General features: G+C 41.7%; 5 protein-coding genes across 21 annotated transcripts in view; 2 read left to right on the top strand and 3 right to left on the bottom strand.

Annotated features, from left to right (window-relative positions):
- The window catches only part of LOC308457552 (uncharacterized protein C12orf50 homolog), a 28264-nt gene extending 15002 nt beyond the window's left edge, over positions 1-13262 (bottom strand). The window contains exons 1-6 of one of the 3 annotated variants that reach the window (XM_080971500.1): positions 13150-13262; positions 9239-9315; positions 7240-7359; positions 6080-6203; positions 3557-3715; positions 2659-2736 (exon numbers count right to left, since the gene is read on the bottom strand). In XM_080971500.1, the coding sequence (XP_080827626.1) occupies positions 2659-2736; positions 3557-3715; positions 6080-6203; positions 7240-7359; positions 9239-9310 (553 nt within the window). In that variant the 5' untranslated portion in view covers positions 9311-9315; positions 13150-13262. Of the gene's footprint in view, positions 1-2658; positions 2737-3556; positions 3716-6079; positions 6204-7239; positions 7360-8888; positions 9115-9148; positions 9316-13149 lie in introns of those variants that run through there. The other 2 variants (XM_080971502.1, XM_080971501.1) reach the window with 2 other exon arrangements.
- RLIG1 (RNA 5'-phosphate and 3'-OH ligase 1) lies at positions 12012-51280 on the top strand. 8 transcript variants are annotated; one of them, XM_080971503.1, is made up of 8 exons: positions 12012-12199; positions 13599-13716; positions 14406-14501; positions 19232-19348; positions 19881-20078; positions 20539-20708; positions 21337-21510; positions 27815-28024. In XM_080971503.1, exons 1-8 carry the CDS (start codon positions 12110-12112, stop codon positions 28007-28009), a joined length of 1158 nt encoding a protein of 385 aa, XP_080827629.1. In that variant the 5' UTR covers positions 12012-12109; the 3' UTR covers positions 28010-28024. The 8 variants fall into 8 exon arrangements, with proteins under 8 accessions (XP_080827629.1, XP_080827632.1, XP_080827630.1 ...); XM_080971506.1 differs by lacking the exon at positions 27815-28024 and adding an exon at positions 45807-45887 and having other exon boundaries at positions 12014-12199; XM_080971504.1 differs by lacking the exon at positions 27815-28024 and adding an exon at positions 36262-36354 and having other exon boundaries at positions 12014-12199.
- Positions 21573-70813, bottom strand: CEP290 (centrosomal protein 290). Of its 5 annotated transcripts, none has more exons than XM_080971436.1 (56): positions 70406-70813; positions 69076-69196; positions 68892-68969; positions 67848-67917; positions 67172-67218; positions 65945-66088; positions 65076-65129; positions 62681-62833; positions 61811-61993; positions 61417-61506; positions 61212-61334; positions 59150-59170; positions 58931-59054; positions 57870-58042; positions 57148-57310; positions 56214-56314; positions 55977-56064; positions 55300-55412; positions 54348-54920; positions 53745-53837; positions 53306-53390; positions 52846-52988; positions 51726-51890; positions 51177-51326; positions 50552-50667; positions 49920-50022; positions 49296-49526; positions 48660-48833; positions 48118-48229; positions 47316-47521; positions 46496-46647; positions 44541-44652; positions 43957-44412; positions 43271-43435; positions 42990-43097; positions 42726-42860; positions 41733-42002; positions 41221-41328; positions 40168-40367; positions 38080-38293; positions 37217-37354; positions 36005-36226; positions 35318-35434; positions 34428-34573; positions 33913-34068; positions 32775-32898; positions 29528-29662; positions 29203-29289; positions 28466-28630; positions 28086-28208; positions 27415-27587; positions 26307-26448; positions 25786-25859; positions 25590-25693; positions 24374-24462; positions 21573-23574 (listed from the first exon to the last, which is right to left on the bottom strand). In XM_080971436.1, exons 2-56 carry the CDS (start codon positions 69175-69177, stop codon positions 23386-23388), a joined length of 8082 nt encoding a protein of 2693 aa, XP_080827562.1. In that variant the 5' UTR covers positions 69178-69196; positions 70406-70813; the 3' UTR covers positions 21573-23385. The 5 variants fall into 5 exon arrangements, with proteins under 5 accessions (XP_080827562.1, XP_080827561.1, XP_080827564.1 ...); XM_080971435.1 differs by having other exon boundaries at positions 70415-70812; XM_080971438.1 differs by lacking the exon at positions 53745-53837 and having other exon boundaries at positions 70415-70811.
- A 324-nt stretch (positions 70814-71137) lies between these two features.
- On the top strand, positions 71138-103714 carry TMTC3 (transmembrane O-mannosyltransferase targeting cadherins 3). 2 transcript variants are annotated; one of them, XM_080971474.1, is made up of 16 exons: positions 71138-71331; positions 73560-73670; positions 78176-78270; positions 79254-79469; positions 81689-81907; positions 84320-84419; positions 85737-85852; positions 88011-88183; positions 89497-89749; positions 91260-91408; positions 96043-96163; positions 97512-97623; positions 98354-98457; positions 99458-99627; positions 101191-101417; positions 102656-103714. In XM_080971474.1, the coding sequence occupies exons 4-16, from the start codon at positions 79281-79283 to the stop codon at positions 103495-103497; spliced, it is 2775 nt and encodes a 924-aa protein (XP_080827600.1). In that variant the 5' UTR covers positions 71138-71331; positions 73560-73670; positions 78176-78270; positions 79254-79280; the 3' UTR covers positions 103498-103714. The 2 variants fall into 2 exon arrangements, with proteins under 2 accessions (XP_080827600.1, XP_080827599.1); XM_080971473.1 differs by lacking the exon at positions 73560-73670.
- Positions 103715-159649: 55935 nt separating this feature from the next.
- On the bottom strand, positions 159650-267324 carry KITLG (KIT ligand). 3 transcript variants are annotated; one of them, XM_080971521.1, is made up of 10 exons: positions 267154-267324; positions 198415-198528; positions 187477-187539; positions 180910-181089; positions 178662-178824; positions 177257-177346; positions 167727-167836; positions 167566-167642; positions 166353-166437; positions 159650-164202 (listed from the first exon to the last, which is right to left on the bottom strand). In XM_080971521.1, the coding sequence occupies exons 3-9, from the start codon at positions 187513-187515 to the stop codon at positions 166398-166400; spliced, it is 699 nt and encodes a 232-aa protein (XP_080827647.1). In that variant the 5' UTR covers positions 187516-187539; positions 198415-198528; positions 267154-267324; the 3' UTR covers positions 159650-164202; positions 166353-166397. The 3 variants fall into 3 exon arrangements, with proteins under 3 accessions (XP_080827647.1, XP_080827645.1, XP_080827646.1); XM_080971519.1 differs by lacking the exon at positions 267154-267324 and adding an exon at positions 241699-241974; XM_080971520.1 differs by lacking the exon at positions 267154-267324 and adding an exon at positions 241699-241974 and having other exon boundaries at positions 159650-164198.
- Between the last annotated feature and the right edge of the window lie 21034 nt (positions 267325-288358).

The following is a 288358-nucleotide window of genomic DNA, read 5'->3' as shown; positions in this document are numbered from 1 at the left end:
AAATGTTTAAAAAAGACTGCAAAATATGTAGATATGAAGGAAAAGAATCAAAATTTCAAACAGAGGTATTGAATAATGAGTACAAAAATTTGTCTAAAATGTATAAAATGTTGCTGGAATGGCATACAAAAGATGAAGAGGGAAAATCGGTAATGATACATTGGGCCAGAGATTTCGATTATAATATACAATATGATGACTGGATGAAATTATGGAATGAAAGGTTAAAATTTACGGCGTGTACCACATTGAAGGAAAATGTAATGAAAATGGTATATAGATGGTACATAACGCCAGTTAAATTGGCTAAAATGTATAAAACATGTAACAAGTGTTGGAAATGTAAAGAAAAAGAAGGAACTTTCTATCATATGTGGTGGGAGTGCAAAAGGGTGAAAGGCTTCTGGGAAATGATATATAATGAATTGAAAAAGATGTTGAGATATACATTTGTTAAAAAACCAGAGGCCTTCCTACTAGGATTGGTGGGTAATGAAATTAATAGAAAAGACTGTAAACTTTTCCAATACGCGGTTACAGCAGCAAGAATACTTCTGGCGCAGAGATGGAAGCAGGAAGAAATTCCAACAGTGGAAGAATGGAGAATGAAATTGACTGAATATGCAGAATTGGATAAACTAACTGGGAAGATTCAATATCAGAAAGACCAAAAGTTTATTGAGGACTGGGGGAGATTTACAGAATATCTGAAAAGCGTATGTGATGTACAGACAACGCTTGTTGGTTTTGAAGAGTCTCTGTGAAAAATTAAGAAATATTGTAAAAAAGAAAGTAGTAGAAAGGAAGAGGAATGGTTAAAGGCAATAATAAGGTTAGAAATGCGTTAACAATAGAAATTTTAACGAAAGATTGGCAGAGAAATTGAGGGAAGTCAAAAATTGATGATTGTGTGATTAAATACGAGCTGATTGTATAAAAATATTTGGAAAATGAATAAAAATTATTTTTTTTAAAAAAGTAGTCTGCAGATTAAACACATCTGTCCCAAGCAGATGTGGCAACAGATAATGCACAGCAGTTGACAGAAAAACACAGTTTTACAAATCAAAACGGATTATTCCTCAAGTAGCTTTTTTGAGAGGGTCACTGTTAAGCACCCCTCTAAAGAAAGGATAGTGACTGAAGCAGGCTTTTTAGGTTTACAATTATTAAAGGCTTGTTCAAAATATAAAGAGGCACAGTGTGGTGCCTCTTTACATTCAGTGGGGTCCACTCTGAAGTCAACATACTGATGAATCAGAAAATAAATCAGTGAAACTAAATTGAGCCTTCCTCTAAATATTTTCTCCTTAAATTGACTGGGCCAATTTAATGATTTCTTCTTTTTTGTCCAAATCACTGTTTCTCATCAGCACTTCCTAAATATTATTATTCCTGAGTTCTCTTATTTTAAACATGGATTACGTGAGATATTACAGGTTCTTTTTTCCAGACTGCTCCTTTAAAAAACCTACTGGGAAAAACCCTGGGGTCACTAATGGCAGAATAATTTGCCCATTTACAGTGAGCAATGACTTCCATCTCTATCTAATAAAAAGAAATCATATAAAAATATACATTTTTCTCACTTTGTTAATTTCCTTTACATGACTAGTATTGTTTGTTTTTATTTATTTTGTTGAAAACATTCCAGGGTGGTTTACAACTCAATAAAAACAGTCCATTAAATCTGAATAAGTACAGTAAAAATAGTAACAACGAAAGTAGATGGGGGCATTTGTATCAATGTTCAGAGTTTGTTTGCTTGCTTGCTTTACTTAATTCGTTTGATTTTGAAATTATAGTAGCAGATTCTGATAGTTTACCCTCACATTAATCAAACAGCTTCAGATATTTAAGACAATATCAATGAGCCACTTATATTAGCATCTTACTTTTAAAAGAACAAGACTTCAGCACATGTATCACCACACCTCCTGGACCTGAAAACTCAGGACACATAGTACCTCTGTCTTATCTGGATTCAACTCAATTTACTGGCTCACTTCCAGCTGGCTCCAAGCGCCAGTTCAGCACCTGAATTGCCTCTTGATGGTATAGGGTGAAAAAGCTGAGTGCCACCCACAGGACTTCTTGCGGCACACACCACTTCCTACAGTCCTTCTTTGGGACAACTGTCTATTTATTCCTACTGTCTGCTTCCTGCTACTAAACCAATTTCCGATCCACAAGAGGACCTCTCCTCTTATTCCATGACTGCCAAGCTTCCTCAGGAGGCTTTGGTGAGGTACCTTATCAAAACCTTTTGAAAGTCCAAATACACTATATGTCAATCAGATCGGCACTAGCTATATGTTTGTTGACACTCTCAGAGAACTCATTAGAGTTAGTAAGTTAGTAAGACAGGACTTGCCCTTGCTAGCTCTGCTTTAGCAAGGCTTGTTCTCCTATATGAAAAATAAAATAGAAGTTATATTGCTCAGGTCCTTGCCTTCTTGTAAATCTCTGCCAGTTTCCATGGTTTTCAAGAGCTCGTTCTCCAGCACCAAAGGTATGTTTTTTGTTAAGTGGTTTTCCTGAGAAGTCTGAATTCTGTAGTATTCTCCTGTTTCACCCCAAGGAAGAGAAAACGGGGGCAGTTACCAGAGTGATATCAGCTGAAAAGTGAGATAAGAGAATCAGAAATAACATTCTTACCAGATTTATAACACATTTCCTTTATTGCCTTTTCTTCTTCTATGTCTTCTGGTGTCTTAGACAGTAAATAAGATGCATCTGTAGGGAACGAATTTCACAGAGCTTACTAAGCAAAGACCTTGCCAGATATCTTCTTGTACCGTGTAAAGCAAAACTTAACTGCAATTGCATTCATAGTACAAATTGCAATATAATTTTTTACTGGTGGGGTTCTTCAACTGGGCTGTATTCTCGAGAATTTTTTCAATATTCTGGATAAAATAATAGAAGAAGAAGAGTTTGGATTTGATACCCTGCCTTTCACTCCCCTTCAGGAATCTCAAAGCGGCTAACATTCTCCTTTCCCTTCCTCCCCCACAACAAACACTCTGTGAGGTGAGTGGGGCTGAGAGACTTTAAAGAAGTGTGACTGGCCCAAGGTCACCCAGCAGCTGCATGTGGAGGAGCGGAGACGCGAACCCAGGTTTCCCAGATTACGAGACTACCGCTCTTAACCACTACACCACACTGGCTCTATTATTGCTTAACATTCTATTTTTTATTAATAAAAGTTAGAATCCTCAATTCAGCTGTAATTTATTTTAGGAATAATATTAAACGCAATAGGCCAACTTCTATTATCAAACAGGGTTGGTCATTTATGAAATATATTAACATTACTTTGGGATACATATGGGTAGGTAAAGTCTAAAACATTTTTTCTTTATATTTGTTAAAAGATTGAAGTCACATTGCTTGGGATGGGAGCTTTTAAATACAATTACAGTTATCACAAAATGCTAAAAAAAACCTCTAATGTAATGTTATAGGAGATCCTATTTTGTAAACTTTTTCTAGGTAGATTCAAATTGCTAGAAACATTGAACAAGCACACAAAAATGTCTGGCAAAGTATTTACATTTCTCCTCCTGTTCTTCTTCATCGTCGTCCTCAAGATTGATGGTAATAATCAGTGGAGGATGGATAGGTCTTAATGTGTTTTCTTGACCTTTTGTGGAATCTTGATTTTGGGCAGGAGGTAAAATCCCTTCCTGAACTTCCCTTTGCAATGTAGAATCTATAGGAAGGAACTTAAATTTCAGTATAAAACTTTGAGTAAAACTTTGAAGTCCTCATCATACTTAACTCACTCATAAAAGCCAAGACAGTGGTTTGGTATTGTTCTTAGACACATATGCAGCGGATACATATTACAACTTGGGCCATCAACTAACTAAATCATAGTTGATTAATTGTATGAATCCTACACAGAGCATCGCTTCATATGCCCACTATTCTGTTCTGTTGAGTTCACTCCTATGCTAGTGTGCAGAGGATTGCAGCCTATTGATTGATTAATTAAGGTTGCAACCCCATGCACACTTACTTGGGAACAAGCCCAAACAAATTCAGTGCGGCTCCCTACTTCTGATTAGGTTTTTTATTTATTATTTCGATTTTAAGACCACCCTTCACCATTCATGATCCCAGAGCAGGATACAACATAAGACCCCAGTACTATCAAAACACCAGCGAAAGCATTTATCACAATTGAAACCTCAAACACAAATATGCAACCTTTGCAACACAGTAGGCACAAACCCATAATCTCACAGCTGGCCATATCAATTTACCTCTGTTGACATGAGGTGGGCCTGGGCTTAAGAGTGTGCCTTCAAATGAATACAACAATGGTGCCATCACACTCATGTTAATCACTTCCTTTGCTACCTCTGTAAATCTAGAACAGGGTTTCCATAACTTGTGTCTCCAACTGTTTTTGGACTACAATTCCCATCATCCCTGACCACTGGTCCTGATAACTAGGGGTGATGGGAGCTGGAGACCCAAGGTTGGGAAACCCTGGTACTATGCCCTCTGCCATTTCAGTGGTACCTCCGGTTAAGTACTTAATTCGTTCCGGAGATCTGTACTTAACCTGAAACTGTTCTTAACCTGAAGCACCACTTTAGCTAATGGGGCCTCCTGCTGCTGCTGTGCCGCCGGAGCAGGATTTCTGTTCTCATCCTGAAGCAAAGTTCTTAACCCAAGGTACTATTTCTGGGTTAATGGAGTCTGTAACCTGAAGCGTATGTAACCCGAGGTACCACTGTATCATAGCTTTTGGGGGGAAGGGGCTTTTATTCCACCCATTTCCTCTCCAATCAGAGTTAGTTCAGAGAAAATATATCTCTTCTGAGCAGGAAATGCATGTGGAACCCATCAAGAGTGGAATGGAAATGCACATGCCTTTTGCAAGAAAGATACATGACAGAATTCAATCTGTGGATCTTTCCTGCAATATCCAAGCTGATTCTCTCCCCCACCCCTGCTCATTATAATACAATACTTTCCACATGTATTCTTCCATATACAAACATATTAAATTGTAACCATATTCTTGTGTTTGAATGTAAAATGTAACATTCATTCTTCGATGGAATATGTACACTTACACTTAAAAAAAATTAACAAACAGAAGATCCTGAAGTTATGCAGAATGTAAAATATTGTGTTTGAATTCCTCAGTAGCACAGATACAGACACTGGCAGCACTGCAACTGCCAGCCACCTCTTCCCCTCCTCCCAGGATTATCCGTGCTGCTGATGTAATGGGCTGGCTGGAAGCAGAGGGGTTGCTTGGCTCCAATTGGCCCCTGGTGGTCACCATGGTTTCTCCCCCTTAATGCAGTTTCTGGTTGTCAGGACCAGCACTTGTATTACTGTGGGGATGGCAAGGCAGGGCAGTAATGACAGATGGCATGGAGGAGGCAGCAACTCAAGTCCATGTTTGGTGGTGGCATTGGTGACATTATGCTGAGGGTCCACTCAGCCAGGTGCCTGCCCTGTTCTTATCCATATGGATGGGCCATTAATATGTTGCCCTATTTGCCTTGAATTCTAAACATTCTACTAGTGATGCCACCCATCTCTAGTTCAGACAGCTGCTCCAGAAGGATGCATGGTCAATGGTATCAAAAGCCACTGAGAGGTCAAGAAGAATTAACAGGGACATGTTTCCCCTTTCTCTCTCTCAACAGAGGTCATCATATAGGGCGACCAAAGCAGTTTCTGCACCAAAACCAGACCTAAACCCCGATTGAAATGGATCCAGAAAATTAGTTTTTTACAAAGGTGCCTGGATCTGGTCTGCCACCACTCACTCCAGAACCTTGCTCAGGAAAGGGAGATTAGCAACTGGCCAGTAGTTAGTTAGGTATTCCAAATCCAGGGAAGGTTTTACCACTGCCTCCTTCAAGAATGTTAATCTTGAAAACACTGACCTCATTCTGATCAGTTAGGCAACAGCCCAGAGTATTTCAGTGTGTAAAAGACAGTGTCCTTCTACAGTGAAGTCCTTAATATTTTAAGACTAGACTCTACTCTAGAACATTTATATTTCAGTTTTCAGAATATGGGGGGGGGGAACATTTGTACTCACCATTACTAGGTGGCAAAAAAAGTCCATTTATGTTACGAGGTTTCCGGTGATGGAAGACACAACTGATTCTCACACAGCCCAATGGCTGTGTCTCCCAGAAACATGAAATGCTGTTGTATTTTTGCTATAGAAAAAAGGGGGGGAAAGGTGGTTCCATATTTAATGATTACAAAATACTAAAGCGGGTCATAGCTGGAACACTGGAATCCATAAAACTAGACAGTGAAGAGCAATGGCTGAGAAACTGCTGAGAAGGCTCTGTCCCTTATATTTTGCAACGGAAACTTGCAGAGATATCAATAAAAGATGTGTGAGAATGTGATCTTATTGAAAATGATTTGGCTGATTTCCCTACCCAATCAGCTATCAAAAGAGAATCAGGCTTCTGTTTCTTTATACATTACACATTTTCTGTTGAATCTAAAGGTACCCTTCCAATCACAGGAGTTGTGTGAGGAAAGTAAAACTCAATCCAAACTTATTGTTCTACTTGTGTAGAGTACGAGCACTTGAACATTTGCATTATAACATAGTATCATTGAGCTCTTCCACTTTTGCAGAGCACTGCTAGTGGCTTTATCTTGTGAACCACCCTGAGACCTTTTGGTGAACATATACATCTAATAAATAAACAATAAAGTGAAATAAGTATTTCCCTTCTGCCCATTTCCTTGGGTTCCAACCCATATGTGGTATCTGAGAGAGGAGGATGTTCCCCTGCCCAGCTTCCTTTTAATCGACTTGAAGCGCAAAAACATGTTGCCACTAAATTTAAGAGGACTCAAAATTTGACTAAAGGGAGCTCATTTTTCTCCTCTATACTCACTGCAGTATAAAAACATTCTATTCTCGCAGTGCAAAGAAGAGCGTTATGGGAACATAAAGCTGTAATAAAGTACAGATGAAGGGATCCTTAAAATTCAGTGAATGCGTTCAGCTTTTCAAGTGGAGTAGAAGGTGTGAACCAGTTCTATCTTTAGGTGATAAAATGATGTTTGACTATTTCCATAGCTGATATCTGGGCGTCACAGGAACATCATGCATCTTAACTGTGAAACTTAAGATGTCACATCTGCAGCAGCAGAGGCGAGAGACAGCCAATAAATGCTTATAATAGATCTCTTCACAAGAGAACACTTCAAAGCGCTTGCCGTTTCTACCTGTATTTCCATATGTCTAAATTTGCAAAGTTGATGGGAACATCTCCCCTCTCTCCATAATGAGCACACGGTGTCACTGCCAATGGCTTTTTCACAGTGACGGAATCGGCACTTTGATCCCTGAATAGAGAAGAGAGAGAGGTTGGAAAATTCGGCCAGGCAGTATTTCTTTAAATGTTCTTTAGGCTGCCCTTCAGTTTCCAAAAACTCTAGCATGGATCACAAACAAACAATTAAAAATACAATAACATTCCAGTCAGAGAACCAGCAGAACGGCAGCAGTGCAATAAATACCAAGCTGAACTAATAAAATAACAAATAAGATTAGATTATATCAGATTATGTGACATGCTAGAAGGCCTGAACAAATGAAAAGCACTTTTTGCCTGGCACTAGAGATACATCAGATGGGGTGTCAAGCAAGCCTCCCACGGGAGGCCACTGCACAAACAAGGCCGCTGGGGTGTGTAGGTGTGAAGGAGATAATGATCCAGACCACCAGAAAGATCCCGTTTCACCCCTGCCTTAGGACAAAGACTTGCTGCAAGTTACAGATCAACAGTTTGAACCTATAAATTATGCACGGACAGTATGGGCTGGAAATCAATGTGGAAGCACATTTAACATACTGAAAGGGCTATGTAGGTGTAGCATATTGAGATGACCATGCCAGTGGAGCGCACTGATATTTGAAAACTGGTGAGGTGTAAGGACTGTCTGAAACTGAAGGAATTTCTCGCTAGTGTTTGCAAGTGATGTGGGAGTAGAATGGTGGGAGCCTGAAATGATTATTAGCTAACTGTAAATATTGTTATGTTTTGAGGGACAATGATGGTCCAGCTTGGGAAGATGTATATCTATATACTTAGTCACACAACTCATTCATTGCTAATGGGAAAAGATCTTCATAACCGATAAACAGCTAACTACACATAGCCTTGTATGTTCCAGATTTTTTTTTAATCTTGTCAGTTATCTCCTACTGGGGAAGCCTTGTGATCACCACCACTCTTTTAAGCCATATTTGTAACGGAAGAAAAGTCATTAGGGGAAGGCTGCAGGCCCTCTTTAGCCTTCTAAATGGGATGCCCATTTGAACTTGGAGAAGGTGAACACTCCTCCTGAATGGGGAGAGCAGAGGGGCAGCAAAAAGTAGTTTGCACTTTCCATAATTATTGTGGGTTTCAATGGAAAAGGCAAATGAACATTCCTTCTGCCAATGACAAGGGGAGAGAAACAGCAAAAGTAATCTGCAGTTTTTTAAATGGTAGAAACACAAAGAGGTAAATCAACAGAGACCTGAGAATTTCAAGGTGGAATTAAACAAAATGAAGCATTTGTGCTCTCTAGGGCCTCTTTTGCCCATTGTGGGAATGCATGCTTGCTTTTGCTGTGCAATCATCATCATCCTATTACAAAGACAACTGAAGTCTCTAGTGCTCTTTCTTATTCAAAGGAAATGAGACTCCAGTTTTCTACACGTACCTGGGATTAGACTCTGCTGAATGGAGCTTACTTCCACACAAAAACACACAGAATTGCTCTCTGAACCCTTCAGCACCATCCCTGAAAGATCTCACTACTTGGAAAAGTGGAGGGCACATAACAACATGATAGATGCAAGCCATTATAAATTGTGCAGTATTTACCTTTATACAGGTTGAATGAAAATAGAAATAGCAGTCATCCCCAACTTCTGCCATTGCCACCTCTTGTGCTTCTACTCCACTGCCTTTAGAAAGGTCTCAATGCAAATGTAAGAACTATCAACGTGTAAGGAAAGAACATTCCCTTTTGTTCTGAATACAGCTGTATTCGGGATCTAAATTCTATTTCCTCTTAAAGGGAGACCTCCAGTTGAGAGTTTTATTCAAAGGGTTACTTATACTAATTGTAAAACAGACGGTACCTTCTCCAGGTTTGTTGAAGTGCTCACAGATTGAGAGTGGTTGCTAGACAGTGCGCAAATTCAAACTTCCAGAATTTCTCTCATTGTTACCTTGGTTCTTATGACATCATCACAAAGGCCACCATACGACCCCTCAAACTGGGAGTGCTCGCTTATTTTCATCGCTCCTATGTTTAAAAGAGGAAGAAAACAGTGATTTTTGTGTAGCCCTTTCATCTCGTCGTACCTTACTAAGTCAGTAGAATTCAATTAAGAGAAGAACATCTGTAACTTATATAATTAAGAGAAGCACAAGGATGGGAGTGAAAGCAAGTGAAAACATCAGCTCCTGCCCTCTTCAATAATTGCCTGCCTGCCAAAGCCTTGGTTTTTAAATATATTTTGATCATTGATCGCTGACGACTGGCATATCTACCCTACAAACTGAAGTTACCTGGGAGTGATTCTCTACATTTCTGGAGGGAGGGATTCCTGTTTTGCCTCCTTTAAATTATCCTCTCCAGTCCCACAGAGTTCTGTTTGTCATTAAATGACAAGATTATTGGAGGATTTGGAGTTCAGTGTCATTAGTATTGCAGTTAATACTCAGTTACATCTCTGCTTTTCCTCAAATATTAGTGAAGCAGTGGAATCCCTGAATCATGACACAAAATCAGTAACATGCTGGATGAAGGCCAATTATCTAGAAAAGATATGGATTAAGGTGGTTAGCAGGACTCTGGATTGTGGAATGAATGGTCTACTCAATATAGAGTCTCACCCCTCCTGAAAGAACAAATTTGCATTCTATGACTTCTGAATCTGGCCTTATTCCTAGACTATCAGGTGGTGGTTGTGATCAGGAGTAACTCCTTCTAGCTTCACCCGGTACACCAGCTGCAATCTCGTTTGATGATGCAGCCTTTGTGAACTATGCTTTGCAATATCTAGATTGGATTAATGTCCTGGAAGACCTTGCTGGCCTTTTCCCACCTGGCCTGCGAGGGCGGTGTATTTTTATTTTAAGATTTTATTATTTTATATGCAAACTGTTCAATTTGGCTGTGCACTTTTTAATGCATTTTGGTTATTGCTTATTACTGCTATTGTTATGTTTGTAATTATGCAAATCTGTTCAAGTTGTAAGCTGCCTTGAGCCTGGCTTTATCTATGGAAAGGCTTTTAGGTCATAAACTTTTAAAGGGAGTTGCTTTCAAATTGGAGAATGGTTGTTTTAATCCTTGTAAAAAAAATATTGTTACTATACGTTTAGTTATATTTACAATTAATATTTTTGTGTGGTTTCTTGGATAACTGTTGTTGGAAACCAGTGTACATGTTTAATAGACACAGTTTACATTTTATACAGGACTTGTTTTCTGCCTTAAAAACTGAGCTAGTCACACCAAAGAACACACAATGAGTTTAGAAATAAGTTTTAAATAAGTAGAACATTAGAAGAAGAAGAAACAATGAGAAAAGGTTAATGTAAAAGACTGGTCCTGAACTTCTTGCTATTAAAGGTTGGGAAAGCATAGAACAGTACCAGCTATAGCTATTCAGACTGTGTATGCAACCTTATAAAGCATGTTTACCCTAATGGCTCTTGTAGTTCAGTGGCAACTGGTGTTCCTTCCATAAATGAAACCATGAATAAGTCATCTGAATGAAGAAACAAGCTGATTTGGTATTATTTTAAAATATATTAATATATGTGGCTAGTATCAGTTCTCCATGTGTTTAATAACACTGAAACCCTAGAATTCCACAGTCAGAAGGAAGTTCCATTGTTTGCAGTGGGGCTACCTCCCACTTAATCTGTATGTAATTGAAGCCAAAAGTAACATTGATCTAATTCAGTCTATTGCTTGACATGGAGAAAGGGCACGCTTGTTTTTATGACAGCTCATAGTATAATAGAGAAGCAAAACACTTCTGCTGAACAAACTACATATCTAATAGAATATTTGTAATAGTAACTTGTGAACATACATTTCTCTACAACCCTTACATTTGATTTTAAAGACTAGCCATCATTTCCCCACACAAAGGGAAATCACCTGAAGACTTGTCTATGAAACACAGAAACTTTTTCAGAGTTACGGAAGCTAACCGCTGGACACATGCTATAGAAAATGAACTAAATTGCCCATTTAGATGTAACTACATTACCAAACAGCAGCTGCAGGGATAAACATCCAGCGAGTGCACAGATTTAGCCTGTAAAATGGTATAAACTCTGGAGATGTATATTTTAAACGGTATTTCCTTCCTGAATAACCACACACCACTTTAGTAATAAAGCAATACATAAATATCTAAAACGTGTGTGTTGCCAGTGCCCTCAAAAGACTGCGCTCCATTTGAAACATTGTTCAAGGACAGTCCTCTATCTGAACGCATTGCTGGAGTTGTCCAAATCCATTTTTAAAGTATATATGTGTACAGCTTTAATTCTATCAACTTGGCTTCTTTCTTTCTTTTGAGCGGTGCCTCTTTTTCACTGCCATCCGCCTTGAGTCCCGTCGGGGGTGAAAGGCGGAGTATAAATACTAACAAACCAAGTGGAAAAAGCTGGCCATCAACAGGGAGCACCTGGGTGCTTCTTGCTGACTGGAAAGCCATGCGGGTCACTTTGCTCATACTTTTCCCCGCTAGGGGGAGATGTACTGTCTTAATTCCAAGCACAATCATTTCTAACTCTTCAAGTCTGGCATATGCAAAAGCTGCGCTCTCTTTATTAGGGACGAGCGAGCGGCCCCACCCGCCCCTCTGCGCTGACGTCACGCGAGAACGAGTCCCTCAACTTCCCTCCGCTTCCCTCCCGGACTACATTTCCCGGCACCCCTTTCAGCCGGGCCTAGCTACGCCTGCTGCTCCGGTCGCCGCCGCCGGGGGAGGCAGCCTCTAGGCCTGCTGCTGCTAATCACCGGCGTGGCGCGCGGGCGGGCCGGCGCCTGCTCCGAGGCCGGAGGGACCACCATGAGCCGCCTGGGCTCGGTGCAGCAGAAGGTGGCCTGCCTGTTCGTGACCCAGGTGAAGGAGGAGCCCTCGGCCAAGAGGGAGCGCCAGGTAGGCGGCGGGGAAGGCAGAGCGAGCCCCGCGCCCGCCGGGGGAAAGCCGGCGGCGGGGAAGAAGAAGCCAGCGCGGCGGCGGCGGCGGGGAAGGAGGGTCGGCAGCTGGGAAAGGAAGGCGCTTCTTCTTCCCCGACTGCCTTCTTGATCGCCTCGCCTCGTGTTTTCATCCCACGTGAGGCGGCTATTATTATTATTATTATTATTATTATTATTATTATTATTGAAGACCCTGCAGCCTGTGCCTCGCATGCAAGGGCACTTTACCTGCGTGCACCTTTCCTTGTAGGAATGTCTGCAGGAGCGAAATGGCCCTGAATTGTTTTGAGGACGTTTTGGGGCACCTTTCTCTGCTTCCTGGCCCATGCTAGGGTGGGTCCTTAGTTACTTGGGCATCATATTTGGACTAAGACTTAGCTCGGCTTAGCCTCCCCCCCAAAAAAACAATATCCACCCATCCACCTTGCATCTCCTCTTTCAGAAATCCCATACAGTATTTCTAGGCCTGCACACAACATCAGCAGCACCACCCCTCTCTTGGAATATGTGAGTCTCATTTAACGCAACAGGTGTATCTTATTTTATTTTTGCACCTGCTGCTCAAGTAAGCGCTCTGTTTGTCATTTACATTGATCTACCTAAGTGCCATCAGTAGCTGGAGTGGGTTGGATAACTTGTGAAGGTGAAGATCCCTCCCCGCTTTCCCCTCTCAGGTATATTTTCACATTCAGGCTGCACTATAATGCACTGAGAGAGTTCCTTAATAACTTTTCTGTATTCAGATGCTAAGAAACAGCAGTAACCGCAAGCCATCAGAATACATCTCACTCTTTCTCTGCTTAAGTTTGATGGAAGAAAAGGTTACATTACAAGTTGGATTTTCATGGTGTAGTCATCTTTTAATGAGATTATCCCTGTGATTTCAAAGTAATAAACATAGCTACGTACCATTATTTTGTTGGTGATGCGGCTTCTAATTTCAAACTGAAGCCTTGAGAGCAACTGTTGTTCCCATGATAAATGATGCATGGAATCTTTGTTGCCATGGATATAGTAGCTTTTAAGATTCTGTAACCCTAGGCTTGATTCCTTCAAAATGGAGAACCCTCTCAAAATGACTTTGAAATTCAGTAGGAAACGGAGTCTACATTTCATCCTGTGAATTGATGTTGTTATCATTACTTATGAAATTTATATACCGCTCTTCATCTAAATATCACAGGGCGGTTTACAACATAGAAATGATGGCTGTACTGTGTCTTGGAATCAATGTTATTAAGAAGGAAGGTTGCTGGGTTTGGGGGTAGGGGTGGGGATGGGGATGGGGATGGAGAGCGAATTCTTGCCTTGAAAAAAGTTATACTTCCAAAATACTTTGACACCTATTTTCTCCTTAGCCTTTTAAAGTGCTGGCCACCGAAACAATTAATCCAAAGGCATTAGATGCAGATATATACAGTGCGATCCCAACTGAAAAGGTGGATGGAACTTGCTGCTACATAACTACGCACAAAGGTAATGTGAAAGAGCTCTGTTAAGTAGTCCTTTTTATAGTGAAAATATGCTGTACATAATTTAATGGGCTTTATCCATACTGAATTCATGGCTAAGGGAAGTGTTGGGCTCCTGTCGATGGTCAGAGGCTGAAAGGTAGGACACCCTCCTTCATTTGCCCATGGTGGAGATGAGTACATCAGCCCACACTTTCTTCACCGATAAGAACATTGATAGCCTGATGTCACTGTAGCCACCTTGGGCAAGCCAGACCTTGGGCAATTGGCTTAGTTGCCTCCTTCCATTTCTCTGTAGTGTTTCCTCCCCCCCCCCCCCAATTGAGTGAGCAAGGTCTTCCTCACCACATATTAATTGGCAAAAGGGACTGGCTGTTCTCTTCTCCCCCTACACATGACTCTCACTTGCAGGCATCTGGGCCCCGTGCTTTCTCTAGATGCTTTTGTAAGTTTCCTTCCTCTAGGCTAACGTGGAAGCACGGGGCTACTATCCCTCTAGTAGGCCAGCAGAAATTTGTGTAGATTCGTAACTCTTGTGGGTTTACTTCCAAGACTGTTGTAAGAGCTTATACGAGCAGCTGCTCCATGCCAGAGTTAAAAGCAATATTCAGTACTTTTGGAGTTGTCTAGATTTTTGTTTGTTTGTTGTAAGGAACTTCATGATAAATTTTGATGCCATTTTGTTCACTATAGGGCAGCCATACCTTTGGGCCCGGTTGGATAGAAAACCAAACAAGCAAGCTGAGAAAAGGTTTAAACGTTTTGTGCACTCAGCAGGCGACTCAAAAGGTTGGTAGCTGGAGGGTTTTTTGGTAATCAAGAGCTTATTTATTTACCGTATCTTTCGCCCTATAGGACGCACTTTTTCCCCTCCAAAAATGAAGGGGAAATGTGTGTGCGTCCTATGGGGCAAATGCAGGCTTTCGCTGAAGCCTGGAGAGCAAGAGAGGTCGTTGTGCACCGACCCCTCTCGCTCTCCAGGCTTCAGGAAGCTATCCGCTAGCCGTGGGAGACGCAGCTCTCCCACGGCTAGCGGAAATCTTGCCGGCACCCAGAAGCTTGGGGCGTGCTGAGCTCAGCATGCCCCAAGCTTTGGGCTTCGTACAGCGCTCCGCTAGCCGTGGGAGAGCTGCACCTGGAGGGGAAATAAAGGGAAAAAAATTAATTTCCCCCCCAAAAAACTAGGTGCGTCCTATGGGCCGGTGCGTCCTATGGGGCGAAAAATACGGTATTTTAAAGATTTTATTGGTTTACAAAAGTACATGTGTTATCTCTTTTGGTTGGACTGTCTTTCTTACAAATCAGTTACATTTGTTGTGAGACATTAGTGTTGAGTAAAGTATAAAGTTGAGGAGGAAGAGGAGGAGTGGGGTAGTGAGGTTTATATTCTTTGGTATACTGTACGTGTGGGGTTTTGTGTCAATGTCAACTGGGTAGGTTTTCTTTCTATTTGTTTATTACATTTCCTTGGTAGTGAGATGTATTGGGGGGCAGGGTGTGGCTGGTTGGCTGTGGTTGGCTGCAGTGGGGTTTGTTTGCATGGGGGGGGGGGCTTGTTGGGTCAGGTAAACCAGATAGATTCATATGCTATCAGTAGATTCTTCTTGTTGTCTTGTTGGGCTGATAAAGGGGAGCCATACTAGGGTGAAGTCGTCCTCTTCTATTTGTCCCTGTGTCAATTTCAATTTATTGGTTAGCTTTTCTAGCAAGGTCGTTTCCCATACAATTTGATACCATTGGTTCATTTTTACTCTTGAAAATTCCCTTCAGTGTCTATGAGGCTTCTGGCTGCTGAGAGTAGGTGGGTTATGAACTATATAATGTGAGTGGTCATTATGATCTTGGAAGATGTTCAGTAGGGCCAATTCTGGGGTGAGTTCTAATACCTGTTTAGCTATTTTGCATATCTCTTGTAGGACTGCTGTCCAGAAGGGTTGGATTTTAGGGCATTCCCACTACATCTGGAGGTACCGTATTTTTCGCTCTATAGGACGCACTTTTTTCCCTTCAAAAATGAAGGGAAAATGTGTGTGCGTCCTATGGAGCGAAGACGCCATAGCCCCGCGACCCTCTCCCGGCTGGAGAGGTGACGCGCGGCTATTGAGGCTCTTGCCATAGCCGCCCGTCACCTCTCCAGCCGGGAGAGGGTCGCGGGGGGGGGGGGCTGCTTTAGCCCCGCGCGCTCTCCCGGCTGGAGAGGTGACGGACGGCTATAGAAGCTCCTGCCATAGCCGCCCGTCGCCTCTCCAGCCGGGAGAGCGCGCGTGGGGCTAAAGCAAGAGCCTCAATAGCTGCCCGTCACCTCTCCAGCCGGGAGAGCGCGCGCGGGGCTAAAGCAAGAGCCTCAATAGCCGCCCGTCACCTCTCCAGCCGGGAGAGGGTCGCGGGGGGCTGCTTTAGCCCCGCGCGCGCTCTCCCGGCTGGAGAGGTGACGGGCGGCTATGGCAAGAGCCTCAATAGCCGCACGTCACCTCTCCAGCCGGGAGAGCGCGCGCGGGCACCCCACGACCCTCTCCCAGCTGGAGAGGTGACGCGCTGCTATTGAGGCTCTTGCCATAGCCGCCCGTCACCTCTCCAGCCGGGAGAGCGCACGCTGGGCTGCTGGAGAGGTGACAGGCGGCTATAGAAGCTCCTGCCATAGCCGCCCGTCACCTCTCCAGCCGGGAGAGGGTCACGGGGGGCTGCTTTAGAGCCGCACGCGCTCTCCCGGCTGGAGAGGTGACGGGCGGCTATGGCAAGAGCCTCAATAGCCGCGCGTCACCTCTCCAGCCGGGAGAGCGCGTGCGGGCACCCCGCGACCCTCTCCCAGCTGGAGAGGTGACGCGCGGCTATTGAGGCTCTTGCCATAGCCACCCGTCACCTCTCCAGCCGGGAGAGCGCGCGCGGGGATGCTGGAGAGGTGATGGGCGGCTATAGAAGCTCCTGCCATAGCCGCCCGTCACCTCTCCAGCCGGGAGAGGGTCGTGGGGGGCTGCTTTAGAGCCGCGCGCGCTCTCCCGGCTGGAGAGGTGACGGGCGGCTATGGCAAGAGCCTCAATAGCCACGCGTCACCTCTCCAGCCGGGAGAGCGCGCGCGGGCACCCCGCGACCCTCTCCCAGCTGGAGAGGTGGCGCGCGGCTATTGAGGCTCTTGCCATAGCCGCCCGTCACCTCTCCAGCCGGGAGAGGGTCGCGGGGGGCTGCTTTAGCCCCGCGCGCGCTCTCCCGGCTGGAGAGGTGACGGGCGGCTATGGCAAGAGCCTCAATAGCCGCCCGTCACCTCTCCAGCCGGGAGAGGGTCGCGGGGGGCTGCTTTAGCCCCCCCCCGCGCGCTCTCCCGGCTGGAGAGGTGACGCACGGCTATGGCAGGAGCCTCTCCGCTGCGCCTTTCTGCTGCTCCCTGAACTGCTCTTTGGGGCTGGCGGTGGGCTTCCCCCCGCCAGCCCCAAAGAGCAGGTCAAAAGGAACCTGAAGCCTGGAGAGCGAGGGGTCTCACTCTCCAGGCTTCCAAGGTAGCCGCCTGAACGCACCTTAAACGGCACCTTGTTTTAGAGCGGGAAAACAAGAGGGGGAAAGTTCTCCCCCTCTCTGCGCAGCGCCTCCTGCCACTTCGCTGAAGGGGCGCTGGGCGGAGAGGGGGAGAATTTTTTTTTCTTGTTCTCCCCCCTCTAAAACAAAGTGCGTCCTATTGTCCGGTGCGTCCTATGGTGCGAAAAATACGGTATGTGGCTGTGAAGGTGCAGCCTCTCCAACATCTTGGTGAGGTTTCTGGGCATATCCGTGCCAGTTTCTGTGGTGTTAAGTACCACCTGTAGATGAGTTTCAGAGTGAGTTCCCTTCTTTTGGCTGATACGGACTTAAAGGGAGGTTTAGACCACATTCTCGACCATTGTGCGGGGTTTATTTCATAGCCTATGTCATGCTCCCATTGTTCTTTGATTGCATCAAGGGGGGTTGTGAGATTTTGGAGCAGTATATTATATATTGTGGATACCATCCCTTTACTGTGTCCCTCTGCTGTCAGGAGGAGGTTTTTGAAGGTGGTCAAGGGCCTAGTGGCTGCTGATTCTACTGTTGGATTAAGAAGGCATGTAGTTGATGATGTGTTAGCCAAGTTATTTGGGTGTCCTCTAGTTTGTCCTCTATTTCTTGTGTTGGTATGGGTTTGCTGTTGTAGAAGTCTTTTTGACAGTGTTGGCCTTTAGCTAGCCTGGTTTTTATCTGGAGGTTTTGTGCTGCATGTTGGAATAGTGGGTGATAGGCCAGGGGGGCTAGTGGGGATGGGGATAGTTTGCCTACTTTTCCATTCCATGCTTTAAGCATGGACTGTTCAGTGTTGTGGAGATTTTCTTTGGTTTGTTTTGGAGAAATGGGGATGCTGTTGTGGGGATGCTTTTGATGGTTTCTCTCTTCAAGTGGACCCATTGTTTCGTCTCATCTTCTAGAATATACTGGATTATGTGGTGTACTTGGTTGGCGATGTAATATGATTCTATTTTGGGGATTCCCCATCCTCCTTCTGAGGTGGGGACGCACAGGTATTTGGGGTTATTTTTGGCTTTTTGTATGAGAAAATAAACGAGTGTAGTTTTTTCTGCCACTTCTGGAGTTGGGCTGGGGGAATCCAGATTTGGAGGGTTTGGAATAAATAGATTAATTTTGGGAGGGTGATCATTTTGATCATGGCTATTTTGTTTGAGAAGGTGAAGTTGGTATTGTTCCATTTCCTCAAGTCTCTTTTGATTTGCCACCATGTGCACGTGCTCCTTGCTTCTTGTTGACTGGAATATCAACATTTTTAGGAGGAATGTAGGAAGGTTCAAAAAGTAAATGCTTCTAAATAGGTGGGGCTGCCTTTAAAAGGTGACTTGGAAGCTGCAATTAATCCAGAATGCAGCAGCTAGACTGGTGACTGGGAGCGGCCACCGGGACCACATAACACTGGTCCTAAATGATCTAGATTAGCTCCCAGTACATTTCCAAGCACAATTCAGAGTGTTGGTGTTGACATTTAAAGCCCTACAAGACTTCAGCTCTGTATACCTGAAGGAGCATCTCCATGCTCATCGTTCAGCCCAGACATGGAGGTCAGTTCTGAGGGCCTTCAACAAGGAACCACACAGGTGGTCTTTTTGGTAGTCACACCTGCCATGTACATTGCATGTACCTCTTGCCAGATGTCAAAGAGTTAAACAACTGTATAATTTTTCGTAGACATCTGAAGGCAGCCCTGTTTGGGGAAGCCTTTAATGTTTGATGTTGCTGCTGCTGCTGCTTTTCCTGCATTTTTGCTGGAAGTCATCCAGAGTGATTGGGGTAAGCCAGTCAGATGGGTGGGGTATAAGAAAAATAATTATACAAATGCAGAATCAGCATTTTAATATCCTTGATAATACTCTTAACAGAGCAGTCCATACTACTTAAATTTATAAAATCCATGTAATCAATTGCTATTGCCAGTTTTGTTGGTCTTAGGATGAATTGTGTTAATACTTCTTCAGAAGATAGATAACAAGTGTATTTCATATTCTTGCTTCCAGGATTTACTTGGAATATTGAAGACGACTTCAAGCCTGTTCCTGAATGCTGGATTCCAACAAAGGAAATAGAGTACTGTAATGGAAAACCTTTTCCTGATGAAAATGGACATATTCCAGGTAGAAAAACATAGCTTAACACCAGAAAAATCTGTTCCAAACTTCAGTCATTTAGAGATCTTGAATACTTTATGTAATATTTTATTAATTTACTCATTCAACTGAAAAACAAGCCACCCAGATAAATATTGTAAACAAGTAAGTTGGGAATTACCATGTCAAAAGTCATACTTGCATGGTGAATTAGTCCTTGTATAGCCTATTTCTTGTTCAGGTAGCTTTATATATCTTGTTTACCTTCACTATATTATTGAGGGACTAAGGTTGAAATATCATGACAGGGCTGATCTGAATAACATGGATTCTCCAGATCACACTGAAGTGCAGTATTGAGACAGAATTGTTGGAGGCGTTCCCTAGTGAACAATATAAATTTGGATATATGCAAGAACTCAGTGTCCGATTAGAGATTATTTTTTAACCATTGGTTTTTCATATTTGAGCAATATTAATGTTCATATCACCTGTAATATTTTTATAAACAATGGATACAACCTAAATAGGGGGAAAATATTGTTTTGTTTTTTTACAGGCTGGGTGCCAGTGGAACAAAACAGCAAACAATATTGTTGGCATACCTCTGTTGTTGACTATGAATTTGAACTAGCGCTCATTCTGAAGAATCACACTGAGGAACCTGGTCTTCTGGAAATTAGTCTAGTGCCCTTATCAGATCTCTCAGAACAAACTCTGGAGCTTATTGGAACGAGCATTAATGCAAATCCATATGGTAAGCATATCTTATATTCATCAACAAGATATTTTTCTGAGAGCTTTATATCAGGCACTGGTAATAAACACTGTGTACGATTATTGCAAACACAATCTTTTAAGAATTACAATACACAGCAAAACCTTTGGCAAACAAACATAATAATATGCAGCTTGCTTGAAGTGTTTACAACCAAACAAATAACAAATAAAAGCATCATGTTGATAAAGCCTAGAGCAGTGGTCGGCTGAGCTGCAGCAAACAGAAGGATTCCTGTCTGTCTTTAGCTGAATTGCTCAGACTCTAGAAACAAAATATTTGGAAAACGGCTACAAGTAGCATGGAGCTATAAAAGCAAAAGCCCAAGGGAGTTGGCTAAGGGAGCATCATTGATGATTAGGAAATAAAGGTGGGACTTGGGAACTTCTGTAATACAATAAAATAGTTGATTGCATTTGTTTAATAATCTTTTAAATAGGCTTAGGAGACAAGAAACATCCTATCCACTTTCTCGTACCACATGGAACATTTCAAATAAAAAATGCCCCTCCACTGAATCATGATGACATATTGTCTTGGTTTGATGAAAGCAAAGAAGGGAAAATTGAAGGAATTGTATGGCATTGTGCTGATGGAAACTTAATTAAGGTAATTCTGAAAGATTTATTGAATAACCAACATCTTGATTTTATCTACGAATGAAAGGCCTTTAGTTCAGTAGCTTCAACATGCTGCCAAGTTTATTTTTAAAAAATTGAGCAAAGAAGAAAATGGATTTTCAGCTGCAATTGAAAGCTTAGTAAAAAAACAAACCACCAAATTATGTTATCATTTAATTCCCTAGAAGCACTTTCACATTATACATGAATGCATTTCAACATACCAGTGCTTACAGAAAAAGTTGCATAGAACATGCAAATATACACATGTGAATCCATATAATATCTTGGTGTTTGCTCATCATTCAATCTATTTGGCTGTTTATTTTAGAAGAAAGCCATGGGAATGAAATATTAAGCCTCCAGAGTCATTTCCAGATGTCAGTTTTGATTTGGTGCAATTTGTATCTTCTATTTTATGCTTGTAATGTAATTTTGGAGAGAAGAATGGAGTAGCTGTTTCAAACACAAGTAGGAAAGGATGAAGCCTTCAATCATCAAGAATTTAAAAACCTGTCTCACTGATTGAGTATTAAAATGTGTCCGTGCAGTTATTTCAGACTCCGATCTGGTACTTAGTGCAGTTAGTAATGTAATTGTTTTTCTTTTCTTCATAGCTCCATCGGCATCATCTTGGCTTGTGCTGGCCAATTGTGGACCCTCATTTGATTTCTCAGCCAGTTGTTATCACCTTTAGTGGTGCCAAATACAACTATAATTTTGAGCCAAAGACACTTTTCCATTATTTTTCAAAATTGGAGGGACAAAGATTCAATAGTCTCAGAGATATAGTAAGTAACCTGTGACCAAATTTTTATATATATATATATATATATATATATATATATATATATATATATATGTAGCCATCTGTGTGATTGTTCATTCCTTAGATAGGGGATGTCAAAAGGTTTCCATTGTTGAAATGCAATGTAAATAGTATTTAGGCAACACATGGCTCAGTGTGTACATGTATATATAACAAATACTGCTGCTTATTATGTAGCAGACAAGCCACAAATAAAAATCTATAAACTTTTGAGCAGTTTTTTTTTTTTTATTGTGTGGGAAACATACCTATTGAAGTGATGGTTACTGTCAGGGAACTGACATCGGAGCTAGAGGCGGAGGGAAGGCTCTCAAATGATGCTGGAGAAGGGCCCAGCAGGGAGAGAGGCAGCTCAGCAGATGGGGAAGCAAATCAGCGCAACACCAGGGATAAAGGGGGGGCAGATGGGGGAATCGGCGAGAGGGCTCCAGGACTCTTCACCGGACACCAGCGGGGAGAGCACGGGTCCTCCGCTACCCACGCCCTCCCTGCGCAGAAGACTTCTGCACAGGGAGAGTAGGAGGAGACTTGGCGTCAAACAACTTTTACGTTGGAAAAGGTTTAAGAAACGCCCACTGACGGATTCTGCTAGCGACTGAGGCAGCCACGAAGTGAAGGGCTGTCCAGACAAAGGTTTAACCAGGCAACATAGCCAGGAGAGGCGGCAACTTACGCACGAGCAACCCATACTCATTACAGTTACATACCTGAAATCATCTGCTTTTTGTTTTAAATTATTGTATAGTTTGTACATTCAGTTGTGGTAATGACTAATTTGTATGGGTGAATTTCTTCTAGCAACGTTTAACTGAAAAGCATATTTAAATTTTGCAACAGATCAAACTATAAAGTGAAAGAAAAATTTCCAAAAGGCTTTTTTAAAAAAAACACCAGAATGCTTTACTGTCAAACTTTTGAGGAGTAGAACATTATTCTTCACTAACTTAGGGTCAATTGAATAGCCTCGGGGTAGCTTTCTGTTTATATTTTATACTCTGCTACAAATACTGTAGCAAAAAATACTTGTGTGCATTAAATCAATTCTGAAGAGTTACTGTGTGCAAATTCATTGCTGCTTCCTCAAAAATACATACATGTAGTGATTTTGTTGTTTCCATATATTTTCAAAGGAGCAACATATATCTTATGAGTAATAAAAGTAAGATACATGTTTATATGTCATGGAATACAATGTTTGAGAAGCCACTGGCATTTGTTTTAAAATGTTTAAATTAATAAGATACATTTATTTTGAAATGCATTTGTTACAATACTACTGTACATTGTTTGCTTAAATTATGTCAGGGCAGCTTTACGTAAAGTCGCTTCTGATAATGAAACTAAAATTCAGTCATACTAATGGAACGCAAAAAATGAGAAGTAAACTTGTTTAGCAAGTTTGTATATATTTTATTAGATAAAGCCCATATTTCTGGACTGTCAGTTTTAGGGTAAATAAGCTTTAAACTGTTTGAATAATACACTAGTAATGAACAAATGTAGAAAAATAAATAATTTCTAAACTGCATTCAGTTTTATACCTTCACTGCAAACACATCAATGTAAGATCTATAAAAATATAATACTGACTATATAATAAATTAGCACAAAAAACAACAGTATAATAGTACTATACCTTTAGTCCTTACTTTTGCTTCTGTGTTTGCAGAAGTGAAAACAAGCAGTAGCTCATGGAGATGCTTGCTTTGGCAAGAGCTGAAACACATTTCTGAGAAAGTATAAAAAAAGCTTGTTTGACCCCTGACATAAGAAGGTTCTTGTTTTTTTTCTGTGCCAAGTCTCAGGTCTTCTTTAAAAACATTCTGTACTTTTTCATTTAATCAATAGAAATTCTGGCTGGAATATCTACCTGAACACCAAATTGTTCAGAAAGTGTTTTCAATTTCTCTTCCAAGAGAATATTTTTTTTAACTTCTTCATTATAGTTGTATTTTAGATCCTCAATTTCTTCAAAAAAGGATGGATCAAAGTGGTCCAGTTCATTTTTCAGCTTTCTGACTTCTTCCTAATGAGGAACAGCAAAAATGTCACACAATAAATCCTTACGCATTAAATCCTAACAATTTCATCTCAGATACATGTGCATTGTTTCATCTTTCGCTTGGGGCTTTGATGTAAAATGTAGGCCATAAACATAATGGGCACAATCCAGCCAAAGTTAAGTACTTTTAAATCCCAGAGATTCTAGTGGGGATGTAAGAATGTAGCTCTTTGCCCACTAAAATCAATGGGACACAGAAGTCTGACTAGCTCATGCTCTGAGTTTAAGAACATGGATGCAACTTTTCATTGTAGTAGAAGAGTGAATCTTCAGATGGGTCGTTTCTCTTCACTTTGCTAGGTAAGACTGTAGAAATACAGAAATGTATCTGTGGAAGAGAGCCTTGCCTTAGCTCCTATAGGCAAGCTCTGGGTTTGCTCTGCCATTTTCTCTGCTTGCTGGAACTTCATAGTCTTTCTTCTTGTTAGATCTACTCTCAAAACCCCAAAGCTTTGCACTTGGGACAGTTTCACTATTTTTTCCACAGAATTAGGTTAAAAATCTCTGGTGCTGCTGGCTTGTGCCTATACTGTTTAGTATCTTACCTTTGGGAATCTACAATCCAATATGGGGAAATTTCACCTGTCTTGAAAAGCTTGATAGGAAAGAGGTAACCTGTGAGTGGCAGGTGAAATATCTAGCAAGGAATGACTGTTAATAGCTTGCCTCAAATTGTGGGTAATGATAGCTAAAACACATTCTGAAAATCTTCTCAATAAACAGATACTTATCTGGAAGTAATTGGAATATTTACAACACTTACATGAAGTCGCTGCTGTTCTAAATCGGAGGTTTTCAACTGTGTTTTGAGGCTTGTTACCTCTGCCAGTAGTTTATAGTTTCCATCTTTCCCTAGGGATTCAAATGGAAGATTTTTCATATGTATGTGTGTGATGAAGATGCCTCAAAAGTTACAAATGAGCTAGAAAGTCTGTTCTCTACTGCTACAAAGTTAATAATTTACTGCAAACATTTACAGGCAGCTCCTCATTTACACACCTTTGATTTGCATGCGGTGCAAGGCACCTGGAAGTGGTACCCAGAAATGGGGAGCATCTGGTTAGCCAAGCTCTGCTGTCCCATACATGCCTGCTATGCCACCCCTGTGACTCCTGTGAGTGTAAGGGACAGCAGGCCTTGGTTGAGGACTCCTCTCCAGGGTGCTTCCATTTTACACGATTTCGCGTGTGCACGCGGGGCCCAGGAGAGGAACCCCCACGTAAATAGGGAGTCACCTTTACATTATTTACATAAGCATATTGTTCAGGCATCTTCAGACAAATAGTCTAACTGCTCGTGTGTTTACTAGGCTTGTACCACAGGCAGTTTGGCTTACTTTTTTTATACATGTAGATAATACTCATAGGTTTTAGATGCCAGTTAACAGCCTTATGTGCAACAGCTGTATAACCTCAGAGTACAGTAAAAACTACCACTACTTTCCAGTGTTCTGTTCTCATTTTCCTGAAACGTAATATTCTAAAGCTAATGTGATTTCCCTCAATAAATGTAAAGTTTCCAATACAAGTGGAGTAAATGAAGCCGTTTCATTGGCCCTGCCAGGTGAGTTACTAAAGTCCTTACATGACAATTCAAGATGAGTTTTATCATTAAATAAAACCGGGGAATCCCAGGTTTTGTAGAGCTTCACCTGAGTTACTTTGTGACAAAAAGTGGATATTCTGGGAGAATGGTTCTACAAAAACTTAGATACTGCTTACTGTAATTTACTTCACATTCAAAAAGCTATTAGTCAAAAGTCCTAAACCTTCCCTTGCTTGAGTGGAAGGCACTTTTGCTCACATACGTCTACCATTTCCTCCCTCTTTTAGCCTTCCACACTTCATTCAGCATTGTTCAGATATGTCCCTGATTGTAGGAAGTAGCTTTTCAGAAGGCTAGACAGCCCTGTTGTGTGAGTGAAGCTTCTTTATATTTAACTCTTTGGTAGGTTTGATCTGTAGTATTTTAAACGTTACCAGCTGCAAAGCCACCATCTTCCTTAACTTCAGTATGTTTTCGAGAACTCTCCACCTGGTAAGCTAACTCTGCCTTTTCCTTTTCCAAACGATCATTGGTTAATCTGCAACCGCATAAAACAGGACAAAGATCTAAATAGTCCTCAATATTTTTCCATGTAGATCTGTAGAAGAAACAAGCTTTTCTTCGCTTTACCTGAGAAGCTGAAGTTCTTTGGCAAGCCCTTGCTCTGTTTTGGCACCCTCAGGAAAGTATTTGAGAAGTTCAACCTTTACGTAGAAGAAAAAAAATACTTTTATTTTAACATTAGAAATTTCTAGGTCCTTGCCAGATTGCCTGTAGCAGAGCAAAGAACCCAGAAGACAAAGTTCAGCTCCTGTGCTGTCTGGGGTTGGGGTGGGAGTGTGATGTGCGGACAAGAACAGGTAGTGCATGCCTGACTCCAAAGGAAAGAAAAAGGTAAAAAGTAATGAATTAAAAAGCCTGCTGAAAATAAAACTATAAGGGACCCTTAAAAAACAACCCTGTTCTTTGTAATGCCAGAAGACGTGACACAAACAGAAGATGGTGCTATTCCAAATGCAAGGCCTTTCCTCTAGATGAGGAGAGGAAAGTACAGCATCCTAAACAAAAGGTAGATTGTGCATTAAAATTTTGCAAATAAAATATAAATTAAAGATGATTGGCAAATTACACCCAGAATCATGTTTACTTACCTGTTCTTTTAAGATTTCAATATATTTTTCATTTTTTTCTTCACTCTCTGTGGATTTTCGTAATGCCTGTTTAAGATCACTAATGGCTTGAGTTTTTTTGGCAATATCAGCTTCCATTTCTTTCATCTTATTTTCATACATTCTGAAAGAAAAAATTAAGATCTGTTCAAAACATTGTTTCTAGACGTTAGAATAAAACCTTAAGCTGCTATATCAAGGGAGTGCAGCAAAGAGGGATCATTTTACAAAACAGTATGGGAAAGATGTTTTATATGTCAAGCCTTGCTGATCTACAAATTATATTAAGGCACCACGCTTTACAAATTTTGCATTAAGGAACTTGCACAACGTGCATTTATTTTTCCATTAATATACAACGCAGAAACAATCAACTGATGAAATTCACAAGTGGGAGAAGATACAAATAAGGAGGGTGGGCAATTTTTTAGCCATTTCTCTTCAGTAAATATGAAACCAGCATGATGCTTTATCAATTTGGTGATGGTGGCTTTTTTTTTTTTAAAAAGGATACTTTCTCTCTTTCCAACATTGTTGCTCAAAGTTCAAAGAAAATACCTACAATATGAGCAGAAATCTATATGATGGTGAGTATTCATGAGCACACCATTTTCTATGGACCACTTGATGCCTGTTAGTTGCTGGGAATCTTGCAAAGTATCCTGGACTAGGCAGAGCCTTTGATATAGCCAAGGCGTTTATTATACTCCTTAACTGGAGTGCAAATTAAGGATAATTTAACTATCAAAAAGTCCCAAAGTATGTCCTCTTTTAACAAATGTGTGACGTGTGAATGGACCACAGAGACACTTAATAAAAATAAAAGCAATCTGAAATCAACTCACTCCTATTGCACACTATATTATTCACATTAGTCTAACAACAATCAGCAACTGTCCCAAACAGCATTTATACACTTTCCTAACTTGATTATGTATGACTGACTAAATAAGTATACCGTATACATGACTCAGGATCATATACTGGATATGTACAATTATTTTTTTTATTCTGAAAATAAGTCTCATTTATTGACAACAATGAGGAAAATAGACAAGCAAAGCTATCCAATTAATCTTTAAGTTCTTACCTTGTTATCACAATGGATTTCCCACCCTTGCCATCAGCTCCCTCAAGCTGCAGGTTTCTGCTTTCTGCCAAGCTTAACTTCCTTATGGTCTCTTCCAGTTCTGCAGTCAATTTCTCATTTATTATCTCAAGATTATTCTTTGCAATCCGCAGCTTCTCTGAATTCTCTGCTTCCTATTGACCAACAAAAATCCCCCCAAGAATATTGCATGCATTGAACTGCTTCAGATGGAATTTTTCAAGAAAGGGTACACCTATACCTTATGTCAGCTTAAGCACCGTTCAATTCAAACGAGTTGTTCATTATATCCGAAATGAGAAACTGTTTTAATACATGCTTACAGACCTAGATCTCAGAAACCATATTTCATTCCTGATTAGTAAATACAAAAACATATTAGCTTGTTTCAGATGTAATGAAGAACCGTGCTCTGAATAAAACAAGTGTGGAAGCTGTTGTGCAAGGGAAGGGCAAAAGGAGAGTGTTAATTCCTACTTGCTATATACTATGCTTTAACATGCCAAGGTTTTTATGCCCCAAAGGATCCATTGTAACAAGGAATTTTAAAGAAGCTATATTAGATATTCTAAGCTAGAAGGCCTTTGTCTTTTGAGAGAAGAACTGAATGATAATAAGAATACTTCATGATATCAACGTTTTCACAGATGTACCTTTTTCAGCTCCTTCCGGATTCTCTCATTTTCAGCAATTATCTTTTCTGTGCCTTTAGTTTTCAGTTCATAGCGCATACTCAATTCCCCTCCAAGGTGAACTTTTAGTTTTTCCATTTCAGACTTAATTCAGAAATAAATAAAAAAGGGTATTGGTTATCTGTCATGTTGATATTGCTACAAACTGGAAAAAAGCACTGTGCCCATTTAAGTATATGAAAAAAACTCGCACCAATTTATAGACAGCTGTGTGTAATTCTTTAAAAATCACCAATAAGTTTAAAATGGAATCCTACACTGAGCTTTCCATGGATCTTATATACATTTAATTTTTATATTAACACACAAAATCATACGGCTTTCGAAAGGGAATATGTTACCTTTAAATATTCATTTTCTTGTTCAAGGCTGGCCAGTTTTTCATTGGAGACTACTCCAGGTGCTTTCTTAAGCTCTTCGTTTTCTCTCTGAACTCTCTCCACAACCTTTTTCATCAAACCAATTGTTTTCTCTAATTCTGGAATAGTTTTCCCACTTCTTCCAGACTATACAACAAAGAAGTATTTGTCATTTTCATGTCAAAGAACTCCAGAGTTATCAGACAGCACCAGTTCATTTTCATTTAGTTCTCACAGAATATTTAGCTTTTTCTGAAACATTAGTTATCAAGGGTTGGCAAGCTGGAATGGTGTTTTTGCAGGACCACCCTATCTATCTATCTATGGATGATAAACTTGGTCATGCAAAAGCCAAACGTTCCCTATAATCTTAATGCAATCAAGACAACTCAACACTTGGCTTGAAAGTTCTAGCCCTGAAACTCATCCATCCAGAGTCACATGCCCAAAAAAGTGCAGATAATTGCATTCCCTTTTTACTTACTTGGAAATTTCCCTTTCAGTTGCCACAGTGGCATTTTGTTCTCTAAGATAGCTCACTTTAATCCTGGGACTCAACATTCTTTGAAGCAGAGGCGTATGTGACTCCCAAAGTTAAACATTTCATATTGTTTTTTGTGTGAATAGTTAATAGCTATAAAATAAGTATGATTTAGGAAAAAGGAAACAAAATATTTGGTTTACACTTGTTCTTAAAATTCAAGCTCCACAATACATACCCCTCTGACATTGCCTAGCTTCCGCTCAGCTTCTGCCTTCTCTCGTTTCAGGAGCTCACACATTTCCTTTAAATCAGCTACTTGGTTCTAAAGAGAATAAAATAGTTTTACCCAGCTGAAAACTATACTCTAAAAATTATGCAGTTTACACTGAAAATAATTGATCAGAACCATTATTATCTAATGAATTTTTCTGTTTGGGGTAAATGAAGGTTATATATGTGACTTATCATATAAATGATTCATAATGAAAGGACTCATGAACCCCAAAGTATACACTGGCATTCCATGGCACCAGTCAACACACTGCATGTAAAAAATATACCTTTAATCTTGGCAAATCTTTGTTAGCCTGTTCCAGCTGGAATCGTAATTCCATATTTTCAGATGATAGCATTAGGTTCTCCTTTTGAAGCTCTTGCTCTTTTTGATACTGATCATCTGATCCTAATCCTGATGTCTTAGCAAGCAGAAAAGGAGAAAGATTAGTGTCAAAATGCTGAATATTTGCATTGTTTCGCTTGACAAATAGCAATGCAATTGTAACATTCTGGTAAATGCCTGATCAGTTTACCCATAACATTTTTGTCTTTGGGTTGGTCACTGATATATGGTGTCTGATACAACACTTGTCAAAAAGAAATGTTGCTCACTGTTAAGGCTTTAAAGGGACTAGCAGTTTGAATTGTGTTTTGAAATGGACTAGAAGCCATTTCCAAGAACATTCGCAGTGAGCAGAACTAACAGCAGCTGTCACATACAAATGATGCATTAGTGAATCCTGGGTCCTATTCACTCGATAATTCTGTGAGTACTGTTCCACTGAATTCAACCAGAATTTAACAGTAATATTTGATTTGAGCTCAACTCACTGCAACACCTGCCATGGTTCTGTTATGAAAATATTATCTACTTTGTACAACTAGCCACTATGCACAGAACTGTATGTTAATATGCTGCTCAGGGTGGCAAATAACTACTTGTAGTATTCTATGCACAAATAGCAAATAAATTCAAGCCCTATTTGGGTGCACATGCAACACATGGAAGGTGGTAAGGCAGGTGGCAGGGATGCAACAGCGATATCAAGGCTAGATGTTTGGGCCCCTTCCGACTCTCCCCCCCCCCAGTGACTAATCACATGAGGGGGCCCTTTTCCAACTCTACAATTCTATGACTGAACATATAGGGCTTGAACAAGCAACAGCAACAAGACACATTCACAATGAACCATAAACAATGCTCAGGATATATGCTGGAATGTTTCTGTTGTAGAAGTACAAGCTCATATTTTAGTACAATTTTTTTACATTTCATTCACCGTCCTGGATGTTGTGGCAGCCTATTTCATCCTATGCACTTGTATTCTAGAGCAAAAAGCCTTAGGTGTGGATAGTTACTATGATGGTGCTGTAGGTTAAACTAGGAAATGGGGTTTCGGGTCACACTACATGACATACTTCAAGCAGGATCAGCTACACAAAGGATTGGTAAAGGGGAAAAGCAGGGAGTTCTTGTTTTTGGCAAACCTGAGGAACTTCACAAAACTCTGGAATCAGGTCAGCCCTCTCTTGCTCAGTTTGATGGCTCTCACAGGCATCTTCTACTATGATCTCATCATTATTTTTTTCAATTTCTGTATCGGAATCGCTGGGCTGATTAGCAGCTTCCTCCAAGTTAGGCTGAATGGAGCTCTTTCCATCAGGACAAGATTCATGCCCTGTTGCTTTTTCTTGTTCATCTTCACCACATTCATCTTCATCACCACCACCACCACTGCCACTAGAATGCTTGCAAGTTTCTTCTGTTTCTCCTTTGGTTATTTCACATTCTTGGTCAATTTTCTCTTCTTCAGCAGAAGCATTTTTCTGTTCTGCATTCTCTTCAATGGAACTCGTTTTCTGAGAGCTGCTCTTTTTACCTTCTGATGCTGCCTCTAAATCCACTCGATTTCCCCCATTTTCAAAGTGCTGTTCTGGAATGCCATTGACAGCAACACCTTTGGCAGCCTGATGGGATTCGTCTGTAATATGTGTCCCCTCATTGTCCCCATCATCATCTATGTTAGTCATATCATCAAAAGCTTGGTGTCTTGACTTGGTGTTGCCTAACAGAGTCCTCTTAGGCAGGTATTTCAGATGTTTGTGCTTAGTGAATTTGTTAGTAGTAAGTGAAGTATTAGCCAATGCAGCTGTCTCACATGGAGAACTCTGATACAGAAGAAAGAGGTAATGTTGCATAGAAAGAAAAGTAGTAGATAGTAAAGGAAGGATGGCACCTATTCACCTATTCACTTAATCGGAATATAGCTTAACTGCAACAAGAAACAAGATGCAAATCAGGATGATGTGAACTCGTTCAGTACATCAATTTTACCTGGTTTCAGTTCTCTAAAGCTTAATTCACCCTCTGCTTCCACTTGTCTCTAAACTAAGCTGCCATATTCAAATAAAAAAAAGAATTGCTTTTCCTGTCCTTAAATCTAACAGAACTTTGTGGCCCAAACTTTCTGTTTTTAACCAGTCAGATGCTCTTGGTAGGTACTTCACTATTTGTCCCCGCATCTAATACTCTGATGCAGACTGCCTCTGGAGACTGAAGGTTCCATTTAGTCGTAACAAAAGAGCCACTAAACAGACCTTTGAGTTTGTCTAATTATTTTTCAAATTATCCAAGCTAGCAATTATCACTGTATTGCAGTAATGACTACTATAAGCAGACCACAAGTTGTTTGAAGAAGTATTTTCTTTTGTCTTTCTTGAATACACTGCCACATCAGCAATTTAACTGTACAACCTTGAATTATAACATTATGAAGGAAGATAAAATTTTCATAATTTATTTTTTTTCATAACGTTAACAAGTTTTTAAAATCAGTATCATACTCTCTTTAGCCTTCTTTTTGAACTTAAAAGCTCCAAACATTTTAACCTTTCTTAAGGTGCGAGTTGGGTACAACCCCTGATCGTTTAGTGCTCTTTTCTAGTTCTTGAAATAGCAAGGTTAAAACTGCACAATATGTGCTTGCATCATAACATAAGGATACACTGACATTGATTTTATATCCTTTCCCTAAAATGTGCCTTACTCTGAATTTGCATTTTTCACTTCCACTAAGTTCATACCTTTAAGTGGGGGCATTCAGATGTTACTAAGTTCAGTGTATCTCTCTAGTGGAGATGGAATTGAAATTCCCTTTTTATCTAAGCCTGCTCAGGCAGTAATTCTTCCCCCATTACAGGACCTTATATGCTTTCTCATCACCTCTCAAGACAGGCATTGGTGCTTCAATCTTCTCACTGCAGTCCTTGCAATATAAAATCTGAAGGTTCTCCTAATGTTACTACAATGCTATCATTACAAAACAACCAGGTACAGACCCATTGGTGTTCAGAATTACAAAGCTTTAAGTACCCGGTTTCTGCAGCACTTGCACAGGCATTAAAATTCTCATCAGCTGAGATAAAGAACAGAAACAACACAGCTTACACAATAAAGGCTACAAGTTGAATGTATACACACACACACACACACGGTTGCATAATTCAAGTAATAAGAATGGATTAACCTACCGAAGGTCTTGAAAAAGTGTCTCTGGAAAGCTGTTTCTCCAATACAAGAAGCTTTTCTTGTAGGTATCTGTTTTTTAAGTGTAAATCTTCCACAACAGAATCTCGAGGGACAGCATACTGTGTCCTGCATAAAAAGCATGTGAGATTGCAGAACCAGTGCATGACTTGACATACGATTTACATTTTTATAATTATTCTACGTAAACATGGGTAAAGATGAGTAGCATTAGATATGCACCAGCTTTCCTATAATGCACATGCTATCCTACAGCATTACATAAAATATATTTATCCACACACATATTGATCTGGTTCAGGTGCAATGCTAAACTATGCTTTAGTTTTACATGCATAACTCTCAGACTTGTACACTACCCATTCCCCTCTCCTCCTCCAACATGACCATGAACAATTGATCAGAAGGTTTCACATCCATTTTCAATTAACCACGATTAATCATTTCATCAGAACTCCTAAAAATACATATTTCTGCACTGAACTTGTTAATAAGAGGGTGCCACAGAAAACTTTAATCCTCTTTTAAGAAATACCTGTTTGTGAAAAAGCAGCATTCCTTTCTAAAATATCGAGTTGCCTAATTTGAACATAAAGCTAACCCATAGCTGTTCAGCTAAAGTATGGTTTTTCTGAAAATCTGAACCCAGCTTACTACTTTACCCATATTTGTTTCTGCCAACAAACCATATTGTGAAGCCACAATTGGTTATTGGGTTACAATGATTTGGAGTAACGCCCAAACCCCAAAGCTGTGCTTGACCATGGTTTGTTGAGCCAACTCACCCCAACCACTCACCAAGCTACAGTCATGAGGCAAGAACAACTGGAAAGCAAACTAAGCTTTAGAAAAATAAGCTGTGGCTTGTTTGCCTGTCTGCTTCTTGAACAAAACCATGGTTAAAACAAACAAGTATCCAGCATTGTGTGTACATTAAGACTAACTAATGTAATTTTTTAATGCCGTGCTTGTATTAATTCCTCAAAATGGTTAAATTGTTCAGCTTCCAGGAACAGTGCTCTCTTGAAATGTGCTTAATATAATAAATCAAAAGTGCCTATTTAGAAAAGACCACAAAAAACAGAGCACTCTTAATTTCACTTTTTTTGTAGTATTTCTTACTTTAGGTGAACAATCTCATTCTCCAAATCTATATTTCGTTTTCGTAGCTCTTCCAGCTCTCTCTCTGATTCAGAGGCTCGTACTCCTACAACCTGATCAACAGTAACACCACAGCTCTTGAGTTTCTTCTGCAAAGCAATTTTTTCTTTATCCGCCCTGTAGTATTCAATGGATTTTCATTAATATAATGGTATATTTGCTTCCATACAAAATAACATTTGAAGATTAATTGGTCTGCTTAATCTGATGCATGCCTACTCAGAAATCATTCCTACTCAGTTGAATGAGATTCCCTCTCAGGAAATGTGTACAGGATTGCAGCCCTACTTGAGGAAGTTTTTTCCAGGAGTACCTACAATTAGGAGATCTAGAAAACTGTGCCAATGGACTACATTTGAGAAAGTGCTGTCTGCAGCCCTATAGACATACAATACACTACTATAGCACCATGTCCTTGATCAGTGAATAGTGGTATGTCATATGGCTGTGAGTTTTGTTAATTAAAGTAAGCTTACTTTGAAAAAAGTTCCTTTACTGTGTTTAACTGTTTGGCTAAGGACTCTACTTCCTTCTCCTTTTCTTTCAGTTTGTTCCTCATTCCTTCCATTTTCATCTGCCATTTCTTACTTTCCTCCCATCTAATTAATTCTTCCTTAGAGCTCTGCAAAATGACCAAAAACAAAAATGTAAAGTTCTCCAATTTTATTTCTAAAGAGTGAAAACATCCATATTTAAGTCTGCTTATTTTTCTTTAATAAATGCATGCATAAATGTTTGATCTGCTGCTTTTTCTATCCTCTTCACTGTGGAATCGAGATCCCTTTTTGGACAGACAGGACCAATCATGCTATCTGACCATTCATTCATTCATTCATTTGCATTCTGCCTTTGGGGGCACAGCCTACCCAAGAAGCCTTGCAATATCAAAACAGTACAAAACACATCACACATACAACCTAGCATTAACAATGATCTAAAACAGGGGTAGGCAACCTAAGGCCTGTGGGCTGGATGTGGCCCAGTTGCCTTCTCAATCCGGCCCACAGACGGTCCAGGAATCACGTGTTTTTACATGAGTAGAAAGTGTCCTTTTATTTAAAATGCATCTCTGGGTTATTTGTGGGGAATAGGAATTTGTTCATTACCCCCCCCCCCAAAAAAAAATATAGTCTGGCCCACCACATGGGCTGAGGGATGGTGGACCGGCCCACGGCTGAAAAAGGTTGCTGACCCCTGAGCTAAAACAAAACTTTAACCACCACTACCCCAACCCTGCCCACAAAGTATTGCATTCATAACAAAGCAAAGGAGTCATTATAATGCAACCCCCCCCCCAAAAAAAAACCCAACATGACAGTGAGAAATGATGTAAGCTAAATTTATTTTAGTCATGCATCTCTCATACCTTGTCCTCTCTCGGGGTTTTCATTTCTGACTCATCACTCTTCTTTCCTAGTTCACTTTCCAACTTCTTAATTTTTCTTTGAAGTTCCTCTATCAGGCTTTGGTCATCAGCTTTTCCCTGAAAAATTGGGAAAAGTTTAAACTAACTTTAATTGCCATGCATCATGACTGTGGACATTGGGAACATCTGCACAACCAGATGCGATATGCAAACTCCATTGAAATAATGCAAAATACACAGTGGCTGTCTTTTCTGGATTATGCTCTTAATTAGAGAAGCACTGGCTCTAAGAAATGATTATATATATTACACACACACACATTAAGGGAAAATGCAAGCGTTCTACACATGCAAATATTCTTCATTCAAATAACCAAGTTTAATGCTTCAAGTATATAAATAAGATTATAATTAAGATTTAAATCAGACACAAGCACAGATACATAGATAAGTTGGCTGATTTGCACTTAATCATAGTTGCCAGGTTTTTATTTATTCAATTCATTTAAATATTGCAAACTCAGATAAATATATATGCAATGTAAAAAATTCTCAATTAGAACCGAAACAATGTTCAGATGATTTGCTGCAGTGCAAAACCAGCCAACCAGTGACTCAAGAAATATGCAATTTATTTGTATGCTACCAAAACAATGTTCTTTGTTTTATAATTCAAAATATATTTACCTGAATTGCATTGGTTAGCCTTTTAATCCTCTTTTTCAGTTCTTCATTTTCCTTTTCCATCTCTTCTTTCTCCCTTAGAAATTTAGTGTGGGCTTTAACTTTTTTCTGAAGCTCATGATTTAAATCATCCACCTCATCTAGTAATGAATTCTCTTTATTTTTGCTTAGCTTGAGGGCATCTTTAAGTTTTGAAAGTTGGTCATTTAAATCTTCTAACTGAATCTAAGAAAATATTTTTGTATGATATATTATTTCAGGACTGCCAAAAAATGAACAATGAACAAAGAAAAATGAAGAAAGAAACAAATGACAATGCATGCCATCTCAGACAATAAACATCTTTGCTAATATTGGGTGATATCATGGTCAATTAAACCCAGAACGGATCCACTGAAAACAACTTACAAGTCAAATGATCTCTATTTGTTTACTCTGAATGTGACTAATCTTAGATATCACCTACTAAAAACACAGTTCTAAAAGGAGAGATCCTTTTTTTCTTAACCACACCAAATACTCAGTTGCATTAAGACTCTATACTGCTGGATTCAACATCAAAAGCTGGGGCCGTTGGTGCATCAAGCCCAGTATGATCAATTCTTCTAGGCAGCACCTGTCTTTTGGAAAGTTACAAACTGAAATAATTTTAGTGGAAATGCTAGAGGTACAATCTAGAAATATATGTATGCAAAAGGACTTGGTTCATCACATAGCAGCCCTATTACCACATAGTAAGTAAATGCTGAAATGTAAGCCTAAATTCAGCCACTTTTTCTAAACACCAATAAAGTATTATGATGTATCCATTTATTGTTCTTCTAGGAAAGAAACCATGCAAAACCATGGGTAGTATCCCATACATCTTGCAATCCATGTGCCAGGTTTCAAGGAAGCACAAGTCTGTTTTTTTTGTGGAATAGACTACGATTACAGACACATTATCAGTGTACCTTGATCAAAGTAATATGGAACACCGTTTCATTCAATTTTATGCAGGAGGCCCACACACAATGTGGTGAAATTAACAGAAACTGCTAAGTAGTAGTGTCTGGGAAAGTGCATCATGGGGCTTTTAACACTCAAAAGTACTATTTGAGGACTGGAAGATACAGCAGCGTATTGGTGTCTGTAATGCTCACAGTGACATCTATCCGCTCTGGTGTTCTGCTTTCACATCAGGCCAATATAGGTAAGACTTCACTTCCTGCTCACCCTCAGTTCCTTTGTTTGCTTGTCAACGATCTGTTGAACGTTCATGTGTGCCTCTTTTTGTGATGCTACAGAAATAATCTGTTGTTCTGCAGCAGCTGTCATTTCTGCTCGGAGCTCCAGAAGTGCTTTACTCAAAGCCTGAAAAATATTTATCAATCTTAAAAATGATAAATTTGATGAAAAACAATAAACACAAATACTTATAACATCTAGGTCAAAATTTTGCAGTTATATGCCTATGTGCTTTGCTGGACAGCTGAAGAAAGCAAGCAACAGGGATAAAAAACAGGAATAAGATATATGTCTATGACACAAAGTGGGAAAAAGTTAACAGTACATAGAGTTAATATTAGGTTTAAATAATAAAGTAGCCTAATATTCAACAAGCTCTCTGCTTAATATATTGCCATCATTTCTGGTGGCAGTTAACATAAGGCAGTAAGAAGAGCCATGCTGGTTCAGACCAGTGGCTCATCCAGTTGGGGTAACCCAGTCAGATTGGGGGGGGGGGTTACAAATAATAATAATAATTGTTCAACATCCTGTTCTCACAGTGGGAAACCCACAAGCGGGATTTGAGCACAAGAGTATTCTCCCCTCCTGTGCTTTCCAGCAACTGGTTAAGTGTTTGGCGTGAAGTTGAGCCCACGACATTCAAAAAGTTATAGAATTCAAGCCAATGCTTCCTCAATTAATTCTTTATTGTTCTTATTTCACAAAAGTGTCTAAAATATACTAGACACTATATGTAAGAAAAATGAGTAGGTCCCTGCAGAGAGACTCACAATAAAAAAGGTGAAATAATTCTGGTTTGTTAGAGAAAATAAGCTGGTTTACACCCAATTACTAGTTTCCATGCTTACCTTCTGCTGCTTCTCTTTTAAGGCTAGCTGATTCTTCAGCCGTTCCACTAGATTTTTCATTGTAGTTGTTGGAGCTCTATTATTTGCTTCTCTTTGGGCCTCCAGCTCCAGTTTTGCATTCAGTAATTCTTTCTCCATCTGTGACAACAAACTTCTTAGCTCATCCACTTCATCTTTCAATTTTTTCACTTCAGCTGCATGCTTCTCTTCAAGCCTAGCAGAGCAAAATAATAAATAATAATGACATCCATTGGCAAAATTGAGCGAGTTCCAGATGGACTAACTAGGCTGAAGTATTGCATCGTTTCGATTATAATTATACATTATTCCCAACAGCAGCCTAGAGGAGCAACACACTGTCAAACTGTCTTTGTGATAAGCAAAGTCAGCTGTGTTCTCTCATTTATTTTCTTCATAGCTCATTAACAAACAAATGTCCTCACTTTATTTCACCTCGTGGCTCAAAAATCTACTGTTCAAAACATATGCTTGGGAGGAGAATCATCAGGGTAGTCCATGCCACCACCCACAGCATAAAAATCCTGAGAGCTCTGCCAGATGTCTGCTTGTTAAGTTTGAATGGGGTTTATCAAAGCTGAATCTAATGCATGTGACCCAGAAATGAGGAAACTGTGGCTATTCAGATCTTGTGGGACTCCGTTTCCATCAGCCCCATACAGCGAAGCCAATGGCCAAGGAGAATGAGAACTGTTGTCCAGCAATATCTAGAAGGTAATGGGTTTTCCATCCAACTGTACATTGATTCTGTGATGACTGCAGAGACCAGTGAATGGATTCCAACTGACCAAACCTTCCAGTAATTTGAAGGCAAGTAGTTACAAAAAGTAGGGACGCGGGTGGCGCTGTGGGTAAAAGCCTCAGCGCCTAGGACTTGCCAATTGTCAGGTCGGCGGTTCGAATCCCCGCAGCGGGGTGCGCTCCCGTCGTTCAGTCCCAGCGCCTGCCAACCTAGCAGTTTGAAAGCACCTTCGGGTGCAAGTAGATAAATAGGGACCGCTTACCAGCGGGAAGGTAAACAGTGTTCCGTGTGCTGCGCTGGCTCGCCAGATGCAGCTTGTCACGCTGGCCACGTGACCTGGAAGTGTCTGCGGACAGTGCTGACTCCCGGCCTATAGAGTGAGATGAGCGCACAACCCTAGAGTCTGGCAAGACTGGCCCGTACGGGCAGGGGTACCTTTACCTTTTTTAGTTACAATCCAGTCATGTATACCTAAATCGAATTTGGGGGGAAAGACACTATATAACAACCGCAGTGACAAGAGGTTAATTATGGAGGGAAGGATACTGTCTACATAATGCTTATTCCAGAGCAATGAAGCTGAACTAAATAGGACTACAGGCTATGGACTACAACCAATTTTATTCTTTTAACGAAATCCTATAAAAACCAAAGGGTGGTATATAACGAAGCAGTTCCACTAGGCCAAGCAATGAAACTTATTCTCCCTCTCCTCTCCCTATGCGGTCCATAAATATGTTCTGGGGTTCCCCCAGAGCAGGTTGGGGGGCCTGGTGGGAGAGGAAGCTCCATAGTTCAGCCAAAAGGGCTTGTGAAAGAAGAACTGTTAGTTGGATACTGCCCAATGAACTGATCTTTTCAACATACCTTTTAAAGATATTATTACTATTATTATTGTTGTTATTATTATTATTATTTGAATTTATATACCCCCATATACCCAGAGGTCTTAGGGAGGTTCACATAAAAAGATAACAGTATATAAAATAAAAATAAAAGCAATAACCCAATAATACGCCCCCCCCACCCCAGGTCAAAGAGCCACATTTTAAAAGGGTATGAGATGTTGATCAGGTCAACCAAAAGCCTGCTTAAAAAGGAACCTTTTTGCCTGGTGCCTAAAGGAGTATAATGAAGTACTCCTGAAAACAAAAATAACCCATTATTTTAATATAATGATAATGAGCTCTATGTTTAAGCTGAATGCTTAACTCTACGATTATTTATATATTTTAGCCAAGGTTTTCTAAAGATTAATGAAACATGACGACTCTCAAGATCTCAGCAGGACATTTACAGAATGAAGTATAATTCTAATCTACACTTACTGGACCCTGATGTTATCAAATTCCTTGATTTTTGCCAAAGTAATCTGCTTTTGCTTCTGCAATTCGGACGATGTTTTCTTTAATTTGTTCAGAAGGGATGCAAGGGAACTGTCCTGTTCTGCTACAGTTTGCTCCATCTCTGCCAGACGAATTAAATGTTTATTTGCTGGGACAGCTAAAGATGGCTTTTTCACCAACTCCTGTGGAACAAAACAGGTTATCTAATGAATAAATATTCCATTGTTTGTTTGATATTACTGTTTAACTCATATCCTGGATGTAATGCATAAGCTAAGATGCATGATATATTTGCATCTTAACTAAGTTGAGGTACTGTATGGCTCATTTGCCCTTATTTAGCTGGTAAATTCTTGCAATATAACCATGTTTTTCATTTGCATGCCGTGAAGCCCTATCAATAGCTTGTCTAAAAATAGCGTTTTACAAAAATTCCTAAAAATGGTTTCCAGAAATCCTTTTTATTACCAGTGTGTTTTATTACTTTTCTATCATCAGGAATGCAGTACACTATGGCACTGATGATATCATAAGAAAGGCACCTTTGTTGGTTTAAACATTGGGCCACGGTCACAGGATATGAAGTCATCACTGCAAATTTGGGGTCCAGATCCTTAAGAGCTTTATATGTCAACTCGTCACTAATGGTGCCCCAAAGGCTGCAGAAAGTCAGTGGAAGCCTGATGGAACTCAATGGCTGGATCCCAAGGTCTCCTGATGTGAGCAGACATTGATTCAGCTCACTCAATGGGTGGGACAGTGATCTGCGTTGACTTCCCACTCCATATGCATTTCTCTTTAAAAACAACAAACATAAAAATAATTCCCAAGGTTGTCTCCAACCCATGGGACCAGTGTTTTGACAGTGGGGTGGGCAGCTGAAAAGAGACAGCTTCCACAAAGTACTTTACATCTGAACTTTGCTGGATCCAAGCCAAAAAGGATAAGAAATCACCATATTTCAATTCTGTCCCCATCTTATCTTTATTCCCCAAATCCTCAAATGCATAAATCATGAATAAAACTTAAACTTACTAATGCAGTTTGCTTGAATTTGTTAAAAGAACTGTCAGCATGTAAATCTAACTTTTGATGTAGCACTCTGAGGTCGTCTTCATGTTTCTTTGCAATTTCCTCTTGTTCCTAAATAGTGCAAAAAATATATATTTGTTTCTGTGTCCATTCTATTCTACAAAAATTTCAAATAGTTAATCTTATCACGCTAAATGCAAAAGAAACTGAAAAGGATGTCCACAACAAAAGGTAATACTATTCAAGTTTTCCAAACACAGAAGTCACTTTTAACTCCCTTTACTTCCTTATGCTACATATTCAGGACTTTTCCGCATGAATGGCACTCAAAATAATGCAGTCCCAAGTCATGTTGGAAACACCAATTCACACAAATGGCACCTCTGTGCCACCACTGCCCAGTTCATATGGTCCTGCATTTCATTCATTCATTTAAAAAATTCTACAAAGCCCTTCAATTCAAAATTTCCAGGGCTTTTTACAATAACAGCTCATGCATTTTGTATTGTAAATACCTCTCTTGCTTTGGCCAAAAGATGTTGGTACTTTTTCAACACTTCCTCTTTTTGATTTAATCTTGCTTGCATATTTGCAATTGTCTGGTGTGCAATTTTCAGAGCACGAGGAGAGGCAGCAGAGTCCTCTTCTTTTGGTCCAAGCTCTGCTATTATTTTCTCTCTCTCTGATGATGCTGGCAATCGAAGTCTCAGTTCATTTATGATCCTGTCTCTAGATAAGATACTTTGCTCCACTTTCCACAAAGCAGCTTCTTTTTCTTTCAGTTTCTGTAATAAAATAAATTTCTGTTACCAAAAATGACAAAAAATAATTGAGAGGATTTCTTCTTCTTTTTTCAACATGGAGAAAAGAGTGGGGAAATAAAGGCAAGTGGGGAGCTGTGAAAAACAAGTGGTGGGGGCAGGACCAGAATAGATAGATAGATAGATAGATGATATATTATTCATTTTTAGGTCAACAGAACTAGACAACCAACAAAGAACATCACAGCATAGCTGTTTTAATCAAAGGCAGAAGCAACTGAAGTGCATTCTGGGAGCTACCTGCTTCCCAAGACATTGTTCCTGCCTTTGACCACCAGGTGGAGTCAAAGCCCAACCTGATAGCCTAGCGCCTTCTTTACATATCTTTAAGTGCCAGGCCAAACTGTTTCTCTATAACCAAGCCTTTGGCTGAGTAACATTCTGCGGTCTTTTAAATGGGTTTGTAGAAGAAATTATTCAGATTTTTTTTCTTTTTGTTCCATTATGAATTTTATGTTCTCATCTTATATTTTTACGTTGTGAATCACTGTGTGATCCTTTGGTAAAAGGTGGCATACAAATTTAATAAATAAAAGGTTAAAAAAAAAAGATTTTAAAATTGAACAGCCTTCTGGAGTGAGAGGAAGGAGCAATGCAACTAAAGATACCCTCTTCTGCTGGAGGCAAAATCTCTACTCTATAAATCACTAAAAGCATATGATTCGGTTAGCTGAACAATCCAATCACCTCTTCTAAGGATTTGCAGGTGGCTTGCACTTCCAGGATAGTTCGGACGTGTTCTCGTATTTTCCTTAAAGCTTGCTCAAGCTGATGTGCAAGGGGCAAGCTGGGGTCTGGAACTGATCCTGTAGCTTCATCAAACTGCAGAGAAGTAAACAGAAAGGGTTGTTTTGCGCAGACAGGCGGAGACCCCCCCCAACCCCAGGCGACAACCAGGTGGAATAATGACACTTGACATGTTATGGGACTTATCAGTATGAAATCAGGTACCTTCTGAGCAGTTCTAATTATGTCCTTCTGCTGACGGTCATAAGTGTCAAGCTGACGTTCTAATTCTACTTCTCTTTGTTCCCAGGCCAACTGCCGCTCCTCATGGAACTACAAGATTTAAGGGGTTTAATAAGGACTGTACACAGCCTCTGAGAGCAGCACAAATATATGCTAGATACAGGAACATTTTTCACGTTACATGCAGCAAAACTTTTGTAGGAGTTTTCTCTGCAGAATTTCTAAAGTTATATTAATTTTTTTAAAAACTTGCTTTTCTGTACCTTGCTCTGTTGTACAATTTCTTCTTCCAGGTTATTAATGGTACGTTCGTATTCAGAAAGGATATTGTTCAAATATTTAATCTCTTCCTTTTTCTTGGCTAATTCGCGGTTCAGTTTAAGGTCCTGAAGACGAAGCTCTTCAATTTTCATATGCCACTCAATTACCTGACAATACACAAATGACCAAATCTGACAACAATTTAAGGACCGAACTGATTCCAAATAGTGCCAAACTACTGCAGAAAAAAAGATGAACTAGCTCATGGTGGAGTTTCTCTCAAAAATCAGGAGAATTTGGTTGAAAGGGGTGGTGGTTGGGGAAAAATGCATAACCATGTAGAATCCTTGGTGCATGGGTAGAGGCACAAGCAAGCATCTCATTAATTCTTTGCATTTTGGCCCAGATTAACAAAATGAAGAATGTGTGCATGTGATTAAATATGAATACAAAAGAATCTGAGTGATGAAACACTAATGGACTACAACACACATTCAAATGGGGGTGACTGACATTTTTACAGTGGAAATTGACATTCTGTCAGTTGACATTGATAAGCAGATGCTGCTTTTCTCTCTTGGCTAATCAAGGCAATAAAAATGAAAAATCAAATCAAACAAACCCCAAAACTTTATGTGAACTTAGAGTCAATTCTCAAATAAATATTTAAAGTTGTTATATCACAAACCTTCTGTGCTCCTCTTGTATCTTTCAATGTGGCTATTAGTTCTTCTAATCCTTTTAGCTTTGTCTCCAGCTCCAGTGCTCTGTTCTCTGCATTTCGGCGCTCCTGCTGAGCAAGCTGGACCTCATCCATAGTCTTAAGTTTGTCATTCTGAAGCTGAATCATAGTTTTGGAGAACTTCTCCTGCTGAGCCAGGGGCAAAGCACCACTGAATTGCCGTCGCAGTGACTGTACAGTCTGGCGGAGATGCTTAGCTCTATTCCTCCCCTCGAGTCGTGTATAGTACAATGCTTGATCTTTATCATCCAGTTTCTGCTCTAGGCGCATATTAGCCACCTCCATCTTCTGAAGTTTTGACATGGCAGCCTCTAACTTGGCCACAGCAGTGGCTTCACTAACCTGAAGGGCCACAATATGTTGATGTAATTTTGCAACAAGTGTTTTTTCATCTGATTGTGCCTGAATAGCAAGTAAGATAAAAATATATATTATAATCAAATGCATTCGCCAAGCATTTACATGGTATTGAGCTTATTATCTGTGTCACGGGGTGAATGGTTATGCTTCTAAGCAGAGATAGCCCATACCTGAAAATCCAAAATCTGCATTCTGAGCGATTCCACTTCTTTCTCTCTGGATTGCTGGCGATTCTCCAAAGCATCAACTTGCATCTTGGCAATATCAGACAGCTCTTTTAGCCTAGCAAGACAAGTGAAACCTATTTACCAAAAAATACTGCAAGGGTAACAGTATTCCCTTTTTCTTTTCCCCCCAATATGCAAATAATAAAAAACAGTACTGAAAGGATATATGTTGAATGGAACTGCTGCACATTTAAGGCTAGCAGATGAAAATGTCTAGCAGATGAAAAAGCTGTTTGATTCTCTGTTTCCTGAAGACTGTTTACAGGTTGAGAATGTGGTTAAAAGCTGGAACATTGTCACAACAGCACTATCACTAGGTCCATATGCAGTGCCACATGGAATAGTTGTGTCACATAACACTACTGGGTTTTGATGCCATAAATGAGCTGATTACATTAAGTTGTAGCCCACCACATACTGGCTGCATTCACATGCAACACGGTTTAAAGCTATGTGGACAAGCTACAGCAAGCCTGAGCAAAAGATCTGGCTCCCAACACTCCCCCTTTCGCATTCTTCTGCAGGTCTGGTGAAAGGACATCTTCAGAGTTTAGTTTCCCTTTTAAATACTCTTGACTTAGGATTACATTTCAACCAGGTACATTTCATAAGAAGCCATTTTCAAACCCTAGGTTCTGCTGGCTTGTGAAACCATTGTTTGATCCTTGGTTTGTGCATAACGCCAAGCCAAGATTCTGTAAAAGTGATACTATAACTTAGCAGAGGTCTTCTGAATACAATGGCAAAGCAGGGCTCATTTAAGCCAGGCACTTCATTTGGGCTCATTGAGCCTCATCCATACAGCACTAAACCATGATTTCACATTACAGTCATACCTCGGGTTACGGCCACTTCAGGTTGCGTCTCTTCGGGTTGCTGACCGCCAAAACCCAGAAGTACCGGAATGGGTTACTTCTGGGTTTTGGCGGTCGCGCATGCGCAGAAGCGCCGAATCGCAACCCATGTGTGCGCAGACGCAGGTTGCAAACGTGCATCCCATATAGATCACGTTCGCAACCCGAGCATCCACTGTACAATGCAATCCAGACCACTATGTTAAACACGTGTAGGTTTTTTTTAATAGCTGCTTCCAAACATAGATTCTATTCTGTGGAATTGCATAGGTTTCAGTTGCTGATGCTGTATAATTTTTTGTAATGTTTTTATATATTTATTATGTATTTTATACCTGCACACTCTGCCTTACAGACCTTTTCCCACCTCGCCTGGGAAGGCTGGGCCCTGACTGACTTCAGCTACAAAAGTTGAGGCTGTTGAACAGACTCTTAGGTTGTGATATTGTTTTTGTATCTTTATTTTTGTAATTTATGATTTATGTGGGTATTTTCAATTTGGTTGTGTACTTTCTGATGTGATTTATTTGTTGTTTATTTCTACCTTTGTTAATTTGTAATTATGTAAATATTTTCATGTCGTAAGCCACTGTGAGCATGGTTTTAACTATGGAAAGGCAAAATACAAATACAATAATGGGTGTATGTTTACTCTTTTATGATTATTTTATCATAAAGCTGCCTGAAAAAATGACCGATAAAATTTTAATTAAGCAAAACTAGACTCCAAAAAGCAACATGCGTACACAATTTCAACATTTCCTTTGCAAATCTTCCCCAAAGACCTCCCAATTACTCTTTAAACTTCCCCCAGGTCATAAAGCAGCTCCAGGATGAGGAATGGTTGGGTTTTAAAGTGAAAAACCAGTGTCATTCCCCACAATTTTCCCTTTAAAAGGCTCCCATGACATGTGTGCGTGCATATAAGGGCAGAGGGGGGCAGTTCTAGAGGGAAATTCAAATAAATTTGGAAGTATTCTCTCCTCCCCCCCCCCGCCACCTCTTCTACGCAGGGCTGAGTAATGCAAGAACCTTTAAACTTACTTTGATACTTCAATCTTGAGCTCAGTTTCACTTTTCTCCAGGTCCATAATTCGACATCTATCTGCCTCGCTGACTGCTTTACTCACACTGCTTGATAGTTCATCTCGCAAAGACTGTTCCACTTTCTGTGCTTCAAGGTTGATCTTTGTAAGCTAAGACATGGCAAGTTTGGTAAAGATATTCAGAATCAGAACACTACATTCAGTCCAAAACAACAACCTGTTAGTACATGGGTAGACAACATGCATTATCAGGTGTTTGTGGCACTCTTTGATAGGATTATGAGGACTCACGGCATGCACAGCTGGCTGTAATTTAGAACACCAGCATGTCTTTCCTGGGCTGAATTTCCGCCTGCTCTGACTACTTCAAGATACAGGAGCCTTACAAACACTAACTACAAACAATCTTGGATTCAGCTTGTGATAAACTTGCCCCAAAACGCCACTCTCTTAGTTCATGTGCCTCAAGAATTAACTGGGTGAGAGAAATGGAATGAGAGCCTTTCAGCAGAATGAACCAACATCCTGCGTATTCACATTAATCCACAGTTTATTTCTAACTACAGTTTAATGTGATGTTTGGCTTGGTCATAAAGCTGTTTCTTCTAGGTGTTAGGAATTTGTCAACCTTATATGCCTACTTTCCACCTTACTCAATAGTGTCTCTCAAACAGCGCAATATCTCTAAATGCATCTAGCTCCAAGAAACTATTGGGGGGGGGGCGCGGAGGAATGATAGGAGTAATTAAAGAGAACAGTATGCTAATGCATTTTCCAACACCTTAAGCAAACTATGTAATCACAGCTCAGCAGCCAACCTCAGCAAACTTTGTTTCCAGTTCAAAATTGCGTTCTTCCACTTGTTTTAATGTGTTCCGTAAGTGTTCATACATTCGCTGAGAGTGCTCTGCCCTTTGCCTTTCATTTAGTTCTTTCATTTCCAGCATAGTAATTTTCTTAGAAATAGAAACAATCTCACTGTTTGTTATGGCTTTTGTGGCCTTATCTGTAGCACTGTCTCCTCCTACAAATTGACAATAATATAAATGGAAAAATTTAGTGACAGACACATTTTAAAAACAAAACAATATAAAATCTGCAGTACGGAACAGAGGCAGAAATCTTCAACTTTTTCAAAATATTTAAAACATCTTCTTTTGCATAGTTCAGAACTGGAATATCATTTATAATTGCCCTTTACCTTCTTTAGTTATTATTACTTCCCTTTTTTATCAAAAGGACTGGGTTGATCTTTTCAGACTTTGGCAGAATCTTGACAGGATATCTCACTTCTAATACACTATAGGGGTTGTCTTCGCAAATAAAACACTCTAATAACAGGTAAGTTGTACTAATGATCACAGATACCTTTGGGGATATATTGAGCTCAACATCATTTTCCCTTTTATTTTTCCCTTTAAAAAAAGTTCTAGGCTTGTGTGAATACCATTTAAGAATACTAACAAGCTTTCAAGTGAATGTTTGGATTCTTGTTAATTTAAGAATAAGAAGGCTTGCGTTTCAAAATGTTGTTCAACTCTACATTTTAAAATACCAGGTTTACAGAGAAAACATGTATCATCTCATTGCAATAAAATGATCATAATACAATGCACTCACCCAATTTTGCTGTTTGTTCCCAAGCTTGTTCAAGTGTATGAAGTTTCTCTTTTGTAATTTCCAGCTCCTTGTTTAAAGACTCAATCTGTTCTTTCAGGGATGCATTTTCACGCTATATGGCATGGCAAGATGTAGCACACCAAAAACAATTTAAAGACAAATTAAAATATAATAACAGTTTAAAAACAAAACAAAAATATTGCTTTGTGCAAGCAGTGAGAGAATGTTAGACACCAATTAAAAGAAAGGGATCCATCCATACAGTGCTGTCTCCCAAGTTAAAGTGTAAGTAGCTTTCAAAAGAGATCACTATGAAAAGCACACCTAAGTATATCCTTCCCTCTCTGTTTTTATAGTTAAAGCACTAGTGGTCTGTAATAGTATTTGGGAAGGACAATAAAAAGTTTGTTTTCCTTTCAAATCCTGCCTACAATATTAGGCAGCTGAATCTTCTGCTGGACCTGCACTACCAGCATAAAAATGAGATGGAGAAACGTAGATACTCAATATAAAGTTATCTCAAATTAGCATGGTAGTATTACCTCTAAGTGCTCCAAATTAGTTGTTCTTTGAACAAGGAAGTTATCTTTTTGTAGCATATCCCTGTATTTAGCCGTTAATTCATTATACTGCTTATTAGCCATTTCCAGATCATTCAGAGGTACACAATCATCCAACGCTTTCTGCAATGCTGCCATCTTGAAAGTTGCCATTTCCTGAACAAAGAAGGAAGAAACAGTCTATACGGCATTCGAAAAAGGAGGAATGCTGAAAGTGCACTCAAAAATACTGCGGCAGGTCACTAGGAATATAGAAGCCCAACTGTACTGTGAGAATAGCTGTGGCATTTTTGAAAAGTTCAAAAACAGCTTGGATTTTGCAGAGACACTTGGAAAGAGTACATGATAAATCCTATTGAAAAAGAGAAGTATCGAGGCTCCACACAATCAGGACATCTGAATTGAGTAGGAATATGACCCATATGGTGCTCTTATGAGCAGCATGTGTGCAACACTTGGGATTACTTTTCAAATGTTGGGTGGCACACAGTCAGTGCTGCCTGAGGATGTGAGGCTGGAAATGGTTCAGGAAGCACAACCTCACTGCTGCTTTGCATACAAAAGCGTCTTGCACACAATCGTCATCTGAGTAGAGCTGGCATGATATATAAAACATACCTTGAACCTTTGCAAACGGCCAATCTTTTCTCCAACTGCAGCCTCCACAGCTATTAACTCGGCCTTCATCTTCTCATTCTCTTTCCGGAGATGCTTCTCCATTTCAAGTACGGTCGTGTACTGCCTTGCCAGTGACCTTTCATTTACCCTCAGAACAGTTATTTTTCTACTGTAGTCCGCAAATAGCCGTTTAAAGTCATCGCTATTCTTTTCAAGTGCATCTAATAAATTCTGTGGGAAGATTAAAAACGTCACTGGCACTGTGATGTGAGTATTAACATGTATTTTAAGCAGTCTGTGGCCTTGATCTAGCTAAACAGAAGCAGATACATTGGTGCATAACAGGCCTCTTCTCCCCTCCTCCCAGTCCTATGTACTCCTGGAAAAGCCACTCCTAAGAACTGCATGAGATGAGACATGGGCATGAGAGAAATCACTGCAAATCTCCCCTCAAAAACCTTGCCAGACCCCACATTATTCTTCATAAAATAATCCAACCTTTAGAAACAGCATTTCAGGAGATGAAAGGACTCATAGCAGGAAGGAGGTGGGAAAGCCTTGTTGTCTCATGTGGAGCTTGTCATTCCTGGCACCCAAGCCCATGAATATAGGATCACTACTTACATAATATTCTTTTATTTTTACATCATCTTGCTCCTTTTGATGTTCCAATCTTTTCTTTTCTTCTTGTATTTTTTCACCAGCAGTATGCCAGTGTTCCCTTTCACTAAAATAAGTAAATGGATGTTTAGAGCTTTTTTCCTTTTTGTAAAACACATTATTGCAACTATTGTGTCATATTGTGCTAGGTAAAATCTGAAGTCTGAAAGTTCAGAACAAAAGATTTATAAGCTGCCAATAGAGGGGAAACAGATTTTAGAAAGAGCAAGTTAACTCTTCCATCAATACAGAGCATGGTTGAATATAAGCATTATGTACTAGAGCTGAACAATCCTTGGCACCAGAATTATTAAGGGTATTTGAAACCCTTTTAATTAATTTATATTTATTTAATATGAATAAAAAACTATTAATTTAAGTACTAATTTATTAATTTTTATTAACAACATTAGTTTGCTGCCCCATAACTGTTTTCTAGAAAAAAATACAATTTTTGTTCCAAAAAAGATAAAAATACACTATTTAACTGTAGTGTTCGATTTTATGGTTGCATTGTAATTCACCTAGAAACACCTTATTTATTGTAATTCACCTTCTTTGGCTACTATACCAAGATATCATCCTCAGAATTATACCTTTGATATTCTTTATACAGCAAGCCTTGCTGGTGGCGGGCAACTGCAACTTTCCTTTTATAGTCTTCTAGCGCTTCTTCTAATTTCTTCAGCAGCTTCTCTTTATTTTCCAGTTCCTAATGATAGACGTCAAATTAATGACATAGCTTTCTGGCATATGACATATGACATATCTCAGCTTCAATTCTAATGGATATAAAATATATAAAATGGAGTGCCTTCCTATAGCTATATGCTTTCTGAATTAAAATATTCTACAAAGACTGACCTCATCACATATATTTGTCTGTGGGAAAAGTTGCAGTTCAAGATGTAATATCAGTTTTCACCTTAAATAATAATATCAAGGTTATATAAAAGATATGTGAACAGGATTTTGTTCCTTTCACTATTACTTTAAAAACCATTTGTGAGATCCTGAACTGCCATGAATAAGAAACTTTGAATATAGAATGCTCTGTTTTTCATTAAAATACTGCATGGTTTTGAAACCACCATGGTATATACATACATATGCACATACGTGTGTGTGTGTGTGAGAGAGAGAGAGAGAGAGAGAGAGAGAGAGAATGGACAGAGGTAAACATGTTAAAATACACCAACTCGTCAGTTTTAAAGTATTTACCTGCAAAAGGTATATTAAATATTCATTCTGTGAATTTATTATGTTTACACTAGATGGAGCCATTCCTTCCGGAAGATTTACTGCTTTGAACACCACACCGGCATCTTCTGATTGCCGCAGCAAATGGATCTCATTTTCTAAAGAGGCAACCTGAAACATATAAGCAACAATAGGGCGCAAAGAATCACCGAAAAGCTTTAAATATGTTAAGTATATCATTTACATGTATTGCAAAATATTGTCATTACTAGCCAGAAAGCTTACACCAAATAAAAATGTTTCTGAAGCGCCACAATTTTGAAAAAGCAGCTTTCAGTGATGGTCAGATGAGCAGCTGTTTGGGTGTGCAGAAGTTACAGCATCACTAACAGGGGCCCAGTATGCACCCATAATACCCCACACTAAAGCAGCACTCTTTCAGTGGGTCCACCTTTGTCTATCAATCAAATCTTGCATGACACATATGAGGAGCTGTGGAAAGAAACCCATGTGTACTTCACTTTGTACTGCTACCTAGGCTACTTTTGAAGGCTAAGATAGCTTGCATACCTTGGCATTTGCTTTTGAAAGCTGATTGGAAAAATTCACTGCTTCTTTTTGTGCTTCCCTCAGTTCCTTCCTTAATTCTTCATTTCGTCCTGTTAGTTGGTCAACTTGCGTCTTTAAATGTATGCTAGCATCGAAGTTTCCTTCTGTATTCTTTAATTCAATTGCCTGCCAACAATTGATTCACCATAAAAGAAAGTAAGTGCTTTCCATGAAGTTAAACTCTCTTCTCCTAGCCCTACATGGAGATACAAGTCTGGTAATTTTTCCCATGCATAAATGCACTCTACCAATCGCCTAGATTCCTCTGTTAACAAATACATGCCAAGTTCAATTAAAACTATATAAAGCCAAACAGTAAATCTGGCCATTTAAAGAGTAAAACATGCTATCTGCATGAGGAATAAAACTGCAATGGAAAGGAATATTGCAAAAGTGTGATTCTACATATGGCGAATGTATTGGGGGGGGCATGGATCTTTTCTGCAACAGTTAATTCCATTACCACATGATTTGTATAGCGTTTTAGCACACAGGACAGACAAGAATCAAATTGCGAAGTGCAGCTCAGTTGCTTAGCCGCTGCACTACAGCAGCTTGACTACTAAGCAGATTCCCCGAGGGCAGACTACAGCAATCCAGGCTACAAATCCCAATGCCCATCCATTCAGTCTTTCCTTTCTTCCACTTTGCCTACCAAAGGGAGAAAGCCAGCGCAGATTGGCTCTTCACACTAGGTCATGGCCCTGCGACCATTTGCTGAAGAGGGATAAGAAAGGCTCAAGAGAGATACCCCATGCCTTCCAGTGCAGACCATGTCATAGTTGGAGAGAACAGCCTCTCCAGATAGCAATTATGTAGGAAGGAAGCAAAATCCTTAGAATTTCAACACGAGTTTGCAAGCACCTGAACTATATTTTTGCTGCCTTTGTTGTTTCAAAAAACATTCTATAACCCGTTCAAAGTATTTGGTAAGGATACACTTTCCCCTCCAAAACCCAATTTCCTTTATCGTCTCATACCTGTGTCATGCTTACATAAGGCAAGCAATCATGAAATCTTTTTAATGTTTTCAGCTAAACAGATTCAGCTAAGCTAAGTAAGTAATGAAATACAGACTTACATTTACTAATCGTTCCAGACTAGGAATGATTACAGCAGTTTCTCCACCTTTCACACCTGGATCTTTCTGCATGTCCTTTATAGCTTGTAGGATTTCTTTCATGCCTTCTTCAAGGTGCTTATTTTCTTGTACCAATTCTTTTACTGCAATTACATTACATATAGTTCATTTCCACACACTTTGCAATGGACAATTGCAAGTTCATATGTATTTCAGCTGGTTTTCTAGTTATGGTATCCACACTTCCAAGAGGAGATATTAATGAATTTTAGCAAGAGTTGTTACTCAAAACGATTCATTCAGAAAATATTTTCAAACTTGGATTCTTTAAAGTCAATGTAAATACTACAAGGTTTGCAAGTTTTATAAAACAAAACAACAAGATGGTGTATTTTTGCCTGACTCATTAACCATTGCTTTAGCACTTTTATTTTATAGGTAAATTAAAATTTATGCTTACATTTCAATTGAAACTTGGCTATCATGGCCCTGTTTTGTTCCAAGTCCCTGTCACGTTCCTTTAATTCTTTGGTAAGGTAGTTATTCTGCCAATAAAAACAGAATTGCCATAAAAATGTGTTTCCAGAACTTTAAAAAGGCTCATTTTTTAAACTGAGTTGTTGAAAAAATGTTAAATGAGACAAAACATCATATCTAACCTGCATTTTGAACAATGTATGACAGCATATTGCATTTCATGTATTTCAAACAAAACAGCAATAATGTTTTTGTAATAAGGAGAGAATAATAAGAATAAGAATGTTTTTGTAAAAAGGGAACGCTACAATTTGCATGACAGTATATTCAGTCAAATTATACTAAGTTATTAGAAAAATACTTATTAGTCTCTTAATATGGACTATCATGACTTTATCTCTCAGGGGGAAACCCTGAACTACCTCAAACTCCTGGCTCCTGTGTCTGTCAAGCTCTAGCTCTGCGCTTTTATTCAGGGTATTCTTGGCGAACAAGTCTTTCAATATCTGCTCGTTCTAGAGAACAAGTAATAATTAATGCATTTGAATTTCAACTCCTAAAGACTTTTACATTCTATATGCCTCACAATTCAGTTTTAACTATTTGTAGTTGCCTTTCATAATGAGTCACAACAAGGTATCTATCAATAACACAGTCACTGCCGTTTTACTGGGATGATCTTTTTTGTAATGATGCAATGATACTAACATTCTCAAACACTTTTATGGGCGAGTATAGCCAATCTTAACACCAGACAGTGACAAATAATTGGTTTTGGGTTTCTGAAGTCCCAGTCTTTGTGCTTGACTCTAGAAAGTGTGTGTGTGTGTGTGTGTGTGTGTGTGTGTGTATATAATGTTTGCAAATGCGGCACATTCATCTGTATTACAGTGGATTAGTTTTAAATATGAAATTGTTTTACTTGGTAATCGCTTCAAGATGTTTCAAATGAAGCGATTCATAAACAAAACAAAACAAATCAATTATGGAAGGCACAAATTTAAGCACATACAAAGATGTCTCACCTCTGACCTAAGGAACATTAATTCACTCCTCAACTGCCTTATAAGACTCTCAACTCGATCTATCTGATATGTATTCATTCGCAGGCCACAATCAAGTCCTTCATCCATGTGTTCTACTGGCCATGATTCTGGAAAATAGATCTGGTCTTTCCCCATCTCTCTCATATCAGTTCTTAAATCCAACAATTTTATTTCAGAATTGTCCTTCTCATCTCGCAACAGGACCTCCTGCACTACATAGGAGGACACTGGCTTTCCAAGCAGAGAAAGAGGCAGCCCTTCCTGGAAATCCAGTGACAGGGTCTGAACCCGAGATGCTTCAGTTCTCTTCATCTGCCTTTCCTGTCTTTGTCGTCTTTTACTAGCCCTTTGTTTCCCTTGCATAGCAGAAAATGATAGTGGACAGTCTGCTCTCAGTTCTTTCGATTCACTGTAACTGACCGGACATAAAGCTGTCCCTAGCATTTCTTTAGATTGCTGCTTTACTGAACTGTAAAGTTCCTCTACTGTAAAAGACTCGGAGCCATCACAGTTATCATTCACTTGTATCTCTGAATCAAGCTGAAAACTCAACTGAAAAGAAAAGAAAATATGCTTTCACTTTTTCAGAGAAATAAACTTTTAACACGTTCCAGATCTTCTCAATCCATTCCTCAAAGTTTTACTTTTTTCCTCTGTTGTCTCCCACAATAGGGAAAAGAGTATTGTTTTAGGAGAAGCTATGCTTTTCTTTCTGTACTACTGTACACTAATTGCTATTTACAGAATAAAGATCAGCATTCATTATACGTGAAAGCAATTAACAAGATGGCCACACATTAAATAATTTCAATATAGATTTTTTTTGTATACAATGCTTTATTTTTATTTTTTAAAAAGATAATTCAATGATACTCCAATCTAAGAAATCAGTCAAAATGGAATTTACAATGAATAAAACTTAGGCCATTACCTTTTCTTTAACCTCGTCAACGTTAACTGTACTCATAAACTCATATTTACTCCTTCTCATCTTCAGATCTTCAGTAAAGGTATCAATCAGCTGTAGGTCATCTGTATCCAATCCTACTCAGAACAAAGTTTACAAGCAGTACTTTAAAATTTAAAACAATGCAAGGTTGACCTCAGTAGCAATAAAAAGTCTCAAAAGCAAGTCATGTGAAAAAACTCTGTACGTAACTTAAAAGAAAGATCTCTCATTATCTCTGAGGAGCCTGCACCACAAAAACATTGGTCCTCACCCATCCAACCTGATTTAGGAAGAGATTAAAGGTCTAGATAGAACACAGATAGGAACTGGCCAGCCGGGATGCCGAGATCTCACAGGAGGCAGATATTGCTTAAATGAAACAATTTAGCAGATCAGATTACCTAGGGAGGTTTAGCATCTCCCTCTAGATATATATTCAAAGGCAAATGCTATAATCATCTGTTTAGGACTGTCATAGAAACCAAAGACCACACTAGATCCCCAACAAGAGTTCAATGAATTTGAGAAGGATTGTTTAATTCGTTTCCTCAGCAGTACCAAAAAGTCATTATTCAGACTGTTCCAAGAGATAAACAAAGATGTTCTTCTGGAATCTATTGTTTGCTGCATGGCGCAAAGTAACTTCAGAGACAGCCTACCTAATGTTGCAGCTCTTCTTCCTTTCTCCTGAGCCAGTTTACGAATATGTTGTTTCAGGGCAACTCTTTCTTCTTCTAGTCTTTCAATCTGTAATGTATTCAAATGCCTAGAATTATTATTATTATTATTATTATTATTATTATTATTATTATTTCAATCTTATTGAAACGGTATGGAGATGAATCAACTGAGATGCTTAGACAAGAAAATCATGACTATGTCCATTTATCACTTGCCTCTTTCAGCAGGATTTGGTTTTCAGCCTTGTACTGCTGCTGTTTCAGTGCTTTGCTGTTTCTAAATTCCGTTAAATCAATCATTGTCTTGGGATCAAGACCTGAAATGTAATACATTGCAGAAATTTGTATATTCAATTAGAAGAATTCCAGTCAAGGATGATGGCCTGAGGGATCTAGGAATTGTCCTCCTACATTATCACTCAGTTGGATATTTTTGCTAAGATCCTCATTTAGCAAGCCACACTAGGAGCAGTCCACAGCCGTTGCTTTCAGATTGTTCATTAAAAGCAGCAATATGCTCTAGAATTCTCTAACTGCACTCTCATATACACTTATGAGCATGCACTAGGTGGCAGTTCTAGACGCTTCCTAACAATGGCAAATAAACCAACTCTCAGATCCTAGTGAAACGTTTCTCACACTGTCCCTGGTGCGGCAGTGAGAGACTACTTCTTCTATAATTAGTTGCACTTTCCACTTTTGGCACAGGGGTCATAATAAGCCCTGGATCTCTTGCTCTGAGGGAAGGTGGGGAGAGAGAGGACCCAACCTTTTGATTACATGATGTCAGATGGTCCTTCCCCACTGCCACAAAAAATTCTGCTGTCCTTGTCCTAACACTGGAGCTTCAGTGTCATGGGTTTGCTGGGGCATACCAGGGGAACAACTGGTTCCTAAAGATCCAACGCCTTTCCAGTGTCCCAACATGTTCCTAAACCAGAGCGTATGATAGCCGTGGAACAGGGGTAGTTCAGTCCCATTTATTTCACTTCCATTGTTTCCAGTGAGAATAAAATAAGGGGGAAATGGAAAAGGATAGAGCAGCACAAGAGGATCAATTGCTTTCAGTTTGCAGTCCCCCTGGTCATAGGAAGGTTATCTAAGGGCCGCTGTACAATTAAATATCTCCAAGAGTTAACATGATACATACCCAGTCGTCCACGGAGGTCTTCATTTTCATCAAGAAAATCATTAATTTTAAGTTCAAGTTTGTTAACTTCTTTAATTAATGTTTCAATTTCATGATCCCTTATTTTAATTTGCTTTTTTAAATCTTTTATTTCAGCAACAGCATCTTCCAGGCCATAAATTCCCTTAGAAAAGGAAAAGCAGATAAACTAAGAAGTGCATTAACCAAATGGATTAACCAAGAAATATAGTAACACAAATTCATGGAAGATAAGGCTTTCAAAGACTACTAACCATGATAGATATGTTCTACCTCTACTGTTGGAGACTTTTGAATACCAGCTGCTGGAAACCACAAGAGGGAAGAGGGCTGCAGCTAACAAGCTTCCCACAGGCATCTGGTTGGCACTATGAGAACAGGAGGCTGGACTAGATGGGTCACTGGCTCGATATATATGTGCATAATTAAACTTAATGAATTTTCATCTTTTCTGTGGTTCTGCTGTCATGATCACAAGACATCGACCTATTTACGGTCGAACAACTTCGGCTAATTTAATATATTCAAGGGAAGGGGCAGATCTGGCATGGACAGAAATTATAAATAAATAAAAAGGACTCCAGGACAGATTTTTTCATCACCTCAGGGACATATTATTTATAAGTATGTGTGACCCATTTAACAAATTTGCTATTGTCTTCCCCATACCCTTTTAGAGTATTGTATCAAATCAAACTACATACTGATTCATAATCTCGCATTCTTTTCAGAGTGTCAATAAGTTCTTTGTCCTTCTCCCTTGCATCAGCTTCTGCAAGTTCTGCTACCATTTCAGCTTCTTTGGTTTTCTGTTCCAACATATGTAATTTCTCTTGGATGTTCCCAATATGGCCCTGTTGAGCAGAAGATGACAGACCTAAAAAGATACAACAGATGTTCATAGAAAGTTGGTGAGAAACTAACTGGAAGACATACTGACAGTGAATTCAAATTAAGAGACTCACAGCGAGTAACAATCAAACCTCCTTCCCATCATATATATCTAATTCAGGAAGGGGAGAGCATTAAATATTCAGTCTTGCATACAAAAGCAGGAGCTCTGTAAGAACTTGCTTCCATGCAATAAGCAGGACCAGAACTGGGTGAGGTTTTCTCCAAAGGAAGATCAAACATCTGCAGTTATAAGGACAAACCTGCCTGTGGAATGTGTGAGACCTCAGGAAGAATGGTTTATATTCATTAACGCACCATAAGACATGCAACAGGAAATGAAATATCCATAAAAGGTTCAGGCCATTGGTAGGGAACCTCTGGGCTTAATTAGATCCAGCAGGACATTTGGAATAACCAATACCTACCTCTCCCATACCTAACGTCCTCTGATGCAGACATGGGGAAAGCTTCAGCTACTAGGAAATGAAGAATCCTCCTTCACAGCCATGGCTTGAAGTTTTAATCACCTGGCGTCATATTAACTCAGGTGATTGACTGGTGGGTGGTTTGGCCCACTTGTGGAAGTGGCCTGCAGAGGACTGGCCTCTGCATGTGGCCCTCCAACTGGTTGAAACGTATCATTATGAGGCCATGCAGACATAAGGCTCCCACTCAGTAGTGGTCCACAAGAATATGTGCTTTCTTGTCTCATGCACAAAATCCACAGTATTAGTCATGATAAATGGGTTCAGCACAGACAAGAATCATGGTTAACACTAACCAAACTTGAGTCTTAACCAGGTTATAAAATCAGTTTCAAATCCAATCAAAACATATTGCTAAAGTTACACAAAACACATAAACAAGTTACTTTTTTCTTTTTGAAGTTCTCTTTTCATGTCCTCAATAAGCACTGCATTCTTTTCCATCTCTTTCGTATACTGTTCAACCTGTTCCGTGAGCAGTTTGATCTGACTGTCTCTTTCTTGCACACCCTGAAAAAATATAATTTGGTACCTATTTAATAGCACTGATAGTAAGCCATTAAGAAACAAAAGATCAATGTTAAAAGAAAAACAGAAGTACTTACAACATAGAGTTCTGATATTATCTAGAAGAACGACAAGGAAAGGCAAAAGCAGCAAAAATAAAAGCAGAGAGGTAAAAATAAAATGCACATCCTGCATCATCATAAAAACGAGGCACTTTTTTTAAAGCTAAACTCAGTTTAATTTGTACTTTGGTCCAGACAGATATTACTTACCTTATACTGTTATATGAAAACAGAACTAACATTTTAACTGCATACAACAGTTCTTTTCATAATTTACTCTAGGGTAACATATGCCAAAGAGCCACATGTTAGTTACTATGGGTGCACAGTACATGCATGTGAAGTTTCCACATTAAAATTATAGCATGAGAATATTCCAGGGGTCCACAGATTTTTTGGGGAGAAGTGCTACCACCCCCCCTCACTCTGCGCTTTTGGAGAAAGTACAAGCAAAAGGTAAACCAGAGGTTGCTGTTCATTGTTGAAGGCCCCGCTGGCAGGAACAGGCAAAGAAGTTGGCATGCTTTCAAATAGGGCCACAGCCCCACTGATGAATAGTGACCCTCAACTTCAGAGCTAAATGTTTAGTGTCTGAAGACCATAAGTTATACTTGAAGTGGATCCATTGAAATCAATCATCTCAGGTTAGTTTAAATTGCTTGATTTCAGTGTGTCTATTCAGTGTGTGACATAGTTGGGTATAACATAAGATTATAACATAATAAAATGTAAACATGTGAAAGAAGGTATAGTTCATGCTGGAAAAGATATATATATGTTTCAGCTAAGTTTATAGTAAGTTTTAATACATGCAGCTCATTAGAAAATGAAGCACTGTTTTAACAGATAAACATTATTGGTCTACAACACCTATTAAAATCCTAACACATGGAGAAGTCATCAGATTTCCCCTCCAAATGAAACTTAGGTTTCATATTTCATAAGTAGGAACCAGTGAGGGTGAACCAGTGAACCTACTCTATAAGTAGGAACCAATCTGAACCAGTGAAGGCGGTGAAGGTCTAGTGTGAGTGTCTAGAGGTGGTTGGAGGATGGATGGTAGCTAACAGATTGAGGCTGAATCCTGACAAGACAGAAGTACCGTTTCGGAGGGACAGGCAGGTGTAGAGGACTCCCTGGTCCTGAAAGGGGTAACTGTGCCCCTGAAGGACCTGGTACACAGCTTGGGAGTCATTTTGGACTCACAGCTGTCCATGGAGGCACAGGTCAATTCTGCGTCCAGGGCAGCTGTCTACCAGCTCCACCTGGTACGCAGGCTGAGACCCTACCTGCCCGCAGACTGTCTTGCCAGAGTGGTGCATGCTCTAGTTATCTCCCACTTGGACTACTGCAATGCGTTCTATGTGGGACTACTTTTGAAGGTGATCCAGAAACTACAACTAATCCAGAATGCAGCCGCTATACTGGTGACTGGGAGTGGCCATCAGGATCATATAACACTGGTCCTGAAAGGCCTACATTGGCTCCCAGTATGTTTCCGAGCACAATTCAAAGTGTTGGCGCTGACCTTTAAAGCCCTCAACGGCCCTGGCCCAGTATACCTGAAGGAGCGTCTCCACCCCCATCGTTGAGCCCAGACACTGAGGTATTCCTCCGAGGGTCTTCTGCTGGCTCCCTCACTGTGAGAAGCAAGTTACAGGGAACCAGGCAGAGAGCCATCTTGTTAGTGGCGCCCTCCCTGTGGAACACCCTCTCTTCAGATGGCAAGAAAATGAACAACTATATGACTTTTAGAAGACATATAAAGGCAGCTCTGTTTAGGGAAGCTTTCAATGTTTGATGTTTTAGTATGTTCTGATATGTGCTGTGAGCCACCCAGAGTGGCTGGGGAAACCCAGCCAGATGGGCAGTGTAAAAATAATAAAATTATTATTAGTTAGTATTATTAAGATTACATAATACATTGTACACTGAAAGCACATATATTGATGGCTAAATCTGTAATATCTCCCCTCTAAAACGGGGACATAAAGTAAACTTCTTCTGTTCATTGTGTTGTACTCTATACTCAATGCATAGATTTCTAATGTTTAACACAAATATTTGTTTGGTTTCTTCTTATTGGACAGAAAACTACCTGCTGGAGGGCCATAACGCTGCTCTTGTCAGCATCAAGGTGGGCCATTTTCAGCTTCTCTCTCAGAGTTAACAACATTTGCTGATACTCAATGATTTCTTCATCTTTAGAAGCCAAGATTCCCTGCAAAGTAGAATATGGTAAGGTGGAAAATCTTCAACAAAACATAAATCTTAAAAGGTAGCTGAAATAAGATATGCAATACCTTCCATTCTTCCACTTTTTCATTCACAGCTGCCATGAGAGGGTCATCTTCTTCATTCTTTGCTTTAAGTTGCTCCATTAACTCATGCACCTGTAAGATACCATTGATATATGATGAATGAAATATGACGTATGAAAATACAAGCTATGTGTGTATTACTCCAAATGCATTAACAAAGGGAATCAATGGTTATCCAGTTTTTACTCTATTTGCTAAATGAATCAAATACTTATTTAATGATCAATTTGTCATCACTCAGTGGTCACGCAGGAAGTGTCATCTTTCTGATTTGATCTTTCTGTTTTGGTCCATTGTATTCCAATTTTAAGGTCTTTTATAGTTGTACGGTATCTTTACTAATCTGATTCTGGAAAGAAGGTAGGTTACATTTTACCTGAAACTTATACTGTTCCTTTTCCTTTTTTAGTTGGTCCACAACAATGTCAGATTGCTGCACGATAAGCTTCATTTTATTGTACTCATCAGTCATCTTTTCCATTTCTTGCACCGATTCTTCTAGATTCTTCCTCATTTCCTGATTCTGAGCCTCTAATTTTTCATTAGCTTCAGTCAAACTCTATGAATTTAAAAGTAAAATATTTATAATGAGAAACCCATTTCAAAATTGAAAAAAAGCCAGCTCTGGCAAACTCAAAAATAAACTGATAGAGCCAACCCTAGATCTAAGTAAAGTAGGATTAATTTTTACCACAAGACCACCACAACTGACAACCACTGCTGTATCCACTGAAATATATTACTCACTTACTTCTTAGCCCCAAAGTCTAAAACAAAGCCATCTGCAACATTAATAATCAAGAGATCTTAAGAGCCATATCCTAAGTGTCATATTGACGTCCATCTAGAAAAATTGGAGCTATGCCATCTTCATATCAGCAGAAGATACAAAATTCACTGAATGCTGATGTTTTAAATTATCTTCTGCTATTTTCGTGCTGCTGATTGTATCAATATACAGCAAAAAACAATTTGAATAATTTTTAATACACTGATACTTGTATGCTGTTTTGGTCATTATTGTAGAAAAGCAGGATAAAAATAAATTAAAACACCACTGTAACAAATTTCTCTAGTTATTGAAAGGTGAAGTACTCCTCACAATAACCCAAATGCCTAACTAAGTATCCTTGGGTCAGGAAAGACTCTGAAAGCCCACTAGATAGAATAATAGAGTCTGAAGGTTTATATTAGATTCAAAATTCTGAAAATAAAGGCAAGACAAGGGCAACCCCTTTAAGTTTACCTGAATTTCATCTAGATACTGGACAAGCTCAAAGTTCTTTTTTGATAACTGTGACCTGTAATCTGATTCTTCTCCTCTTCGTGAAAGAAGTGTTTCTTTTTGTGTATCTATCTGTCTCTGATAGTCAATTACATCCTGACGAAGTTGTTCATTCTGCATGACATACAGGAGGAATTGGAAAAATTATACAAATCAAGCATTTGAAGTGTGCCAATAAATGCCACAAGTCAATGTGTGATCTACAGTATCTGAAACAAACTACAATATCACACACAAATACATCCAGTAATCCTACAAACTATTAAGCTGAATACTCACCTTCTTTTTTCTTCGCTTTTTCTTCAAAGGAAATAGAGTAGAATAAGAAAGAAAATCAAAGCTAATTACCATATAACTTAGGAAAGCTTAAAAGTAAAAAGAAGAGAGCTGTTCATAATTGGCCAGGAAACATCAAAAAAGCACATTAACAGCGTAATGCTATGAGATTTATGTTGGCAGTGGCTAATAAGTTAATGTGAGAGATTTTTGTGCAAGAAGGTGAAGACTTCCTTTCTCCTTGCATCAGAATTCACCCATCGCAGTGATTTAAATCATTCCAAATTCATAGGCCTAAATTTAAAATATATATTTAGGACTTGGATACAAGCCAGAGGTAAGAAATGATAGACAGACAGCAGGTTAGAAGTACAGTGCCTGATAAAACAGTTGTGACAGTAAGACAAAGAAAACAAGCAGGTTATAAAGAACACCTATGAAACAGAAAATACTCCTTAGTAACACAAGTCCTTGCCACCCTAATAATAATAATAATAATAATAATAATAATAATAAATTTTATTTATATCCCGCCCTCCCCAGCCGAAGCCAGGCTCAGGGCTGCTAACAACAATAAAACAGTACAAAAGTACAGCACAAACAACACTCTAAAATCATTCATTATAAAATTAATTAATTCAAGCCACTGGCAACCATTGGGCCAGAGCTCCACGAAGATTGCCGAGGGAGGGAGTCAGGCTGTGCCCTGGCCAAAGGCCTGGTGGAACAGCTCTGTCTTGCAGGCCCTGCGGAAAGATGTCAAGTCCCGCAGGGCCCTGGTCTCTTGTGACAGAGTGTTCCACCAGATCGGAGCCACGGCCAAAAAAGCCCTGGCTCTAGTTGAGGCCAGCCTAACTTCTCTGTGGCCTGGGACCTTCAAGATGTTTTTATTTGAAGACCGTAAGTTTCTCTGTGGGGCATACCAGGAGAGGCGGTCCCGTAGGTACGAGGGTCCTAGGCCGTATAGGGCTTTAAAGGTTAAAACCAGCACCTTAAACCTGATCCTGTACTCCACCGGGAGCCAGTGCAGCTGGTATAGCACCGGGTGAATGTGATCTCGCAGCGAAGACCCCGTAAGGAGTCTCGCTGCAGCATTCTGCACCCGCTGGAGTTTCTGGGTCAGTCTCAAGGGCAGCCCCACGTAGAGCGAGTTACAATAATCCAGTCTGGAGGTGACCGTCGCGTGGATCACAGTGGCTAGGTCAGGGCGAGAGAGGTAAGGAGCCAACTGCTTAGCTTGGCGGAGATGGAAAAATGCCGCCTTTGTTGTAGCTGCAATCTGCACCTCCATGGAAAGGGAGGTGTCGAAGATTACACCCAAACTCTTAACGGACGGTGCTGGCACTAATTGCGCCCCCGCAAGAGATGGGAGTTGCCCCCCCCCCAATCCCATATCGTCCCGTCCCGTCCCAGCCACAGGACCTCTGTCTTCGAAAGATTTAGCTTCAACCGGCTCCCACGTAACCATCCAGCCACAGCTTCCAAACATCTGGTCAGTGTGTCTGGGGCCGAGTCAGGATGGCCATCCATCAACAGATAGAGTTTGGTGTCATCAGCATACTGATGGCAACCCAGCCCAAAACTCCGGACAAGCTGGGCGAGGGGGCGCATAAAGATGTTGAAAAGCATCGGGGAGAGTATCGCACCCTGAGGTACTCCACACACCAAGGAGTGGCGCGATGACAATTCCCCCCCAAGCGCCACCCTCTGTCCCCGACCAGAGAGAAACGAGCGCAGCCATTGAAGGACTGTGCCCTGGATCCCCACGTCGGCAAGGCGGTGGTCCAGAAGTTCGTGATCGACCATGTCGAAAGTTGCTGACAGATCTAGAAGAATCAGCAGCCCCGACCCACCTCGATCCAGCTGTCTACGAAGATCATCTGTTAGGGCAACCAGAGCCGTCTCGGTCCCATGACCAGCGCGGAAGCCGGACTGGAATGGATCCAGAGCCTACAACAGTCTCACTCTAAATTATTTAAAATACTATTTTAAACCAGAGGAGGGAGGGAGAACTGCATGCATGGGAGGAAAGGTCAATCAAACAATCATACAGGCATTGATTCCAAAGTTCTTCACTAACCTCCCTTCTCAACTTGCTGTTTTCATTTTCTGCATCCTCATTTCGAAGAGCAAGCTAAAACAACAAAATTAGTTAGCTAAGAAAATGTATCAAGTTCACAAGGAAGGCATATTTTCCGGAGGTATCAACACTCTTGGAGTACATGAATAGTAAATATTGTATTATATATGCATAGATAGGTATATAGATACACACAAACACACACAAGGGGAGGGCAGCTCCTGCTTGCATTTCTCATCAATCCTTCCTACCAACTATCCCCAACAAACCCTTCAACGATATTGCCAGTCCACTTCTTTTACAACTCAAAGCCCACATCCCCTCATAGCTCCTTAAACCCATTCAACTGATCTCAGCCTACCTGCCAACCCACTCCCACCATATTGCCAATCCCTCTCCCCTCACAGCTTGCTCCAGTCCCAAGATCCCTCTGTACTGCTGCCACTGGGGGGGGGGGGCAGGGGATTGAAGTGAACAAAAGATTTCATCCCTTTGCCCCTCCTAAAACTGGACAAGACTGCACTGCATTACAGTGGTACCTCGGGTTAAGAACTTTGCTTCAGGATGAGAACAGAAATCGTGCTCCGGCGGTGCGGCAGCAGCAGGAGGCCCCATTAGCTAAAGTGGTGCTTCAGGTTAAGAACAGTTTCAGGTTAAGAACAGACCTCCGGAACAAATTAAGTACTTAACCCGAGGCACTACTGTATATTTCTAAATTCCTGGTCTCATAGTGCATACACAACCTCTGTTTCGTGCAAATGCATACATCATTAACTTTTTCCCATTTCTATTGCTATTATTCAATACAAGTCTTCAATTTTATATTATTTTCCACAGTTTTACAGATGTCTGCTTAAAATACTGCATACCTGTTCATTGACTTTCTTTTCTTTCTCCAGCTCCTTCTCCATATCTGCCAACTCTCTGTCTTTTTGTTCCATCTGCCTTTCCAGCTGACGGATCTCATCACGCAAAAAGCGAGTATCACGACCACCAGTAGATCGATGTGCTACCTTAAAGCACCATTAAAATTTAACAAGCTGTTAATGTGTTTCCAGTTAAGGTAAGCAGGACAGTACAGAACTGTTTTAATCAAAATTTCAACACACACACAAACACAAACATTTTGCATTCATTCATTCTGCACAAGTTGGGAAAAGTCAGGTTATACCTGACTTTAATCTAGTATTTGTACTGCAACATATTTCAGCTTCAAAAATTCAAATGGTTTAAAATAAAGGTATGTCTTAAAGGACTAACTATGCACAATTATATATTTTTAGCTGTTTTATATTCCCACTATGTTTAATACATGAAGGGAAATCTAAAAGTGATTTTGTTATAGCGTGCAGTAGGAACTTGCCTTTGCTACATTCTAAAGGCCCTATGCTACAGATGAAACCTGTGATCAATATAGCTGTGATTTCGACCAATAAGGGTCTGACCTTCCTACAGTTAAGCAAATTTAAGTCCTGCTTATTTCATTTGCCCTTTGAAATTGCAGGACAGCGTTTAAAAGTGTCTAACTTTAAAAGGTTGAATTACACACTTACAATTTATAGTTATGCCCCAAATGTTCTGTTTATGTTTAATAAAATAAAATGTTAAAAATAAAGACTAGAAACGCAATCCTATTCTCCTCTCCAATGTTTACGATGGGAAGGGGTTAGGATTATATGTAGTTTCCTCCCTTCCATCTTCCAGGGGGAGACTGCACATAAAGAAATCTAAACTTTCCTCAGGCACATGGAAAGCTATCACCAGCAGTTCTTGCCAGTATGAAGCTGGGATGTTCCACAGTGGGGTTTGGGTCTCGTAAAGGTGTCAATTATTGAACCCATCAACAGTGCCAGACTCAGGCTGGCACAGCAGAAAATATGTTCTTTCCCACTCCTTCTGCCCTGGCCAGAACGAGCCAGCAGTACTTGGAATGTATTGGTGGACTTGCTGTTCCACTCCACCACTGCCCTGCCTCTCGTTAGGATTGCTTTGCCAATGCCCATAAAAAAAATAATAACTTAATAATGCTATACATCAACTAGTACCACCAAGAACAGAATAAATAGTATAAAATGCAACTTTACATTTTGACATACCTCTAACTCCTTTTCCAATTTCATCACTTTAGTTTTTAACTGATTTTCTGTTAGAATAAACAAGACACACAAAATTACCAAAATATATTTCCATAAGCCTCCAAATGAAATCTACAATAAGCTTGGTGGCAACCTCTGCTAACATTACAATGAGTGACTTATTTTAGTACAGTGGTACCTCGGGATGCGAACAGGATCCATTCTGGAGCCCCATTCGCATCCTGAATGCAATGTAACCCGCGATGGCGCGTGCCACGTTTTGCCGCTTCTGCGCATGACGTCATTTTGAGCGTCTGCGCATGCGCGAGCGGTGAAATCTGGAAGTAACGCGCTCTGTTACCTCCGGGTTGCCGCGCAGCGCAACTCGAACACGCTCAACCTTAAGCACTTTCAACCTGAGATATGACTGTAACAACAAAATTGAAGCTACATTATGATATTTTTTGTAAAAAAAATACTCTTTACATAGTTTTGAAAACAATAAAACAAGCAATAGTGGAGAAATGGCGAATCACATGTTGATGGACTGTCACTATAAATAACTGAACTCAGGAACTTAAATATGCTTTAACTTCTAATGGAAGTTTCCATCAGCATCTACTGACCCTGCTGAAACCTGTAAATATACAAGTGTAAACGTAAGTGTGTGTTACTTATCCACAAAAACTGATGATACCAAATTTGGCTTGCTCCTCCCCAGCTTTCTCAACTTCTTCCAATGCCAGTTCTACTTCTTGATTTTTCATCTACAACAAAAATAGAAGTAAGACACGTGCCCAGAACAAATAATTACATATGAAGCTACAAAATTATGTAGACTAAAAGAAGATGCATGTTGCTACACAAAGGTAAACACAATATAAGCAAGCAGAGGTTTTAGTTTGGAGGAATGCATCCGTTATAAATTTCAGCAGATCATATAAAGCAAGCAACAGGGAGCGATTCATCCAGCTATTTCCAAATGTGCCCTTTTGAAAAATGACCATGCCCACTTTTCAGCTCCTGTGGGGTTGGGAATGGATCCATGCAACCCTTAGCTCAAAAAAAAAAAAAAAAAAAAGGAACCTCTATACTATGCATCAGAAACCAAGAAACTTTCTCATTTTCACACTTGACATAGGAATTGGGTAGAAAACTTTAAGACCCAGAAGAAAAACTCCAGGGAAATTAGACTGTTTCCTAACAGGGTTATTCAGACTGAGGACTGGGAATCTTTCAACGGGTGTACACCTTCCTGTAGACCAGGAGGACAAAACTCAAATTACTCAGGGCACTGTCACTAGCATTCAAGATGGTTGCACTACTGCATTAACTATGAAAAAGCATTTCTGTCACATTTTTCCTAATTTCATTTATCAACCAAAGGAACTGTAGATGGGCAGGCCAAAATGACATGTTTCACTTCAAAATTCTAATTTATCCCTGTAAAAAAAACAGTAATTACCCTATGACACAAACATCAAAACTTCCATCATAGATTAAGTGAAAAAGACTGACTTTCCGCAACAAGATGGACTTTTGCCACGCTCCTGACAAGAACAACTGCACTTACTACTGTTGGGGGCACCTGCTGACTTGGCTGGAGGGGAAAGGCTGCAAGCAGAGAGTTTGCCCTAGGATGGAGGAAATAGACTTTGCATTGCTGCCTAGCCTGGAATGGAAAGCTCATGCTCATGCACAATTTGCTTCTTAGAAGTAATTAGGATGCATCAGTACTGACCCTCATTAATGACTGAGAAATTTTAAAAAGCTGAATTAAACGTTCAGGGTTCTCATCCTTCAGATCACTTCCATCAACCTAAAGATAAAAGCAAAATACTCTATTACTATTAAACAGTTTAATATTAAGCATTATATCCATTTAGTTTCTTCACATAAAATGCTCAATTCACTGTTCAAAATACCTTAGCCAACATCTCCAGCAAAGTATCTGCTAGCTCCTCTTGACGAGGTAAAGAATCAGGATCTACTTTCATAACCTTCTTCCATTCTAAAATCGGCGCCATCTTGAACGTTCATTTATCTCTGCACAAAAAGAAAAGGTATTTTGAGAAGACATGAAAATATCCACAAAAGTAGTCATTCCCGTCTTGAGCTATTTACAAAGGAATCAAAAGTTTACTAGACATTGTTCATGACATAAACAGAAGCACAAAACAGGTCATTATTAGAATCAAAACATTCTTGCTTGTGTGCTCAAGTGCTTCAGCATCTCTTCCATTTTTAACATCTCTAACTGTACCAGGAGTAATTCAGGAGGAGCCCTCACTTATAGGAGGGGCTCTCCTGAGCTACTCCTGTCATACAAGAGAGGGAAAAGACAACTCTAACAGTATATGTGCATGGCTTTGTTGATCTCACATGGGATTGAATCCCACAACTTTAGAGTCGCTGCTAAGAAAACCCTAAAGTACAGACGGTGCCTTTTGTTTCTCATACAGTAGTTGTGAGGTTTCCACACGCCACTTCCATCCCTCATGCAACGTAGCATATCCGTCAAGTGAGGATAACATCGTAAACCATCAAACTTGCTCCCACAGGAGACCGGTGGTGGCCACCAGCTTGGATGGCTTTAAAAGAACACTGGACAAATTCATGGAGAAAACCATTCATGGTTACCAGGCAGGATATGTTACTCTGCTCTGCTGCTACAGTTGGAGGCATTAGAACCAATTGCTGGGAACCTCAGGAGGGGAGAGGACTATCTTACGCCAAGGATCCTGCTCACTGAATTCCCACAAACACTTGTTTATCCCCTGAGAGAACAGGATGTGGGGCCAGGTGAGCATGGCTCGGTTATTTATGTCCTTACCTAATGTGGTGGGCTCAAGTCCACAACCCCTATGGTCCTGAAGCGCACACACTTTCAAGCGAGTACACCCTAAACCTATAGAGGTATATAGTTGTACCTATAGTTCACAGGGGGTATATAGCTGAGGTATAGAAGTATATAGTTATAGGTATATAGCTATATATAAAGGTATACAGTTATAGGTATATAGCTACATAGAGGTATATAGTTGAACCTATGGTTCACGGGGGGGGGGGGGAGAAAAGATTAACAAATTGGCTGGTCTTTCAATGTCTACTACAAGACTCTCTAAAAGGAGTTTAAACACACACACACACACACACACACACAACAGGCCTTCGTCATAAACCTTTCGAAAGCGCCCCTAGACCCTCCGAAGTGGGTCAGCTGGGAAAGGAGGCAAAGCTATGAGCCTTTTTTACCCCGGATACCTAGGATGCGGAGGCTCCACGCAACCTCTCCTGCGCGCTTCGCAGTGAGCCAGTAGGTTTACTCCAGAGGAAGCAGGTCGAGGATTGCAGCCATTTGTTTCCCCAGGCAAGGAAACGCCCCTCCGCTCTCGGAGCCAAACGGGCAGCGAGGAAGGCAGCCTAGTGGCCGCTAGTCCCCCTTCCGGAGCCCCGCCTCGCCCGCCAGGTGCAGGCGACGTTAATCCGCGTTTATTTGTTCACGAAAACCTCCCTCCCTCCTTCTGGCTCGCTGGTTTCCTCAAGTCGTTCACGGAGGAGGCGGAGCAGGCCGCTGCTGCTAGGCGACGCCCTCAAACACTGCTCGCCCTCAGCCGGAAGAACCCGGATCTTCTTAACTGGAGCGAGAGCCCAGTCAAAACTCCCGCGGGACTACAACCCCCATCATGCCCCAGCCGAAGACCACAAGTTCCGGCATGCCTTGAGGTGAACGGACCGAAAGGGAACAGGGCGCGCGCTGAGGCTGACTTCCTACTGAACAAGGGCAGACTCGCTTTTCCGAGTGAGCGTGCCGGCGTGCTTGTTCACGGCATGCCGCGGCCTTCAGCAGGGAAAAGATACCGCCGAAGAAATCTTAGGCTAAAGAAGAAGGGAAAGGGCGGGAGCCACGGAGAGGACTACATATCCCAGGGTGCTCCGCGCCGGCCAAGTGGCAGAAGCCGGCGGAGTATCCGCCGCTTGGAATGCCGGGGGAGGGAGTCGGGCTTCCCAGCATCCTTTGCCGAGCTCCGTGAGTGACAGGGGGAAGTGTCCGCGCGTGCGCACTTGCGGGAGGGAGGCTCCGATCGCTCGCCCCGGGTTCGGTTTTCCCAGGGAGGTGCGGCTGAAGCACCAGCGGAGCGAGACATGGCGGAGAGCGTGTGCATCGTAGGCGGACCCAGGTACAGGATCGCGCGCAGCTCTCGGGTCGGGGTTCTGAGAGAAGAGAGCGGCTGGCTCTCTGGCCCCCACGCGACGGGGACGGGAGAGGGACGGAGGGGAAGAGGCGGGGGTGCCTGGCTCTGCCAGGTGCGGCTTCTTGCGCGACTCTCGAGGAGAGCGCTGCAGCTTCCATGCCAGGTACAGGATTCAACCCGATGTAGGGATATATCGCCTTTGCTTTTGGAATTGCGCGCTGGACCTCGCGTGCAATTCAGCAGCTCGCGGTCTCCCTTAAGGTGGGAGGATGTGCTGCTGAGATATGGTCGTCCGAAGGAAAGGCTTGCAGTGTATAGCGTGAGTGTTCACACGTGACGCTTGTAAAGACCCCCGAGTTAAGTCGTGGATTTCTTCGTGCATATGGGGGGCGGGGCAGAGAGGAAAGTGCTCTCTGTGCAGAAAATAGTGGCTGCAACGAAATAGTTGCACATGCCCCATGGGAAAACCTAAGTGTTTCCCAACTTCTTAGTGCACCGTAGGCCCAGCACAATCCCGTGCATCTTTACTCGGAAGCAAGTGTTTGTGCATTCCATAGGATCTACTCCGGAAGTAAGCGAGTTTAGGATTGCACCCTCAAGCCGCAGCGAAGTTATATGGCCGCACATTAGTTCCAACTGAGTGATACGATTGGTTACATGGGGCTTAAGCGCTACTTTCTCTTACTTTCTCTGTATTTATACTGTGGAGATTCCAGTTACTGTGTAACAAGTTATGAGTAAACCTTACAAATACTGTAACGTGTGGCGTTTTTCGTTACGATGTTGATTTCATCAAGTAGATAGTAGCAATGTAGAGTAAAGTGACTGCTGTTATGTTTTGTTGATATTCTACATGCTATAACATTTGTTAAGGAATGCTTTTGAGAAAAGGCTGCAACAAAACTCATTTTAGAATAGGAAGAGGGTAGAGGAAACATATACCCGAGTACACACACAGTAATTATATATAAACTTGGGTATCACTTTCGTTCTACATAGATAATTTATTAGCAAGGTTTAATGTTTGTTGGTGACTGTATCTATATTGTATCTATTCACCATTTGGAGACTTTGAGCTGGGGCGGGGTGGGGGGGAGCCTGAAACTTTAAGGCAAAATGTGGTTCTGGCTGCTTATCCCCATCTGCAATGTTGCTTTGTTTTATTTGACCTCTTGTCATAAGCAGCCTTGAGCAGCTTGAGTAAATAACAGTCCAGTAATTGGGAGGCTCAACAATACTGAACCAAAGGCATTCTAATTGTCTTCTTTCATTATTCATGTGACCTTTTTTTGTTAGCATAAGCCTGACAAGGAATAATCTGTTACATGTGAATATTCTTGGTATTATCAGCTTGTCACTTCCCAGACTCTCTCTTTAAGAACCAATAAAAAGATCATAGCTCTCTTATAAGTGCATTTTTGCTCTTTTTATGCTCGGAGAGAAGCTTGCATACCTTACAAACAAACATTTAAAAGCAATTAGCGCAGTGCAGAATGCCAAATGGTCGGTGCAAAAGTAGTAATTGACTCTACTCCAGTTCGACAAAGATGTTTTTAATATACCGTATAACTGGATGTGGTGATTCAAGCCCCAGTCCAATAGCTTTTCTATCTACTCTGTTTGAGCCCAAAGACTTCTAATTGTCCTGTGGGACTTCTAAATTTTTCTCTTCCAAACAATGGATTTCCACACCATATCACAAACTCCTTTTCAAGATTTTGGAAAGGGTTGTAGTGCAGTGCTTTGCATGCAGAAGGTTTGATTGGGAATGCCCCATGCCTGAAATCCTTGAGAGGAGTTGTCAGTAGTTCACTGTAGACAGTACTGAGCAAGATGGACTTAATGGGCTGACTCAGTATGAGGTCACTTCCCGTGTTGCTTGTTTGAATTTTAAAAATGAAAGCACCATAGAATTGTACAGTTGGAAGGGAACCTGAGGGTCATCTAGTCCAACCCCCTTCAACACTGGAATCTCAACTAAAGCATCCATGGCAAATGGCCATCCAGTCTCTTCTTAGAAACCTCCAAGGAAGGAGAGCTCCCAAGGGAGCCTGTTCCACTGTTGAACAGCTGTAACTGTCAGAAAGTTCTTCCTGATATTTAGTTAGAATCTTCTTTCTTGTAACTTGAAGCCATTGGTTCAGTTCCTATCCTCTGGAGCAGGAGAAAACAAGTTTGCCAGCAGTTCAAACTCATACTGTAAATGTTTCTAGGTGTGTGATCCTCTGGATTTGGGTAACTATGTGAAACCAGGTGTGGAGAATGGATTCATATTACAATTCCGCACTTCATCTTCCTATATTTGTCAGATTACCATCAGAAAGGTCAGCATTCTAGATCTTCCAGTTTTTTGTCTTTATGCAAAGTATAAACTTAAAGCAATCCTGTCAAAAAGCAATAATCAAAAATAAGAACCAGCAGCAGAAATTATACAGTTGAAACCTTCTAATATAAAACATGTTTTGTTTCCATATAAAAAGATACCAGGAAGGTACTCCATAGTCCAAGCACTACGGCCAAGAAGGCTTTGTCTCTCATGCTTGTTCACATAACCACCCAAGATGTTGGCATAAAGAACAGCAGCTCTGGGACAGACCCTTCTTGAGGTAGCAAGGTTCAAGATTGTTTAGCAGTGATGGCCAAACTTGGCCCTCCAGCTGTTTTGGGACTACAATTCCCATCATCCCTGACCACTGGTCCTGTTAGCTCGGGATGATGGGAGTTGTAGTCCCAAAACTACTGAAGGGCTGAGTTGTTGCTTTGAAAGGAGCCTAGAAACCAAGTAATCAGTGAAACGGAAACAAGGTTGGAGTTCTGTGCTTCAGTTGTTGGGCTGCAGGCAAAAGTCTGACTACCACATTTTGAAGAAATCAACTTTTCACCATTCACATTTTAACAAGGCAAGTGCACAATAGGCTTCTTCCTCAAAACAGTTTGTAGCACACATCTTTCTGTTCACAGTGAGTGAATTCAGGAAGATTTACATCATTGAGTTGCCCTATATGATCTATTCAGTGTCTTAGTTATACTATCTAGTTTTGTGCAACAATATGTCCAGACACTTCTGTTCTCCCATAGGGCATTGGTGCTCAGCATTGTCATTTGAAATGTAATCCATGGTTCATGAGCTGTCCGAGTGAATCTACAGAGGGATGAGCCAGACCCATGACTCATTTTTCCGAACACATTTTATTTCTCATAGCCAAGATCCCTTCCATTTGGGGAGATCCTTACCTTGGATGTTAGAAAGAATTGAAGCACGGCCGTCTCTGTAATGTCCAAAGGGCCAGTCCAGGCCTGGCAACTCTCTTTCTAATCTTCTCAACATGCTATGTTTGAAACACCTGTTGGGCTACATGCAAGATCTGCAGACACTACAAAGAAAAATTCCAGCTGATGTTTTAACAAGCAACTCTTTAAGTGATCATACGTCTTCAATTAGTTTTGTGCACTGGTGGTCAAACACTTTACTGAAGGGGAGACTCCCAAAAATTCTTTCACCTTTGCAGGCAAACAATATTTTCAGTAGCAAACATTCTCCTTGAGGCCTAAAAAAAGGGCAAGACTAGTGGTATAATTCCAGTTGCCTGCTCTTGCATAATCCCTCTTCATTTGAGACCAATTGTGAAATCATTTGTAGCTGAGTTAGCAAGATGGGAAGATGCTGAAGATGTAAACAAAAGATTCCCTTGCTCCCTTGACTCATGGGAAATCCTTGTCTGTCCAGGTTCTCTACAGTAGGCTAAAGGTAAATTCACTGGGAAATACGACATTCTGTGTCTCTAGAGACCTTTCCTGTGGGCGTGCACCAATACACAAGTAGTCCATGTACATGCCTAGGGATGAAGTATTACCTTGTCAGCTACTTATTTATTTCATATAATTTATATACCGCTTAATCGTAGAAAAGAACTCAAAGTGCTTTCCAAAAAAGGTGCAACAATGATATTATCACTAAAAGAAATACAGTCATACCTCGGGATAAATACGCTTCAGGTTGAGCGCATTTGGGTTGTGCTCCGCGGCGACCAGGAAGTAACGGAGCGCGTTACTTCCAGGCTTCACTGCTCGCGCATGCGCAGACGGTCAAAATGACTTCACGTGCATGTGCGGAAGCGACTAAACGCAGCACGCGCAGACGCACTGTCGCGTCTTACGTTATGTTCAGGATGTGAACCGGGCTCCAGAACGGATCCCGTTTGTATCCCAGGGTACCACTGTATACAGCAATAGTTTTAAACATGCAAAAAGTGAAAACGAAAACAGGCTGAAACAAATTAAAACTTGCACCAGCTTTCTAAACATTTGGGTAGGCTTGTCTGAACAAGAATGTTTCTAGCAGGTGCCAATAAGAATACAGTGAAGGTACTTGATTGATATTAATAGTCATATGGGTCATATGAAGGCTCAGTTGCCTGCCCAGTCATTTGGGCAGCAATGGGGAACCTGTGGTCTTCCCAATGTTGTTGGACTCTGAACTCGCACCATTCTATCCAGCATGTCCAACGATCTGGGGTGATAGGAGCTATAGGCCATCAACATTAGGAGGCCTACAGGTTCCCCATCCCTGCTGTAGTGAGAACTTGGTCCATGATGGCAGATCAAAAGGTAGTCTTCTCAAGAGCAGTCTGTGTAGTTTCTCTAGTTGAGGATGCCAAATGGTTTTCTCTTGTGGTTAAAGTGTGGAACTAGGACCTTGAGGGACCTGGGTTCAAATGCCCACTCAGCCATGAAGCTCATCTTGGGACAATCATTGCTTCTCAGTCTAACCTACCTCACAGGGTTGTTGCTGGGATTAAATCAGGAGAACCACGTATACCAACTTTAAGAAGATTTTTTGTTTTGTTTTAAAAAAGCTAACAATGGGGAGAATCTAGCTGCATCTAGCTCTTTAGAAATGATCCATTTTCAGTGTAGATTTTGACTCCTATATATGCCTGTTAGTTTGTATTAGAAACCTGCCCATTTCCCATTGGGTGCCTATATCCTAGCGACATCTTCCCTGACATAAAAATTGCATCCCTTCTGTGTGCATTATGGCAGGCAGGTCTCCATTTAACTGCTCTTTAAATAGCACTAGGAAGAAAAGAAGACAGAGTTCTCTTTGTTGGTTTTTATCTTTTCTTTTTCTTCTCTGTAGTGTTTTTCTGGAGATCTTAAATGACAGCTTGTGAACTTTCTGATGTTTGGTTGTTTTTATTTTCTAATTCCCAGAGTGTGAGATACATTCACTGTCTTCTGATTTCTCACCTATGCATCACACCAAATGTGTGTGTGTGAGAGAGAGAGAGAACCTACTAAGCATGTTTTAATTCTCTGCTGTAGAATGTTAGGGATGTGTGTTTTCTGGAAAATGTTGGCATAGAAAACATTCCTAAGTAAATTGAAGCAATTTTCACAGAAAAATTTATAATGCCTTAGAGAACAATCTAGTATAACATGTTAATTTTACTTATACTGAGTCAATTAAGTTAAAAATGGTTGCTGCCAAGCTTGCCGAATACTGTACATGCAATTGGCATGATTAGTAATGAACTCAAAAAATGGTCAGATTTCCATGGGAAAGCAAAGCACTAGAAAATTCCCACCCCACATCCCAATTCTTCCATGGCATAAATGTGTACTGTACTGGAAATGAATACTTCACCTGAAGTTCTGAAGGACACAAATATGCAAGATTCAAGTAGGTAGCCATGTTGGTCTGACACAGTCAAAAGAAATAATAATAATAAAAAATTGTCCAGTAGTACCTTAGAGACCAACTACGTTAATTGGTCTCTAAGGTGCTACTGGACAATTTTTAAAATATCTTTACAAATATGCAAGCAGAACATTGCACAAATGGAGAGACACTCATATTCATATTGGTGCTTTAGATTGCTCTGTGCAAATATATGCATCTGGCTGTGATCAGTGAGGTGAATGGCAAAGAGCTCTTGCACAGAGATCTTTATGAATGCTGTGAATTTTTGACTCTGCGCCCCCCCCCAAAAAAAGATGCACAAAGAAAATGTGAACTTTATGCAAAATTAAAGCAGTATAGGTATATTACTCACTATTGTAAAACTTGACCTTTTTCTCCTAGTCAGACATAAATTGAATTTTCTCTGGGTGAAGCATGGGCTAAACCTCTGAGTTTATGATCCCTCTTCTGAGCATTCTTCACACACTTTCAAGACTGACTTTAAAGCTTCTGTGAGCAGAAGAGGAAGGCAAGCAATGTTTAGCAACTTCCGCTGCCCCTTGCAGCCCCTTGGAGACTCCCCCAATCCTCTGGAGCAGATTTAGGGGATGTAGGGAGGGGGAATTGCCAAAAACGTCCTCCCCACTGCACCTAAATGTTTAACTGTATATCTGGGACATGTACATTGTAACATGCTACAATAATATACCAGTTCTGATATATTGGAGGCCAAGTTTGTTAAACAGGTATCTTCAAATTGTTACTAGTTACTGTTTATTAATGTATAAATTGTTTATATGCCAAGTTGGATTCTAAGCTATTTACATCTATAAAATCAATTATAAAATAGATATAAACTAATGGGGTTCCCTTTGCCAGTTGGAAAGCCCTATTTATGCATTGAAACAGAAGATGCTTTTGGAAGTAATTTAAAGAGTGGTTTCCTAAATTATTTCCTGTATGTATGATTATTTGTATACTATCCTGTTTATTACACCTTGCAGTATTTTAAAATATATATTTTGTCAGCTTTCAACTATCTGGGTGTGAGGGCTTTGTAATTGTATGGAGAAATCACAGTTCTTTTAGCAAAATGTTAACTATCTTGCTAATAATTATTATTATTATTATTCTCTGTTTTTCTAGTAAAGATCCATAAAAATCCAGTGCTGATCACAGTGACTTCAAAACAGATTTTTAAAGAAGAGAATGCTTAAATGAAGAGATACTGTGCTTGAAACGTGAGTCAAAGATTTTATTAAAGATGTTCAGCAGACGCTGGTCATCAGGTTTATACTGCTTTAAATTATTACACGCACACCCCAAATAAAATCTAGGTAGTTGTTTCCTTCTAATATAAAGAGCAAAACTGAATATTTTTTTTAGCAGCAAGCATTCTTTGTGATATTTTGGGGAATGTCTCTTTGTTCCTGAGATCAGAATGTGAACCCCAGGTTGTTAATAGAAGCCAGTATCTGCAACTAATTCCTGTATTGTTTTTTTTATAATGTGGCTGATCTCACTGATGGGGGTGGGAAATGACCTGAAACCCTGACAAGGAACAATTAGTGAAAGAATAGTTTGAATTTTCCATAAATTTGCTTTTGGAGACCAGCACTGTATGGTGGTTAAGAGGCAGAGCTGTGAAACTATAGTGCTGTGAGCTAGGAGTAATTATTTACTGCTGGGATACTTCAGTTGGTGGAGCATGAGACTCTTAATCCCAGGATTGTGGGTTCAAGTCCCGTGTTGGGGAAAAGATCCCTGCATTGCAGGGGATTGGACTAGATGACCCTCAGGGTCCCTTCCAACTCTACAATTCTCTACTTCTATGATTCCTATAAACTCAATCTAGCAGCTCAATCTTAAGTATGTATTCTCATAAGGAATCATCATTTGTGTTCAGTAGGGCTGACTCCCAGGTATGGGATTGCAGACTAAAATCTTATCCCCTCGCCATCTAAAACAGGGATGAACACTACTACCCTGACTCCTCTTGTTATCTCAGGATTCAGGTTTGTAGGTTTCTTCTTTGCACCATTCATATGACCGCACTGGCAAAATACCAGTAGGTGAGAACACTGAAATATATGGCTTGGATTGAAACACTCTGGAGGGCACCAGGTTGGCAAACGCTGTGCTAGTTAAATCAGCCATTTTGATTTGCAAATGCCGATTTTTACGGAAAAAAGATTGTTAAGACATGTTTGAATCTGTTCCACAGCTATAATTTTTGAGAGCTCCGGAGAAGATGGCTTATGTTAACCTAAAGGAAATTGCACTAATAGTTGGAGTGGTGGCAGCTTGCTATTGGAACAGCCTGTTTTGTGGCTTTGTTTTTGACGACGTTTCAGCCATTTTGGACAACAAAGATTTGCATCCTTCTACTCCTTTAAAAAATCTCTTCCTGAATGACTTCTGGGGGACTCCTATGTCTGAGGTAACTGATTATCATCCTGTAGAAATATTGACAGCATTTTTGAAATGTCTTGCTGAGCCGAAACATTGGCCACATTAGGACAATCATATATTGGCTTAAACTGGTTTTTGATTGAGGTGGGGTTTTTTTGCCTGTGTCTGCATCCCCTTCCCTCCCATTTTGCAAGCTTCAATTAGGTCAGGAAATCTCTAACCATGATTTCCCATTCCACCCATACTGGGAAAGTAGGGTTACCAGACTTGAAACGAACGAGAACGTTTCACAGTTTGAACAAGTTTGAGATCTTGGCTTGTTCAGAAACCAGTAACTCAACCTTCCCAGATTGGGAAATGGTGGTTTGTTAGAAATTTCTTGGTTTAGATGTTACTCCTGCAAAAGGAGGAGTGAAGGGGCTTGGTTCAAAAGCTGTATGCAGACAAATGCCGGCTCCCTCGGCCTATAGAGTGAGACGAGCGCACAACCCCAGAGTCGTCTGCGACAGGACCTAATGGTCAGGTGTACCTTTACCTTTATTAAGCTGATGTATAATATCTGAAGTAGGCCAGTGGCTCGCAACACCCAAACTTTAAAGTTTTTTATGAGATTTTTTTAAAAGCTGAAAAATTAGTATTATACCTTCCATAAACTTTATTTTGTAATGTATATGTTCATAGTCTTGATTATGGGTAGACAAACTAAGGCTTGGGGGCTGGATCTGATCCAATCGCCTTCTAAATCTGGCCCGAGGATGGTACGGGAATCAGCATATTTTTACATGAGTAGAATGTGTCCTTTTATTTAAAATGCATCTCTGGGTTATTTGTGGGGCCTGCCTGTGTTTTTACGTGTGTAGAATGTGTGCTTTTATTTAAAATGCATCTCTGGGTTATTTGTGGGGCATAGGAATTCGTTCATCATTTTTTTTCCAAAATATAATCCGCCCCCCCCCCAAGGTCTGAGGGACAGTGGACCAGCCCACGGCTGGAAAAGGTTGCTGATCCCTGGACACAAAGGAATGCAGGGACATTGAACATAATTCAAGCTGTAGTACCAAGAGAAGAGCAATATTTCTTTCTCTATGTCCAATTCATGACTTCATGAGCTGGTACAAATGTTGCCAAAATAACAGCACCCTTAAAAAAAAGATGGGAGGTATTGGCAGAGCCAGGTAACCATGAGGTTTGCAGGAGCACCAAAAATGTCTGTTAAAAAAAACAAGTAAGGACTCAATGGCTACGGATTGCTGTCTGATTGGGTTGAGTACGGGATTGTAGAGCAAGTGGGAAGTGGAATGGAATGGGGCCACTAAGAGGAAGAGGAACAAAGATATAACAAGGCACAGAGAAGGGAAAGAGTGGCTAGAACCCCGAACAGAAGCCCTCCAATCTGCAGCAGTTTGTTCTAGGGCTCTGCTTGTATGATCTAGACACCGAGCCCCATCTGCAAAACTGCAAGATTTGCAGTAAACAAATAATCAAAGGACATAAGCTCACAGGGGAGTTGGGACAGGTTCTTTTTATATGCTACTGGGGTGAACAGGCAGAATTGGGGTGAATGCATCCAAAGCTCAGAAAGACATCAGGGAACCTCCCAAGCTTCCATCAAGTCTTCTCCACAAGCCAGCAAACTTGGGAGAGCAGTGGGAAGTTCTCACATTGTGCTGAGCTTTATTAATGTAGAGTATGAGACTTTCTTATGAATTCTGCACAATGCCCAGCAATTTCAGGGGCAAGGATTTGTGTGTGCAGTCAAACAGAATCTGTTCTGGAAGTCCGTTCGTCTTCTGAAACGTTCGAAAACCAAAGCGCAGCTTCTGATTGGCTGCAGGAAGCTTCTGCAGCCAGTTGGAAGCAGCGGAAGCCCCATCGGACGTTCGGCTTCTGAAAAGAACGTTCAAAAACCAGAACACTCACTTCCATGTTTGTGGTGTTTGGGAACCAGAATGTTCATCTCCCAAAGGGTTCAGGAGCCGAGGTACGACTGTATTGCTTAAGGTAGGGTTTTTTGCTGCTAGTGACCATATTTGTGAAGCCTGCATCTGAGCAATATCTTTCTGAATGTTGGGAGGTTTTCTTTTATGGTGTCTGCCTTCTTGGGAAGACTCAACTATTTGCAATGTGTCTTGCTTTTAGGCTTCTGATTTTATCCTCTAGTTGAGCTATTTTACCCCAAAGATGGATATATCCCCCCCCCCCCCACAGTTCGATCTACATGTGGGTCTGTGTGTTTTTGTTTTTTAGGAGCGAAGTCACAAGTCATACAGGCCGTTCACTGTGCTCACGTTCCGTTTGAACTACCTGTTCAGCGAGTTAAATGCTGTCTCTTACCACTTCCTGAACGTCATCTTCCATGCAGCTGTTTGTATTGTCTTCCTCAAGGTCTGTAAGCTTTTCTTGGACAACAGGAGCAGTTTGGTTGCTTCCTTACTCTTTGCAGTGCATCCAATACACACTGAAGCGGTAAGTAAACCTGAAAAGGCTCTGCTGAGTTCTTGTTAATGAATAGTTCTCTTAACGACAAATGACAAACTATCAGCAATGACAGTCTTGTATCTATCTTGGGAAGGAGAATAGGAACATAGAAAGCGGCCTTGTATTGAGTCAGACCTAAATCAGACCGTGGTGTGTTGAATTTGTCAACTTTCAAATTCCAACAATCTCAAGAAGTTGGTTTGGCACGGTAAAAAAAAATTCCAAGAGTACAACTGCAGCAATTTTTTGTCATCTTCTCTGTGGTAGGTTTCAATGACAGGCATTGAAGTAAGCTGTCACTTGTCTTTAAAATGAGCTTACCTTGTTGGCTGTGGGAATTGTATCAGGGTTAACTACAAAGAGAATTCTGCTAGCTACATAGTTCATTTGCATGAACAAATCCTTTGGATGATGGCCTAGATTAATATGTTAATTTTCTCTCTCTGTTTCTTTCCATCCCTGTTAAGGCATGGGCTGAAGCTCAGTGGTATAGCTCATCCTTTGCATTCAAAACGTCCCAGATTCAACCCCTGATTTTTCTAGACTGGCGAAGGTCCCCTCTCTGTAACCCTGGAGACTCATGGCCAATGTTGACTATACAGTGGTACCTCTGGTTGTGTATCCTTTGGGTTACGCACGCGGCAAACCCAGAAGTATTTTTCCGGGTTTCGCTGCATGCGCAGAAGTGCTCTACCATGCACATGAACAGAACAGGCACCTCCAGTTGCGAATTCCTCGGGATCCGACCAGAGCTCCGAAATGGATTCTGTGCACAACTGGAGGTACCACTGTACTGAGCTATAGGGTCTGACTTCATATAAGGCAGTTTCGTTTCTTCCTGTTGCAGCGTTCAGTTTGGGCAGTTTCATAAGCCTGACTGCTCCTTGAGCCCCTTTTCGAAAGATACACTTTGTCTGTGAGTGCCATCAATATCTTAGCTTTTGCATCATGCCCTCCAGATGTTGTGAACTCCAGCTCCCATCATCCCCAACCAGCAAGTCCAGTGCTCAGGAATGCTGGGTGTTGAATTCTGGTCGGCTTTTCATTGTCTGGTTTAGTGCAAGCAGCACTTTGAACTAGACCAGGAAACAAACCAATGCAAAGGGTATTACGTGCTCCCATCACTTGATTCCTGCAGGCAGCTGCCTTCTGCACCAATTGAAGCTTCTGAATTTAGCCAGATAAATCAGTGTAGAGCAGTGCTTCTCAAGCTATCTGATCTGGGGGACTGTACCATACAGTGGTACCTCGGGTTAAGTACTTAATTCGTTCCGGAGGTACGTTCTTAACCTGAAACTGTTCTTAACTTGAAGCACCACTTTAGCTAATGGGGCCTCCCGCTGCTGCCGCCCTGCCAGAGCACAATTTCTGTTCTCATCCTGAAGCAAAGTTCTTAACCCAAAGTACTATTTCTGGGTTAGCAGAGTCTGTAACCTGAAGCGTATGTAACCCGAGGTACAACTGTATTTAGTCCATGAAGCACCCTGCCCAAGCTGGGCTGTGATATTGTTGTTGTTATTATTTATTGAATTTAAATACTGCCCTATACCTGGGAGTCTCAGGGCAGGGTAATAGAGTCGCTGAGGATGAGCAGCCAGTGACTCGCGGACCAGCACCAGCCTGTGTACCATCACTTTGAGTAGGACTGGAGTGGAAGTTTAACCATGGATTTGAAATGCAAGTTCTAAACATGGCTGATCAGTTGTAGAAATAAACAACATTGAAGGTTTATAACAGTCAAACTCCAAGCACTCAAGTCCTGGGAGATGGTTCTGCTAACTGAATATGTTTTATGTTCCTCTGTGGTGCTTTTATAACCTACTAAAAGCCTCAAAAAATGAACAGTACATTTATTATGGCAAAGGTCAGTCTTCCCAATCTGGTGCCCACCAGATATTTTGGGCAATAACTTTATTCGGGACCAACCAGTATGACCAGTGTTCAGGAATGGTGGTGGTCTTGTAGCCCTTGGAGGGCGCCCTGGGAAAGGCTGAGCCCTCTGGAAATTGGTGCATGCATGTCTTTTTGAGCAAGCACTTGCGCATGTTGCACATGGTGAGACTATAAATGCATCCACCGAAAATGTCATTGGTTAGGCATGCTTTCTCACCACGTTTTGTACATAAAAAAACAGAGCAATCCGAATTAGGATTTGAGTACTTCCATTTATCAGCCACATGAGGGCACAATAATGCTATACTTGACATCATCCGTCACCAAAGTAGTGGAAGCTCATTCCACTTGTCTTTGCTTTCTTATTTAGTTTACTTTGGGTACAGGTGCCCCTAAGGATTGCATTTATCCTGTAGTCTTTGTTCATCACTTGCATAGCTGCTTTATTTTCTGTCTTTACACCCTAGTTTTGTTTACCTAATGATCACTCTCTCCTCTTCTGTTTAGGTAACTGGTGTAGTGGGCAGAGCGGAGCTTCTCTCCTCCATCTTTTTCCTAGCTGCTTTTTTGTCATATACCAGGTCCAGAGGTCCAGAAAACACGATTGGTAAATACCTGCTTTGGGTCATGTAGTTTTATTCACAGACACAATGACCTCTAAGGGTGTAGTCCGCAAAAGAAAGCTATCAAAACTGTCCTTTGTGTTGGTCTCTGGTGCTCCTTTTTCTTCTGGAAAAAGTGGAGTACTAATAGTGCAGTCCTAGTAGTAGTAGTAGTTCTTACTACCAGTGGTATACCAGTAGTAGTACACTACTGGTAAGAATTGGTGAGTGTGAGTAAGAGGCATTCTTCTTAAATCAATGCATTCTGATTGTTTTTACTCCTCATTCAAACCCTGTTTGGCCTCAAGCATCATTAGGAACATAGGAAGCTTCCCTTGGTTATCCATTGGAACATAGGAGTCAGACCATTGGTCCAACCAGTTCAGCATTGCCTGTGCTGCCTGGAAGTGGCTTTTCAGGGTTTTAGATGGGAGTCTCTCTCAGCCCTGCCTGGAGATAATGCAGGTGGGAAAGGAGCTGCTAGGATGGATTCTTTTCATCTGAATGTGCTTGTTAAAATGCCAGTTTTAAGTTCATTTTAAAGGAACATAGAGCCCTACTTGCCACCTCTAAAAACTTCAAAAACAGGCTGCGTATACAAGGATTGCTTTCTAAGTCTGTGTCAGTAGGTGAGAATGCTACATTATTGTTAGCTTTCGGTACAGTAGTACCTTGGTTCTCAAACGCCTTGGTACTCAAACAACTTGGAACCCAAACACTGCAAGCCCAGAAGTAAGTGTTCCGGGTTGCGAACTTTTTTCGGAAGCTGAGTGTGCTCCCATTTGGGTATTACGCTGAAGTCTGTCTGTTTTTGTTGTTTTGCATTTTTGCTTTTGTGGCTCTTTTTGTTTTGTTTTTGTAACTGTGTGGAACCCAGTTCAGCTACTGATTGATTGATTGATTGATTGATTGTGTGACTGCAGTACATTGTTTATTGTTTTCATTTTATGGATCAATCGTCTTGTCAGAAAGTAAAATTCATGTTAAGTTGCTGATTTAGGGGTTGTTTTTAAAAGTCTGGAACAGATTAATCCATTTTGCATTACTTTCTATGGAAAAGCACACCTTGGTTTTGGAACGGATTTCCAGAACAGATTAAGTTTGAGAACCAAGGTACCACTGTACTAGCAGTAGGAATGCGCTTTGTTCAACCCAGTATGATTGACTTGCCCACCTCATTGAGTCTACAAAAGGAAAAGGAAATTGATGATAGCTCCCAATTCATAAAGTATTGCTAGTCATGCTCTCGGCAATTACAAATAACACTGTTTTCTTTCCCTAGATTTTTTGCCAGCTAACCGTTTGTCTCTTTTGCATTTCAGTCTGGACTCCTATTGCAGTGACTGTGTTTCTGGTGGCTGTGGCAACATTATGTAAGGAACAAGGAATAACAGTAGTGGGAATCTGTTGTGTCTATGAAGTATTTATAGCTCAAGGGGTAAGGAACTCGTGCAATCTCATTCTAAGCCTGTGGTTAACCCAAGAATTGTGCACATTTCTAATTTTGTGATAATACGCCGTGCTCATGTGACCACTTATTTTATTTTGTCATGCTTGGGTGGGTGGCTTGCACCCCTCAAAAGGTTCGTGGCAGCATAGAACTAAAAATCACCTCAAGATAATCTAGTCAATCTTGCTGTGCCAGAACAGACAGACTGACTCACAATGTACAGTGCCACTGTTGGAGAAATTTAAAAGGGGTTCCTGGACTGCAGGTTAACCTCCCAGAAACCAAAAATAAAAAGGATGCAGGCTTCAAGTGAAAAAATAGGCCTTTATTGAAATACAAATGAGCATAGGGACAGCCTCAAAAATGAGGAGGCTGTAAAAGAACCACATCCAAAGAAATGGGCTTTTATACATTTCCAGTTTACACACATGATTTCTATTCACAAATCAAACCAAGCAAGCTTAATAAATGCAACCCATCATCCTGAACCAATAAAAATATTTTGGCTCCTCAGATCAGTCCTCATCATAATATCATGTGATTACATATAGCCGTTTTTCAGTGTCTTTCTTTATTAAGACTTTGATTAATTTTCCTATTCATTAAATGTCTCTCGGGATCCTCTTTCACCTGCCTTCAAAGCAATTCAAGATTAATCACCATCTAGAGATGTTTTGAAAGCATCCCTCCCAGTTGAACAGAACTTCCTTAGCATCATTCCACCCTATTACAAAATCCTGGGTTTTCTTCTGGCTTCTCTGAGAAGGGCGGGGCAACTGGGGAGGAGAGCGCTGACTCTTTCATATTTCTAGAGATCCACTTCTGAGCCAATAGGGGAATAAGTAATCAAATAATCGCCCTACGTAAATGTATGCTGCTTACAGTATAAAAGCTGGGGGGTGGGGAGCATGCAAGCGCCCAACAAAATATCAATAGAAATGTTTTCAATTTAAAACAGGCCGACTTTTTAATTTGGTGAACTTTAAGACTTTTAAATCAAGGTTTAGAAGTTATAATTGTGGTGGTTAAGAATGAGACAAATAAGTTTCATCCCCACACACACACCCAGTCCTTAAAATTAACTTGGAAAACATGCTATCCTCACGTTCCTTGAATCTACCTCGTTCTCTTCACTGAAAAGGTTCTCTGAAGTTGTTCATAATGTGTGTATATATAATATCTGCATTCTTAGATATTTTGCAAGTTTTGGTAATAAACATTGTCGGGCAGGGGACTGTCACAAATTGGATTTTGGGTTGTGTGTTTTTCTTCCTACTCCTGGGCAGGACCATAGGTTGGCCATCCGTGATAGATAGATAGATAGATAGATAGATAGGCAGGCAGGCAGGCAGGTGGATGGATGGGTCAGTGGGTAGGCATCATTCTCCCGTAAAGCAAAATAGTTAGGCCTTTATTTTCAGTAAGATCTTTTGTCTGAGATCCAACAATTGGGGAGGGAGAATCCTTAATGATTTGGCAATGACTAGGTGTGCAGTCCACACCTCCAGGGCCAGACAGCCCATGAGGCACACTCAAGCAGCCACTTTGGGTGGCAGAATCTTGTGGGGCAGCACTCCCATGGGTTCCCAGGAGATCTCACCAGAAGCTGCCACAGCTGCACAACCTCAGTAAGTGAGGCGGGGGCTGCAAAATGGGATGGCTCATTCCTATGTGCTGCACTGCCATGCCATGACTCCCCAGAGAAAGCAACCCAGCCTGGCAAACCTCTGAAGTACATGAAATCAGGGGCACTGCAGCTATGGCCCAGTAGCTGTGGAGTCTTTGCAGAAGCTGCTTTGACTGAATAGAGCCACCACAAAAGCTTCCAGCAGCTGGAATCCATGAAAAATACAGCAGCAGCAAAGCATTAATGGCATCCATAGAAGCACTTCACTCTTGCAAGGCTTGTGGACAGTACTTATGGCTGTGCTTACTTTATGCTGCCTCTTGTTGCCTTTATGTGACTTTATTGCTTGCGCTTTTATTGTACGCTGTTTGGGGAACTTCAAAACTGAAAAGTGGTCTATCAATTTAACTAACCATAACTGTATTCATTCCTGGTGTTGGTTCATGGCAGTGAATGGCACTGAAAGGTTTACTTTGCTTGAAAACTAAGCTTTTTCTCCCCCCCCCTTTTTTTTTTTAGTATACCTTGCCTATTCTTTGGGATACAGTGCTACAGATTCTCCGAGGCAAAGGCAGCATTCCTTACTGTATGCTCCAAATGCTGTTGAAGCTGATAGTTCTGATGTTCAGTACTCTGCTTCTTGTTGTGATCAGAGTCCAGGTCATTCAGTCGCAGTTGCCAGTGTTTACAAGGTAAAAAAAAACAAAAAACACCCAGTATATCATTATGAAATGTTACAACTTGGTGATGAGTAAGTTTCCACCAGGTGTCCACTTGGATTTATTGCAGAGCTGATATTCTTTTATATTGTTTGATTTCTCTGAAAACTAAGGTATATCCCTAATTCATGTCCTTGAGAAGAAGATATGTAAAGCCTGCTGGATCAGGCCAGTGGCCAAGCTTGTCTGGCATCTTGTTCTCACCAAATGCCCACTAAATCACAATTTAGTGTTACACAATAAGCCTCGGGAAGTCTTGGGCTTGAACAGCCCCCCTCCTCTGGCAAAGCCACAAGGAAGGATATGAAAGATTTTGTGTACATTTTAGATTAACCACAGCTTTGCATGCTGGCTAATCTTTACTTATTCTTGCTAACCATAGTTATGATATGAAGAGATCTTATTTTCATTGACTGTAGTAGAGATTAATAACCACAGTTTCGGGTTCAGGCAGCATGCCTGTTAACTGTGGTTAATCTAAAACCGAAGTGGAAGCTTCCAGTCTCATTGCAAATACACTAGGCCATGGCCAGTTCTGTCAGTGCAGATGGAATAAAACAACTTTTTTAATTAAAGGGAGCGTTTTCAGAATGCTAGCCATTCTTTTGCAAGTGACCTTGTTCTTGATGACAGGCTGCATGGCTGATGTGTGTTTCTGACAGAAGCACAGTTCTACACTGGTAGCTCATGCTATTGAGACAGAATGTATGAGGCAGATTGATTATATTTTATAGTAGTTCAGGTGGATAAGAATGCAGCCGGACAACGACTAGGCTATCTCTTTTCTTCAGTGGTTTTTGTTCTAAGGTGAGGCTCCTGAAGGGGTTGCTGGGGAACAGACAGGCCTCAACTTGACCTCTACTTGTGACTCATTATTAGGCAATTGCAAAGACTTGAAGGCAAAGGGACTTACACACAGGGTGTTAGAAATCAGAAGGCACATGTAGCCTCCCCCTTGCAGGCCAGATGTACTCTTGCATGATTCACTTGTGGACTTCAGTACACTCTGAGGTTCTCCTTAATCCATTCTGGTCGCTGATCAGTAGTGAGAAAGAGTATACACTGTCAGATTCACTTAACTGTTATGGCCCATGGCTTACATTTGTTAATCTTGGCAAAGCTTGAACAATTATGGAGTTGGAGTTTTCAAGATTTTTCTCCTCCAACTTTTCTTATGGCAAATTACTATGATTTAAGTTCAGAATCTGCTGTTCTTTGCAGTGTCTTGGGATCTCCTGTTACTCAGAACGGTTTAAAACAGAACGTTTGTTGTTGCTTTGAACTAGGTTTGATAACCCAGCTGCTGTCAGTCCATCTCCTGCAAGGCAGCTGACTTTCAACTACCTCCTTCCTGTGAATGCCTGGCTGCTTCTTAATCCCTCGGAATTGTGTTGCGATTGGACGATGGGCACCATACCATTGGTAGAATCTCTTCTAGACATCAGAAATGTTGCCACCATAGCCTTCTTCTGCTTTTTGGGAACATTGCTCATCTTCAGTCTCCGCTATGCTGGAGATTCTTCCAAGACTGTGTTGATGGTAAGTGATGTCTCACTGTGATTTAGAATTGAAATGGAAGAATGGTCCATGACCAGAATTCACAGGAGAAAATCATCTTGGCTATTCTTTCAGACAACCCTTCCCCTCCTCCAGTCTCCTGGTGCCTGTCTCCATCCTGCCACTGTACCTGAAAATGTTAATATTCAGATGATAATGGAAACTTTTTTGCAGGTTTCTTCATGAATCTGATTCTGAGAAGCTCTTTAAGTCTAACACTAGACGCATCAAAGGGCCCTGAGTGCCAGAAAATGAAGATGCATTAGTCTTGATAGAATGATTCCTTAAAGTGCTGCTTAAACTGGTTAACAGGGAAATCCATTTCCTTCCTTTTAGAGCCTTTGGGTATGCGCTGTGTTCATACACCTTTTAGGGGCCATGCACCAGGGACTTGCACTGCCAGATTCCATTGCTTCATATTAATTGATCCTTGCTACATATGTGCTCATTCACCTCCACTACCTTGCTTCCTTTGTTAGACCATTTTGTGTTCATTCACTGACACGTGGGTCCTTTTGGACCTGGAAAAGGGTAGAATGGGCTTACATGTGGTCCACTGATGAATGCAAGGGCCAGGAACGGAACCCCTAAATTAACTCTCTTTTATATATTTGTTACCACCACCTAGTAGGTCCTAACTTTCTATTATTTAGCATGACAACATATCAAGCTGAGTTAGATCAGTGCTCCTAAGAATGTTATTGGTAACAATCAAATTGGTACATTGTATAGCTATAGTTTAAGGTTCCATGGTATGTAGTGTTTGTCAATAGTTTGCCATTCATTTGCCTCATTTTTCAGCGTGTCTCTTAACTTTGCACTGTCTGCTTTGCAGTGTATTTTCGTGACTGCCGATTTCCCCCTCTACTCTTATCGCCCCTTGTAATGTATCCCTCCCCTCCCCCTCGGTAATGTGTTCACGCAATGTGGGCCATGTTGGCAGCAAAGTTTTTTTGTCAGGTTACGACGACATCATGCCAGTAGCACTAGGAACAGTGTGAACATTAGGACAGGATGATTTTTTTTCTCTCTCCCCCACACGCTCATTCTAGGGATGAATCAAAATTTGTGAACAGCAAGGATGCTGGCAGCTGCTCTATTACTTGTTAACAGCCATCCCTGCTACGGAAATGGTGTGAGAATTCAAACAAAATTCAATATAGGAGCAGTCCCCAGGGCGATTCAGGACTCTTGAGTAGGCAAGTCTTGCAATCTGGATCAGCTGAAGCCATAACAAGATTTTTCTTCCGTTCATTTTACAGCTCACTTGTTCTACAGATTTGATAAAGTGTGCTGTTGGTCATGGTTTCGGTAGAACTGAAGGCATGCCGTTTGCACTTCAAAATTATTGTTATTTTATTATGAATGTCAGAGTGCCAAAGAAGAAAGGTGGTGGTAAAGAAATGTAGTGAATAATACATTATATGAATATATGCACAATTTGCAATTCTAGCTAGTGTTTGTGTGTCTTTTTTTCTTTTGCTTTTTTTAGGCACTTTGTTTAATAGTGTTGCCATTCATCCCAGCCTCCAACCTTTTTTTTCCTGTTGGCTTCGTAGTAGCAGAGCGAGTGTTGTATGTTCCCAGCATGGGATTCTGCATGCTAGTAGCCCATGGGTGGAAAAAGCTCTCAAGCAACAGGTAGGTTAAAAGTTACAGCTTGCGGGTGAGAATGGGGTTCACGGGGCAATTTAATGTTGTGCCATTGCATGCATGGCAGCTGTCTCTGTGGCTCAAGCTCTTAACTCGCTTTACCATCTTTTTCCATTAACATGATTAGCAAAGTCATGGGTTAATGTGCCCTTATGTGTCATTCCGTTTGGCCAGGAGGCCATTTTTGTGGATATCCCGTGACAAATGTGACAAATGCGACTCTGTCCTTCAATATGAGGATAAAGCTCCAACAATAATTATTATCAATATTTAAGAATTTATAACCTGCTCTTTCTAAAAATGCGGCTTGAACAAAATCAACACAGTACAAAAAGTACCATTTTTAAACGTCTGATGAAAATATCTCAGTTGTATGCAGTGTGCATAGCATGAAATTGCCTTGTTTAAAATGTAAAAAATATTTTGAAAGTAGCTATTTAGTAATTTGCAATGGACACCTATGTTTGCCTACCCACCATTGCGTTCAGTGAGGCTTACTCACTGGAAAGTGTGCACAAGATTGCAACCTTAAAACACTCTTTTAGGCAGCAATCTTATACACACTTACCTGGAAGCATGTCCACGTGAACTCTGTGGCGCTGAGGATTGCCCTGTTAAATCAGTCTTATAAACAATTCTACAGAAGTTACTAGCCTGCAGAAAATGTTCACTAGCCTTGGGATTGATGGAGGAAAGACAGGCAGCTCCATCTCTTTTGCAGCAGCCCACTACATTTTTTTAAATGGTTGGCATGGAATGCTTCCCTGGCCATTCACTCTATTCCTCCTGTAATATGTTTGCCTACATGCAGTCACTTTGACTACCAGGCAAGTGCTTAAATGCAAGGCTGTATAAAATGGTAAATGCCCTTCTGAAATGAAAAGTTACTCTGGAACTTACGCTGGAATGTACTGCAAAATATTTCAAAATGTTTAACCTCTTTTTTGCCCACCACAGCAGTTCTTCCATAGTCCAGTAGTGAAGTTAACCCCATTATGTTATCTAATAAGTATTTGTTGAAAACAATCTTTAGTACATCCTACACAATGAGTAAATTTTTCCCCCCTTTTCTCTTTCCCTTGGTTCCCATAGCTATTATGTATTTGTGTTTGCTTCATATAATTTTCCACTAAATATGATAAATGGATCTTTTTAAATATTTGATTGAGCACTTCTTATAATTGAAACATCATGTGGCTATTATAAAATGGTTGTGTTTTCAATTTGAAAACAGAACTCCTGCTTTTCCATAAGTTGGAACAAGGAAGGAAAAGCAGATTGGGGAGTTGTCTCCATTGTAGTTTAACTGTACAGCTTCGTGAGGCATGATTTAAAATCCATACTTGTCTAAAAGAGTAATTTCCTAAAATACATCTCGCTAGCTGACATTATAGTTTAGGGATCACTAACCCATTGCCCACAGGCACCAGGTTGGTGGCCCTTGTGTATTAATGGCTGGCACTTCCTTTGTCCATAGAAGAGTTTTTCTAAATGGGGAAGAGGAGAGGTTTGAATATTGTGGGTGGGATGAGATTGAGAGAGGTTCCCTGTGGTACAGAGGGAAAGAGAGAAGTGTGTGTGTGGTCTTTGTGGGAAGGAGGTGTGGCGTGTGAGAGAGGAAAAGGCGTAAATGGTAAGTGAGAAATGGTGTCTATGAGTGTGGTCTGTGAGAGACAGGGAGACATGTACGGGCAAGAGCAAGTGAGTGTGGTATGGTCACCTCGTATCAATCTCTATTATGATTGATCAACCCCAAGCCTGTGCATCTTTTGTATATTTTTCCTGGTATTGAGGTATGCTTCTTCCTGATAGATGGCAATAGCATTGTTGTGGGGAGGGGAACCATATTGTATGACCCCCCCACACACAAAGTCAGGACCAGCTGGACATAGGTGACTTCCTATGGAAGCTTGAGGTTGTCGTAGGGGCAGTGAGGATCAGCAAGGACTGTATTTACCCTAATTTGTGTTGGGGAACTGTTGCATTATAGATTATGGTAGTCCCATCCATGGTAGGGAAACAGGGTCCACCAGTTTGCGCATTGCCACCTGTGTCCTTTCTGTGTGCTGAAGAGCACAAGGGCACTTTCCCTGCAAACAGGGACCCTTCTTGCTTTGAACCTTATTCCAAGGATTCCAGTAGGCAAGGAACCCTTCTTGAATCCTTGCAATATCCCTATCCTCTCAATATCCCTGCCCTGAACTGAGCCACATGGTCACCCTGCCTGCCCATTTTCCTATATAGGACAAAGAAGGGGCCTTAGCCTTCATACGCCACAATAATGTGTGTGCATGCACAATACCTCCATTGACACAAATGGGAAAGCATGAGCAGGAGATCTATATCTACACCTCAGATGCGCACACAGAGAGAGATCTCTAGATCAGGCTTTGTGTTCTCAAACCAAGAGTCAGATATGTTTTCAACATCTCTTTGAAAGAGCCATAATTGCTTTCCAACATTGTACTTGGTGTGAAGGTATTTGTTACAGCTTAGTAATTACACTTCTAGCCACGCTAATCCTAATAATTAGTCTCAGATCTTTTTATATCAAAGAAACAAATGATTAATTTTGTTTCTCTCTTACATTGCTCTCTCTTTTTAAGAATGAGAACAAAGAAAATGTAAATTAGGTGTATCTAAGGAGAATCTGTTCCAGCTTGACTTTACTGGAGGGGGAGATACTATCAGTTGCTGATTCCCCCCCTCCCAACAGATTTTTAATCGTTATTATGAAATGAGTTGCAGTTTATTAGGTAATTAAAATTCCTTTTCAAAAGTACATTTTCATAATATCAGGGGCTATATATAGACGCAGAGTAATATCTGTGAATACCAAACATGCTCTCTAGCCTTAATCATTTGAATCCGTCTTAAGAGCTTAGCAAGATGTAAAATAGCACATCATTTTGGTAATTTATTTCATTTTCCCCCATGAGTGCGGAAGATACCATAAATCCATCAGCAGCCTTGACATGTACATGAACAGAGGCATGTAAATTGCAATGCATGCTTCTGATGGGATCACAACCACAGTGAATCAATACATGGCAAGAATTCTGAATCTGTGGCACAGTAATGCAGTTTTCACCAAGCGTTGTTCTGATTCCAGCCCCGTGTGAATTGTACCAGCAGCTGTTGCTTAACCGGTTATTGTCTCAGCACACAAACAACACGGTAGATGGTGGAATATGATAGTTGTGATCTACCTTTGAAAGCCACTCTCTACATGTTGTGCTTCTCCAACTTCTTAGTGCATTATTCAGTGTTGCCTAAACATTGCTCAAGCTCTCTGTCCTTTGATATTAAAAGCAAGGTGATCATTATCTATCGACAAGGATCAGCATGGAAGTTTCAGTACTTAGGGTGACATCTGTGTGTAGTTGCCCTTGTCCGCCTCCATGCCCTCTCTCAAATCTGTTGCAGACTCTCTGGAGCAGATGTTAAGGTTGCAGTGGGTGGGAAGTGGGCACTACCCTAAAATTAAAAGAGGCCCCCATTAATGTCACATTTAAATTTTCAGTGGTATTTTCTTACTCATTATTTAAATTATAAATCACCTGTTCTTTCCCCTATTCTGATTCCCACCCTTCAGATGAATGGTCTGTTTCCTTTTGCTTTGCCTTTTGCACCTTCACATTTAGTGCTGTTTCTCTAACTTCCCTTCATAACCTAACCTCATCCTCCCTGCTCTTCTGCTGCTGCCGCCTAATTGTTGTCTGCCCTCTCTCCTGCTGCTCATGGTCCCTTCTACTGTTTACCCCCTATTAATGTCTTGTCTGTGAATTATTTAGATTACCTCTTGGATGAGGACTATAAAACCACAGAATTTCTGGAATGACGTTAACAGCAGAATTATTGGTATTGGTCCATGAAGCACAGTATTAGTGCTGGTATTTTTAAATCTGGAAAATAGCATCAATAAGAAATCAGACAAGGAATAACTTTTACGAAAGCAGCAGAAATACCTTACTGCTATTAAATGTCCCAAACCATTAACTTTTCTTTACAGAAATCTGGTCAAATGTTTCAGATTGCTGTTTATTTGTTGTGTAGGCGGACATCTTCATTAATTTGGCCATTACAGCTAGATTCCAAATCTTTGAAAGCCGTTATCTGACAGTTGGAGGATTAAGAGTCCTGCCATTTATGGGGAGTTAAGATTATAGCCACAGTTCATAGACGTCAAGCCAGTTCACAATTCTCTCAACACAGAGAGCCTTCCAAGCATCCTAACAAAATCCTCAGAGAATTGAATGAAAGGATATAACCAATTATAGCATTAAGAGCAGAAATGACTTCTGAAAAGTCTTAATCCCCAGTTTGAAGGGTGGATAAAAATCAGCTGCAGGTTCAGAACATTTCGGGCACCTTAACATCCGTATTTTATTTTGCTTTGTTTCCAAGCTGTTTGAAACTATGTGGGCAGCTCCATGCGGCAGGCTCTGTACTCCAGTGGGGAACTAGAGTACAGAGTAAATGCATGACTCTGATGGGGGTGGGTGGGGGTGGCTAAGAAAGTAAGATGGGGCAAGTCTGGTATTTGCTTGCACGGTTGGGGTGTCTATTATCCAGTGATAGAAATGGAATTAAATGTATTTTTCCCACCTTTTCCCCCCCAGTGTCCTAAGAAAGCTATCCTGGGTTTGCCTCTCTCTGGTGCTGTTTATCCATGCCTTAAAAACCTTGCACAGGAACTGGGACTGGGAATCTGAATATACACTGTTCATGTCTGCCTTGAAGGTACAATAGTGCGATTCCAACTTTCTCTTACTTCTCATCATAGAAAAGAACTTCAGATCTCTAAAAACCCTGTTGGGTGTGTTCTGTACAGTGGTGCCCAGGATGACCAAATTCTGTTGGTGTTTTTTTTCTTCAAATGTGAAATTCTGAGCTTCATATCTAAAAGTCCACATCCAAAAATAAAATTGTATTATGGCTTCTTACAGATAGTTCATTTAAAACCCAGAAAAGGTTCCTCAATTTAGCCCCTTAATATAGTGTTGAATTGAAATCTGAACTTCTAAAGAGGGTTGTGTTGGATATATCTGTTTGATAGGTAAAGCTATTGGGGAAAATACAAGATTCAGTTTAAATCCCAATGGAGTCTCTATACGAAGAAAGTAGATAGAGGAGTCAGATTTCCCAAGTGCACACGAAATACATTTAGGGTGAAAGGATGCCTGGATATTACAGGGAAACATTGTTGTGCCTGCCCCTGTTTTAGATTTAACGGACTGCTACAGGCATTTTCTGCACAAGCCACTAGGGAATACGTGTGTGCATCGCTGTAATCCACCATGAGTTAAAAAAATCATTTTTCTATTATGAGTTCTGTAGATTTCTTTCTCTGCATTGAGTAGCTCAGTTTCAAAAGTCCTTTGAAGTTACAGTGCACACATGGAACTCCCATGTATGAAAGACGGTCCTACACAGACAGGTACAGTGGTACCTCAGGTTACATACACTTCAGGTTACAGACTCCACTAACCCAGAAATATTACCTCGGGTTAAGAACTTTGCTTCAGGATGAGAACAGAAATTGTGCTCTGGTGGCGTGGTGGCAGCGGGAGGCCCCATAAGCTAAAGTGGTGCTTCAGGTTAAGAACAGTTTCAAGTTAAGAACGGCCCTCCGGAACGAATTAAGTACTTAACCTGAGGTACCACTGTACTTAATTGAGTACAACCCTACATCATAGTGTGCACCAAATGACTTCCACAAGTGCAGTGGAACTACCCCCCCTTCCTTCCTTCCTTCCTTCCTTCCTTCCTTCCTTCCTTCCTTCCTTCGCTTCCTTGCACACCACCTGCCATAGCCCCCAAATCTACTCCAGAGTGTTGGAACTCCAGAGCAGATTAGGGGGACGATGACGTGGGGGGAGAGAGAGGGAAAGTGCCCTTGTGCTTGGAGAAGTTACTCCATGAGGAAAATTATTTGGTTGGATATGGGTGTTATCCAGTTCCCCTCCACCCAGTCCAAGGGATTTGGCAGATAGGCTAATGCTTTCACAAATCAAAAAAATTGCATTACTTAAATTTGTATGGCACATGCCTCTGTTGGATGCACTTAAGTTTGTTTCTCTGTGGTCAGGTAAATAAGAACAATGCTAAACTCTGGAATAATGTGGGCCATGCTTTGGAAAATGAAAAGAATTTTGAAAGGGCGTTGAGATTCTTCATACAAGCCACGCAAGTGCAACCCGGTGAGTTTGGAAACAATTTTCTGGAGGGACTGGCCAGGAAATAAAGATTGTACTCTGTCTTTGCATAATTACAGACTGCTTAATACTGTGAAGTCATAGGGGGTCTGTATTATTTACGAGGGTGTATGGCTGGCTAGCTTATTTTGTATCCTCAGTTCAGCAATAGCAATATTTCAAAAAGGTATTGAAAGGGGTTTTCTCTGTTTCACCTAGCTATTGAGAAACTGTATTGTAAAACAGTATTAGCCACGTGTTCTCCCAGAGAAGACAATCACACCATGCCTTTATTCTGCAACGTTTGGTTCGTTTTCCAGCTTGTCTTGTGCCTTCATAGCTGGAGAGTGTCTAGAGTGGAGATGATCAAACAAACTATGGTTAAGGAAAGATGACAGCATTGCACATTCCACCAAGCCATAGTTAAAATGAACTAAGGTTTGTGAGCCAATAGGAAACCATGTCTTCAGATTTTGGTTCTTTGGTCGCAAACATATTTAAGCCACTGGGCTGGGTTTGGACAATCGAACAAGCCTAGGGTTGTTGTTTTTTTAGCAAACAATGGTTTTATGTTGTATGAGAACCAGGCAATTGTATTCAACCATACTTGGCATAGATTATTCTGAATAAAACTTGTGCCTGTTTATTCTATCTTCGGGTGCCATTTAACATTATTCCCAAGGCAAATGTTTTTAGGGGAAAAGAAATATGAATATTTGTTTCTTTACATGTGAAGATGATATTGGTGCCCACATGAATGTAGGAAGGACTTATAAAAACTTAAACAGAACCAAAGAAGCTGAAGAATCTTACTTGATTGCAAAATCATTGATGCCACAAGTAAGTAGGACAACAGTTCTTCAAATGTACTTTCAGTAGATCCGGAATATCATTTTAAAAGCAACAGTTTCTTTTTCCTTTTCATTAATTATTTGTGTGGATTACAGCATCCTGACTTAACCTTTCCGTTATCTTGGAAAAATGTATAAAATTGTGGTCAAAAGAAGCTATGCATTTATTTGCACAATTCATCAAGATCCAGAATTTCATTCGCTTTTGTACAGTGTGGAGCAGCAAATCTTTGAAAGCCTGCCCGAGTGGTAGCAGTGGAACTTAACTCTGTTCTGCTTCCTAAAATTTCTGCATTCCTTTAAAAAAATTACAATGATGCAGTCTAGATATTGCCTGCAGGTCATTCACTGCATGGCTCTGCAATGACATGTTTACTTTTGGTGCAAATGGAAGTAGCTCTTTCTTTACAAATAATAATATTTTGAGATATATCTTCGTTTAAGCAGTTATTAAAAGATATACATAAACCTGCTATTTTTACTACATAGCCCTGGTTTGCAGGTCGCTTTAAACCATAGTTAAGATTAACCACAGCTGAAAGGTGAATGGGCAAGCATACTGGTACACAGGTTGAAAATCGTAGTCCCTGCTGCTGGAAGCCAAGTTATTATTTTTCTTAGTGTTAGACACAAAGCCAGATTTGTGGTTTCTCTCCAAAAAAAATGAGCTGTAACCAAGGTTTTGTTTTGGGCTCACTGCTCATGATTTGTCAAGGGAAACAAACTATGAGCTTCGGTTCAGATGCTAAGCCAAGCCATGTAGCAGAAGGGAAGAGCTGTGCACCAACATGCTGCGTCCTTCAACCCTTAAACTATAGCTAAACCTAACTATGGTTTAAAGATATGTGTGGACACTGTCGCTGATCTTGTCAAAATAAATTTTAAAAATTAAAAAATTGTCCAGTTGCACCTTAGAGACCAACTAAGATATTGTCATTCAGCTCAATTTAATGCCTTCAAGGCCTAAGAACAGTTTCTTCTGCTGTCAGATTATTCCAGGTAAAAAATACGCTGCCCGAGTCGCTCCTAACCACCTGAATGTTTATATCAATCTTGCAAACCTGATTCGAGCGAATGAGTCTCGCCTTGAAGAAGCAGACCAGTTATATCGCCAAGCCATTAGCATGAGGCCAGACTTCAAACAGGCGTACATAAGCAGGTATTTATTATGTTTTGAGATATTTCCAGACATTCATTAATGTAAGCAAAATAGTGTGCTGTGAATAAGGGGGCAAGGTATATTGCTTTAAGACATCTCTCAACTGGGCAAGAGGGTTATCTCTTTATAACCTTGGGCCTTGATCAGAAGAGAGTGCCTCATAACCTACTATAGTCTTTGCCAACCTGGTGCCCTCCAGCCATTTTGGACTACAGCTTCCATCATCCCCACCTAGCAATGGCTGCCCTACTGCATAATAATGTTGTACTTCACACAGTTTTTTTGCTCCCTCAGCTTCCCAGGAACCTGGTCCCCATTTCCATTCAATACCTCCTGTAACAATCAGCTTTGGCAAGATGCATAGGTGTGAAAGGTTCAGGTTCAAAGTTATTGGAGCAGGAAAACATTTCACATTTCCCTAAGTTTCAAAGGAAAGGAGTTAGAGTACCATCATCTACACCGGTCACTTAAAACAAAAAGTTTTGACCTTATGATTCAGCATCAACAAAGATGCATAGTTAGAATTCCCTACAGATGTATCTCCTTCTTTGCAGGAAATACCCTTGCACACAGCCAGAGCAGCACACCATTATCCGTCCATATTTAGCGTTAGATTCTGGACAGAGACATGTTTAAAGTTCTTGGTGTAGACTTGTCATAACACTACAACTTATTTTTTGAGATGATCTGGGAAAGAATACATGTCCAGTCTCAAGGGCTTTCCCCTGTACACTGGGTCTAACTCCAGCCCCGTGACTGCTTGGATAACACAAAGGAACTATTTAGAATGAGCAAGGAATGTACTGCTTTAGCCAGCCAAGCTGGATGGGTTCTCCTTTTGCATCTGGTTGTAGCTCTTCATCCTGTGTACACTTCAGATAATAATAAAACAAAGGAGTTCATGGGCTTGGAATGCACTCTTGAAAAGGCCAGGCTGGGCATTCCTTCTCCTTCCAGAATGCTATTAAGAAATGGGAACAGAACCTTTTGGCACTTAAGAAGCTGACTAAATGCATCATGAGCAAAATAGGACAGAGGTGGGGAACCTGTGCCCCTCCAGATGTGGTTGAACACCCATCAGCCCTAGCCACTATGGCCAGTGGTCAGACATAGTGGAGTCCAGAGAACATCTGCAGGGATTCTCTGCCTCCAAAATTGACTCTTGAAGGGTGTAACTGCAAGAGTGGGCAAGCCCATAGATCAGCCATGTCCAACCTGGTACCCACCATGGTCGTTGTGGGACTGCAAAGCCCACCACTCCCGATCACTGGCCATGCTGCCTGGGGTTGATGGAAGTTGAGGTTCAAAACATCTAGTGGGCACCTGGTTGGGAAAGCCAGCCAATGCTCATGTTGTTCATTTCTTTTAGGGATGTGTAAATCTGTTCTATAAATTGGTCTATGTTGATCTCAAGTAACAAAGGCCCCCTTTTCAACTTGAGATCTTGTTCTTCTAAAGAACCTGAAGATGTGGGGCCATCCAGCTAGTCTCTCACTCTGGAAACTCTGCGTCTTACTTTGTATTCAAAAGACGTCAGACTCATTGAGTTTGATTCCTCAACAGGGGCGAACTGCTTCTGAAAATGAACAAACCTCTGCAAGCCAAGGAAGCGTACCTTCGAGCCCTCGAACTGGATAGGAGCAATGCAGACCTGTGGTATAACTTGGCAATTGTTTACATTGAACTGAAAGATCCGACGGAAGCTCTGAAGAACTTCAACAGGGCATTAGAACTGAATCCTAGTCATAAACTAGCACTATTTAATTCTGCACTACTAATGCAAGAATCCGGTATGTGTGTGTGTTCACTTAAAACTCACAAATGTATTACGTGCACACCAAGGGCTGTGTTATGTTTCTTAGTACTCAGCTATGCAGCTGCAGATATACAAATGTGACTCTAGATGGTGATGGTGAGCTGTGGCAAATTCAATATATTTTTCAAAACATTTTGTTTTTTTAAAAAATATTTCCACAGTGTTTTTTTATATGTGTGTAGATTCCACCTTAGCTTGACACAGAGCACATGAATACAAAACAGACACTGAACCCCTTTAAAAGGTGCATGAGCAGGACAATGTTTTATCTACACCTCAAAGTACAGCAACAAATGGTGCAATTAGTACAGTTGGCAGTGTTCAGTGATGTCTCCTCCACTGATAGAGAACATCAGTTGGTGAACAAGGGTGTAAAGATGATTTCCAGTGATTTCTCCTCGTCCCCACCCCATTCCCTCCCTAAACCTGCTCCAGAGGGTGCTGGGACCATCCAGAACAGATTGGGCTGGATAGAAGCAGGAGTTGCAAAAAAAAAATCCTTTCCATCCATGGAAGAGACAACATTGAATTCTCATTCTTTTCAGCTTCAACACCCTTGCATGGTTAAGTAAATCCTGAGTACTATTCTAGTTTAGATTTAATACTAATGTGTTAAATGTACTCAGTACTATAAATGTACTCATGGCCTTGCCTACAGCATAAGTTTTTTCCCCCCTTTAGGCTCAGTATGCCCATAGCCCCCCTAATCCCTCTTATTATTCACTGGGGCGTTCTGGTGAGTCTTTTATTCCTCCAGAACAAAATCTCAGACTCTTCTCATTATAGGGCACCCCTGGACACCATGTGCTGTGTTTGACTGCCATTTTCTAGTTACTGAACCCCTCAGAATTCTGTATTCATGGCATTCACATCTCTCCTGTCATTAGTGACCTTGTAGAAATCACTTCCCCTTCGGGTCCAATTTTATGGGTCTGGTGTGCTGCAATGTCTTCCTGCAATGTCCTCCTTTTGCATTCAAAGTCAGTTGCTGTCAGTCATTCACTGAGGCTCTGTCTCTCCTTCCTCCTGTTATTATTATTATTATTATTATTATTATTATTATTATTATTTTACTGGAAAACAGAGCATGCACAGCATGCAGCTAAAACTACATAGTGATCACTTTCGTTTAGAATATATTCATGTTGTGTATTGTCACAGCCGTGCAGCAAAAGGACAATTTCCTAATACTTTTCTCCCTCTTTCCTTTAGGTGATGCTAGACTTAGGCCGGAAGCTAAGAAAAGACTTCTAAATTATGTGAAAGAAGAGCCTCATGATGCAAATGGCTATTTCAACTTGGGCATGCTTGCAATGGATGACAAAAAGGATGCTGAGGCAGAAACCTGGATGAAAAAAGCCATAAAGCTGCAGCCGGGCTTCCGAAGCGCTCTGTTCAATTTGGCCCTGCTTTACTCCCAGACTGCAAAGGAGTTGAAAGCTTTGCCAGTTCTGGAAGAGCTGCTAAGATACTACCCTGATCATACCAAAGGTTTGATCCTGAAGGGAGACATTTTGATGAACCAAAAGAAAGATATACGGGGAGCTAAGGAGTGTTTTGAGAAGATTCTGAAAATGGACCCTAACAACGTACAAGGGAAACACAACCTTTGTGTGGTTTATTTTGAGGAGCGGGACTTGATCAAAGCGGAGAAGTGTTTGGTGGAGACTCTGGCCTTAGCGCCGCATGAGGAATACATCCAGCGTCACTTGAGCATAGTCCGAAGTAAAATCGCTTTGCTCGGTACCGGAGAAGCAGCTACCATTCCCTCGGAAAAGACGACAGCTTCAGAGGGAGGGAAAACTCCTCCTGAAGACTTGAAAGGGGCAAAAAATGAAAACTTGAAAGTGGCCAAAAATGAACAGAGGAGCTCTCGGACCACAAACAGTGACAGCAACAAAGGGCAGGCGAAGCCCAAGAAACAAGGGGAGAAGAACACCACAGACAAAGAGACGAAAAAGAAGTCTACAAAAGAAATCAAAGACATTGAGAAAAAAAGGGTTGCCGCTCTGAAAAGACTAGAAGAGATTGAGCGTATATTGAATGGCGAATAATTTCTTGGGAATACCTCCAGTGCCGGAGGTTTTTTGCACCTACTTCCGGGGTTCTGTGCGCCTGTGCGTCTTATGTTCAGTCGGTATGACTACTAGGCAGCTTTTGAATTTGGAAAGAATACTGAAACCATATCATCTTTAAAAAGAAATGCAGGAGAAGGCTGTTCCTACTACACAAAGAAATAATATGTCGTAAAAATAATGGATTTTAATCTAATGTTTTTGGTTTAGGCTTTTGAACATAACTGACAACATGGGGATTTCCCAGGTACAGCACCTGCAGTTCTAATGCTGCTGTTGAGAACTGCAGGCTGAGTCACAGGAAGCAAGCTCTGCTGAACTCCAGTGGTGCTTGCTTCAGAGTAAACCTGCTTAGGTCCAGGCTGCAAATTACTAGCAATCAGGTATCTTCAGTTCTTCGTGTCCTCTAAAGAACTGTCAAGTGCTAGAAGGCAATTTTTTAACAGGGGTACCTCAGGTATGATGGCTTCCAGGCTGACTGTAAGGGAAATTCACTGGTGCAAATGATTTAAGAATGCAGCTTTCGTTTGGATAACTTTCTTTGCTTGGGTTTACTCATCAAGTCATTGGTGATTTTTATAGGTATTAAGTTATGCATCATACAGTCCATTTCTACCTACACCCTGGAATTACAGGCATTCCAGAATGTGTTGAAGGTTAACTAGGAAATATCACTCATGTTATGTATGTGCATGCATGCATTTTGTAGTTTTTTCAGTCCTGCGCAGATCATATTAAAGGTGCAGCGGTCCGCTATGCCGGGGGGGGGGGGGGACATCCCTGCAAAAACCCCACAGAGGTTTGTATTCAACAGTGACACTCAGTTGACGCTAAGGGTTTCATCAGTGGAGCAGAGAGAGAAGCAATTTTCAACTGTTTCCCTTCCCCCTAAAGCCCCATCCTTGTGTCACTCACTGGGGTTTGCATTGGGAAGGGAGATTGCTGAAACTTGCCTCCTTCCCATTCTGCCTTACTCCCAGCTGAGTGGCTCCACTGAATATTATTCAAGTTTATTGAAATTCCCTGCCCCTTATGCTATTTATTGCAATCCTATGGAGCTCTTACGTTTTAGAAACAAATGTGATTGTTTCTCAACAGCCCCCGGCCATGCTGTAGGGAATCACTTTGTGTGAATCCAGTGTGCAAAATTTTGTGGGTTTTCTTTTTCCCCTTTGCTTTTCAATTAAGCAATATTTGTGGGGCATCCTGTGCTTTTAAGTTTCTCACAAATTGACTCCCAAAATTTTATGGATTGCAAAACATCACTACTCATTATTTTATTTTTTGCAATCACTGTAAATGTGCTTTAACTTTTTGACATAAACCAGTGCTTGTCTGTCTAAGGTTGCAATCCTGCGCACACTTCCTTGAGAATAAACCCCACTGGACTTAATTGGGAAGATCCGTAGCTCAGTGGCAGAGCACATCATTTGCATGCAACAGGTCTCAATCAGCCCCTAACAGCTTTAGGGCAGGCTGGAGAAAACCACTTCCGCAGGACACTGGAGGACCACCTGATCAGCCTTCCCCAACCTTATTCCCTACAGGTGGTTTTATACTACAGCTCCCATAATCCCTGGCCATTGGTCATGCTGACAGAGGCAGATGGGAGGTGTAGTTGAAAACATTTGGAAGTACCAGGCTAGGGAAGGCTGTGCAGTAAAAGCACTTCCTGGTAGGAGAGAGCATGCAACGTGTGTGGATCATCATGTGTCCATAAAGCAAATTATGATGATCACACATACACCTAATGTATATTCCATTTGGAAATGATGTGTAATCTCCAGATTCTGCATTGTTTCCAACCTTGAAAGACTGACTTCTGGTTTGATTGCTAACACACTAAATGTTTCACTTTTCATGTCAAAAGTTCTAGGGCTTTTAATTAAATATTTATTCAGTCTGCTAAGTTTTCAAATGGTTTCCACTAATGACATTGTTTTTCTAAAATGAGTTAACCCAATTCCTTATATGAAACATGGATTGATAACTTCTGCATTTTATATTGGTGGCTATGCATTCCCCCCCCATCTAAATATATTGTTGGATTGCCTAAAAAAAATATGCTGCTTTTTGTTTTGTTTTACTGTGAGCTCTTCAGTGTGTTCAACACTGGGAAGTCATGAGTAATTGACGCAAGCAAACATTTTTCATCTTGTATTTAAATTGATCGCATGAAATACCTTGGAATTAATTTAGTGCTTAGTTTAAGCTCTGAACACTCAGGATTGTTTGTTTGTTTGTTGGAAAAAGGGCAGCCACAAGACCAGACAGTTTGTGCACACCAAAAAAGGATTTCAACTTTTACCATATCACAAACTGCATCTCAAGTTCCTGCAAGTGCAACAAAAAATCCTATGCTTTGGAAGGAATAAGAACAAAGGGCAAATGCTACCAGTCATTCACATCTAATGTATGACCACAAAACACAACAATAATACATGTATTTCTTAATCCCTGGTTAAGAATACCAGGATTCTATGTGCCAGTGACTTTTTATTCAAAGTAAGCAAGAGATAGTTTGGGCATCTGGAGGCTGGGCTTTCATTTATTCAAAATATAGTTCAACTGATACATACTTTCAGAAAGCTGTGGTTGAAGCTGTGTATATACCATATAGGCAGCTTCAACCACAGCTGTAGTATAAACACTGACAACTGGGAAACACTGGCCTGCAAGCGCTCCAATTGGAGAACAGTTTTTACCAAAGGGGTTGTGGGCTTTGAAGATGCTCGAACTCGGGACGAAAGGTAGAAATGTGCTAAGAGGAAGGCACACCCTCACTGTGATCAACTCCCGCCCGGAAACCTATGTCCCCACTGTGGAAGGACATGTGGATCCAGAATTGGCCTCCACAGTCACTTACAGACTCACTGTTAAAACTGTGTTTATGGAAGACAATCTTACTCGGCTACGAGTGATCGCCAAAGAAGAAGATACCAACAGTTCAAACTTGGAAGCAGATTGTAGTGAAGTGAGGCCTTGTAGGGTCAAGTGACCTCTCCACCTGGATTTAGTATTTGGAGCATCTCTATTTAGAAAACTTTGTCCACACAGCCAGAAAAGGTAAAAAAGACTATCTCAAAAGGACCTGGACAATACATATGGATGTGGGGAGCCCGTGGTCCTCCATCATCCTTGGCCACACTGGCTGGGAGCTGGAATGCAACAACATCCCTGACTTAGGCAAATCTCATATGACTTATCACATGATAGTCCTTTGATGCACAGAGCTACCAATCCCTGAGTTTCTGGGGAGGAGGTATTGCTGCTAAACCACTCTGAGAATTGTAGTTCTGTGAGGAGAACAGGGGTCTCCTCACAGTTTTCAGCATCCTTAACAAATGACTTCTCCAAGATTCTTTGGGGAAAACCATGTCTGTTTAAAGTAATATGATACTGCTTTAAATGTGTTGTGCAGATGGACCCCAGCCAGGTTTCAACCCAATAATTGTATTTGATGCCCGTGTTATTTGGCCTTGCAAAAATATTGGGGAATGCAACAACCTCTAGCACCTCTCGGATTAGGTAGGCAGTGAGTCTTCCAAACTCACCGTGTGTCTGTGTGTGTGTGTGTGTTAAAGAAAATTAGTTTCAACATCAGTCTTGATAGCCTTCAGTTTGGCTTAAAAAAATATCAAACCCTGATCTGAATCACTGCACCTTCAAAGGGCCCTTTTTCAAGGGATGGCTTAACCCCAAAGCTTCCTTTCCTTTATGAGCACATTTTCGTTCTCTTGCTTTTCACTCACCTGCCCAAATTTAAAGAGAAACTGTGCAATCGAAATTCTATAAATTTTATGAATGATCAGACCAAGGGTCAGTGAAAACCTCTGTAAATAGAATTCTTGTTTAACTGAATGTGTGGAATATTTTGGACATCTGGGACAATTCGGACTAGTTAAGAGTTCTTTCTTTCCTTTTTTGTAATGAGGACAACATTTTCAACTCAAGAATAATATATTATTAATTATAATCCTAACTTCATGTTAATATCTTAACTATAGCTGTGTTCAGACCCACATTCTGAAGTTTTAGCTGCAGATGGAGAAAGGGCATGCATACAAACAAGTTCTAACCCCCAGAATCCCAGGGGTGCTCTTACAATCTTTGCATGGTTAGCACAAAACTGTAGACTGGGTTTTAAACTGTGTTTAACATGCCTAAAAACCTGCCCACAAACAGAAAATCTGACTTATCAGAGTTTTGAATCATGGGAATTCCTAAACTGAGCACTCTTAAAAATCATGTCCAGACCTTTGTAGTAATTGTACAAAGATCTGAAGAGCAGCCTAGGCATCAGGATGCTAGGGGCATGGCTTTTATTTGCTGCTCTGCACCACCCCCAGAATAACCTTTTGTGTGTTCTGGCAAATATTTGAGCATCACTTATGTCATCCTGGTTCTTACAGTGGTCAACAGCATGCCATCCATTATTGGTGTGACTAGGATGCTAGCTTCAAGGTCTTCCCCACCTACTCGATTCATCCTCACAGCAATCCTGTGAATTCTGTTAGGTTAAAAGACTGTGACTGGCCCAAGGCCACCCAGCAGGCTCCATGCCTGCATGAGAATTTGAGCCCGGTTCCCAGTCCAACATTAACCAAAATATCACACCACAGAAGACTCAAATAAATAGTTTGAATTGCACTGGTGAAATCTTATTTCAACACTATACCTGAGTGCAGCAACAATCTGCCTTGCAGCAGCTTGTTTTCACTCTATACCCTTCATGGCACATGCTAGAGGGTGGATCGCAAGACCTGCCATTTTCCTCCTATAGGCTTATATGTTTCCTTACTACAGTCTCTATTTTTGAATGTTCAACAAGGCTTTCCTTGGAACAAAAGGCTATATTTGAACAGGAATAAGATCATGGCAAAGCATCCACAAAGCTCTTTAAACGACGCAGATTCATTTTAACTTATCAGTACACTGCTTTGTAGTTATAGTTGTCACAATCTCAGGGAAAATCTAATTCCAGCTAGCTTGCTCATGGAATCTTTTCAGTTTCGGTGGCCTTCCATTGTATGCTTTTATAAACCTATGTTTTTAAAAAGATATCAAACTGGCTACCTCGATATACCTGGAAGGTAGTCCAGCTGAACTCAGACAGGCTTATTTCTGACTAGATATGCATATGATTGCTTGGTAAGACTAAACTTCCCTGCATTAGCTGAAATTTTGTTCCACTTGTGTTCTGAGAGGATAGATGGACAGTGAGCTAGAGAACATACTTCAGGCATATGTAGGATTATGCCTCCACAGGTAGCTGTGAACCCAGGCATAGACACTGTGTTGTTGGATGAAAGGGAACTGTGAACATTGAACCATAAGAACAGACACAGTGCAGCTTGCATCTACGCAGCATGTCGCTTTTGTGCTCATCAACTTATAAAGAGCTGGTGTATTTTAAGCTGTGATGACCAGGGTACCTACATTTGTAGTTCATTCATGTGCACAATAGGGGAGATTTTGTGGAGGAAAGGATCACAATTCTAGGAAGTAGCATACTGTACGTGTGACTTTTGGTTTCTAAATATTTTAAGAGCATTCTCACCTTTCTTTGGGTTTTTTTTTAAAAAAAATTGGTAACTGCAGTGTAGTTTTGATGCCATAGCTTTTCTTAACAATAGCCTTTGTCAAGGCAACAATGAAATGCTTAAATATAAAATGTACAGTGAGTGAAAGCAGAGTTTTTATCAGTATTATTTGTTGCTAGAAATTAATGCATTGCACCCTCAAAATAGACATGGGAGAGCAATGAAGCTGAGATACACACACACACACACACACACACTAATAATAATTGAAGTTGGTTCTTCTGTGTCAGCTTTCAGTGTAGCAGCTTCTGGTGTGTGGGTGTATCGCTGTGTATCAGCTCAGAAAACAGCAACCATTTCGTGCCAATTCTAGAAGCATTTAATGACTTCTCTACAATTGTTTAAAAGCGTGTACCCCCTCATTATCAGTCAGCAGAGGTCTGAATATAGTATGTGCAGAACTGCAGGGTTGTGAGTGATTGGAGGAAGCAGGAACTTATGAAGTAAGCTGCCAAGCGCTATTCTCTAAAAGGTACAAAATTAATGGAGATAGGGGGAAACTATGTATAGTTAAGAGAGTGGTGTGCCTCACTGTATATTACTGCAAGTCAAAGAACTGATAGATAAAAATCATTAAGCATTGTTTTGTTCATGACCTCACCAACAATGCAACACCGATGCAATGCAAATTGTATAATAATTCCTGGAAAGAAAGAAAGTGCATGTGTGTGTGTGAGAGAGAGAGAGAGAGAGAAAGAGAGAGAGAGAGAGAGAGCGCACAGATGCTGTTTCTATGGCATGTGTAAAGGGTCATGTTTCTAGCATCCCCATCTATAAGCATAAACAGGAATATATTTTCCTGGAATACACGCAGGAGACTATAGCAGTTTTCATCAGCTCCATCCAGCCCAGCCAATGGTCTGGGACAATGAGAGTTGTCATCCAAAACTTATGATAGCTGGAGTGCCACCTGGCTGAAATCTTATACACACATTGAGCTGAGACTAAGTCCCATTGAATTTAATGGGATTTACTCCTGAGTAGATATGGATAGGATTGGACAAGATTCCATTGGCAGCCCAAAGTCAGGCACCAGAGACCTGGAAATGTCCACTCGTCCCATTCTGCTCCATCTTTCCCCAAACGGAAATTTCAGCAAGTCTGTCAGCTCCTAGGAAGCTGTCAACAGCCATCTCACCTAGGTATTGTGTGTCCCAGGGATCGTTTGATCTTCATTTTCCCATTCCATCTGCATGTTGCAGTTTCAAAATGCCATACACATGGATGCTCTTGGCACTGACAAAAGTGTCACTAAGGATGTGACGAATACTTTGGGTCTGTTATTACATTAACTGCTGCCAGCTCTTCACACTATTCCGCCCGCCCCCCCCCATTCTTTCCACTGCATGGCAGATGTTTGCTAATTGTGCAGATGTATTGCAGAGGCCTTGAGAGGTGATGAGACCACTGTTTCACAGTTTTGGTGACTTGTACGCTGGACTGAATGGTGTTTTTTCTCACTTCAACATTAATAAAACCCAATCCAAGGGGGAATGGCGATGACAGACTCCTAAATGCAACGTAGCAGCAGCCAAGTCTAAATGTACTAATGTTACTACCTGCCAGACTAAATTGCTACCAGATGAGGAGGCTCTTAAAATTCAGTTTTATTAGTGTGATAGCAATGGCATAAAATTAAAGTTGCCGGGATGCAAAACTCTAGTTACTGGAACTGCTGGCTTGAATTGTGGTTTACTTTGGGACAGCCTTCCCAGTCTTTGTTTTGTGTGTTTCCCAAAAAGATAACCCTCATCCAGTCCCACCCAGGATTCAGGAGAACTTTCTGATGGTAAGAGCTGTTCAGTAGTGAAACAGACTCCTTCAGAAGGTGGTGGACTCTCCTTCATTGAAGGTTTTTAAGCAGAGGTGGAATGAGATGCCAACTTCAATGTACAGGGCAGTATTAATTTTACGTACCTGTGGATTCACTGTATATATACAGATTGTAGCTTTGTATATCATCTGCCACCTGGACAGCTCCTCCAGCTTTTACTCTTATTTTCCAAGCAAGTGTTTAGCCTCCAAGTTTGAAAATGTGCAAATTCTGAAAAGTTCTTAGGTGTGATCCTCTTGCATATTGCTATGGAGAGATGTAGGAGTGTACATCTCCTTGTAAATGTAAACAACTTTCTTTTGTAGGGTATGTGCTTTCATTTGTAGAACAAAAAAGTTTGTTTAGTGGTTCACAGAGACTCCTGGCAATTCTCAGATGATCTGCATGGGAGGCGGGGGGGCGGGGCGGGGCAACAACTTTGAGAAGTACTGAATTAGAGACCTGGGCAAGATCCTTCTTTAGGTGTTCACGCTATTTTATTTTTTATTTTATTTTTGCATGCAATTGAATAGCACTTTCCCATCTGCAAATGATTGTGAGCTGTTATGAAAATGAAGTGCTGCCTTAAGGAAAGATAGCTAGATCTTTCAACTGACAATTTAGGTTGCCTTAGATTCCACTTCAGGGACAGGACGTGCAGGGTATAAATAAGTAAATACAATGTTGTTCTAACATCAAAGCTATTAAAAACAATGCAGACACCCTGGAAACAATAACAACACACAATAAAATGATGTAAAAGCACTGTAACAAGTAACAATGTCAGGAAGCAATGACATCATTTGGCTATGAGAGTTAAACCAGTTTCAGTTTACTATGTAACCACTCATAGGACTGGTTTTTGCAATCTGTGCTCTGTTTGGTACAATGGAGGAATGGGTGCATGCTTGCGTTCACTCCATGCATTTGATATAATGTTTGATATGAGTGTACCTACACATATACATCAGATCAGGACCAGATTTAGGTTTGATGAGCCCTAAGCTACTGAAAGGGATGCGGGTGGCACTGTGGGTTAAACCACAGAGCCTAAGATTTGCCGATCAGAAGGTCAGCAGTTCAAATCCCCGTGACGGGGTGAGCTCCCGTTGCTCGGTCCCTGCTCCTGCCAACCTAGCAGTTCGAAAGCACGTCAAAGTGCAAGTAGATAAATAGGTACCACTCTGGCGGGAAGGTAAACAGCGTTTCCATGCGCTGCTCTGGTTCGCCAGAAGTGGCTTAGTCATGCTGGCCACATGACCCGGAAGCTGTACGCTGGCTCGGCCAATAAAGCGAGATGAGCACCGCAACCCCAGAGTCGTCCGCGACTGGACCTAATGGTCAGGGGTCCTTTTAGCTTGACCTAAGCTACTGAAGGGAATGGGGCCCTTTATATGTCCAGCTGTCCTTTGTCAGCAACAAATTGTCACTGTTTTTTGTGTTGAATATATGCCATATGGTAATTTATGGGCATAATAGGTATCTAAAGCCATTTGCACATAACAAAATATGTATTTTATCAAAGTAATTGTTGAACTGAAATACAATTAAGAAGAAGCATATTAATAGTGATATTTTAGGGAGCATTCTAGCAGGCGGGGCCCATTACTTACATCATAGGAGCATACACAACACACAAACACTGTTGCTGTATGTAGGTTTTATTTTGTTTTTTATCTTATATTTTGGAAATGTACATCCAGGGTTTTTTTCCTTTAAATCTTTTTTGGGGCCCCCAAGAGAGTGGGACCCTAAGCTATAGCTTGTTTAAAGGTAAAGGGACCCCTGACCATTAGGTCCAGTCGTGGCTGACTCTGTGGTTGCGGCGCTCATCTCGCTTTATTGGTCGCGGGAGCCAGCGTAGAGTTTCTGGGTCATGTGGCCAGCATGACTAAGCCGCTTCTGGCAAACCAGAGCAGCGCATGGAAACGCCGTTTACCTTCCCACCAGAGCGGTACCTATTTATCTACTTGCACTTTGACGTGCTTTCGAACTGCTAGGTTGGCAGGAGCAGGGACTGAGCAACAGGAGCTCACCCTGTTGCGGGGATTCGAACCACCAACCTTCTGATCGGCAAGCCCTAGGCTCTGTGGTTTAACCCACAGCGCCACTTAAATCCAGCACTGTATCAGACGCTGGAACCTTCCCATTTTATATCTCCTCCTCCACACCACACAAAAGGATGCTGGGGATGCTGGAGACCTCCCATAAATCCAGAGCCCATTTGGGAGAACATGTGCTATTTAACCACAGCAGACACTCTTTCTCAGCAGCATACCAGGGAAGCATCTAAGGATAGAGAGTTAGTTCATGAATATAGCATGCAGTGCTCTGCCTAAGCTGAACAGTTGCTGTGGATCATTTTCTCTGATTTATTCCATTCTTTGTGAAGAAAATTGAGTTTGTTCAGACTATTCAATGTCATTTCTACTTGATCTTGGAAAGAGGAGCTGGGGCAATATAATTTACTACTGTTACCTCATTTTAGAGAGATGAGGTCTGCATGTACAAATCCATTTAAATGGGAGCACTTTGACTTCAGCTGATTTAGTGCCATTTACGGTACTTCAACAGAGTAGCTGTCTTTAAGTATTGTGGCTGGTTGATTTGGAAGTGAAATGCAGGAGTCTGTTGTTCATCGAGGTCACTGCTTGTTAAGAAAGCAAGGCTGCAATCCTTGAATTCAAGATGACTCACTTCTGAGCAGGCAGGCATAGGAAAATGCTCCCAATCTATATTCTGCATAGATTACAGAACCTTAAAATCTTTGGCTTAGATCTGTGATCAACTAATAATTTTTAGATATCATTTATTATTCCTTTTAGCAAAACTATTAAGCTTTGCTGAGTAGATTTGCTTTTTTCTGATTTTTTCACTTGGAATGCCTTAAAAGATGCTGGCATGCATTGGTGTTAGGAAAGTGTGTGTGTACACATACATACATACATACATACACAGACACATGTGCAGATAGACATTTCAGAAAATCCAGGTGTGCCTCCTAAAGGTGTAGCAAAATAAATCCTGATTAGATTGTTCTGGAAATAAAACTGTACAACGCTGGCACAAACACTTTGTGAACTTCAGCCTGGCAGAAAGTTTTCTTGTATTCTTTTCTGTTGCGGTGGGTGATGGGAAGGCCTGGGTTCTGCTGAGGAGATTGTGAAAAGCTTCAGAGGAAGCATGTGTCTCCTAATGACCTCCAGTAACCTGTAAAATGAAAGTAGAATTGTAGAATCATAGAGTCAAAACCCCTGCAATGCAGGAATCTTTCACCCAGTGGGAGGCTCGAACCCACAATCCTGAGATTAAGAGTCTCAAGCTCTACTAACTCAGCTATCTTGAAGATCTGCTATTTGGAAAGGATTGACTATGCCGTCCCTTTCCCTCTGGTTATTCATTTCTTCTGTCTACGATCTCTAAGGACAGATTTTTCTAACGCAAGGTGTGCAGCTTGTGTTAACCACCTATTAGGAAGGTCACTGGGGGTGTAGTTCTTTTAAAATGAATCTGCATGGCACTCCCCACAAAAGGTCTGGGACAGTCAGTCGTGCAGTGTGCCTAGCTGAGATTCTTGTCCATGACAGGAGGCATGAAGCTAAGCCTTTTCACATGATTTATACTTCCTACAACAGAAAATGTCAACAATAATAGGGCAGGTCATAAATGTTGCCATAAACCAATTGGGAGTAATTTTATTTCCTGAAGCACAATTGTAGCAAAGTTCATGTTCAGCGGTAGCCAATTAGTCCAGGGAAATATATAGTTATTACCTTTGTTCAGTGCAATTACCTTTTACAACCAGCAGTCAACTAAGATTGTTATATTATGATGTTAACCCTCTAAGGTGTGGATTCAGACATGCATTTCCCATTCCATCCCAAATCAGCAGTCAGTTAGGTCATAACCAGTCAAGTGAGAGTTAAACAGAGTTAGGGCGCCTTAAGGAATACAGGGAGCAATTGACTGCACAGGCAATGCTAGACAGACAAGCAAAAGTCTTTCATGTGTTGAGTCTTTCCAGTAACAAAGGTGATAAGGAATGAACAGGTATGGAATATTGGCCAAATGTGTTCAATCAGAAAAACCCCAAAACATTATTTACATTAATTAAGGATTGGAAACTTATTATGGACTTTTTGTGTAATAAAGAAACTGAACTTGTAAAATCTGGATTTGGAGATTGAAAAAATAGTGGTTTATAGAAAATAGAATAGTTGGATGTCAATCTGAGTGAATACTTTGAACAAGTTATTATATTTAGCTGGCAGACAGAGAATCAGAAGTCTTTTTGTCTTTTTCTTCCCTTTTTTCTTTTTCTCTTTTCTTTTTCTTTCTTCCATTTCTTTCTTCCTTCTTTGTTCTCTTCACTCTTGTTTCTTTTTAGATTAGATTTTTAAAATATTTCTTTTATTCTTGTATATTATTAAAAATATACTCAATAAAAAAGTATCTTAAAAAAGGAATATTGGCCAAACGTGATAGATTATCTGCATAATCCATTTAATATCTGTCCCAACTTTATTAAAGGGCAACTTGTAATAATGCGCTGCTGCAAATCAGTAAGAACAACACAACTTGTACTAAATACATGTCTGAACCCTCCACTCAAAAAACAGCTCTTTTGTTACTGTGGCAATGGTTTCAATTTATGGCTCTGGCAGACATAAGACATTATGTAATTGTGATGTTTGTCGCATGTGATGCCAATGTTCAAATGAAATGAGGAGAGTTAGTGAATTTAGCATTGGTTTCTCAGATGAGAAGGTATAGGCTGGCTGCTGAAATAAAAAGGTCAGTTAGAGTTCTTGAGGCTATTAAAAATAATGTATCATAGCCATAACATTTCCGCCATCAGCTCTTGCACTGCTAATTTTAGCAAAGTATTGATTTGTCTGTTGAGAAAGGGACAGCACAGATTTTAGGCATCATGACATGAGTTTTTATTTCTTTATTTTTTATTTATTATAAACTATTATTAGTTATTATGAAAATCTTTTTATTTTAAAAATATTAGTCACAAGCTTTTCTTGCATGAAGAAACTTCCGAAGCTACCCATAAAATCTCAACACAAAAAGTTACTCATCACTGTGTGTTTTTTTCCCAAAAGCCAACACTACATTTTCTTGATTTTGTATTTTTGAACCTGTAAATTAATGTAGAGAAGAAGGCAGCAAGTGACATCTTGTGACCTTTATTTGGCACTGGATTTTCAGCTCGCTCAGTTCCAAGGAGGAAGAGATCCCTGACCTTTCAAAACTGGCAGCAGAAAGTCATGCTAGAATCTTCATGGTGGTTTTGCATGTATAGAGAAGCTTCCATGGGGGGGGGGCATTTTTGGGAGAATTGGGTGGGGAATAATCAATCCTCTGCCTCAGATCTGAAATGGTAAGAAGACCAGCAACAGCTTCATCACATCACTAGGGCTGTTGCTTGTGTAGGTGAGTGCAGTTTTCCCTGCCAAAATACTCACAAGGCAAAGGGAAATCGTCCAAAACATCTAAGCATTTGGAGGGAAATAGATGCACTTTTGTTTATTTTTCATAGCTGAATGTGTAGCTTTTTTCCTCCAAAATATTGGGTCTCTGGTTACATTGTGTGTGTGTGTGCTTAAGAAAGGCACTTTTGAAATCTACACGTGGACCATGGTCAGACATGGTACCATCAAGAGATGACTTTGAGGGCAGACATCTAAATCCTGCTCATCAGAATGAACAGGAGAGCCCTCAGACTCAGCAGGATTGGCTTATCACATTTTGAAGCATCATCTTAAAAGAGTGGCAGTAAAAGACCATTAAGGCCAGACTCTAAGGTAAAAAGGTAAAGGACCCCTGGACGGTTAAGTCCAGTCAAAGGCGATTATGGGGTGTGGCGCTCATCTCGCTTTCAGGCTGAAGGAGCCGACCTTTGTCCACAGACAGCTTTCCGGGTCATCTGGCCAGCATGACTAAACGGAACACTTGCACTGGTATGCTTTCAAACTGCTAGGTTGGCAGGAGCTGGGACAGAGTGACAGGAGCTCACTCCGTTGTGGGGATTCAAACCACCGACCTTCTGATTGGCAAGCCCAAGAGGCTTAGTGTTTTAGACCACTAAGCCACCTATGTCCGTAGGCCAGATTCTGACATTATGTAAGTGCAGCATAGTGGTACAAGAACAGACAGTTCTGGTTGCATTTCATATGAGGAGTTGTCATCAATGTAGTGTTGGCACCAATGCCCAGATCCCTGAGTGACAACATTTAGTATCCTTGTGCACAAATCAGAGAGACGTAAGGGTCAGGAGGAGCCCTGAAAAAGCTGGTAAGGTCAACTGAGGCCTTATGGCGAAGACAAAACAGTTGCCCAGCTGCTGATGGAATTTAGCTTGGAGCAAGCAGTATGATCCTAAAATCACCAATTTTCTGGCCAAAGTCATGCTTTGTTTATTAATTAAGGTGGTTTTTCTGATGTAAGAAATAAAATTCCATTGAGAAGTACTCAGTTGAACCATCTGGCTTCTGTGTTTGTGTTGGTTAAACACATGCATGTAATATGTCCAACAAAGAGGGAGGAAGCCAATGAAGAATTTCATGCTTGACTTCAGAGAGAGAACAAAAATCATATGACCATAGGACTACAAAGGAAACTTTGAAACTGAAATGCATGGCATATCCTCCAAATGCCCCAATTCTCTAGGGACATTCCTATTTCCCCAGCCAGCACTGCCACCGCCGAGCTCGGGGAGGAGGATGAGCTGGTCTGTGTCCCAAATGGTGGCCGTGGCAAGGGAAGTATCCTGTTGTGTAAGCAGTTGTGTAAGCACACACACAGAAGGAGACAAGTAATTAATACCTTTTCAGCCCAGGAAGGAAGAAGATGAAAAAGTGATAATGGAGGGGGGTGGATTTCCAGGTTTCTGTGTCTGTGAGATGTGAGAAGACATCATCCCTGTATTGGAGATTTGAAGTCATTGGGCCAGAAGGAGAGCTTTTTAAAGAGGCGGACATCAGATTCTCAAATCCTTCACAAGCCACCTGATCTGGTTCTCAAGTGCGTTCACAGTTAATTTATCATGCTAGAAACTGTGTGTCTGAGAAGTCAAAGAAGTGTGTATCACAGTAGCTTTCAGAAGTAGATGTTTATTGCTGCAACAATGGGGGATTGTAGAATTCCATGCAAGACACAGAACTGGGCTGATAAGCTAGGATATTATTTGAAAGTTTTCTTTAAAAACTTGGCAGGCTCTTCACCAACTCCTGGCCAGCTTTTTACTAACTACTGCATTATGTTTGAAAAATGGATAAACTTCCTAGAATTGTGTGAAGACTCTTTAAAAAACAGAACTCCATGCAGTCATAACATTTTTTTTTTAATGAACACACTCCATTGCTTTACAAATTCAGTATCCTTATAAAATTCTGGTCCTTTGTGTTATTGCATATTGGGTGTATGGAACTGAATTTTTGCAAGTGGGTTGTGCTTCATGGACTTACAGTTTGTCCTCTTGTGGCGGCCTCCATTTCTTGTGGACTACAACTCCCATCAGCCTCAGACAGCATGGTCAATAGTCAAGGGTGATGGGAGCTGCAGTCCAAAAATTTGTAGGGTACCACAGTGGCTCCTTCTTCAGTCTGTGCCTCCTTCTCCAGCTGTACAGATTTAACAGAGAATAACAGAGGGGAAAGAAGCAGGCTATATACCTGGAAACGTATCATCGCATGGATGCATGTGATAGTGGTGTAGTAAGCACTGAAAGCAGGGCTAGAAATGAAAGGAAGAGGTGGGGCAACCAGTGGGGGAAATTATCACCGTAACCACCTTTGTTATGGAATGGCACAGGAGCAAACCTAATTGAAGCAGAAAGCAAACACAGCATTTCTCACAAGGTGAAAAGTAATACCTGCTCATTGTTTTTTCAGATGCCAATCACAGTCAAAACTGTATGTGCTGTGATTAATAGGAGTGAGCAGCAGCGTACTGTTACTTGTGAAGTTATAACAATTGCATTTCACACGGTAAAGGAATTTGCAACCCTATTTGTTGTTGTTTTTTAGTTTGCAAGATTAAAGTACTGCACAGTGTTCTATTTTGGCAGCAGCACAATTAGTACTCCTACTTCTAGAGAATATTGGTTAGAAATATATATCAGCAGCTTCTGCTTTTAAAACGAGGAAGGTTTATGTTAGTTGTGTGAGTTCTCAATAAAGGGAAAGTTAATATTGACAGCTTCAGGAGTTTATAAGTTAAACCACAGTCCCAAAAGTTACACCCACGCCGAAAAGGTACACATGATTATCCATGCCTGCTTGATGTAGGTATTAAGGAGCAGCCAACAGGAATCCACATCGGTCTTTGTTTTCTTTGCTTGCTAGCGAGCTAGCTAGTTTTAAAAAGCCATGGGGTTTTTTTGTAGTTAAAAACGCTAATAAAAGTTGGAACAGCATATCATTTTACACTGGATCAAGTGCAGAGCTAATGCAATGTGAACATAGATACACACTGAACAGAACTGCCCTCCTTATATGGTGGTGGTCAGCAAAACATGAAAATACAATAAAATAGAGAATATAATAAAACAATACATCTTTCAATATGACTTTCTATAAAAGACCAACAGTTCTTTTCTGAATGTATGGCAACCTGATACAGCTAACTTACCCATTACATCCGCATAAGCAAAAGAAGCTGGATATTGAATAGGTAACTTTGTACAAAGCTGATCTTGAATGTTTACTTGAATTTTGGTGAAACAAACTACTCACTGACTGCTCCTAATTTATTGTGACTACTAAATAGAGAAAAGACTAGACTGTTAGCATATGATAATGTGGCATTTTCCTTTCCTTTTTATACTTCATTTTTAAACAAATCATATGAACCTAATAAACTTTAAATTAAATAGGCCCTTCAGGTTGGGCCAAAAGAAAAAGAAAAAGAGAATTCCAAGAAGGAGGAGAGAATTCCAAGGAGACGGTGCCTTAACTGAGTTGGCTCTATTTCTAATCCTCACTCTCCTTAAATCTGAGGACAGGGCCATTCAGACAAGTTCCTCAAAAGGATGAACCTAGTACCTAGACAGATTCATGAAACAAGAACAAAAGGGGAATTTGCTTTGTAGAAGAGATAAGGGAACTCTCTGTGTTTTCATTGAAGCCAGTGTTGAATTTGTTCATCATGGTTCTCAGGAAGTCAGTGTTTCATTGTCTGATTTAGATGCTACCACTCTCCAATTCCATTGGTCTGACTTCTTCATTGTCCATACAGTCCATATAGTCATTTCACTTTTCATGATGTACACAGAATCTGAATCCTCTGATGTAAAATATAAACAGTATGTACAAACTGTGCACGATATTGCATACAAGAGGCAATGACTCTAAAGGAGTCAGCTCCATCATTTTCTGAATTAGTTTTCAGCAAGCCTTGATTATGGCTTAGACCTAGGGTAGGATCAGCAGAAGGGTGGTGGTGGTGGAAGGCAACAGCTTCCCAAGCCCCTCAAAAAGCCTCTCCTAAACTATACTATGGAGGAGGAGGCTAAAACCAGAGGCACCTTCTGTGACCAGGATCCAGGCATAAACCTTGCTGAAACAACAACAACATATTATTTATACCCCGCCCATCTGGCTGGGTTTCCCCAGCCATTCTGGGCGGCTTCTAGCAAAATAAAATACAATAATTCATCAAATAAAATACAATAATTCATCAAATATTAAAAGCTTCCCTAAACAGGGCTGCCTTCAGGTGTCTTCTAAAAGTTAGATAGTTGTTTATTTCTTTGACATCTAATGGGAGGGCATTAACAGGGCAGGTACCACTTCCTACAAGGCCCTCTGCCTCGTTCCCTGTAACTTTGCTTCTCTCATACAAGAGAGGGAACTGCCAGAAGGCCCTCGGCGCTGGACCTCAGTGTCCGGGCAGAATGATGGGGGGGAGACACTCCTTCAGGTATACTGGGCCGAGGCCGTTTAGGGCTTTAAGGTCAGCACCAACACTTTGAATTGTGCCCAGAAACGTACTGGGAGCCAATGTAGGTCTTTCAGGTGTAGGTGTTATGTGGTCTCGGTGGCCACTCCCAGTCACCAGTCTACATGCCGCATTCTGGATTAGTTGTAGTTTCCGGGTCACCTTCAAAGGTAGCCTCATGTAGAGTGCATTGCAGTAGTCCAAGTGGGAGATAACCAGAGCATGCACCACTCTGGCGAGACAGTCCGCGGGCAGATAGGGTCTCAGCCTGCGTACCAGATGGAGCTGGTAGACAGCTGCCCTGGATACAGAATTGACCTGTGCCTCCATAGACAGCTGTGAGTCCAAAATGACTCCCAGGCTGCAAATCTGGTCCTTCAGAGGCACAGTTACCCCATTCAGGACCGGGGAGTCCTCCACACCCACACACACCCTGTCCCCCCCCCAAACAGTACTTCTGTCTTGTCAGGAGTCAATCTTTTCTTGCTGCTGTATGGAAAAGCACATGAATCTGACCTTTGAAGAGTTTTTAAGTAAAACATTTTTAACTTACCAAATATGTGGTCTCTTTCTATGCTAAGGGAAGTGGGGAACTTTGGAAGCAACTTAAAAGGGGATATTTTAAAAGCCTAGCAGCTTATATTTCCATGTTTTGCTTGGCTGAATGTTTCGTGATTTTAATTCTCTGCTGGGACTCTCTCACCAAATATTATTTGTCCCAAACCTTGATCTGGGCATCCAGGGAATTTCCCCCTTTTAATTATACCATATCTAGTATTTATACTTTTAACCAAGCCAAAAACTAACATTATCATGTGACAGCCCCATAGCCTAGTAGTGAGAAGATGAATCGGGCACCTTCACAAACCTGCCCCAATAGAAAACTATGGAGACAGTTCTATAGTTTTTAACAGACCATGTAGCATTCTGAAAGGTCAACTCTTTGGCAGACTCTTCATTTTAATGTTACGTTAAAGTAAGTAAACACAGTCAATAATTCATTTCTTTTGTAAAAAGAACAGATGAATAATGAAGGAAGGTTCTGTTTAAGAAGTGTGGGGAAATCATTTATTTACTATACTGTGATTTCATAGACATTTCATCAAGAAAAGGTTGAAGAGCATTATTTTAATATGGAAAAAGGAAGCACTACAGGTTTTTCTTTCCCCTACAGGGAGAAAAGAAAGGCCATAAAGAATTATGCAAGAGTCTTCTCAGGTAAACTCACTATTTAAATAACTTTTTTTTAATCTCACAAAGGAGTTCAGAATCACGTACATGCCCCCTCCATTTTATCCTCACAGCAGCTTTGAGGGATAGACTGGGCTGAAAAAAAATGGTGACTGGCCCAAAGTCACCTAATTAGCTTCGTGGCTGAGTTGGGATTTAATCCAAGGTCTCTAGGTCCATGTTCAAAGATTTTCATCCTCCCACTCCCTTCTTTGTTTTCAGTTTAACTGTGAATCTAAGCATTACATCATTGGTTAGTTCTATGCTATGATTCTCTGTTGGGAAGAACAACTGAAGCATAAACAGCTAATGATCTTAAAACAACAATAAAATCAGAAAAAGCAATCATAATGAAAAACAAAGACCTATCAATAAAATGCTACAGGACATATGAATAACTAACCAGCAACAATTAACTAATACCATGATCTCATCTTATGTCAGACCACCAAAAATGTGCTCCAAAACAGCCATGCTTTTAGATGCTTGCTAAAAGATAAAGCATTGTCTGTTCTGAATCCTGCTGTGGTTTGTATGAGTCCAGAAAAATCCTTATTCTCCAAGAGAACCTGGAGTAGTCCCAAACAGCCCACTCCATTATGCAGCTACTAAATTAGATACCAGTCTAGAATTGTTTATATCAGAGAAAGGGGGCTTTTCCTATAAGGGGAAAGTTACAGCTACTTTTACTTGGTCCCCCGAATGCCCATTTAAAAGCTGTCAAAAAGGAACTCAGCAAAAACTGGTTGGTTTTTACAAGCCATGATGATCAAGGGCAACTCCCACATTTACAATTTCCAAAAATCTTACCCCCATCTTGCCCAACAAAATGGCACAAGCAGAAACTTCAAATACAATCACACCTAGGCCTGCAAAAATGCCAGAATCCGAGTTGGGAGAAATATCAACAATTGTATCTGTAAAATATCTAGGAAGCTGGGCGCAGCAGTCCATTGGCGATTATTTACACTTTGGGAAAACTGAATGTAATAAACCCTTTCCTATTTGGCAGAACTCAACTAGAGGATGTCGATCAGATGCTGTGGTGCCAGAGAAAAATAGATTTTTGCCATCATCACATAGACTTTGGGGTGTCCTCTAATTTGCACTCAGTGTATGCTCTGGCTATCTCTCTTGCAACTTCATATCTTGGAGCTCCTGTGATCAAGCCAAAAGGGCATCAGCCACATTCACACCATATATTTAAAGCACAACGATCCCATTTTGAACAGGCAGCATTTCTCCCAAAGAATTATTGGAGCTGTACTTCGTTAAAACTGCTGAGATTTGTTAAGAAGCCCCTCACAGAGCTACAATTCCCAGAGTCCCCCATCAAGAGTATTTGATTGTGGTTCGAGGACCAGATCCCCGCTTAGTGAAATGAAGACACACGGACACGTAATATAAGGTTAATGGGCAAGAAAAGGCCACAACTTTATTGATTACAGCAAGTGAAAAGGTATTGGCTTAGGCATTGGATCACGACAATTGACTCCACCCACTCGAAGAGGGGTGAGCCTAAAAAGGGGGTTTATTCACCAGTAGGTGGAGCCTGTTGATGCTAATCCAACTATAAGCTCTCCCCTGATGTCACCGAGGGTCGTGCCATGGCCCCCCGCCACACAGGCATCGGACAGGATCCACGACCGCCAGATTCCTTTAACGGAATATCCAAAATTGAAGGTGTAGGCGATGGCCACACCTAGCCCTTCCACACACCACAAACACATTCCAATGCCTAACCTACCCAAAAATATCAAGAAAGTTGTGACGATTGCTACGAGGTAGGCGAAAAAACCACAAGGCCTAATGCCAAATGGAAAAATTCCTACCAGGCCCCCTGGACAACCTGGGCGACCAACCTAAGGTCCATAGCAAGGCCAAGAGAAAAAACCAAAACCCTGAGCTCTAAGGGAGTGGAGGGTGGGTGACTCGCGACGGGAAGGTGGAAAATGAGGCCGCATGGCTGGCGCAGCAGCAAGTTGAGCTGCAAACCCCGCCCCCTCCAAGCCACCCGATTGGGGGCTTACCTGTGGGCAAGGTGCGCCAGCCAGGTGAGCGGGGGGAGCAGGGGGCAACGCCCCCTGCATGAGGCAGACATCGGGTCCCGCCCACAACCCCTCCCCTCTTTGCAAGAGGAGAGGCTTTCTTAAACTACTCTGAGAATTGCAGCTCTGTGAGGGATCTCCTAAAACCTTTCAGCACCTTTAATGAAGTACAGTTCCCAGGATTTGTTGGGAGAAGTGCTGCCTGTTCAAAATGGGATTTTAGTGCTTTAAGTGGTGTGAAATGTGGCTGCCTTTGTTTTCTTGTCAACAGAGAGGCCATATGTGCATTGTCATGTCCAAAGCATAGTCCTGTTCAACCATGCTCCTTCCATGCACTCAGTTGTGTGCAACTGCATTTAGCTGCACTCACAGAGCATCCCTCCAGTATTCGTATGTGTGGCTGAGCATAGATAGGTCAGGATGTGGTCTGCAGGTGTACTCCTCCCTCATGCTTAAGAACAGGGGTTGGCAACCTAAGGCCTATGGGCCACAAGCAGCCCATGGAGGTCATTTAACCGGCCCATTGACCCCCGCCACCTGCTCGGGGACCCCTGCCGCCACTTGGTCAGCTCCTGTGCGCTATGCTAAAATGGCGCAGAGCAGGGACCACCTTCCGTGATTCCAGCCGGCTTCCCATTGGCTGCATGCCTCCTCCACACCAGAAGGAGTGCCAGAAATAGCATTTGCGCATGTGTGCATGCACACACACACTCCGGCCCACTGCGGCATCTGTGGGACCCTGAACTGGCCCAAGCCACAAAAACTTTGCCGACCCCTGCTTAAGAAGAAGGCCTCAAGAAGAAAGGCTGTGGCTGACACCATTGGGTCCACCAAGGTAGTGATAACCCCAAATTACCAAGGCATCTCCAAATCATTCTAAAAACCAAGTGGATTCACAAGTCTCTGTGGGTGAAGCATCATAGCTCCTATGCACAGAACGAGCTTTCCTCCTAATGCAAACAGAAACTTTAGCAACTTGCAGGAGAGGACATGGCTAAACTCCCTTTCCCCACCTACTGTGATCCTGGTAATCATCAGCCAAACTCCACAGTGACTGCTATTTGCATTTTTTAAAAACAAATAAATGTGCATGCCATGTTCAAGGAGTCATTTAATGTTACATCTAGCTTGACCAATAAAGCTGAAGTGTTTAGAACTATATCGTTCCTGTGGAGTAATGAAACATAGGGAGATAGACTTGGGTAATACTTAAAAATCATGGCAAAAGACCAAAATGTAGCTAAATCACTTGGATTCCAAAATGTACTGCACCAGCCTCTGATGCTGTTACCCCAAGACACACCAGTATGTGCTGTGCAGCATTGTCATAAAATGTGATTGTCAGTGTTTGTAAAAAGCAAAAAAAAAAAAAAAAAGAAAAGAAAAAAGGAGGAAAGGGTTCTGACCTCCCTTTGTCTCCTCAGCCTGGTCCTCGGACCCTTGCCCACAAAAAGAGTCCACGAGAATATCCTTGCAGTTTTATTCTTAAAAGTCTTTGTGCAAAACACGACTGAATAACTATACACACCAGCACTAACCAACCAACCCAAACACCAGCCTCAGCAACAAACTAACATTTCTCACTTATATATACAACTTGCTGTAAGCCGCTGAGTAATGCTGACCCAGCTTTATTCGCATTAAAGAAACAGCGGCCATTTTAGCCATGACAGTGATATCACACCAGGATTGCAGTTACAGGTAGGTAGCTGTGTTGGTCTGCCTTAGATGAAACAAAATTTAAAAATTCCTTCCAGTAGCACGTTAGAGACCAACTAAGTTTGTTATTGGTATGAGCTTTCATGTGCATGCACACTTCTTCAGAAGGATTGCAGTGACGCTCCAAAAATCTCTATACCACACTAGATTGTTTCCCACAAAACTCATTGCTGATGATTACTTGCAAGGCTATGATGGGGTAGGGTGAGCTACAGATGTTATAGTTCTGTCTTTAAGGCAACTATTAAAGTCGCATGAACCCTGTCCCCAAAAGAGTTCAGAAACCCATGGGAAAGGGACAGGAAGGTTGTCTTCAGCTGGACCATGACTCATCTTTGTAACTTATTTCCGGCTATCATCAGCCTAAATATTGGCTGGAAATTAAGCAAAGGGACTATGGTCAAGTCTAAAGGGAGAAGGTTTGGGGAGGGGGGAAGGAAAGCAGGGGGCACAAGGACTTCCGGCAACTAAACCTACAGGGAGTAGTTTGAAAACATGTGGTCTATGTCTGCTTGAGGCTCAGAAATGAAACAAATCTGTGGGTGGGGATTGGAGAGAAATTCAATTCAGGTCTCCTTTGAAACCGAACCTATCGAATTCACACTTTCTGGAACAATTATGAGAACCGAAACACGTATATCCCTTGAATTTTGCACTTACTGTGCAGTTTGTCAACCTTTTTTTACACATGCACACAAAATGCAAATATGTTTTTAAATGAAGCGCTGCATCTGGTAAGCACGTGACGGAGAACTTGGCAAGCATCTCTTCAAGCAGGACTGTTTAGATCCTTTCACACGCAGTCTGTTCCTCAGTTTTAAGGGGACACAGTATCGTAGGATTCAAGACTTCCTTTCAAACAAGTCCAAATCCTGGTGATAATTCTTTTGAAATCCTTGAAATATTGCTTGACCTTCACATTACTCATAAAAGAAAGCTTATGGAATTAGGCTCCCTGAACTCTTTCATGTTTTCTGCTCCTTCTTACAGATTTTAGGGAGCTTATTGTTAATTGCTTTTAATACAATTCTAAACACTATAATGCCATCTCTACATTAAAGTATTCCCCTACTGGGGAAAAGTTAAACAACACGAGGATTTTATCTCCTTTGGATGACAGAGAACTCCCTGGAAACTTTTTACTGCCTTTGTACTATTTGCCAATATTTGCTTGATTTACAGGTAGACAAGCAAATGATGGCAGTCCTACAGCAGGCAGTGTATCTGCTTAGCCTAATTCAAACAATTCCAGAGAAGGTAAAAACAAAAAAGGTAAAGGACCCCTGGACAGTTAGGTCCAGTCAAAGGTGACTATGGAATTGCAGCGCTCATCTCACTTTCAGGCCGAGGGAGCTGGCGTTTGTTCACAGACAGCTTTTCAGGTCATGTGGTCAGCATGACTAAACCACTTCTGGGGCAATGGAGCACCATGATGGAAGGCAGAGCGGATGGAAACACTGTTTACCTTCCCACCGCAGTGGTACCTATTTATCTACTTGCACTGGCATGCTTTCAAACTGCTAGGTTGGCAGGAGCTGAGACAAAGCATTGGGAGCTCACCGTTATAGCACCCCCACTTTAGCTAACTCTAGCTAAAATTTTGGCTCTCTCCCCCCAAATTCAAAAGTGCAAACTCTTTCCTTTGCTACATGCATACCTCAGCAGCGCATTGTGGTCACAGATTCCACTTCTTGCAGATAGATTGATGAGGGGTAGAGAAATCTTCAAACTATTATCTCCTCCTGAAAGAGTTTTCGACTGTCCTGGATTATCAGCAACTCAGCAGCCAAGAAAGCTGCAACAACACAAATTTAAATGGCACTGAACCATCTCTTGAGAGAAACGTGGTATAGATATGCCCCTATCTTAGGAAATATACTGCTTCTATTGGTACAATATGGTGAAGGGTTTTATGTAAGTAGCTACAACCAGCAAAGTGAGAGAACACTGAATACTCTTATGAACTCTTCTTTATGAATCAGCAGAACCACAGATTTATTCAATGCTGTAATATGTTCTTTAATAAATGGCCATGAGAGTGGCAAGTGGGTTTGGGTTTTTGACTCCTTTCCTTGACCCTACTTCTCCCTGGAAAGGAATTAGCCTTTAATAAGCTCCTGACCTCCAGGAGGATGTGTTCTGGAGTCTAGTGCACTCTCTTAAGTTCGACAACCTCCTATATTAAGATTCCCACCTCATGTGGGAATTTTCAGGTTTCCAGCCCATCTGTATTCTTATAAAATGTCAGTTTAGCTATCTTGGTGATGCTCCAAATCTCATAAATCCACTAATCTCTTGCCATTCTTTCTCTCTTCATTTACAGCAAGCCATTTGGCTGATCAGTAAATAATTTACAGTGCAATCTTAATGATAGGTACCCAGACTGAAGTCCTATTGAATTCAGTGGGGCTTACTCCCAGGTAAGCGAGGTTAAGATTGGAGCCTAAATGAAAGATCCTCCTTGTAGAAAGGGGGAGACAAATAATCTGCCTTCCAATTTGCTCATCTAGCTGAGTTCATTCTTTTTTGAAGCAATTATTGGCATTCTTTCAAATGAAAATATAATCATTTTAGTGATTCGTTAAGTTATATATGTATCTGTGCACCATGGAGGGGTAGCAGCAAAATGTTAATGGATGTTAGCACTAGTAGGAAGTTTTTTAGTCCCTTGTGGTGCTAAAAACCAGATAATTCTTTGCTCTATTATACAACATTAGTGTTATGTTCCCAACAGCAATCAGTATTTCTGGCTGGCATTTCGGACAGATAGATTTCCTATCAATCACAGTTGTTTCTGAGGTGCAGTATGGGCAATTTTCCTCTTACAAGAAAATAGTAAGTAAAGACTAAGTAACGTAGAACAGGGAAGACTAGGAAAGATAATGGAAAGAGCTTTGCTTCAATAATGGGAAGCCATCTCAGGAATTGATTGTGACAGGACAGTCTGCTTCAGCTGTTTGTGAGAAGAGAGACCTCCATCGATAAGGAAGAAGATGAAGAGTGGAAAATAATTGCGACTGACTGAAGACAGAGCCAACACATTCGAGTTTGTAATGCAATTTGCTGCTAGGAAAGAAATGCAAGGGAAACTGGCACTAAACAAAACATAAAATTAAACTGAACGCAAATAATAAGTATTTTAAAAAATATATATCTCCTCCTCCCCAAGTATTATGTTAAGTAACTGTATTCCTGAATTGAGCAAAATATTTTACTTGCTCAATAACAAGGGCCATGTTCAAACTGTTCTTTATCATGTGGCATTACAATGGCCTGGTTCATGAGTCATGATAAGCCAAACAGTGACTTACCCGGACTGTGCAAACATGTGAACTCCCAGAGAGGAGCTCACAGCTGCTTTGCTCCTTCCTGGTAAATTCTCTCTTCACCAACCACAAGTTGAAGCTGGGGTTTAAAGCCATAGTTTAATGTGACCTGCCAACCAGTCCAATGAGTGTGAATGATGAGATTTCAGATGAACCAGAGGGAGAGAATATCACTTATAAATGCTAACACCTGATGACAATCTTCTCTTGAAAACATGATACCCTCCCAGTGATGGCCTGGCGCTGGTCCACTTAGTTATTGTAACTTTCCTCGAACAGGAACATGTTGTGGGCTTTCCCAAAGAGTCTAGTTTGTTGCTTCTGCTTCTTGGGGTCACTCTGGAAAAGACTATCAGCAGACAGGCCAAAGGAATTAGTTCTTTTTAAAACTGTTTTTAATGCAAAGTTTTTGATGATACAGTGGGGGGGAAACAAAAGTGGGAGGGAAGGAAGAAAGAATAATAAAAACACAGAAAAACCCCCACAACCACCGGTTAATTAAGAATACAATAAACATCAATTCTTCCATCTTAGTTTGCATACAGAGTGATATAAGCTAACCTAACATTTGAACAGGTATCTAGGCAAAGTTGGTGTTTATCAAAAGCATAAGTGTACTATGGGTGTTAAGGTCTTTGGACATTTGCATAATCAGTGGTGCTGATTCCAGGCGCTTAGAGACCATAACGGTCCATAAAGTCCATTTTTGTCATCCTGCCATTAATCCCCATGCAACTGGAATATAAGCGAAAAGTACATGAAACCCCACAGATATCAAGGATTTCACCTTGCAAAGTTAATACAGGGGTACCTTGGTTCTTGAACGGCTTAGTTGTCAAACAAATTGGCTCCTGAACGCCTCAAACCTTGAAGTAAGCGTTCCAGTTTACGAATGTTTTTTGGAAGCCGAATGTCCGACGCAGCTTCTGCTTGAGTGCAGGAAGCTCCTGCAGCCAATCGGAAGCAGCACCTTGGTTTTTGAACAGTTTTGGAAATTGAATGGACTCCAGAATGGAGAACCAAGGTACTACTGTATGGACAACGACTTCATACCATGTGCCTCAGTGAGGCATTTCGAGGATTGCAGCTCCATGACCTATCTGAATGAGATGGCGCCTTCCCACAGAGATGCTGTGGAGTCTACTATACCTGAAATATAAAAGGAAGTCATTAGTTCATTGAAGGCATTTAGTGCCACAAGGTGTGGTCATAGCCGCTGGCTGTAAAAGATGCTGCACAAATTTGCCTACATCAAATCACCAGTGTGCTACTAAATACTAATGGTTTCTGAGCAGTGGTGATAGTGGGAAATGATGGTAAGGGGCTTAATAGAGGCCTCTGGTGAGTACTTCTGTGAAGCAGGATCCTGGACTAAGTAGACCTTTGATGTGATTCAACAGGGCTCATCTTATGACCTTTATCTTATTGTTTCATCATTTTGCCAGCGCCATGTCCCTTTCGTGGTCTCCATTACAATAGAGTCTAGATTTATTAACATTGTTCTTTCAAGCTGTGGATATAATTCCTCAGAGAGCCCTGTCTTTTATCATGGGATCTTTCCAAACTCACAGGTTTTACATTTAATTTAAATGTTACTGCAGAATGATCTATTGCTCTTCCTTATTTCTTTTGGATACAGGTGAAGAACTGCTGACTTTCATAAATCACTGCACTTCTTAGAATTCAGCAATATTCTTAGAATTCAGCAATATTCACTCTCAAAGGTAAGTGTCCCTTAGTCTCTCCTTTCACATGTGAGAACAAAGAACTCTTAAACACCTGTGGATTTTCTTTGTGAGCTGTATTCATTAAATAAATGGCATTTTACTCAACTTTGCCAACAAAGTTGAATAGCTTCACAGTTATTGTTTCAATATGATTTGAGTTCTAATCTCACATTCAGACTCCATTTTGCTTTCTAGGTGGCTGTAACCTCAGTTACCTGTGGCACACAGCACAAAATGCAGCCTTAGCATTAAACTGGATGCCAGGATTTTTCTGTGTAATCATTTTATGAACCGGTGCTACAGTTCCAGGTTGAAAGACTCTAGGTAATTAGTTCTGACAATGGTGACAGAAGTGGCTCATTAGCTTCAGCTTGGATTCAGTAGGAGGTTCAACTGTTAAAGAAGAGGACTATAGCTCTGTGGTGGAACATATGTTTTGAAGGCAGAAGCCTCCTAATTCAAGCAGATCCTGTCTTCAGTTCTGGAGATTGATTGATTATTTAATTTACACACCACTTAGCATATTTAAAATACGGCTGAGTGGTGTTCAAAAAACTGAAGCAGCGACAAACAACTTGAACAAAAAAAATACATCAATACACAGTTACATATAAACATGTTACATCAATACAAAGTTACTAATATATATAGAAATCAATACCAGTTCATTTTCCTTCTGATACACCGTCCCTCTCAGCACCAGGGTCTAAACAAACTCTCAGCTCAACCACAAAAGTCTCACAACTTAGAAGGGTTCTGAAAACAGCAGACATCACCCTAGTCTTTCACTCTAGACTTGCTTTTTGTGGGCAGGCCCAAGGTGGATGCTATTCCCTCAGACAGCCCATAGCTGTGTCCCAGACAGCTGTGCTCTCCACACCCAGTTCCAGAAGCAGTCGGTTTCTTGAGTTCTCCAGGAGGTCCAGAGGATGGGAACCCCCCTCCACTCATAGCTCTTTCTTCACCCTCTCCTGCTCTACCAGTTGGAGAGCTTCTGCCATTCAGTTTAGAGACAGTATACATGGCCATGCTATTGACACAGGAAGCTATAGCAGGTATCAGCCCAAACTGGTGGTTTTGCACAAGCCAAATTCTCTTCCGCTTGTGCCACAGCACCATTGGGTGCAAGCCAATTCAGAAGAAAAGTTTCTGAGTTGGGTTCTCTGCTTTTAGCAACAAAACAACTGATGGAAGTCCTTTTATTTTCCAACAATCAAGTTGGAAGGCGGGGTTGGTTATAGCTGATTGACTACTCTATATCAGTGATCCAGATTGCAAATGGAGTAACATTAGGACTTTGACCACTGAGCTTATTAACAAACATGCAGGAACTTTTGATGTCATTTTCTGAACTGCAAATTTCCTGTCTTGCTCCACAATTCTGCCTTGTGCTTTTATGAATTAGGATCCTGGTTTTCACACAGGGTGCATATACTGAAGCTATCTTTCATGTCCTTAAACACTGTTTGAGTAATCAGAGTCTCTTTCTGGTTATGAGTTGTGGCCGAATGCTGCTGGACAAAGGCCACAGTTCTTGGCATGAAGTCAGCAACTGCTTGTATGTGTGATATTAAATTGATGTTCAGATTAAGGCCTGTTTCCGTATAAATCGAAACGTGCTTTCACAAACGATAGATTGGTGCAACATTGTTTTTCAAAAGTGCGTAATTTAATTCAGAAAGAGTAATTTTATTTAGCACTTTTCCACTTCAGTTTAAAGGATTAAAATATTTCCTTCACCTAATTGTTCTTGCAGGCTGCATAAATAATAATAATAATAATAATAATAATAATAATAATAATAATAATTTGAATTTAGCATGAAGGGGCTTAAGTTATTAATTTGGTTCTCAAGGTCCTCCACAATACAAAGCAATTCATTCCATTTTTTATATTGAAGGTAATGAAGTTCTTTGCAAATTAGGATAAACCTTCTTTTTATTTGAGCTTCAAGGTAGTTCAGCACTACACATACTAGGGAGTAGGCCCCAATAAAAGGCAGTGAAAGTTACTCTGGAGTAAACATGTGTAGGGTTGTGCTGTGAAGCTATATTTCACGCACCATTAAAGCTTCTGTACATAACAACAAAGCAGATGTGCTTGGGAAAGCTCATGGAGTGTCAAGTTTAGCCCAGTGAATGAAAACCAGTTCATTCATAACACTACTGTAATCAAGCATTTATATGAAAACACAGATGTACACATTCCCATAGAAAAGTGCTGATTGACAAAGACATACATTAGCCTATAGCTGTATTCTGTTAACTGTAAGTTAGAGCTTGCTGAAGTTTTCCTGAGCAGGATCTATGGTTGGGTGAGGAGATGGGAGAAGCCGAGCAAAACAGACAGCAGGGTGGGTGGGTGAGGCTGAAAATATGACTGAATGTTCACTAAAATATATTCCACATTCCTAAGGGGTAGATAGGGTTTTTCTTTAGCTTTTCGGTGAAGGGAACACTAGTAATCGTCCTTTAATTTTCAGGAGCTGGAGAAGAAGCACAAACACCTTGATTCTTCCAGTTCTTTTCTACCACTGCTAAATGAGGGGGATGGACAGCAACAAAGTCCTTTGACAGATGAAGGAAGCTGAAAAATGACCAGAGCTTGTTGCAAATGTCCCACATTACAAATTTGGAACCACTGTTGTTTGTTTGTTTGTTTGTTTGTTTTTATCTCATGTTTCCTAGGAAATCATTTCCCATTGCCAAATAGACAGGGAGGCCATCGTAAAGTTACAACTCTCTCTTAAAGGCTGTACTATCTGTAGATATTTTCTTTTTAAAAAGGAATTTAACCACCCACTCCTTCCTCCTGAAGGCTCCCTGAATAAAAAGGACACTGATAACACAAAAAAATAAAATAAATGATTTATTTTAGAATGGTAGAACCAGCATAAAATCAGAATGAAAACCTAAAGGATTTCTTTAGGGTGAGAAAACCAAACGGGGGAAACATGTAAGTTGGGTTCTTTAGTATTTTTAAAGTGGTCCACATTGATGGATTAGCTGTGATCCGAATGTGCACTGTCGTGAATAAGAACAGCTTTGCTTCCTTAAAGTTAGATGACAGTATTGCTTTCTAGGGGTGAAGACAGATGTGTGTAGGGGCCTCCAGAGTGTTGCTGTTTTGTGGGAGGAATTTAAGTGCATATCGGAAATCGGGATTTGTGCAGTCAAAGCAGATCAAAGCACTCTGTCACCCTAGTGCAACAAATCTACTTGGGGGGGCGGGAAAGATTTTTTGCAGTAAGGGCAAGGAAATTCTCTGAAAAGTGTGGAATTAATGAATTTCTAATGGGAAGACGTATAAACACTCTGTAAGCAATTCATTATGAATGTCCCTTGTTGTATAAAGGTAAAGGGACCCCTGACCATTACGTCCAGTCATGACCGACTCTGGGGTTGTGGCGCTCATCTCGCTTTATTAGCCGAGGGAGCAGGCATACAGCTTCTGGGTCATGTGGCCAGCATGACTAAGCTGCTTCTGGCGAACCAGAGCAGCGCACGGAAATGCCGTTTACCTTCCCTATTTATCTACTTGCACTTTTGACGTGCTTTCGAACTGCTAGGTTGGCAGGAGCAGGGACCAAGCAACGGGAGCTCACCCTGTCGCGGGCATTCAAACCGCTGACCTTCTGATCAGCAAGTCCTAGGTTCTGTGGTTTAACCCACAGCGTCACCCGTGTCCCCTTGTTGTATGGCCACCCCCCAAACAGATCAGAACTGTTGCTCAAAAGGTCCAGACATATTCTAACCTCCATGTAAGCTTTGTGTGAGCAAATCAGGATGAATGATCAATAAACTGGTCATATGGAGCATTTACACTAATTTGAGCCTGCCTTCTCAACAGAACAGTCAAATGATCTTAACAGGATACCATTCTGGTCTTGCTTCCTACTACAGGTGACAACCATTTTAAGCGTATCCAATTGACATGCGATTGCTGACACGTGGGTCCTTTTTGACCCAGAAGAAGGCAAAATGAGGGCAGAATAGGGCAGGGCATAAGGTGCACTTATACATACTTATATGTGCCCCACTGACACAGACTAATATAACACAGTGTTGCATGTTATTTTCACTAATGTATACATTGTTATACACACTTTCCCCTAGGCCATGCATTTTGGAACACATTACATGGCTGGAGAATTGCATTGCAAAATGTGGAGATGTCTGAATTTTGAATGATGGGTATGTTCACTATAATTCAAATATATCATTGCTGAAAACAACATAAAAAATACTGTGGTACACCTGATGTGATCTCTTGGCAGCCATGCTACTTTAGTGCACGTCATGGAACCTTTAATAGCAGCAGAAATACTTGCAATTACGCTGAGATTGAGGTAAACATTGGATCAGTGTAAGTATTGTACCCATTAGTCACAGAAACTGAGCACTTAAATCTGGAGCGTCATTGTTCCAGTATTGAATGTTACGTTCTTTAATCCTTTGTTCATCATTCAGAATTCTGCAAAATTCGTTGAGAGTCTGTGTACTCACTTGGCAATGTGCCTTGCTTTACATCCCACTAGGAAAAGATTTTTTGATCCACATGCATGACAGAGTATTTTATTCATATGTTCATAAATCCCTTAAAACCTAGGGGCTCTAAGTAGTCATAAATTAAAGGTACCTTTTAAGCATTTGTATGGGGAAGTAGCTGTGTTTGGCTTGAGATTAACCAGAATGGTAAAAAGGAGCTTTGGCTAACAAAGCATATAATTCTGGAAACAGTCTCAACTTGTCAGAAAGACCACAAATATGAAAAAGAAATGCTTGTACAATTAAGAGTTGTTCTTCTGAAATAATTCTTCTGTGTTTTAGGATATTAGATGTTCTTCAATTGTAATTAGCCAACAAAGCTATTATTTGTCTGTATACTTTTGCCTTACAGGTGGTAAAAGGTAAGACCCCCTGGATGCTTAAGTCCGGTCAAAGGTGACTTTGGGGTTGCAGCACTCATCTCGCTTTCAGGCCAAGGGAGCCGATGTTTGTCCACAGACAGCTTTCCGGGTCATGTGGCCAGCATGGCTAAACTGCTTCTGGCACAACAGAACACCATGACAGAAACCAGAGCCTTACCTTTCTGCTGCAGCAGTACCTATTTATCTGCTTGCACTGGCGTGCTTTTGAATGGCTAAGTTGGCAGGAGCTGGGACAAAGCAATGGGAGCTCACTCTATTGCGGGGATTCGAACCACCAACCTTTTGAGCGACATGCCAAAGAGGCACAGTGGTTTAGACCACATCGCCACCTGCATCCCAACAGGTGACTGTCATCCCAACTACCCACAGCAGCTTAGGAACAAACACAGATATATCTACGGTAGCCCCATCACAGTTAAGGATCAGCCTTATAACAGTCTTCCTCCATTTTTATGTACTGAAATGTTCAATGTTGAAATGTGTGTTTGTTGGATTCATAGCTTTATCATTAGGTTGGCCTTATGATTCAGGGGAATTAATTTTATTGATTAGGACAGATCAGCCTTGGCCAGTCCAGTGCCCTCCAGATGTTTTGGAATACAGCTCCCATCTGGAAGGTACACCAGGTTGGTCAAGGCTGAGATAGATGTTTACTTTTACTAATTTGAATAAGGGTGATGTCCTATCAGACTCTTGTGAGAAGAAAGGCAGGGATTTCATAACTTCCTTACTATTCAAGCTCTCTGTGAATGACATATTGAAATCATTGTAACATGAAAGATTTGGTCCCCTGAAAATTGGGAATACAAATCTCTTTCTCATGTATGTTGACAATATGATATTCATACGTTTCCTCTCAATCTCAAAGATTTGTGAAAGTGAAGCCTGCATGCGGGGGCAAGGGGGGCTTGTAAGCATGGTCCTCTCTTTAAGCCAAGACATATTCACCTCAGAGGCCCAAAGACTGTGGTGAGGACTAATGTAAACTTAAAATCAATAATCAGTTTTGCATGTTGGTATCATGCCCATAAACTTTCACTGGATAGTATCCAAATCAAACCGGTGGGATCCTTTAAATATCTGGGAACCTTTTCTTTTCTTTCATAGTAAGCTGGAAATGTCAACTTGACGATGCTTAGTGTCCAAGAGCTTAGTGTTACAGGTTATTATGAGGTTTCAGTCAAACAAAGCAGCAAGTCTGTTTCTGCCTGCCCTTGAGGTTTCCAAAAATAACCCAAAACCTTATTGGCTCCTTTGGGGCACTGAGGTTTGGCACCCTTCTATGATAAAGTACCTGAAATAACATTTAATACCACTTTTTTTTTTTGTTCTACCTACACTCCTGATTCCATTTTGGGGGCTTGAAACAGATTTAGCTTCTTTGAAATGTAAAATTGAGGATTTTCTCTTTAATTATTGCCTTAGGTGTCATTAAAATAATCTTTAAAAAGTGATGCCTTGCCGGGTTGCTCATAATCTAAAAAAGTTACTTTCCAAATGATTGGCTCACCAAGCAGCCTTTATGGCGAAATATGGTTGCATGCTTATTCAGATGCATACAGGATGCTAAAGTTATGAATAATAGAAAATGAAATGATTTATTACTGCACTGAGCCTTGCACTCAGTGGCTAATGGTCTTTTAGGCATACAGTCCCCTTCCTAAGTACAATTTTAAACTTCTCTCTCCTCTTCTGCTTTCCAGAATATTTATCTCAGACTATGTAAACAGGGATCACAATCTTGCATACAAAAGTTTGAGGCCCTCCACCTGTTAGTAACTGCAAACATATAACTTTGTCCTGTGCATGCTTTCTGAAATGTAAGTCCCATTGCGTTCAAGTGTGCACTTAGGATGGTAGCACAGAGGGGAAACTTTCTAGAGTTAGATGGAAGAAACAAAGTTTCAAAACTAGTTACCTCCAGAAAACCTGTTTATTGAGCATTTGCCATAGTTGTCAACGTTTCCCTTTTTTAAAGGGAAATTCCCTTATTCCGAATAGGATTCCTCGCAAGAAAAGGGAAAAGTTGACAGCTATGGCATTCGCCCTGATTTGTAGGTGGGAGATTAGAAGACACTGGTTATTTACTGAAGGTTCTTATGAATTGTTTGCAAGGACATTAGATAGCACTGCATCTAGCAAATGCCTTCCCCCACTTTCTGGGACATTTCAACATTGCTTTCCTTTTCATAAAAAGTTCAGATTTGAGAGGAAGCAGTTTTCTTGCACAAGTGCTTCAAATCCACTATGATTGTGCAACCTGAATTTACCAGGATGTGAATGAATCTCACCTGAAAATAGTGAGTCAGAAAGCACCCTTGCAGCACCCTGATCAAGAATCAAGAAGAATGAGGGATGATATATAGCACTGTAAATTTAAACAGGGAAAACAGGTAGAGAAAAACAGGACTCCACATTGCCATCTGGTGGCACAATGTTATATCACATATACAACACATATAAATCACTTTTTCTTTACCATTCTATCTGAGTCCATAGAGTGGGCTGAGCTACTGTAGCATAGCCAGCTCTGGCTGAATGCGGAGAAGGCTTCCAAACTAGATAAAAGTCCTGCTGGGATAGCCCAATAGAACATGACACTCTTCATATCAGAGTTATGTGTTCGAGCACCACGTTGGGCAAAAGATATGACCCTCGGGGTCTCTTCCAACTTTACAATTCTCTGATTCTATCAGAAGAAGCAATTTAAGACTTCTGAAGCTATGTTTTCAAGTTAAATTCTTTCTACCATTTGCCACGACAGGAGCATGATGGCCACGACCATGGGTTGGGACAGATGATATAAATAAACACAGGAGATTGGTACTTGGGTTAAAACAGGCCACAAGTTTATTGATTACAGATGTCAGTAGGTGAGGCCAAGGCAATGGGTATGTATTTCATATCATGCAGCCCACCTGTTGGTTGATAAAGGCATTGAGATCGGTCCTGAAGTGGAGAGTCACCCCTGACATGAACCAGGTGACATGACCCTGCCCAGGGTCACCATTGGGAGAGGTGTTTTGGCCCATCAGCCCCCTCCTAGACCCCTTTAATGGGGTACTCACTCAATTAAGGTTCCAACCTAATGCTTTATCAAGGTAAACAATTCCTTCCACCATTTCTAAGTGAATTTAGTTCTGTTTCCAGACTGTTAACAAGATTCAGTCTTTAAACCACTGTGACAGATGTCTGATTTTCTCAGATGCTAAGCAGCTTAGTATTTCAGCAATCCAGTCCAGTTATCTGGCATTCTGAGTCTTCTAACAGCAGACTCACACTTTACAGAGCAATCTGTTTCCTGTGTGTACACCAGCATTTACTGCAGCAAACACATAACCAACCTTGGGAGCCCAGATCAGGGGTGTAGCTGGGTGCTCCGGGACCTGAAGCAGAACACATGCTGTGCACCTGGGGGTGGGGACAATCCACCCATGGGGGCAGGGATGAACTGCCCAAGGGGCGGGGCGATCGGCCAATGGGGCTGATCGGCACGGCTGCGCGATCCTCCCCTACAGCAAACCAGGGGGAAGAGGAGAGCCGCAGTTTCGTCGCTCGCTACTTTGCCGCTCGCCGGGCTTGGGGGAGTCGCGAGGCGGAGAGCGTGCTGAATGTCACCCCCTTCAGGATGACACCCAGGGCGTACCATACCCCCCATACCCCTCCCTACGGCCCTGGCCCAGATGTGTGTACAGTGGTACCTCAGGTTACAGACACCTCGGGTTACAGACACTTTAGGTTACAGACTTTGCCAACCCAGAAATAGTACCTCGGGTTAAGAACTTTACCTCAGGATGAGAACAGAAATTGTGCAGCGGCAGCACAGCGACAGTGGGAGACCCCATTAGCTAAAGTGGTACCTCAGCTTAAGTATGGTTTCAGGTTAAGAACGGACCTTTCGGAACGAATTAAGTTCGTAACCAGAGGTACCACTGTACTGTGGTGTTTACAGATGAATGCCCATGCATTAAGTCTTCACAGGAAGCGCTACTGTAACACACCATATACAACATTGTTGAAACACAAGCCGAAAGCACGGAGTTTCTCTAAGACAATGTGTGCTTTCAATTCCATTTTGTTATGTAAGTTAGCTGTTCAAAAGTTTGCAGAATATTATTTTCTTTTGTGCCTTCCTCGTATCTACTGATCAGATATTTTGCAAGAAATTGATCAGTCCAGCTTATTATGTTCTCTCCCCCATTTATAATACAATACAATTGTATTTGTATTATAATTTGGTGTTATAATGAGGCTACTATTGGACCGTAATCGAAAACTAATAAAAATTATTATATATAAAAATATGTTTTCTTCCCAGCAGCATTATTGTTATGGGAATTTTTTGGATGGTATCATTACTAGCCTTAGGAGTTCCTGATATAGCATTGGCACAGTCCTCACAGCCAGATGAACTGCACCTTGAAGTTGCATGTAGTAACTGGTATAGATGAATTATGGTTTGGAAGGATATTTATATTCCATAATTTGCTTACTGTGTTATGTTTCCTTTCCTTTCGGTTCTATCTTGTGTTCCATCTCTTCCATGCTGAACTATGAAACCCTATACACTAAGCACCTGGAGCATTTATTATTCCACCTACTTTTGACTTTAGAGCTCTAGACTCTCCTAGCACTGGCAGGTGATCCTGGAATGCAGCTCTGGGACTGAACATTGTTATTCACCCCTGCTTTTGACCAAAAGGGGATTGCAACTTGTTTAAACTACTGATAGTCCTCTGGTAGAGATCCCTACTCAGCCAATAGTTCTCTGGGGAAAGGGCAGCTTATGTCTGTGGTAAAGATACACCCAAGGAGGATACCTTTATAAACATCTTTATTTTTGTGCTTTATGTTTTCCACATCCCTCAAAATGGTTCTGAAGCATTTATTGTGCAGGGTCTTCATCAGAACAGAACAGATAAATCTGAAAATTCCACAGGGCCACGTTATTTTGAGGCTGACTATATCACTCTATCACCTGCATGTTAGCTTAATAGCTCTTCACATCCATCTTTCAGGTTTTCTTTTCTCCAAGTCCATACGCTTTGGCTCTCTAGTTTCCCTTGTGAGCTAATGATTAAATTACACCATGCCCAGACTATTACTAGAACAAAATACATAAATCTTGTGACCATCTTTTACAGTTTCACTGCTTGTAAGTTCTTAGCAGGTAATAAAATGTTGCTTAGGAAGCAAGTATGATGCTATATATCTACTTAGTAACAGTCTGGGGGGCTGTTAAAATGGATATAGATTATTAGGCTCACTGTTCTGCAGCCCCGGTGGAAGCAATTACCCTTAGTATTTATTCAGGTGATTTTCTCTCTCTCTCTCTCTCTCTCTCTCTCCGTTAATTATTCCATAGTCTGATATAATTATTCAGCAGTGTCATTTACACTTCTTATTTCTTGCTCCAGAAGCAATGTGTTCAAAGTTATGGAAAACTCATTTCACTGTAGAGAGAGAGAAAAGGCTGCAGAATTTAGCTACAATCCTGCAGCAAGGTGACACAAAATCTTTAGATAGTCTGAAGCCACACAGTGCCACCTCCTTGCTAAAGCTAACCAAATCTGTGTCTAGTCACTTTCTGAATTGGAGACCTCCTAAGGACTATATGTGTGTCACCTTAGGTGAAGAAGATGGACTATGGATGGAAGAGAATAAGATAAATGTCTGGTGCAAATAAATAGTTCAGGAAGAATAGATACTCCCTATGCACTGAGCTCTGTAAATCTTCCTCTGTTGTGCAAATAGGGGACAATAGGCAGCTGCAGTTGTACCTTGGTTTTTGAACGCTTTGGTACTTGTACATTTTGGCTCCTGAATGCCACAAACCCGGAAGTGAGTGTTCCAGTTTGCAAACATTCTTTGATATCCAAACACCCAAAGCAGCTTACACAGCGTCTGATTGAGTGCAGGAAGCTCCTGCTGCAAATCAGAAACTGAGCCTTGGTTTTTGAACGTTTTCGGAAGTCGAACAGACTTCTGGAATGGATTACGTTCCAGAACCAAGGTACGACCGTACTTTATATCAAGTCAGATTGTTTGCACATCTAGCTCACATCTTTTCTCCACTCTAGCTAGCAGCAGGTCTTCAGGAACTCGGGCTTTCCCATCACCTGATCATTTTAACTGGCAACTACAAAAATATAATTTAGGACCTTCTGCATGCAAAGAGCTGTCACTGAGCTACATTCCCTTCTTCTGAAAGATCTAGTGGTCAAGGCTGTCAAGTGCAGAGATACAGTTTGATTGTTGGTACTGTTGGATGTTGTACCACACCATGCACCAAATCTTATGGCTTTGTTCCTCACCAGTTCCCCACTTATGTTCCTGCCTCCTTGGGAGAAGATGCTCTAGCGTTTAGTAGCTGCTTCTCTGAATGTGGCTGCATATGTGATGCTCTGTTGCAGAATGTCATCTTCCCTTACATTCTTTATTCTCAGAGTAGAAAACTGTTCCTGTGCTGGTCCAGAGATCCAGATGTGCTTAGCTGTGCATGCAGACTTCCTGCATAGCAGACTTGCTCTGCTCATTGAATACAGAAACTTAACCCCTTATGCACATTGCCTTTATGAATGTGGATTGGGGGCCAATGTTGAAAAAGAATGAGGAATCTTTTTGTTTGCCCCAGAGCAAGAAATGGTAAGGAAATTTGCAGAAGGAAGCACAGTGAAGCGGTGATAGTCTTAAAACAACAGTAGCCCCCAACACTCCCAGCTGCAGCATCTCAGGAGCCCCCCCCCAAAAAAACCCCACTTCATTGAACCACTCAAAAAGCTTAGAACTTTTTCAAGTTCTTATTATACAGCCTCCTCCTTTCAGCCTTTACCCTGTGGGAGCCAGTGTGGTGTAGTGGTTAAGAGCGGTAGTCTCGTAATCTGGGGAACCAGGTTCGCGTCTCCGCTCCTCCACATGCAGCTGCTGGGTGACCTTGGGCCAGTCACAGTTCTCTGAAGTCTCTCAGCCCCACTCACCTCACAGAGTGTTTGTTGTGGGGGAGGAAGGGAAAGGAGAATGTTAGCCGCTTTGAGACTCCTGAAGGGGAGTGAAAGGCGGGATATCAAATCCAAACTCTTCTTCTTCTTAAATGTGGCTTCCTTTATCTTCTGCAGTGAACTTTGAATAAAGATGGGCCATTAATGACTATTAAGGAAACCTCTAACATTTCTCACCAATCTGCTGACTTTACAAGAACTTAGGAGGAGTAGGCGAGACATTTGATTGGCACTCTGAACATTATCGCCCACACGAGGCTTTTGCAGCTGGGATCAGAGTTCCTTCCTTAATAATTGATTGCTGGGTTGGAATGTTTTTGTTCTGAAGCTTGGGGTGTTTCCAAGGAGCTCTTCAGCATCCATCTAAGCACCTTGACTCCAGTTATTTCCATTTTCCTTGGCACACACTGACTATGCAGGCAGCCAGGGCTAGAAAGTTCTAGTTTGTATTTGATTACCTTGGTTTATATTAGACAATGAGGTACTCTTGTTAGGTATGCACACCAGCGTGAGAACATGCAGATGCATTTCTCACCTTGCAATTCATAACTTACTCAAGGCATCCATAAGCTCACGAGCTCAGTCACAGTAAAGCTTCACACTTAAAACATCTTCACTGCTGGTCAACCCGTTAATAGCTGTTAGTATAGTTTAAGGGTAGAAAACTTCCACCGGAGGTATGTGCAGGAACTCTACATCCAACTCTTTGATGCTCATCGAGACCTTTCCTTCTCTTTGTTGTTGTGCAAAGGGGGAAAGACCTCTGGGTATAATTTGACCCTTAAGAGGATTCTCAATTACAGGTAGGTCTCAGTGTTCAGTCTTGGGTAAGCTCTCAATGGGTTTGTTTTGTAGGTCCAGGACGTGGTCTTACTTCGTGGGATGCTCAGGCTTCTCCAATAGGCTCCTTAGCTTTTCTTCCTTTCTTCCTTCTTTCCTTGGTTTCCAATGCCCCTTTTTATTCTCCATTTTTGTTGAGTTTGATTCAGGGATTGGAGAGAGGAATGTATTATTTTTTTACTATTAATTTCAAGACTAAAACGTTATACTGAAAACTGGAACACTAACCCTACTTCGAATGCATCCTACACTCCAGTTTTGATGAATGGGGAACTTTGGTTCTTAAATCATCATCATCATCATCATCATCATCATCAATGAGCAGTTTCTGTCTGTGAGTAGTACAGAGGGATTCATTGCCCGGTGTACATGCCAGGATAGTGGAGGCTCACAGTTGCTGAATTGTTACTGGCTGTGCCTCACTGGCTCATGCTGTGGAGGTTCAGTCTCACATTTTGTGACTTTTGTGTCTGACAGCATAGAGTGGCATGGGGAGAGAGGGATTGTCCCATCACTGAATGAGGATTGGCTCCATCTGCACCTGGCAACTGTTGACATAGGGCTCCATGATTGGTGGGGGCGTTGGCAGTCTTACCACAGATGCTGGCAGTGCGCTTGGTAAAGGTGCTCTGTTCTGTGTCTCTTGTGTTACCTTTGATTTCTTCTTTGTTTTGTGGAGGATAGGGGAGTATAAGTTATACTAAGACTGTGTACACACACTACCTTGAAATCACATTTGAGGCACCTAAGGGCTGCTGGGAACTCTGTGAGGGGTAAACTGCAGTGCCCAGAATTCTCTGAGAGGAAAAATGTCCTTCAAGTGTGATTTCAAGGCGGAGTGTGTATGCTGCATCATGCCAGCGTTATGTCAGTGTAAGTGGCCCTCTCATGTGCCAAGACCATAGGATTGCCTGGTTAATGTGTAATTAATGTTGTCAAATCTTGTTCATGACACAAGTTCTTAAAAGATGCAGAAACTAAAAAAAAATCAAAACCTTCAAATACTCACCTAGTAACATCAGTAAGAAGGTAGAACCTGTTTATGGAATAAAGTACTGATATTTACAAGCATGCAGATGCAGATTGAGATTAATGAGGAGGTATTTAATGCTGTGAGCAACTGTAAATCTGATTTCATATACAGTTTGATAATGAATAAAGTTTTGTACAAGTTATTGCTCGCACCAACACTCTTGTCAAATGCTTTCAGGCTAGCCAAAAAACAAATGCTACAAATGATGAGCATTTCAATGTATGAAATGATAAAATTTTCTTCACGTAAGATATTTTAATTTTGCTTCTTCAGGTGCTAATAGTTTGACATGGTATTGCTGCTCCCTTGATTACTTCCTGCCAGAAGTGGCCTGTCCAAGCCACTTCTCACATGCTTGGTGCCTTGTTTTGATCCAACAGAAGACACTTGTGGAATATCCTCTTATTTTGTGAGGGAGTGGAAGGCATGCCAAATTACAAGAGGGCAGGACCAGCAGCATCATTAGGCGGAGTGAGGCAGCTGATGTTGGGGGATGAGGAGACGGACATGGGTTTATTGGGGGGGGGGCTGAAGTGTTGGAGAACAGCCCTGTGTGTGGCACATGACTTATATCTCTCCCCCTACCCCTAAGTGAGACTGGCGTCTTGTCTACCTTAAAAAGATAACAGACCCCTGACAGTTAAGTCCAGTCGCAAACGACTCTGGGTTGCAGCACTCACCTCGCTTTACTGGCCAAGGGAGCCGACGTTTGTCCACAGACAGTTTTTCTGGGTCATGACTAAGCTGCTTCTGGCGAACCAGAGCAGCGCACGGAAATGTCGTTTACCTTCCCGCCAGAGCGGTACCTATTTATCTACTTGCACTTTGACATGCTTTTGAACTGCTAGGTTGGCAGGAGCAAACAACGGGAGCTCACCCCATTGCGGGGATTCGAACTGCCGAACTTCCGATCGGCCAGCCCTAGGCTCAGTGCTTTAGACTACAACGCCACCCACGTCCCTTGTCTATCTTAGGGTGAAGTAAAATTCAACTGCCTGCCTGGTTTGCTTCCGTTTGCTGCTTGGTTTTCTTTGGCCACAAACAGCAAAATATTTTGGGCCAGTCCTGCTTGCTTCCCACAGAAATTGGGTTGATTGAATATGGCCTAGTTAGCGGTGTCTGTGAAATCACTGTTCTCCATTTAGCATTGCTCATAGCCCTTTTGGTGAGTGATTGTGGTGATTCTCTTAAGTCTCAGGTGGGATTTAAAATAAAGATTCTGCATTTAAATATTCTGCAGCTTGGTTTGTGTGTGTGTGTGTGTGTGTGTGTGTTTTTAAGGGCTTTGTCTCCATGTGCCAGAGTTCGTTTAATGAAGATAATGAATTTTCTGGGAGTTGCCTTTAGCCTGTGTTTCTTCAAAGAGTGTCTGGTGCTTGCACGCTTGGCAGAATGTGGCAAAGAGTCTTTCCTGGTGCAAAGTGGCAGAGCTATTTTGATTTCCATGGAAATCTGTTTCATAGTTGCTGAGCACCTCAGCCTTCCCCGCACAAGTATGCTTTCAGAGGCCATTTATTTATACTGTAAGGTGCCCTTGGTTCTGAGAATATACCATGCTGGCTTGGCAGATGCACAACACAGCCCAGCTAGCATGTCTGCCATTATTAATCTGAGCCAGAGCTCAGTCAAGGAAACCAGCCAAAGGAATCCCCAAATAAGTTTTTCTTCCCTAGCTGTTGATGCTTTCCTCCTGCCTGTTTCTTCTCAACTGGAAGAAGTATTCATCCCTGTCCCACTGAAGTTTATTTACACTGCAAAAATCTGTAGTTCTAAAGCTAAATTTTAAAATGACATGCCGTGTGGTTTCCACCTTCTTTGGAGTATGCAAAGAATTGTAAGCTTTGTGGCTGTGCAAACAACTCCTGCGGAATTCAAATGACTCCATAATTTTTAAAGCAGCACCCTTCTCTCCAACTCCTTATGCAGTACCAGAAGTAATCTCATTAACAGTTCCGCACAAAAACTGTAACTTTTACACTTCCAACTACATTGACTAGGCTTTGTTCCCATAAGCTCCTTGCTGTAATCAGATTTGTTGGGGAAGATGCACTTACCTTCTTTGCTGGAAGAAGCCAATTAAGCAAAATTAATAACCCTAACCATTTGGGGGGGGGCAGGCATCTCCAGTAGCTTTGAGCACCATTGACCTAAATTTATCCTCACTTAGGACTTATCCACACATCCCCATGTATCTGAGGGAAAACCACTCTTTAACACTCAATCAGAGCAAACAGCAATTTGGGTCCCCCCCCCCCCGAATTATTATTTGTTCTGATTTATCAATAAAGAGCAGGTTTTCCCTTGGAAAAGGACTGGGGCAAGAAGAAACCACTCAGACCCGTGCCTAGAAAGTTCAGGTCAAGTGAAAACCATTCTGTCCTGCACATTCAAGGCATAGCACAAGCGGAGGTTTGGATGAGCCCTTATATTTCCTGTAATCCCTTACCATTGACTGGGATGTTTTCTTGAGACAGGGATAGAAAAGGCCTGAGTCACCCTGAGCTGAAATGGACACTGTTACATGCTACAAGTTTCATGTGACAATTTTGGCAAGGGTAACACAACATGTTTGAGAGAAAGAGCATCTGATTCTCCAGATGATTTCAATATATATCTGGATTTTTTGTAAATTTGTTGAACATATCCAAAGAAGTCTGGATGAAATCTGTCTGTCTAATCTATACACACACCCAGGCCCATTTTACCCACAGAGGCTAGTGGCGAAGGGCAGCAGGGCACCAAGTTCTGGAGGGTGCCAGGCGAGAGCACAGGGAACACTGAACAAGCATGCTGAGTGCACCGCTCGGGTTTTTCCCTTTTAGCCTGCAGGCACCGAATTCTGCGGGGTGGCAGAAGGCCAAAAGGGAAAAAACTGAACTGATGCTTGGCGGGAGCGGTGCACACACCCTCGTTCGCTCAGCGCAGGCCTGCTCGCTTGGCGTGCTGCCTGCTGTGGTCAGCTGAGCTGGGAAGCACCACGTCCAGCTTCCACCTCTTCTCCACCGGAGGAGCTGCCCTCCAGCCACTGCCAGCCTCCTCCAGCCCTAAAAAAAGGTCAACAACTCTGGGAAAGTGTGGGCGCCGGAGGGATCTTTGCACCCTGGTGCCGGATATGCTTAAGATGGCCTTGCACACACCTTTATTAAATACAATGAAAGTGTCAGAAAATAGTGCACATGTTTTGCAGTTCCCCAGATTTCCTTACCAATCTTTACGTTAAAAAAAACAAGGTGTGGAAAAAAGCCATTTTTTTTCAGTAAAAAAGAAAGCATTTTACTGGTTATTGATGATTAGTATTGGTGTTACTCTAGTGGAATTGGATTTTATTGCTTTGATTCCTCTGCAGTTTACATGAAATCTATAAATTTTATTTAAATATTAGCTGGCACTGCAACATTAATTACTTATGGTTGTGATTATCTGTGAACAGACTCTTGCTACCATCTACACTTCTAGTCAGATGCATAAGTGTTAGACAGTATTTGCTTAATTAATCTAGAATCACAAAGGAGTCTTGGTTCAATCCAGTTATGTTTTGGAGAAAAATCAGGCTCATTTTCCCCCAGTTTAAAATGTATACCTTTCAGTCTATAGTTTCTGAGACAGTATGTTCAGCTTGTTTCTAAATTAATTTCTTAAATCTTGCCTTCCCCCTATGTATGCCACAGCAAGAGTCATCCATAAGAGTCATCATGGGCAAATGGCAACCTGCTTAGAAAGAGACATTCTTCCCAACTCGGTTTCAGAGTGAATTGTTCCCCCTGTACGTTTATTCTTATTATATCCACAATCACAATGGCTGCAGGGTGGAACTGTTTAGAAGAGAGCCATAATTCCTTAAGAACTTGAAAATGCTAAGGACACACCAAACCTCCTGATACCTGCTGACGGGAAGAAGCGTGTAAGTTTTTGCAGGTGTCCCCATCCCCTGACCTCTGCTCTGCCAGTATGGGAAGCATTTGCCACTGCGGAGGCCGCTAATACTTTAAAGCATGACCAACTGAACACCACTGGCAGCTGTGTTCCTGCTGGTCTTGGCCAATGTGGTGCCTCAAAATGGAGCATTATGGTTGGAGAGGGCTGGGCACGAATCTACTAGATCATAAGTCAGTCCATTACCTGGAGAAGTGCCTGATTCAGATTTGTTGTCTGCAAGCCAATGTTCCTGCTATGCAGCAGAAATGGCAGGAAAACTGCCCTCACTTTCTAACATGGCTAGCCTAAAGAATTAAAAATGTTACCCTAAGGAAAGTAGCTTTGGATAAAATGGTCTGACCTTCTCTGTGACTATCCCACCCCGCTCTGCCACCACCTTCTTAAATTCTGTCAATTTGCTTATATCGTGCAAGAGGAGCAGAACGAACAACAGCTTTGTGGCTTTAAGGAGACCATTTACAGAATCTTGAGGCATCAACATTAGAGCCTCTGGGATTTAGTAAGGCCTCGCGCTCTTTGCAGCTTGCTCCATGGACTGTATACACTTAGTGCCAGTTGGCTGATGGATGGCATGGGAAGCTGTATAAATATTTCCCAACTTTTTGTGCATTAGATTAAACATGATAGGTGAAGGGAGGGCTTTTTGTTCTGAGCTGCAATACTTCATAGAAGAAAAGAAAACCCTTGATCTCTAAGGCTATGTCCAGAACCTAATCATCATTGAATATATCGCATTATCTCTTGAGACCAATGTTTTTATTTTCAAAATAAAGGACATGCTAGGGTACTTGCAGAATTTCTCTTCAAGCTAGTATCCTAAAACCATCTGTTACAGCAGGATGTAACAAAGTGAGAATAGATTAAATGAAGAAAGAGGAGGAGGGACTTGCTGGAAGGCCTCCAGTCTAATTATTTTAAATGGAAAAGAATGCACAAGATACTATTTTTGCAGAACCACAAGAACACATTTTTAATAGAAGTGTACTCCCAGGGATTGGTCTGTGGGAAAAGTTGTAACAAATCATCTCCCACCATTGTACTGCCAGGCAGACTAAAAAGCAAATAAACAAAAGCTTCCTTTCCTTTTATAGAAAATTTCAGCTGTTTATGAGGTTGCTGTTCTTTCACGCCTCAAACGCCACAAGGTCCACATTAGTGGGCAAGGACGTGGTGAATTTCATAATCTATCCTGAACCAAATATTCCTGGTTATTTTCAACTAAGTTTTTGTCAGAGTTACAACCATTTAAATTAATGAACATGACTAAATTAGGTCCATTCATTTCAGTGGTTCTGCTCTGAGAAAAACTTAGTTGAATACCAACCTCTATATCCGGACATAATAGACTTTTAGAAAAGTCAGTCTTTTTTCTTCAAAGCAGATTTCTAGTGACCAAATGCAGTGTTAATTTGTTTTAAATTTCATCAGTGGACATGGCTCAATGCTTTTAATGTCTAATATCTAAAGGGGTATTTTAATTGTTTTATTTAAAACATGTGCATCAATCCTATGCACACCTACTCATAAGTAAGCCTCAGCCCTCCAGAACTGATTGGCAGGGTACACATAGGGCTGAAGGAGGCAGTGGAGGAAGAGGGAGTTTCATTGCTTGCATAGAAATCCCTTGCTTCAACAGAGCTACAATGTTGGATATGGTTCATTTTTCTCATTTAACATTTTTAGGTCCATTACAAAGAATAAAAGAACAGTTGACTACCAAATCATTCTGACTTAACAGAAAAGGATCTGGGTGCAAAAGTAGGAAAGGAATCCCTTGCTTGCTTATTTATTTAGAGAACCTATGGTTCACCTACAGTACAGAGCAGGGTTATCCAAATTCTGGTCCACAGACGACGCACTTCATTCATGTGGTTCACAGCATGTTTACATTAAATATTCATATTTATTTTTATTGTCTTTCTATTGTTTCTTTTAGTTCTTATATTGTATTGCTTTACAACTGGCATTTCATAGAATTCAAACAGCAATACAATAAAATACAATATAAGAAATAAAAGAAGCAATAAAAAGACAATAGAAAATACATGGCATCTACCATAGCACATTACATTTGCAACATCAGGCAGAAAAATCATTATGTGTTCTACTAAGACCATCAGCAGTTTTCAAATGGGCCATGAGGGAAAAGTTTGGGAACCATTCTTCTAGACAGGGAAGAGAAATATACAATTCAAACATCAATAAAATGATCTGAGGGAGGTAATAAACAGATTAAAAGTACAGCTACCAATATAAAAGAAAGTAGGCATGCCTTGCAGGAACTGCCCAAACAGGTTACACATGGATTCCCATCTAGATGCTAGTTGGCTTACCTTTTGATGTTCTATTACAGTTATCAACAGAAGGTGAATATGCACCACCAGATTCTCAGTCAAGAGAGTCAGTTTGGCTCCTATAGGCCAGATCCAGATTCTAAGTGTTTGTAGAATGAAGCTTGGCAACTGTCCTTGTTGACTGTCAAAGCTAGAATTTTTATTAGGCTGTGCTTGTCTGTATCATTCCTGAGTTCTTTTCAAAAGGTTTGTTATCACAGCAAGCACAGAAAATTTAAAATGTAGGTTTCTGAGTGCAAAAGAAACACTACCAAATATACAGTGGTACCTCAGGTTAAGTACTTAATTCGTTCCGGAGGTCTGTTCTTAACCTGAAACTGTTCTTAACCTGAAGCACCACTTTAGCTAATGGGGCCTCCTGCTGCAGCCACACTGCCGGAGCACGATTTCTGTTCTCATCCTGAAGCAAAGTTCTTAACCTGAAGCACTATTTCTGGGTTAGCGGAGTCTGTAACCTGAAGTGTATGTAACCTGAGGTACCACTGTACATAGTTTGCCTATATCCCTCTGTCCTCTGAAGAGCTGACTGGTCGTTCTGAAACACATAGAACTGGAAACCTGGTAAATGAAAAATAAATGAAGGAGTTTGTTTCATTTGCATAACAGAGGTTGAGCAGCTGTCACACTAGACTAAGGGCTTGTCCACACCTCTGCTTGTCCCATGCCTTGAAAGCATGGGTTTGAGACGATTTGCCTTTGCCCCATCACTTGTCCCCCTCCAAATCCACAGAAAACCCAATTGCCATTTGTTCCAATCCATTGCTAAAGATCGGGGTTCCCCAGGGGAAAGTGGTGAGGCAAATGGGTACGTTGTTGAGCCCTAAGCCACTCTTTTCTTTTAAATTTATAATGCTGTCATTCTTTGTGACTTTAGTTGGTGGAAACAATGTGTTGCTTTAAATACATGTTCAGACTCATATCTATTTTTGCTAATGGTCATGAATGATGAGAGTTGCAATCCAGCAATATCGATAATGCCAGAGGTCTTTCTCTACCCTTGTTGTAGAGGACAGCCTACATGGTGGGAATAATGGAAAGGCAAATACTAATACTGTCATTTTTCTGCCAATAATTCTGGGACTGACCACCCCAACCCCTTCTCCAGATGCTCTGTCACTGTTCTGCTATTCCACAGATCTCAGACATTGCTATTTCCTTCTCTCTTCATGAATCAATTCCTCTTTAATTCTCAAATCTAAGAACACTGCTTTGCATTCGTTTAAGCTGTGGAGGTAAACTACCCCCATTTTAATTAGCAAACCCCATATTTGTTGATATATGATGATGATTAAGAAAAAGTACTACTGTACAATAATTATCGCTCACAGGAGCATTATCAGGATCATGGCCAACTAGCAGCATTCCAAATTCAACTTCCTTAAGCTTAATTCTATGAGATGTCGATTGTGGTGTTTGGCAGGACTATTTGTTTTTTGTGGGGTTTTTTCTTTCTTTAATAAGTCCTAAAAATCTCTTAATTAATGGTTTGAATGCATGCCATCAAACCAAATTAGGCCAAGGAAGCAATCCTAAACACATTGCTAGGGGATATTTTAAACTAGGAAGGATTTTGTACCTAGTTTCTGTGACTTTTTGTGGCATTTGAACAGAACCCACCCCATGCATTTTTTAATTTTTATTTTTGCATTCCTTTTAACTCCCTGGTCCAGGCACAGTTCCACATTTCTGCGGCGCAGGGTATCAGTGGGCCCTTGGCCTCTCCCCTTCCACCTCAAACCATACCCTTTCCTCTTAACCCCACCCATTTAAACTAAAAATTGTGTCCTCCCTAAAAGAGGTCATGTGTTTCGGTGAGACCTGGAGACTGACCCCCTGCGTTGTGGGCGGGTTGGATTGGTTAGCCACAACACCCTCCATGTTGGGTTCAATCTGCCAATGGAGTGCAGTCTAAATGGATCGAGGGACCTATATATACCCATGCACGTGCCCAGAACTTCCTCTTTCGGCTCGTGCATTCGGAAAACCCGCCCACCTCTTCCTACTTTTAAGGCTTGTGCACTTGACCTTGTTATGCCGTCGTGTGTCGTCTGTCATTGGGACAGGAGCAAGGCAGGAATTTCCCCACTTGGCTGATTGGCTGTTGCCATTTGGGTTTCGCCTGCCACGTAGCAAATCATCACAACTTGTAAGGTTGCGGATAAGCACTGGTTCAGGTGATAGGGATGGGAGAATGCTCTCGCCATCCCTATGTTCCGTTAAAGGAATCCAGGGATTCAGCTGGTTTGGTCAACCCCCGAGAGGGGGTTGTGCCTGTGCCTGCGTCCAGGGGGGCATCTGGGTGGTGAACATAGTCTGTTCCCAGCTGTTCGCCTTCCCAGGTGTTCACCCTTGGCTGACCTATGCTGGTGCCCTGGGTCAGCGCTGCCTGCAAGGGTGCAGGGAACTAGTCGAACCAGAGCCTATGCAACCACTCACCTTATGTAATCAATAAAGTTGTGGCCTGAATTCTGCCAAAAACCAAAATTTAAGTTTGAGCCATGTGTGAATTTATTTAGGGGGGAGGTCTCTGGGTCTGAACATGCAAACAAATGTTGAGCAATATCTCACTTGGGATTTGGATGTGAACCAAATCAGGCCACTTCCAAAGTGCTTTGGACCAAAAGTGGGCTGTGTTCTGAAGCATTGAACCAAATCTTGTGGTTGGTGAACACCCCAATGTACTTTTCAAGGGGATGAATTCTGGGACTGAATAATCAGGAGGTTCCTCTTAACTGAGAGCTACTAACTTTGTTAATGTACTTGATGTGCATGGTAAATCCAGATCAAGAAAAGCTCAACATCAAGACCCTTCTTTTGTTCAAATGTTTTCTTTTAAAAATCTGTAACAAATAATAACTTTATTGACTTGTTTCCCTCTTCTGAACAGTGCTAGGGCAGAGTATGTTCTTTATCCCAGAATGAGCCCTTAAAAGCCACCGAAGTATCTAGATTTGTTGTTGGCCTTTCTGTGGAAGAATAAAAATCTGATTCCTTATCCTGCCTGTTGGAACATATGCAGACGCCTGCATTAAGTTTATTAGAAAGTAATTAGGTGATTGGATTTGTTGCTGAAAAAGCACTAATTTTTTTTTTAATCTGCTTTGACACTTTAATGGAATTTGTTTACTTGGCCTTTAGATGGCTGATAAGGTTTTCCTTCCTTACTAGTTGTTTGCCTATTTTTTATTATTATTATTAAAATGGGTGCTCTTTATCCTCCCACTATTTTTAAAAACACAGCTGTACTTCAGTGATTACAATCCCTTGGTATCTCTTTCTTGCATGCAGCAAAAGCAAACCACTCATTACTCACTTTTTATGATGTTTCTTCGATGTCAATGTTCAAAAGACAGTTGTCATGATAGTGGTATAGATGAAAGGGTTCTACCTACCTAAGTCCTACTCAGAATAGATCTACTGAAATTAATGGGGCTAAGTTAGTCAGGCAGACGGTCTTCTTGGTGGTGGCGCCTGCCCTGTGGAATGCCCTCCTATCAAACAACTATTTGACTTTTAGAAGACATCTGAAGGAGCTCTGTAAGAGCAGAATTGACATCTAGGGGGAATTTCTGAAATGTGGCGCTTTTGCAAGTTAATTGCAAAATTTCATGGTGTTTGGGGTTTGTTTGTTTTTTTGGTGTTTCTGTAAAAAGAAAAGCTCAACTTTGGGAGTTTCCTTACAAAAGTTCAACCATTTCAGTGGTTTCCTCAAACAAACAAAAAGTTCAACTTTGGGGTCTTCCTAAAAAAAAGCTCTAAACTTTTGGGGTGTCCTGGCTTTTACTTTTTGAAATGTTTGATGTTTTATTGTGTTTTTAATATTTTGTTGGGAACTGCCCAGAATGGCTGGGGCAACCCAGTCAGATGGGGGGGGGGCGTATAAATAATAAAATTGTTGCTGCTGTTGTTGTTAGTCATGTCCAATGATTTCAATGGATCTACTATGAGTAGGGCTTGCATTGTATGCAACCCATAGTCTGGACCAGGAGGGTCAAACTTTTTATACCAAGTGGGCCACAAGCGTACTTCAACATGAAACCCATGGGCCACACACTGCCTTGTCATGGTATGTGTGGATTCGACACTCCCCAGCCCTCGTGCAGCCTACCCAAAGCCAGCTAAGTGAAGCGCCGGGCTTTGGGAAGGATGTGCAGAGTTCTGGTAGGTTCCTAGAGCCCTCCATCCTCCTTCCAAAAGCTGAGAAAGCACTAACAAGGTTCTGGGAAAGAGACAGGAGGACTCTGGGACCTTGTCAGAGCTCTCACGCCTTTCTTCCAAAGCCCGGCACCTCCTTACTTGCCTTTGGGAAGCAGTGTGAGGGCTGTAGGCATGAGGTGTAAAATGTTGTCGAGGGCCACCAAAAAAGGCATAGAGGGCCACATGCATGTTAGACCACCCTGGTCTGAACTGTTTGCATACTGCAGATGTTTACTGCTACCGATCAGCGTGATACACAGTCCTCACTTATTCTGGGTCAGGGAAATAAGTCTTGCTTGTGTGTTTGTGGCAAGCATCCAGCAGGTAGCAGTAAAAGAGGTAATTGCCCAATGATCAAGTTGCAGAAGAAACAAACATACCTTGGAAACGGGGAACATTTTTCTGCAGAAGGGTCATGCCCTCTTCTGGGCAACTTTCTGAGGGAAAGCACATGCCACTGGTGGGTGGGCCAGAGGCAAAGGTGAGCAGTGCAAGAAATGGAATTTTTACTTCGGTGCAGTAGGCTAGTTTCTACACACATTAATTACCTTTTCCTTTTATTTGTTAAGTGAGAGGGGGAAAACACATGTTTTCCATTAATAAACATATGGCTCCTCCTCTGTTGGTAGTCCTGAAAGGATAAATGTTAAAAGACATTCAGTTCTATGGCCAAGACAGATGAATTGTCATAATATTCAACAAGGAAAATGAAAGCTATGAGGAGGAGGAATGTCTAACATGCAGGCCGTTTGGCATTTGTGCTCTTTGGTCACTTAAAACTGATACAAGCCACACATTCTGCCTTTCAGCTTCTTTAATTGGGCCTATTTTACTATTACACTTCATTCACCATGGCACAATAGCTTACAAACAAAGAGGCGCTTGTAGTCTCCAAAGAATCTTTTTTTTTCACAAGTTCAAGAAAACCTCTCATTTTGCCAAAAGAGACAGAAAACTGCCCCTGTGTTCAGGCCTGGACAGAAGCCCAAAATGTCACATACGTCTGGAAAAAATGAATCTGTGCTCTGAGTTTCTATTCTTTTTCCACGGAATTTACCAGAAGGGGCTGGAGGTCAAGAGGGCCATACTTGTTTATAGAGTCAGTCCTGTATTATGCCCAAGTTGTTGAAGATGAAAAAAATAATAATTTAAAAAGATCTTGGGGGGCGGGGGAGTAATAGCAATTTAGAAATGAGAAGCTGAATCATTACCTGCCAACATTTTGCAGTGCCTAGTTTGACAATAATATAGCCTATCATTTTGTTTGTAAGTATTTGATATTTTGGACCAGTTACCATTAAAGCTCCCCTCCGCCAAAGGTATTTTCTATTCAAGCATTGTAGATAAACAGAAAGGAATATAGGAAACTGTCTATCTAGCTCAGTATTGCATACACTCCAAGTGTCCAGATTTTCCAGGGGCAATCCCAGAATTACGAAAGCTGTCCCAGCTTCTGATTTGATCCCAGAATGTCCCTATTTTCCCCACCAGTGCTGCTGCTGCTGCTGTCAGTGGCTTCTGTAATTCCTGGACTGTCTCTGGAAAATTGGGACACTTGGAGGGCATGCCAGACTCAACCAGAGAAGAAGTGGGTATGAAGTGGATGACCTCTTATCAAAGGGGCTCCAAATAATAGAGATAACACTGGCCACTGTCTGGAATCTGAGGAACTACTAGGTTGCTTGTGCAACCTGATGCCTCAGGCATCTCTTGTGGAATCTCTTGGAAAGTCCTACAAGCGACACAATTAAACACAGTTAGGAGCAAAATAAAATTAGGCAAGTTCCATTTGTATGTGGAAATGATGCAGGGGACTTTTGGACCCATGCCAGAGCAAACATTCTGTTTTTAAAAAATGTATAAGAACATATTAGTACATGACTGTGCGTGCACGTGCGCGCACACACACACACACACACACACACACACATTTCAGTTCCTTTATAATTTATTCTGATCCTTAGAAGAATTTCAACCATTAGTTTGTAAATAATTGATGGTAGAAGTAGACGGAGCGTTCCAACTTCTTAAGCTACAGTAGAACTTGAACTACTGAACCTGCTTGCCCCAGTAAAACAAGATAATGTCCCCAGGTTTCCAAAACGTCCTGTAAAAATGGCTTTTGATAGCTCATATGGAAACACTCCATGTTAACATGTCAGCTAGTATTACATCTGCGTCACTGGGTTGGATTTTTGTCTAATGTAAACTGATGTAGCAGTAGGAAAAGGCATACAGCTATGAAGTTCTGCAGCAGCCGAGAGTCAGAGTTATAGGTGAAAATATTAGCGTTCATATTAATTGCAGGGACATTTTGGTTTCTATCACTCTGGAAAAGGTGGCCTGGAAAACTGGCCTGTCAACCTCCCATCTAATTTTCAGAAGCAGTTCTCTCATAGCTAAGCCAACCTGTCACTGCCCATGTGGGAACATCCATGGAGGACCAGGGCAGGCGCGTTCCCGACGTGCGCGCAGGCGTGTTCCCAAGGGGCGCAGAGGGTGCCCTCCCAGGTGCGGGGTAGCCGCGCATGAACCCACCGATCCTGCTTCCTTCCTCTCCCCTTCCTGCCCGCCTGCCTCCTCCAGCTGGGAGCACGGGGCAACGGCACACCGCCCACCCTTGACTCCCGTGCCTACTGCCAACTGTCAGGGGGAGGGGAGGAGCTGCTGCGCCAATGACTCGCAGTAGGCATGGGAGTCTGAGTCATGCGTGGGGGGAGCACCAAATGTCACCCACACTCAGGAATGACACCTGGAGCATTCCTCTGCCAGCAGTCGGCACAATGGCTCTGAACAGAGTTTACCAGAAGTTAGAGGGGGCTGATGCAGCTGGGAATCTATTGAACCCAAGCTCGCCTCATTGCCATCAAGGCTGATCACTGAACCAGCTCCAGGCTGCTGTCCTTCTGCCTTGGCTGCTGTGTTCAGAAGGGTTGCAGATTTGGCTCTGCCCCTCTGGAAAGTGTGACTGGATTGCAGCATCACTGTGGTTACAGGAAACCATGCTCCTCACTCAAAACAGCATGACTTGTTATGCTCCATGTAACATCTAAAAAGATGTCGCCCAGATGTTGCACTGCCTTCTACCTCAGCAATGAATTCAAGGGCTGCGTTGTGCGCTATGGAGTGGATCTGTTTTGGGTTTGGGTTTTTTGCGAGCCATGGAGTGAATCTGCTGAAGATGAAGTCTGATCTCCTGGTGACTAAGCACATCATCTTGGCATTGTTTAACCACCTAGAGGTTCATGCAATTTTCACCTCTGAAGCAATTTGCTCCAAGCAAGGAAGCAGGGCAGCCCAGCTTCGTGCAGTGCTGCAAGGCATGGCATAGAAGCATCCAGTGTTCTGCACCCACTGAAGATTTCACCTGTCAGAAAAAATGCCCAACAGTAGAGGTTTTTTCTTTCTCCTTTCTCCTTTCTCCTTTCTCTCTCCTAACAGTAGAGGTTTTTTCTTTCTCCTTCTCACTTCTGTTTGCTGTGAGGCACTGGCAAAAGCCAGGTCTCCCCCTCCTCCGCTAGTGATTGGTGGTGGTAGCAAGTAGCTCATTCACACTCCTACATGTGCTGAGTGCACAATTACTTATCGCAACATACGTATCTTCATAGGAGCCACTCCCGTTTTCAAATTTCAGAGGGATAATGCTGTAAAAAACAGCATCACTAGATGTGGCAAATGTTAAAACCTCACCATCTTGCTTATACTTGTGCACTAAGATCAAGCTTAAGCCTTTGCTAATAGGGTTTATCAAGTTTGGGCAAGTATCTAAGAAATTGAGTTCCACAGGTGTAGGACTGTCAAATTTGCTCTCTACAGGCTTCTTTTTTCCTCCAACATGGGCACACATAACAAACTAATTCAACGCCAGCTGAACAGCTGGCCATTATAGTAATCTAGCCACAAGCACAATGGCTCCAGGGTCAAAATCCTAAGGCTCTAGCTGTTTCACTAGAATATAGCCCCTCTAAGTCACATGGTCTCATTTGTCACCAATGTTTCATGATTGTCTGGATTCAACTACAATTGAGCCACATGCACCCAGTCCTTAAAGGCATCGATTCCAAACATCTGGCAAAGTGCAGTACAAACAAGAAATACATACATTGACTGTTGCAAAAGGTTTGACTAATAGCAAATGTGCTGATATTAGGAAACAGCTTTGGGACCATTAGGAAGAGGATTTCCTTAAAGATCTAGAGAGCTTTCAAAGCTCATTAAGAATATAACAGTAATAATACCATGAATTCCACAGACGATGGAAGGAATCAATTAGGGATGTGATATTGTGTTAGCACCCTGTTCAATTAAAGATTATCAGTGTATATAATATTGCTGCTGGTGGAAAAGGGATGCCATATTTAAAAGACTGCTGATCTTCCCCAGGAAGCCTCTCCTTATGGGGTGAATGAAAAGAAAGGACTCATTAAACCTCAGTGCATAAAATTCATTGTTTAGAACAATAAAGCATATGTATATAATTTCAGATTCAACCAATATAAAAAAAGGACAGGGGTATACATCTATTTTTAAGAGGACACATAAGATACACATTACATTTTATAAACTTGGTCAATTAACCTTCAGTCAGATTACAAATAAACATCAAAATATACATAATCTCAATCCATGACTGAGCCAGCAAAGGAATATATCTGTCCGATAAGAAGGAGCCTGAAGTTTCTGAGTTCCTAGGACTTAAATATATTTAATAATAATATTTTATTTTTTTACATGGCTTCTTTTAAAAATACAGGTGAATGAAATTACTAGTGATACAGGGGAAACTTTTATGTAATTCTCAAACTCTTATTCCAAATAGCTGAAACAATACAAACATAGCTTTTTGATTTAACAATTAAATAGTGTGTAGTCTGGAGAGTCTAACCACATTCAAAAGAGAAAGGAACGTAGCATGGCACATTTGTATTAAATATGGATCTAGAATGAGTTTGCAGTGAAATAAGTACCATTAAGTTATTCAAGTAAAATCTCTTGTAACATAGCATATTGAAATTTGCCCTATGTAGCTAGCTGCTTTCTGTTTCCACAGAAGCTATCCATGAATTCACTAGATGCACTTTCACAAGCTCCATAAGGGATAAAATGATGTTGGCTTAATTGATCTATTAATTTTCTTTTAAAAACAGCATTTTTATTCTTTTGGAGGAATATACAGTCGTACCTTGGATCCTGAATGCCCTAGAACTCAGACGTTTTGGCTCCGCAAACCCGGAAGTGATTGTTTTGGTTTGCAAATGTTCTTTTGGAACCTGAACGTCCAACGGGGTTTCCACAGCTTCTGATTGGCTGCAGGAGCTTCCTGCAGCCAATCAGAAGCCGCAATTTGGTTTTCAAACGTTTTGGAAGTCAAAAGGACTTTCAGAACAGACTCCGTTCAACTTCCAAGGCACGACTATAAGGGCCCCTTGCTGAAAAACACCCCCCTCCCCCCCCCAAAGAGCACTACATACACTACACAGAGAGAAAATGTTGGATCTGGAGATAAGTCATGGGGAAAAACATGGGCAGTGTCACTGATTTGCACACTGTTGCACAGGAAGTAGGTCTTTGCTCAACACAGACTTTGCACAAGCACACATCTCGAGACATTGTGCAACAGAAGCACACCACTGGATTTCCCCATGGAAGGATCTTGTGCTGTTGTTAGGAGCAGCCCTTCTGTTTGTAGAAGGACTTGATCCAACCCAAAGAATGTTTTAAAAGGTTTTTATCTGAATGATAATGGTGGCTCCTACCCTTATACTCAGTGATCAACAATCCAAAAGAACTCATAAGCACAAAAGAAAACCCCGCTGGGGTTCTGCCCACACAAAAACTGATTCATATCCTCAGTCTACTGCTAACTATGCATTGAGAAGACAGAGGAAGTTCACCCATCCAGATTCTGAATTTAACTGAATTCTTAAATGGTATTGGGGAGATTAATCTGCATTAAGTGATCTTCCATATGTGCTAAATCAGCTCCCCACCTCTCTTGATTTCTTTGAGAGTCTTTGCCCCTTCTCCATGCTGTTGTGAATGATCCCTTCACGAAACACTTGGAGCTGCAACATCGCACACACAGTGATTGGCATTGTCAAATCTAAAACAGAGCTCTGTGACTCATGAAAGCTATAGACAGCCATGCTCTACTTCCCATGAAGAACAGCTAACTCATTACTAAAAAAAATCAGATAATGTGGCCGCTCTGAACTATTTGCCTTGTTGAGTCCTGGCTGTGAATGGGCTGGATCCCAATTCTGGCACAAAGACCCCAATTTTACCTTTCTGGTGGAGTCATGCCCTTAAACTCAATAGTAGCCACTTTGACAATTCCAGAATTCAAAATCTGGCTACGAATCATTTTAATATCACAATAAAAGGGAAATGAGCTATGTCCACAACCAAATTTAGGTACCAAATAAACGAACTGGATTTGGATCCAAAGATTGCTCTTCCGCAGATGGAGATATCCATCCCATTACAGTTTTCAAAGATTAGGTTGCCAAATGGTAATCCTAAATGGTAAAGTAGTCTCCAGATATTTCATCTTTGTGACATTCAACTGAGATGGCCCAAACCACTCAGTCAAACGTCTTAAGCATAAAATGCCAAGGAAATGCTACTCACTGTCAAAATGATTATTCAGCTTTAGTTTTGATGGGATGGTATTCCACTTTGTGCTAATGGAGGTTATTTACATTCAAAGCGAGAACAATGATTGTTATGCAAGCATGGTAAGGCCAGTAGGATTATACTTGGAATTTTTCGTTGGCTCTGTAAATGCCTCTTGACCTTAAATTTGTCTCGTTCTGTTTTTTGGGGAAGGGAAAAAGAATGTGGCATTGTTATAAACCCTGCAGTATAAATGAATCTTTGCACAATATGTACTGCAGTTTCCAACAAGTATGCAACGTTACCTTTAAAGCCAGTTTAATCAAGCAACAAATGGGTCCTTTGTTCCCTTCTGAAGAATTTTTTTTTTTAAAAAAGCAGGTTTCGGATATTGCATCCACAACTGTGTTCCAGAACACTTACTGGAATGTGAAATGTTGTCCATGTTTATGATGTGCATAGTGATTTACTGAGGCATGATACTATTGACTGAGGCTCTAGTTTCTACCTTGTCGGGGCCTGCACTAGAGCTACATTCAAGCAGATCTTCCTATATCTTTAGGTTGCACAGAGATTTTCATGATTTTCCGACTCTAAAGATGGACAGTCACAATTGTAGGCTCTGATCTAGCTATGGGCTATAGTCACAGATAGAAGCTGGTGGTCCTGGGCATCATCAAACCAGCTCAACAGATCAGCTCTGTCATTTGGACTGCAACATGTGTCCCAAATATGCCTCATAGAATTGTAGAATTGGAAGGGACCCCAAGGGTCTTCTAGTCCAATGCCCTGCAATGCAGGAATCCTGCTCAAAGCCATCCATCCCTGGGTAGGCTCCAACCACCAACTTTCTGGTTAACAGCCAGACACACTGATCTCATCCTAATTACTACAAATGGTTTTGGTGGTACGTATGCTGTCATTTGGCTTCAATGCCAGCCAAAAAAATAACAGGACAGAGATTTTAGGAATGCCAGATTTGTGTTATTTTTAAATCTATCCTAAATACATTCTATAGCTTTTCATATATTATTTCTAAGAGTCTGTGACATATATGAAAAATAAATAAATATGTGAAAATCTTTTAAATAAAGTATCCCTTAAGCATAGGTAATTTAATCACTGCGTTGTAAATGAGCATTTTAACAATAGTTAAACTTTTAGTTTAACAATAGTTAAGATTATAGTTTAAGGTTATTATTGGATTAGTAGCTTGGAATGTAGAGCAACCCAGCTGTTTCACAGAATACAATATCCTGTGAATATCTCTTCCGGAAATAATAAGAACTTAAGTAAATTCTATATGGGCTCTGATTAACTTTTAGTGCCCTCTTTTAAATTTATGAATAGCAGGTTATTTTCAGTCTTGGATTTGTTGTCCACAGCTTTGCTACAAATAATATCAAGAGACTGACAACTATTAAGAAAGTTTTCTCTTTTTTTATTTGAGCTGAACTAATATAATATTTGATGGAGAAGGCTAAGTGATGAAAAGTGTATTACTTTTAAAATTCATTTGCAAATATGAAATGGCATACAGTAAAAGTTAAACTAAACCTTAGTATCTTCGAGATGACATGATTTTTTTTGCAAATGTCAAGAATAAAATTGCATGTTTATATGCATTTTAAATAGACGTCATGGCATTTTTTTTTTATTCCTGAAGCTGACTTCTTTTCTCTCTCTCCATTTTCTCACTGGAACATTAATAGGAGTTTCCCCAACATCAGGCAATCAATGTTCCATTCTATTCCGATTGCCCCATTTTCAAGATCCAGTGTTTACTTCTCCTTGATGGATATTAACAGCTTTGCCAAAGTGTATGTTTGTTTTCTGTGACATGGAATAAAATTTCACTTACAGCTCGACAGATATCCAATCTTATTTAATATGAACCCAGTTCCACCGATGAAAGAAAGCTAGCACATTAGTCCACTGCATAACCTTACTTGCAAGTCTTATGTACAGTGCTGAAGATTTGTATTCTCATTAATTTCTGCGTTTTTCTCCCATTCAGAGTCTCCTTTTGTACACAAAATGCAAATTTCCTGATGACTTTTGGAGTTGGATCCCATAAATCCAGAATTACTTGTTCATGCATTCGCGAAATTCCACTGCAAATTTGAAGATGCAAAGAAACAAATCTGTCTGAATATAAAAATACAGTCCATTTCAGTGCAGACTCTTCTTTGATGTTTAATTCAACGTTGGTTTCACAGTAGCACACTCTTTGTCCACAGCTCTATATTCTCAATATGGAGTCACGGGCAACAACAACAGATGCAGACTCAGTCTGTCACTCCAGAAGGAATACAAATATGCTTAAAGCTGCTTCATTTATGAAGCAAACATGGAACTGTTAGCTGCCTAGTAGAGAAGAGAGGGGGGGAAGAAAAACGCAATAGCTTTTGGGAGATGTTTTCTTGAAATTTGTTTAATTTCACAAATTAGCAAAAGGCACCTCCAAATCACAAAACCAAGCAAATTCCTCCTTGTGAAGCAGTTTCAGCATACATGCATTATGTCTGTAGCAGAACGGACTTGCCCTCTCAGGGAAGGAAGTGATAGCATCACGAGGTATCAGGGAAGAAGGAAAAGAAGAAGATATAGGAAAGGGAGGAAAGAAATGTTGGGCAAAGTGTCAAAATTTATGAAAGGAATGGACACAGAAGAGGATTGGAAGATAGGACCGTGGGATGAGACTATGGGCAACAATAAAAGCATTGGAGAATATTATCCCATGCTGTGTTAACTAGGGGTGTTTGTACATATATTACCTTCAACATGTCTATGTGTGCCATGCAGACATACGAGTTGAACTGTGCATTTGTAGTTATAAAAAGGTAAAGGTAAAGGGACCCCTGACCATTAGGTCCAGTCATGGCCGACTCTGGGGTTGCGGCGCTCATCTCGCTTTATTGGCTGAGGGAGCCAGCGTACAGCTTCTGGGTCATGTGGGCAGCATGATGAAGCTGCTTCTGGCGAACCAGAGCAGAGCACGGAAACACCGTTTACCTTCCCACCAGAGCGGTACCTATTTATCTACTTGCACTGGTGTGCTTTCGAACTGCTAGGTTGGCAGGAGCAGGGACCGAGCAACGGGAGCTCACCCTGTCGCGGGGATTCGAACTGCCGACCTTCTGATCAGCAAGTCCTAGGCTCTGTGGTTTAACCCACAGCGCCACCCGCGTTCCATATTTGTAGCTACACAGACGCAATATTCAATGAGCAGTGCTTTTTTTCTAAAAAAAAGTGTTTAGGGGGTACTTTCATTTTCCTACTCATAGTGAAATACTGCCCCTCAATGAGGCCAAACTTAGATTTACAAAATGTTTAGGGGTATGCGTCCCCTGCGTCCCCCCCAGAAAAAAACCCACTGTCAGTGAGTATACGGTCTGTGTAGCTCTGTACACAATAGTGTGCTCTTTCACACCATAAACACATGTATGTGTGTAAAGACAGCTTGTACCTGTGTTCAGTGTAAAGTGGAAACAAGTCATGTGTTAGTGTATGCATGTATGAGAAGGGGGCGAAGAAGAGGGGAAATGTTATGGTGTTTGCCAGCAAAAACCTTGACCACAAACCTCATTTTATGTACATTTTAAATCTTTAACTTAAGCTCAGTTCACATCTGAAACATATTGGCCAACTTAGCTTAGTCTTGTCAAAAAAGTCAACCCCTAGATGCAACTGACAATCAAGTTATACCAGTCAAGGAGGTGAGATTGTCTTCAGGAAAGCAGCAGTGAAGGGAGGTTTAAGCCTCCCTGGCTATGATATTGGTGAATATCACCCCCTCCCTGCCCTGGATTAGGTGCAAATTGTAAAGCTGCTATGGGTTGAGGGCTAGATTTCCCCCCCATATATGGCTGCAATATGAAATGAATGCTATGATGGAAACTGGAAACTTAGTGAAGGCCCTTATCAACCCACCATATGGATAGGCCATAGAATATTTCAAAGTGGTCGTTTGTACCACAGCAACTACTTTGCAGGTAAATATCCTTTAATACTTTGGAATGCTAATGCAGAGTTTCACAGGAACACAGGAAATTGCCGTATACTGAGTCAGGACGATTGGTCCAGCTTGCTCAGTATTGTCAATGCTGACCGGTGGTGACTATCCAGTATCTCAAGCAGGGAATATTCCCAATCTTATATGTAGATGCTGGATATTGCGACTGTCTGCATGCAAAGCAGATGGGAGTTCCTGGGAGTGCCAGTGCTAGATGAAGTTCTAGCCCCCGAAGGGCACAAGTTGTGTTTTTAGATACTAGAACTCAGAGGTCTCATTGAATAGCCTACCATCTCTTGAATACCTCTCTAAAGGGAAGCAAAGGGGCTCACTTTCAAAGGCTGTGACTCTACTGTTACTGAAGCAGTAGTTTTTAAATTAACGGCCTGTTAGCTTCAAGTTTTATAAAATAATCCTTAGGGAATAGTTACTACACATTTCAACAGGCTAATCATTAGAAAAGTTTTGTGGGCAGTTCAAAATTGTCTTTTCCAGAACTTACCAAGACATGAAACAGTAACAGTGTATATATATAAAAAAGCAACAGCTACACCTGTAGAAGTATTTTCTCTTTTTGCTGCAGCATACTGAAAGGCAAACAAAAACCAAAATGCATTTATCATATGGGCAGCAGAGAGGATCAATTTTAACACAATTTTAAAGATCCCTGCTCAAGATTAAAGAGCATCCATTTGTAGAGAAAGGTCATAGGTGGGTTTCAGACTTATTTTAAAGCATAATTGGATGAAAATTATGATTTTTTTATTCTTAAGACTCCTCTGAGTTTCCTGTGGGTAAGACCCAGTTATTCAATGGGCCTTATTTCTGAGTAGGCATACAAAGAAGCTGGTGAAAGAACTGCAATAAACCTGACATCTGCATGGGAAGAAAACTTTCTTCTGACTTTTCAGCTGTTTGTTTTACGTTCTGACAGCACCATCCTTTTGCATATCTACTCAGAAAATAAGTCGCCCTATGTTACCCTGAGCAAGTTAGCTTTGGACTGGAGGCTTAATGGAACATAGTATATGAGACATGACCCAAAGTTTTCCCTCAGATGTATTTCATGTTCAGGCCTCACCTTCTTCCTATCCCTGAAGCAGCACTGCACAGAATCAAATCCCCTTGATTACCAGCTGCTAAACAGGAGGAAGAAGAGTTTGGATTTGATATCCCACTTTACTACCCTAAGGAATCTCAAAGCGGCTAACAATCTCCTTTCCCTTCCTCCCCCACAACAAACACTCTGGGAGGTGAGTGAGGCTGAGAGACTTCAGAGAAGTGTGACTAGCCCAAGGTCACACAGCAGCTGCATGTGGAGGAGCGGGGACGCGAACCCGGTTCACCAGATTATGAGTCCACCACTCTTAACCACTATACCACACCCATCCTGCATAGTGCCAGTCACTACTTCTCTGTGAGTGGCTTCCCTTACATACATGAAGCCACCTGCAAAGGGGTAGCTTCCCATGGGATCAGATTATTTAGCTTACCAGCAGGAGGATTTGATCCTACGTGGTGCTATTTGCAAAGGAACAGCACACCTCAGGAATGAACCAACATGCTCTAGTCAGCACCACCACCTACCCCCACCAGCTCCTGATTGTTAAAATAGGGTTTAAAAAAATCCTTATGCCCCTTCCACTCCATCCCCCAGAGCAGCACAAAGCAGATTGGTCTGATCCAGGAGCCATGGATTATTTTTTTTAAAATACCTTATTTCGTTATCCTCTTGGCAGATGTTTGATTCTGTATTCTGGTCACTTTCTGAAAAGTGTTTGCGGGTTGTTTTCTATAGAAAAACAGTGGTATATAAGTATTTTTATGTGTCAGCAAATGCATAAAGAAAGCCAGCGTTCTATTTGGCATATCTCACCTTCCAGCACAGAGCTCCCAAAATAAAGCCAATAAGAAGAGTCACCAGCCCTGTTAGTGCTATGCTGATTCCATGCATGCTGGCGCTGTTGAGGAAACCCAACTCTGCGTCTGTAATTGAAAACATTTCCAGTTAGTTTAGGCAGATTTCTTTCTTTTTAATCTCCGGGGTAACATTGTTCATAAAAGGTAGTTAGGTATCACCTCTGCAGACCATACATCACAAGTTATACCTTGAGAGATTTGTTTGTCATTAGGAAGCATTTGGCTCCCTGAAATTCACAGCTTTATTTGCACTCCCTCCGGAAAGGCAAACATTCTGGCAACTGTATAATAACAATTTTACCATCTGCGGAGCAACATTTACCAAGCTATTTTCTTCCTCTCTCTTTGCAGCAAAAGATCTCCTCTCCCCATTCACCTCCCAAGGCCGCTTAGCAGAACAGAACAGACTTTTCATCAGGAAGATACTAGGAGTAAATATATGTGGGCTCACAAGGGACTGAGCACTATAAACTTAAATACTCTACCACCCTGGAAGTATTTCCCCCCACTTCTCTGGAGTAATAATAGCAATGCTTGGAAATGAGCAATGCTGTTGACCACTGGATGATGCTGACCACATATTTCCAATTTACAGGTTATGATTTTAATTAGCAGCCTGGAAGTAGCTCTGTTACAGTGGTGCCTCGCAAGACGAAATTAATTCGTTCCGCAAGTTTTTTCGTCTTGCAGTTTTTTTCGTCTTGTGAAGCACGGTGTCGGAAAAGTTTTGGAAAAGCTTCAAAAATCACCAAAGTCTCAAAAACCTCAAAAAAGGCTACCACACCGCGTGCTATGAGTTGCTCCTCAAAGTCAAGTCGCAACTGTATTAACGGTTTTAAGAAAAAGGAAACAAACTTGCAAGACGTTTCCGCCTTGCGAAGCAAGCCCATAGGGAAAATCGTCTTGCGAAGCAACTCAAAAAACGAAAAACCCTTTCGTTTTGTGAGTTTTCCTCTTGCGAGGCATTCGTCTTGCGAGGTACCACTGTATATGCAACAGAGCAGAGGGGTGGGGTGGACAAAAAATGAATAAAATAATAATAATAATAACTAAACCAATGAAAAATGAATATCGGTCCCTATTCTTTGCAAGCAGCCTTTGCTTGTTAAAAAACAATCCTTTCATACCAAATGGAAACAATTCATTTTTTAAAAATACTGCAGCTTTGTGTAAATATATTTGATTGAGCAACCTACAAGGCGTGTTTATACGTGTTTCTCACACACTGTTGCGTTGTTTTACAGTTCAGAAGGATGCCAGTGGCATATGTGTGTGGTGCTGTGTTATGTGACACATAACTGGGCAGGCTGATACCATAAGTGAGTGATATCATTTGGCCTCCGACCTATATCAAGATTGCGTCCAAGCCTCCATTTCATGATCATGACAGCCACGATATGGCACGTTCCCACAATCTTGACTGGGCTGCAAATCCACTGGCTGTCTTTTGAACTACAGGGGAGGAGACATGAGAGCTACCTACTGTTTAAACCAGGGGTGGGGAACCTGATGCCCTCCAGACTTCACTTCCCATAATCCCTGGCAACTGGCTATTCTAGAGGGAGCTGATGGGAGTTGGAGTCCAACAACATATGAAAGTTCCCTATTGGGGCAATCGTAGTCTTGGATGGAGGGGAGGTTGTAGTCTCTTTGCCTGCCCCTCCAAATACTGGGGTATCCCTTTAAAGGGATCTGGGGGGGGAGTTGCCTTTGGGGTTCACCCTATTTGATGTAAGTATTAGAAACCCCTGCACAGACTGACTGATAGCATCACTTTCAGCAGGTAGGCTGGAATAATTTGATTGCCCCATGCCCAAGCCAAACCTCTTTCATCTGTATTCAATAAAGTTGTGGCCTGTTTTGATCCAAACCAGTCTCAGTTGCCTTTTACTTCCTTGTGGGGTGGGGGACTGGGGGGGCATGACGCCTGGGCCTGCAACATCTAGAGCAGGGGCAGGCAGCCTAAGGCCCGGGGGCCAGATGCGGCCCAATTGCCTTCTCAATGGGCCCATGGACGGTCTAGGAATCAGCATGTTTTTACATGAGTAGAATGCATCCTTTTATCTAAAATGCATCTCTGGGTTATTTGTGGGGCATAGGAATTCGTTCTTTTTTTTTCTTTCAAAATATAGTCTGGCCCACCACATGGTCTGAGGGACAGTGGACTGACCCACAGCTGAAAAAGGTTGCTGACCCCTGATCTAGAGGTTACCCATCCTTGCTCTCAATCAGGGTGTCCCAAACTTGGGTATCTAGCTGTTTTTGGACAACAGTCCCCATCATCCCTGACCACTGGTCCGGCTAGTTTAGGATGATGGGTGTTGTAGTCCAAAAAATATCTGGAGACCCAAAATATCTAATTTCCCAAAATATTTGGGAAACGCTGATCTAAACCAAGCCTGTCTATTCCTGTCACAGTGCAGGTGAAAAAAAACTATTGTTGCATGTTTTAGTTTCGATCGTTTTTCCTGCAGACAAGCAGCTAAAAACTCAACTCTCAACAAAATCAAATTAAGCACACTAGGGAATGGGATAAGCAGCAGCTAAGAAGTGCCGGTGTGATGTGGTGCCAGATATACTCGCCATTCCGATTCCTTCCTGTAGACTTTCTATTCATTAGGAACCACTTCTTCTGCCGATGAGATTTTATTTTCCCACTTCAATTCTACCACAAAAATCCTGCCCACTCGAGTTCAAACCACATCTCAAGCCTCAGTGCAAACAGGGACTGACAATTTACAGTTCATAAAGCTGTCTTGGATTCTAAACCTTGTTTCTAATCAAATCTCTAGCCAACATTGTTTGAACTTTGCTTAGCCCCCGCAGGTGTGCCAACTCTAAAAGGAAATTTTAGTCAAGCAGAACAGATACTTCATGGTTGCATAATGGGAAGGTGGTTATTTTACACCATGCACGCTAACCGTAGTAGATAAAAGGTGAAGCTCTGAAAAAAAAACCTTAGTAGAAACTTAGGAAGCTGCCCTTTCCAGACTCGTGTCCCTGCCTGGGGCATCTAGGTCAGTGTTGTTTGTGCTGACTGACAGTGGTTTTCCAGGTGACTTGGGAAAAAGGCAGGATACTCCCCATCCATCTGCCCTGTGACTCCAATCAGGCTGGGCCAACCTGCTTTAGCCTGGATCTGGTCCCAAATTAGTTCAGTGAAGGGACTAATGTTTAATTGGATTTAAAAAAGACAAAAGCAAAAAGCAAAACCTTAATTAAGCATCCAGCTAGGATGGGGGCGGTGATAGGAGATTTTGCATCTTTCAGAGCAGGTGCAATCTGTCAAAGTACCAGAGTAATGGACTTTCCCTCCTTGCTCTGCCAAGTGATTGAAGTGCTTTCAAGCTTGTCTGTTGCAGATTTGCACAGAGCAGGGGGGGCTTACCTGTCTCCACCTGCCCTCCAAGATGCTGATAGACTTAAACTCTAATCAGCTAAAAGCCAGAATGACCATTGGCCAGGGATGATGGATAGTGCAACTACATTGGGGAAGAAGTGGCACCGGTTTGCCACCTCTCGCATAGAGGGAGTCAGAGGATGAAGAAGGTTCTTTTCTTTTCTTTGATGGGGTCGAAAGGTAAAGAATTATATAGCTGCTGGCTTCAGACCTTTGGTTCAGGGTGTTTTACAAGGTGAACCTCTGCAGTCAGCAGTAGGCAACAATGGAGCAAGCAATGGAGCTTACTCCCAGGAAAGCATGAAGAAGATTATGGCCCTATCTACAGCTGCCCTATGCATATAATGGATCAACCTTCCTGCATTTTTGGATTCTATTTGGAGGCATGGACTCTCCATAGGGAGTGATCAATGATCCTGTATCACTTTATTTTATGTTTTCTTAGAAAGAATTTTATTTGCCATTTTGCTGCCCATTTATCTAAGTTTGGAGCCCTCTGCAATTGACTTGGGCTTCCACTCTCCTGAATATGTTGGTTGTTGTTGTTGTTTAGTCATTTAGTCGTGTCCGACTCTTCGTGACCCCATGGACCAGAGCACGCCAGGCACTCCTGTCTTCCAATGCCTCCCGCAGTTTGGTCAGACTCATGCTGGTAGCTTCGAGAACACTGTCCAACCATCTTGTCCTCTGTCATCCCCTTCCCCTTGTGCCCTCAATCTTTCCCAACATCAGGGTCTTTTCCAGGGAATCTTCTCTTCTCATGAGGTAGCCAAAGTATTGGAGCCTCAGCTCCAGGATCTGTCCTTCCAGTGAGCACTCAGGGCTGATTTCCTTCAGAATGGAGAGGTTTGATCTTCTTGCAGTCCATGGGACTCTCAAGAGACTCCTCCAGCACCACAATTCAAAAGCATCAATTCTTCAGCGATCAGCCTTCTTTATGGTGAATATGTTTGTATCATCTGCAAATCTGGCTTCCTCACTGCTTATCCCAGAATCTGGATAATTTGTGAATAAATTAAATAGCAATAGTCCCAATACAAATACTTGGGAAACTTCACTGCTTAGTCTTCTTCACTGTGAACATTGTTTGCTTGCTGCTACTCTCTGTTTCCACTTGCACAATCAGTTACCAATCCAGAAGAGGCTATGTCCTCTTATTCCATGCTGTGTTTACTCTGGTGAAAGCATTTGGTCAAAAGCTGGATCCATCCAATCTACAGTCTTGTTGATACTCTCAATGTACCCTAAATGAGGCATGCCTTCCCTTTGCAGAAACCATAGGGATACTACCTGTGAAAGATTTGTTATTCTATATAACTGAAGGGTTAAAAAATGCTTTCCCTGCTCTTAGCAAATGTCAATGGACATTTTGCTTCCTTGATCTCCTTTGAATTCTTTAAAACAAAAACAAAAACCTGGCACTGTATTGCTTACCATCCAGTCCTTGGAAAGCTAATTGATTAGTGGCAAGTTGCATTTTGTTTTTGAGTTCGTTAAGCAATCTCTGGTGTAAGTCATCTAGATTTCGTGAATTTTTCATTTTAAATCTGTCAATAAGCACTCAAGCTCATCTGGTCATCGCTATATGACTTGGCTCTACAGATGCACCCCCAACCCCCCCCCAATGTAGTTCAGTTCTGAGTCTGTCCAACAGTTTTTTAAGTGTAAGGTAAAGGTAAATGGACCCCTGACCCTTAGGTCCAGTCGTGGCTGACTCTGGGGTTGCGGCGCTCATCTCACTTTATTGGCCGAGGGAGCCGGCGTACAGCTTCTGGGTCATGTGGCCAGCATGACTAAGCCGCTTCTGGCGAACCAGAGCAGCACACGGAAACGCCGTTTACCTTCCCGCTGAAGCGGTACCTATTTATCTACTTGCACTTTGACATGCTTTCGAACTGCTAGGTGGGCAGGAGCAGGGACCGAGCAACGGGAGCTCACCCCGTCGCTGGGATTCGAACTGCGACCATTCTGATCAGCAACTCCTAGGCTCTGTGGTTTAACCCACAGCACCAACCGCATCCCTTTTTAAGTGTAGGTGGTTGCAATGAATTTGTTTGCCTTCTCTTGTAGTAATCCTTTCACATCTTTGCTTCCTGGCAGCCTGAGTGCTAGCTTCTTGCTTGTGATTTTCCCTTTTAAAAAAAATACACCTCCATCAAGCACATCACCCCATTTTAATGGTTGTGCTGATCTGGTTGTTGTTGTTTTCCTTCCCTCAAACACTGCTGCTGAAGCTATAAACTGAAGTAGAAGACTAGTTCTGAGAAGAGGTAGGAGAAAGAGGGACTCACCTGTCTCCCCCTCTAGAAACTGCCTCCAAAGGGAGACAGTTAAGAAGTTGCTCCTCTGCCCTCCCCATGCCAGTCTTCTGCTTCAGTTTATAGCCTCCACTGCTGCATTTTGTAAAACACACACACACTAGGGTAGGGCACAAACTTGCACACATGTATAGCTTGGGTTTTAATCAGCAAAGGCGCTGTGGCTCTTAATATTTCTATTGTAACATCGTCAAGCTTCAAGAATGCAGCAACTCCCATCTGGTGCCAGGCAAGGTGAATAGAGTTGGAAAACTGACACAATGAACCACATACTAATCCTGTTGCCAGCTTTGTCACCCATGGATTTGCTCCAGATTAATTAAGACAAGATTTTAATCTATGTTACTTCAATGCTTTTCACACCTGCACATTTAATCATATAATTAAAAATAATTGGGCAGAGGAACAAATATGCAGAGCCGATCCACTCTGCTTTAAATTGCAAATGTATTCATTCTTAGGGAACTTACTGACTGAATGCCATGGGTTTTTTTGGTATTGCTTTTAAATGTTTGATTAATTGGGGACATCAGAGACTGAAAACATGGAGCCACAGAGATCAGAAGGGTGGTTTCTGAAAGGATACGTGCTAAGCTTCAGCCAAATGGCAGAGGATGGTGCTTTGCTTCAGCAGAGAATCGAGCTCTCCGTGAAATGCAGTCACTGATACAGAGGCCAGTTGGAGAATAATACAAATAAATACAAAATGAAGAATGTGAAACTGGGTAGCTCCACATATTGCATTAAAAAAGATCCAAAAACAGCTTCTCTGCCTTTCTCTCCATGCAAAAACCTTGCTGGAGAAGGCACCACAACACATCACGTCACTCTCTGGGGCACCTGTGAGAAATGACTATTAGCCACTGTATGGGATCTCGAGGAGATAGTGATCTGACATGGTCCACCCTTCCGTCTCTGGTCTCTTCATAATTCTCCTATCTGTATTTTATTACTTTCAATATCCCTTGTGAAAAGGCCTTGGATGTACTGATGACACTGGTCAGCAAAGCCTTTGATGTATAGCCTGGCATTTTTGTCTTTTGATGTAGAGTAGCTCTGGTTGAGCCTGTATCGTCCTAATATAGGGGTCAGCAAATGTTTTTCAGTAGAGGGCCAGTCCACTGTCCCTCAGACCTTGTGGGGGGCCAGACTATATTTTGGGGACAAAAGAAGAAGAACCAATTCCTATGCCCCACAAATAACCCAGAGACGCATTTTTTTAAAAAACCACACATTCTACTCATGTGAAAACACCAGGCAGGCCCCACAAATAACCCAGAGATGCATTTTAAATAAAAGGACACATTCTACTCATGTAAAAACATGCTGATTCCCGGACCACCCGTGGGCCGGATTTAGAAGTCTATTGGGCCGGATCTGGCCCCCGGGCCTTAGTTTGCCTACCCATGTCCTAATAGGACACAGGTCTATAAAATACCTGGCTATGGAGCATGCCAAACAGAAGCTCAGCAGAGTCTATCGGTCATAGAGCTGTGCACCAAGACTATCTGGGGGGACACTTTCCCAATCCTTCCAGGCTTCTCAGTGGCAGATTGAGGTGCTGCTTGGTAATGTATATTTTGCTTGCTATATGTAATAAAATCTGTAATCTTCTTACCCAGTTGTGTTTGTATTGCTTCTGAATCTAATCATTAAAAGAACCATCTTGCATTTAGCAAAACAGCCACAATACCCCCACAGATGGAGACAGCAATACTTCTGAATACGAAGTTGCTGGAATCTACAGGTGAGGAGAGTACTCTTTTGCTCAAATCCTGCTTGCTGGTTTCCCACAGGCCTCTGGTTGCCACGGGATGCTGGACTAGATGGACCATTGACCTGATCCATCACGACAAGTTGTAGTGAGGAGTTAGCAGCCCCCAACAGTTCCTGTTTAGCTGATTGCAGCCTCCGGGAGCTTGTGGCCAGGACTTGTAAACAGGGGTGTTTGCGAAGGTGTTTTGAGGGAAAGGCCCAGAATGCGGTCTCGTGGTGTGCGTAGGACCAAGAGACAGTGACCTGCAGCATCCTTGCTATATTTGTCTTCCTGCCTGAGAATGTGCACTACTCTACCTGCAGCAAGTGCAGTCTGGTTGCCTTGCTGGAAGAGAAGGTGTAGAAACTTGAGGCCCACCTATAACCACACTTCAAGCTACTGGGCAAGGTGAGGAATTTCTCGATAGAGCTGAGTGGACAGTCCTGGAAGAGCAATGCAGGTGGGGTGCCCCCAGGGAGGAGGAAAATTTCCTATTGTGGGAGACAAATCCCTGAAGTTATATCTCCCCCCTACACAGACATGGATAACCTCCAAGTGCCCTCACACACCTGCCTTTTTGCTGCACATTTTAACAAGGTAAACCCCTGACTTGGATTCTGAAGGATAACCAGCTTGGCTTACCATCACAGCCAGATGGCTAAGCAGAATAGTAGCTTGTCCTTCTTTGGTTGTCCACTATGGAACTATGCTCTGGCTCCTGAGACAAACTTCACGTGGCAACTTCATGTGGCAATTTTGAGTCATCATGATATTAGATGTTAATGTGTATTTCCAGCCCCTAACAAGGTTCCTGGAAGCCTGAAACAGGACCTTGTGTAGCCATTTACGGGACTTATCATATACTACTGAAACCTTCCAGCAATGTAATATAGTGCTAAGAGAGAGGTAGCTCACAACCATAGCATACATTTAAAGCTCAAGGCTTCTTCCAAAGAGTCCCAGGAACTGTAGTTTATTTAGGGTGTTGGGAATCGTAGCTCTGTGAGGAGTAAACTACAAGTCCCAGAATTCTTAGCGAAAAGCCATGTGCTTTAAATGTATGGTATGAACACGGCCAAGTTCTCTTGAACTTGACTGGGAAGCAGATTCCACAGTTGTGGTGTTAATAATACCAGCCAATCATTGCAATATGGACTCCATCCTGCAACTCCTAATTAGCGCCATTATATAACTTATACAGTGGTTCCTGGGGTTGCAGACGCTTCAGGTTACAGACTCCACTAACCCAGAAATAGTACCTTGGGTCAAGAACTTTGATTCAGGATGAGAACAGAAATCGCGCTGCAGTGGCACAGCGGCAGCGGGAGGCCCCATTAACTAAAGTGGTGCTTCAGGTTAAGAACAGTTTCAGGTTAAGAATGGACCTCCAGAACGAATTAAGTCCTTAACCTGAGGTACCACTGTACCAGCTGTGGGGAACCTTTGTTCCTCCAGATGCTTTTGAAGTAGAACAACTCTCAGCCCCATCAAGCATTGCCAAAGGTCAGTGTTGATGGGAGTTGTAGTTTGGCAATATCTGGATGGACAAACGTTCCTCACACCTGCCTTATAGCAACAAATAAAAAACAAACCCATGTGTTCTTTCTCACTATGTTGCTGCCTCCACCTTAGAAGTGATGTCAATTCTAAGTGTTATTACTACTTACTAACACTTATAACTGCACAATGTGCTTGCAATAAACTGTATTCCTTTGCAAGCACAAATGCTGATTTATTTATTTCGTTGATATTCCACCTATCCTCCAAGGAACTCATAGTTTTCCTCCTCCCCATGTTAATCTCACAATAACCCCTGATAGGCTGAGGCCAAGTTCACTGAGTGAGTTTCATGTTTCAGTGTGGATTTGAACCCCTGTCTTCCAGGTCCTAAGTCCAGCACTCTAACCACTACGCCACATTAGATACTGACAACACACACCCATTCCCTGCACAATACAGTTGGTTCCCCCTGTAGAAATCAAATGCAAATGGGTACAATGGTTTATACTTACGCTCGCTGCTATCGCCACTGCTGTCATTCTTAAGAGAGCTGGCAGCAACAGGATGTAACAAAATGGGCTCTGTGACACTGTTGCCGGCATCTAAGACAAACAGAGTGGATTGGTGGTCTATATTTTGGAAAACTGCAGATTATTTTGCCTGTATTATAGCATTTAACCAAGTCAACGGAACTGTTTGCAAATAATATTGACCAATAGCAACAATGCAAACAAACAAACAAAAGGTTAACAGTGACCCCCCCCAAAAAATCTGTTTTTTAAAACTACTCAGCTGTACCTGAGCTCGAACTTCAGAGCCGTCTTTTCTATTGGGCTTACTGGTGCGTTGAACCAGGGCGCTGGCCTTTCAGGGGCACCCCAGTGAGTGGGGGAGCTGCGCAACTTTGCCGGCGGCCTTCCCTTTCCCTGCATGCCCACCAGCTGTGCCCTGTCAACCATATGGCTGGCGGGCATGCAGCTTCCTTCCCAAGCCTCCGCAGGAGGAGAGTGATCCCCGCAGAGGCTTGGGAAAAGGTCGACAACTCTGGGAAAGGGGGGGGGGCGCGCCAGAGGGATCTTTGAACCACGGCGCTGGATATGCTTAAGACGGCCCTGTCGAACTCCCTCATAATAACCCCAGAATATGCTTGCAACCATTTTAAGAGATAGTCACCAGAAGGCCTACTGATGTGGATCAGCCCCAGTATATTGGAGGGAGGTGGAGAAAAACAGGGGGATTCAACCCTTTGTCCTCTCTGCAGTCCCAATCCAACTTCCCCCAACACCTTTCACCCCATTCACATAGGGAAGAAACCTTCCATTAACATAAAATGATTGTCACATTCAGCAGCTGATTGTCACTACTAGTAAGATCTATGTCCATATATAATCAGCTGCAGCTTTATATAATTATATGTGCCATATTATACAGAATTAGCACAGTCTTGCTAACAGTGCAGTCCTGAAGTTGGCACGCGGGGCAATCCACAGGTAGTTTAGCTGTCCAACCAAAGCCCTACTGGGCTCATCCCTGCAGGGTGAAAGTGAGTTTGGAGGAAACTCATATGGTTCTCTGTCCATTTTGCAACTCCCAGCAAGAACCTAGATTGATGGGATGGAAAGAAAAGTCACAGGTGGTTTGGGATACATTGGAACCAAACTGCTTCCCAGTCCTCTACAACATGCCCATGGACCTCAGAGCTCAGAAAGCAGCTGGGCCAGGGCATCAAATGTTTCCAAGGTGGCAGAACAGGGAAATTTGATATTGGACCTCCTTCTCCAAAATCTGAGACGTCTTTTCAGTGTCAGAGTGGAAGATTAGATATTTCCTCCGGCCCCTGAGATAGCTTCCCGGGGACAATAGATGATCAGAGTTTGTGTCATTTGAGGACACATCCAGATAAAAATGAAGTCTTACCATTTGGGGAGGGCTCTGTTGCCGAAAGCAGAACACAGTCGCTCTGTTCTGGTGCTTTTGCAATGCTTTTGTAGACATCAATAGTGCTATTAAAGTGCTTAAAGAACTCTTCTGGAAAGAATTTACCTTCTTCATAAAGATGGTCATTATATTTTCTAAAGTTCTAAGGGGAGAAAAATAACAAAATCCATTTGTAAAGGAAGCACAAATAAGCTGAGTTACCACAGCGTGAAATGGTATGGATCATGAATAGATGGAAATGTGTTTAACAGGTGGTACAAACTGGGAGGTCAAAACTGTAAATTATAAAGGTCAAATTCAGTTGGACACATTTTCCTTGATGCAAAAGCTCTGTTCCCTGGATTGCAATTGATTTCTTTCTTGCTGCAAAACTTTATCAGTTAATGGCAAAACTGGCTCCAAACAATATGGTTTTCAGTTACATCATACTTCTTTAACATGATATTTCAGTTAACTACTAAAACATGGTTACTTTGTGTATTGTAAGCATGGGGATACCTTGGGCCAGATTGCGCAATACTCTCCTGATCAGTGCCATGCGTTTGTTTGTTTTTTTATATTAAGATTTATACCCTGCTTCCCCCTTCATTTTAACCAGCAAGTTAAGACAATAATACTAAATTCATGAGGCAGGGAGTTCCACATGCAGTGTGCTGCCACCAAAAGGCCCTTCTGCCACCAATCATAACACAGAATCTAGACTCATCAAAGAAGTGTTTCAGTTTAAAGCGTTGTATATCGCACATACAACACATAAAATCGGTTTTTCTTTACCCGTCTAGCTGAGTCAAGGTCTTGACATGCATAAGAGGGTATCCAGGCAGCTTCACGTGGGCAGCAACTGATACTGATATAACTTGATCTTTAAAGGGAATACCTAGTGCTTTGAATTGCACCCCTAAATCATATGGCAGCTGGTGCAACTGATAAAATAAAAGTGGTGAATGAACTCACCACTTGGCCCCTGTCAAAATCATGGCAGTGGCATTTTGCACCAACTGTGGTTTACAGGTTGTTTTCCAGAGCAACTCCACGTAGAATGTGCCACAGTAGTTTAATCACAAAGTAATAAAGACACATGAATCCAGGTGGCTGAAACAAGGGCAGGTTTTACACCTGCCTGCCTTCAACATCATGGGAGATCTATGTGAGGGCATAATTACTTCTACAGTATAATGTTATATGCCAGTAACATTTGTAAGATTGCTATCACTTAAATTTTGGGGGAAGCAGTCCTTGAACAGATTTCCTAAATCTGTTTTAGCTATTCCCAATGGCTCAAATGTGCAGTGACTTTGCTTTTGGAAATGGGTGTGTGTTCTCACACACACACACACACACACACACACACACAAATTATGCAGGTGGCGTGTACAAAACTGCCTCAGAAACTCGCTTAGATTTAAAAAATAGTTCTGTAGATGTCCAGAGCTTCCTTAGGTGTGTGGAGCCTTAGGTGTGTCTCCCAGACAACAAGGAGTCCATCCATACTGTATATAAAAAGTAGTATTGCCTCCCCAGTCAAATAGGATGCAATCCAAAAAATGCTTACTTGGGAATAAGTACTATTGAGCTCAATTGGGCTTACTTCAGAGTAGGCATCTACAGAATCACACTGAAATAAATGATAAAAAGTGGATAGGAAATCTAGTTGCAGGCAGACTGAGAGGCTTAAATATAATAGCAAGAAACTGGTACAAAGTGAAACAATCCTAGAGACAAGATAATTTCCGTGTAACACTCAATAAAGATTTAGCGATATAGGCACAAGCAAGGGCAAGCCCAAGCAAAGTCCTGGGCTTGTGTTTTCCACACACACACACACACACACCCTTCTACTATGATTGGAAAAAGGACCTCTGCAGCATTTAGTTTCACTTTTAGAAAATCCTGGCTTGATGTTGTTACCTGTGAACTACAGACCATGGTTTAAAACAAATTCCAAAATTTTAAAACAATCAAACTGCAAACTGACTTGTTTAATTAACAACTTTAGAATAAATGTCTCTGATTTGCACATGAAGAGCTGGGATTTTCTGAAGGCAAAATGAAGCACTGCAGAAGTCTTTTGCCTGGCTGTGCAGGAGGCTGAGATGGAAGCAGGTGCTGAAGCTCGGCCAGGATCCTTCCCACTACATACAAACCAGTCTATTCTGTTCTGGTCTGCTCTCTATACACAAAGGTATTATTTTGCAACCAAGAGGGAAGATTAATCTTAGATTATTACCTTATTTTTATTAGTAGACAGGCATGCCATTAGATCATTGATGATCCTTGTGAGATTATTGATGATTGAGTAATTACTTAAGACATCTGACATATCTGAAAAGTCTTTAAATCTGTGCAGAAGATTATTCAGACTCGCTGACAATTCAGGAACCATCAGATACAACCAACAATGATTAGGCTGTCAGGGGTGATAAAAAGAAAAGAGAGAGAGATTACACTCCACACACAACTGTTTAAGTAATTTAAAGTGTGTAAAAGTAGATTAACGTGTCCTTTCCAATAGGTATTAGCTTGCACTTTGTCAGATTGAAAATTCACCTGCCATTAGATTACCTGCTGTTTTCTTGAGTCCTTTTTGGAATTCCTGACAGTCCTTCTTAACATAACTAGGTCAGCCACGACTGTCAGTAGATGTTGCCAGTTCTGCTTTATCCCTGAGTCTACCAGCTTCAAAGCTGTCAAAAAAATCACTGCTAGCGTTTAACTTCTTTCACACTGAAGTATGCGGGAATCTAACACACAATCTTGTTCTTCTTTACACAATGACTTGTAGATTGATTATTATGCCTTTTATTCTTCTAATTATGCTATACTTTTTTTTTAAAGTGTATCTTCACATTAGGTTCCACAAGACCCTTTTGCTGTAAAACACATTATGCAACCCCCACCATCCCACAATTTATGCCTTTAATTTGTCTATCTCAATGTCAAACATGGTTTACTAACACTCACAACTAAAACACAATTTGAGATCTTTAATGCAACGATTCGGTGGAGCTGCACAGGGCAGGGATGGAGAACCTATGGCCCTCCCGATGTCACTGGATTCTAGCTACTGCAAAAATCTTAACTGAGAGCAAACGGAGATGTCAAAAGCAAATAAACCAATACTGTAGAATCACTTGCTAACTCTTGGAAACTGACCCAAATGATGAAACTCATGGTGTGTTCATTTGAGAAGCAGAAAGACCCAATTGAAGAAGCCAAGGGCCCCATTTACAAATTTCATGAGGACAAAGTACAATTTCGACCTGAGGTTTATCAGTCTATTGCATTTATTTAATGAGCATTTATATGTGCCTTTATTTGTATTTGCACCCACTGCCCTATATGCAGAATTCTACAGCACAAATCCTCGCTGCCAATTTCACTATCCTTTTTCTGGATGGTCCACCATAAAAACAGTTGTTGGCAACTGTAATGAGTATGAGTTACTCGTGCGTAAACTGGTGCCTCTATAGGCTAATTTGCCTTGTTAAACCTTTCTGACTGCACAGCCCTTTCTAATTGTGACTGCCTCAGTCGCTGGCAGAATCCGTCAGTGGGCGTTTCTTGAACCTCTTCCAACATAAAAGTTGTTTGACACCCAGTCTCCTCCTCCTCTCACTGCGCGGGAGTCTTCTGTGCAGGGAGGGCGTGGGTAGCGGAGGACCTGTCCCCTCCTCAATGAGTTCCAGTGAAGAGTCCTGGAGCCCTCTCTCCGATTCCCCCATCTGCCCCCCTTTATCCCTGGTGTTGCGCTTAAATGCTTCCCCCTCTACTGAGCTGTTTCTCCCCCTGCTGCTGGGTCCTTCGCCAGCATCATCTAGGAGCCTCCCCTTCGCCTCTCGCTCCGATGTCAGTTCCCTGACAGCAACAAACTAGGAAGATGGTGGGGGGAGAGGAGTAAAGGAGAACCATAAAATTCACTATACAGCTTGGTAGCATATTTCAGAGATAAGAGAGTAACTCAAATCTATTAATTCTGCTGCTCCTACAAACACTAACTTTCAGTAAAGAACATCAAGTTTATGGAGAACTGAACTTAATAGTAACATTTAAATCATAGAATCATAGAATTGTAGAGTTGGAAGGGACCCTGAGGTTCATTTAGTCCAACCCCTTGCAATGAAGATGTCCCGTATGGGGATCAAACCTGCAACCTTGGAGTTATCAGCCCCATGCTCTAACCAACTGAGCAAGCCACAAAACTTGGATTACCCACCCTATCTTTTTCAACACTCGCAGAAGAAGGTTCTTCCTCGTTCATGCTTCCATTTGCACATGCAAGAATACACACACACACATACACACACTAAAACCATTTTACTTACTCTTCCTGCCAGCGAACAGACTTCCCTTGGCCTTTAACTGAGCAGCACCCACCCACACTATTCTTTGCAGTTTGTACATTTGCTTTTTGGCCCACAGAATTAGATGCTTGGCTGAAAGTAATTTGCAATGCATTAATATATTTTTTTTAAAAAATGTTGGCATTGGATGCATTTTATAGATCTGTGTTGCTGACACATTTTAGCTTGGAATATTTTTTGTTGCACCAAGTGCCAAAAACTAATATATTTCTTCAGTTGACTGAAAGCATGCTAATTGGGCTTGTTCCTCCTTGCCCTCCCCCACATATTGATTTAAGTTTAAAACTGATTTAAGGGCTATCACACAGAAGGTGAAGAAAACTTGTTTTCTCCTGCTCCAGAGGGTAGGACCCAAACCAATAGTTTCAAGTTACGAGACAGGAGATTTCTACTAAACATCAGGAAGAACTTTCTGGCTGTAAGAGCTGTTTGACAGTGGAGCAGACTTCATTGGAGGTTTTTAAGCAGAGGCTGGATGGCCATTTGCCATTGATGCTTTAGCTGAGATTCTTGAATCACAGGGGATTGGACTAGATGACCCCCAAGATCCCGTCCAATTCTACAATTCTATGGTTCTGTAAGAACTTCATTAGATGTTTTGAAGGGCGGTACTGTTATAATACTGATGATCTGCAGCTTTGGCTTTCTTATTCATCAAAGCAGAGCTGTACACTGTGTAGATGAGGCAGCATGAAAACACACCAGTGGAATTTATGAATGATCACTTCACATCCAAACTATTGTCAGAATGGTCCAGATGTTTCAGTGTCCATGTGTTTTTAATTTAAGGTACTGGACGTTGTTGTGAGAAAACTGCACCACAAGTATGAAAACAAAAAGCTGCTCCACTCATGTGGATATATTGATAACCACAGTTCCACATTTTGGAACACTTGGGGGGGGGAATAGTGGAAGGAACTTAGGGCCTCAGGCAGAAGAAACTCAGAACAGCCGTGCTGGAGCAGACCAAAGGACCATCATTTCTTATGCTGGCCAGCTGGACGCCTTGGGAACGCATAAGCACAGCATGAAGATCAAAGAAACATTGTTGTTGTTGTTGTTGTTTAGTCGTTTAGTCATGTCCGACTCTTCATGACCCCATGGACCGGAGCACGCCAGGCACTCCTGTCTTCCACCGCCTTCCGCAGTTTGGTCAAACTCATGCTGGTAGCTTTGAGAACACCATCCAATCATCTTGTCCTCTGTCGTCCCCTTCTCCTTGTGCCCTCCATCTTTCCCAACATCAGGGTCTTTTCCAGGGAGTCTTCTCTTCTCATGAGGTGGCCGAAGTATTGGAGCCTCAGCTTCATGATCTGTCCTTCCAGTGAGTACTCAGGGCTGATTTCCTTAAGAATGGATCGGTTTGATCTTCTTGCAGTCCATGGGACTCTCAAGAGTCTCCTCCAGCACCATAATTCAAAAGCATCAATTCTTCGGCGGTCAGCCTTCTTTATGGTCCAGCTTTCACTTCCATACATCACTACTGGGAAAACCATAGCTTTAACTATACGGACCTTTGTTGGCAAGGTGATGTCTCTACTTTTTAAGATGCTGTCTAGGTTTGTCATTGCTTTTCTCCCTAGAAGCACGCTGCATTATACCAAGTCAGAGCCTTGGTCCAGCCTAGCTCAGCATTACCTTCACAGACTGGCAGCAATTTTGATGGCCTCAGTTGGGATTTTTTTGCAGATCAACCTGGAGGAGATCTTTCCATGCAAAGCATGTACATCAGGCAGGCAGCAATGTTGAGAGGCTCACATGGCAGTCCAAGAAGTAAAGATTCCCATCTCCTCTTTTCCTTGTCCCACTCCCAGTCCTATATCCAGCCTCCTCCCCTCCCTATTTTATCGCTTAATATATCTGGATACTTGTTCTGGCAGCTTACCGTCTTTTCCACCTTTTCCCTCTACTGGTTGGGCAACCTCTATCAATTTGACACTTTCTAATCTTCGCTATTACTGTTATTACAATATTAATATTTTAATAATAATGTTTTTTATTATTTGCTGGGGGCAGGGAGTGTATTAGCAGAAGAAAGGAGCTATGTTGCCCCATTTGAAAACATCTTCCAACACCACCTAAAAAGGAGGGAGTCTCTTTCTGGAAAGAGAATTAACCCCTTGTGGCATTGTTATTAACACAACTGGGGTGTTAATAATACCAGTTGTAGGATTAATTATTATGTTCTAAATATAGTTTGGGACGTGGGTGGTGCTGTGGGTTAAACCACAGAGCCTAGGACTTGCCAATCAGAAGGTCGGCAGTTCGAATCCCGCAACGGGGTGAGCTCCCATTGTTCAGTCCCTGCTGCTGCCAACCTAGCAGTTCGAAAGCACGTTAAAGTGCAAGTAGATAAATAGGTACCGCTCCAGCGGGAAGGTAAATGGCGTTTCCGTGTGCTGCTCTGGTTCGTCATGCTGGCTACATAACCTGGAAGCTGTACGCCGGCTCCCTCGGCCAATAAAGCGAGATGAGCGCCGCAACCCCAGAGTCGGCCATGACTGGACCTAATGGTCAGGGGTCCTTTTACCTTTTTAAATATAGTTTAAAATATACCTACTAATGCAAAATTAACCAATCTCATAAATTAGTTTTTGCCACTCAAAACAATGTTATTCTGAAGGGAAGTGTCCCTGTTTTAATATTCCTCACAAAACCAAACAATACAGCACTTAAGAGCTCTTACCAAGGCTAACAAAATTTGCAGGCATTTCGAGTTTTATTCAACTAAATTATACTCATGAGTAGAACCACTGAACTCAATAAACAAAATTTAACAATGGCCATTAACCATGTCCAAAGTTTCTACTCTGAGTGGATTAACACTGAATACACTGAATACACTGAATTTTTTTTTTTTATTCTGAAAGCATCCGGATATTTCTAAAACAGCATGAATATTGCATTGGAATAAGGAGCATTTAGGACTGGCAGAATTATGCAAGAAAACAACAAAGAAAGGCATATATGTCAGGGAAATAAAATATACTTTTGATTACCCAGTGCATTCATTAAAGAGATAATCATAATAATTATCACAACTAAAGAAGCTGTTCACCTCCTTTATCTCTGGCAATGTCTTGTATGGATTTCCACTGTGGAAATGATAATTATACATAGGCTTATCCCTTTTGCTGCCAAAGTCACTGTACAATAGGATCGAAAATATAAATCAAAGATTCAAACCAAAAATCTATGTTCTCTGCCTTGCACACTAATGTGCATTTATTGCATTTTATCACTAAAGAAAAGATATGGGGCACTCTCAAGCAGAAAAATAGTGTGGTTAATGGTAAGGGGAAAGGTTTAAGCCAGGGGTTGTTAGATGTTGTTGTTTTTCCCCTGAGGGCATTCACCTGTGGTCCAGGCTTGGGGCAGAGCATCCCTTTCTGAGTGTGGCCAAAAAGGGGCATTGCTATCCCACACTCTTGCATAAACTCTCTCAAATAATAATAATAATAATAATAATAATAATAATAATAATAATAATTCATTTATTTCCCCAGCCACTCTGGGCAGCTTCCAACAGAACATTAAAAACAGAATAAAACTTCAAACATTAAAAACTTCCCTAAACAGGGCTGCCTCCAGATGTCTTCTAAAAGTCTGATAGTTGTTGTTCTTTTTGACATCTGGTGGGAGGGCGTACCACAGGGATGGCGCCACTACCAAGAAGGCCCTCTGCCTGGTTCCCTGTAACCACACTTCTCGCAGTGAGGGAACTGCCAGAAGGCCCTCGCCACTGGACTTCAGTGCCCGGGCTGAACAATGGGGGTGGAGACGCTTCTTCAGGTATACTGGGCCAAGGCTGTTTAGGGCTTTAAAGGTCTACACCAACACTTTGAATTGTGCTTGGAAATGCACTAGGAACCAATGTAGGTCTCTCAGGACCAGTGTTATATGGTCTTGGCAGCCACTCCCAGTCACTAGTCTAGCTGCCGCATTTTGGATTAGTTGCAGTTTCTGAGTCACCTTCAAAGGTAGTCCCACATAGAATACACACATGGGAACATAGGCCTCCTCATCAGTGGATTTGGGCAGATCATTTGAGGAAGTGTGATTAAAGCTCACCTCCATGCATTAAATGACTGATCCGATAATGGGTGAGGAGGCAATTTCTGTCCCAATGAGGGTGTTGGGCTGGGCAGAGCATTGCATATATTTACCCTTCTTAGATCTGCCCAAATTTGTGGGGGTCATAGGGTGTGCTGGGCTGAAGCTTAGCCACTCCTGGTTTAAGCTTAACTCACCCACAGAAACCACTGAGTCTTAGTACTCAATATCTTTTGAACTAAATAGCTTTTGAAAGGCCTTTGTTTAGTAAGAGCTTTAACAAAACCTGAAGTTCTCATCTCATAAGAGCAGAAAACAAGAATCATCAAGAACTCCCATGGTTGTTTTACAAAGAATATAATTCAAGTGGTTGTACATACCAGACTGTCCATCTTCCGGACATATTTAAGGGTTATCATATAATCATTTGGAAGATTTCCAACCTACAGACAGACAATAAAGGACATTAAAGGTTATTTAGTGGTTCTATATAAAATAAAGCTTAAATTTAATTATGTGCTATATAGAAAAATATCATTAAATGTTCTGCTAAAGCAGGGGTGGGAAATGCATAGCTCTTCAGATGCTGCTGGACTAAAACTTCCATCATCCCTGGCCACTGGCCATGTTGACTGGGGCTGATGGGAACTGGAGTCCAATGAAATCCTATACAAAGGTAGTGCATGAATCCAAGACTCATCGTGGCTTGTGCTTATTTTCTATTACATCTGAATTCTGAACTGGAACAGTAGGTTATTGGGAAAGGCTGCTAATTCCTCATCCCAGTCATTGCTGGAGAAGATTTTCAGCTTGCCAGATGGAATGATTCGCCCATACGCTGTTCTTAAGGTTCTCTGGATCCCCCTAAGCCAGTTTGGGGAGATGGGGGCAGAAGAGGAGGCAAAGCCCCATTGCATTAGCAGAAGTCCTTATGCAGGCATCCATGAGTCGAATCCCACCCTGTATTTCTCATCATCCTGACAGCAGATAATTGGGATCCAGCAACAGCCACACTTCAAGCAAAAGGGAATACATTGTTTTCCATACTCGGTATGCAGGAAGGGATTTGATACTTAGCAATGTCAGCAACTGTATATTCCTTTAAGAAAGGTCACTGCAAGATTAAATTTGTTCCAGATCAACAAGCTCTACAAGAATTGGCATGCATTATGTATACAATCTACTTTACCAGCATCAGGGCCTGTCAAGCACTTTTCACGCACAGTTAAAAAAACACACACAAAAACGTAAGTGGTCAAGACTACAAATTCAAGGAGTAAGAGCATTACTTCCAAACAGAAAACAACTCAGCATGAGACAGCTTGTGCATGACAGCGGATAATATATATGCATGGTGTCTTACTCAGAAAACTTTCCTTAATTGCAAATTATTTATAGAATTGTCTATCAAATATAGTTGTAATTTTGCAGTCTCATCTATGTCCAAGTCACAGCAAGTCCAAAGTGGTCACGTGGATACTATCTCAGCAAAGCTCATACTTAGAAGGATCCTCCTCAGAATCCTAATCCCCCAACCCTTTCAGCCTTGCATTACCTTCCTTGATTTCCGAAGTATTTGCCTTTCCTGCCTCTCTTAACACTGCCAGCTGATCTTCTTTGAAGGTTGCATGCCTCCTCTGATGTCACAGAAAGCACTTGGATAGACCCTTACAATTTAAATGTCCAGAGCCAACAGTTGGGAAATTTACATAAATCATGTGAAATTCAGTAAGACCTTTCAAGGTCTCAGTCAGGGAGATAGTTGCACACCCTTTGGCCAAAAGATAACACAGGCCTGTGTATCACTTCCTTAACCCATTTGCAATGGGTTGTTCCTGGTCCAGTAATCTGGTAAGCAACCAACTCCAGCGCTACTTGTGACACAGCTGCTTGCAAGGTGCTCTGTAAAGCACCTGCTTCCTGCATGGGAACTGGAAAATTGAGGTGTGTCATGCCCTTGGCAGGCCACATCACACGGAGCAGATGAGCCACTTTGGCTTGTGGTGGCACAAATTCTTCTGCAAAATAATGCTTCAGATGTCTTTGGGTGCCACTTCTCTGGCAACAGAGACACTGTCAGAGACCTAAGAAGGAGGGGAAATAATCTACTACTACTGTGACTTAGGGAAAGACAGCCAGGAACACCCTAAGGAAGCTGCCTTAGTCCAGCCTTCTCCAACCTGGTGCCCTTTAAGATGAACAAAACCTCCAGCTGGTGAGAGTGGTAGTCTAACCAGGTTGGGGAAGCCTATCCATTCAAACTGGCACCAGCTCTAGAGGGTGTTTCTAGGCTGAAAGTTTTCCCAGCCTAGATATCTAATTAATTAGGCTCTTAACACAGAATGAACATCATTTTTTTGTGTCACTAGCTCAGTAGACCAATCCCCTTCACCTGCCTGCTTCTCTATTTGCATGCCAAGCTGTATATATAGTACTCCAAACAAACATACATAACTAGACTCAGAACACAGGCCTGCCATTTCTGGTAGAGCTGATGACTAAGCAATGGTGAGGCCTGGGTAGAGCTGCTCACTAGGAAACTTGTACTCCAGTTCTACCTCTCCATCATTTCTCAACGAGTAGACCTGCTGTCCATCTGTGGTTGGGCCGGGCACCCAGATAATGCTTTTCTATGCACTACTGCAGCTCTCAATTGCCCCACCCCCCCCTTCAGCCCTTCATTAACTGCAATGCTGCTACAAGTCAACTTCACAGATTCCCCACACCTCTATTTCCCTAGGAAAACCCACATAGCCATGATGATAATGCTGGACTACGTCTCCTCAAAAGGAACATGAAATAGTGGGTTGTTGTTGTTGTTATTCCCCGCCCATCTGGCTGGGGTTTCCCAGCCACTCTGGGCAGCTTACAGCATATATAAAAACATAATAAAACATCAAACATTAAAAACTTCCTGATATAGGGCTGCCTTCAGATGTCTTCTAAAAGTCGTGTAGTTCTTTATCTCCTTGACATCTGAAAGGAGGGTGTTCCACAGGGAGGGTGCCACTACTGAGAAGGCTCTCTGCCTGGTTCCCTGTAACTTCACTTCTTGCAGTGAGGGAACCTGCAGAAGATCTTTGGAGGAGGACCTCAGTGTCTGGGCTGAGCGATGGTGGTGGAGACTTAAAGTGGGCTGGGGGTACCTCAAAGCCCAGAGGCAGAATGTGGACCTCTAAGCCTCTGTATTTAGAGCTTAGGGTTCTCACCAGTCATATTCCCCACCAGCCTTCCTCACCACCCTCCAACAGACCATATGGAATGTGGGCCGATTCCAATTTTTTTGAGGACTGTTTACTACCCAGCACCTCAGCTCTGTGGTGCTTCTGTGTCCTTTTCCTCCTTTATGTGATGTGCCCTGAGCCATTTTCTCCAGCTGGTTTCTACTAGGAGGATTTGGGGAAAGCTGTAGAAAGATGAAGTGGGATTACCATTACCGAATTATCAGTACAATAAATGTTTATGTGTTCAGCAGTAGCATTGCTGCAGGGCAGGATCAAGAATGAATATCTGATCCCTAAGTTTGTTTTGGGAAGGAACACTGAACGTTTTGCTCTTGGAACTCAGGTTAAAAGGCTGCAATGATTGCCATAAGCAATTACATATACTAAATGACAAACACATGTATTATATACTTAGCCAAGGCTGTATTTGTTTTGTTTGCCTAATGTTAATAGTTTAGATATGATGTTTCCAGTGTGAGTAGACTATGAAACAGTAAAGTGTTTCTTACCATAAAAATGAACTATCTTAGCACATACATTTTGGTATAAGTTGAGCTTGGCCAGCCCTACCACTAGACAGAGTGAGGCAGATGCCTCAGGTAGCAAATGCCAGAGGACAGTAGTATCCCTCCTATCATTCACTCCAAGGGTAGCGCCTTTTTTATATATAAAGGGGGAACCTCTGGTTGCAGATATCTTTGGGGAAATACCGTAGGTCCCATGATTAGTGCAACATATAGTACTTCTGATACAGAGAGGAATCTCCTCTTTCATTAGTATGTGCACAACTACTCTGGAAGCACTGAATGACCACTCACTTTGCATCCCTTCCTTGCATAAGCAGAAAATGATCTGCAGACTTGCTCTGCTAGCACACAGAGTGCATTGTTGCATGTGCAACAATCCTAACACACACCCAGGTGATACCTAGACCAGAAGAGTTTTATTGAGCTTTTTGATCACTATCACAATCTACAACCGTGGGACCCTTTCCCCTTGGGAGCTTTCCCAAAAGTTTCAAGTGTGCTTTTATAATTTTAGTGTGCTTTTAAAATTCACTTAAGGCAAGTTATAAAATTTAATTTGTTGTTACTCACAGTCAGAGTTTTCCGGGTGCAAATTAAAAACAAACAATGAGAAGAGTTGGACAGGCACAGTTGTTGTAGGATGATAAAGAGAAGGTGGGATGGTTCAAGAGAGGATAGAAGGAGCAAAAGGACTGGAGTTAGTTCCTTTCAGATGGCAGAATTGGCTTCAGACAGTGAAGAGGAAGGTCACAAAGGAGGGGTGTTTGAAGAATGATTCCAAAGGTTTAAAAAGATGCCAAAGATTATGAGCAAATTGATGGCCACCTCTTACTGATGGTATCATAAAGAATGGCAACTTAATGTGTTACAGGATCACAGAAAACCATCACAGTAATCCAATCATGGACACACAAACTTAGAAACAGCATCAAAAGAGCAGCACCAACTAATCAATACAGCAGCAACAGAATCAAAAGCTTGTTTAAAAAGCAAAGTTTTCCACTGCTAGTAAACACAAATAAGGAGGAAGATGATTTAACCTCTTGAAGCAGGGAGTTCCACATATGAGGTCTGACCACAACACACACACACACACACACACACACACACACACACACACCATAAAAACATTCCTGTCTTGCCAGCAAGTCTCCTCAAAGGCAAGGGAACATGCAAGGGAAACACCCACAGATGCTCTTGGGGACCCCAAGCCTGGGGGCCAACTGTGCCCCCACAAGCCTCTTTATATGGGACTCTTCCCAGCACTACTTTGAACCCTCCTCAGCTGTTTTTGCCTAGCTGCAATATGCCCTCTAGCTCTGATAATGCCTCCTTGAATGGAGGAGAGAGGGGTGTGTGAGAGTGTTTGTAGAAACTAGCCTACAATACAAAGATCTAGTCAGCCTTCATTGCTCTGTCAGTTTTTGCCTCTGGCCCCTCCCACCAGTGGCATGCAGCCCCTGGAAGGTTTTCCAGAAGAGAATTCACCCCTTGTGCTGAAAATAGCTCCCTCTGCAGCTGAGACAATGAAGGGGCCACATGATCTCTGTTTTTTGTCCAAGTCAAGATTTTAGCAGCAGAATTCTGTACCAACCGATACTTCAGAGTAGTTTTATGGGCAGTGGCACATATATCCATTATGGTAGTCCAGCTGAGATGCAGCTAATGAATGTAGGACCATAGTCAATAGGGGCTTAGAGAATCGTAGAACTGTAGAGTTGGAAGGGACCGTGAAGGTCAACTAATCCAAACCCCTGCAATGCAGGAATCTTAGCTGAGGCATCCATGACAAAGGGCCATCCAACCTCTGCTTAGAAACCTCCCAGGAAGGAGAGTTCACCACCCCTCGTGGGAGACCTTTCTGCTGTCAAACAGCGTAATACAGTGAAATGTACAAGACTGACAAAAATCAACCTGTTTATGAGTCTATGCTTATTTGTGTCATTTGGTTCAGATTACTTTGTTGGTTGTATAATACCTTCCATTCAAACAAGGACAATAATAATTTTTAAAGGGAAGTTTGCACTTAGACCAAAGCTTATATGTGGCTTTTGTGTAGGAACAGGCCATTTGTTGTTTGGATAAATAGCTGAACAAAGCCTTATGGCTTCACTTAGCACAGCTGCTAGATCTTCCGTTTCATTTCATTTGCCCCTTCTCTGTATTTGCAGTTTGTTTCTTCTGCTTAGATGTCTGATTCTCGCTTTCTTTCCTACTTGTACAACTTCTCCTCTCTTGCCTCTTGTTTATATTCTCCCACACGATACATTTCCTCTTTATTCCTTCTGTCTCAGCTGGGAAAGTGTGCTTCCCTTCTAAGTAGAGCAATGAAACAGTTAACGATATTTACTTATTTAACAGCGCAATACTAAAACCACTTATGCCAGACCACTTCTACTGAAGTTGATGACTCTTGAGTAAGTGGATTGTGAACAGTGATTATAAAACTGTGCGGCATCACTCATAAAACCATATTACATTAACACAATTAATAGAAAATGAATATTACGTGCATAGAATGTTTCCAGACAGCTCATGAAAATATAAAAAGCATTGTTTCAGAGTTGCCGCTTAAAATTAAAAGCCTGGAGAGGAGGGTAATTAAAATTAAGCACAGCAATTAAAAAATAGGAACAGCAGCAATGCACACTAAAATTGTAAATTCTTACAGACCCCCATCATACTGCCTTACATGAGTAAGCTGAGCAGAGACACACATAAGAGTGCCTTTGAAATGGTTTGTAAAAGGCCAAGCATGTACGCTTATTTTTAGAAATCTGAAAAAAGACTGTCTGTCAAACAGAGAAGGGCTGTAGCACAGTGGTAGAGCACAAACTTTACATGCAGGTTCAATCCCTGGCATCTCTAGATAGGGCTAGGAAAGATTCATGACCCAAACCCTGAAGAATCCCTGCCAGTCAAGTATATTGTACTGAGCTGGGTGGACCAGTGGTCTAAGCCGTTTCTTATGCCTCACAGATCTAAGCAATAACTTAAATATTTTGGCCCCGGTGTAATGCTCTGCTTGTTCTCAGAAAACTCCCAAAAAGTGTAGCATAATGGTTAGAATGTTGTACTATGACCTGGGAAAACAGAGTTAGAATCTTCATTCAGCTATGAAGTTCACTGGGTAACCTTGGGCCAGTCACCATCTCTTAGCCTAACCTACCTCACAGGGTTGTGAGGATGAAATAGAGAGGAGACGAACCATGCACACCACCTTGAGCTCCTTGGAAGATAAAGGTGGTATATAAATGTAGCGTATATAAAAAAGAAGAAGTTCAAGCATAGAATCACGTTAGGAACTGTTCTTGGCGCTTGAGTAACTGGCGATGGTGGGGAACCATGCAAAGGTGGGAACTGTCTGCACATTGTGTCTGAAGAACTGGACATGGAGGAAGGGGTTGATTTCCTTCATGAGCACAAATCACTCTATGTATAAGATAAGCCAACAGCTGCAGAGTCAGCCCAGTCAGTGCTGACTGTATAAGTCAGGCATGGCCAAACTTGGCCCTCCAGCTGTTTTGGGACTACAGTTCCCATCATCGCTGATCACTGGTCCTGTTAGATAGAGATGATGGGAGTTGTTGTCCCAAAACAGCTGGAGGGCCAAGTTTGGCCATGCCTGGTATAAGTGATTAAGGCATATCACACTCAGTCTTGTGCTGTCTGTGTCGGAGTCAATCTTGAGAAGTGATTCAAAGATCTGAATTGATGGAGCAATGGAGGTATTTCTACTTATCTGTATCTGTATCTGTATCTGTATCTGTATCTGTATCTGTATCTGTATCTGTATCTGTATCTGTATCTCTATCTGTATCTGTATCTGCAAAGCCTACAAGCTGTATGTATATATCAACGCCCAGAAATGTATTACTGAAGCCTTATCTTCTGCAACAGTAAACTATTTGGACCTTAAGCTGCCTCTGTGTGGCGAATGGAACTGGGGGCAACTTCCACTGTGTGGGTATCTCACCTCAGATTTCCAACACATTCGAGGATCCATGTGTGCATTGTTTATGAACTTCCCCACCACCACCAAACAAGCAAACATTAAACTCCTTGTTAGGAAAAACAACAACATGAAGCTATTTCATTTTCCCTTGGGAAGCTGGTAGGTGTGATTGTTCGTACTGCACAAGTTAATAACCACATTTCTTCCAATGTGGAGATCAGCTTCACCATAAATATTTATGGTAGCATGAAATGGATTGCATGAAAGCATGTAACTTGCAAGAGCTCAAAAATCTCAAAGGTTTACTGTACCGAAAGAGAGATGATCATATGCAGGACTGTTTCACACCACGTCTTACCATCTCATTCCCCTCCCCACAGCCACACACATTGCAAATACCACAAAGCTAAACCATGGCTTGACACAAGCACATGACTGTGGGGGCTGCAGAAAGAATATTGTGGTTACTTGCTCCTCCTTTGGTTCTGCTACATTGCTATGACCTAAACTATGGTTTGGCTTAGTGTGCCATCCAAACCTGGTTTTGTAATTTATCTCCTCCACATAAACCACAAACCAAATGCTATAGAACAAACCTTTCTAGAGGGAGAAAAACCATAAGCCTGGATATGGATGACATGTTAAGCCAAACCATGGCATAGTTCACAGAAGCACAGCAGCATCAGGACTGGAGGAGGAGCAAATGACTGCAATCTCCTTTCTGAGATCCTGTGATTTCACACTAAGCAGGGCTGTAGTTAACGGAGCGATAGCCAGGCTCTCAGCCCTGGGTGAAGCTTCTACAGGGGCACCACTGAGGCTCCCAGCTTGCAAGGGCTTCCTCTGACCCCGCCACCTCTTTGCAGCTCCGGAGTCTAAAAGTGTCCTTCCTGTCTTTTGTAGCAGTGTGGATCTTGAGATCCTCCTTCCCCTTTCCCCCTGTCTGTTTTGGAACTGTGTGCGAAAGAGAAATCCTGGAGAAAGTTGCTCTCCAAGCAAGTTAGAAAGGGAAAGTTTTCTTTCTTTCTTTCTTTCTTTCTTTCTTTCTTTCTTTCTTTCTTTCTTTCTTTCTTTCTTCTTTTGCTTCCATCAATGTCTCAAAGATCAATTAAAAGTGGTGAAGAGATCAGAACACCACCTCCTGCCCGTTTTGGGAACAAAAGCACTTTGGAGTATTGCTTGCTTATGTTTGTTCTCTCCCTCCCTCTCCCTCTCCCTCTCTCTCTCTCTCTCTCTCTCTCTCTCTCTGTGTGTGTGTGTGTGTTTGGATCTAGAGGACAACATACATGTTTACACCATATGAATACATAAAGAGGGCACTGCTGCATACAATCAGCTGCAAAAATTGAGTCCTCTTCATACTGAAAATAAAATATCTGCAATGAAATAAATGTGATGCTGACATATGAAGCACTTTGTATTTATCCCTTCCTGTAGTGTGTGTGTGTGTGTGTGTGTGTGTGTGTGTGTACACAAACACATGTGGGGTGGTGGTGGCAAACCGAGTCTTTGCCCCAGGTGACAGAAAGCCTAGTTTCAGCCCTGCACTAAACCATGGTTTGGCTTAGCTTAATGTGCAAACTGGGTTAATGTGGAGCAGTATCAGCTAATGTTTCCCTTATTTTATTTACTCATTTCCACATTAAAAGCAACATGTTTCTCATAAGTGAGGGAACATGTGTTTTCTAGAATCCATGTGACTTTAAAAAAATTGTTCAGCTCACAAGATCTCTGTACATTGTTCATAACTGTACTGCATGCTGTTTTACTTGTTCTTTACTTGGGGGTAAAACATGCAAGGCTGTGTGTTACGAATTGTTTCTCAGTGACATTTCCATTATCTGAGTCTTGCTGGGATGATCTAATCTAAATTGGCAGAAACCCCTTTGAGATGCATTTTTGTAAAAGAAAAAAACAATACAATTCATAAAAGACTGCCCTTTTTCTAATTAGGGAAAAAGCACGCGATTTGGTTTGTCTTCCATAAGATTGTGAGAACACAAGCAGAAAGCTCCTCAATCCATTATTTTCAAGTAAAAACACACAAACGAAACACTCAGGTTTAGGTTAAGGGGCCAGGGGGCCTATTTACCATGGGCTTGAGAGAAAAGCTAATACTAGCACTTGGGGAATTTGCTAATGGGCATCAAAAATGGACCAAAGAAAACAAATTAAGAACATCTGAGATGTGCTGCTGACTGTTAGAACAAACATTTGAGTTGAAAAGGAAGCCCTCGAAGGCTGCTGTCTTGGATGCTGCAAATCTGGGGTAGACAACATGATGCTCTCCAGAGGTTGTTGGATTGCAGCAATTATTGCACACCAAAGTGCTGTGAAACCATTGCCCCACCCAATCAAGGACTACACATGGCAATATTCATTTTGGATTGAATTAGCCACAACCCTATCGATTACAGGTGTAAGGGGTTTGGCCTAGGCATTGGGTATATTCTATATCAACCAACCTACTTGTTGGATGTTTTATGGGGGCTGATCCAGAGATGGTTAGGCCCTGTGACATACATCAAATATCTTCTTGACTGGATTGCTGCCTTGAGGAGCGCTATGACCCTGGACCCCACACATGGGCATCTGGACAGAAGCACCTCCTCCTGGATTCCTTTAATGGGGTACCTGTTCCCTCAGCGGGGCAGACAGAGGCTTACAGACTCTCCTCCAACCAAGACTAAGGCCTAACTCTAAGTTGTGACAATTGTTATGAGGAAGGTAAAACCTTCAGATGAGGCAAATTAGTCTGACAGAAAAATTCCTCCCTGGTCCCCAATATTGGGACTGAGATCATCATCTATAACAAGGTCATGCACTGAGCAATCACCCACAGTAACAGGTAGGCACAAGCTGAACCCAAATGGAAAAATGAACCCAAATGGAAAATGGAAAATGGAAAAATGGAAAATGGAAAATGGAAAATGGAAAAATGGAAAAATGAACCCAAATGGAAAAATTCCTCCCTGGTCCCCAATATTGGGACTGAGATCATCATCTATAACAAGGTCATGCACTGAGCAATCACCCACAGTAACAGGTAGGCACAAGCTGAACCCAAATGGAAAAATGGCAGTGCCAGGGAAGGGGCTAGCTGCTTTTTATTTCTGAGAAGTGGACCAGAGTGAAGTCTTCCTTTGGACCTTGTCTGCCCTGGGTCCATCAGCAATTGGTCAATTTACAGGCAGGTTGAATCCAAGTCCCCCCAGCCAACGAGAGAGTGACGTGGTCCCTCACTGGCTGGAGGTCCTGAGTAGAGAGAATTCCCTTGGGATGAGGTGGTGGAGTCAATGCCTGACTGCAATACTGTGCTACAGTGGCGATGAGCAGAATTCCCATCATCCCTGACGATTGGCCATGCTAGCAGGGACTGCTGGGAATTGGAGTCCAACAGTTTCTGGTGGGCACGGAGTTGGCTAGCTCTGCTGTAAACACAACCATTTTTGTGAATGCACTTTCAATCTTCAATTGTAAGTCAAGAAGCACTTCCGTCAACATGCTTTCCCCAGTGTCCCTTCTCGCTTACTGTAGTCTGCTTACTGTGGCTGCTTAGCATAGTCACAACACTTAGTATATAAAAAGAAGGTTACATGGAAAGCCACTTGCCAGTTTTGCAATGTCATACACATCATCCGTCACAGGATTCCCGCAGGGACTTTGGGCTCTGATAAGAGGATTAAGGAGGAGCAGCTGAAGATAAAAGCAAGTGATAATCCAAGTCTGTAAAAGAGAGGGAATATTTGCTTGGTAAACTTCACAAGAACCAATTACATACAGTAACATGTGATACTTTGAAGTGAAACATTTCTTGGCTAGTAAAATAGTCAATCACTGGCTTACAAAAATGCAGACGAGTATGATAAAAATGCTGATATCATGGGTTAAGATTTCATTGGGCAATATTTGCAGAAACAAATTCATGCTTCCAAGGCAAATATAAAGTTCTCCACAGAGCAGACTCGTTGAAATTAATAGACCTAACTCTGTAATGTTCATTAAACCCCATGGATTCAACTCTGAATAAAACTTAGTTGAATACTACCCAAAGTGTTTATCTCCCCAACCCAATCGTCTCAAGGAGACATGAAAATGCCTAGAACAGGCTCAAGATGCCTAGAATATATTTCATAAGTTAAAATAAATGTTTTTGTTAGTTGGGTAATAGGAGCATAAAATAGGCTATTCATAAAATGTTTGATATTTGACTTTAGGTTGCACCCAAGTTTTACCGAGAGTAAACTCAAACTGAAAAGGATGCACCTAAGTGTTCATTCATTTAAAGGGGCTTCTGCCGAGTATGGCTAACGTTGGATGCAAACCCTACTTATATACAGATTTGTTTACTGCTCTCATGAGCCATTTTAAGCATCATTTGGAAAAGTGGCATATAGATTACCGTATTTTTCACTCTATAAGATGCACCAGACCACAAGACACACCTAGTTTTTGGAGGAGGAAAACAAGAAAAAAAATATTCTGAATCTCAGAAGCCAGAACAGCAAGAGGGATCGCTGCACAGCGAAAGCAGTGATCCCTCTTGCTGTTCTGGCTTCTGTGATAGCTGCACAGCTTGCATTTGCTCCATAAGACACACGCACATTTCCCTTTACTTTTTAGGAGGGGAAAAGTGAGTCTTATAGAGCAAAAAATACGGTATTTTGAAGATGATTTTAAGTACCAGTAGCTGGACAGCAACAGTGGGAAAAGGTATTCTACTTTTGAGCCATGCTGGTGGACTTTCCAGGGACATTGACTTGGTCACTGTGAGAAGCAGGATGCTGGACTAGGTGGCATTTTGGTCTGTTCTGGAAGGGTTCTTTGTTGGTCCTTACCATATTCACACAAGCAAAGATGTGAAATCCCACTTCAGGAAACCAGTTCCATGCAAACAATGATCCTGAGATGCGGACACACTTCACACATTAGAATAGCACACCCAGCTTTCACATGTTACAGCTGAGCATTTCCCCAAGCCAGAGCTGTTTGGAGCACACCCAAGGGTAGCACTCTTTGAAATTGCACTTCAGTGTAATGAAGCTGATCACAGAGACTTGCCTATAGTTTCATTTTTGCACTTCCCCAGCAAACCACACATTTTTGCTTGCATTTTATCTTAAAATATGCATTCCATATGCATTTTAGCACCTTTTTTTTAATCCAAGAACTGTTATCTCAGAATTAGACATCTTAAAAGTGGAAAGTGTAATGCTGGTGGTCAACAAAAGAGGTTTAAAGACTGAAGAAAAAAAAAAAGAATTAGACATGCAAAAACCAAAGGATAACCATGTTCTGATCCATATATTTGTCTCGGAATTGTGAATTAGTTTGGCTCCTTAAAAATGTAAGCAGAGCCCTGCCAGATCAGACCAAGAGTCCATGCAGTCTAGCATCCTGTTCTCACAGTAGCTAACTTGATGCCTTTTAAAAGCTCATAAGCAGTGCATGAGTACAAGACCACTCTCCCCACCTGTGATTGCCAGCAACTGGCAGAATTCAGGGCATACTGCCATTGAGAGCCTTCTCTATGAGTTTGTCTACTCCTCAGTTAAAGCCACTCAAGTAGGTAGCCATCACTACCTCTTGTGGGAACAGGTTCTAGAGTTAAGTACTGTGTGAAAGTACCTCCTTTCGTCTGCCCTGAATTTTCCAATATTCACCTTCATTGGATGAACCAGTATCATAAGAGAGCAGGAAAAACCTTCATTGTGTGCTTATAAACCCAATGCACACATGGAGTCTGTTCTTAGCTGTTAAGGCTAGTAGGAACATCCAGCACCAATTTGTTTGATCCTTTTAACAAACCAATCTGTTCCAATGACCCATCTTGCAGCAATAAATCTGTAAGTCAACTGTGTAGGAAAGTCACTCGTTTCACAGTTATCAAATTACTAGCAATTAATTTAATTCATTGTAATTATCTTGAATTATTTGTGTAGAAATGGACTGCACATAATTTCTTTTGTCTCCGTATTTATTTTTGGTATTTGCTGCCCTATAACATGCTGCCCTATAACATGAAGTTCTCTGGGTAGCTAACAATAAGTAAGCAAAAACAAGTGAAATACTATGGTAACCATTAAAAGGGGAAGAAGTCGGACAGATACAATGAAACAGAACTTGCCACATCCTCAAAATTAAAAAAAACCAAAAGCCATGGTTCCTACGCAGAGAGGGAGACTACTTAAATTATGTCAAAGGCTTGGGTGAACAAAAAGGTATTCAGCCTGGCAGCAAAAAGACCACAAAAATGGCTAGCCCCCTGGAAACCTATTCCATAACTGAGATGCCTCTACTGAAAAGGACCTGTCTCTGATGATTGCTCACCTCACTTCATTAATCAGAGGTACCAGGAACAGGACTTCTTAGGAGGATGTTAAGGTTTGGGTCAACGTGTGTAGGAGAAGACAGTCTTTCATGTAACCTGGTCCCATGCTGCTTAGGGTTTCTAAGATTCAAACCAGTGTTTTAAATAGGGCCCAGGGGCTAGTGCAACTGACAATCCACAGGCATAGTGTGATCAAGCAGCCAAGTCTAGATTGATTCTTATTGTGTTTTATTTTGGATTTTTTCTATTATTTATTTATTATTATTAAACTGCTGAGTCTCAGGGCACTTTCAGACCTGTTTATTGGGCATTCGTCATTATTTGTTTTCAGGGAGATTATATGGCAATTGCTGTTTAATGAACATTCACTCCAGTTTGCTTGTGGGAAGGTTGGGTGCTGCTGCCTTGAAGCAAAAGCTTTTCTACACTTTCCAGTGAATCTCCCTGTCACTTTCCTTATTACAAAAAGTCCACTCTTTGGGGGAAATGGGTTTTTTGCATAACACTTCCCACTCATCTGTGCAATTGTTCAACCTAAATTTGTATGCATGTGACTGAATTCCACCCCAAAACAGATATTGTCTGGAAGCAGCTTCAGTTAATAAACTCGTGACACTCTTCTGCACCAACCGCAGTTTCTGGATTGCTTTTAAAGGCAGCCAATCTATCATGCATTGCAAGAGTCTAAACAAGAAACAAGCAATTCATAATTTTCTAAGCGTCTCTTGTGCTACCTACCAGTCACCATCTCTTTACCACTAGCTAAAAAGCAGTATAAAGCTTTTCTTCACAAGAAAGCTGCTCCACTTTTCTTATCTTTTGCCTTTTCTGTAGAGGAGTTCTGCAATATGCTTTTTGAGAGGAGGTGGCCAGTGGTTCACAGAGTGTTCTGAATGTGTCTCTCTTATGTGCATCTCTCCATATTCTTACAAGTTCTATTCTGTCAGATTTTGTTTTTTATATTTTATTCCATCAACTTTTGCCTGTGGTTGGACATGATTTTTTTTGTCACTCATGTCCACCGAAACTAGCAAAAGCTTGATTTCATAAAGATCATCTTAAGGTGCTTATGGCTCCTTAAAACTCTAAGTGGTTTGAATCTATGTTTGTATTAATAGCTATTTTCAAATGTGTGTTTCAAAGTACTCTCCGCATCACATTTTGTATTAGATAAATGCTAGGGTAGATGCAGACGACCATTGATCTACTACCTAATCTATGATAAAAGAATTCTCCTTACCAGTTGACAAGATGATACAAACGGCCACATAACCTCACAATGAGAGAAGTGACCCTGAAATTCATGGGTTTGTAGTTTGTTTTGCATTGAACCTGCCTCTTGAGTTCACAGAATAACCTCACATTCTTACCTTTTGAGAAAGAGGGGGATTTTGTAATGCCCTTCAACTTAATTTCATAAGTCTCTGTCATGTCATGCCCAGTAAGTGAATAAATGCACACAAAAGCAGCTTTGTGAGTGCTGACTTTTTTATTAAAAAAAAGGCTAATGCAAGTAACATTATAAGTTTTAAAAATATGTCAAATGTAATTTGGAAGAAGCTTCATAACTGTGGAGCCCTCACCACCACTTCCTCGGGTATTTTCTGCAGTTGAAGTACCGTATTTTTTGCACCATAACACTCACTTTTTTCCTCCTAGAAAGTAAGGGGAAATGTCTGTGCGTGTTATGGAGGGAATGCCTACGGGTGGCATGCCTACGGATTTTCCTCCTCTAAAAACTACGTGCGTGTTATGGTCTGGTGTGTGTTATAGAGCGAAAAATACGGTATATTTCAAAAACCTATAAAACCTTTTATTTTGTTGATGACTACCGTTGGCAGGGTTTAAGCTGTCCTGAAGTGGAGGGGTTAACAACTGATTATTCTTATGACTTTAATAAAATGCTTCTGTGGTGTGAGCTCCTCTTCTCTGTAGCATGCATCCTATCAGCTTGTTGAAAGAGTAGTCCTTACTTTGCAAAGCTCCCTTTTGGTGAGCCACAACTATTCTCCCCATCATTTACACGTGAACAGAATTGAGAATTAGACTTGCAAGAGTCCCCCCAAAAGACTTGCTTTAACTGATGTGCAGGAGAATCTCCAGTGAGCACCTCACATTTCAGTCAACAGGTTTTCTGATACATGTCAACAGCGGCACAAAATTGAATATGACAGCAGATTTCACAACACGGATTATACGTATTAATTGGTACTTTGATCTAGTTAACATTATGCTGTTAAAACAAACCTCCCACATACTGTTATGCCTCATAGCTACATGCAGTTATAGAATTTAAAATAATTAATCCTAGAGGATACAGCTGAAGAGCAAAGAATCGGAAAACTACAAAAGAAACCTTGGTTGCATACGCAATATCCCTTTAAAATGCATTTGAAGCACATTCTTTTCCTCTAAGAATTCTGGACACTGTAGTTTACCCCTCACAGAGTGACAATTCCCATCAACCTGCTAGGAATGAGCTATCGAATTATAGTGTGTATAACTCTTAACATTTTCCTGCAGAATTAAATAAATGGGATTACATAATGGAGCATGACCCCAAGCGATCCATGTGAATCTCGTCTGCTCCCAGAAGGCAAAAGGGGAGTTCCAATGCTTCCTGCGGCCTGTGAAATACCCTCTGAATTGCATGGTAAGATGTATTAACTGGATATTTCAAGACTGAGACCACAGTGGAAGTCTTCAGAATTTGGGTGTCCATCTCAAGTTCCCTGCCTTTTTTTTTTTAAGCAAATGATGCACAACTTTCTCTTTTACAATGTTCAATCAAACATACCCATCAATATCACACATTGTTTACCTAAAATAAATTTGAGTGGGGCACAGCTTTCGATCTTAACCGAGGAAAAACGCAGAGCTTGACTTAGAAAAAGACCTGATTTCCTGGCCAGCAGAATTAGTTGTTCAAAGTGCATTTGAACAAATTTTGATCTTTCATCATTACTTGGTCACACTAAGGGTCAAATTAAATATGAAATTAACTGTAGGAATATCATTACATCAAGTTGGGGGGGGTCTAAATTGGAGGAACAATAAGTTTGGAAATGGAGAAGACCATTTGTGCTCACTTTTAAGGTAAAAAAATTGTGTTGTGAACTTAGCAGTACAGGAGTGCAAGAGCAGAAATCAAACTGGTTTTTACTCTCTCTTTTTTAAAAAAAACAACCCCCCAAAGCCCCAGCTTTTAAAATGTTAGGACATTTCTTGAAGGGAGAGTGTAGCATTTCATTGTGGGGTTTCAACAGGGGTTCATATACGCTGGAAAAAAACAATTTAAAAATAAAATGTATTTTTACAGCAGCACAAAAGCTGTCAAAGTGTTCACAGCAGGGCAGTCATATTAAATTGCAGCTCACAAATTGCTCTTTAATGCTTGCTTCCCTTCAGTATAGGTAAGTCTTCAAGGTACAATGTCTGTATCTCTCACAAAGGAATTTTAAGGTCACTTTCATTGTGTGTGTGTGTGTGTGTGTGTGTGTGTGTGTGTGTTTAAGGTCCACCCCATCCAAAAGAGCTCCAAACAAAGCATAGAATATTCAGTTCAACATTCAGGCAGTTTGGATCACCAAACCATGACAACTGAGACACTTTTTCTGATATCAGTGGGACTTCTCTAAATATCCCAAACAGTGTGGCTGCTAGCATTTTGCTAACAATAATAATAATAACAATTTATTAAATTTCTATACCACCCTTCATCCAAGAATCGCATGGCAGCTTACAATATAAAAACACAAAAGTTCATAACATAGTAACTAACAAAAACAGTAACTGTCCCCCCTCCCACAATCATACTTGACTGGTTGCAGCTTCCCAAAATGTATAAACAGATGACAGGTGGATTGTTTCATGCTTTTTCCTACAAGGAAATTCTCTTTTTGTGTAAGAAATGTATTACTTCTGAAGAAGCCCTCAGAGAATCCTGGAGTATATCTATAACTTATACCCAGTGCATAGTTTTCTTTGATGGATTCTCAAAAAAACCACTTTGCCTAACTAAAGATCCCTTTCCTTATTTTCAATGCATTTCATTTTTCATATTTAATGCATTTATTGAACCTGTGTTCATTATGTATTTATCACTGGCAATGCCATTCCTTGTTCAAGAGAACCATTTATCAGCTGCAAGAGACTTGTTTATACAGGATGCAGAGCTTTACATAGGAGCTTTTCCAAGACTGTGGAATGTGCTCCTTCAAGAACCAAGGACTATTGTTCTAAATGCAAAATGCGTTTATCCAATCTCCTATTTATAAACATTGTCCTTAAAATCATTCCTCCTGGGAATAAAGCAAATGTTAATAGCTTCTCTCGATTTTCTACCTGGAAAAGTCTCAAATACTTCAGCAATGTTACAAGAAAGTGCCACAGTAGATTACAATAGTTCATGGTGGCCAGTCCTAGAATATTAGGGCTTAGTGAAATCTGTAGTAATCTTGTTTAAACTACTACAGTAAAACAGCATCCTCTGTGTATTTTCACCCATATTTGCACATATGTAGTGTAGTGGTTAAGCATGTGAGCCAGAGAAATCTTCATTCAAATTTTGCCTCAGCCATGAACTCAGGAGATAGCTTTAGGCAAGACACTATGGGCCAATTCATTTTTATTGGGAAATCATTGTTCCCTGTTCCATGAACGAGACTCAGGCCTGCGCGCTTCCTGTTTCACACTCCTCTTCTTTTGTGAACCACAAGAAAGGATCAGAAGTTTTAAGTTCCAACTTTAAAGAAACCACAGTTTCCCATTACAGCCATACTTGAAACACTGTGTCTTGTTAAAATTTAGAACACAGCAGGATCAAGCTATGGTTTGTTCACTAATTAGTTTAAACAAACCACAGTGGCTTGAGATCAGACATAACAGGGATCTGTGGTTTATTTGAAAGTGGAAGTTCCTTAATGGCCCTCACAGCCACAAAAGGGGGGGGGGGATGTGTGAGAACATGTAAGCCCAGGGCTCACCAGTTTGGTCATGTAGCAGGAAACTATGGTTTCCAAAGCCATCTGAAACAGTCCTCTTTCTCAACATCAGCTCATCCATCCATAAGAGAACAGCTGTGGCTGACTTTATTGGATGTTGTTGTTATTGTTTGGCAAGATGAACTAATTATCATTATTATACAACTGAACTGGAAGTAATGGGGAGTAAATCCACCCTGATAGCTCTAACATATTTACTACTGAACAAAACATTGACCCTAAATGTTTATTTGTCTTGTTCCTTTCAATGGGACTTGCTTCCAAGTAAATAGGATTAGGGCTGTTGGCCAAACAGTCATAGGCACACTTTGGGAGAGTTAAACCCCAGTAAGCACATAGGGATTTACTTCTGAGTAAGCATGCCTAGAATCACTCTGTACATCAGCCCACTGGGTTGTTACTGAGTGCACATTGTAACAGATAACTTTCGAAGATTAGCTACTGAAAATAAAAACTACAGAGACTTTCACAATTTAAATTACTGCTTTTGTTTTCCCCTAACATCAACATGAAACAGTTCTGCATTGCTAACGTCCTGTCAGAAACAGCACCAGACTGAAGGCTCAACTGTAATTCATGCACAAACATGCAGAGTGCATACCACATGTTGGAAGAGTGTTTTATAATATGCATATGTAACAAGCCAAGATGCTGGAATGGAGACAGAAGACAAAGAGTAATCAAAGTCTTTTATAAGGGTAGGGGATTTGTGTGTGTGTTAGAATCAGAGAATTGTAAGACCACTAATGAAATATACTCAGAGTCGCAAAGTGATTTCATGCTCTTTATTCAGCTCATAGTGGTGAGGAGGAATGAATGAAAGTCCCCTCAAAGTATCTGCTTTATATACATTATTTACACAATGGGCTGCACATGATTGGCTAATTCTGGAATTCTACTGTAAGCCAATCAGGTTGTGGATTCACTTATATCTGGAGCATGATTGGGTGGTTCCTGCCAACCAATCATACTGCTGCATTGTTCTAGGACCAATCAGACTGCTGCATTCTGAATCCTATTGTTCTAGGACCAATCAGACTGCTGCAGTTTGGATCCTATTCAACTCAGTACATAACAACTAAAAATCCTCAGGAAAACGTAACTTGGAGGGAGATCAAGAGAACATCAAATTCTGACTCTCTAGAGCACAAATGGGGGACCTGTAGCTCTCCTCTCCACATGTGCCTGGACTACAACTTGCATCAGCCTTAACCATTAGCCATGCTGGCATGGAGTGAGCTTGACAATGTAGCCGCTATGCCACACTGGTTTTCCTTGCATTTTCATCAGTAAGTGCATACAGGTAAAACTCTTACTTAGTGCTGCACATATTATTACCGGTAATTAATTAAATCTGTATCCTGCCCTTCTTACCAAAGGAGCCCAGGAGAGTACACATAAAGACATTAAAACAACACAATATAAAGCACATTTAATTCTATTAAACACAATCAAAAAACATATAAAAACAATCACATACCCTCACTGTTGCTAATTTCTAAGTTGTCGTGGCCAATAACTGTCAGCCAGCAAATGCCTGGTTAAATAGGAATGTCTTTCCATTTCTCCTGAGAGTCAGCAGTTATGTACCAAACCAGGGTGGACATTCCACAAACAGGAAAGCACCATTGAGAAGACCTGTCATGGGTCAACATCACCGGACAGCAGCCAGAGGTGGCACCAACAGCAAGGCTTTTCTGCCAGTCGTAGGGCCTGAGATGGTTGATATTGAGGGAGTCACTCCTTTTAGAACTTTGTACGTTGACACTAACACCTTGAATTTGCCTCTATGGCCTGCCTAGTATAAGAAGACGGTGACCTAATCTGCAGGTAAACCAAACCAAAGGGAAAGAAAATCATGTATAATTCCAAGCAACCAAGGCTATACACATAGCTGTTTGCTATGCATCCAGTGTACTTCCGGTTTGGGAAGTGGTGTTCACATGATCCATATCTATCCTGTTGTTTCTTAGGTAATTTTGAGTTTTGATGTATTTTAGCACAAAACATAATTCAATCCAAATTGAAAATAGAACAACCCAGCTGTGTGTTAAGCCAGTAATGTTTACACAGTCTAAGAGGCAGCTGGGGATGAGAAAAGATGGAGGCCTAAGAAAACTACACTGAGGGATCTAAACACTCATGAGTGACAATGGAGATATCAGATAAGGAAGCACAAGAGTTTGTTCATAATAAGGAAATCCAAGAGGTTGTTCATAAGTCTAACCAGGTCTGTTTTGAATACAGTTAAGTACCCACAATTACCTGGAGGATTGTTCCTGATTTTACACTGCCACCAGTTCAACATATTGTTTAAAATAATTTTTATTAAAGATTTTCCTTGTTTACAAAGCACATGCATTGTCTCTTTCTACAGGTTGTGTTTTCTACAGATCAGTTACATTTGTTGTGAGACATTTAACTATGGGCATCTGAAATTAAGCAGAATGTCAAGTTTTTACTCTGGGGTTATTTTCCTTTTCTCTTCCTTTTCTCTAAATTAGGTTGCTTGTACAGAATCCAGAGATGCTAAAGTAGCCTAAAATAGCAACTATGATTTATCACCACCACAGTTCTGGTAGCATACCTGCTCCTGGACTACGTGGGCACACATACACACATACATGCTATAAGAAAGTAGCATTTTTAGAGTTGTCTGGAAAAGCCCCAGACCAGGGGATTTTTGCAGACACTTTGTCATATTCAGATTCAGATGAATTGCACAAATCAATAAACAAAATAATGTGAACCTCTCTGAATGCAACTCTATATCAAAATGAAGGTGACTGGATCAGAGGTCACTCTCATCCAAGGCACAGGGCCAATCAGATCAAAAGAAAAGGGAGTGAGCATTTTAAGTTTCCCAAGGACAGAGGGACTTGAGAGATGAGTGTGTGGGAAACTTTACACCAAATCACAGCAGAAGACCTGACTCAGCATTCTGCATTTCCTTATATTAAGCCCTCTAGGGAACACAGGAAGCTATCAGGCCACTGGTCCATTTAGCTCAGAACTGTACACTTGACATGCAGCAGCTCTCCAAGATTTCAACCCTACCTGGAAACACCAGGGATGGTATGTGGTACATTTTGAAAGCAAAATATGTCTTCAACCATTAAGTTATGGCCCTTGCCACTAGGGACCTGTGGAGCGGCCCTGCTCTGTAGATGATGTTTCCTTAAGAAAAGCTTAAGAAATAAGCTTCATTCTTCCAATAAGACTGAAACACACAACTCCTGCTGCATTTGAACTCCCAAAGGAATGACTGGGGTTCTCAAAATTTCTACCCCCAGGGCCCACTTCGGAGGGCTAGAAATTACTGAGACCCATTAATCACAAAATGGTGGCACAGGTGCAAAGTCTGTCACAAAATGGTGGCAGATAAAGGAGAAGTTGGGCATAATCAGCAGGCATCCACTAGTGGTCATTTTCTATTGATATGGAATATCTGTTTGGGAAATGGCTAAATTCTTTTCCTGGTAGTTTATATTTCCTCAAGTTGTATAGAAACTACCTCAGGAAGTATTGTGCATCCATCTCTCCAATTTGGGTAAAACTTGCCGATTCAGTGGCTGTACTTGGAGAATATTGTTATTTCATATTTTTGCTTTCTTTCACAATTAATACTTCTCTCTTGTAATTTTGTCTCCCTTTTTACTTTCACGCTTAACAAACCTTTCCGCTATCCCTTGCCTCAAACTGCTAGGTTCTTTAATTCCCCCACTCTGCTCCTTTTACATTTTTCTTCTCTTATTCCTTTTATTCCTTTTAAATCACATTTTCTCTCTCCTTCCTTCGACTGCTCTTCTGGCATTTTCCCTCAAAGAAGAAAGGTTTCCCATCGCTCCCCCCCACACCCGACCCTCTCTGTTACCTGCACATTTTTATCAGGATGTGGGGAGTGGCTGGTGCTGGTATCCATCCAACCAGAAGGGATGCAGGCAAAGCCATGGGGCAGGGCGGGAAAGTGATTAAGTCCTGGGTAGGCTTGAGGTGGTGAGGCCCACGCTGGGACAATCCTTTTGATATGCCCACTCAAGCCCAGCAATCTCCTTTTTAATTAACACATTTCCAGCCTCAACGCCTGGCTCTGAAAGGTGTTAAGAGCACTTTCCTAGATAATAAGCAACTCGGCTCACCAGTCATGCTCAACCCACAAGTCAGTCTCTCAAGGCCACCCAGCCTAACATGGAACGAAATGGAATAATGGGCCCCTATTCCTTTGACTATCCAAGTCTGCTGCAATCTAAATCAACTTGGGTTGCCCTATGTGTATGTGGACTCCCCTTCAACAATCTTTCATAGACTAGCAAGCTTTTAAACATTTTTTGACAAGCTTTTTCACAAATCCATGGAAAAGACAGCTATTAATGGCTGCCAGTCATAATGGCTAAGCTCTGCCTCAGCAGTTGGAGGCAGTAATGAAAGCCACAAGAGAGGAGTGCTCTTGTGCTCAGGTCCTGATTACGGGTTTCCTGCAGACATTTGGTTGAGCAGGCACTGGGAGAACAGGATAATGGACTAGATGGGTCCTGGATTGCTAGCTTGCCCTGGAAAAGAAGCCGCTCATAGTGCTAGTCTCCTCCCAGGAGTTAGAAAGGGCATGAGAAATACCAATGAAGATTCTCGGCCAGCCTACACCCCAAGGAAGCTGTGTTCACAGTGCCTGTCCCAGGACCACTTCAAAATATTAAAATAGCTACTACTGCTTGATTTGCTTGGAACAAACCATAGTTAAAAATAAACTATCAACAAGAAGCATCCAGGTGCACACAGGCAATACCGTACTTGCTTGGCCCCTCTCCTGCTGTTTCCATGTAGGGGGAAACAGAGGCTGCCTTAGTTTTATATGCAAACCCGAATTCATTCTTTGTTTCCTTCAAAGAAAGCTTGAGAGGTTGGCCTTGACTCCCAATCACAGTTTGCCCAGAGAGAAACAAAGCATGAAGCTTTATGTATGAACCAGGCCAGGCAAGATACAGCAACTGAAAGCCATACTGAAATTCAGGCCATATCTGCGTAATTCATTCAGCATCTTCTAGAACAATACTATAAATAAGTGTATTCATTGTGCATGCATGTATTCCTGTCATTGTGGCACTTTGCAAAGAGAAATTTAGCAGGTTTGAGACAGATTAATCTTTGAAGTTTTGAGAATTGTTCTGAACGCTTGGCAGAGTCAAAGTACACAGCTCTCTAACCTATTGAAATATTGACAGGTGTAGACAGGTGACAATTACTTTACACAAATGAATAATTCCCATTTTTCTCCTCACAAATTTGGTGGCAAAGAGGCCACAAAAAATATGGGGGGAGGGAGTCAAGCCTTAGGGTTTGGAGGGAAAGGAAGGGCCATAGCTCAGTGGTAGAGCATCTGCTTTGCATGCAAAAGCCCCAGGCTCAAATCCTGGCATCTCAAGGTTTTTCATCTCTGAATCCTTGAAGAACTGCTGTGGACAGTTAGTGTGGACAGTCTCAAACAACAAAAGAATACAGAGAGAAAAACCTCATAAAGCACAACTCTGCACAAGAGAGAGGCACTGACAAAAGTACAAACAATTTGCAGGGAGGTGGAGGCAGTGGGGAGGAACCCATGTGGGAACATCCACATGATAGTTCAGTGGCCCAGAATATTAAGACACTGTGACTGTGTACACCTTGCCAGCTTAAATAGGGACGTAGGTGGCACTGTGGTCTAAACCACTGAGCCTCTTGGGCTTGCCAATCAGAAGGTCAGCGGTTCAAATCCCCACGATGGGGTGAGCTCCCGTTGCTCTCTCCCAGCTCCTGCCAACCTAGCAGTTTGAAAGCACACCAGTGCAAGTAGATAAATAGGTACTGCTGCGGTGGGAAGGTAAACGGCATTTCCGTGTGCTCTGGCTTCCATCGCAGTGTTCCGTTGCACCAGAAGTGGTTTTGTCATGCTGGCCACATGACATGGAAATCCTGTGGACACACACCAGCTCCCTCGGCCTGAAAGCGAGTTGAGCACCACAACCCCATAGTCATCTTTGACTGGACTTAACCATCCAGGGGTCGTTTACCTTGACCTTTTTTTTTTTTACCAGCTTAAAATGCAGGTAGGTTTTTCTTTTTTCTCAATTTGGATGGAAGATTGTTTAGAGGGAAATGAATCAAAATGCAGCATTTCATAAGAAACCACAGGATAGATATGGGTTGTGGCTAATACTGTTTGCATACCTCTTCCCAAATCAGCAGTGGGAGCACACTGGATGCAGCGTAAACAGGACAACTGGTGGGGAGGGGACGGGGGGAATAGCATTAAGTGGCTGGAAGAGAAAACATCTAATATAGGTATCTATCAGAGTAGGAAACCTGTGGCTACCCAGATCTTTCTGGATAACAACTCCTATTATCTTTGACCATTGCCCATGCTGGTTGGGATGAATCTGAAGGGCAACAGATACCTCCACCTGGATGCATCTAATTGGTAATTCACACTGAAGCTATTTGCTCACAGACATTAATGGAGAAACTAACAAATTTACTGCAGCTAGAATTAGGCATGAGTGCATCCATCCCCACCCCCCAAAAAGGAGGAAAAAACCAAAACAGTCCAGTGCATGGTCAGCGGGCACAGAATGCCGAACAATTGTTTGTTTTGTTTCTTAGCTTAAGTGTTGAAGGAGGGAAGAAAAAGGAGAGAAGAGTGAAGGAATGTAATGGCTTAAGACCTCAACAGAAGCACTCCAAACTATCATCCAGTTGCAGGGCTCACTTGTAAGTACTGTACGTAAAATCATATGTGAATAAAAGAGTTTCACTACACCTACATCCTTCTAAAGATTTGAATTACATCCATTCAGACACTTTCTTTTACATCGGTGTAGAGCCAAATGCACAGAGCTAAAGTGAAACTTGCAGGGTGTTTCCCTATATAGTAAATGGGTATTTATTGATCCAAGCCATGTCATCTTGCAAGCCCAAAAGCTAAATTCCACGGAAGTGGATAAATTAGTAACTGAGACTAATCTTCGAATCTTACTAGCAAGTCTTAATGTAAGTAGATACATGAGGCGGATGATAAGCCCTTTATCTCAGATGGTTAGTGCTGGTAATGACTTACCTAAATGCTTACAGCAATTTAAAGCTGAGTGCTAATAATTTGCAGATCCGTAATACCTATTTTTCTAAATTTCTGCTTTGATGTAGCCATTTTTTAAAAGTAAAACTTGAATCAATCGTGTTTTGGGTATTGCAGTGTAAGTTGTATTACTTCTGCAAATTGGATAGGGGGTCACATGTTCAGATTCCTGCATTGCAGGAAGTTGGATGAAATGACCGATGAGATCCCTTCCAACACTACTAATCTATGATTCTATAATTCTATATGTAGCAAAAAATTACAATTAATTATGTATTACCCTATGTAGGTCACATTTATTCAGATTTTCAGCTGTAAAGGTCTCCCAGCTTCTTTGACTTCATAAAAGGTTTTACTATAGAAGAGTAAATCCATAAAAAATGGTCACATCTGAAGTGTGTACTGTGCGTATGCACTACCAGAAAAGGAAATGCTTAATTGCTGCTTTGGGAAGCAACCCTCCCCCTTTATTTTTCTTGCTAGAAATGCAATGTAATCAGCTATAAAATGCTAAGCTTAAAATAGAAAGAGAAGGGATGGGAAGGGGACAAATCCTTTAACATGAAAAGCCACTTATAATGTTATTTCATTAAAGACACATGTCAGTCTTGTGTTGTTGTTTTTTAAAAGAATCTCTAAATTTCTTCATTAGTTACCGTACTTTTAAAAATGGTTTCCATCTGTTATTATTTAATTAGGTGTGTATCTAAACATCATATTGGTATATATTATAGAATATACATTGATAAAACTGACATGCATCTTCTGAACTGCAATGGTTGGACTACTTTTCTCTTCCACCCTTCAGTCTCTTAGCAGAAGACTTTGTATAAAACCCTTGTAAGAGCTAGTTGCAAATTATAACAGACTGAACAACCTCCTGCTCTCCCCTACCAGAACCTGGAGTGCCTTGGATTCCAGTTTAAGACCCAGAGTAGACAGCCCTCATAAACCATCTCAGAGTATCTTATTCTGATGGCGCATCGGAAATGTGTTGGCAGAACTGTGAAACATTGGACCAAGGAGGCATATTCTAATCCAATACTCCTGCAGACACTGCTCTCTGCTTCTATGCTGAAGTAATGTTACATTGAAGTAAGTAGCAGGGCAAGTTAGAACTGCTCCATTCAGCTCAAAGGCAACAAGTGAAAACATACTATTGGCAACAAATATATTACTGGCAACAAACAAAAACATACTATCGCAGCACCCTCTCCCATTCTGCCACCACAGCACAGTGTTCAGTTTAACTGTATGAAATCACCACAGCAATATAGAACTCCTGTCAACACACCACATTTTGCAAAAGCTGCAGCTTCTGGACCAATCTCAAGGGCATCCCCACCTAGAGCACATTGCAGAAATCCAGCCTGAAGGTTACCAGCAAGTGGACTAAAATGGTCAGGTTCTCCCAGTCCAGAAATGGCCATAGCTGTGTCTCCAGTTGAAGTGGGTCACCTGGCTTCTAACAACAAGGATAGAGCATCCTTGGACCACAAGCCTTCCTTCAGGGGATGCATGACCCCATCCAAAGCAGTCAGTCATAGGCCTCCCATTGCTACTCCCAGCAATTTTCAAGTGTGTACGAGCGAAACTATGCTGGCCAACCATTTCTTTCTTCTTCAGCAGCTAGGAGAACTACATCGGAGACCCAAGGGAAAATATGCAAAGTGTAGAAAAAGCAGCCAAAGATCCCCCGCTCACTGTTAAGACCGCAAATCAAGCATACCAGTGGAAGTCAGAGGCAGCGCAATTATGCCATTGAGAAGTAGGGATGTCAGAGAATTTCAGAAAAAACAGAGAAGGAAATTATCACAGTTTTATGAGTTCGTCTCTGGTCAGGAATGCAAATCAGTCAAGCGAATATAATGTTCACATCAGTTTTTTTAAGTCTGCAAATAAAATATGATTACTGTAAGCCTGAAATTTGTGCACATTTAACTTGTGGACATTCAACCTTACACATGTGGCTTAAAAACAAAAGGTGGACAGTGGGTGGGTTTCTGGGGGAAAATGTCTTTAACAATCCTACCCATCGTTGAAGTCAATGGGTTTTGACTATATGCAATTTCAGCTTTTACCCAAGGGTAATTTGCAGGCTGACTGTACCTAGTTTTAAAAACATTGTTCTGACATTTCCTTTACATTGAAATGGATGCAAGCTACATAAGTTACATAGTTACATAGCTTAGCTGAGGCAAGAAAAATAATGCAGTATCTGGCAGAAACCATACTGCAGCAGAACAGAAACACTTCTGATTGTGAGATCAGAACAGGAATCACTGCTTCTTACAAGCCTATTGATAATCAGCAAGCACTCCACTCTCATTATTGCCATTGCTGGCCAAATATTCCTTCTCCATCCAGAGTTCCAACAGAACTTCCCTTAGCGATCACACACCCTCCCCCCAACAGGATGAGGCACAGAGACAGGAAGAGATAGCACCACAGTCATGGCATCAGTTGCTCATCGATTGTGCTTCCAGGTCCCAATAACCAGCAGAAACACAGCATTACTCATTATTCTTCCTTTCTCTCTGTCAGCTCTCCACAGAGTGCCAGAACAACCCCAGTCACTGTGATCCTTATGGCTTCCCCATCTACCTGTTGCAGGAAGAGTTTTTGGACAAAGGTAGAGCAGCGGTGGTAGGCATGGGCCAGAGACAAAAATCAGCATAGCAATGAATGTAAAAATTATAGACTAGTTTGTATACACATTTACATTCCCCTCTCTAGCTTTCATCCAGGGAAGAGGCCTTATCAGAGTCCAAGGACATGTTCCAGCAAGGCAAAAGCACTCAAGGAGGGTGCAGTGCAGGGAGTTGTGGTCTGGGAAGAGTCCCAAGGGCCAGACAGAGAGATTTGAAGGGTCACATTCAGACCCTGGACTTAAGGTTCCTCACCCCTGACATAAAAGAATGGGCTCTCCTGCATTGCCCTTAAGAGAACACAAGCAACCCTGTCTTCCCAGAGCTGGTGAGGAACCATCTCCTTGGCCATTTGGGGACAGCAAAATGAACATGCACATCACTAGCATTGGAAGAGGAGCAGGAGGCATGGATCTATGGGTTACAGGATTGGGAAGGGGAAGTGTGTGCAAAACATTGCCCAGGGAAATCACTTTGATCATAATGACTTGCCATCAGTGGGCTTGCAGCATGGCAGGGCTGCCCAGCAAATGAAATGAATTATTTCCAAGTGTTTCTGTGATAATTCTGAACACAATTATTGACGCAATCTGTGATACTTTTGGTAGACCACATGAACACTAAAGTAAGATTATACAAAACACCATCTCCTTACCTGCATAAGTAGCAATGAAAATGAAGGTGTGGTCCTAAACACACTTGCCAGAGATTAAGCCCCTCTGAAGTCAGTGTGTCTTTCTTCTGAATAAATATGATTAGGCTTATGTTGCTGGGGCCTACAAAGGTGCTGACCAGAACAAGCAGCTGCTAACAGATGGTGGCTTAGAGGTAAATATTTGGAAGGCTGACACGCAAAGAACCACTAGTAAAGGTACTTAGAAGTATTTCATGTTTAAATATGGGGTGGGCCTCACACCAACAGGACAGCCTTACAGTTTGTGCTGGCCTAACGTTCATCCTCGTATTCACAATCGTATGTGTTTTGGAAAGCTGCTGCATTTCCCCAGGTTTGTTTATATTGCCATTTGTAGGGGTTAGTGAATAGAGGTGTTTTCATAGTTGTGAAGGACTTTACAAAGAGTAAAGGTAAAATGCAAGACAAAAAAAAATAAAAATGTTTGCCTCCTTCTCTATGACTCGGAACACCCAGATTTTAGATGTGCACAGCTTTCCCAACAATACTTTATATCAAAAGTCATGTTGTCATATTTTAAAATAATTTCTGAAAGAAGGGAGAGAGGGAAGATTTTATAGAGACATATAAAAAACACCACAAATAAATGAATGCTGGGATTCTCCAGATTCTAACAATAGCTCACAGGCTTCATAAAAGCCATTCTGGGGTGACTTTTCATATGTAATTGGATTAGATGTCATTAAAAGGGGATTTAGAAAATTGTGCAGGCCTTGGAGGACTGAGTATGCAAAAAGTGCTTCTGGGGAGAGGTGTAGATCTAATCTTTTACCAAACCAGCTTAACAGTACTTAGTCACTGTTACTCAGTTTAAAAGTTTGGTGAGAGACCCTTAGGATAGAACACAGCTGAAGTGAATTATGTGACAAAGTATAGCATTATGTAAGCATGATAGCTCCCACATTGATGGATGTCCCAAGCAGCTCCAACATTGCAAAGAATAATAGAATTGTAGAGTTGGAAGGGACCCCAGAGTCATCTAGTCCAACCCCCTGCACTGCAGGAATCTCAATTAAGACATGCTCCCATCTCGTTTCTCTCCCCTGACATCTGCAAATAGCTTCTGCAAGGACAGACCTTCATGGATGCACACACAAGTTTCCACAATATGTGGTTCCCCTCTAGAAATGGAGAGTGCTGCATCCGGAATGGGGCTATTTGATGCGGTCTGGCTCCTTGCTCCCACATTCATCAGCAAGGCAGAGGGCTATAATCACCATCAAAGTGTTATCCATACTTGTACAAGCTAGCAATCTATCACATGAAGGTCAATAATATATTACGCCTCTGAGAAAGTCATCCACGTAATGGTCGCTCACTCACCTTCCTTACGAATAAGATTACTTTTGTGCTCAGTCATTTATGAAAATGTATTCCAGTTTTTTGAATCTTATATCATGCTGCTAGGAACAACTTCAATATATCATGGGGGTCTTCCATGATCAAATCATGTGATTTGGATTTAACAAACACGCTGTGTCTTATAATACAGTTAATAGGGTTGTCCAAGCTACATCCCATTTTCTAGGATGACAGTTTTTATTACCTTGTTCTGGCTGCCCTCTACTCTCCAAGAGCCCTTTCAGATATAGATTACTTCTGATGCCATAAGTGTGCCGCTTCTCCATTTGTAAATCATGTTTGGAATGTGCACGGACAATGGAAGCATTCACACAAACTTTGCCCCCGCTACGAAATAATCCCCACATGCACCCCATGACAATCAGTAAGACATGAAATAGTGTATTCACTGTTCCTCCCCCCCCCCAAAATGGGGCTCAGTTCCTTCTCTTGAAATGGTTCCAAAGATGTGGGTATAATAATGGGATCACCACAGTCCAAGCCAACAATCGCAGAATAACTGAGCCCACGACACAATACCAGAGGAATGTCTAGAGCTCAACCCCTGGTGACAGCAGAGTGTGGCAGAAATGGGCTTACTATTTTCTCTATTGCACTACACTACGGCCTCATGTTTCCCTGGCAGTGTTCACATGAGAACAAAAAAGAAAAGGATTTAGAAGCACGGTGGAAGGAACATCTCTGCATAGAAGCAATAACCATTGCTTTTCCCCCTCAAGCAATACAATATTTTATCAGGGAGATTTAAAGTCAGCTACATACTTAAGGCCAACTCCATCTAAATGAGATCTACAAACCTACTGAGCTTTGCCCCTTGCAGGACTCTGCATCTCTTGCAACTTTTTCAGCAATCTATAGTTTCCTCTATTGTCTATTCTCTCTTCCTACATTGTAACCTACCATCAGGAACGCACAACCAGTGTGGTGTAGTGGTTTGAGTGTCATACTAGGACTGGGAGACACAAGCTCAAATCCTCACTCAGGTCACTGGGTTAAACTTAGGTCAGCTAAGGGGGTGGACTTAGTGGGCCAAAAAGACTTTGGCAATCCCACCCACCACTGAACCCAGTATGTTTTGACTACATGTGATTTTGGCTTTAACTGTGATCCCTGGAATTTAACCCCCGTGTAAGACACGGGCTTACTGCATATCGTTCAGAAAGCTATAGTTCCATAACATGACTGGTAAAGAAATGCAAAGAAAGAAAGAAAGAAAGAAAGAAAGAAAGAAAGAAAGAAAGAAAGCAAGCAAGCAAGCAAGCACTGGCATTATAATAGATAAAACTAGCACAATAAATCCCAGTTCTTCATGCATTTCTTTTGCCAGCACCTTAGTTAGACTTTGGCCTTGGCAATGTCTAACCTGCCAGGTTTTGCTATTGTTTTTCACTTTCACTTTGCTAATCCATGCTAGCCTCAATTGCCCAACGTCATTAATAATTCTATTATTCTCTCTTCAAGGTCAATGTTCACTGTACCTTTTGTACAAAATACAAGGAAGCCTGATCTACTCTGATGCACATCTATTCCAGCGGGTTAGCCACTGTGAAATGCAAACATGGACCATCGGTCTGATCCAGTAGGGTTTTGCTTACATTCACTTGGTCCCTTTAAAACCCACAAAAGCAGGAGCCCCATTCTTTACTGAGCATAGATTCTGAGGATGTAGGGAGACAGAATGTGCATCCTTCAGACATGACAAAAGGTGCATGTATTTTGCAGTTGCAGATCCGTGGTCAACTACAAAATGAAAAGAGACTCAATCCCAACAACAATATACAGTGGTACCTTGGTTTAATCTGTTCCAGAAGTCTGTTCTTAAACCAAGGCATGCTTTCCCATAGCAGTGGGGGACTCAATTTACAAATGGAACACACTCAACAGGAAGCAAAACATGCTCTGCTTCCAAGGCAAAGTTCACAAACCAAAACACCTACTGCAGCATTCTTAATCCAAGTTGTTCATAAACTAAGCTGTTCTTAAGCCACTGTATAGCCATTGTAGGCACAGGAGTCTAAGGTACTTGCCAATCTTGGGACCAGACTTGGCAGATCTCCTGAAAGTCTTTTGTGTAGCACACAACAGTGGCACACCTCAAATTTCAGAAGTGCCCCGAGCAATGCCCAAATTCGGGGGGGCCTCCACCTCTCACACTCCATTCTAAATCATAGTGGAACCCCCAAGGCTCTGTGCTCAGTGTGACTGAACAGGCTGCATTCCCCTAAATCCGTCTCTGCACACAAATTCTGACCACTGTTCATTTAAGCAATTGCAAACCTGTACCTACTTATCGGCCAGTAAGCCCCACTGAATTTAATGGAGCTTAGCTCCAAGTAGACATGTATGGGATCACACCAGCAAATCTGTATTCCTCACAGCTGCAGAAAACAGTTCTCAAATGCAACGATTTCACCGAACATACCTCAAAGGCTCTGAACAACAGCAGAGATATTTGATATTTTTCATTAAGAAAAAGGGTGCCCTCGAGATATGGAATTTCCTGGCATGTGGGAGGGAATCACACCTCCCAGAGTGCCCTTGTATGGAGATGGCAGACATGTCTAATGCAGCTTCATGCATTATTAGTGTCAAGCATCACTATGAATAAGGGACTTTAATTTACTGTGGGCACAAATCCCAAATATGTATTAGACCAACAAATGGAAACAGTCTAAACAAGGAAAATTGAGCAAATTATTTAAAAAATGTAACAAAAATGAAATTAGTCGTCATGGCATGCCACAGCAGGATTCTCTCGGATATTGGCACTAACCCAGAGTTGCTTGCTTGGGGATACAGAATTTAAGATTTCCTACATATCTCTGTAATGCACCACGGAATGATCCTTTACTGAGCTCATGCCAGCCAGTTGTGGCCTCTTCAATAACACTCCATTCCAATGCCCACAAAAAGCCATTCATCGTTTCAGGCCCACTGAGCATGTTCAGTCCCCACTGGGCTTCATCTTAGGTCCCACCCTCCAAATTATTTATTTTTGTACTTCTGCAGTAAAAGGTATGGGGCAGGCACTTATATAGTAGGTTAAAGAGCAGTATATAGAATCTTTGATATTTTTCCTTCCATAATGGAATAACTACCAGTTTTTCCTAAGCCAGCTTGAAGATATCACCACTCCACATAACTATAAATAAAGTGAGTTTTGGAAATACCTTCCCATATTACAAGGTGACTCATTACTAGGCTGCAGCACCACCGTTCCCACGACTCAACTGTATATGTCTCCTTTAAAAAGTTGCTTTGCAAAAGCATGCAGTTTCCTTGGCTCCCATGAAAAGCAGTAAAGAGGAAGTGTGTGGCAGTATAAAAGGCTGGCGCAACCCTACTGAGATGGGCTGAATACATCAACGCAACAGCCACTTTTGCTATATGCTGTAATAACATAAGGCACTTTTGGGGGGTAAGATTTCACCTCTTCCTTGAGTGGTCAAGTGTTTTCAGTGGATTTCTAAGAAGCAAGATATTTTTCTGCATTGTTTTACAAGGTATTCTTTGCCTGGGAAAGAAAACCATAAGGACAAGAAACTAAGAGAGAAAAAGAAACTTCCCATGTGCCAAATCTTGTTAACTACACAGTAGTTAAAACTGTGAAACTTCACAGTTTGACAGTCACATTTAGTACCCTCATGTAAGGAAATGCACCGAGGTGTAAATTGCTTATTGTCACTGGGTGGTGCCACGGAGGGCAAGGAGACTTTTACTCTTGACGCTAATAAAAACAAAGTGGTAAGATACAAATTGGGTTTACTCCTGACTTGAAACATTTTGCTAAGAATGGGCAAGATTCTAGAAATAGCCAGAGTCAGTGATTATTGTTTGTAAGTTTTGTATGAGGGCTGGAATGCCTTTGTTTTAAAGAACAAGACCAGGAAAAGGAACATTAAGGGAACAAACAATGTATTTAGATTGTCAGGGGTATTTAAAGTTTGATTCATATTGAAATGTTGCAATAAGATTCCAAAGGAACAATTAAAAAAAACAAAGCAATGCAAAGCACACCCTCCAATAACCTTCACTTCATATACAGGAAAATCATTTGCAGCCTATGGAAGCACTGAGGCCGTTGTTTTCATTCTTTCATTTTTAGCACAGCACAATGACTTCGGCATGGGTAATGATATTCCAGGTTAGATGTCTATAAAATATTAAAACTCTCAAAAAGATAACATCAGAAAAGATCACTGTCAAATATTGGCTTTAACAGCTGCTGAAAATGGATGAAGCAAAAGATTGTGGCTGCACAAATCTTGACTGGCCTTAAGTAGCAGGACCTACGGTTAACTTAAGAGGCCTCTCTCAAGCACCAGCCTCTGGGAGCATCCAGCACTGCACTAGTGCCCCAGTGCCTTCCTAAGGGTAGCAGATGAACGGCTAATGCTGAAAATGGGAGTGGCAGGTGTAGTCACCATCTTGATTTACCCATAATAACTCCGGATCATACACTGGGGTCCAGAGTTATTATGGGAAAATTAAGGTGGCAGTGGCAGCAGACGCTTCATCTGGTGCTTCGTTTCAGAGCAGCAGGGTCTTAAAAGTGTGCTAAAACTGTTTTAAAATTGTTCATTTACAACAGCAGTAGCATGGGGGCCTCTGTGGACATTGTGCTCTGGCATTAGCCCCACAATGTCAAATGCTGATTCCAGCTATGCTTAGCAGTCAGGACATGTGTTTACCAAGAACCTGCTTCTCCCCAATGGATTCCCACATACGAATTCATTGGCTTATAGGCAAGGTTTCATAGGAGCAAAAGAAGAGCCTTCCTGGATCAGACAAGGTCCACAAGCAGGGCTTGAGCACCATAGCACTCTCCTCATCCTGATCCTCAGTAAGTGGTATTCAGAGGCATGATGCTTTTGGTTCTAGAAGTAGTAGCTATCATGACTAGTTGCCACTGGCAGCCCATTCCGCTATGAATTTCTCTTGCCCACTTTTAACTCTGTCTACATTCCTTATTAATAAGATCACTGTGATCCTTGGTACAATTTGTTCTTAAACACATGCCACTACGGACACTTTGCCCAGGCATTCCCTGACCTGTAAGAATAGACTCTGTTTATTATTATTATTATTCACTTTTATGCATTTTTATATTGCTGCACTATTGCTTTAGGCTGAGTTTTTGTTTTTTAGACTGTACCATTAAGAAGTAAACAAATGCTTTTAAGTAAATTTATTTTAATTCGATAAAATAACTAAGTAATAATCAAAATACATTATGCCTTCATGCCTGCAATTTTTTTGTTTCTAAGTCTAATTTTTCATTGCTTCTTTTTCCAAATTCATTAAAGGGAAAAAAGAAGATATCAATTTTAAAAAATGATTCCAAGGCTACATCTTTCAACTATTATCCGATCACATGATTTGCACACGTGCAGTCTTACAATACAGTTAACAGAGTTATCAAGTTTACCTCTCTTCTAGGATGACAGTTTTATTACCTTGTTCTATCGGTCCTCTAGTCTCCAAGAGCCCTTTCAGATATAGATTACTTCTAATGCTGCAAGCGTGTTGCTTCTCCATTTGTAAATCATGTTTGGAATGTGCATGGACAATGGAAGCATTCACACAAACTTTGCCCTGGCTATGAAATAATCCCCCAAAGCGCCCCATGACAATCAGTAAGACATGAAATATTGTGTTCACTCTTCGTTCCTTTCGCTGATTCCAACAAGCCCAGCTGTCCTCTCAAAAGATGGTTCCAAAGCCATGGGGAGAAGGAGTGAGTTTGTTTTTTAGAAAATCAGGGATGGGGAACCTGTGTCCTGCCAGGTACTCTTGGACTCTGGGCTCCCCATCAGTCCTGACCAGTGCAGCTAATGATTAGGGGAAATGGGAGCTAGCATCCAGCAATACCTGGAAAGCCATGGTAGAATGAATGGGACAAGGGCTGCAGTTGTCACACTCAATGCTCTTCTTCAGAGCAACAGGCTGTTGCTTTTGCCTCATGGGTGCCAATGCTGGGGCTGCTTGGTAATCATCCAAAACATTCAACTGCTAAGAATCTGCTGCTCTCCCAATAGAGAGTCTGTCTTTGGGTATAGGAAGAGGGCAGGGCTTCAGAAGCCTATCCGCAGATGAGGGGGAACACTTGCCATAATAACCCCTGAATTGTCACCTACAATCAGTGGCATGTGGTCAGTGGACTAGGGGGCCTAGGCTAGTCTCCTAAATGTTCCCCTGGCGCCCCTTTCCAAAGCCTGGGAAGCTTCTGCGCTGCTTAGTGAAGGAGGTACAGGTCCAAGAGCCCACCTTCCACCTTCCCAAAGCCCGCCCGGCTTTGGGAAGGAGGTAGAAGGGTTCCAGCATCCTGTCAGAGCCCTGGCAGCTCCCCCCCCCAAAGCCCAGGAAGCTTCTGTCCAGCTTAAGGAGGAAGGCACAATCCTCTCATGTATCACCCTCGCAAGCTGGCTCCTCTGGTCCTAACTGTTCCCTTATGAAAAAGTTCACTGCATGTCACTGCCCACAATTACCCTTTGGAGCAGTGGTGGGGAGCTTATGGTTGACCAGATGTTGTTGGGACTGTATCACCCATCATCCCAGACTATAAGGGGATGCTGGCTGGGACTGATTAGGAGTTGAAACCCCCAAACCATAGGTTCGCCTTCCCTCAGGATGACTATGTAACTACATAGTAATCATTGAACCCAGCTCTGCAACTGGTTTGACGCTGAAGCCAATATGGTGCTTTGGGCTGATCTCATAGGCACATTGGATCTAGCACATATAATACTAAATAGCAGGACTTGGTTTTATAAAAAAACCTGCACAAACCAACACAGGTGCAGACTTGTGTAAATGATAGTCCAAGGACAGAGACTAATATTTACATATTTCAATTGAGGCTTCCCACTGCACCCCTACCCCCAGATTTTGATCCTGTAGTAGGAACTGAAATCTCCATATACTGCCACCACACCACCCTATTATTATTATTATTATTATTATTATTATTAATAATAATAATACCCTGTCCATCTGGCCGGGTCCCCCCAGCCACTCTGGGCAGCCTTCACTAAAATACAGTTGTCCATCAAACATTAAAAGCTTCCCTAAACAGGGCTGCCTTCAGATGTCAGATTATAGAATAATTTTGTGAACTACAGAAACTGTAGGTGACTCATCTTATCCAATGTGGTTCTGATTAAATTGGGCCTCGGGAACAGCCCAATAGTCACAATTTATGTGCAAGAATGTGTTAAAATGTTACAGACAAAATAAGGTGATAGACAAGTCACCATCTCTGAGACGTCTTGATAATTTTCACATTCCCTGTGCTAAACATGGGATGACATTTCTGGAAAAGGAGCTTTTGAAATGTGTCTGGTGAGGAAGGAGATAAGCCAAGTAACAGTTGACAAAGTCGTGTTTCAAAAATGTAGAATCTGCAAAAGTCATTGTCAATCAGCTATTTCAAATATAGAAAATAATAAGGAAAGGAAAGTGACTGTATGAAAGTCTCCAATGCAGAAGGACCACAGAGAGGAAGAGATGAGGCTTCATTCACAAGACCCAAAAGTCCTTCTGTGAAGGCAAGGGTCCTTGATTTTTTAAACAACAACAAAACAACCCAAATTTAAGAAATATTAATATCTTCTTACGTGACTGACTTTTGGAAGGCAATCCTGAGAAGAGGAGTTCTTGCCAGGTCTCCTTTGAAATTTGCCCCACAGAGAGTTGGCCGTGTGTCAAAGTGGCCCTTGCCCCGATTAAGGATTAGCCATGGCTGCAACAGAGACTCACACAAAGAAAGGGAATTTGTTTTTTCTAGGTCTTTGCTCAGCCCCTGCTATGCTGCCTCCCGTACTGTTCTAGAGCATTCCCAGTGCTCTAAAACAGATTTAAAGAGGACTAAAACAGGAGGTTACAAGAGGAAGAGAAATTGACCAAAACCACCTCCCTGCTTTATGCTGGTGGGACTCAGGGCCACCCTTTCCATGAGCGTGTGGATATGCAATGCAAAGTACAACTGCCCCTTCATATCAGGAGCTCCTATGATCTACAAGCTCTTTCTTCACCAATCATCATAAGGAAGAAAAATAGCCAAAGGATATTGCCTAATAAAAAATATGTGGCACCCTCCAGATTTTGTTGGACTACAACTCCAGTCATCCCTAATCACTGGCTATGTTGGTTGAAGCTGATGGGAGTTGGAGTCTAACACCTTATGGAGGGCACCGTGTTGGATACTCCTGGTTGGATAGGTCTTGCCTGGATGACTGGATACAAGAAATGTAACTGATCTTGAGAGAGAGATAGCTTGGGCAGAGAGAAAGTGGTATTAGGCATTACAAAAAGCAGGTGATAGTCAAGAAATGCCACAAAGGATTACTTTGTGTTTGTCAAGTGCAGGGTTGCAGGAAATTTTCAGAGTAAGAGACACTGGATTTGTTGCATCTCTTCTGAAGTGTCTTAAGGAACTTAAGTGCTCTGAAATAAGAGATGACTGACACCTGGCAATCATTCTGGGAGGACTAAAGGAGAAAAAGAAAAGGACTCCCAGTGTTCTAGCAACAACCCCAGTACAGCTAGGCTCCAGGCATTGCGACAGGGAGCACTTTGAATCCCCTTATATTCTTCACAAGCACAGGTAAGTGATTTTTTCAAAAGCGAGCTGAGGAACAAGAAGACAAACCACAGTACCCAAGAGGTTCTCTGGGCAGGACACCTGCACACACATAGCACACACATAGCACACCTGGAATGGGACTCAAGGCCCACCTAGGGGAAAGGCTGTTTTGCAAGCAGCCCAGGAGAGGGGCCAGGACACACAATAAGGATGTACACAGCACACAAGCGCTGCAGGGCATAGGATTTAGAAGCTGGAGATAAGAGTTCAAGCCCCACCCACCAGAGAAAACAGGGGAAATTCCTCCAGATACCTTTTTGTAGTCTAGCAAAAAAGAAGAACAGTCATATTGAGGATATTGTGGCCCTCCAGATGTTGGAAGGCTTCAACTCCCTTCACTCCCAGCATGCTCAATGGTCAGTGATGACAGGCATTGTAGAGGACCACATGTTTCAGTGAACTCCATCAGGAGAAGCTAGCAGATCTTTCATGCTGCCATAATTTATTGTCAAAGTTAACAGTAGGAACTCCCTGAGCATGCAGAGTTCTGGATTACAGTTTATGGATTTGTAATCAGTGACGATAAAGTTTGCTTGCTCTGGAACAAAAACATGTCAATAGAGAATCTTTATAAAACATACAAGAGATGTCATAACTTAAAACAGGTGCCAATTTCAAATACGCAAAAATTATTCCACAGAAGGAATTCTGCACATTCTTCTCTATGGAAGCTTAGTTTGTACGTGAGGTTTTAAAAAAATCCAGAGAGGGAGTGTGCCAAGTAATATTATACAAGTTTTCTAAATTAAGCTGGCTGCCTATTGTTCACCCTCCCACATACGACTCAAAGCGTATAATTTTTATTTTATTTTCTTTTATTTTTTTGCTGCTCAGTTGCTATTCAGTTCAAACAAGAGTTGACATCCAAATCTGTAACAGTTTTAAAAAGGAGTTGCTGTGTAATTATTGCATTAGATACTGGAACAACAGAATTCATTGCACAAGGCCTTTTGGCTACAGCGTGGACAGAACTAATGCTTTATAAAGATGTTCCATATACAGAAGTACTAAATCGTGCTTTGCACATGTGCAGAAATGCCGAATCACAACCCATGCATGAGGAGACGCAGTGCTGTGGGTTGCGGACACCACGGGTTGCGAACGTGCTTCCTGCATGGATCACGTTCGCAACCTGAGCGTCCACTGTACCAGCATGGGAAAAGGAGTGTTCTTTACTCTCTGTCAAGGAAATGTAAGACCAATGGTTCTGCCAAGTGATATCTCAATTCTGTGGAACAGATCAGTTGGACACCCTCATCCTTTTACCCAATGCCCTAAAGGCTTCCTTCCTCAACACCCCATTTGTATCCTCTAAAAAGGAAAGAGAAGAGATCACAGTGGGGAAAGGAGGGTGGAAGAGGGATTGTCCTTGCCTTCTCACACCTACCCACTCCTCCAACATGGTTATGTGCAACAATCAACAAACAAGCACCATTTGTTCTGCAGTGTAATAATAATAATAATAATAATAATAATAATAATAATAAATTTATACCCTGCCCATCTGGCTGCATTTCCCCAGACACTCTGGGCAGCTTCCAACAAAATATTAATATACAATAGTACTTCAGATATTAAAATCTTCCCTAAACAGGGCTGCCTTCAGATGTCTCCTAAAAGTCTGGTAGTTGTTTATTTCTTTGACATCTGATGGGAGGGTGTTCCACAGGGCGGGCACCACTATCGAAAAGGCCCTCTGCCTGGTTCCCTGTAACTTCGCTTCTCACAGTGAGGGAACTGCCAGAAGGCCCTCGGCGCTGGAGCTCAGCGTCCAGGCAGAACGATGTAGTGCTTAGTGTGTCAGACTAGGACCTGGGAGACCAGGGTTCAAATCCCCACTCGGCCGTGAAGCTCTGTAGGTGTCCTTAGGCCAGCCACTGCCTCTCCACCTGACCTACATCACAGGGTTGTTGGAGGGATTAAATGAGGAGAGGGAGAACCATATGTGCCAAATTCAGCTCCCTGGAGAAAAAGGTGGGATAGAAATAAGATAGTGTTAATGACCCACACCACAGCATCAGAAAGGGCACCTAGAAATAGCTTGTTATCTCTTTCTCAATTCTGTCCCTCACTCAACGAAACGGCAAATGTTCATAGCATGTTTCTCTCTGACCAGGCAAGGGTTGTAGTAGGACAAGGCTTATTATGGGCTGCTGCTGCATTTTTCTTCCCTCGCCCCACTTCCTTTTTGCTGCTCATATGACACAGAGCAGAATATAGCCACTTTACTGTGCTCTCTCTGGTATGATTGCAACTGTGCCCACTATCTTACATGTATAATGTAGCAGGTTTATTTTTAAACCTTGGTCTAAGGAGTGCAATGCATAGAAGAGGGAGAGGTGGGGGGAAAGATAGGTCATTAGCGGTATCGGGGGGGGGGGGACGACTGTCATACAGGCAGTTAATTTTTATTGTACTGCTTTGCCAGCCGAGACAGTAATTTTTTTTAGGAAAGAAGATATGTGCTAGCCTTACATACACCTTTGAAATAAAAACCAATTTTTAAAAAAAGTCAGACACAGCTTTTTCAGGCATAGAAAATGTGAATGGGATTAGTAATAATTTGGAGTGCTTGCTTGCAGTGATTCACAACTTGCGGTAAACGAACAGAAGAGGAGACCAAAAGAGCAATCTGCAAATTTAAACAGCTTCCCTCCTCCCCACTGCTTGATGTTATAAGCATGTTTGCACGTGAACTTATGCAACTATAGATCTCTGCTTGCATAATTTTGAAAACTGCTATTTCCAGCACAGCCAGCAGATGAGAACTGACTAGTAACTTTGCAGTGCAGGAACTTCATAAGGCTGCAACATTTTTAACTTTTACACATGAGCAAATGCATACAACAAGATTTTGCTCATAAGTAAACTGACCGCTTGCTTCATTTTTCATTTTTCATTTTTCTGGTTGACAAACTTGTTCCATTTTTAAAAAGTACTATTGGATAGTCTATAATGCATTCTAGATTTAGAATATGAATATGTATATCTGTATTATGTATTGCTAAGAATGTATCCTGGCATCATTGTGCTGCAGTTAGATCTGCAAAATTAGTTAGCTAACCAAATGAATGTCATTTTGTTGATCAAAATAGCAATGCTGATCAATCAGGCTACTTCCCTTCCTCCTAAAAAATCCCACCCTATAACTTGAAGGAAAGTATGTGGGAGCTTTGACTACCAATCTGGAGGGAGCACAGCAATTTTGAATCTGAATTTATTTATTTTTTGATATTTCAAACTCATCCTTCACCTACTGGTTCCAGGGTGAGAACACAACAGTAAAACAGGTCAAGAAAACAATAAACACATATACCTAATAATTGAAACACCATAAAACTTCTTTAAAATACAGAAGATCAAGTAGCAACAGGAGACAATCAGATTCTAACTGACTGGTTCATTTCAGGTCTCACTACCTTCCAAAGGCCTTGACAAAGACCTGGGGTAGATTTCCATTCAAAGTAGGGTTGGGTGACTCTCAAATTTTGCTTTAAAAACACATGAAAATTAATCAGCACTTTAGTGCTACAATATTTTCTCCTAATGCACACATTTTGTATGTGACTTTTTCCTAACATCCACAGTTTTGAAAAACAATTTCCCCAAATAGTGTTATGAATATGAGTCACACTGAGCCTTGGGCTCAGCAAGATTTCCATCCCATATTTTCATCCAGCATGGGCACAGGATCAATATCAGAATCTTGCCATGCCATTAAAAACCCCCACAAACTGTAATTAATCTTAACTATCGTATGTTAATACAGTACAAGGTAACTTCAAACCATAGTTTATGAAGGCTTGTTTCAACTAGCTATAGCTACAGCAAATCACAGTTTAGGGTTTCGATGACATGTGGCTAATAATAAAGAACTCAAAGCTTTTGAGCTCCTCCACGCAGTCACAGCAAGGTATACCAGCCCAAGCTCTGTGAAACTTGTTCTCATAAAAGCTAAAATATGGTTTGGCGTTAGTTCCAGACCAACCCATTGACTGAGTCAAGGACTGTAAGTGCTCCAGTGTTCTTTTGCTAACTGGAACCTTCCTGCAGAAACACAACTGATCTCACTATCTCAAATGTTGGGACATACAAGCATGTACATGTTACTCACAGATAAATCATTAACATGTGAGGAGAGCAGCCACATTTTGAGACCCTTCCCAAACGTCACCTCTTCCCTCCCCCTCAAAAAACCAACTTAATGGTTGAAAAGACCAACATGTCTCCATCTGGGTAAGACTGAGCCACTGATATGGTTGAAGGAAACATTCTAGCCATGCAAACAGCACTTGAGAAGGGTGGTGAATACCTGGGGAGATTTCTGGGGGCAGCAGGAATGCATCTGAACCCAAGCCAGAATCTCCCCATCATGGCTTATACAGTGGTACCTTGGCTGTCAAACTTAAAACATTCCAGGAGTCCATTCAACTCCCGGAACTGTTCGAAAACCAAGGCGCGGCTTCCTATTGGCTGCAGGAGCTTCCTGCACTCAATCAGAAGCTGCATCAGACGTTTGACTTCCAAAAAACATTCGCAAGCCGGAACACTCACTTCTGGGTTTTCGGTTTTCGGGAGCCAGTTTGTTTGGGATCCAAGCCGTTCGACAACCGAGGTACCACTGTACTGCCAGTAAGCAGTTCTCTGTGATTTCATACAGAGATACACATGGCAGTTCTTATATTACCAAAGTGGAATATTTTTTTAAGAAGGTGGTGTTGCTTAGGAAACAACACCTGAGAGGATTGTTGTGGGGAGAATTGTGGTGTGCCACCTTGCATTCCTTCTAGGTGAGGTAGGGATACAAATATGATGACTACACAGAGTCAACTGCTGATATGCACCAGATGCTACTATAGAAAATATTAGATCAGCGGAACTTTTAAAAAAAATTATTCTCAGTTAGATATACAGCAGAGTAATGAATAAAGTCATTCCTTTTTTCCCAACAGTGTTTTAGAATTTGCAAACCTTTCAATAAACCTGAACATCTGTTTACCAGTGACACCCTGGGATCCCTTCTATTAAGCTTCAAACACAATCCTTCAAACCACAAGAAATTGCTGTTTTCACACAATATAATTCCATTTACAATTCCTAATCTAGGTGTCAGTCGAACAGAGAAAAATCTAGGGATGTGCAGAGTATAAACAAGGTCAGCAGGAACATCCCTGAGGAGATACAATTTCTAGAAGTATTAGTGTGAGTCGCCATGGCAAGGAGCAGCGCAGCAGGGTGGGAAACGTGTGGAAGATTTTGGAGAGAGAGAAAAGTGATGTTGGGAAAAGCCAGGCATGACAGGAAAACTCACACAAATCCATTAATACATACAAGCACAACAACGGTAGTTCATCAGCTTAGTATTTCATTACCATCGATACTATTGGCACATTAAATGGAACACACGATGAAAACATTGTGGTTTTTGGACACTTACAGTCCCCCCCCCCTTAAAAATCTATTTAATCTCCAAGAACAAATTCTTTAAAAGGATAAAAATCCAAATTTATTTCTTTGTTTCTTTGTCTTTGTGATACGATTAAGTCAGAAATAATATTCAAAGAGTTAAATCCTACTATGCATGTCTACAAATTGGGACTTACATAGTTATGTGTAAGATTGCACTGTTAGTGAAAGGAGCATGGTTTGAATACACACTTGCTGCTTTGAAGACAAATGACTTGAGCATTGTTATATTTCTTACTAAAAGAAAATATGCAAGAACACAACACTTACACAGTGGACACACATGATGTGGGGAAGAGATGAGGAGGCTCGTCATTGCAGCAAGTCCTTCCCCCAAGGGAAGGACTCACTTGGCTATTTGTGAAATCCTTATGTGTGCTCAAACTGTATGTTCATAGGATTTGTATGTGTATATTTCTGCTACACAATGTGTTGTCTCCTTTCATCCATAAGTGGAGGTGAGGAAAGTGTGTGTGTGTGTGTGTGTGTGTGTGTGTGTGTGTGTGTGAGAGAGAGAGAGAGAGAGAGAGAGAGAGAGAGAGAGATAGGTTTGTTCCACAAATGTAAGGACTCTCAAATCTATGCAGCCAAGGGAAAACATCCTGTGCCAAATATTCTCTACACTGAGGGTAATCAATGTGATGTCCTACAGATGGTTTGTGACCCTGAATGCATCCCAAGTGCTCTCATGACCACCAGGCATTCACCAACTTTTCTGCACCGGGGCTACAGATTCATCCACCCATCCATCCATCCATCCATCCATCCATTTGAATATTGACTTCCAATGCATATATGTGATCAGGAGCTGCCCAGAGAACTCCTGCTACAGGGCAGCTACATAAACACAGTTAAATAAATAAATATGCTCTATTTAAATATATCAAAAGTGGACAAGTAGATAAAAATAAATGCTGGCAGTTTGCCTGACTGTTTTCCCAGTTGTGCAGGCACACAACCTATGTGCATATGTCATGTACACATATGACACAGACCCCCACCTTTCATGTGCTCAGCATACCCAGGAGCCAAATGAACAGGCTTTTATTTTACAATCACCTTTCTACCAACTGCCGCCAAATGGATAAGAGTCTTTGAGTCTCAGTGAAATTTGATTAGGAGCCCCTCAAACTTGTGAGTTGGTCACTCTGCTCTACAGCTTATCGCTTTGGCATTTCCCCATCTCCCAACCTTCAACGCAAACCCTTGCTCTGATCTTTCCCATTAAGGGAATTTTATTGATTGATGGATTGAAATGATTCTTACACCACTCCTCATTTACAAAGAAATACTAAACTGGTTCGCATCATAGCAACACAGCACTGTTGGTATCTGGCTCTGATCTCAACAGGGACAGCATTCTGCACAGTTGCACCACCAACAAAGAAGGCCCTCCTCTGGATGCCCAGCAGATGAACATAAAAAGATCCCCGCTGGATCCGGCCAAAGGTTCATCTAGTTCAGCATCCTCTTCTCACAAAGGGCTGCCAGATGCTCATGGAAAGTCTGCAAACAGGACCCAAGTGCAGAAGCTGGGATGAACCTCTGCAGGTTATTTGGAAGAATAATGGAAGAATATTCAACCCAGTTGGCAACACCTGTCCTCTTCTCCCCCTAAACTGAGTAATCCAATTATTTAAAAAAAGGCAGTGCCAACTTGATCCTGTTTGTTCATTTATGAAGTTTTTACACCACTTAATTTAATAATTTAAAAACCTTAAGTGGTTTACATAAGCAATTTACCAATGTCCCCAAGTTAAATTAAGCCAACAGAGCAAGCGTACCTTTTCTCTTGCCTTCTCTTTCCCAGCAACCTGTTGAGCCTGACCCAATTCTAAGAGTTGACTCAGAATTTGGGAAATTACTAGATAAACAAAAACAAAAAAAACCTCACCCTGTCACAAAGATTCGGAAAGAGCCATCAATAGCACACTCTTGGAATCTTGTTTAGCCTTGCATTTACAGCATCTACCTAGATGTTGATGTCCACCTCAACTACTGCTTCCTCATATCTCATAACCAAAGGTGGGTTACTCAGTTGCCACTCTCTATGCTATCCCAGAGTAATAAGAACGCAAGAAGAGGTCTGCTAGATCAGCCAAAAGGCCTATCCAGTTCAGGATCCTGATTTCCACATTAATTAACCAGATGCCTCTGGGAAACCCTCAAGGAGGAGGAGCTCCTTTGAACTGACCTGTCTGGGTGTTAATGGCACTGCCACCGAACTCTATGGTTTTTGAAGGGCAGGGGAATATAAGAGAGCTGGTTCTATGGTGGTTCCCTGGCTTTGGAATGACCTTCCCTCTGAAGTGAATTGTATGCCATTGTTGCACACACTTTTTTCTCATTTCCTTGAAAAAAGCCATCTATGTAGGTAGCAGATGCCATATCCTGAGCAGCAACTTCCAGAAGTTAACTCTGCCCTGTGTAAATACATCCTTGTGTCTGTCTTGAATGCTCCCTTATTCCACTTTGTTGGATCATCCCAGGTTCAAGCGTTATATGAGAGAGGAATAATGCCTTCTCTTTCTCCAAGCCACGCATCATTTTATAAACCCCCATGTCCCTCACCCCAAATCATGAGAGAGAGAGAGAGAGAGAGAGAGAGAGAGAGAGAGAGAGAGAGAGAGAGAATGCATTTATCTAACCACTTTAGGTCACTACAAAATATGTATGGCTGACTCACAGCTTTTGCGCCTTTAACATGCTGTATTGCAGATTTACGTGGTTGGAGTCTGGCCAGCTGACATGGCACAAATTAAATGCATGCAAGGCACAGGAAGATCTTTTAGGCTCTTCACCTTGCTTACTGGGCTCAGGGAAGCTCTCACAGGGTCATCCCTCTTGCCCATGAGCCTTCCACAGTCTGCACGACAGCTTCCAAAAGCCCAATAAGCAAAGCGGAGACCTTAAAAGCTCTCCACCTTGGGGTGAGGTAGCAGCAGCAAGGCATGCTCAGTGTACCAGCTTCAGAAAGGGAGGGGTCCCTGCAGGGGGCAATTTCAGGGTTCTTTTGACTATACATGATTTCGGCTTTATGCACCACCCCTGGAACATAACCACTGTGCAAGTTGCGAGTCAGCTATATGGATTTTGCATGAATCCAATGGAAAAGCAATTACCACTGTAGGAGTTTGTTGTCCTTTTAACACCTTTGTGCATTCTCCCCTCACACAAAATGATAGAATGCAAAGTGTCTCACCTCTGTCCCACCTTGTATTTTCCTGGTTTCCCTCCACACACTGCTTTTCACTAAACTTGATTTAGGTATGAAATAGCCAAGAAGCTTCTATCCAGCATGCCTGAGGATAGGCCAGCTACTGTCATGCAAACCCAGTGGGCTTTATGCAACTAAGTCCAACAGAGAGCAGACCCACTGAAATGAATGAACCCAAGTTAGTCGTGTCCATTAATGTCAATGAGTCTACTTTGAGTAGGACTAGCATTGAATACCACCCTGTATATCCCAAAAAGGAGTCAGAGGAGAGCCTCGGTAGGAGGGAAGGATATATGAAAAGACAAGACACAGAAAAATGAGCTGTAACTCTTGCACGCCAAAGCCACAGAACTGATTCCCAGGCCAGCAGTAGTGCAGACAAACTCTTTGAACATGATAGAACGGAAGTTACTCACATCAAATCACTTATAAACTGTATTTTGAAACAGTAACGTCTTCCCAACAAAACCATTGCGGTTCAGCTCCTATCTTCCCCACATACCTTAGAGGTTATTCTTAGCAGCCAGGAAAGCATTTTAGCCAGTATAACTTATGTTTTAAGAAACCTTGGTTGCAGATCTCCAACTAATTTCTTAGTAGCAGACCTGATGACCTTCATGGATCAATGCCAAAATGAGTAGCTTGAGAATTACAACCTGTGGATGCTTGCAGTTTTAAAATCAATTATTCAATGAAGATTACATCTCTATGCTCCCCATACACATCCCCTCCAGCAGTTATTCAGTTCATTTCCAAATGAGTTTTTTAACTAATAAAAGAACTAATATTCACACTTATACAAGTTTCAGTCATTACAAAGACTTTGGATCAAAAATATTCTTTTTTATTTGCCAGATACGCCCCTTAAGTGCCCTATTAAAATAAGAAATTCATCAGTTTAATTAAAATGATAGGCATTTTTAAAATGACGTGCTAAGTAAATGGAAGGATGTGCAGAAATGAAGCTCTCCTTCAACATAATATTTATTCTGTCTCTCTTTCATGGTGGCATTGCCCCACAGCATCCAACAGAAAGAATGTGAACTGGTTTTATATGCTTTCTTTGTAGCAGGTGCCAATTTTTAATGTACGTTCAATTTTAACCTAGGCATCCTAGGTTGTACAACTCCTGAGCTGGCTTCCTGGATGGAATAACAGCTTCCCCTATGGCATTGTATAAAGATGGAATAACACCATGCATTGCTGAGTCATGCAAAAGCTACAACAACAGCAAGCTTCCAGCACAGGACTCTCAGGTCTATCATGGCTCATCCATCATTGAAATGTTGCATAAGGTGTTAGAACACTCATTTCAAGAACATGTGCCTGAATTAGATAATGGGGTTCTGCTGGAGTTATAAAAGAAATGAACCCTGCTAAAGGATCAAGATTTTGTGCAGACAGTTGGGGTGCAAGAAGTCCTCTGAACTGTGGGAGGGTTGGTTGCAGCCACAAATTCCAAGGAAAATTCCCTCAGCACCGATTAAAGACACATTTATTTACTATTATGCTTTTTCCAAAACCTAAGCACTGATACTGAAAAAAGATTCGGAAGCTTACTGCTGGTCCAAACCAAGCCCTGAAAAACAAAGCCAGAGGTTTGTTTGTTTTTTAAGGGGGAGGGAAGAAACTGTCACTGAGTTTTAAACATAAGCATACAAACAAATGGCCAGACACCAAGATCACACTTTATTGGTTTAGGATTATGCCTGCAATAGTCAGGTGTCTCACTCTGGCTCACATAGAAACTGAAAACCCAAACTTATTTCCAGCTCAGCTCTTTTGCATCTAGGCATAATCATTCAATCTTTGAAACTTCTCCTCTGATTCTCAAGGAGGTGCTGCCTCTCACCCCCAGGTATTCTCTTTATTATTAGGCTATTAGGAGAACAAAGTGGCATTTCAATACTACAGGGACTCAGCTAGATTGGCAAAGAGAAAGCGTTTTATATGTGTTGTATATGCGATATAACAATGTGACACCAGAAGGTGCTGTGGAGTCCCGTCTTTCCCTACTGGATTTCCCTGTACAGTATGAGTTTACAACACGTTTAGCTGAATCACCCCCTTCATGGATCACTACCTTGTTGTGGCAAAGGGGCTTGAATAACTCCAAGAAGCTCTGAGCTATGCCGTGCAGGGCCACCCAAGATGGACAGGTCATAGCCGAGAGTTTAGACTAAATGTGATCCACCTGGAGGAGGAACCGGCAAGCCACTCCAGTATTTTGCCAAGAAAACTCCATGGACATAAAAACGGAGAAGATTTGAGAAGAAAGTGAGAGTTCCCAAGGCATGCTCTGGTTCATGGGGTCAGGTCACACACGACTAAGATGACTAAACAAAAAGCTGAGTCACATCTTGGACACGTCTAGATCCAGACCAGGTCAGTAAGTTTAACTGCCCCTTTACGAGTGCAGCTCTCATTTCCCAAAGCAAAGACTGCTTTGTCACAAAAATTGGGCCTTTAGGAAGGCTTCCTGAATCAAGTGCACAAGTCCTTCAAGTGGTATGGGAATATGGGTGTCTTGGTTTGTCTTGCAAGATATAATGATTATGATGGTGGTGGTGGTGGTAATATCATCTTCCCTTTATTTCTGCTCTCCTTCGGGAAATATTCTGGTATGGTTTGCACTGCCTGCTTATTTCCAAAGATCCTCTTCAACAGCAAGAATGCTGCACTACCAGGACTGTCCTCGCTGAGAAGCCCTGAAGGTCATATAACTGCTGGCAATGAATGTACGCATTCAACAAAAGAAAGCTGTATTCTTTCTGCCTCTAGCTCTTTTCCACTACTAAGGTCTCCTAAAGTTTGCATGTCTAGCCAACAGGTCAAATTTCTGACGGGCTCTGGGCAGTTATCACCAAATTCATTATTATCCCTCATAATTCAATGCCTGACATACAGTTGGTGCAATCACTACAGTATCTTTTTAAAACACACACACACACTTCTCCCAATATATTAGCTGCAGAATCGAAGCTGTAAAAATAGGGGCTTTTTTGCAAGTCAAAAATTTTCTAAACTCATTCTCCCCTGCCACCTTTTTTTTTGAATGTTTTGAATGATAGGGTCAAAATTGTATAGATTTGCCTCTTGTACTAGTGTTTCTTTTACTAAACTTATCATCCTGCAAATCCTCTCACCCAGGTAATCCTTCAACGTGCTTACATCAGTGTGCTTACTGTAAATGAGTAGCTGAATGTTTGAATCCTACATGGTTAATTTAAAAGGCATTACTACAAAGACATTTTTGTAAAGACCATAACATATAATAAAATCTTGTACATACATGCTCAGATCCCAGTTATGAAAAGTGTTTTCCAATATGATAAAAGTGGTGCCAGCTTACTTGGGTTCTTTCCTTTAAGTGTGGGAGGTCACAAACTACACATCAAGGCTGTTATAAATGAAGTTCTTCTCTTGCACATCAAACTACTTTATTTATATGCATCTGTTTTTCTAACTGTACCCCTAACCATAATAGAAGAGTTAAACTTCCACATTACGATATACTCACATATTTGTATATATAAGCATGTTCATATGTGGCATATGTCCTATAATGAATTTTAAGGATTAAAAATCATAATAATAACAAAACTGGTGATCTTCTGTGTAAGTCATACCAGTTGCTCAAAAACTTTATTTTTAAAGCCACTCATAAATGCACAGGTATCACTGAGTTTAGTGGGACTTACTCCCATCAAGCATGCTTAGCATTAGTGCCTTAGGTTGCAATACGAAGCATGCTTGCTACGAACTAGGTCCTACTGAGCTTAGTACTGAACTCAGCAGGACTTACTTCCAAGAAAAGACGTTTGGAATCAAGCTGAAAATCTGACCTGAAATATTTAACACAAATTGAAGCAGAAGCTATTCGCTTATCCACCTTGTTTCTCTCACCCCCCCCTTTTTTTCTTCAAAAAGCCATTGGGTGAAAATGTGGTGGGAACAATAGGGCATATTACAGAAGCAAGATGAAAGGTATAAAACAATGGTTGACGTAGAATGATGTAGTGGCTGATTACATCACACTCTGAAGCCACCTAGAGGTCATTCAGTACAATCCCCCCTCTCCCCAGGTCAAAAGGCAGGCACCTACTAACATCAACCTACATCCACACCTCAGGTGAAACATCCTCTGGTTTAATCCATTTCATTCGCACTCTGTTGCATGACACAAAGGGAGCAGGGGGAAATCAGGTGTGCTTGACTATCACCACCAGATTAGTTTCTACTTGCCTTGAGTGTGGAATGTTACTTTTTCTAAAGTGGGGAGGGGGGGGAAGGCACTTCCTCTTTTTGCTTGAAGCCTCGTCTACTCTGATCTCTCCGAAGGAATCAGACATTTGTTTTTGCCCTTCTCGGCTTAGATTAACATCTAACACTGTTCAGCAAGAAGAGAACAGATCTTTTGGCAAATGGCCCCCACCCTCCATTTTTTCCAATGACAAAAATAAAAATATCGCTCTCAGCCTGACCACATCCCTGAAACTGAATTCCAGCTCACAAGAAGGCTGAGAGTGTGGTGGTGGCTGATGGATGCTTCTCTGCTAAGTCAAAACAGTGCCACAGGCCACTGTGAGGAACTCCTGAGCTCAGCCATATGACCCAGAGCACCAAAGCTAACTGCCTCCTTCCTCAGATTAATGGGATGAGATCTATCATGTCAGCTTTGCTGGAATCTGGAATGTTAACATTAACATTACATTAAAAATAAACTTTCCTTTTCCAAAAGACTCAAGTTCTAGTCTAGGAGTGAGATCCGGCCGGCATTGCCGTTTAAAGTTTTTATTTTTAAAGCAAATCCCTTGTCCTCATTACATTATATTGCAACCAGCTTTTGGGAGGGCTTGTGAGTGCTCATTTAGTTCTAAGCAGATTCAGACACCTGGAAGTTTGCAGCATACAGCCTAACTCTGCAAACTTTGTACCCTGGTTGGGTACAAACCAGGCAATTAAGGGCCAACCACCAAAAAGCCAAAGTTTGTAGGACTTTTACTTTCCAGTACTACAGTACTACAAAGACTGTCAGAGATCAATCTACCCTGCAAATAGGTATTAAATCTTTCAGGGTGCCTAAGATCTCAGGTTCCCAAAATTAAGTGCTAAGTGTCACATAAAATACAGAGCCTCCCTGTTTCATTCTTCTTGAGCAACCAATGGACCGATCTACCAAAATGAATTTTCCTGATTCCCCCCTCCCACCTTATTTCCTTTCTTGCATCCACTGCATCCTTTCCCCTATTAGATACACATGAAAGACCTAAAATGGAATGAGCCAAGAGAGCAGCAGGTACCGAAGGAAGTTGGCAGGAAAGTAAGCACAGCTTTGCGATAAGGGGGTGGGGAAAGGAAAGAACCAGTTATGTGAAAACGTTAAACAAAACCAAGTGTCATATGCACAAAGTAGACACAACTTCTGCACACTACCCATTCCCTTCAAGTCACACTTTAAGCAGCTTATTGTAATTAGCAATAAAAAAATAAAAATAAATCCCAGAGCAATTATTTTCTGGTTCCTTTCTCTGCAAACACCTTCTGCCTCATATGTAAGATACACTACCCGCCACTTGGGCGCAACTTGGGAAGCAGTAATGGAAGAGCCATGTATTAAGCAAGGCTGGGCAAGGAGAGAGAAATGGAAGTGTATTGGTGGTGACAGATGCAAGTGTACGTGGAAGGGATGCGCACAGAACGGGAGGTTTGAATGAAGTTGCTGCAAGCCAGAAATAAGCAGCAGCATGTCTCTCTCCCAGCAAAATTTCAGCGGGGACAGGTTCCGTGCGCCTGCTTGCCAACCTGCTTATCTCGTGTGTGCATTATTCACACCATCTGTAATACATCATCTATTAATAGTGCCCTATCAGTGCAGCAAGGAACTTTCCCTCGAAATTGCACAAAGGACAGTGCAGATATGGAGGAAGGAACAGATAAGGGCAGCGTCTCGCTGCGCGAAACTCGGGAACAGCGCTGTCGTGGGGAAGGCGCCTTGGCGAGCAACGGACGCAGTGCCTCTGGGTCAGAGCAACCTGGCAGAGGGCTAGCTCATCATCAGCACATCCCAAGTGCTATAGGTCGATGCCCATCTGCTGGGAACCCAGATACGACTTCCATGTCTGTGCCACCCGAATCCACGTGCAGGAAGTTAAGAGCTCCTGCTACACTCCGGAGACTCAGACGCCTGTCAGCTCAGCATTCAGCGTGCACTCCGACAGCCCCGGGCAGGTCTCTCTCAGTTGAGACAAGTGCCCGAGGAAGGAAGGCAGCGCTACTCCGGCCTAAGAGCGGGTTCTCCGAGTTCCCTGAGCAATTGCTCTTTTCTGAGTCATCCGGAGAGGAGACCATCTCCCCGCCGCCGCCACCTATCCGTGCAAAAATATATACCACAAGAGCGCATAACTTCCCCCGCGCGATACTCACTTGTGCCTTCTTCATAAGGAAAGAGAGCGCTGCAATCCAGCCCCAGCAGCGGCGTGCAAACTCCGTTTAGCTGATGTGTAGCTCCTGCATGTTGCAAAGGCACCTAGTCCGCGCATTGGGCTTGCCCGGCGCCCTCGGTGGCTGCGCGTCTCCGCTCGCTCGCTTTCTCTTTTGCCCCCAGGCACGCAGGCGGCGGCGGCGGCGGCGCTGCTTGGCTCTGCACGGCCTCGGTGCTCTCGCAGCAAGCAGAGGCGGGGAGTGAAGCCCAAGCCGTCCTCTGAGCAGGGCTTTTATAGCTCCGAGCTGCCTCCCGCAGCAGCAGCAGCAGCAGCAATCCTGACAAGGAGGACACGCCTTTCTTGCGAGGCTTTCTTTGCCAGGGCGGGGGAAGCCCTGGGGAACTTCAGAGAGATGGAGCTCTCAAGAGCAGAATCAGGCCACCAGGCTACAAGAGGGAGGCTTGCGCTGTCTGTCTGTCTGCCAGGCGGACAGAAAAGAAAGGAGGGAAGGAGGGAAGTTATGGAGACGGGAGGGAGAGGTGGATTAAAGAAGCCCACTGCACCCTCTGCGGGTTTCCTTCCACATCACCTTCCCTGTCAGCATAAGGGTCTGTAATATGTCATGAAGCAGTTGATTGACATTGATCAAGTGCTCTGGGCGATTACAAGGCCCTTGATGGCACATACAGCAGTGTGTGTGTGTGTGTGTGTGTGAGTGTGTGTTATTATTCGCCCTGCTCCAATCTGAGACTTGCCATAAAATCTGGAGAAGAGGAGGAAGAGGCCCAGAAGACATTAAGAGGCAATTACAAGATCCAAGGTGAATGCTTGGGTACATCTGATGAATCAATGGATTCAAAATACAAGGAAGGAGATTCTGACTAAACAGTAGGAAGAACTTGCTGTTGGAAGGTGGAATGGACTCCCTCAGAAGGTGGCAGACTCTCTTTCATTGGACGTTTTGAAGCCAAAGTTGGCTGTCTATCTGTCAGGGATGCTTTAGTTGTGATTCCTGCACTGTAGAGGGTTGGGGTAGATGACCCTTGGGATCCTTCCAACTCTACAATTCTATGATTCTGTTATGTCATAATAAAAGGTCAGTCTTGCAGGTGCCACAAGACTGTATTTCTCCCCGTTTTTTGCCACAACAGCCTCTGAAAATTATCGCCATACATACACAGTGGAGGCAAATGTGGCCCTGCCCTACCAACTTCAGGCTGCCCTCATCCAGCTCCCGCCTGCCTGTCTTCTTACTGGCATCCAGTCCAGCAAATAACTCTGGCTATCAGTTTTCTCCTCCTCAATCTCAGTGTTGCCCTTGCAGAACTCAGTAACAGGGAGGATGGGGACAAAACTGGAATTGTTTGGCTCTGCTCATCATTGGCCCAGGCTCCACCTACTGTTGGCATACCTGACTCCCACCCTGCCAGCCCTGATGGTCACCAGCTGCCACTGGGCAGACTTTTAAGACAATTCAACTCACATGCACTGCTCCAGAGTCAGGTAGGTAGCCGTGTTGGTCTGATGCAGTCGATATATGTATATGTATATATGTGTGTGTGTGTGTGTGTGTGTGTGTGTGTGTATCAAACCTATCCATTCTTAAGGAAATCAGCCCTGAGTGCTCACTGGAAGGACAGATCCTGAAGCTGAGACTCCAATACTTTGGCCACCTCATGAGAAGAGAAGACTCCTGGGAAAAGACCCTGATGTTGGGAAAGATGGAGGGCACAAGGAGAAGGGGACGACAGAGGACGAAATGGTTGGATAGTGTTCTCGAAGCTACCAGCATGAGTTTGACCAAACTGCGGGAAGCAGTGGAAGACAGGAGTGCCTGGCGTGCTCTGGTCCATGGGGTCACAAAGAGTAGGACACGACTAAACAACAACAACAACAACAAAACAACAACGTATATATCATAGAATCATAGAATCATAGAATCATAGAGTTGGAAGAGACCACAAGGGCCATCGAGTCCAACCCCCTGCCAAGCAGGAAACACCATCAGAGCACTCCTGACATATGGTTGTCAAGCCTCTGCTTAAAGACCTCCAAAGAAGGAGACACCACCACACTCCTTGGCAGCAAATTCCACTGTCGAACAGCTCTTACTGTCAGGAAGTTCTTCCTAATGTTTAGGTGGAATCTTCTTTCTTGTCGTTTGGATCCATTGCTCCGTGTCCGCTTCTCTGGAGCAGCAGAAAACAACCTTTCTCCCTCCTCTATGTGACATCCTTTTATATATTTGAACATGGCTATCATATCACCCCTTAACCTCCTCTTCTCCAGGCTAAACATGCCCAGCTCCCTTAGCCGTTCCTCATAAGGCATCATTTCCAGGCCTTTGACCATTTTGGTTGCCCTCCTCTGGACACGTTCCAGTTTGTCAGTGTCCTTCTTGAACTGTGGTGCCCAGAACTGGACACAGTACTCCAGATGAGGTCTGACCAGAGCAAAATACAGTGGCACTATTACTTCCCTTGATCTAGATCTATACTCCTATTGATGCAACCCAGAATTGCATTGGCTTTTTTAGCTGCCGCGTCACACTGTTGGCTCATGTCAAGTTTGTGGTCAACCAAGACTCCTAGATCCTTTTCACATGTACTGCTCTCAAGCCAGGTGTCACCCATCTTGTATTTGTGCCTCTCATTTTTTTTTGCCCAAGTGCAATACTTTACATTTCTCCCTGTTAAAATTCATCTTGTTTGTTTTGGCCCAGTTCTCTAATCTGTCAAGGTCGTTTTGAAGTGTGATCCTGTCCTCTGGGGTGTTAGCCACCCCTCCCAGTTTGGTGTCATCTGCAAATTTGATCAGGATGCCCTTGAGTCCATCATCCAAGTCGTTGATAAAGATGTTGAATAAGACCGGGCCCAAGACAGAACCCTGTGGCACCCCACTAGTCACTCTTCTCCAGGATGAAGAGGAACCATTGATGAGCACCTTTTGGGTTCGGTCAGTCAGCCAGTTACAAATCCACTGAGTGGTAGCATCGTCAAGACCGCATTTTACCAGCTTCTTTACAAGAATATCATGGGGCACCTTGTCAAATGCCTTGCTGAAATCAAGGTAGGCTACATCCACTGCGTTCCCTTCATCTACCAGGCTTGTAATTCTGTCAAAAAACGAGATCAGGTTAGTCTGACATGACTTATTTTTCAGAAATCCATGCTGACTATTGGTGATCACAGCATTCCTTTCTAGGTGCTCACAGACTGTTTGCTTAATGATCTGCTCCAGAATATTCCCTGGTATTGATGTCAGACTGACTGGGCGGTAATTATTTGGGTCCTCTCTTTTCCCCTTTTTGAAAATAGGGACAACATTTGCCCTCCTCCAGTCTGCCGGCACTTCGCCTGTTCTCCAGGAATTCTCAAAGATGACTGCCAGTGGTTCTGAGATCACATCTGCCAGTTCTTTTAATACTCTTGGATGCAGTTCATCTGGCCCTGGAGACTTGAATACATCTAAACTAGCCAAGTATTCTTGTACTATCGCCTTAGTTATTCTGGGTTGTGTTTCCTTTGCTGAATCATTTGCTCCAAATTCTTCAGGTCGGGCATTGTTTTCTTTATCGGAGAAGACTGAGGCAAAGAAGGCATTGAGGAGTTCAGCCCTTTCTGTGTCCCCTGTTGCATTTCACCATCTTCTCCTCTGAGTGACCCCACTGTTTCTTTGTTCTTCCTTTTGCTACGAACATACCCATAAAAGCCTTTTTTGTTGCTTTTAACCTCTCTAGTAAGCCTGAGTTCATTCTGTGCTTTAGCTTTTCTGACTTTGTGTCTACACGTGCTGGCTATTTGTTTGAATTCCTCTTTGGTGGTTTCCCCCCTTTTCCATTTTTGGTACACATCCTTTTTTAATCTTAACTCAGTTAAAAGTTCTTTAGATAGCCACCCTGGCTTCTTTAGGCACCTTCCATGTTTCCGTCTCACTGGTATTGCCTGACGTTGTGCTTTTACTATCTCCCTCTTAACAAACTCCCAGCCATCATGAAGTCCCTTTCCTTTTAGTATTACTGTCCATGGGATCTCACCCAGCACTTCCCTAAGTTTTATGAAGTCGGCTTTCTTAAAGTCAAGAAATTGAGTCCTAGTATGCTTGGCTGCTCCTTTCCGCTGTATAGTAAACTTCAGAAGAGCATGATCACTCGCGCCTAATGATCCTTCCACTTCTACCCCACTAACCAGGTCATCAACATTGGTTAGGACCAGATCTAAAATGGCTGTTCCTCTTGTTGCTTCTCCCACTTTCTGGACAATGAAGTTGTCTGCAAGGCCAGTGAGGAATCTGTTTGACCTTATGCTCTTTTATATATATATATATATATATATATATGCATATAATGTCCAGTAGCACCTTAGAGACCAACTAAGTTTGTTATTGGTATGAGCTTTCGTGTGCATGCACACTTTTTCAGAGACACTGAAAGAGAAGTCATCAGACCCTTCTATATAGTGAAGTGTGGGGTTTTTCTCAGGAGGGTAGTAGGAGATGGGTGATTGACTCAATTGGTATGGTAAACCTGTTGACAACTGTTAATGACTGCAATTAGTCCTACAGGAAAAAGCAAGGGATAGTATGCAGATATAGTATGCAGTATGGTGACAGCAGTCACGAAATTAAAAGACGCCTGCTCCTTGGGAGAAAGGCGATGGCAAACCTAGACAACATCTTAAAAAGCAGAGACATCCCCTTGCCAACAAAGGTCCGTATAGTAAAAGCCATGGTTTTCCCAGTAGTGATGTATGGAAGTGAGAGCTGGACCATAAAGAAGGCTGATCGCCGAAGAATTGATGCTTTTGAATTATGGTGCTGGAGGAGACTCTTGAGAGTCCCATGGACTGCAAGAAGATCAAACCTCTCCATTCTTCAGGAAATCAGCCCTGAGTGCTCACTGGAAGGACAGATCGTGAAGCTGAGGCTCCAATACTTTGGCCACCTCATGAGAAGAGAAGACTCCCTGGAAAAGACCCTGATGTTGGGACAGATGGAGGGCACAAGGAGAAGGGGACGGCAGAGAATGAGATGGTTGGATAGTGTTCTTGAAGCTACCAGCATGAGTTTGATCAAACTGCGGGAGGCAGTGGAGGACAGAAGTGCCTGGCGTGCTCTGGTCCATGGGGTCACGAAGAGTCGGACACGACTAAACGACTAAACAACAAAGTATGCAGATGATTAGCATATGTAATGAGACAGGAATCTAATGTCTCTATTAAGACCAGGTCTCTCCATAGTTTTCAGTTTAGTTGTAATTCAGCAACTTCTTTTTCAAGTGTTTCTGAAATTCTTTTGTAATAAGACAGCTGCTTTGAGATCCTGGTTGAATGTCCTGCTCCAATAAGGCCATTTTTACAGCTTTGTTGCCCCTACATGTGTACGGTTTATACTGGTGAAAAAATGCATTCCCCACCCCCATGGGAAGTAATTGGCTTTCTTTCCCACATTAACAGTATTGACTCATGTACAAAATCAGTAGCAGAGGCTCACATTCATTGTAAGAGCAATTTCACACGTCAGGCTTGATATATGGATGTAAAAATATGCATTGGCCAGAAGGCTCACTTCAATCTGTACAACAAAGGGTCCTCTTCCGCTTTCTCTTCCCTGTTAAAAATCTAAGCACCCTGTGAAAATGCTCTCAAGGGAGAGCAGTGCCTTAAGGATTCCGCCAACCACTTCCTTTTATTTCAAGAGTGTTTGAGCAATGGGCATCCCTTTAAATACAGTCGTACCTTGGAAGTCGAATGGAATCTGTTCAACTTCCAAAATGTTCAGAAACCAAAGCACAGCTTCTGATTGGCTGCAGGAAGCTCCTGCAGCCAATCGGAAGCCACATCAGACGTTCGGGTTCCAAAGAACGTTCACAAACCCACTCACTCACTTCCAGGTTTGCAGCGTTCAGGAGCCAAAACGTCTGAGTACCAAGGCGCTCGGGACCAAGGTATGACTGTATACCCATTGAAATAAAGTCCTTAGTTTCAACGAATTTACTTTATGTGTGATTAATGGTGTTTTGAAGGTCACTGGCACACTTAAGATGGCAGATGGGTGGGCATCACCATCCCACAATACTTTGAGAGTGTCTGCCATTCTGAAAGGTGTATAACCCATTTTTAAGATTATTTAACCTGTAGCACTTACCATATCCTATAATGCCCTTGCCTAAGAGTATTAAACAGTGTCCTGGGGCAGGAGGTGGATTAGGCACCCCTCCAAAAGAAAATTATAGCCTATGGACCCACTGATTTTGGGTGCAGCAAAACATTATCAAATAAATTTAACACTGTGCTGAAGTGGGAAGAGAGGTTTACATTTCTCCATGCAACCCAGCACTCTGAGGGAGAGGCAGATCATTCCCTCCCTAGTCACCAGATTCATCATTTTATGACAACCTCCTAGCTGATCTGCACAGGTTAGTTAAGGAGCGGGAACTGTGTACATGCCTGAGGGTATGTCTGGAAAAGTGGCAATGGCAGACCTTGGCACCTCAAATTTCCATGGCGCCCTGTGTAACACCAAAATCTGTCCCCCTACCTCTGGTCTTCTGTTGGACTTCATAGCTGCAGCACCAGCAGACACCTCAGAAGCTCTGTGCCCAGTGTGACTGAACTGGTGGGGCGCCCCTAGATTCACCTTTGTATGGGGTGGCCACTGCCCTTCAGAGGGTTGGCCAAGGGTGTATGCAGTCCATGGGCCAGAAAAGGTTAGCCACTTCTCCTTTAACTACTTTGTGAAGCTCATATAGAGGCATGCCCTACACACATATTCCTTTGCAATTTTTACAGTGCAAACTTAAGGTTGTTAAGGAGAAACAGTTATGAGCTAGTTTTTTTCCTGAGTGCATTAACTTGGAGTGCAGGGATGAGATATTCTGTAGCTGATATTCTGTAGCTGATTTCCCCCCAAAAAAGTATCACTGGGTTGAGCTTTAGAGAGGAAAGGAGGTCCACACCCACCTTGTTCAGAGATAAGAGAGGGAGCTTATGTTTTGGAGTGGGGAAAAACATTTTCTCTAGAAAGAAAGAGCATGCCATAATTTGCTGAAGGTGACAAGACCTTTCTTTTTCTAATTCACATTTTACTCCCAGTCCTGCTTAAGGCAAGTATATAACACTGATTCTGCCTTTGAAGTGCAGACTGTGAGCATTATAAGCACACAATGTAATATTGCAATGTATCCCCAATCTCTAAAAAGAGTGCTCCTGTTCAGAGTCTCAGCTACCTTGGAACCAACAGCTAATCGACAAAGTAGTTGTGTGCCCTACTTTACAGTAGACAGTCCACTGCTTCAGGGATGAGGAACATGAAGCCTCCTAGAGGTTGTTGGACACTAACTCCTCTCAGCTCTAGCCAGCAGTGCCAATGGACAAGGATGATGGGAGCTGCAGTCCAGCTATATCTGGAAAGTCACAGGTTCCCTACTCCTGATCCATTTGAAGGGCTATCCAATCAAGTTTGGTTTAAAGAATGGGGCAAAAGGTAGGTATAGATAAGCTCTCAAAGTCTTCTCCACTGTGGTGAGATGTATTGTGTTTCTGTTTAAATCACAATGATTATTTCCAAATTGGAGGGGATGTTGATTGCTTCCATGTCCCTCTGTTTTTCCTCCCATCTTCAACTAATTTCACAAACCATGTTGCTCCGCCTCTCTCTCTAGCTACTTACTTTTACCCTAGTTCACATCACAGCCCCAAAACTCTACTTCAAACTCTGGCTTTCTCCATCTAACTATCTCTGAGTTGAGGGAGGGGGCGCGCCCATTTGTTGTCTCAAACAGAGTCCCCTTCCCTTTGTTCTCTTAATGGCCCATCACCCAGCCAATCAACTCAACACAGGGGCCAGGCTTATATTTTAACACTTGCTGGATCCAGGGGTTAGAAAGGTCTCAACTCTCCCCAGCAACTCATAACAATACTTTTATAATTGTATTCAAACTACAGTACAACCAGTTTATTACTGACCAAGTTATCATGAGGAGGGGGCGAGCACCCTCCATCCATCACACTACCTCAACTGTGCTGTCCCCACACATTCACATGCAGATGACAAATCCAAACACAGAACATGCATGCAATCATATTTATGTAGGCTAACACTGTGTGGTCAATTGCTAAATAAAATATTGCCTGATGTACCTAGGATTTTATGTACACAGGCTCTAAGTGGGATAGATATGCAGGGACAGAGCATTGCTCTGTACAGTAAACTAGAAATGGAATCACCCAAACTGGCCCTGAGTCTTTTACAAATCTTGTCTCTCTAGAGCAGCGGTTCTCAACCTGTGGGTCCCCAGATGTTGTTGGACTACAATTCCCATCATTCCTGAGCTCTGGCCTTGCTAGCTTGGGGTGATGGGAGTTGTAGTTCAACAACATCTGAGGACCCACAGGTTGAGAAAGGCTGCTCTAGAGCATGGGTAGGCAAACTAAGGCCCGGGGGCCAGATCCGGCCCAATTGCCTTCTAAATCCGGCCCACGGACGGTCCAGGAATCAGCATGTTTTTACATGAGTAGAATGTGTCCTTTTATTTAAAATGCATCTCTGGGTTATTTGTGGGGCATAGGATTTCATTTACTTTTCTTCTTTTTTTCCCAAAATATAGTCCGGCCCCCCACAAGGTCTGAGACAGTGGACCAGCCCCCTGCTGAGCAAGTTTGCTGACCCCTGCTCTAGAGCAACTGCAGCACTGATTGCGGGTGATCCAAAAGTTCTGCCTCTACTGGGATTGGCGGGTGTTAAATTCAAATGTGGCAGTTTACCTATACCTGTTGTAGTCACGATTTGTACACCTCTCAGAACTGGCTGATGAGCTGAAGCTTGACATTTAATGCTGCACTGGTGAGTTTAGCGTATCTTTTCTAAAACTTTATTTCTCTAATGCTGTTGGCATCGTGGCTGTGTTTGAAATATGAACAAATTCCTGAACACAGGAAGCTCGAGTCTCCCGTGTTGCTATTTAGCCAATTCAGCACCTCTCAGGTTTCCTTGCAGCCACTCTTCTAAGCAATATTTATTTTTATTTTCTCACACAAAGGGTTGGCCTCTTGTGTTTCCAGAAACTTTGTCGGGGGGGGCATTGCGGGTGGAAGACTGGTATTGATATCCTCTCTGAAATGAAGTCCACAGAGATAGCAACATCATGTTCTTCATGTCATTCATCTGGTGATAATGGTGTCTGTAGCCATGCTGTTGAAAGACTATCTGCTGTCATTAGCTCTTTTCCAGGGAAGTGTACTGCTTTATAAGGGAATTTTGTCATCCTGAGATTAAATCTTTGGATCTCTTGGGAGAAGTTTGTGAAGAGATTTGACTCTAGAAAGGACATAAGTGGCTGTTTGTAAGGTGAATGTCAAGCCGGAACTCTGGGAACCTATGGGAGCTTTTCTCCCAATATTAATTGCCACTAAATGTGAAGCATGGAGGAAGCACAGATTTTTACATCAATCAGAGCAAGAGAGAGGAGGCAGGGAGAGGGAACTTCAGGCCCTCCAAACAACACCTTCCCCTAGGCCACACCTGCCACCAGCCATCCTTCATGTGCCAAATGTCTCTTGCATGTCTGGATGGAAGATAGAAAGGGATGTGCATATGCTCTATCTGTACACAATTTATATTTGTTGAGTGGACTAGGACCTGGGAGACTAGCAAATTCCCCTCAAATATTGCCTGGAGCTGAGATGCCACTACCTGCTGTTTCACCTTCCCCCACAAAAAGCCAAATTGGAGATTCTAATTGTTCAAAGTCAAACCTCAGGCGCACTGGCGGAGGAAGAGGAGTGCAGGGGGAGCACACCGCCCCTGGCAGTGCGATCCCCAGGGTGCCATCATGGCTGCTTCCCTCTGCCCGTGCTGAGCACCCCACGCCCGCAGGTGGTGAGCTCCGCCCCCAAGACACGCGCCAGCCCCGCCCCACCTGCTCTCTGCCCCCCGGTGCCAGAGCATGACGCTCCGCCACTGACCTCAGGCCTAGGTATGGAACGTGGCACTCCCAGCCTCTCTGCCTGATGCTCAGGACTGCCCTCAGGATATGTCTTGGCTGTGTGCCAGTGCTTTGGCCAGCTTGCAATGTGTCCTAGAACTGTCGTAACGCCCCTTCCTTACCTTGATGGAGAGGGGCATCGGTGTAGAAATTTCTCACTTTTGCATGCAACAGAAGGTAAGTATTACATCCATTGTTCCTCCTCCTTTTGCCTCTGGTTCCACCCCCTACTAGCATGTGGCCTCTACGAGGTTGCCGATGAAGGAAAGTGGCCCTTTCAGGTCTAGCTCGCTTACTGAGATATGGGTCTTATTTATGTAATATGCAAGGAATCTAAATTGGTTATCTCCTGATGCTAATCATTTCTCTGAGAGGAAATAGTGTTGTCGCATTCTTGATGTTAACACACAATGTTGAAAAGGCTTAGAAATGGAGGTGCTTTCTTTTGTTTCCCCTGATTTATCTAGGAGAAGGGTTACAACCAGGGCTTTTTTTCCCAGCCGGAACTCACTGGAACTCAGTTCTGACATCCTCTTAGGTAGGCACCATTGCCATTATAAGAGAACAAGGGAGGAGTTTGTGGTGAGTTCTGCACCTCTTTTCATAGAAAAATAGCACTGGTTAGACCTATATAAAAGTAAAAAAGGTAAAGGTAAAGGACCCCTGGACAGTTAAGTCCAGTCAAAGGTGACTATGGAGTTGTGGCGCTCATCTCATTTTCAGGCTTAGGGAGCCACCATTTGTCCACAGACAGCTTTCTGGGTCATGTGGCCAGCATGACCAAACTGCTTCTGGTGCAACAGAACACTGTGATGGAAACCAGAGCGCACAGAAACTCTGTTTACCTTTCCGCCGCAGCAGTACCTATTTATCTACTTGCACTGGTGTGCTTTTGAACTGCAAGGTTGGCAGGGGCTCCACCAAAAGGTCTCTCTTTAAATAACTCAGCTGAACGTGCTTCAAATCAGCTGAACACACGAAGGTAAGGAGAGAAGGGAGCAGGATTGGTGCACACAGGGACCCGTGCCCCCAAGCATTCAGCTAAAAGCTACTACAGACCTCACTGATAATACTGAGCACTTTGAGGGGAATATATTTATGTAACCACAGCTCTTGACAGGAATGCCCTCTGCTGCAGTGGGAAGAGACTATCTAGATACCATTGTGTTAATGGGTGAGTTTGCTGTTTGCTGTTCCACAGTTCCAACAGGACATCAGCATCACAGGCTATTCAGTACATTCTCAGAATCCAGTCAGCTCTAGGAAACCTTTCTAGGACTCACCAACCCGACATGTCTCCTTTAGTAGAGAATGCTGCTTCCCATTGTCTGTTACACAATTCCCTTTCATAACTAGCTGGCTCAGAAGAAAATATTGAATAATGTAGTAGTAATGCTTATGAAACTGAATGAGATGTGTGAGAAATCTGACACTTATCTACATGCTGCAGGGATGTTTACCATTGGAAACAACATTGTTATGAGTTTGTTGGTGCCAGAGTTTGTCGGTGCAAGACACCAAAAATTCCTGGATTTATTAAGTTTTGGGGTTTAACCAAATGCTTGGAGTATTAAGATGAGCCACCAGACGCTGAATTTAGCAGTGTCAAAATACAGGCTGAACCAGTTTTTCCGTTTTCAGGAAATTGTTTGAGATATGGGACATCAGCAAAGGAGAGACTCTGTGTCAGTCAGAAAATCGGAGAAGTCCCTTACTGAGCTCTAAGATCGTTAGTCAGAAGACAATGACAGAGTTTTAGTTAGGAGAAAGTTTTTATGATTTCATTTGGCTGTGGCATGATTGAGGGAACAGGGTGTCAGTCTGTTAAACGTGTCAAGCTGGAGAAGGGGCATCAGAACACAGTGCGGCTAAGTTTGGATCCAAGGTAGCAGCAGTGTGAGAAACAAGACCCTTTTGGAGTGCAATGCTTAAAAAGCCCCTCTCAGGTTGTATATAAACCATATATCATAAAGACACCACAGTCTCTACTGTGCCTCAGTTGCTGAGGAAACACAAACCCTGTGTTTCCTGGAACCTGGAACCCTGGGATCTCACACTGCCCAGAGATGGGTGGCATGTAACACTGGTGTCAGCAGTGGGATTTGTGTTTCCTGGAGAAAAGGCCTGAGAGCAAGGTGTGCCTGAGCCAAAATGAAGGGAAGGATAGCAGCACTCCTTGAGCAGCTTGAGAGAAGGGAGCAGTGACAAAGCCTCCTGTTCGAGCAGCAAGGCCAGTGGCCTGATAGAACATGCCAGCTGCTGACAAAGTGGATGAGAATCCTCTATGAAGTTGCCTGATGAGGACATCAAAAGTGACCCAGTTAGACCAGGTGTGAGGCAGCCATATGGAAGGGGTGGCTGAGGAGATGGATGGATGACGCTGAAGAGCTGCTGGCTGGATATGAAGAGCTGCTGCTAATTGATTTCTCTACTCCCTGGGAGCCTGTTGTGGAAAGCGGACAGGAGGAAGAAACAACATTCTCTGCTGTGCTTCATTTCCTAAGGAAACATGAACCTTGGGTAAATTCTTGGACCCCTGGAATCTCACACCACTCAGAGACTGGGGTGGCATGTAACAATATTTAAGGCAGTAAACAAGCATGAGCCTATAAGGATGGCACCATTGAAAAATATTGTGCCTCTTAGCCTAGTTGAGATAACCAAGCAAGTGAGCTTAGTATAGCCTGATATTATTTAAAATTCAGAATTAAAACAGAATTGCAATCTTTAGGGTCAAAGGCCAGGGTGAAAAGGTGTACCTTCAGCATTCTCACAAAGCCATACAGTGAGGAAGCCAGATGCACCTCTGTGTGGCAGGTGGGGCTGGAAAGCCACAACTGAGGGGCTGCCTCAGAAAATGCCCTCTCTTAGGCCACTCCACCCCTGATCTTCTGAGCATAATATCAAGGAGTTGGTAAACCTTCCCTTCTCCCCATGCCACAGTCAAAATGAAAATTCACCTCCCCTGCCCTTAAACAATGGAAGCTTCCTTTCCAGGGTTAATAGTTTTAAGAGAAGATTTCTGTTTGAACTACAGCATTTGAGGAAATCCCTGGGTAGGTACTGATGCCCAACTGACCCATGTAATCAACACTGTGTTGCACATTAGTTCTGTCTGTATCATCCATCATACCAGAATGTTCAAATGACGCACACGGCACATTGGAACAATGACTGGTGGAAGCAGTTACGTTCCACACACAATTTACAAAAGTGTTGGCAATTTGTTATCCTGCAGCACATTATTTTTGCTTAATGAAGTACAAAGTTCTGCCACATCAGAACTTGGGGAAAGGATGATGCAAATACTGTTTTAATTCTATTGAAGTCAATGGAACTAAAGGCAGTAGAAATTGAATGCAGTTTGTTTCACAGAGATGTTGCTGCCTTTAAAACTCTCAGCATTTACTTTAAAAGGGATACACTGGTTTAAAACAAAGCACCACCAATTAAATGTGCTAACTCTTATTAATTGCTTGTTAATTAAACTGTTGGCATGTTAAGAGTGCAAACATCTATCATCTTCACAAGAGCACTTCAAGGTAGCTAGATTGTTTTTTTTCTTATTACATTTTCCAGAACACTAAGAACACCTTGGCTTTCCAAGGTGATCTAATGATAGTATTTATGGGGTTCGTTGGTTTTTTTTTTTTTTTTTATAGTATTGAAAGCATTTCACATACATTAGTATGATTCAACCTCTCAAAGTTGTAAGCTAGGTCAACATTATTATCTCTTTAGAAAAGATGGTGCTTCAGGCTGAGAGATGGTACCCCAGCTAAGGCCACTGGTTAGAGTGACCATCTAGCCTACTGTACAAAGGCCAGACCTCTATTTGAAGGACTGCCCAGTCCGAATCTAGTTTTAAAGATAAATAACTATTAGTAGTATTTATACTTACCAATGGTCTGTTCATTGCAAAAGGGGTATAAATGGGGAGAGTGCCTTATTCAGACTAAATGGGATATTAAAAGGGTCAAACATCCTATATTCATAACGCTTCACTGTCGCTACACATTTTATGACTTTTAAACTCTGCTGGGGTTCTCTTACTGAAGAGTGCATTTAGACCCATGCTTTGGATCTAGGGATCCAGCCAATTCTTTTACCGATTACCACACATAGACAATCTATAGATTTCATCCATCACATTTGTGGTAGGACAGGAGACAGTCAGAGAGAGAGAGAGAGGGAGGGAGGGAGGGAGGAATTGGCTATCCTTGTGCTAAGGAATGCTTGGGTCATGTTCATGTACTCTCTGCCAATTCGTGCCAACTCCTTCATGGTGCTTAAGGTTTATTTTTAGCTGTTCTATGGCTCCTCCTAAGAGATGAACCTGTTTCAGTATTAAAAACACACAAAAACAGCCTCTAGCTAGATTTGGTTTCTGTTCCCACGTTGACTTCTGATGCTCAGTTCAGGATGAACCAACAAAATGTTGCATCAAGGAGAAAACAAAATGTATTTTTAGAAACAGGTGTCAGTGCTTCTTGATAAAAGATATGAGTTACTGAAACTCTATGACCATATATGTATGTCTGTATGTATGAACTAGAATTGTGATCAAGAGCTAAAAAAAAGAAACCCGAAGCAAAGGGGAGCAATCCAGATTGGGAGCAGTAAAGTCCAGAAAGATGTTATAGTAATCACTTAGAAATAAACTGGGACACCCACCAAATTTGATAGTTCTAAAAGGAAGAAACTGAATGATGTAATCCACAAATGGCATTAAGGCTATGAAAAGAGACAGAAGAAGGTGTAACCATTGCAGACGAAACCCAAACATCTAATTTATTTCTCTATTCTTTCTTGCTGGAGAGGAAAGGGTCTGGAAGGGGACTCCCCCTTTGTAGCCAGCTTTCCTCAGGAGTTGCTCTACAGACTGACCTTTCTAGGAGATAAGAAGCCACAAACTATATGTGGGATATATAGTCTGTTGAAAATAATACCTAAAGTGAGAATGTGAAAGAGTTGCTGGTTATTGTTGTTGTTCACATTCTCAGATGGTATGGGAAGATGTCGTTGTGTGTGTGTGTGTGTGTGCCTTCCATAAATTTTTGAGAAGTCATTTTGTCCATTATTCTTGAATCTAGACTTTGAAGAGAATCTGTGTTCTCCTCTCATTTAATTTACAGATCCCAGTGCTTTATTTTTCTGCAGGAAAAAAAATAGTTACTTAAGTTCATTAATAGCAATGATTGTATACCAATTGCAAATGCAATGTTAGGCAAGCTTGGAGTTTGCAAACTGAAATTTAAATTTTTTGTGCTTATTAATTTTCCTATATTTTTCCTTGGAAAATGCCTCCACAAATATATCCACCTTTAGACTCTTGTTAAAAGTGCAGAGATCAGGACAGAGCCCAGAGAGCGGGTGTGATGTTGGGCACAGAGCCAACAGCAAGGTCCTGCTTCCTTTTAATCATGGTGCCTCTTCATGCAAATGAGATGCAAAGGAGCACCTAGTCCCCAATTTCCAGATGGAACCAGTGAACCATGTTTCCTGAAGTCCATGTTCTCCTCGTCCTAAGACTGTAGACCAAAACCTTTGCTCTAGCTCCATTGTTGCTTCTTAAACTATATCTTTTGCATCGGGTAAGAAATAAGTACTTGTCTGTTAGATGACAGGGCGCTGTCGTTCATAGTACCTGAGGGCAGCCAGTTAGCTTAGAGGGCACTGGGTACACAAACCTCTGCTCTCCAGCAGCTTGTTTCTGCTTCCTGCTCCTGTAGCATCTGTCACCTGAGGCCATTTTCAGAGACAATTGTTCTCAGAGTCAGCCCCATGTACTACATATTACAATAGCCAAGCTGAAAAGCCATCAAAACATATCAAGCAGAGATGACACACACACACACCATTTCCAGAATGGTGAACAGCTGGTGTATTACCTTTGGTTGATGTAAATTAGGTGTGGGGCATAGAATGTGGTTGACAGGCTGGATTTTGAACTTCCTCACCCTCCCACTTTGGGAAGGGGGCAAGGCTTTCAGTGATGGCCTCCATGATGACAGGTGGCTCAACTTCAAAGAAGAGATTTGGCGACACACTCTAAGGATGCATACAGACATAGAGCTTATTGCATTCGTATTTTTGGATGTAATGGTAGCATTTCTGCCCCAGTTTCTACTTTTCCTTTTACCTTGCAGTACCTGTTGGAACTGTAGCTTTTTGATTGATAGTCCGCCATGTCATACTTAATTTCACTCACAGCAGTGGGTGTGGTATGACACAGCAGCAATATTATCAGCCACACAAATATGAGGTACTCATATTCTTTGCTTTCACATAAGCAATTGAAAATTTCAGCTTTTCACAGAGCTATTTCTGGCTGTACCGTATTTTTCGCTCTATAGGATGCACCCGACCATAGGACGCACCCTGTTTTACAGTCACTGTAAAACCTAGTACAGTGGTACCTTGGTTTACAACCATAATCCGTTCCGGAGGTCCGTTTGTAAACCAAAACAGGTTGTAACCTAAGGCACACTTTCGCCAATGGGGCCTCAAAAAACAAATTGTTTGCAATCCCCAAAAAATGGGTTGTAATCCAAAAAAAGTTTGCAAACCAGGACACGTACTTCGAGGTTTGACATGTTTGTAATCCAAAAAGTATGCAAATCAGACTGTTTGCAAACCAAGGTACCACTGTACCATGATTAACCAATTGCCCAGGTGGACACCACAGTAATAGATGTTATACTTACATGGACTTTGTGTGGCTTTACCCTGGGGCAAAGCTATGCCTATAAGGCAGAATTTCACCCTTATTTACAGAGAACTTAAAAGAAAAGTAATCATGTAGCAGAAACTCAGTTAAAGAATGCTGTGAAAGTTAAAAGAGACCTATCAAACCTGTTCTGGTCCTTGTAAAATATTTAAAGATTGAGTCAATGATGAAAGATTTTGCAGAGCCTTAAGTATTTCATCCAACCACCCATTGCTTTTCAGCAAAAAAAAAACGGTTTTCAAAGCCTGAGAAATGGTTATATTTTCCTCCCATATTTGCACATTGTATCTTAACTACTTGGCTTGGGTTTACCGATAGTTTATATCTGAACAGGCAAGCCTTGTTTTCTATGTAGCCCCCAATCATCTCATTTTGATAGTTTAAAGGTTTTTTTGTGGTTCATAATATACCACATAAAGGAGAATATACTTTTCCTATAACCATCGTATTAGGATCTAGTTCTGCTTCGCCTATGTAAATTCTAGAAAAATTCAATATTAATTTCAAAAATTGTAATAAGGTGAAGCTAAATTCCCATTGATTTAAATTGACTAGATTTTCCTGTTGATGTAAGGAAATTTGTATATTGACCCAGAAAGGCAAGTCTTCTAAGACTTGAAAAGGCTTTCCTACATGTGATCACTGCTACCCACCTGCTCACTTACAGGAGAAACACTATTTGAAACAGTCACTCTGCTTCTCCTTTAAATGAAGGAGAATAGGGGCAGCTGCTTCAAACAGTGCTTTTGAATAAGGCTTTAAAAGAGCCCCCACCCTCCTATTTTGGCCTGACATGGGAGCGTGGTGGTTGTCTTAAAGCCATTGCAGGTCCTCCCACACTTCCCTTTTAAGCTTGTTGTCATGTGCCTCACAGGTGGGTGGCCCCACCAAAGTACCACATTTGACCCATGAGGCCAAGCCTCATGGCCTGTGGAGGCCACATGTGGCTTGCGGAACCCAAAAGGTTTTCCCACTCCATCTTACATTCTTAATTCAAGTGTGCTTTGGCTTAAATCTTGAAGCAGGGAATCCGTGCTTTGGCTTAAATCTTGAAGCAGGGAATTCCCCCGAGACACAGGGGAATGATTAATGGACTTCAATGTCTGTACACTAATGCGCAAAGCATGGGAAATAAACAAGATGAGCTTGAGCTCTTGGTACAGCAAACTAAATATGACATAATAGGCATCTCTGAAACCTGGTGGGATAAGTCCCACGATTGGAATGTAATAATGGAGGGATACAATCTATTTGAGAGAAACAGACCAGACAAGAAAGGAGGAGGAGTGGCGTTATATGTCAGGGATGTGTATACCTGTGAAGAGATCCAAGATTTAGAACCTCAAAGCCAAAGTGAGAGCATTTGGGTCAAAATCAAGGGAGAGAAGAATAACAGTGACCTCATTGTGGGAGTTTACTATAGATCCCCAAGCCAAACGGAGGACATAGATGATGCCTTCCTGGAACAGATGGCCAAGCATGCAAAAGGAAGGGAGATAGTAGTAATGGGGGACTTCAACTACCCGGATATTTGTTGGATGTCAAACTCAGCCAAGAGCATAAGGTCAAACAAATTCCTCACTGGCCTTGCAGACAACTTCATTGTCCAGAAAGTGGGAGAAGCAACAAGAGGAACAGCCATTTTAGATCTGGTCCTAACCAATGTTGATGACCTGGTTAGTGGGGTAGAAGTGGAAGGATCATTAGGTGCAAGTGATCATGCTCTTCTGAAGTTTACTATACAGCGGAAAGGAGCAGCCAAGCATACTAGGACTCAATTTCTTGACTTTAAGAAAGCCGACTTCATAAAACTTAGGGAAGTGCTGGGTGAGATCCCATGGACAGTAATACTAAAAGGAAAGGGAGTTCATGATGGCTGGGAGTTTGTTAAGAGGGAGATAGTAAAAGCACAACTTCAGGCAATACCAATGAGACGGAAACATGGAAGGTGCCTAAAGAAGCCAGGGTGGCTATCTAAAGAACTTTTAACTGAGTTAAGATTAAAAAAGGATGTGTACCAAAAATGGAAAAGGGGGGAAACCACCAAAGAGGAATTCAAACAAATAGCCAGCACGTGTAGACACAAAGTCAGAAAAGCTAAAGCACAGAATGAACTCAGGCTTGCTAGAGAGGTTAAAAGCAACAAAAAAGGCTTTTATGGGTATGTTCGTAGCAAAAGGAAGAACAAAGAAACAGTGGGGTCACTCAGAGGAGAAGATGGTGAAATGCAAACAGGGCTGAACTCCTCAATGCCTTCTTTGCCTCAGTCTTCTCCGATAAAGAAAACAATGCCCGACCTGAAGAATTTGGAGCAAATGATTCAGCAGAGGAAACACAGCCCAGAATAACTAAGGAGATAGTACAAGAATACTTGGCTAGTTTAGATGTATTCAAGTCTCCAGGGCCAGATGAACTGCATCCAAGAGTATTAAAAGAACTGGCAGAGGTGATCTCAGAACCACTGGCAGTCATCTTTGAGAATTCCTGGAGAACAGGCAAAGTCCCGGCAGACTGGAGGAGGGCAAATGTTGTCCCTATTTTCAAAAAGGGGAAAAGAGAGGACCCAAATAATTACCGCCCAGTCAGTCTGACATCAATACCAGGGAAGATTCTGGAGCAGATCATTAAGCAAACAGTCTGTGAGCACCTAGAAAGGAATGCTGTGATCACCAATAGTCAGCATGGATTTCTGAAAAATAAGTCATGTCAGACTAACCTGATCTCGTTTTTTGACAGAATTACAAGCCTGGTAGATGAAGGGAATGCAGTGGATGTAGCCTACCTTGATTTCAGCAAGGCATTTGACAAGGTGCCCCATGATATTCTTGTAAAGAAGCTGGTAAAATGCGGTCTTGACTATGCTACCACTCAGTGGATTTGTAACTGGCTGACTGACCGAACCCAATGGGTGCTCATCAATGGTTCCTCTTCATCCTGGAGAAGAGTGACTAGTGGGGTGCCACAGGGTTCTGTCTTGGGCCCGGTCTTATTCAACTTCTTTATCAACGACTTGGATGATGGACTCAAGGGCATCCTGATCAAATTTGCAGATGACACCAAACTGGGAGGGGTGGCTAACACCCCAGAGGACAGGATCACACTTCAAAACGACCTTGACAGATTAGAGAACTGGGCCAAAACAAACAAGATGAATTTTAACAGGGAGAAATGTAAAGTATTGCACTTGGGCAAAAAAAATGAGAGGCACAAATACAAGATGGGGGACACCTGGCTTGAGAGCAGTACATGTGAAAAGGATCTAGGAGTCTTGGTTGACCACAAACTTGACATGAGCCAACAGTGTGACGCGGCAGCTAAAAAAGCCAATGCAATTCTGGGCTGCATCAATAGGAGTATAGCATCTAGATCAAGGGAAGTAATAGTGCCACTGTATTCTGCTCTGGTCAGACCTCACCTGGAGTACTGTGTCCAGTTCTGGGGACCACAGTTCAAGAAGGACACTGACAAACTGGAACGTGTCCAGAGGAGGGCAACCAAAATGGTCAAAGGCCTGGAAACGATGCCTTATGAGGAACGGCTAAGGGAGCTGGGCATGTTTAGCCTGGAGAAGAGGAGGTTAAGGGGTGATATGATAGCCATGTTCAAATATATAAAAGGATGTCACATAGAGGAGGGAGAAGGGTTGTTTTCTGCTGCTCCAGAGAAGCGGACACGGAGCAATGGATCCAAACTACAAGAAAGAAGATTCCACCTAAACATTAGGAAGAACTTCCTGACAGTAAGGGCTGTTCGACAGTGGAATTTGCTGCCAAGGAGTGTGGTGGTGTCTCCTTCTTTGGAGGTCTTTAAGCAGAGGCTTGACAACCATATGTCAGGAGTGCTCTGATGGTGTTTCCTGCTTGGCAGGGGGTTGGACTCGATGGCCCTTGTGGTCTCTTCCAACTCTATGATTCTATGATTCTATGATTCTATGAGTATCAACATCCAAATTTCATCTCTTCACATTTTAACAGGAAATGTTGGAGTCTATAGATTTTGCTAATACGATGTTTCAAGCATCTTGCCAGGCATCATTTTAAGTAAGTCACTCATCATTATTCACAGTGTTCCAAATATCCTCAGGTATTCCGAGAAGCCAGAAGCCGTTCCAGGAAATTCACAGGGCTCATTTGCCTATGTACTACCAGAAGCAACTGAGAGACAAACCTGTTACTGAAAACAGAACATGTAAATTTTAATAGAATCTGTTTTCAGTAACAGGTTTGTCTCTCACAGTTGCTTCATTATACTAAATTTCAGAATAACGAAGTAGCAAGTTTTGTATACAGTGGTACCTTGGGTTAAGTACTTAATTCGTTCCGGAGGTCCGTTCTTAATCTGAAACTGTTCTTAACCTGAAGCACCGCTTTAGCTAATGGGGCCTCCTGCTGCTGCCGCGCCGCTGGAGCATGATTTCTGTTCTCATCCTGAAGCAAAGTTCTTAACCTGAAGCACCATTTCTGGGTTAGCGGAGTCTGTAACCTGAAGTGTATGTAACCTGAAGCGTATGTAACCTGAGGTACCACTGTACATGAAAACTATATCACGAGAGAAAAGTTTTTTTCCTATTTGTTGTTGTTATTGATTTTGTTCAACAACTAATATATTTTCAGTCATATCTCAGAATTTATTAATTTTTTTAAAAAGCTGAATAAAACCATCTGCTTTTCTTCTGGTCATTGGATGTGTGGGAATAATCAATTTTGCAAAGGAGATATTTGCTTTCAACATTTTCCAGTTATCCACTGTCAGACATTGCATAATGGAAACCTGGTGGAGTGGAGAGAACTGTTAGGACATGGTCATTTCTGGATATAAACTCTATAGGAAGGCTACGAAAGGAAGTATTGGAGGTGGTGTCAACAGGGCATTCAGTTGGCCTCTGTGAATAGGATGCTGGACTAGATGGGCCTTGGCCTGATTCAACAAAGTTCTTCTTAGGATCTTACGCTCTTGATTTTTGTCAGAAATTTCATGATGCACAATTTCATGTGGAATCCTTCAACCAAGATAATGGCCATGATTTTTGGTTTATTTAACCTTAGGATGGTGAAAGTCGCAGCATTTCCAGTGCAGAAAACATCTCATTATTCTAGTCAGACAGAATATTGCTACTGCCCTGAAAACCACTTCTGAGACTTGCTCAGTGTGAGCAGGCAGATGCTCAAGAACATCACACTGACCTTATTTTTCATTCTTAATTAAAGCCTGACTTGAACAGTCAATTGCAGTGTCACATACTTGATTCAAGATCCATCCAAGACGGCAGGTTTTAATGTTGCTATAATCACGCAGGAATATGATTCCAAGACGAACATCCAATTCCAATTAATCTTGCATAAGGAAGAGCAGGCTGAAATGATTTAGGAGAAAAGGGAAATATGGACACTTGGCTAGCTTTTAAAGGAGTTTAGACAAATCCAAGGGAAGATGAAGATGTCAATTATTATTTTTAGACACTATGGCTGTATACTACCCTCCAGTATTGACTTCTATATGCCAGTTGCTGGGAACAGGGGCTGCACATCGTATTTTGAAGGTGTCCTCCCACCAAAGCCTTGACACCGGCGTTGTGTCGTGACCTCTGGGTTCCGACAAGATCTCACCAGAAGCTGCTACTGTTGCTGTTTCTCTTTGCTTCTGCAGTGCCTTCATGGTTGGCACCTGCCCCTCCCACTAGAGAAGAGAGGAGAGGAGCTGCATAAATGGTTTCTGGTGAGATCTCATACGGCCTCCCATGACTGGAGACGTGGGAAGATGTGAGAGCCCCATGAGATCTCACCAAAATCCCCAAACTGCCACTGCAGCTGTTTCTCCTTCATTCTTCAGTGGCAGGTGGCAGGCAGCACTCATGAAAAGCCAAGGAGACACAGTGGTAGCAGTGGCTTCTGGCAAGATCTTCACAAAATCTTGTGAAGATCTGCAAGACCTCACTGGAAGCCGCCACCACTTCTCCCTAATTCTCTGGCAGTGACAGGGTTGTGGATGAATGAGGAGCCACCCCTGAGAATCCACTGCCCGAGGTGGCTGCCTCAGTCTACCTCATGGACAATACAGCACTGACAGGGAATCACAAGTGAAGAGAGCGATGTTGCACTCAGGTCCTGCTTGCAGAATTCCCATAGACATCTGATTGACAGCTGTGAGAACACGATTATGAACTAGATGGGCCTTTGGACCAATTTTCTCATTAATTTATGGAGAGTGTAGGGTGGCGAGGAAAGTGAGATAAATTTTCAGTACATCAGTAATTTAAACGTTAGGCCCTTCACCAGTCTGTTTTCACATCAAACTTTATTTATTTAGAATCATTTATTATTTTTTTCCAAACTGTATTTCCAGTTCTCCGGGAAAAAACCTTAAATGCTTCAGCTTCTTATTAACATCTATTTGTTTGGGTTTTTTATTTTTATTTTATTATTATGTATTATGTATTTACTTTTTAAAAAAATATATATACTATATATGCAATTGTTTTAACTGCTTTATCTATGTAACTGTTTTCTATGTGTTATTATACTGCAAATTGCTTCAGGATGCCTCTGGGGAAGTGAATAATAAATGAAAAAAATAATGTTTTTCTTTTAAAAAAACTCCTTTTCAGTGGTAGACTGTCTCAAAGTACAGCCAAACCTGCAATATAACTCACTTGCTGGCTACAGATAAAGTAAGGCATCTCCTTTCTAAATTAAGTACAACTATTAGTTCAGCTACTTATTTATTTTGGAATGCAATGCTACACACTTTAAGTTATGATGCAACCAAAGATCAGAACTTTCAAATCCTGTTGATTTCAAAAGAAGATGAATGTAAAGCCTGCCTGGGCAGACCAACTCTATACTCCCGAAGTGGGAAGGGGACACTTATAGCGATCCAGTGGTGGTCTGATATGCACCTCCCTTTATACATTCACTGTGCAGAAGTGGGAACGGGGAAAGTGTTGCAGAGAAGAAGCCCAACCACAGAATGGAATATGCACACTCCAGCCGTGCCTCTGGTGTCCCTCGCAACACCATAGGCCGCCAACAAGCATGAGCTGCAGTGAGGACAAGAGCGGCAAGGAAGGAGCCCTCTCCCCCACTCAGAGTAACAGAGGCAAGGCCTCCGAACACCTTCCCACCCCATCTCATGCACAGCATGCAACCAGTGGCATGGCAACAATAGACTCTCTTCCACTGTGTGTGTTTCCATGTCAGCCCTGGGAGTTGCCAGAAAGTCCTACACACAATGATTTGAATCCCCTTTTACCATGGATCCCTGCAGACTACTACTACTACTACTAATTTATTATTTGTACCCCACCCATCTGGCTGGGTTTCCCCAGCCACTCTGGGCAGCTTCCACAGAAACCAAAAATACACTAAAATATCACACATTAAAAACTTCCCTGAACAGGGCTGCCTTAAGATGTCTTCTGAATGTCAGGTAGTTGTTTATCGCTTTGACATCTGATGGTAGGGCATTCCACAGGGCGGGCGCCACTACTGAGAAGGCCCTCTGCCTGGTTCCCTGTAGCTTTGCTTCTCGCAGTGAGGGAACCACCAGAAGGCCCTCGGCACTGGACCTCAGCGTCCGGGCAGAACGATGGGGGTGGAGACGCTCCTTCAGGTATACTGGGCCGAGGCCGTTTAGGGCTTTAAAGGTCAACACCAATACTTTGAATTGTGCTTGGAAACGTACTGGGAGCCAATGTAGGTCTTTCAAGACGAGTGTTATGTGGTGTCGGCAGTCTAACTGCCGCATTCTGGATTAGTTTACTGACTAGGAAAGAGGAGACATGAATTCATGCTCCACTCCTCTTTTGATTGCCAAGCCAGCATTAGTCTGGTTGGAGGTAAAAGAGGAGGAGCTCTTTGGATTCAAGATTGACTGTGCAAGCTCCACAGAGAAGCTCTCTGCTCTTTTACCACAGCAACAGACAGAAAGGAGGGACTTTATTGGGAGTGGGCACTCCTGCACATAGCAATAAAAGACATAGCTATATATCACATTTGCATGTGTTCATTGCAGTTCTGTTTACTGAGGTATGTAATTTACAACCTATTGTTATGTGGCCCCTGAGGCAAGGAGATAAGTAACTATACAGCCTTTAGAAGACATCTAAAGGCAGCCCTGTATAGGGAAGTTTTTAATGACTGCAACCCAGTCAGATAGGGGTGTAAATAATAACAATTGTTTGATTTAATATTATTATTATTATTATTATTATTATTATTATTATTATTGAATAGGATGTCCCAATTTTCTTCAAAGAAATGTTGGAAGGTATGTAACGTCAATCCCAGGGTGGGTTACAGCATAGTGTGTGTGTGTGTGTGTGTGTGTGTGTGTGTGTGTAACATGATAAGGTTACCAGATGTCCCCGTTTCCCACGGACAGTCCCCAGATTTACAAATCAGTCCCCTGACAAAATCCATCTATTTAGTAGAAAGTTGAAAAGTGTCCCTGGATTCATTGGAAAAAAATCTGGTAACTTTATAACATGTTCAAATAAGCAAACTGAAAAATCAGACTACTACAACAATGGATTACAGTAGCATGAGGGTGACAAAATATCTCCTCCAGTCAAGCTAACCAAATGCCTGCATAAATAAAAAATGTCTTTCCCAGACACCTAAAACCCACCAGGGTTAAATTTGAAATACTGTATATAATATAGTTTCACAAATTAAAAACAGTCACTACAATATAAATAGAAATACACCATATCAGATAAGACAGTTTTGACAATGTGAACCACATACCTGTTTTCAATCTGCTTTCCAGGTTTTAACTGTTGGTGGGCAGCTTCAAGGCCCACCTGCCCTTTCTTCTTATGGATTTTTATCAGGACCAGAGGACCCTTCAAATAGGGGACTCTCCTCTGCATAGGACGAGCGAGAGCCACTCTAAATTAAGCCTTAATTGAGTTCTGTGAATTAACACACACACAAACACCACAATTGGGCTTGGATGAAGAGTTAAATATTCTCAAAGCAAACTTTCTGTGAACTTTGTGCCTCGTTAAGTTAAAAATTACTCTCAAATGTCCAATTTAATGGAGGAATCCCTTGAGAACATCTGGGTTACAGGTGCTGGCTGAGGGTGTCTATTTTTCCCCCTTTCCAGGTTATGAAGAAAAATGAATGAAAAGATATATGTGTGTAGAGACACTTTAATAAGTTTTGAGGTCAATAGTGAAATGGACCGAAACTGAGCTGTGCAACAGATCAAAATGAGGAAGGGGAAAATGAGTATGAGAGAGAGAAAGAAAGAGTGTAACTTCAACCAGCAAGAGGGTGTGATATAAGCACTGCTTTAAGGTGGAGCTATCTGATTTTCTTGGTGATATTTAAGGAATGCTGTATGACATACTGTGTGTATAATGTTTGTATGCCACCTGCAGACGTCATAAAATGACCTCCTGTACCTGTGTATTCCCTCTTCCTGAAGTGCTCAAGATTCCTGCAGCTGAATGTGGCATAAAAGAAAGTACGAAAGTGATAGTGAACACCACTCTAATCTTGAATGTATTACCTTCCTTATTGGCCTCTCTCCCCTGCTTGGGGGTTCAATTCTCACCTTTTGCCCAGAGCAGCACAGATTCGTACAGTCCCTCCTTCATAAACGCAACACACAACCCAGCCTCTTGTTTCCTGTATTAGCCTCCAGAAAAGGGAGGTGCCCATCCCCAGCAGAAACACAAATATCAATGACTAGAGCTCATATTGCTCTCCTCTTTCCTTGCCTGATTCTCCTGGCAAGGGTTAACTTTGCTCCCAATACTGCTGTTGTTCACTAACCCTCCAACAGCCCTGGTCCTTTCCTACGAGCAAAAAGGCACAATGGTTTGGATTGGCAGGTGGGCAGGGGTACCCACTTGCCAATCATCTGATGTCACCATGGACTCAGCTGATAGAACTTCATTCCTTTGCAACCGTGGCTTGCACAAAAAAGGTTTTTTGTTTTGCAGCCCAGCAGGACCTCAAGCTGGGGCTGCAAAGAATCCATCTTCCTTTACAGGCATGGTTCAAGCTGTGGCTGCAAAGGAAGATTCTTTGCATCTCTGGCTAGAATTCAAGATGGGTTGCAGAGGAAGAATTTGCAGTGAAATTTTGCTGCCCAAAGTTGCCACTTTTAAAATTAGGCAGCTTTCCCCATCACTGCCTGGTTTTGCGTGCACACACACACAGTTCATTTTATGTGCAACTCACTGTTAATGCTAGAGTTTAGCTAGTGCAAGAAGAGAGCTATGGAATTCAATTTTATTTTAGAGAGTGTGGAAATGCCTTGAGATAGATAACGCTGGTATGACTATGGAGACCATTCTTCCCATCAGCTAGTATTCTTAAGACATTATTTTAACCAGACTAGCATGCCAATTTGGATTGAATAAAAAAAATCACAGCTGGCTGAAAATGTCTGTCGATGGAAACACCTTATGGTGTGGTTCCTGTTATGGCTGAGAAACATTTAAGGGCTCAAGCAAGGTTTCTTTTTCTTCCTTTTTGATGGTATGACAAGAATCTGTTCCACAAGGCTAATCATTTGTCCAGTTAACCAGCATACATTTCAGATAAGCAACATAGTCTTTTAATCATATTGAATAATCAAGTCAAACTTTGAGCCCTAATTTGCACAAACCGAGAGAAAGAAAGTTTGTGAGTGTCATATAAAAAGGCAACACGTCTTTTGTGGATTCAGTAAAATCAATCTCTTTACAGTAAATCCAAGCAGGCAATTTGATTTACGGATGCACTGAGAACTGATGAGCTTCATTGGAATTAGTTAGCACATTTGTATGATCAGAGCATTTATGCTAGGGATTTAGGAGGCCAATTAGCTACTGTATAGTCAGTAGTTCTAAGTGTACTGGTTCCAAGGAGTGCTTGGACTGCCAATTCCAAGATGTACTATTCCCAAAGTGCTGCTAGGATCTAATTTAGAAAAGTGCTAATTTTGGAATAGTTTGTGCCAGGCTTCAAGGCTTAGTACATCCAAAGGCTAATTTCAGAATGGGACAATATGGAGGAAAGAAAATCGGTGAAGAAATGCAGGAGGCCACTATGAATATAGCTCTCTTCCAAGCCTTTTCAATTAACAGGAAACAAAAGAATAGAAACCCCCTCAGCCAATGTGTGTGCCAAAGCCATCTTAATGCAATGCTTCCATAGCTCTCCATCATGACCCACTCACTAATTAATTGAGTTGGAAGTCAAACCGCATGCCTTCACATCCAAGAGAGGCGGAGAAAGGAGCAGCCAAGGCAGCTGCCTGGGGCCTCCTGCTGACCGGCCTCCATGCAAACAGAGAGGAAGGGCGACTGGGAAAGCAAAATGTGTCAGCTTCGAAAGGACAATACAGAACTGGTTCTGGCTGACTTGATACTACCCAGCAGAGCTAGAAGAATGCTAAGCTATTTTGTGGCACACTGTAATATGGCCTGTCTAATCTGAAGTTTCTGGTTTACTAGTTTAGCAGATTTCAACTGGGATGCAAAATGGCTACGACTGTTGATTCCAGGAAAGAAGTGAGCTGATAAAACAAGAGCCCTTAAACAGGGATGAGTAACTTCAGGGCCAAGGGTTGAGACCTCCAGGTCTCCATGCCCAGTCCTCAGGAGTCACCCTGAGGCACACCCCTCACTTCCCTTGCTTCAGTCTCTCCTTGAATGTTTTTTCTAGCTGGATTGTGTCCTTGAACTCTGATAAATCCTTCTGCTGGCCTGGGTGAAGGATAGAGAGGAATATTATGGATGTGCGCAGAAACTAGACTACTGTACAAAGTAGAATTTACATTCATTGCTTCACCTACTTTTGTCCCTAGCTTGTCTCAGCACTGGTACGTGGACCCCAGAGGGTTCCCCAGAAAGAAATGCAGCCTTTGGGATGAAAAATATTGTCCACATCTCCCTCCCCATAAAGTACTGCATATAGTTCCAATTGAACAAGCGTATCAAAATTGTAACATTTTCCCTAGCCCACATTGTTGGCAATGATGGCCACTGATAAATATTTCTTGGCACCAGATCTATCCACTTGATTGCTGCAAATTCCAGTAGATGAGCACTTGTGTGAACTTTTAATACGCTCCTTGGGAGACATTACATCTGCAGATTGTCTTTTTGATTAACATCAGCATTCAGTAGTTGATTCCAACAATAGGGTGGAGGTTAAGTGTGTAATCACCATGCCTCAGTCATCAGCATTTTATTTGGAAGAGGAGAATCCACACAGTGCCATCATCATTTTGCAACCCATGTTTTCCAAGTTATTCATCCATCTTTATTACTATTGTGAAAATCATCAACTATTTGGGGAGCTTGTTTGAAGCTAGACCCAAAGTGTGATTTTCAGGGATGTGGGTGGTCCTTTAAGCTACTCTACTTTCTTTTATAGGAGTGTGAGGTTTCAATGTTTGCTGTAGCATTAGTGAAGGATGAACCATATCACTAGAATGTCTCACCTCCTTACTTGAGGATTCTGCTGCTATTTTGTTTCTGGTAACACCACCAGTGCCATGCATACGATCTTCTCTACCTTATTCACATTTGAGTAGTTCTTACCATTCTTCTCACTGTTTTAAAAAGCAGTGCATTCTTTCTGGGGGTACGCAGGGGTATGCATACCCCTAAATGTTTTGTGAATCTTTGTACTTCTGTCCATTTACTGTATTTATTTCCCCTGATTTGAACCATAAAATGGTGATTTTCTTGAGTCAAAATGAGACTATCCCTAAACATATTTTCAGGAAAAAAAGCACTGTTAATAAGTATCTTTCACTGGAAAGAGCAGCAGATTTTTGAAGACATTAAGGTTTATATTGGTGCAGTATTTATTTGGGTAAAAATGTTGGAGGAACATGACCAAAGGCTACAAACAGCTCTGGAATGACCAGAGCAGCAGGTCTATCGCTGAATAATCAGAAATGCAAATGTAGAATGCAGGAAATTACATATTTAGGGGGAAAGCTGACTGAAACGATGTACTGATAGACGCTGTCAGAATTCCATCTATCTCAAATATGTTCCCTCCAAAAGATAAGCAGTTTTCATCTTTGTTTTACGTAGGTTTATGGTTTGAATGTAAGCTGACCAAAGCACTTTTAATAGTAACGTTGGTTGGGAAATTCATGTCAGACTTGGCTCACATCATCCAGGCTACTTTAAACAGAAAAACAATGCTGGACATAAGCTTCATATTTATTGGACAAGCTGTTTGAAAAGCTGAAGCAAGTAACCAAACTCAAAAGAGGAGCTGTAGCATTATCTCTAGTGATCTTCGGAAACCAGAAGTACTGTATAACCTTCTAGATGTCTCACAGAAGCAGAACACCAAGATGCACAAATAGCAGGAAACTTTTCGCTTAGTATTATTAATGGGTGTCTTCATCAGTGAGGCTGTTGAATTTATTTAGAAGCCAAAGATTGTGACACAAGGATTGCATCTGCTGTGGCCAAAGGATAAAATGGGTAGGCCTAATGGTGCATTCTAGAGCCAGAGGGCATATTTCAAAAACAGTGAGAGCAGTAGGAGGAATATGTGAATAGGAAACACCTTTGGGCTGTTGAAAAAGGAGCAGAATAAGGGCCAAATTGAACACGATGTTAAATCTGTGATCAAATTTAATGTGGGTTGTTGTTTTTTTTGTTTGCTTGTTTGCTTTAAAGCAGTCTTTGCCAACCAACTGCCTTTGAGATATTTTGGACTACATTTGGACTCATGAGACTTGTTGTCCAAAACATCTGGAAAACCGCAGGTTGGCAGTTGGATTCATATCATGGTACATGGCGGAAGGGTGTAACTATTCCCCTTTGTTCTGTAGTCCCAAAGAAAATTGCTCCTCCAGGAGGAAAAGTGCTGTATTTATTTTTAAATCATAGGAAAATGTAACCTTTCCCAAACAATTTACAGATTTCCATGCCCTGTTTTCAACTGAGAATGCATATCAGGACCAATTGGGAAGTGGCAAGTGGAATATAAAAAGGGTAAAGGGACCCCTGACCATTAGGTCCAGTTGTGACCGACTCATCTCGCTTTATTGGCCGAGGGAGCTGGCGTACAGCTTCTGGGTCATGTGGCCAGCATGACTAAGCCGCTTCTGGCGAAACGGAGCAGCGCACGGAAACACTGTTTACCTTCCCGCCGGAGTGGTACCTATTTATCTACTTGCACTTTGACGTACTTTCGAACTGCTAGGTTGGCAGGAGCAGGGACTGAGCAACAGGAGCTCACCCCGTCGTGGGGATTCGAACCGCCGACCTTCTGATCGGCAAGTCCTAGGCTCTGTGGTCTAACCCACAGTGCCACCCGTGTCCCTTAAGTGGAATATGGATGGCTTCAATAGAGGATTAGACAAATTAATGTAGGGTGAGGCTATCAGCAGCTACTCACCCTGGTAGCTTTGTTCCACCTCCACTGCTGTTGCTGGAAACCACAGGAGGGGAAGAGTGCTCTAGTGCACAGATATGGCTTGCAGGCTTCCCATAGGGATCTGGTTAGCAACTCTTGAGGACAGGATAACAGACTACACAGACCATTCGCCTGACCCAGCAGGCTCTTCTTAACACAAAGCGAAAAGAGAGAACAAAACTTTAAAACAGTTGGATTTGGGTGGGTGGTGTGTCGAATGAGCATCCAAGAGAATGGGTGATTTATCAAAAGCTGCTAGGTAAATTGTCCCCCACTGCCACCCCCCAAATAAATCATGTTTTCTGGTGCTTTTTATCAGTAGCATGTTACCCATTCCTGTCTTGCCAGCTCTAGCATATTATATTGCTGCTTGTTTGCCATTGACATATTTTATCTTCCTCTGCCTCTTTCAAAGGATGAAACAATTTCAAGAGTAGTGTGTTACATTCCAAGGTCAAGATAAGTGAGTGATGCAAACAAATGCTGACTTGACATGGGCAGAAACATGTCATAAAGCAGCAGCAGTGGCTGACTGGCAGATTTATATGTACCTGCAGATATTTTAAATGAAATTTATTTAAGACTACACAGGAGAGATGAAGAAAATCATAAAAAGTATTGCATACAAATATATAAATGTCAACGGTGTTACATGAATTCGTTTGCAACTCATAAGGAACCGTAGCTGTGAAATCATAAAAAGTTGACTCAGTAGACTGTTGAAACTGAGGTCCAGTTCACATAACCGTTCCAGCCAGCGGCAGCTGTATTGTTCTTACACCATGCAAGCCTAGGCATGTTTATTCTAAAGCAAATCCTGCTATGTGCAGTGGGTTACTCACACACAGGTGTGCATTGGAGTCCAACATCACTCACCCAATGCTAACCTTTTGCTTCACAGCTATGGATTTAGCCATGTGACTCTCAGCCAATACAACAGGCTGAAACAATTATATAAACTGGCCCTAAAACTCTATGTATTTTGCCATTGGTGTCAAATTTCCAGAAGGGTGGGATTTTCTTTTCCTGCTGTCTTTTCTCAAATGTATACCTGTGAACAAAACTGATGTTTTTTTCACTGACAACCTTGCATAGGAAGATAGAAAGCTGCCTTATCCTGAGGCAGACCATAGGTCCATCCAGTTTAGTATGGTCTACAGTACATGGACTGGAAGGAGCTCTCCAAAGTTATAGTCCAGGGGTCTTTCTTAGGCCTTCATGGAGATGCCAGGGATTGTATTTGGAACCTTCTGCACCCAAAACAGATGCTATTCTACTAAGCTAGATCACTTCTCATTCTTCATAAATACAGGCTTAACAATATAGTTTTTTTGTGATAGCCTATATAATAATCAAAAGGAAATATAGAATATAGAAGTGTAACACTCTTTTGTAGATTTGGTATAGCACCAAGGCTTGTTCCCTCTTTTTTTCTTTCTTTTTTACAAGCACATATATTATTCTGAGTGGACAGGTTTAATTGTACAGTGTAAGCATATTTAATATTATTGAGTGCTTACTTTTCAGTCCAAAATTCTACAAAGCTGAGTGCTTCTCTCATAAAAAAACAACAATCCTAAAGACCATCAATAAATGCCACATTCTTAGTCCACTTTACTCCCATCCAGGAAATGAAAAGATCTTCCTTCCAATTAAATGTCAGTTGTTCCATACTGAATGTCAAGTGGGCAGACTGCGCCTACTTTACATAACAAGATTTTGAAATTAGAAAATAACTCTTTAGTCATGACATTGATTAAGAGATTGAAGAGATGATTGTCGGCTCAGAAGATCAAAAGAAGTGTTCTTCAAAGTAATGCAGCATTTACTTCTTAACTAGGAAGTGTAATCAGTTAATCATTTTACACAAATGCCATTTCTTTGTGCTTGTAAACTCCTTACTTAGCCATCCTAGCTCAGTTAAGGAAACAAATTACCTCGTCTTCTTGCACAAAAGCTGCCCTTGATTAGTATCAAAAACCATTAATGGAAAGACAGTGAAGGTAAAATTCACTGTGGGAAAAGGCAAAGCATGTGTCGTTCTATGTGTTTGAAATTATATGAACTCCAAGAAACCAGAAATGCTACAATCCTCAGGTGTATAAAACTGAGCAGAAGATGCAGCCACTTCAAAGTGGAAGGTTTCCAAGTGCGCAGCTGGAAGGTCTCCAGAATGGAGTGCTTGACCTTTGCTGACCAAACACATATCTAAGATAAGGACAGCAAAGTGAGGTAATGGCTCTTTCCAACTGGAATGTCCATCCCTCTTTCAAGAAAGAAAATCTATGGGTGCTGAAGAAAGAAAGGGAGGGACATACATTTTGCAACCCTTAAAGAAGATTATGTGTGGGGGCAACTGATCCTGCTTTAAGTGCAAGTGGGAAGCCTGTAGCAAATAGGGGAGCTATGTTGCTCCCAGGAATGGCCACTTTTCTGAGGCCAAGGCTGGTGTCAGGGGTTGGTGTCATTGGGCACCTACCAAGGCCCACACCACATCACTTATGCTACTGCTAAACCCTTTGAGCAGGGGTAGGGAACCTCTGGCTCACAGGACAAATTGGGCCCACAAGGCTGTTTTGGTCAAGCGATGTCCAACTGTGACACAGTCAGCTAAAGGCAGGGCTTGGATGAAAGGGGTTTTGCAGGCACTGGAGATCAGCCGATTGGCGGGGTGCATGCAAGCTCCCCTCTTTAGCGCTTCCCAAATGCTAACACCCAGGTGACTGCTGAATGCTTGTTGGGGCTTGTTGTTTGGAAGACATTAAGCCAATATTATATCAGCTTCATTGGCTGCTCGCTGCCACAGGGCCCAATTAAAAATGTTGGTTTGAAACCTTCAAAAACCAAAATGGTTTCAGACCACGTTATATGAAGGAACAGGGGAGCAGGTGGCTCTGTGGTCTAAACCATCGAGCCTCTTGGGCTTGCTGATCAGAAGGTTGGCGATTCGAATCCGCGCAATGGGGTGAGCTCCCATCGCTCCGTCTCAGCTTCTGCCAACCTAGCAGTTCGAAAGCACACCAGTGGAAGTAAATAAATAGGTACAACTGCAGTGGGAAGGTAAATGGCGTTTCCATGTGCTCTGGTTTCCATAACGGTGTTCAGTTGCACCAGAAGTGGTTTAGTGGTTTAGTCATGCTGGCCACATGACCCGGAAAGCTGTCTGTGGACAAACACCGGCTCCCTCGGCCTGAAGCAAGATGAGTGTCACAACCCCATAGTTGCCTTTGACTGGACTTAACTGTCCAAGGGTCCTTTACCCATATGAAGGAACACTTGTACCCATATGAACTTGCCACAGAGGCCCAGGTCACACATCAACAAGGTTTTTTTTTTAAAAAAGGAGCCTTTTCTGTGGTGATTCCCTAGCTAAAGGAGGTGTGCTTCACTCCTTTCATCTCTGCCTTTAAATTTGCCTTTAAAAAAATAAAAAAATGCTTTTCATTCAATTAGCTGTTGGATGCTGTATTGCAATTCAGATTGTTGCCATTTCTCTGTTTTAGATCACATTAAATTATTTAATCTGTTTTATTGGTACAGCTTGGCTGAACTCGTGTACGGTTTATATGCTGTGCTCGGCTTAGTTTAGAATCTTACAAGTTTTACATGTTTAATTGGTTCTGATACTGATTGTGAGCAGCCTTGAGAGGGCTTTAGCTCTGAAAGGTGTTAGACTACCACTGAAACAAGCAAGCATTGTTTGGGATATTTTTGGGCTCCATTAATATTCAGAGCTCTTGCTTCCATTCACTTTTATACAGTGTTGTTTACATTCAGAATTGCGTCTGCCAGTGAATTCTTGTGTGGGAGTAATTTTGACCAAGTTACTGTTCTCTCATTTTGCTTGGCTCATCAATAGTAATCTCAAAGAAAATCGGACAACAAAGAAACAACAAGAAATGTCACACCTCAGGTATCACACCAGGGTGTTAAGCATGTTTATTTCTTTTAATCGTTTCCCCTCTGCATGCATGGTAGTGGCAATATTCACATGGGTCTGAATAGGAACAAACAAGGTGGTGCTTTCTGTTGGAATATTTACAAGCTCCCAGAAACTTGCTTTGACACTTCGGCAGAAGCTGTTTGACCCTACTCTTCATGTCCTAAACTGCCTGCCCCTTCCTCAAGCTGGTATTAATTGGAGTGGTGGGGACAAATACAAATGCTGCTAATTAGTTAAGCAAAAACCATGGGAGATCCAGGTTGTGGATCTTGTGAAAATACAAAAGGAATTGGGTTTCCTCACCTTTGTTTGTCACCCCCTGCTTCCAAGCCATTATTTCTCAACCAGTGCATAGCCTCTTGTCCCTAACTTCTTTCAACATGTTGCTACCACCATATTCTAGTTCTGTTAAGGTCCATCTCATTGCCTCTGTATACTATTTCTGGGAAACACAACTTGGAAGATTGCTGGGGCACTCATGTCCTGCTTGGAGGCTTCTCATAGGCATCTGGCTGGCCATTGTGAGAACAGCATATTGGACAAGATGGGTCTTTGGTCTGATCCAGCTGGACTCCTCTTATGCCTCTGCATTTTGCAACTCTTCCCCTGCCCCAGTTAGAGTCACTTGTTCTAATACTAAACATCAAAGAACAGCCTTGAGTTTTGTATGAAATAACAAGCACTGAATTCAACAATGTTGTCATGTGGTAAAACATGGGATGTGTTTTACAGTGTTTCTGGGAACCATAAACTTTTTTTCCTGGCTTATGTGCGTGCACATACACACAATCACATAAATGAATTACAAATTTAAGTTAGGAAACTGTGGGCCACTCTTAAGGGAATACAAACATTGTCCCACCCGCCTCCCCAACCCAAGAATGTGGGTCTGTTTTTTATCCGATTAACATAAAGTCTCATCCACTGGAGGAAACAAAAGGCTTTGGCTGGAAGTGATCCCGTATTTAGGCGTGGGAATACATAGGGTCTTGATTTCTAATTTTTTTTGAGGGGGGAAGGAGAAGATGTGTCATCTGTCAAGTTCTTATCCAACTCGGTATTCTTTTCAGAACCCTCAGTCCTCCAAAGTCCTCCAAGCATGTTTTCAGACTAATAATCTGCAATGAATCACTTTTGGATGCATGGTAGGTCAACCGTTACTGTATATTGTTGGATGCCAGCCCTCTCTAATCCTTGGATCCAGTAAGTGTTAAAAGCTAATCAAGTAAGGCTAGCCTCCTCGTGAGGTGTAAGGAGACCAAAGAAAGGGGCTCTGTGGGAGAAAGGGTTGGTCTCTGCTTGAATCCAAGGCTGTGGCTATGGGAGAAGCAAGACCCTTTTGAGTTGCTGATGTTGTGAACCCCTCCATCAGAGGCTCAAGTTGTATATATGCATAAATAAACCATATGTCCTAAAGACACCACAGACACTGCTGTCCCTGATTCCAAAGGAAACACAAACCCTGGGTAACCACCCGGAACACTTGAGATCTCGCACCATTCTGAGATTGGGGTGGCATGCAATAATATGTTCATTTTTCCCAATAGGCTTCCTAGGTGGAACCCGAAACCTACACAGCCCCTAGTGGAGCCTCATGTGAATGTTTGCTACCTCTTCCTATGTTCCATCGGGAGACTGCAATGCAGTTTCCGGAGGGGTACTTGTGTTAACCTGTTCCAGCAAAAAAAAAAACCAAAACTCTTCTTCCCACTTCCACTTTGAGTTCACCCACAAATTCTGATGATATTTCATGCATCTGTTGAACTGGCCTATAGTACATGAAAACTTATGCCGTGATAAAATTGTTAGTCTTTAAGGTACTACAAAACTGTTGGTTGTGTTTTACCAGATTCATAGCACATCCACACTATACATTTAAAGCTTCCCCCAAATAATATCGAGAACTGTAGTTTACTCCCAAAGCACTACAATTCCCAGTATCCTTAAGAATCTACAGTTCCCAGGATTCTTTGGGAGAAGCCATGGGCTTTAATTGTATAGTATGGGTGTGACTATGCCATATTTTCATCATAAGTTAACCCTTTTCCTCCCCACCCACACCTTCCAGAGAACTCAGAAGCTTGCATACTATTTTGTGATAGTTTTGGGTGGCCTAATAAAGGCACTGCCCTAGTAAGGATTTTAAAAATGGAAGATATTTTTGCATCCCATTGGAATATCAGAGCAATACTTTAATCAGGACCAGATAGAATGTAAGTAGCATATGAACATTTAAGTTCCATATAACTTTACTTCAGCTTGGATGTTAAGGAAAATAAATAAAAGCTGGACAAGAAGGAAAAGCCTCCAGTTCATCATAGCCTTAAGATCATCTTGGATGCAAACAGCTTTCATTTTGAGAGCCAAAGCTACTGAGATGGATGGGAAGACACAATAGCTATTCCACATCTTACCTTTGAATTTTCTATAATGGACCAAAATGCTTACCTGCACTTTAAAAAAAATCAAATTTACACAATAGCAAATAAAAAGTAAATGTAGTAGTGTTGGTCCATGGGTTGGGGAAGCCCTCCAAAAACTTTATTGAGACCAGCCAAAATGTCACATAGTTATGCCAAACTTTTGATATTTCCATAATTCTACACCTGACCTTTTTATATCCTTGTGCTATCAGTTTGTTTTAATCCCTCCATATCTATATGCGTTAATAGTTTCTTTCCCATTTAGGGGAGTAGATTGTAAGAGTAGCTTTGATTTGTGTTTGGAAGATCACTGGTTCAGTGAATACTTGATGTGTCAGTGCAAGGAATTACCTCAGTTCCTTCCTCTTAAAAGGAAGGAAACAATGAAATGATAAACAGAGGCTTCAGGTCTCCATGTCTCCAGATAAACAGTGAAGGGGAAGTTAACACCCACCAGACAAAGGACTATGGTGGAACCTGTTCCCTTTTTTTATTTCCACTCTAGTAAAGGCTGTTGTGGTTGAAAAATTGAGAACACATGCCATGTTTGTGATTCTGTGCTGCTGAAAGTGTGATTCGGAGAATCCTTATATCTAAACAGTCAAGATGTTTCTCACTTTCTTCATATGAAATATATTCATCTGAAGCCAACCCAGTGCAGCTAAAATATTAATTACTAAATGCTATTTGAACCAACAAGTTAAGGAACTAATGGAACAAGTTGGAAGTGTCTTTCAATGGGATTTAATCACAGCTTACTTGGTCTGGATCAGAACCAAAATATCAATCATGAAACAGAGGTCCCCGAAGGTTTGCAGGTCTAGACCATGAAGGTGTTACTAGACCTTTAAGAGTTGCAAAGAAAGCAGGATTTCACCATGTGCATCCCTTGTCTTCATGGCACTGTGATGGCAGGACAAATTTCACCTCATGGAATTTTCCCTGATGCATTCTCAAGGTCTGCCTCTGGCAATTCTTTTATGGCAGTAGCAATAAATCAAATAACCGTCATTTAGTTTGCTAGCTAAAGCCAAAATTTTAGTTTACAGGCTGGTCAAAATTATATCTTAATGGTTTGAGGAGAAAAGTAACCTTTCAAGATTTTCATCTGTTGAAATAACAGACTAGCCATCAATATAGAGAAATGCAAGCGCCCAATAGAACTTCCGACTTTATCAACATGCAAAGCCGTCCAGAACTCAAGACCAGATTGTGATGTGATATTCAGAGGAAGGGGTGGAAAAGACTAGTGCTGAAAATAAACACTTGCATGTTCTTGAATGTATTTAAATTTGTTCTCTTCAGTACCCTTATATATATGCACATCAGTAACATGAAAGAATATGCGGTCACTGGAAGGACAGATCCTGAAGTGTGGCTCCAATACTTTGGCCACCTCATGAGAAGAGAAGACTCCCTGGAAAAGACCCTGATGTTGGGAAAGATTGAAGGTACAAGGAGAAGGGGACGACAGAAGACGAGATGGTTGGACAGTGTTCTTGAGGCTACTAACATGAGTTTGACCAATCTGCGGGAGGCAGTGGAAGACAGGAGTGCCTGGCGTGCTCTGGTCCATGGGGTCATGAAGAGTTGGACACAACTAAACAACAACAATATGAAACAGACTTGGAATCTCCTAAATCTGTGAAAGGCAATTTACAAAACTGAACTAATAGAACTGCAAAAAGTGTAGGATTATTTCTGTTGAATTACATCAAGGTAGGGATAACTTTTCTAAAGCTAAAATCCTATACATGCTTACTGGGTGGTAAGTTCCATTGAACTCAATGGATCATATTTCACAGTAAATAGGATTGTGCTGTAAGGATCAAACCAAGAGCTTCCTGGCAGATGCTATCATGCAGTTTGACTTTTGATGGTATCAGTCTGGCATTTTAAAAAACCCAAAACATTCATTGCCATTGGCACTCAGTGGAAGATAATTCTTGGTTGTCAGGTGTAAGATGTAATCTTCATACGTAGGACGGTGAACAAACCACTTTATTGAGGACAAAGTCTAACACATCTTAGGTATGAGAGAAGTCCACCAGACTTGCAACTGCTCCCAGTTCTGGTCTCCAGAGTTTCCCAGCTTTGTGTAAAACCTGGAATAGAACTGCATAAAAGGTAAAGGTATCCCTGACCATTAGGTCCAGTCGCGGACGACTCTGGGGTTACGTGTTCATCTCGCTCTATAGGCCGAGGGAGCTGGCGTTTGTCCGCAGACAACTTCCAGGTCATGTGGCCAGCATGACTAAGCCACTTCTGGTGAACCAGAGAAGCATGGAAACACTGTTTACCTTCCTGCCGGAGCAGTACCTATTTATCTACTTGCACTTGACGTGCTGATGAACTGCTAGGTGAGCAGGAGCTGGGACTGGACAACAGGCGCTCACCCCGTTGTGGGGATTCGAACTGCCAACCTTCCAACATGATATCAGGATAAACCTGTTGTCCTAGACACGAGAAGCAGAAACACCCAAAAAAGAGGCTTGCATAAACAATGGTTATTTTAGTCACCAATGACGTAAAACCCAACAATATTTATTAGGAACAGAATTTCCATGTGGTCATTTTTTTCCATGTGGCAAATGGCTATCTTTTTGATCATGTTAGATTGGCATAGTTCAACTAAATTATACTCAGAGCAGATGCACTGAAATTAATGGCCTGAACTTACTGATGTTCATTCATTTCAATAGGTCGACTCTGAGGAAAACTTTAGTTGAATACCACCCCTAATTATTTTATAATATTTACCACTGACCCATTTCCATTGCTCCATAAGCCTATGCCTCCTAGTACATTGATGATGCTACCATCTCTTGCCTACTCAATGGATGGCAGTGAGTGAGTAATGTGATGTTTGAACTACCACACAAAATTCTGGCTAGATGCGTGTTCTAGCAGCAAAGTTTTTAAAGAACAGTGTGGGTGCAGGGGAGGGGGGGGGAATCATAGAAAGATTTGCAAACTGACATAATATGAGAGAAATTGAAGCACAGGCTTAATTTTCCCAGTTAAATCACTGGTGGTTTAAAATGATTGATACCTATTACAATGGATCCTGAGCAAGACAGTTACATTTAAGCCCTACTGTGAAAAGTTAGTGTGGCTAATAGGCTGTGGATCCATCCCATTGTTTCGTTAGCGGTACAGGCACTGGGGTTTAACAGCAGAGCTCTTCCATCCTCCAAATAAATATTTTGAAATTTACAAGCATATGTAGATATTTGCAAAATGGAGCAGCCCTGGAAAATCATATTACTGACACTGCAGAACTCAATAATATTTTCCAGGGGGAACCAACCTCACAAAATGATTTGCTATCATTGCCAGTATTAGGGAAATGCAGACATTTATGCACAGCTACTTCATTTAGTGTGAAGGAAACCTGATATGCACAATAACCTTCTGTTTCAATTCCTATCTGTGCCCTGGCCCTATTTAAGAGCAGCCAATAGATCTGGAACACATCAAGGAAAACAAAGATCCTTTCTGATAATTAGGAATACATGCATATCTTCTTCCTCTTATGGAACAACCAAGAAGAAAACACATAGGATTCACTTTCCGTGTTGAAAAATGGCTTGATGCTTTGAAAAAAACAGGAAAATAATATTTTAAAACTCTTTCAGAAAGCATGACAGCTGTAAGTGTTTTGTCAGAAGGGGGGAAGTCAAACAGTAATTGACAGAAGATTGGACCCAAGCTCAGTTGGTTGAATTTAAGACCCACTGAAACTAATGAGACAAGCTAGTTATGGTTTGACTTAAACCCATCTATTTCCATGGTAACCAAGTCAATCTTGATCCAAGCCTGACTATTTAGCACCCTGAAATATGAAATGGATCTAAGTAGCAGTCATGCCAATTTATAGTATAGTCTTAGTCATGTTTGCTCAATTGTAAGTCACACAGTGACCAGAATAGCTTATTCTTTAGTAAATAAGTTAGGATTGCAGTCACAGTTATTATTATTTTTTAGTATATCAAGTCCTTGTTCATAAATATTGTAATGCCAGTTTCATTTCTGAAGCTTTTACAGCACCATTTGTGTACCTTTCACTTTGTGTTTGAGTATGATTTTGCTATAAAATCTCCAGATCTCAGCAGGATCTTTTACACATGAAACTACCAAGTGGCACAAACCAGTTTTTATAATCTTTTGTTGACTTTTATGTACTTTACTCAGGATGTTGTTGGAGTCCAGTTCCCATCAGCCCCAGGCAGCATGGTCAATGGTCAGGGATGATGGGAAGTGTTGTTCAGTAACATCTGGAGGGGGAAAGTTTCCCCAACTTAGATTAGCTGTGTCCTTCCATAACTTTTGTGCAAGCTATATATTTAGATCATCAAAAGTCATTTTGTCTCTCCAGCAAGACAAGCATGTTAGCTGTTCTTTTCTGAACTCTTTCCAATTTGTTGATTGTTTTCTGTTTCGTTCGGACATGCCAAGAAGTGTATACTATTCCAGATGTAATTTTATTAGAACCATGAATGATTGCCTCCTTGTTTTGCAACAACATGCTTCTCCAAGTGCATTCTTAAATTGCATTGATTTTTGTTCTCCTGTCTCCCACATTTGCAGGCTATCGTTTTATTGTTCTTTTTTTTAAAAAAAATGCTGAACAATAAACATTTGCATTGCAAATTATTTCTGTTTTGAACTATCAATTTTTCATCACCTCCCACACGTGAGAAATATTTTTCAAAGCTAAATTCTGGGCTGACCAATGTATCATTTGAGATGTCATCAAAAACTCTTGAAGCTGTTCTGTTTCTTAGCATCTTCTAGATTTGCATGTGGTTATAAATCCTTACAAATTAGTGCCATGTGCTGAAATAGTGCACTGCTTGTAATAAAAAATAAAAAATCATTGAAATGCTCTGGAAGAGTGTAAACTCCCACTCCCTCCTTATTTAACCATTCTTGTTTTGAGTTAGAATTATTTTTAGTGTATATATAAATGTATTTTGAATCCATAAGTCACATGATCCTGAGCATGCTTCATTAATAACAGTAGCACATAATTTCAGTAGTAGCAATCCTCTATTTGCTTCTATATTTCTAGTGACACATTTTCAAACTCTGGATGTCTACATGGCAGCCTTCCCCACCCTGAAGTACCTCTCTCATACATGACCATCGCCCAGGCACATTGGAGAAATTGCAGAATAAAACAGCTCAAGAGCAATAGCTTGAGAAGGCTGGTATAATAGTATACCCTAGTGTCTTTTATCCCTAGATTATGGGGAAGAAAGCTCCCATTGCTGCCACTCCCATTTTTCAGGCCTTGTTTGCCAATATTGTCAATTTCCTCTCTCCCATTTTTGACACACAAATGCTCTCCCATACTTTGCACACGGATGCTAAGAGTAATCTCTCCCCACCCCCTTGTGAGTGGCTCGCAAAGTGATCTGCCTATATTGCAGCAGTGCCATTAGTTCTGCCCAATGGGTTAACAGCTGGGTTTATTTTATGCAATTATTTGTTGCCTTTATACCCCACATTTTTCTCCAAGGAGCTTAAGGTGGCGTACATGGTTCTGCCTCTCCTCAGTTGAGCCCCACAAAAAACCCTGTGAGGTAGGTGAGGATGAGAGACAGTGACTAGTCCAAGGTCACCCAGTGAGCTTGATGGCCAAGTGAGGATTCAAACCCTTGTCTCCTAGGTCCTAGTCTGAAACTCTAACCATCATGCCATGCGCCACAGTCACCCTGCAGATATTTTCCATAATCATTTGCCATTTTTAAATAAATGTGGCCCTTGTTTTAATCAAACTTCACCTTGTCACACCTCTTCATTCCATGTCTGTGGCTGTAATTCTCTAGTCCACAAAATAATTTTATTGCTTTTTAAAGAGCTTGTTAAATGGCTTTTCTCACTCAGAGGCCTTGTAATAATTTTCACCTTTCTTACAGAAGTCTTTTAAAAAGACACCCTACATTTTAAATCTAATAAGAATTCAGTCCAAAGAGACCACAGTTGGAGAAATTACATTTTAATTATTGGTCTAGGACTGATGTAAAGCTATAAAGGTCACCCAAGAATAATGCTTTCTGCTATATTCATAAAAGGGTTTCTTCCATTAATTGACATGGTGACCTTGTATTAAATATGGTTTCATCACAGACAGGTCAGAGGCCATGGTAATCCTGTCTGAAAAGTGTGGGTGAGAGAGAGATTCTAGCCTCTGTGGGAAATAGAGGTCATTTGGTGCCAAACAGAAACCAGCTGGCATCTGAGAGCAGCTGAATTTATTAAGACTTCATAATTTTGAAAGCCATCTATTATAGGTCATAAAATTTATATGCTACTACAAAGAGGAGGAAAACTCCCAATTTTTTTAGTGTGAAATGTTTCTTTGTATGAAGCCATCATCCATAAAGGGGGAGGCAATGCAATACTAGTATATTATGATGTATGCTTACACAAAAGTAAGTACAATTGAGCCCAGCGAGGCTTACTCTCAAGTTTTATACTTAGGACCGCAGGCTATGAAAATCAACTCTCCATTGGGATGCATTACAAAAGATTATAAAACTCCATTAAATGTCAGGAAGGCCAGGGTTGGCTCTTCCATCAGACATACTGAGGCAACTGCCTCAGGTGGTGGTGGGAACCGGGGTGGCAAATTTGCTCTTTGCTTGCCATGGCCATCTGTTCATTTGCCCCAGCCATCAAACCCCCCCCCCCAATTTTGTGCAGTCCTCCAGACAGCCCACAAATCCTACCCCCCATACCAGGCTTTGAGGAAGGACCCCCTTCTTTAGAGGAAGGCATTGAGAAGACAAAGCAGCAAAACATTTCGAAAGTAAGGGGGGAGGAAGAGAGGGGCTCCTCCCCTCAGATGGTACAATGTGTGGTGCTGGTCCTCAGGGTGAGCAACATTTTAAGTGAAACCTGCCAACTGTCATGTGGAGCAGTTCATAATCAGCTCTTTGCCCAGACTTGTTACACAGCTTGTGTTTAGGAGCATGTGTTAAAAAGCATAACTTTTAATTTCAAGATTGAAGTAGAAACTTTTTAATGGAAAAACCTATTGAAATAATTGCGGCCGTGAAGCAAAGCATATTTAAATAATAAGAGGTCTGGCACAAAACATTTGCTGAAGGAAGGAAGAACAGTCTGTTAAATGAAGATAGGCATGTCTTGCTAATTATAGGATGGCTTGGGTGTTAAAGGCCAGAAGTTAGAGAGAATTAAACTGTTGGGTTTAATAAAGAGAATAAAGCTGCTATTCCTTTGCCATTTTCAGGCACACCTTCTGCTTCTTCCTGCCTTTATTTTGTTTAATGTTGGCATGGGAGCTGATTCACATAATGTCTCTATCCTGCCTCTTGAAAATGAAGTTCCCAAGGCAGATGATGCGATGGCAGGGATAGCTAAACCTGAGTCAGAAGGACAGTTGGAAGATTGTACTCCGGTCATGGCACTAAGAGGGCCCACCACCACAGGAGTGCAAGCACAATCTTCTTGCTTGGGACAAAACTGTGTGAGTGACCAGTCCTGCCCCACTCTTCAAAAGCAAAGTGGGAGGTGTGTGCCAAGTATTTGGAAGTCTTTGTGAAGGCCTAGCCATGTATCCTAGAGCTGAGACCATGTGCTGCTTTCGTGAATTAAACTTTTGGGTTTCCTCTAGCCAAGAGTCTGAGTGCTGCATCCAAAGGGCGAGACTCTGCACAAATAGAACAAATAGGTAATAAGCAAAGAGCAATAGCATGAGAATACTAAAACCAATGGGTAGTTATTTTGTTTCTACTTGCCAACAGAATTCCATCAGAGCCTCCATCCCTTTTACTTCCAGGAGATGAGCACTCCACAGTTGGAGGGAGGGGCAACAGAGATGTTTGCTGGGCATGTGATCATATAGCAGGCTAAGTCCACTGACAGGGGGTGACAGGATAGTGAGAAGAGGGTTCTGATAGTCTTTGGGGTGGGGGGTATTCATCACAGTGTTGATTCCTGCTTTGCATGCTGGAAAAACGCATTTGATTGACAGTGGGTGATGAACATGGCACGTTGCTATCCCTCCAGTGGCAGGTGGCAAATGCTCTTTCCCTCCCCTCCCATTGCTGACGAATGTGGGGAAGGGGGCATTCCAAGGCAGTGCTAGAATTGTATCAGGCCAGGGTTTCGATTGAATGTGAATCTCTTAAGGAATCACCTCATTGCATAATCCGACAGCATCCTCTTATTCCAGAACACCTTTATATAGTGGAAACCAGGTTTGGTTTCCTGTTTGCTTAGGAAACACCACCTTTCTATTCTTAGAAGCATAGAATTGTAGCGTTGGAGGGGACCCAGAGAGTCATCTCGTCCAACCCCCCTGCAATGCAGGAATCACAACTAAAGAATCTTTGACAGGTGGCCATCCAACCTCTGTTTGAAAACCTCCAGTGAAGGAGAGCTCCACCACTTTCTGGGGTAGTCCATTCTACTGTAGATTTTCAGATCTTCCTTCATTCAGTCAAGGACCATGTTAATCCTGTTAGTTACACATAGACAGTCTTTCTCAGTGAGAACTTAATTAACAACATTGCTACAGTGATGTTGATTCTAGACAGCATGTGGTTTTTGTTTGAATAAAAGGAGCTGTGAAGTACAGGAAGTTGAGTCATGCTTGGAAATGATATCAAGCTCCCTAGTCATGACATTGTCCAAAATAGGAACTTGCCTGACTTAACTTGCCTTGCAGAACTTCATTTTTCACTTGCAGTCAGAAAACCACCAGGGTTTGGAACACACTGGGTGACCAGGAAATACATATGATTTATAGGTGCTTGTGGGGTCTGAGGGGAGGCGTAATACCTCTGGTGTGTAACATGTTGGGCTCCTCATGGGGCAGTTTGTCCACCTTTGGTCCTCACACTGCATTCAACTCCCACTGTGGCCATGTCCCTGAAACAGCGTCAATTGGCTGGTTGAAACAGGTGAGGGTAGCCAATGGGCCTTAAGCCCTCAAGTGAGTTGAGGTCAATGTGCTGTGGATGGAAATGAGGGACAGATGAGGCTCATTAACCTGGGAAGGTAGCCCATCTAGGGGAAATAATACCCTGATCTTGCAGCTATACAGTAAACCCTGAGGAACAATCCATAATCTTTACAGGTCATCGTCAGGAAAAGAGAAGGCCAAGGAATAAACCCTACACAAATTGAGAGAAGAATCCCTAAGGCAGTCGAATGCCAC

The sequence above is a fragment of the Podarcis pityusensis genome (assembly GCF_964106645.2).
Source record: "Podarcis pityusensis genome assembly, chromosome: 10".
Lineage (NCBI taxonomy): Eukaryota > Metazoa > Chordata > Lepidosauria > Squamata > Lacertidae > Podarcis > Podarcis pityusensis.
This window is presented reverse-complemented; position numbering and strand designations above follow the sequence as displayed.

Excerpts from the sequence above, each read along its gene's own strand:
- CEP290 (XM_080971436.1), bottom strand. The coding sequence starts at position 69,177 with ATGGCGCCGATTTTAGAATGGAAGAAGGTTATGAAAGTAGATCCTGAT. Across the intron at positions 43,436-43,956 it reads ATACAAGAGGAGCACAGAAG|GTAATTGAGTGGCATATGAA; the intron begins GTTTGTGATATA and ends GTGTATTGTCAG. Across the intron at positions 36,227-37,216 it reads AGCAAACAAAGGAACTGAGG|ATTCAGTTAGAAGATTTAAA; the intron begins GTGAGCAGGAAG and ends ATATTTTCTTAG.
- KITLG (XM_080971519.1), bottom strand. Across the intron at positions 177,347-178,661 it reads AACAGAGCCCTCCCCAAATG|ATGCCGGCAACAGTGTCACA; the intron begins GTAAGACTTCAT and ends TGTTTGTCTTAG. Across the intron at positions 167,837-177,256 it reads CAGTGGCGATAGCAGCGAGC|ACGCAGAGTTGGGTTTCCTC; the intron begins GTAAGTATAAAC and ends TTTCAATTACAG.
- RLIG1 (XM_080971503.1), top strand. The coding sequence starts at position 12,110 with ATGAGCCGCCTGGGCTCGGTGCAGCAGAAGGTGGCCTGCCTGTTCGTG. Across the intron at positions 13,717-14,405 it reads CTACATAACTACGCACAAAG|GGCAGCCATACCTTTGGGCC; the intron begins GTAATGTGAAAG and ends TGTTCACTATAG. Across the intron at positions 20,079-20,538 it reads CATTAATGCAAATCCATATG|GCTTAGGAGACAAGAAACAT; the intron begins GTAAGCATATCT and ends TCTTTTAAATAG.
- TMTC3 (XM_080971473.1), top strand. The coding sequence starts at position 79,281 with ATGGCTTATGTTAACCTAAAGGAAATTGCACTAATAGTTGGAGTGGTG. Across the intron at positions 85,853-88,010 it reads AAGTATTTATAGCTCAAGGG|TATACCTTGCCTATTCTTTG; the intron begins GTAAGGAACTCG and ends TTTTTTTTTTAG. Across the intron at positions 97,624-98,353 it reads AGCCACGCAAGTGCAACCCG|ATGATATTGGTGCCCACATG; the intron begins GTGAGTTTGGAA and ends TTACATGTGAAG.